The following is a 248537-nucleotide window of genomic DNA, read 5'->3' on the forward strand; positions in this document are numbered from 1 at the left end:
ACTTATGCAGTAATTACCAGTGCAGTCAAGGTATCTTCCTGTGCAAAGCTTAATGCTTTGTTCAGTATAGTGTACATCACTAGGTAAAAAAATTTTTGTTTTTTTTGTTTTTTTCTAAACCTGTTAAACACCAACTGAAAGCAATTTTTTACCGTATTCTTTATTGATTTAATATCATAAAACTACAGTGTGTGCTTTGAGTTCCATTGTTGGTTTTTAAACATACACAACTAAGCTTGCAGGCTAAAAGGCTAATGTATGTTAAGCTTACAGTAAAATAAACTAGCAGGCTAACCAGTTAGCAATATGCTATAATAGCAGTCCCCTAAGATGGCAGTAAGCAAATCTAGTAAGTTAACCGGTTAACTAGCAAGCTAACTGAAAAACAGGTAAAGCATACAAACATTTCTGAATACTATTTTACAAATGATGATGATTAGAGCTTACAGGTCATTCAAGTAAAACATTTAGCATCTCAAAATATTAGAATATTTACATTTGAGTTTCATTAAATGGCCATCCCTACAGTATAAATTCCGGATATCTCCTGTTTTTTGAAACCACAATAATGGGGAAGACTGCTGACTTGGCAATGGACAATCATTGACACCCTCACAGGAGCTGTATCAAAGAATATTACAAGCAAAGTTAACTGGAAGAAAGAAATTGGGTAGGAAAAAGTGCACAAGCAACAGGGATGACCACTTAAGAATACTGTCAAAGTCAAACACTTGGGAGAGCTTTACAATGAGTGGACTGAAGCTGGAGTCAGTGTATCAAGAGTCACCACGCTCAGATGTCTTCAGGAAAAGGGCTACAGAGCCACTTCTGAAACAGAAACGATGCCAAAAGTGTCTTACCTGGGCTACGGAGAAAAAGAACTGGACTGTAGCTCAGTGGTCTGGAGTCTGGAGGAAGACTGGAGTGGAACAAAAATCCAAGCAGCTTGAAGTCCACTGTGAAGTTTCTGAAGTCAGTGATGATTTGGGTGCTGTGACGTCTACTTGTGTTGGTGTATTGTGCTTTATCAAGTCTAAAGCCAATGCAGCCATGTACCAAGAGATTTTGGAGCACTTTATGCTTCCAACAAGCTTAATGAAGATCCTTTTCTAAAGTTAATGTCCAGCAGGACTTTAGCAGCTGCCCACAGTGCCAAAACCACTTCCAAGTGGCTTGCTGACCATGATATTACTGTTCTTGATTGGCCAGACAAAATGACTGGCCTTAATCCCATTTGAAATCTATGGGATATGTTCAAGAGAAAGATGAGAAACAGTCGATCCAACAATAAAGACGAGCTGAAGACTCAATAGTGCCTCAGCAGTGCAACAGGCTGATCGCTTCCATGCCACACATCACTGATGTTGGAATATGTGCTAAAGGAGCCCCGACCAAGAATTGAGTGCATGAATGAACATACTTTAAATAACTTTAACTTCTCTGTTTTGCAAATCTTATTTTTTTTTTTTTTTTTTGTTTTTTTGTTTTTTTAGAAAACACAAACATTTGTTTAAACAGTTTCAGCATTTGTAAGTTTTGAAAATTCTGTGATCTATACCTTTCATTCTGGTGTCTGCCCTGACTAAGATCCATTAATAGTTTATTTTAGCTGATGCATTAACTAATTTTAAAACTAAGTGTTACTAGATTTCTTATGAAGTGCCGAACAGAGGGCACTTTAAGAGTTCAATCAAGAATCACTTTGAGATCCAAACCTGAATGATATTGAATCTTGCATGCCATCAACACATCCTTAGATTATTTCATCTCAGCTGATCGAATACAACTGAAGTCTGCTGAAATCCTGAAGCATATTTAAAAAATATATAATGCCGCTGTGCTGACAGAATTTCCAATCTGCATATTACTTGTCAGGTCAACAGATATTGAAGTTGAATTTCCACAGATGATTAGTGTGTATGTATTGATAATCTGTGAGAGCCTCTTGACTAGGGCTGCCTGCAGGGTTGCAGAGAGCAGGGCCAAAGCGAGAGTGCCATGTGGCACCTGGGTCATACAGCTGCAGGCCTCCTGAGCCCCAGACATGTACACTCACAACACACACTCCTGCTCTCCAATGGGCCCTATTGCACTCACACATAATTCCTCATCCATGCTCATAAGCACGATGAAGAACTCTATTTTTTGTTTTTTTAATGTTTTTTTTTTTTTAGATATGTCTTATGCCCTTCCAGTTAAAAGTGTTCAATGTCCATTCAGTGTCCAGTGTCACATGATCCCTTAGAAATCATTCTATGTTGATTTGCTGTTCAAGCAACATTTCTTATTAATATCAATGCTGAAAACAATTGTCCTGGATAACAGGATATATCTTTTTTTTCTGGATTATTTAATGATTGGAAAAAAAACTGAATTGATTAAAAATACAGATCTTTTGTAAAATTATAAATGTCTATATTGTCACTTTTGACTAATTGAATGCATCCTTGCTGAACAAAAGTATAAAAAAAATGTACTGACCTTATATTTTTTCATAACTGCTACTTTCTATCTTGAAGTGTCACAATTACAAATTTGTTCCTCGAAATTGTGGCTTTCTACATCACAGTGTGAGGTCTTATTTCTTGTTTTAAACTTTAACAATAATAAACAATAAACCTAATGCAATAAAATTACACTTCCAAGAGTTGCTGAATATGTTTAGAGGCCGCTGTACAGTATGCCACATCCACTAAGCAAACACAAGTTCCACATCCTCATTTTCTCTCATCTCTAACAGCATTTATCGCATCGTCTGGTCTTTCCTCCCTCTCTTTCCGCTCTGCTCTAACAGTGCTGGCACCTGTCACAGTTTGGCTACTCTGTGTTGGATGCAATCAGATCTGGTGTCAGTCAGTGGCCCCTGTCTTGCCTTCGGCCCCGGTCTATCTGCCCTGTACTATAGAAGGAAGCGTTCCGTCTCATCGTCTCCCCTGCCTGCTGCTTCGTCCTCTTACTCTCCCTCCTTCCTGTTACCCCAAACCCAGCCCCGGCAGGGGCCATATGGTATCTTCTGCCCTCCTTCCCCCAGCCCCACCCCTCTCCGCGGTGCACAGAGACAAATCTCTCACCCCCAGAGCCACACTGTCTCACATTCCTCTGTTCTCCTCATCCTGCCATCCTCCCTTTCTCTTCGCCTCTAGGTCTTAGCATGCTGCTATCTTTCCTTTGGGTTCACACAGGCGGTCTATTAGTCTGGACGGGGGGTTGTATAGGGAAGCACAAAGGAAGTAGAAGATGAAGATGTTAGATTATTGTAGAACAACACTATTATACTGTGCTAATACTTATAGAAGTAGAGAGTGATATGTCTACTTTAAAATAATCCAATTCAAATGGAAGACATATTCTCAGATTATGTAATCCATATGAAACATACAGACGCATCACTACTGTGGAGAGTCAGTGTCGCCGACTTCATCTCTTATACTGAAAACAAAGAAAGCACTAGTTTATCAATTAATTATTAAAATATTAATGCAGCCTCCTTACTGTTTTTCCCAGACACTTTCATAATCATTACTTCTGCTGGTGTGCTGTGGCAATAGCGCTTTTTAGGCTATGTAGGCAATTACAGGCTCATTATTATGATTTAAATGGTTAATTAATAAACTTGCAATTATAGTAAACTAATGCTTCAAATGAATGACTAGTAGTCGACCAGAAAAATCTTTAGTCAAGGGCAGCCCTAAAATCCATATTTCAAAGGTAATTAACACTTTTCTCTCTATCTGTCGTACACGGAAGCCGTTCCAGCAGATGATGTAGGATGTATGCGCAGCACGCGCACCTCTGAGATATTCTAGTCTTGTGAGTTTGTTTACAGAAGCAAAGGAAGCAAAGTTTCCTTACTTTAGCAAAGGAAAACCAGTATCCTCTTAGCTTATATGGAAATTCTCCGACATTTTTTCCTTTACAAATTTTTGTTCTCTCTCCGCGTTCTTCACTCATCATGCTACACTGACGTCCTACGTCATCTGCCGGAATGGCTTCCACTTTTGACAGTTAGATGAAGTGAGAGAGAGAAGTGTTTATTATGTTTGAAAAATGCATGGATTCGCTACAGGAGGCCTTTATTCACCCCCAGCGTGGTGTGAGACACATTTTATCAAGGATGTGCGCACTTTATTTGACATATTGTGGACTGTTCAACATAAACACCCGCCAACTGCAATGATAATGCTTGGAATAGCCAGGACAATTATTAATGCAACTCCAACTGGATTCGTCTGAAAGAAGAAAGTTAGACACACCTAGGATGCCTCGATGGTGAGTAAAACACAGGCTAATTTTCATTTTTTGGTGAACTAATACTTCCAAATTCAAATACTTCCAAATTTTAAAGGAGCTAATTCTTCAATTATGAATTTTGCTTAACCCTACAAGGGCTTGCTTGGGTTTGTGTGGTACTGAACCAGACTGAATTAATGATGTAAAGATCTGCCCATGCTAAGATGCTTTATTGTACAGTGTTACACAATTAAAAATTATGTTACATAGATTGTCTTAAGCTTTGTTCCAAGATGCCACTGGGGGTCAAGATGTACAATCTGACAAGCAGTGAACAGAAGGGAGAAAACACACAGCAAACACTGCTTTAGGCAAACAGTTTGTGCTGCTCTTTTACATACACTGAAAGTGAATGGGGACAGATGCTATCAAGAAAAAAATCACATAAAAGCACTTTAAATTCTGTATTCTTATTTGAATATGATAAAGTGTAAATGAGATTTGACAGCTAGGAGATTTGGAAGGACAAGAGGATAAGTAAATAATGGCAGAATGGTAATTTTTGTCTGTACTATTAATTTACTTTGCAAATAACAGAAAGAACATGGGCCTGATATATAAATGTGAACAGTTACTCCATTCCAAACAGAAAGCAATATGCATATTCTGTAAAATGAAAACAACAACTGTTGCAAAAAAACACTGGAAGCAGTCTCTGCATGCTCTCCCTCAGAGATTCATCACTGCAAGAGTTCAGCCTATCAATCAGCCCTCAGTGCTCGGGTCTGCCACAAACACATTGCTTACATTAACATCTGCAGGGTGTGTTCAGAATTTATTTCAGTGAAATATCTGCTTAGTTTTACAAAGACACACACACTCAAAACATTTTCTCTGGCACACAGACCGCTATTTCACCTGAAGATTTATGAGTGTGTTGAACAAGAGTGTGAGCATTGTGTGGATCCCTGTCACAGTCCCACCGGTGGGCAAAAGTCAGCACAGGAGCCATAAACACCACTGGGGCCACCTCTAATGAAGGGTGAGACAGGGCCAGAGACCTCCCCAATCACTTACTCACTCACACACAAACGTATAAAGACTACAGCTCTGACTCCAGGCTATTCACACAGGACATAATACTGTGTTCCACTATGCTATTTACATCTGTATCTACAGTATGTACAATTTAATACTTGTTATAGTTGTATTCAGCTAAGATGCATTAAATTTATCAAATGTGACAGTAAAGTGACAAACAAATGCTGTTCTTTTGAACCTTCAATTTCAAACTTTCAAAGAATTCTAAAAAAAAAGCATCACAGTTTCTACAAAAAAATGAAGCAGTACAACTTTTTTCAACAATGATAAAATTAATTATAAAAAATAAAAATAAAAATCTTGAGCACCAAACCTGTATATTAGAATGATTTCTCAAGGATCACGTGATGCTCAAGAATGCAGTAATGATGCTGAAAATTCAGCTTTATCATCACAGGAATAAATTACACTTTACAAATACATTTAAACAGAAAACTCCACATTACCACATTAATGTGGTACAATGTCCACATTACAACTATAACAATAATGACACAAAGGAACGATACTGTTGAAATATTATTTCCAGCTGATGAATGATTTTCCAGTCTGATTAACTGCCAAAAACATTGTCAGTTAATCAGAATACACCAGACTTTAAAATGTCAGACAACAAAACTGCATAAAAGGCTAATAATAAACAAAAGGATGCCATTACAGTTATCTACATTATCAGTAATAACTTTCATGATGGATTTATTCAAACATTCCTTAAATAATGAAGACAACAGTTAAGTAGAAAAAATATCCTATATATGCAATATAGTGCTTTTTTTCTACCAAGTTTACGGACACTGAATGGCTTTTGAGGTAAATGTAACAAAGTGACATAGAGTTTACAAGTCATTCTACTGACATCTTTCTGACAGCGGTTGAAACAGCATCTAATAATGTCATAAAACAGCTTAAACTAAACCAAGGTGTTTTGGTGATCTTAGCTGGCTACCTCTCAAACTGACCAGCTGACTGGCACTAAAAAACACCATAAGACTGAAATAAACAGCCTGAACCATCTATAGGAGGATGGGAAAGATGCTAACCACCTCAGACTAATTTAAGTTTATTGCCACTAGGGAAAGCAACATCATGTTGCTACATACTGTATGGTTCAGCTTCTACACAGAAAGCAGGATGATGCCTTAAAATGATTGAGGTAGGCAGATCACTCGATTTAAAAAGAAAACTTTCTTTGTTTCTTTCTTGTTCACTCTGACACCTTTTACACCCACACACCTAGAAAGACTCTCAAATTGACACACTAGCCAGCTGACCCATGACAGCTTCAGTAGCCTCACTTATCTGTGTGTAACTGTAAAAGCCCACAGCTCTAAAGTGCATGTCACAAGTTGTGTGGAACTGTCACATACGATTAGAGCAGATCAGAGCAGTGCCTTAATCTGAAAGCTAGACAGCAGAACGTTTGAGAAGAAACGGACTGATCAGAGTGATTTAGGGGACTCAAAGTATGACAGACTCAAGACTGCTGCAAATAAACTTTAAACAGTAGTGATCACCGACTATGACCACAGGCACAGCCATCTAACCCCTGCCAAAGAGCATTTACTCACTGGAGGAGAAAACACTTTGAGTGACATGAAGAAAAAGGAGGTCTGCATGTCCCTCACTTCACTGGTAACCTCTTTCAAAAGGACTGTCATTGTTAATCATGCTACGTTTTATTTGGTCTGTTCCAAAACTGGTGAGAAGCCAACAGATGCAGCTTTTAGAGGCACCATATGTACTCTAAAGACATAAAGGCTGTTCCAAAAAGCAGTATTTTAAAAAACAAGGCCTACTTTACAACTTTTTAAAAAGTAGTTCTATAGAGTATGAGTGAATGTAGGAATGAAATCCAGACACACAACATTCGTCATGTTGTCATTGTCAGGTGACCTACTAGAATCAGTTGCATTGCTTCACTGCCATTAACAGCTGCTTTCCCGTGGCCTCATGGGATGTGCACTTCAGAAATCAAGGGACGCAGTAACTCACCAAGGTACATTTGTCTACTATATAGTAAGGAAGTATATATACCACGGCAGTTGTTGCTGCTTATGTACAGTAGATTGTTCCAAATCAATCACTTATGATGTATAATCATGGTTAGTATGAGTTCTTCGAAGGCAGCTGCCTATGTAAGCAGCAGGCAGTAAGGCAACTCACTAGGTTTTGGAAAAGAGTATTTTCTCTTGATCAAAATGTCAACTATATACAGTTTAACAGGGAAAAAATCTATATTCTCAAGGCAATCCCAGAATGCACCACAATGAGTGCATTGAAAAAAAAATTCAGTGTGTTGGAGGAGTCTAGAAAAATGCTTATCATTAATAACTTTAAAAATCATTCAATACTGAAAATTAATAGAGTTACTTAAAATTCCCATAGCTTTGTTACATCCTAACATTAAACTATTGAAATCTATTTATGTGTTACACAGAGTCAAAATTGGTAACTTTATGGGATACTATGACGGTTAGTGTACTTTCTTAGAAGACAGCGGTCTACATAGCTCTCTTGGTTTTGGAAAAGAGCTGTTGTCAGATATTGGCTGCATCCTAATAGTCATATATGCCTATATACTGTATTATGTTACGACCTGCTCATTTTAAATCACAACATGAAAGAGGGATCACGCAAAACGTTCCATCAAAAATTTGTTTATTGATTTAAACATATGCCACAAATAATAATAACAGAAGTCTAGGGATAAGAGAAAACGTCTAAGGTTACGTATGTAACCCTGGTTCCTCGAAGGAACGAGACGCTGCGTCGAGGACGTTCGGGGAACGCATCCAGCGTGAGGTCTCTGAATAATGTGTATAATCAGTCCAAAGGAAGGGCGAGACGTCATAGGCGGGTGACGTCAGAGACCAGGAAGCATAAAGCATGAGCGGCAAAGCCGGAAGTCAGCCTCAAAGGATGAAGCAAGCGCCAGCCAGAGATGCCGGAAGTGTGGCACTGCGACGCAGCGCCTCGTTCCTTCGAGGAACCAGGGTTACATACGTAACCTTAGACGTTCCTCTTCAGGAACTCGAGCTGCGTCGAGGACGTTTGGGGAACGTGAATGCCCACGCCGCCAGACTTTCAAATCTCTGCCTAGTGTGGAAGAGCACAGCTAAAGCAAGAGAATGAGCCTGACAGAATTCGGGCACAACCCGTCCAATGGCCAAACTTCAGAAGGAGTGAGTCTTGACCCCCAGGAGAGGGGAGATCAGAGGACTCGAGGCTTAGGATAACATCCTGATCACCGCTTAGCATAAGCTTCTACTGGCCGGAGGCCTCAGCCTCAGCGCACCATGGAGGAAACATGTAACCAGAGGGTTTCTGCCCACTGACTGGGCACCGAGAGGGGCGCGGTAGGCCACCATGGCCGCCACATGGACCTTCATGGTGGAGTGGGTCAACCCTGCGTAGAGCCTGCAGGAACTCCAGCACTGTACCATACGGGCAGTTAACTGGGTCGAGCTGGCGGTCTCCGCAGCAAGAAGTGAAAAGCTTCCACTTCAAGGCATACAGTTTCCTCAATGAGGGAGCTCTGGATTGGAGAACGGTCTTACAACCTTGGTTGAGAGACCGGAAGCTAAGAGCTGTGCCTCCTCAGAGACAGCACCTACAGCCTCTAAGCTCCATGCGGGGGCACACCCTCCGCCTGCGAGAGGAGATCTCTCCTGACGGGAATCTCCCATGGAGTGCCGTCAAAAAGAGAAATCAGGCCCAGGAACCAGACCCGGCCTGTCCAGAACGGGGCTACTAACAGCAGCCGGACTCCGTCACGGCGCACTCTCTCCAGAACTCCCGAGAGCAGAGCAATCGGGGGAAAAATGTACAGATGAAGCCTCCGCCATGTCTGTACCTTGGCGTCCAGCCCCAGTGAAGCTGGATGAGTCAGAGGAAGCCAGAGGGGACAGTGCGATGTGTCTCGAGTCGCAAACAGATTCACCCGAGTCTGGCCCAACTCTCCAACTCTGCTTCATCACCTTGGTGTGAAGCCGCCATTCTCCGGGCCTTGGCCCCTGCTTCAACAGGATGTCTGCTCCCATATTAAGATGCCCAGGAATGTGGACTGCTCTGAGCGAGAGGAATTCGTCCTGGGCCCACACAAGGATCTGGTATGCTATTTGTATAAATGGCGTGAGTGCAGACCTCCTTAGTGGTTGATGTAAGAGACCACCGCTGTGTTGTCGGTGCGCACCAACACATGGTGACCTCTTAGGTCTGGGAGAAAATAACGAAGTGCACGAAGCACGGCCAGCATCTCCAGGCAGTTGATGTGCCATGTCAGATGGCGACCACTCCACAGACCGCGGGCAGGGTGGCCACTCATGACCGCACCCCAGCCGGTGAGGGACGCGTCTGTCGCTAGCATCCCGCGGCGACAAGGAGCTCCCAGCACCGGGCCCTGAGACAAGAACCAAGGCTTCCTCCACATATCCAAGGCACATAGGCAGCGCCGCGTGACCTTTAGCATGCGAAGCGGGTTTCCCTTCAGGGAGAACCCCTTGGTCTCGAGCCACCACTGTAGGGGTCTCATGTACAGCAGGCCAATAGTATTCACGTTGGACGCAGCTGCCATCAGACCCAGCAATCTCCGTGACTGCTTGACAGTGAGTGACCGGCCTTCTCTCACTCTCGCGACTGCAGTGAGGATCGACTCGATCCGAGCAGGTGACATACGTACCTGCATCGTGGTCGAATCCCACACCATGCCCAGATAAGTGGTTCTCTGAACTGGAGAAAGCACACTTTTCTTGTCGTTAAGTCTTAACCCCAGCTCTTTCATGTGAGCGAGAACGACATCTCGGTGCAGAACCGTCATCTGCCCAGATTGAGCTGATATCAAACAATCGCCAATGTGGTTGAGTCGTGAAAGTGTGGGGTGAGAGTGCAAGGCCAGAGGAAGATCCGTATTGGTAGGCTTTTGCCCCCAAAAGCAAACCTCAGGAACTTCCGATGAAGAAGGATGGAGATAAGTGCATCTTTTGATAGATCGTGACACACCAGTCCTTGGACTTGGCCTGTGCAGGCGTGCTAAACTACAGTCCCCTGACTGAGAGGTTCAAAAAGCACAGCTCTAGAAAAGGACACAACACCTCATCCTTCCTTGGAACAGTGTACCGGCTGTAGGACCAGACTCTGCAACCCAAGGAGGGGCCACATCGATGGTCTCCGTCCTCAGAGAGAGTCTACTTCTGTTCCATTACCAGAGCCTGCTTGGGGCCCACCAGAACTGGATTCTGTGGCCTCTCACTACAGTGTGCAGGACCCACTGAGACAGCCAAGCTAGCTGCTCTGGAAACCTCCCAGGAGGTCACAAGCCTCTTAGCACCGCTACGTTTCCGGGCGGTAACTGAGAGAAGCGCTCACTGGAGACCGCTGCACCGTGGAACACCGGCAGGGTTGGCAGATCGATCTCCTGAGGGCACTGAGGAGAGACGGGCACCGTGTAATGCGGTGTATACTGCTCTTCCCCAGAGGGGCCTGCCCTCCGAGGTCCTGAGCCGCAGCCTCCGGACTCTCGTAGCTGAAGTCTCCTAGAAACGACATGCCTCAGACCCACCTCGTCTGCTAGGAAGACTAGACCAGAGCCTGCTTGGGGCAGGACCCTGTGAAGTACACTTGGCAGGGGCTCCCACACTGCCATGTGACCTCCTAAGGGAACCAGTCTCGCGAGACTGGCCTCTGGTGTGCCTAGAGTCACTAGCTTGGTGTCCTGAAGTGGCGGACCAGCAGGGGACGACCATACTAGTTGCTCTAGATACCTCTGTAGAGGTAGCGAGCCTCTCAGCACCGCTACGTTTCCGGGCGGTAACTGAGAGAAGCGCTTGCTGGAGACCGCTGCGCCCTGGAACACCGGCAGGGTTGGCAGATCGATCTCCTGAGGGCACTGAGGAGAGACGGGCACCGTGTAATGCGGTGTATACCGCTCTTCCCCAGAGGGGCCTGCCCTCCGAGGTCCTGAGCCGCAGCCTCAGGACTCTCGTAGCTGAAGTCTCCTAAAAACAATGTGCCTCAGACCCACGTCGTCTGCTAGGAAGACTAGACCAGAGCCTGCTCGGGGCAGGACCCCATGAAGTACACTTGGTAGGGGCTCCCACACTGCCATGTAACCTCCTAAGGGAACCAGTCTCGCGAGACTGGCCTCTGGTGTGCCTAGAGTCACTAGCTCGGTGTCCTGAAGCGGCGGACCAGCAGGGGACGACCATAATAGCTGCTCTAGATACCTCCGTAGAGGTAGCGAGCCTCTCAGCACCGCTACGTTTCCGGACGGTAACTGAGAGAAGCGCTCGCTGGAGACCGCTGCGCCCTGGAACACCAGCAGGGTTGGCAGATCGATCTCCTGAGGGCACCGAGGAGAGACGGGCACCGTGTAATGTGGTGTACACCACTCTCCCCAGAGGGAGCTGGCCCTCAAAACGTCCTAGGCCTTACGCGTCAGGACGTTATGATGAAGGCTATCCAGCGAAAACAACGTTCCGTAGAACTGCTTTCCACTAGAAGCCTTCGGCCTGGGAGCGCCACTCTGACTCTAGCGTCTGCAAAGTACAAAAGTGACACCCCCGGCACGAGGGGCTGGAACATGGTTGGGACTGCTCCGCCCAGCAGCCCCTGACCGCCTCAACCTCCTCAGAGGAAGAGCGGTACACACGTGTTCTCACATAAGAAATTACATCCCTAGAGCCCCTGCACATCTAACTTCACATAGTCAGATAAATATTAATATATAGTAGTCAACAACCAGACGAGTCAACACTGTCTGGTGTACATAAAGATGAAACAATGTAATACACGCGTTGCCTCGGCAGCGTGCATGTTCTATTTTTTTTTTTTATATATATATATATATATATATATATATATATATATATATATATATATATATATATATGCTACTCAGTCACACAGACAGCATCAATCTCCTCAGAGAAAGACGAATGCTGCAGCGAGCTCTGCCTCTGAGGACGAAGAAACCACAGCACGGGTTTTCAAGCCTCGAGACCGAGCTCTAGATCTAGTGAACACGGGTGGAGAAAGGACGAGCCGTCTCCAACCCGTTCGCCAGATCATGTGCAATTCCCGCTATCGCGGTCGCCGCCGTGCATCAGCCCCAGCGCGACCGCAACCGCAAGATCGCATGCACAGATACACTCCTCATAGCGTGCCCGACGAGAGAGCATGCAGTAGCAGCAGCAGCGAGCTGTCTCAGAGGGCGAAAAACCGCAGCGCTGGTTTCTAAGCCTCGCTGGTTTTCCAAGCCTCGAGAACGAGCTCTGGATCTAGTAAACACTGGTGGAGATAGGACAAGCTGTCTCCAACCCGTTCACCAGATCATATGCGATTCCCGCCATCGCGGTCGCCGCCGTGCATCAGCCCCAGCGCGACCGCAACTGCAAGATCGCATGCACGGACACACTCCTCGGAGCGTGCCCGGCGAGAGCGGAACGCTTAACAGCGAGAAAAGCACAATCAGCCCCCCGAGAGCCGACTGCGCGAGCTACACTCCTCATTAATGCTGCTTATTATAATATTAGGCATAATATGCGTGTGTGACTGGTGCTCGTGTGACTGGCGCTTGAACAACTGGCGAGCTCATCAACGCCTTTCCATATCAATCTCCTCTGAGAAAGACAGGCAGTGCATCGCGCCCTCTCATCGGGGAGAAAGTACCGCAAACGCGGGCTTCCGAACCCCCGAGAGTGGGCGCCGGATCTGGTGGCTAAGAAAGAAGATAGGGACTTGAAAAGACCCGTCTTACATTCCTTCCAGCAGATCCGAATCAGATCCAAAGCGAATCCCGCGAGCACAACCACCGCTCCGTTTTTTCCTCGACAAAAGCGGGGCTGGCACCGCGAGAAATTCCAGTGAAAGCTCTCTCCTCAAAGAGAGCCTTCTGAGAGTAAAGCAAAGGCTCGCATCGCAGCCGTCAACTCCCTCGAGAGCTGACACTGCGCACTTCACTCTCAAGCAGACAACACACGAGCTGCGTGTGTCCCTACCTTTTTGGCAGGGAAAACACACAGCCTGAACGCTGCCTGCTCTCACCCAAAACTTCTCTTGATTGAAGCTTTAAAAATGAAGTTTATCAGTGGACAAACGACACTAAATAAGACAAACAGATAGTGACTGACACACACACAGAGCGCTTGCTGAAGACACAAGGCTGACTTCCGGCTTTGCCGCTCATGCTTTATGCTTCCTGGTCTCTGACGTCACCCGCCTATGACGTCTCGCCCTTCCTTTGGACTGATTATACACACTATTCAGAGACGTCACGCTGGATGCGATCCACAAACGTCCTCGACGCAGCTCGAGTTCCTGAAGAGGAACAAAGAAACATACAAACAACTATAACAAAATTGACACTACATGTGTAAGGAAAAACATACGAAAGAGACACTCCGGAGGAATACTTCCCCAGAGAGTGCCTGCTCCAAATGCACAGCACTCTCATATACTCTAACTAATTATCAATTAACAATGAGAAAACCATGGGAACTCCCATGGTCAGCACCAATGGAATCAGGGGGAGGAGACTCAGGGTCGTCACAATTAGCAAAGAAATAATATGTAAAAAGAGTAGTATGTCTGATTTCACAATATTCATAAAAAGCTGGCAAAAAAATACTGAAAAGTACAACATTCTTAAGCACTTTACTACTTCATGAGGCCATGATTTGTGAATGGCAGTGAAGTGCCGCAACTGTTGCTTTTAGGTTACAACAATAATAACATTATGAATGTAGTCATGTGGATTACATTTATGTATAGAACACACTTTTCAATGGCCTCAAGTAATTATTCAAAGGAAGCACCTACTCAGAGAGAATATGTTTTCGGATGCAACTATTTTGTTTGTGTTTCTGGAATATTCTGAAGTGATTCTGCATACAGACTCCAGCATGTTTTCCTGCAGAATGTGGCTTTGAATAATGTAGCTCCTGATGCATTCACGCAAGGTGATAGTAAAACCCCTAGCCTAGCGAATGGCCGTTAATTGACTCCAATGGACATTTTCTGCTCTGTTAATTCTGTTAATGTTGCATACGCAGCGCTTTACTCTCTACATTGCCAGCTGCTTGCCCGCTGTCTTCATCATCACAGCTACTTCCATGCAGCTAACTTGCACTGTGATGGAAATCTGTAGACTGGCCGTTACGCACCCAAGCTTATCATTAAAACAGGCTGCTTTATGCTCATTACTCAAGGGGATCTAGATGAGGGTACTCCAGTTTCAGACAAGGTGTTTTGTGATATTTATGCCAAGTACACATGCTTCTATCTAACACTACAAGGATCCAGACAGAGACATAGCCAGCAATACAAAAATGCATTCATTTAAAATAAAGTCCATTGGTGAAGTCAGTGATTAACTCATTAGTATGCACTAATTATATCTAGCCAGTGAAGCCACTCCTTGACCTTAATATCTAATTAGCAAGCCCATGGATGAGGTCAATAATGAGGTAATACTTTGAAAAGTAATTATGACAATGAAAAGTACAGTTCACACAATTAGCTCCCCTTAATTGCCTTATTACCTCTTTAAATGATCAGTTACATAATGAGCCCACCAATGAAGCAAAACTTGATGTGATCAATGAAGTCACATATTTGTTTACTCATTAAATTACTAATGAACCTCAGTTGCTAAATATAAGGTCATTAAAAAAAGACATTATTTGTGTGGTCATCAGTTAAGTAACTAACAATTTCACACTAATACACAGTCTCTAAGGACATCTATTAAGTAATCAATAGCATCGGGATTGAAGTTGAGGTCAAAATAAAGCAAGTCTTTGCTAATTAATGAAGATACTGATAAGTAAATCTGTGAGATTATCATTGGTATGATTGTACAGTTTACACTGTCATTTGTTCAGTCAGCTTGTTATATTTATCTGTTTACTCTCCACCGTTATTGTCAGACTGTCTTTGGAAGTCTCCTGACACAAGGAGTGTCTCACATACTGTGATGGATGACCTAAGCTTGGATCTGCGATGATAACCTTTTACGTTCTTCTAATCATCACTTGAGGCAGATGCCAGTATTACTGTAGTTATAAATAAATTAAAATGTATTATTACCCACCATTAAGGTTTTTTTAGACTGGTGGTTATTTTGAATTTAAAATGACACATTTTTCACAATGTATTCATATACATACTTCTACAGAAAATAGTAAGTAAACTTAAATATAGAATAAAGAAAAAAGACGAATGAAAAAAAATTCTCAACTGTTCAAAATGTTGAAAGACGTCTTGTAAACAACTCACCAAGGCTGCATTTATTTAATCAAAATAGTAAAAACCGTAACATTATGAAATATTATTGCAATTTAAAAGAACTGTTTACTATTTTAATATATTTTAAAATATAATTTATGCAAAAGCAACATTTTCAGCATCCTTTACTGTAGTCTTCAGTGTCACATGATCCTTCAGAATTCAAGAAACATTTTTTACCAATGCTAAAAACAGTTGTGCTGCTTTAGTTTTTTTTTTTTTTTTTTTTTTGTGGATTTAATTGAAATAGAAATCTTTTTAACATTATCAATTAGTTTACTGTCACTTTACTGCCTCACTGAATAAAAGTATTAATTTCCCAAAATTGTGTAAACAAAGTGCAAATAATCTTTTCACATTATGCTAAATTCACAATACTGACTGTACAGTTGTAGGTACCACCCACAATATCAGCTGTCAATCAAACTTGATTAACTTTTTTTTACTATTGTTAGTGTTCTGATTACATTAGCTTCACAACCTCGTCATTTTCTAAAGCATGGTAATCTACAGCTGCGTTTACCTTTTTTAATCCATTAAAATAAACATTAAACAAACAACAAAACCCCTTTAGCACTACAACATGCATTATCACTTGTAAACATTACTGGAGATTGCATCTGCAGTGTAGTATTTGCAGAACAAAGACGTGGAGGAGCAGTTCAGTATGTGAAGTCTAATGCACATGTGCACACACATATTTACATGCTTATTTAAATTATTCATATTCATTTGTGCGATTGTGTTCAAACTCCATCGTACCTCTGAGCCATTTTTGTTATACCATATTATCCTTTAATGATAAAATGTAAACATTCCTCATACTCTTGATGATACCAGAACAGCACGTCCACAAGTCGATCACCAAAACAGCCCCTTAAAGTGATTAAAACTACCCTAATTTCTCAGAAGAGCGATGATGCCAGTACCAATATCAAAGACCCCTTTGTTTGTACAGGTCTTTAATATGTTGTATGATCATCAAAGGGCGCCTGCAGAGCTCAGCCTCAGGCACCAAGAATGCTTTTACACACTCTCGCTGGATGACATATCACGTCAAAAGCCCTGTGTAAATTATGAATGAAGCAGTAACCAATTACCATCATCTCTTCTGTTTGATGTCATAGCATTGATGAAAACAGATCCAGGCAGGCTTGTTACTCGCAAGTGTTGTCTAGACGTGGTGGAGTTCTGTGTTTTTTAAGGGGGGATGGTGAGTTTTACCGCCAGACAGCTTAAACTGACCTTGCATTCGTGTCGTTGTACCTGAAGACTGAAATGAAAGCTCAGGGACCCCATCTGTTCCAGTGTAATGACTGTGCTATTTGAAGGCAGGAAAGGTTCGTCTGGAGCAGCTGGTATCTTTCCCCATGACCTTTTAGCATTCCTTCCCTCGCCATCTGACAGATGTGTCAACTCGATTATTTCAAAAGAGCCCTGAATAAATAACCAATTGTGAGCATGGGCTAACCTGAAGCGATGGCGAAACGTGGCCGCCGCTTGCTTTCTCACAATAAAGCACCGCAAACGACCAGATGGCTGCGTTAAAACGCCACCGCAACGGTCGCAGAGTGCGTTTACCTTCGGTTCCTTGCAATGGTTTTTGACTAAATGGCTTTTTTGGAACAGTGACTGGTGGGCCTCCTCAATGGAAGTAAAGGAGGACAATGGGGGGAATTGAACGCCATTGTGCGCTGTTTGCCCTTGGAGCCAAACTATTAGCCAGTGGAAGGGGCAGGCGACCGAGAAGAGGGCCGGGGGGGTCTCAGGTGTTGCTCAGTGGCACTGAATGGATTCCCTCTCAGGCTGGAAGCACACAACTGAGGAGGGCTGCTGCAGAGGGCGGGGGCTAATTGACTCACTGAGTGATTGGAGGACTGTGAAGAGGCGACCGCAATCAAACCTGCTCTGATAGAGTTTGATGCCTCCCTAAATAGTTTTCAAATGGAGGAGCAGGTGCTGTTTTCAAGCAATCCGAATGCCAGTGTGTGCGTCTTCGTTCCCACGGTGAAGGTGAACGTGCTCACGTGGATCCAAGTCCTTGGACGCTTAGATATTGTTAGTGGTCTGAGCTGTGATAAGCTCGCCCCATATATCATCCGTTGGTGTCTTTTATTCCCAGTTCAGATTCAATCTTGAGGTTTTTGAGGCTTTGTAAGCCCACAAGCCTGCACCATGATGGGCGCATTAACACTATTTTGTCAATCACAATCGCTTTGATGTATAGGAGTAAAGCTCCTCATCAATGCAGCGCACCTTCGGGGGTATTAGGGGCTCTGTCATGGCACGCGGCTTTTCGGAGGCCTGCGCAGACAAATCTGGCTGTGATGAGAAGACTGGAATGTAATTTGGTTATTCCCTGGAGACTGCACACATGATGGAGCTGTACAACTAAAGCAACTGATTCCAGCTATAATAGATAACCCAATACTGTATTGATTCTATAAACATTTCGAAACTATCTATATGAAGTTTTCCCTGCTTTCTGGGTCTCTCAATAACACATGTAAATAATGACTTTAGCAATGAACAGCTGATGCATTTGTATGCATTATTAGGCTTTATTCTAAACACATAAAACAGAAACTTGTTTTTCACATTGGAGATTACGTCTAGTTTGGCCTTTAACAGATTAGTTACATTTTATCTTGAGATGTAACAACACTTATGCTACATTATTTGGTTGATTAAATAATTGACACTTTTTTCTAATCATTACAATTAAAATTTGTCTGTATTATTTATGGATTTGAGCAACATGAACTGACAATGACAATGAACTAACATTAACCAAAATTAATACTGTAATAAATGTATTGCTAATTGTTAGTTAATGTTAGTTGATGCATTACTTATTTAACATTACCTAATGGAACCTTATTGTAAAGTATTACCAATAAATATTTAATTAAGTCTTTAAAAAAAGTTTTTACCTTTTTAATGCTAATGCACTGGTGCAAACATAAATATAAAATTCGAAGAACAAGGGTTACCAAGTTTGTCTCTTCAACTTGTCTTTAATTCTTCATTTTTGGCCATATGGACTTTAAAGAAAAAATTTAAATTAAAATCAGTTTGATATCATTATTGATAATGACATTTTAACACTGGACTTTGAAATTAAATGGTAAATAAAATTGCATTCCTTGCATTTTATGCAACTTCAGCTATCTCAAATTTCACCTCAAGTATGTTGTTCACTGTCATTTGTGTCTCCTTGGCACATTAACTTTTAATAAATCTTAATTTGTGGCACATCTGTGACAAGTGATGGTCATAATTAGTGTAAAAATCTATACTAATAATTTTTAAAACATTTACATGAGATATTCCTATTCATAATGTTTGCTAATAAATGTTTACATTAAAAAACAACAACAACTCATCAACGTGACCCTCATAATTGCATTTTCATTTGCAATTGTGCATTTGATAGATGCTTTTATCCAAAGCGCCATTGCATACAAGATGCATATTTTTTCGGTTTTTGCTTTTCCTGGGAATCAGTTCCATGACCTTGGTGTTGCTGGCACAATGCTCTCTACTGTAAAAATAAAAACTTGGCAATCTGTTAGTTTTAATGAAAACTAATCCTTAGGACACAAAAGTGCAGTAGTTGAAGTCAAACACAGTCAACAACAACTTGATTTGCTTTGACCCTGAATTATTCCAAAACATTAACACTAAACTAATTACTAAATGAACTGAGTCATAAAGGCCCCCCAGAGTTCAGCAGGTCTGCAGACCCAGGAGGAATGCAGTGATGTTGACCTGCTCTAACATGAGATCCACCCCTGAAGATCCAGAGAGCTCTGGCCAGCACTCTGCCCTCTGTGCCTGTCAGCAGGGCTTCTGGTGCTCGTTTGTCATTTCTATTGATTCAGGGGAATGACAGATGGTGATTATGGGAGCCTGAGACAGATTGCCTTTATGAGAGTGGCTCACAAGCCAGCCATCTCTGCTGCCGTCTGTGCCAGGCGTATGACTAGCAATCGTACTGTGTGTGCCCAGCACTGGGGCAAAGGCATGGTGTGCCATTCTGTCATTAAGATCTACAATCAGGCGCACACCACACCTCCTTTCTTTCTCTGCCTTTCTGCCAGCAGTAAAAGGGTCTGTAAATATGGAAGAAAGACCTGCTTGTAACACTTAGAGTTAAGTTTTTTCTTCTGTTAGGGATTTGTCAGCAAGCACTTGGCCAATTCAAGATTTTCACTGTAAATTGTTTTGATGATCATTCAACCGCTGCCACTGTGCTCCACTATATTCCTTTACATTTCCTCTGCCAAAAATCATACGAAAATGTGGGTCACTAAGCTATTCACTCGTGTAATTTATCCAGACATTGTCCAGCTGTGTGCTCTGTTAGCTAGCGGGAGGACCGGGATGCAATCGCACCCTAAGAGCTATTTGTCAAATTGTATGTAATGCATATTAGATGGGCACTTCAGCAAACATGTCTTTGTGCTACAGCACATACATATTTCACAAACGCCAAGCCATGAAAGATGAATTGTGTTTCACTTCCTGGCTTCCAAACAGGTTTGGTAGTCCAAAAATGGGATAGAGATTTACAAAAATTGTGATAGATGCATTATTTTGTCCTTTTTTCTGCATAGATACAAAAACATGCTACCTTTACTTCTGAATTATCATATTCAAACTGAAAAAGTTACAACAAAGCCTCAAGCCCAAAACATTTTCCAAAGAAATGGAAGCACAAAGGATCATCCCTAATTATGTCTTAAACTCATCTTCTCTGATTAAATTGATTGGGTCATTGATCGAGAAGTTTACTGATGAGCCAGCATATCAATGTCACAACAGTGTAATGTACACTTTGCAATTATAATGTAGTTCAATTATAATTCCATACTAGTCTTGCCAGGTTCAAATAAAGATTTTTATGATTAATTGAGGACTTCAGTTGAATAATTCATTTAATGCTTATGTGCGATACAAAAACAAACACAAGAGTGTGACCAGTGTAACCTGATTCACATGCAAATGCATCTGTTTTTGAAGATTTCAAAAAGACCAGGTTTTACTTAGTCTGAAATATGGCTGCTTAATTATAGCAAAAATCAAAAGTAACGATTATTTTGGTCAATGCTGAGATCACATTATTTAACAGGTTTACTCACTGACTTTGAAAACATAATGCATTAATTTACATTAAAAATATATATTTTTATCAGTGGATTGAACTGAGAAACAAGTGAAAATAGATCAAATGAAATATAAATATTTACTTTATGATTTTAGGGAGGTGCTATGAACGAAAGGAGTGTGCTGGTTTTATTTCACCATTAGAAAATGCCATTGCCATTCTAACTGTAAATCAAAGTGAATCAGAATCAAATCAAATCAAGAGCCTGTGAATCTGTATTGATGCCAAACCCTAATAATTTATGCACATACAACCATTTTAAAAAAGGGCCAATTTTACAAAATATGTGATTTAGAAATTAAATGGTTTATTACTTATGGGCACAAATATAAATGTTAAAAAGACACTTCATGTTAATATCATTTTATCCACATAAGCTGATCATTCAGCCTGTTTATACTGAGCTTCATGTTCACATTCCATTGTCTTAAAGGACTAGTTACTATAATTTTTGCATACTTTATCTATGAAACCTCTCATGACTACACAATTATCTGAAATAAAAAAAACAACAACAACCATGCATTATCTGAAATCAGAATCTGCATCTATTTTTAAGCACATTGATTTGCATTAAGGCTAAAACAATGTCATGACCACACATACACACACACACACACAAAGAAACAGTAATTCCTTATGTTTATGATACAGCACACTGTCCATAAGAGCTTTCCTGAAGTAGCCTCTCACTGTGGCCTCAGTCTCATGGGCACCATGATGTAAATGTGCTCGTAAAACTGCCGAGGAAATGGGAGGCTAGTTGCTTAATTGGGTTTTATTGAGCCTTCTGGTTCATCTTAAGGTGGGAGTTAAATTGTCTTGATACCTCAGACCTGCCATGTTCACTCTGCCACCAGTCAATATTCACACTCCATCATTACTATTAATGTCCATTAAAACTATTTATTGTCTTCACACCTTTGACTTCACACTTGTAACATGGGTATTAATTTAATACAAGGAGAACACATTTTGAATACACATTAATGATTTTGAACCGACTTTTCATCCCATTTGTGGTGTATGTCTGAATGGAAGGGCTTGTTGAACAAGGAAAAAAATGTAGGACGGGTCTTAATTTCATGGTGATTTTAAATGGGATAGACAACCAAATCTTCAAAGCTGAATGTTCAAGCTGCTATTCTCCAAATAATGACAGTGATAAAAACATTTATGTTTTATAGAAGAGAGCACAGGTTTAGAGTAATGTAAGGGTGAATATATGATGATATATGATGTGATTTTTGAGTGAACTTTCCCTTTAAATACAGCATAAAGAAAAACACAAAAAGGCAGACCTCACAGTGGCCATTAGCTGTTTCAGGAGGAGCACTACTGCCATCTAATGGTGATGTAAAACTCAACTCAGGCTTAAAACACTTATCCACACATTAATATTAAACTCATTTTATTTGTCTGTCTATTTTATATTGTTTTTTTCACACTCAGATACTAATATTAAAATGCCAAAGGTGAACAGACCCTGCTGCCATGTTCTAACAAAGCATTCCCAGAAGAGTGGAAGCTATAATTAATTGTGCATACTTTTGGCCATCGTGTATCAAAATCATTTAAGTACTGTCTTTTCTTTGGAGAAAACACATGCAAATAGTACATGCATAATGTAGCAATAACTTTTGTTTCCAAAAAAAACAGTATCACATTACCTTACCATCTGCCTTTGTGTCTGGGTGTGACGCTTCTCTTCATTCAGTTCACACAAGAGGAGACTGCAAACATGAGAAATATTGCATGTATAGTATACAAAATTCAAGTTAATTATACATTTTCTGATAACTGTAATCTTCTGTGTTCGGATATGTCATGTACTGTACAGTATGACAGCAGATGACAAAATATCACACCTGGACTTGACCTGCATACACAAACATGCACAGCAAAAGACTGGCATCACATTAGAAAAAAGAAAAGGAGGAAAAAACACTTTTTTCCAGATGCAACCTTTCTTCTCCCCCAAGTGAGTGCACTATAATTTTCAGGCTGTCCTAAATGTGAAAGGATATTAATATGCGTTTACATCTGTCTTCTATTAATATTCATGCCTGAATCCACATCTCTACACAAAGCCAATTTTCTGGCCATCTGGGTTACGGCTGGTGGAGGTGATGGATCCATTTTTATTTGCAAGGCAGCAATACATCATGAAATCCCTTCTCCGTCGAAGTGTTGTGGAGCACCTGAGCAAAAAGTGGAGGATTTTAATTAGAAAATAAAAGATGGGTTTCATTGGGACCCCCATCTCCCTCCAGTCTTTCTGAGGAGAACGGCATAAAATGCAAACATTACCCCCACATGAAGAGATAGAGAATCACATCTGCTTTTATTGGTTTTATTAAAGAATCTTAATTTTTACCCAATTTCAATTACTCTAATTATCAAGCAGTAATGAAATATAAGATAAAATGAAACAGTTTGGAGAATTAATGGATGATATAACATAAAATCCACTTTTAATTCTTAAAGTAAAAATTTCAATACATAAAACAACACCACAAAAAAATGAAAATAATATTAAACTAATATTTAGGGATGCATGATAATAAATGATAAATGGCCGATATTACAATTATTTAGCTATTTCCTCTAAATAAATATAACAATAAAAACCAAAACCAGTCATTTAATATGTTACAGGTGAATTTAGGCATCACAACATTATGTTATTCATTTTGAGATTTGGTAAAAACTAACAATCGTATTAACTAATGAATGTTTTCAAAGATGAGCATTTGATCTAAATGTAAAAATAAACTCAATTAGCATGAACAATTCAACATCCAATATCATTTAAATAAAATCTATAATTCACTGATAACAGATATGATGCCAATATATTGTTCATCTTAAATAATTATTCTGAATGTTGTAAATACAGGCATGCATTTAAACTGATGGCTCAAATGTCTCAAATAACAGAAGTGACCAGCCACAGAAATCAGTCTTTATCGGAAAACATTTGGAAAGGACGACGGTCAATCGAACCAATGTCGCCCTGTTATTATACAGATATCAATTATTGGAGTAGTAGGCTGACTGTCCGTCTCAGGAGGCCAAACACTGTCTATCAGGCATGGACACTTCTTAATGATTAATGCTGGAAGTTACTACATGAACTCCAACTGCATACCCATGGGGCTTAGAAGCATCACAAAATGACCAGTTTTATTGCAGTGCTGAGAATCAATTATGCTAAAAGATTCTAACGAATGCACTTCAGGGAAACAAAGCTGCACTCTTGGCGATTTTATCCATTTGCATATTGATGACATAAGGACGTTTTTTGCAATGCAAAAGAGAAATACAGAAAATTATGTGCCTCAAGATGACTTAAAAACACCTTCGATCTATTGCTCATGCCACTGTACCTCACACACACACACACATTAGACCTCAGAGGACTGTACAGTGTTTCTGGAGTCTGAAGTCATCCTCAATTAGCAGGTAAAGCAAGAAGTTCTGGAAGCACTCCAAAAATGGCCTCTCTAGGGAAGTGATAGATATTGTGTGTTTAGGGGGGGCAGTCTATTACAGCTAAGAGGTTAACGTGCAGTAAAGATGTACTCAGCTGTTTGAGTGTGTGTGATGGCCACAGTCTGGCAGCATCACCGGCTCTGAGATGCATTAAGGTAAAAATACAGGGTGGGGAATCTGGCTCAAAGAATGACGGAGCACAATAAAGGTTTATATTAATATTAAATGTGGGATAAATAAATTATACATGCATGACACTTCTGTGGAGTGGGCTTAAAGGTACGATCAATTTTAAGGGTATGGAGGAGAATTACATGGCACTTCTTAATTTATCTGCACATTTATGTACTTGCAGGCACTTTCTTACCTAAGCTACTTACAGTGTGACAAGGGCACATGATACTGTATATGCCATGCTATGATGGGGTATTTTTCTCAAATAAGTGACAACAAACAGAAGTCTTTAGTAAACCCTTTGGATGGAGCCACTAAATGTATATAACCCTAGGGTTGTGGGTTCGATGTCTCGGGCCGGCAATACCACGACTTAGCTGCCCTTGAGCAAGGCACCGAACCCCCAACTGCTCCCCGGCCGCCGCAGCATAAATGGCTGCCCACTGCTCCGGGTGTGTGTTCATGGTGTGTGTGTGTTCACTGCTGTGTGTGTGCACTTTGGATGGGTTAAATGCAGAGCACGAATTCTGAGTATGGGTCACCGTATTGATCCATAAGCATTGGCAAGGTCCAGCCACAGCACTGCCAAGTCCCCTTTGCCCTCATGTGCCTCCCTGATCAGCTGTGTCACCACCCATGTGTGTTCAATAAACCCTGGGACCCCTCCCTTCTGCACCGAGGTGTCTATGTAGGAGTTCTTAAGGAGGAATCCAATCAGACGATTGGAAACAATCTTGAAGAAGGTTTTTCACTCAACACTAAGGAGGAAGATTGTCCTAAACTGCTCGATGTTACTTGCATTCTTCTCCCTGGGAACCCACACCTCATCTTCATATCTCCCTGCTGAGGTATTCTTTCTCTTCTCCAGATGATTCTTAGAATCTTCCAAAGACATTCCTGAAACCTGGGGCAATGTTTGAAGACCTTGTATGGAACTCCACTGGGGCCGGTGCTGATGATGTTCTGGCAGATTTAATGACCTCTTTGACTTCCTTAAGGGTGGATTCATTGATGTTAAAGAGAGTACTATGTCCAGGTGGGCACATCAGGGCTGCACAGTGCCCAAGGTCTTGGTTGAATATATTCACAGAAAGTTGACTGGAAGGAAAAAGTGTGGTAGAGAAAAGTGCACAAGCAACAGGGATGATCACAGCCTTGGGAAGATTGTCGTTGTTTGCAGCAGGACTTTAGCACCTGCCCACTGTGCCAAAACCACTTCCAAGTGGTTTGCTGACCATGATATTACTGTGCTTGATTGGCCAGCCAACTCCCCTGACCTGAACCTCACAGAGAATCTATGGGGTATTGTGAAGAGGAAGATAAGTAACATCTGACAAACATACAGAGGAGCTGAAGGCCGCTATCAAAGCAACCTGGGCTTCAATAATGCCTCAGAAGTGCCACAGGCTCGCCTCCATGCCATGCCGCATTAAAGCAGTAATTCATACAAAAGGAGCCCCAACCAAGTATTGAGTGCATAATTAAACCTGCTTTGGATATCTTGAACATTTCTGTTTTGTAAATCTATTTTTGATTGATCTTTGAGAAAATATTTTTTTGAGATACTGAATTTTTTATTTTCCTAAGCTGTAAATCATAACCATCAAAATTAAAACAAAAATCCCATGATTGTGGTTGCATGTTCTAAACTAGCCCAAGAGGTACCCAGTATTTATGCTCAAAATTAATCAAACTAATCAAGCTCGAAATGGAATATTCTAATTCTTTGAGATACTGAATTTTTTATTTTCCTAAGCTGTTAAGTCGTAGCCATCAGAATTATAGCTTTTTTTAATTAAATTACAAAAAATAAAGCACTTTTCCAAGATATTCTCATTTTTTTAGATGCACCTGTAAATTATATTAAGCCTTAAAGTTCTGCATAATTTAGGGGAGTGGCGACTTGAGTGACAGGTGGATTGCTGCTGCTGACACTGCCATTGAGCTAGGTGGGCGTGGCTTCAGCAACCAGCTCCTGCCGCTTTGTCCATTTTCGATTATCCAGAAGTGACACGCGGTGACGCCCTGCCAAGATAGCGACGCCCCGCTGCGCCCACTTTGAGCTTAAAAAACGCTCCAACTACCAATGACGTCACGGACAATACGTCCATGTTTTTATTCAATCTATGGTCCAGCCTCAGGTTTCTATGGCAACCAGAGCTTCTAATGGCTGTTGCAGTGATGCCATGACTTTACCAATCAACGACTGGCTCTTTCATTTAGAAGGCGGCACTATCATGCCAGGTCCGTCCTTAGTGGGGTGCAACTGGTGCAGTCAACCCCACCCCCCCCACCCCACTCACCCTCCACCACCTCATTCATAAGTATAGGAGTGAACTGTGTATATATTTCTGTACTCATTGATTTTAATCCTCCAGTCCCCAGCCAAGTTTTAGTTCCCCAAAGAAACTTCTGCATTCTCTCACACAAGATTCATGTATGTGAGCAAATAAAATAATATGAGATGGGAGGAAAACAACTAGGATATATTGTTTTTGTGAGTGGACAAATGCATAGGCTATTTGGCTATATAACAACTTACATTTCTGTTTTCACAAGTGAAGTAAATACATCAGGGAAATACAAAACTTTTCGAACAAACCCTAAGTTTCTCAGAGGAATGCAAAATTTTGCAAGCAAACAAACAATTGTTAGAAATAATATAAAAAGTATATATATATATAAAAGTATAGTTCAGTGTTTTTGTGCATGAACACAATATTGTCAGGGATTGCAAATGTTTTGCACGCAAATGCGAAGATGGTAGGCCAACATGAACACAAAAAGCATGGACTGAAATATGATTTTTCCTATTTTCATTATCCATGTGTGGGCTATATATTTTGGTGTTCTCTATTTACACCACATATGCAAGCCTGGACCACGAAATCGGTCATAAGTAGCATGGGTATATTTGTAGCAATGGCCAAAAATAATTTGTATGGGTCAAAATTATCGATTTTCCTTTTATGCCAAAAATCATTAGTTTATTAATTAAAGACCATGTCCCATGAAGATATTTTGTACATTTCCTACTGTAAATATATCAAAATTTAATTTTTGATTAGTAATATGCATTGCTAAGGACTTAATTTGAACAACTTTAAAGGGGATTTTCATAATATTTAGATTTTTTTTGCACCCTCAGATTCCAGATTTTCTAATAGTTGTATCTCGGCCAAGTATTGCCTTGTCTTAACAAACCATACATCAATGGAAAGCTTATTTATTCAGCTTGCAGATTATGTGTTTTTTTTTACCCTTATGACTGGTTTTGTATTCCATGGTCACATATTGCATCAACTTGCCCACAACAAAGTCTCAACCTGTGTTTGTTGAACTGAATTTTTTTTTTGCTGGCTAGTAATGATGAAAAATGTCCAAAAACATTTTTTATAGGCATGTCTTTAAATGTAATTTTCAAAAATGGGGGGTAAAACCAAGCGGCAACTTCCCGCTCTCTCTCATGAAGCCAATTTTGTCATTACTGCCCACTGCTCCAGGTGTGTTCGTTGCTGTGTGTTTGCACTTGGAGGGGTAAAATGCAGAGCACAAATTCTGAGTATGGGTCACCCTACTTGGCTGTATGTCATGTCACTCACGGAAGTGACAAACTGTAATTCATCGACTGGCCGCTACAGGCTGGCTGCAAAAGGAAGTCAGTCCCATAGACTCCCCATGTTAAAATGCCCAACTTTACAGCAGAAAAAAAACTAGTTTACAGCCTAGTTAAAAAAATTATTTTGGTCTATATGGCTAATTTTGCCCTTCATGACAACTGTTAGGGGGTGATTTTTTTTTTATAACTCATCCGTTTAAATTATATTAAGCCTTAAAGTTCTGCATAATTAAGGACGTGGCCACTTGAGTGACAAGTACATTGCCGCTGCTGACACTGTCGTCAAGATAGGTGGGCATGGTTTCAGCAACCGCCAGTTTTTTTCACAATTTTCGATTATCCGGGAGTGACGTGCTGCCAAGATGGCGACGGCCGCATCCGCCCACTTTGAGTTTCTAAAAAGCTCTTCAGAAACCTAAGGGGGACGTCACTGACACTACGTCCATGTTTTTATACAGTCTATGAGTAGAACATGTGATAACTAGGTCTCCCCCTTTTAGTTTGTGCAGAAGATGTGTTTCAGCATGTAAACCTTTTTCAGATCTAAGTATACTACACAACAGACTTTAAAGAGACACACCACATTTAAAGACGTGAAAGAAGATATCTTGGGACCGATATGCAATCAGAATATGAACCAGATTCAAATATACACATTGATGAAATGATTTCTAAGAGGGTATTGTTTGCATGTTAATGAAACTCTTGCATTCTTCTAGATTAATTGACATCACGCAGGACGAAAGGCGTCAGCATAAGGTGGGCTGTGCATTTTAAATGAGAGCAGAATGAAGTGGTAATCAGCAGAAGGCTTTGCTCTAATTTCATGTAGCTGCTGACAGACTCCACAGAGCACATAATGACAGAAGCAGGCAGCCGGGCGGACACACTGCTGCCGGTGATTGGTGGGGTGCAGGGACCGTAGAGATGACTTGACACCCTTAGAGAGCACAACACTGATGAGGTCTCACCTGCAGGCAACAGGAGCAATGCTCAAAGGCCCCGATACCTCTCTCGCTGGGCCCTAGACAGCCAAGGCTCCTGACATATGTCATTCCCAATCTGTTCAGCAGGAACACTTCTTTCTGACATAACCTGTCAGCACAGCACAGACGGCCACCAACTCGAAGCTCAGAGAGTTGTGTTGATGCAACCCACTTCCCGCTAATTGGTGTTTTTGTAATAACACCATCTGTTCCTTAAGTCAGTCAGGCTCTGTCTCTAAGAGGACACAATCTTCCAGAACAAATGAATTCACCAGGCAAACAATGCAGGATTTTTTTTGGGCTGAGGGCAACTTCCACAAGGTGAAAACTGAAGATCTAAGGGGAAAGAAGAAGAAGAAGAAGAAGAAGAAGAAAGCTGTGCTCTAAACATCTGTTCGTTCCTCACTTCATATGAATATGAAACCAGTAGTATACACTTTAAATCTACCAACACTGACTGCAATCTAATCCCATTTCATTTATTCCATGCATCCAAACAGAAATGATCACATATATATCACAGTATACCTCATCTGTAACCTACAAACATCTATATTACAGAAAAGACAACTTTAAAGGAAAAGCAAGATTATCCGAACAGAATTGTCAGTGCGGTAAGAAAGATATTGGCTGCCATCTAGTGGAAAATAAATGTTACTGCACTCAACCATAGACTAAAACTGCACCATTAATTTCTATTAAGCTATATTAGTCGCCAAATATTTGTGGTTTGTCATCTGCAGTGTTACTTAAAATGGCACATATGGGTCAGCTATTATGACGAAAATTGTATCGTTATATAAAGGTTTATCATACAACAAACCTGTTTAAATTAGCATCCCTTTCTAAAATTTATTTTTATTCTTATTGATTCCTTTTTTTGGAAGAAAAATTTACAGGCTTTACACCTATTCAAATATTTTTGTATACACGTAATCAGCACATTCTACATGTAGCATACAATTATTCTGTAACTGAATCAACACATTCCTTTATTGTGTGCAGCTATAATGGTTGTACGGGGGCCACATGTTTTTACATGCCCAAAAATATTCATACTAATACAAGCATCATATATTATCTGTTAGATTCAGATTTCTTAAAACCAGAATATTATCTCTAGACAGACAGGTTAATGTGTTTACATGACATTTAGAGTCAGAATTTGACCAAAGCACTAATATTATTGTCCGTGCAAACAGCCAGTGATAAAAAACAATGTAAGTGACCATTTAGGGCTTTAGACTTCTTAAATAGGACTCAGTGCACAGTGCACACATCTAAGCGCAATGTGTTTTACACAGGCAATCTGTTACAGTGGGATCAATTCCATGGATGATTAAGCATGATAATGAAGGTTTTTGGACATTCTCCACAGAGGCGCAGACACAGCAGCTGGTGACATTCATGAGCGCATCACATTGAATTCCCATTACTTTCAATGATCATGAAGTCTGCTTTTGGCAATGTTACAAGCCCAATAAAATCGCTAAAGTATGCCATATGTGTATGTTAAGAAGGGAATTAAAGTCTAATTGTTGTAAAAATAAGTAAAAAGGAATGCAAATCCAGCAGATGATTTTGTGCTTTCATGCTGTTGACATAATGATCAAATTCATTTACAGAGGGCAATACATTAAACATATAAGCAAGGAGGGGAAAATGACAATGGATAAGGCTATGGTCATTTTCAAATGGACTTTTCAGGTTAAAATTCTAAAACCTTAAAGAATAAACATTGTCACATCTTGGGATGTATATAAGTGAACATTAAAATATTGTATTATGAAACAAATATAAATCTCTGGTAATTTTACATTCATAAGCACATTTCTAAAACCTGAATTTGGCGTTAGGAATGATTTTTTTATTTTTTTATTCTCATTTTGATTATATTATATTATATTATTTTGGCAAACATTTTATCTTAACATCATTTAGACCATTTAATTACATTGACTCGAGCAATATCTTAGTATAATATTTTTGTTTTGTGTTTCCTTTATTAGCCTGTAGACGGTTTCAACGATAACAACATAAACAAACGTTACTTTGCATGCGCGCTTTTGTGGACCTAACTTAACTTCTGGTAGACTTCCAAATAGTACCAACTCAATAACAACAGCCAAGTCCCTCTAGAGTAGATATTTTTTGATAAACAAACAAAATATGTTTGCCGCGTGGATCAGGCGGACTTAATGAAAATGCAAATTCATTCTTTGCCAGCAGGAGATGTTTTAAAGCATAGACATAAAGGGCGAGAAATAGAGGTTTCCCCAGTAACAGCTGTAAACAAAGCAGAGCTCGTACGATCACACGCTGCTTTATCAGGCATATAACATGCAAGTCTTCCTTCAGAAATACAGCGATATAAAAACGTCTGTGCCTCGTTTTGATATTTAAACATATAAATTTAAGGAATTATTATTATTAAACGTGCAGTACATTACTCATGTTTATTCAACGAAGCCTTTTTGAAAATCGATCAGTTTTAAAATTGTGGCGAGTCTCCAAAAATAAATAAATGTATGGGAAACACATCCCGCAGCACAACCACCTGACCCCAATTTCAGTCTACTCATCACATTGACTTTAACTGCGTTTGTAGAAGGCACTGCAGCCAGACCGATACACACAACACAGACCGGAAGTTAACTTAGATCCAGGCGCGTGCGCCCGATGAAACCGTCTGTAGAGGGCGCATCTTTAGCTCCATGGTAACAGGATGGCGTTCTTTCAGATTTCCTGTTGAAGCTTCAGCACAGAGACACAAAACAGCTTTTAGCTTTTTAAATACGTCAAGAGATCTCTTGAGATTTTATTTTTAACTAATACATATATATAGATATTGGTTTCTAGTAATCATGAGCCGCACTCCTGATGCAAGAGCGAGGTAATAGTTGTCCACGGCTGGGAAGCTAGCTAGCCAGCTAACGTAACGCTAAGCTAAATTATACAAGCAGTAACGTTAGTTCATCAGCTAGTGCGTGTTTTATAATATCATTGACTGTAAATACATAAGCAGATTTTCTATCGATATACTAAAACAGAAACTGCATAATTAACTGTGTAACCGAAATATAAAATTGCTAACAGTATAGCATGTTTGGACATTTCCAAGATACAAGAGGATAAAAGATGCTACACGTGAAGCGTCCTCAGTGTATTATTAAGACATGTCTGCTTAGTTTTGTTTTACAACATTTAATTTTTTTGTTTTCTCATGCCAGATAAACGTTGGTCGAATTTTTAGACAAGAACAACCTGCGACGGAAAATGGCATTTTTAAAAGAACACTTACCTAAATTAAATGTCATGATATTCTTGTTATAACTGTCTGTTCCTCTCTTGCACAATTATTCTGACATATAACCCTTTTAACATGCTGACAGAAGACAAAACCTGTAGTCTAATTTGTATGAACAACAATACCTCAGATCAGATCATCTTAATTTTTCTCTTATTTATTTATTTTCTTCTTTTTTTTGCACATTACAGAGACACCCAGACCAAGCAGATCCAAGAGAACATCACCAATGTTGAGAAGCACTTCGGAGATCTCTGCCAACTGTTTTCTGCTTACGTCCGTAAAACTGCACGACTGCGGGACAAAGCCGACCTTCTGGTTAAAGAAGTCGGCCTTTATGCTGACACAGAGACACCGAACCTGAAACTTGGACTGAAGAATTTTGCAGATCAGCTGGCCAAGATTCAGGACTATCGACAAGCAGAAGTGTGTTTAATACCATGAAAACGTACTTAAGCATATTTGTGTTTCCTACTAATCTACAAACACATACTGTTGTTCACAGGTAGAGAGGCTGGAAGTGAAAGTTATAGAGCCTTTGACAGCATATGGGAATATTGTCAAAACGAAAAGGGTAAGGTTTTTCTCTATAACCCCCTCAGATAAAAGGATTTATACTTTATAGTTCAAATATACAAATGACCTTACCCCAGTGATCTCATGAGGGCAGCATTGCATCACATTCTGAGTAAGCATGACATACCGTGACTGTTATCATAGGTCAAAACCTAAGACCTAGAGTGCTCTTTTCTACCAGCCTTTTGTGATTTTATCAAATGTATGCACAGGAGGACTTGAAGCAGACGCAGACTGCACGGAACAGAGAGGCCAAGCAGATGCAGCAGCTTGAAAGGATGAGGCAGAGAAACCCCTCAGACAGACAGATTATTGTATCCTACAGTCCAATGTTATTGTTTCTTCTTTCGCTGAAAACACATAGCTGTGAAGCAGAAGAGTAGGTCTGACGGATTTTACATTCAAGATGCCACGGTTCTCAAATTTACCTGTAGATAAGGGCTGTCAATCAACCAATTAAAACAAATTAATAGATTAAATGCATGATATGTTGTTTAATTTGTCATTTTAATATTGCTTAAAATGCTGCATATTGCAGCATATTTGCATACGGTTCTGAATGAAATTTGTTTAGTTTTTAACAGTTTTTAATACACTTAACAAGCATCGACAGCCCTACTAGACATTATAATGTCAAATAATCTGAAAGATACTTACCTTAACAGCCTCCCTCAGTCACAGGTGGGACTTGTGTGCAACGAACTGTTATTTTATCTTATAATTTTAACTACTTTGAATTAATTTTGTTAAAACCAAGTAGGTCCAACTCAGTCTGTCACTAATATGTCAGTTATACTCAACCTGATGTGAGTCTTCTTATTTTTCTCAGTTCAAAACGTCTTGCTGAGCTGATCGTGTATGTCTGCTTCTTAAGAGCATTTTGTGCTTTACATTTCTTTGTCTACTGTGTCACGAAAGGCTGAGAGTGAACTCCAGAGAGCCACGATGGATGCCACACGCACGACTCGCCAGCTGGAGGAGACAATAGATGACTTTGAAAAGCAGAAGATTCGTGATATCAAGGTCCTTCAGACTGAACAATGACTAATTTACTAAAGAAATAAATGTATTTTTGTGAATGGATAAAACAAGCTTTAATATTGTACTGTATATTATACAAAAATAATATAAAGTATATTTATATATTGTTATACAAACAGAATCTAACATACTGTAATACGAAATTCGAGTCCCTGAAAACTTTACTTTGTTTAAAACTAAACCCACATTTATGTCATTAAAGCTTTTTTATTATGATTAATAGTTTTATTCAACATGGATGCATTAAATTGATTAAAAGTGACAGTTAAGATTTATTTTATTTATTACCTCTTCCATTAAGAAATTAAGCAGTGCAGCTGTTTTCAATATGGATCTTTAGAATTGAGATGTCTCTTCAGCAACAAATCACCATATTAGAATGATTTCTGAAGGATCATATGACACTGAAGAATACTAATGATGCTCAAAATCTTTCAAAGCTACTTCACAGAAATGGCTATTTAGACTGATGTTCTCATGTGTTTGATGCAGAAAATTCTCGGTGAGTTTGTAACAGTGGAGATGACATTCCATGCCAAGGCTTTGGAAATTTACACAACTGCCTACCAGCACATTCAGAATGTGGATGAGGAAGGAGACCTTGAGGTGAGCGCTCTGCAGCAGCACCGCTGCTCTGGCAGTCCTGCTGGTTCCAGCTTGTCTGTCTTAATGTCTAATCAAATTATATTCTTTCTCCTCCTGCGATCCCCCTGTTGTCATAATGATGAAAGCTCGGGTAGCTGGGGTATAAAGGCCTCCTCCAATCCTGATGCTAAAAGAACCATAGAGGCATCTTGCAAAGCATGTTCAGTCAGCTGTTGAATGTTCACTCTGGCTAATGCATTCATTTATGAATTCATAGTTTGGCGTGCCAAAATGTTTTTTATACATATTTCCTTGACTTGCCGGGGGAAGAAAATCACATGAATATTATTTCATCAGGGATTTTCTGGGAATCGTTTCCTCATTCTTGTCTGAACTTTGCCTGTAATTGGATGTGTAAACTAGTAATAGTCATATATTGGCACATGAGGACAGGTTTATGAAGACACAGCTAGAGCATATAGAGATAGGTCATAAATATTCTTCCTGTAATATTTAACTGGAGTTAATAAAGTTGAGGTGACAATGTTTGTTGGCTTACCCTCAGCAGGACAGAGTGTGTAAATGTTTTTCCCCAATCTAAATGACATGGTTCTCTGTTGCTACAACACAGTATGTGGTACTAGTTTGTGTTGACTCATTTCTCTTTTTAATGTATCTTGTTTAATGTATCTCGGCTGTACTCGGCTGTTATTGTTTTATTATGTGGGGGTTGATGAGATGACATTAGGTTCCTGGTGGTCCATATGTAGAGTAGTCTACAGACCCCTTTTTTTTTTCTTGACAGGTGTTCAGGAATTCACTGCACCCCACTGATTACCAGTCTGGATTAGAAGTAGTTCGTGCCAATTCTAAACTGTCCCTAAATAGAACTGGTACATCAATGAGTAAATCAGGAACAATGCAGGTTAGTGCTATATTATTTTAGATAAAATGACTTTCTATTGTTAGATGGATAATTAATGTTCAAACTTATTTCATTATTTGTCAGTACCCAAAATTTAAAAATGGCTTAATATGCATCAAATGCATAGTTTGAATTCAAGACTGTTGTCATATCACATTTCTTTGTGGAGAAATCCTTTTTTTTATGTTAAAGTGACACTAAAGAAGATATTTTTGTTGAATGTTGATAACCAAATATTTGACTTCAGTAGTATGATAAAAAAAAAATGAGTGAGTCAGTGAGGGCCAGAAACTGTTTGGTTGCCCACGTTCTTCAAAATCTCTTTTTTTGTGTTCAGCAGAAGAAAGAAATTCATATAGCTTACATCCTAATGGCAAGTAAAAAAAAACATTTCACAGAAAAAAGAATCAGAACTTTAGGGGTGCATCTCCAAATATAATAATATCAGGAAAAAACATCTTTTTTTTGTAACTTATTTCAAAAAGTGAAACTTTCATGTATTCTATATTCATTACATGTAAAGTAAAACATTTCAAATGTTTTTATTTATTTATTTTTTATTATTTATTATTATTATTTTGATTAGAGCTTGCAGCTCATGAAAATCAAATATTTAGTATCTCAAAATATTAGAATATTTCCTAAGATTAATCAAAAATAGGATTTGCAAAACAGAAAAGTTCAAGTTCTTTCAAGTATGTTCATTTATGCATGCAATACTTGGTTGGGGCTCCTTTAGCACTAGGGATGTAACGATTCACTCAACTCATGATTCGATTCACATTTATTATTATTTTTTTTTTTTTATTTTTTTTTTTTTTACAAAATAAGATTTAAGACAAATCATAAATTAAATGTGTCCTTTTATTAATGCTTCAACAAAATGCTGCAAATTTCTTAGTGAAATTGAAATATAACGCTATAATAATAAACTAATATAGCACTTGCATATTATTGCTCTTTTAATGGTTTTTATTGTTTCTAACTGTCCTCATTTGTAAGTCACTTTGGATAAAAGCGTCTGCTAAATGACAAAATTTTAATATAATGTAAATGTAAATAACAAAACTAAATTGAAATTTTTAAACAAGCCCCAAATCAAATAAATAAGTAACACAAATAAAATAAATATCTTCATATAAACAAACTAAGGCTTCATCTGAGCTCTTTCCATTTAAAATCAGAGGCAACATCTGCATTTTAATCATGATCCAAACAAAGATGCTGCATACATACAACATCAGCAGTTTTTAATCTAAATAAAATTTCAGAATTTCGAAATTTGAAGCAAAAACAGAATGGTTTGAATTCAGTTTTGTGAAACTATACATACAAATATTTGCATGAAACAGCAGATGAGCTGAACGAGAGGCAGATTCACTCTCTGCCAGCAGGTGGCACTTAGTGTTTCCTTGGTTTCCACTGTAAAAAAAAAAAGCAGTGCTGCACATATTTACTTTAATATGCATTATACAGAGGCAAGATGAAAAGAAAAAATACCATCTAAACTTTTCTAAAGACATTAAGTTCCCCTTAGACATGCATTCTTATAAACTTCTACCCCTAAATGGATCAAGAGGGTTTGGCTGCAGACTTGCACTTGCACTCTCAGACTTGCATTCTCAGACTTGCACTTTTTTTTTACTTTTTGTTTGAATTTCCCAACATTTTATAACAGTAGCCAGGTGGCGAAGACATGAAAAAATAAACTAAATTACAATGTCACTTGCAATCGCTACTTGCACTCTCTGCCACCTGCGACACTTTGCAATCAACACAAATCGTGCTTGTTGCCAATGGAGACAAGAAGCTGTGGTGGTGAATAAATGCAACGCGCAAAGTTTCGCGTTAAGCATTTTTCCATATAGAATAAACTGTCTACAACTCGTTTATATCACTGTCTTTGTCCATTAAGCTACATTATGTGTTTTATTTATAATGATTTTCTATAGGAGGAAAACGTTTAATGTACAATTTAGGGCACTGCGTTCTGTACTCGTCTGCTTGCCTGTACGGAGCTGATCCTTTTAAAATCACTTAATGCATTTCATAATGCACGTTCATATTTGCTGGTCTGTATATACGTTGAGTCAACAACAAGACATATAGCCTAGGCCTACTGAATTGTTTTTATCATCTTAGTCTGTTATTAGGCCACATTAAGCGTTCGCATTGTGTTCATAGCCATCTGCCTGCCTTGTAGTACATTAAATAATAACTATATATTGAATTTGGTCTTTTAATTGAACTTAACGTATCCTAATACATTATGCCATATTAAGTGTTTGTTTTTTTTCTACAGGAGGAAAACGCTTAACGAAAGACTTTGTGCATTGCGTTCATATTCTGCTGTTCTGTGGCCACGGATTTGCCTGTCTTGTCTTTTTCTTGCAGGACCCTGTACATTATAGTAGTAGGCCTACTAATTTAGTTTTAATCGTTTAATCACCGCCGCAGCGTCTTGTCTCCATTGGCAACAAGCACGATTTGTGTTGATTGCAAGTGAAGTCACAGGTAGCGGAGAGTACAAGTAGCGATTGCAAGTGACATTGTAATTTAGTTTCTTTTTTCTTGTCTTCACCACCTGGCTACTGTTGTAAAATGTTGAAAGATTCAAACAAAAAGTTATCAATAAATAGAAAAGAAAAAAAAAGACCGCAAGTGACGTCGCTAGCGGAAGCACAAGTGTCTGAGAGTGCAAGTCTGAGAGTGCAAGTACAAGTCTGCAGTCAGACCCTTCTCAAATGGATCGCGATTTGTTTAGCATCTTAACTGATTTGAATCGTCACATATTTGAATACATTTTCAACCAGCTCGCGGTTAATTGTTACATCCCTATGTAGCACAAATGACAGCATCAGTGAGTGCTGAGGCACTAAGCTATTGAATCACTATTGTTTCTTTAATAATGGCCTTCAGCTCGTCTGTATCGTTGGATCAGCGGTTTCTCATCTCATCTCTTGAACATATCCCATAGATTTCATATGGGATTAAGGTCAGGCATGTTGGCTGGCCAGTCAAGCACAGTAATATCATGGTCAGCAAGCCACTTGAAAGTGGTTTTAGCACTGTGGGCAGCTGCTAATGCCCTGCTGGAAAAATAAATCCGCATCTCCATAAAGTTTGTCAGCAGATGGTAGCATAAAATGCTCCGAAATCTCCAGGTAGACGGCTGTATTGACTTTGGACTTGATAAAACACAATGGACCAACACAAGTAGACGTCACTGTCCCAAATCATCACTGACTTCAGAAACTTCCCACTGGACTTCAAGCAGCTTGGATTCTGTGCCTCTCCAATCTTCTTCCAGACTCCAGACTTTAATTTCTAAATGAAATGCAAAATTTACTTTTATCTAAAAAGAGGACTTTGGACCACTGAGCAACAGTCCAGTTAATTTTCTCTGTGGTCCAGGTAAGATGCTTCTGATGTTGCTTCTGTTTCAGAAGTGGCTTGGTAGCCCTTTTCCTGGAAGACGTCTGAGAGTGGTGACTCTTTGATGCACTGACTTCAACTTCAGTCCACTCCTTGTGAAGCTCTCCCAAGTGTTTAAAACCGGCTTTGCTTGACAGTATTCTTAAGCGGTCATCCCTGTTCCTTGTGCACCTTTCCTACCCAATTTCATTCTTCCAGTCAACTTTGCATGTAATATGTTTTGATACAGCAATGTTTGACCTTCTGTGACTTACCCTCTTTGTGGAGGGTGTCAATAGCTGGGTTTCCATCCAAAGTTGCGTATTTAACTTTGTTATAAAAATTTTTTAAATCTTTTTTAAATTTGTTAAATCTTCAAATTTTTTACAGAATTGGAAGATCGCACAAAACATTTGCGAACAAGCACAGTTTCCATCCAACGAGTCAAAGAGAACAAAATCGTCAAATAAACTGATAAACTGGCACTATACATCACCAGGAAAAGTAGGAGAAGCTACTAAATATAATAATTTTCCTATATAATAAATTACTTGCACCTCAGAATGAGCAGACAAAACACAATAAATGCAGTTATTGCTTTCGGAGGTAGATGCTACTGTTTGGGAACACAGTCATTTAACAGTTCTGGGAGTCAATTATACAGAAATACTTTGATGCAGACTTTGCTCTGGCATTTCCGAATGTCCGTATAACAAAATTTCAGATGCTGTGGAATAAGATCGGTCCGCTGGTTAGTCAGGGTTTACCGTCCCAGTGCAAAGTCGAATTTTTTTGTAATGCGCTTGGAGGAATTTATTCGCAAAATGCATTTCCATCTATTTGCATTAAACCTTTTCGCACAAGTCAAAAAACACCTCACAGGGAACTACACTTTTTATTTTACTTGCCATATTTTAAACCACATGCCTTCTTTATTTATTTCTTACATTACACACAGTGCATTGCTCCATCTTGATACCTTAACCCAGGGCCGTAGCTGGGGTTAGAGGAGCCCTGGTGCATGTTGTACTGTGGGCCCTGTTTGAAATGGTTTAATATTTACTGTATGTACGTTATATTTATTTATTTGTGCTATTTACCCAATGGTTACGCTTTTAGGTGTCCAGAAACTAATTTAAAATAGCACTGCAGAGTCTTCACTGTAAAATAAAATACACAGTCAAACCAAAATGCATTCAGACACCTTCAACATTTCTCACATTATCACAGTTTATTTGCTATAGTTTAGAAATTGGTAATAAAATATGACAAGAACTCAAGAGTTAAACTGTGTCAGAACAAATTCCTCTTGATAATGTCAGATAACTCTGATAGAAAGATATGTAATGGAATCAACTAAAACTTCAGACATCTGTTAGTATGACAATATTTACACAACTATCAATACTTTGTTGAACAATTACCAAGCAATGCTTAATTTTGTTTAGTCTGTGGTGTGAAAAGGTTGCATTAGCAATTAAAGAAAGAAACACTTAAGCAAAACATGCAGGTCCCTAATTTTATATATATATTTATATATATTCATCAATTTCACTGGTAGTCTACAGTATGAAGAATTTTTGGGTATAATATGTCACAGTTCGCTGTATTTTGCTATACTCTCTTACATAAATGAACTAGTGTCCTGCACCCACCAGTAAAGCAATATAATCAATTATATCTGATTTTTAGTTTGACTGTGGATAAATTCTTGTTAAAACTACAAAGTAATTCAGTCAAGACCAGTGAGTGATTTACTTTCATTTTCATACATTAAAGAAACTGAAAGCAGAGCTAGTAAATTAGGCGCGGTCACTTTAAGAGACAGTGCATCCATTATAATAATACACATCCGATTTCTTTCCAACTATCTACTTTCACTTAAGACATAACCACAGACTTTTCGAACACACTTTATAAGACAGGTATTTTGACAAATTTAGTATGTATTTGTCAGTACAAAAGCAAGAAGACTTTGAGACGCGTATCTGCGTGCGCCATGAAACACCAGAACACCGCGGTGCTGAATTGAGCTCTTTCGCTTTTCGCTCTTTTTTTTTCTGTTTGTTTAAACTGCTATTTGTATTTGTTCGTTCAGGTCCAGGAGGACACGAACGTCCTGAAGGAGAGCTCGGTTCAGTGTTGCTGTCCGTGAGACGCGGCTCTCTCTCTCGTGCGCACCGATTACAGCGCACGACTAACCAGCTGCTCAGTTCAGCTTTCCAGCATCGCGGGGCTGAAGCCAACTTGATGTGTTGAATGCTCAGAGCACGTTATAAAACTTATTTTTAAAATACACATTTCTATTTTAATAAATGCTCATAGTAAATCATAGCATATTGCCTAAAACATAAGGTAGGTACAAAAATAATCAGTGATACATTTGCGACCCCATAAAAATTAGGGTCGCAATGTCATTTCAAAAGGTCGCATATGTGACCATTTTGGTCGCAGTGTAGTTCCCTGCCTCAATCAAGCATAAAACCTTTTTTCCAAATTAAGGCATTTTTATTGAAATTCAGCGTTTCCATCACTCGATTCTGATGCGATTACTTCAAAATGCGCATAAAAGCAGGGTGATGGAAACCCAGCTATTGATTGTCTTCTGGACCAATGCTAAGTAAGCAGTCTGCACCATTATTGTGGATTCAAAGAACAAGAGATACCTTCAATTTATAATGTAGTGATGATCATCTAATAAAACTCAAACATAAATATTCAAATATTTTGAGATACTGGATTTTAGACTTTCTGAAAGAACTAAAAATAAATGAACTTTTTCACAATATTCAAATTTTTAGGGCCCTTAAGTTGTGTTGAATCCCAAAACTGAGAGATTTTTTTTCCTTGTCTAGTCAAGAACGTCTAGCAGACAGAGGAAAAGGGATGATGAAGAAGATGAGGATGAGGAGGAAGATGACGAAGATGAGGATGATTTGGAGGAAGTGACTGATGATGAGCATTAAAATATTTTCTTTACCATTTCATCAAATATTTTCAGACCGTGACATTCCTGAACTGTATTTAAGAGTATTTGAATGGAGATGAGTGATATTATAAAACTAATTTGCATCACCATCAATAAATGTGATGTAATGATAGCTGAGTTATGTTAGGTAAAGGTAAGTGCTTGGTTAATGTTTGCTCTCTTGTAAATCATATACTATAAAATTATATATATACTGAAAAACACCTTAAAAAGGAAATTACTTTTTTAATGATTTGAAAACAACCTATATGTTTGTGTGTGTGTGTGTGTGTGTGTGTGTGTGTGTACGTACGTAAGTGTGTACAAAGTGCCAAGCAGTTTCTGTGGTTAATATATCTGGTTAGAATTTGCCTTAGAGCATTTTGGTGAACCAGTAAAGCTGGCTCTTGCTTTTACATAATAGCCAATATTCATGACCTCAGATGTCTGAGTGTGTATTTGTTCTTCTGTTTACAGAGTGAGCATACCAAAACACTCTCTGTACGTTATACACACAAACAATAGTGAACCCCTGGAATTTGACCCACCCTGTGTTCGGCATCATTGTGTCTCATAGTTTTTTATGTCAGTCATAAATGAGTCAGAAACAGTAACCAGTACTGCTGGTGTATTAATGACTTCAAGCAAAAGTGTTGAAGACACATAATTAAAACTGAAATGCTATGTACATTATTGAAATGTATGTTTATGGAATCACTTTGAACTAAGAACCAAGTCCACTGAAAATCAAATGCATGCATCTCAAGTATCTATACAATATATTCACAGTGTTAAGCATTTGTGAATATTTAATTAATTTAAAATTCTAATTGGCTGCACCTTTGGAGTGTGAACTGAATGGTCGTAGCAGGGCTTTGTCTGTGGGTACGTGGCGTTTCGTGACAGATGCACAACGTGGCCATTCATTCAGTGGCATTGAGGATGACAATATCTGAGGAAAGGATTCCCTCCTCACCCGTATGACTCATACTTTATAGAAGCCGTAATGGGAACCAGTGTGTGTTTGTGTGTGCTGTAGCGCCTGACTGTACCGAATATTAACACGATGGTTGCCTCGCAGCGGTAAAAAAAATAAAAAGAACATAACTACAGCATGAGTCAGAGAGAGAGAGAAGTGCTGCAGGCTCTGGGTAAATGTTCCCCAGTATATACACTCTCTCCATCCATCAAGCAGATGCAGAGATCTGGTTGTCACGAAAACCCTCTTTGACTGCTGCAGTGGCGTGATTTTGACATGGATCATCTCTGAATTACAATACTGCACGACTGAAATATTTCTGATCTCTTTTTTCTATTTTTGAATGACAAATACGTGTTATGACACATACCACATAAATATAATTTCTAATAAAATAAAAAGATTAATCTCAAACTAAAAATTGCAAATAAATAGTTTATTTTAGCACATTTAATGTAATGTACCAAGTCCAATGAAACAGAATTAGTGACAGTTGTTTTCTGTATTGTGACACATCATAGAGGTTTGTTGAAAAAGGAAAAATGTAGGGCGAAGACATACTGATTGGTTGTTGATTGGATACTGAGATGGCATTGCACTTAAAAATCAATGCATGCTTGCGATCAGTTGTGGAGGGATGGGGTTTAAGCAGACTAAATGATGTGAAAGGTCCTGCATATGTCACCAGAGAGAAATCTGACGTTTCACTGGAAGATTGAGTTGGGAAGTTTAAAGATGAATTGTAAAAATAGATAGGGAGAAATTTCATTTCATGCCGACTTTAATAGCACAACAGAAGCTTTTCAGCATGTGTTTCACTCTGACAGTGACCCAAGGTCTTGGAAAGAAAATCAAATGTCATGTGGCTTAAAAAGTAAATATTTTTAGTTTCTTTGATGCAATTTTTTGTCTTTCTTCTGAATTCCTAGAAAACGAAGGCAAATTATGTTGCCTTTTCCCATTTCAAAATTCTTTGGAATAATGCGTAACGAACTGAGTAACAGTTGAAAAATGTTGAAAGTCGAGACTTATTTATAAAGAATTAACTTAATTCTTTATTGACAGATTTAACTGTCACTCCATCAAAAGAATTCAAATGTTCTGAGTAGAAGTACCTGCACTCCAGGTTTGTTCTGTCACTCTGTGCTTGTTTTTGTTAATGGTTTCGACATCCGCCTTCAAAAGCATACTGCTGCCACATATAATATTGCGCAAGTGCTTATCTGAGTCTAGGATGATACAATCTGCCAGAGAAGCCTTGGGGTCATAAGCTACAGCAGGCGGAAAAGAAAACAGGCATCTGTCTTTGCTGGCTCTGACCCTCTCAGCTGTGCAATGAGGATGTGTAAATTCGCATGGTTGGATATGTGTGTTTGTAGAAATATCTATGTACATTCCATTATTGGTGTTCAAATATGCTGCAGGTTTAAGTCAGCAGCAAATCTGCAGCAGTGTCCTCTGTGTTCAGTGTCAAGATCTAACTGATTCTTTGAAGAAGCATGTTGTATGAAGCACCAGACCCATACATTCTGCTAGTTTCACAAATAAGTGGTTTTGCCCCCTGAACAGAATTTGGAGACATGAGTCAAAAATGTTGATTAAAAGTGATACTTGAAACTGCCGAGTCTGGGTGAGTACGTGACACACACCTACACTGCTTCAGATAGTCTGGAGGGCAAAAACATAAGCTAAATAAAAACCTTTTTCTGATGGTTTCTGATATTCTGGATCAGTGGCAGATCTGTGAGGAAATTGGATTTTTCCATGTACTCTTAAAAATAAAGTTTCCGAAAGGGTTTATTAAAAAAAAAGAAATCATTTATTTGTATTTTTTGTTTGTTTTTGTTGTTGTTGTTGTTTTTGCTGCAGTGACACCATAGAAGAATCACATTTCAGTGAACAGCTCTTGAAATTTTTTTTTTTTTTTTTTTTTTGCAGTCTGAGGAATGTTTTAAGAATCATCTAAACAATAATTTTCCACTATAAAGAACATTTTATAATAAGAAAAGTTTCTACAATCTAAAAATAAAGGTTCCAAAAGCAACAGAAAAACAGTTTTTGGTTTGCAAAAAAAAAAAACAATGAGGAACATTTTAATAATTTAAAGAACCATTTTAACTATAAAGAAAATGTAATGTTATCGAAAAAAGTTTCTACACTTAAAAATAAAGGTTCGAAAAGGGGGGGTTCACAGTGATGCCATAGATTAACTATACCCAAACCTTTTAGTAAACAGTTCTTAAAAGAACCATTTTTTTTCCTAATGTGGAGACAATTTTAAATAATCTAAAGAGCCTTCTTCCAAAGAACCATTTGTCCAATGGAAAGGTTCCATGGATATTAAATGTTCTTCATGGAACCAACAATACCAAAAAAGAACCTTATTTTAAGAGTGTAGGGGTTCAGGGAATTCTCACAAGGTCATAGAGCAGGATGCCAAACCCGCAGGGGCCTGTCAACCCTTGAAGAACCATCGTAGGTCTTGACCTCATTGGCATAAATCCTCCTTGTTTGAATTATACGACATGCTAAAACGTAAACTGGGTGCATGATTGAGCTATAGCCTGTGATATGAGAGCACTTCATTACCCACAATATGGAGCCAGTGGTTTTACTAATGTCTGGGAACAGCACGCTAATTGGGAAAATCCCATAGGATTTATACAACAAAGAGGAATGTGTCCCAACTCTTTGTGACCACACGTTATCAGCCAAGCACATTTTCTGTTTCCATCACATGTGCCAACTTTGTGCTGGATCCACAGATACAGTGTATTTCCACAGGTGAGACACTGAAGAAAAATGTGATATATCACACTGAAGTGTTTATATTCTCACACTGCTTAATAGCGCTTTCATTAAACTTCCATTAAACTAATGAAACTTATGTCATGAAGACTGCTTGTTTGATAGGCAGTGCCCTATTTCATGTGAGCAAACTCCCAGATTTCCTCATCTAGTGACATACGGCTTCTTAAACTCCTTACATGGGCTGCTGGGCCATGTGTCGTTGGAAATAAACAGAGTAGGCAGAGACGAACAAGCGGAGGCCGTTTCAAAGGAACGGATAAGAGACAGTGACGGCGCCTTGTTTTGGAAAAAGTGGAGAGGTTTCCATGGAGCCACTATTTGATCCCATGATAATTAGCTCAGTTCAATGATTGCACAACATCCTCTCCATTGGCTGCGAGGTGGCCTCATCATCAGGAACGTGCCTCTGTTTATGCTTACGGTCGCCGCAATGGCTGACTTGAATTTAAAACGGCTCGTGATCAACACAGGAAACACAACGGAGAGATGTTTGTTGTTGTACATAAGCTCTTGTTTTCACACAAATGACGTTTAATGGTTGTTTCTATAGCTGTACGGCAGGGTTTCCAGATCTGCAGAACAAGTCCAACCCACTGACCAATCAAACTAGCTCCAAATCTAGCCCAAATACTTGTAAAATATGTAAAATATCTGCACCTAAATACATTTTTAAAGTTATGTTTTACACATATTTTCAAAATCACATACAGTGACACTTTAAGGCCATATTAGTTACTAATTTTATCTAACAATGAGAAATATATTTATTACAGTGTTTATTCATTTTTGCTAATGTCAGTTTATAAAAATATAACTGTTCATTGTTGGTTAATAACTCTGAGCCATTAAATAATATTAATAGACAAAAACTTTGATTTTAATAAATGTATTAATAAATGCTGGAATGAACTAAAATTAATAAATGCTTTTGGTATTTTTCATTGTTAGATAATACAGTTAAATAACAAATAGTATCTCATTTTAAAGTGTTACCAAAATCACTGTATTGTAGGGATCATAAGCACAGTATGTTTTCATATATATATATATATATATATATATATATATATATATGAAAACATGTGCTTATGATCCCTACAATACAGTGATTCTGTTAACACATACGCACACACAAATGTATATATATATATCTATATATATATATATAGATATATATATATATATACATTTAATGAATGGAAAATGCTTTTAAAAAATTATATCCTTTTTTATTTATTTGCAACAATCCTTGAGAGACCCGCCAAATTGTTACCATGGTAACGGAAACAGCCACATAAAAGCTCATGCCATCTCATCATCTAGCAGTTTTATCTTTGGTAGAGCAAAATATTCAATATCATTTACGCAATATGTCAAACCTTTAACCCCTAGGGGGAAAAAATCAACCCACTGCAAATGTATCCAACTTAGCAACCCTACTGTAGAGTGGTAGTGCCATCATGAGCTGTTTAAAACAGCCATTTGTGTATATTTGCCTTAAGAGTGAGTACACCCTAAAATAAAAACTCTTCATCGTTGACTCCAGAGATGTTATTCCCAATCATCGTGTGTAAAAAATAAAATAAACAATAGCAGCTTGCACATTCTGCTAAATTTCTCAATTTGTGTTCTACGCAAGACAGACAGTTTCATGGTTTAGGACGAAAAAGCTGGTGAATAAATTTTAAGGATATCCCCCAAATCCCATAATCCGCACCGGCCTTTGGATAGGAGTTACAGTAGTAGAGGATTACATCTAAAACCAGTGTAAATCCATACTAAATTACCCCATCAATATCCAGTCTATTCCACTGAAGAAAAGCTTATACAATTTACAGATTTGTCTTATGCAAGACAATGGTATGTTCAATTATATGGCTTTCACTGAACTTTCGTTATTTCGTAATTTGACTGTTTCCATATAGGCTGCAGCTCTAATCTATTATTTGCATCAGAGGTTGGCTGGGGTTGAAAAGGTCTTGTGTAAGTGTGGCAGAAAGGGGCAAAAAGGGTCTGTTTGAAGGCTTGGGGGGTGGATTTTGCAAACCGGTACTGCTTGCTTTTGTGCCTTTTGTTTACAGCAGGTTGTTGTGAGAAGCCGTTTGAACAGCATTGGTAGAAGATTGTGCAACTGGCCCATTTGCCCTGAGCAAATAGCAGCCTTCTGTGAAGGGGGCGAGGCCTCATACTGAGCCTCCTCTTTTTTCCACTAGTGTCATCGCTTTTAATCTCCTTGACTCCTGCACAATTCGTTTCGAATTCTTATTGTGCAATGTGTTGATAAAGTTTTCAAACAAAAGTAGCGCACAAAACCATTACAGATGAAGCCGATGTTTGCCCATGACTCACACCGTGCCCATTATGATCTAATTATGCAAAATCACGTTCCCATTTATGGAATGTCTCTTCATGAATAATCTCAGGCATCGCATGAGAACTTCTAAAGGTCAACACCAACAATCGGCTGTTTGAATTAATGTGTGTAAATGTGGACAACAAGCTATGTTGAGTAACTGGATGATGGCTTGTAAAGACCTGCAAAGTTCATTTACACATTCCAAAATCTCTAGAACACCTTTAAGAGCTGCAGATAAGAAACACTGTGGGTCATTGTATTGCATTGCAGGAATTGTCTTTACTATTATTTCTTACGTTTTAGTATTTTGAAAATGAAGCCTAATTAAAAAGGTTACAAAACACGCAAATACTTAAGATCAGCAGTATTTTTATTTCTCTAATGAAATTAATAATGTGACATCGGTCATGTGAACACCTTCATACAGACAATCAGATGTTTTTGCTTCCATTGATACACAAAATGCTTTTTGGAATATTCTCAAATGATGCTCAAATGGATTAACAAACAGTAAGATTTGTAGAGAAAATGTATGCAAGATAGAAGCATTTCCACTAGTGGTTTCTATTCCAGAAATAGAAAATGACAGACATAGGATGTAATGATGGAAGAAGACCACAGAAAGCCCAGTGGTGCTGAATAATCATCTGTATTGAGCATAGCTAACAGACAGAACAGGAACAGCTGGTGTTAGAAGTAGAAGCAAACCTGACCTTTCCATAGAGCGGGTCCCTTCTTTATTAAGAACAAACAAAGGCAACAGAGCAAAGACGGGAAATGGTACATTTGTGTCAATATATCTGAGGGCAAACACACTCATATAAACAAGTGTCCCTTTCTGTTATCAAAGGCAGAGGGATGTACAGGGACTACTAGGAATCCGTGTTTACTGACCGTCCAGCGGTGTTATTGAGAAGTGATCTTCTGATTCAGATCATGGTCAATATTTCTATTCAAATTTTAATCTTGTTGCCACTTAAGCAGCTTTCCATAAATATCCAGCTGAGAGTCTGAATTAAAACTGGTCCTTGGGTCATCATGGATGTGAATGTGTTTTTTTTAGACAAAAAATATTTCTTCTATTGAAAAATCTTCTGAAACAATGTTTTGAAGGCCTGTTGAGACAAAGTAATCCATACAGGATGGAATTCCTCTCATTAATTTGTCATTTTGAGTCAGGCTGCATCCTTCCTTTGTCTGACTACTGACAGAAGCCAGTAAAACTTCCCATAAACAGAGCTGCTTTTGAAAAACGACGAATTTGAAATGTAAAAATGTTCTTTTCAGCCGGCACTGTGATTAATGCAGCAGACCACACACTCAGTGGGTGAACAAGCAAAGGAATTTTTCCTTTTAATGAGCATCTCAGGTCATAACAAGCAGTTTCATTCATATTCATGTTTAACTGTCTACGCAACCAGCCTAATGTTATTTCACATCAGAGGCATTTCTTCAAAGCTAACAGAGGTGTTGTCAACAGACCGTAAATCTCGAACTTTAATGATTTAAAATGAAAGAGCTTCTTAACATTAATAATTATCTCTCCATATTCCGGCGGGTCCATGGGTTGATTGATTGTGGAGATGCAGCAACTGTTGCGTGATCATAAACATTTGTGATGAGATAATAACCCAAGTTACAACAGCGATTGCATAGCAACTATTTTTTCTTTCCAGTATTACTGGAGCTAGCATATGTATAAGAGTGTTGCAGGCCAAAACTCAATCAGTCAATTTAGACAGTACCGGAAAATCAGTAACACTGGGTAAAAAAGCTGTCGAAGCCTCATTATCTCATCCATCATTAATTACTCACCCTCATGTTGTTCCAAACCCATAAGACCTTCTTTCATCTTCAGAACACAAATAAAGATATTTTTGACCCTGCGTAGAAGGCCATGCAACTGACACATAGAAGGCCCAGAAAGGGAAGTAAGGACAGTGTTAAAGGGGTCATACAACGTTGCTAAAAAAGAACACTATTTGGTGTATTTGGTGTAATGCAAGGTGTTCATGTGGTTTATGGTTCAAAAAACACATTATTTTCCACATAGGTTATATTATTGTTTCTCCTCTATGCCCCACCTTTCTAAAACACATCGTTTTTAACAAAGCTCATTGTTCTGAAAAGCAAGGTTTACTCTGACTGGCAAGCTATCCAGTGCGTTGTGATTGGCCGAATGCCTCAAGCATGTGACAGAAATGTTATGGCCCTAAACACTGTGATGCCGTGTGACTGATAGGTAGGATAAAATATCAGGACACCGGCATGATGAGACAAAACCAATAAAACCCATTACAAATGAGGTATTTGTTGCATCCAGTAGGGATATAATTACTGATTATAATGACTTATACTGTAGTTTTACACGTTGTGTTGTGTTTCGCGCTGCTTAAACATAAAACCATATCTGCATTTGTGATCAGAGAAAGAACAAACAACAAGCTCTAACAGTTACTCAACAACTCAAAACTTACGTTTGAATTATCAATGGCAAATCCTTTAATGTTACATATTTAAACATACTTACAGACTGTGAGTCAGAAGCGCCAGACTGTCCTTGCAAAGTTTTAATTGCCCCACTTTATAGAAACCGGCATTGTAGGCTACTCTCAGAAGAAACAGTCCTTGTCCTCCACAAAATGCGCAGCACACACCTGAATTTTTGGGTTGGACTGTTCTGGAACAGTGTAAATACAACTTAACCACTGATTTGTTAGTTGTGTCCTCTTTTGGAAGGCAAAAAAACTTTTACACTTTTACAACGAAACACAGTGTCTCCACAACATGGACAATTTTAGCTGGAAGCAACAGTTCGAATTTAAAAAAACTTGTGATGTTTTTATCAGCTATTTTGGCTATTTTCATCATTCTGACGGCACCCATTTACTGCAGATGATCCATTGGTTAAATTTCTTCAAATCTGTCCAGATGAAGAAATCTTGAATGCCTTGAAGGTGAGTACATTTTCACATTTCATTTTTGGATGAATTATTCCTTTAAATTTGCAAAATAAAAGCCTAAACCATTTGCGTTGGAATTACATTAATAATTTACTTTGGCGCTAATGCAGCTGGCCAGGGGATTTCCAGTTCCATGCAAAGCAAAGCATGTAGGGAGTAAATGTTGAAATTTATTGTTATTTTGTGTTTTAAAGAAGAAGAAGAGGTTGAGACTAGTTCATGTTTAATGTTATGTTGTGCTGGGATTTAGACAGGTTTCTGTCATGTTGTGGTGAAGAGTGGAGCTTGTACTGCTGTCAGGATGGGATTTTGGGACATGAAAAACTATGCAGTATGTTGCTTTAATTACGGAGCAATTACTGAACAAATGTCTTCCAAGTCCAAACATCATAGACACATGATTGCTTATTTCATGTTGGGTTACATTTTAGTATGCTAAACCTATAGCATTTCATTCAATTTAGTTACACAAATTTGAGTTCACGGCTTAACTGAATGACAAAAAAAGAAAGAAAAAAAACATTTCTCACATGCAAACCATTGTCCAACTGAATTAGGCTCAGCTAACTCATTTGTTGGCCATATATTTGAGGAAAAACACATCCCACAAACAGGAGACATCTAGTAAAAGATAGACAGTAACTGAGTGTGCTTGGCATCGGACCTGAAGAACACAGGAGAACAGGGAGGATACACAGTGTAATGGAGCACATGCAGGATCCCTGCTTTGTGTCCCTCAGCCTTTGTGCTGAGCGTTTGTTTGGGTAGGACAGGATGTAGAAAGACATCTGGAGGAAATCAATCCAGTGTTTGCTATACCCATCTCCGGGACCTTTAAGGGTTTCTTCTGCTTGGATGGTCACGAAGAAGACACCACTGCCTCTGATTCTCAAACATTAGATATGCTCGAGCTCAAATATGTCCAGTCTATCTCAGTTTGGGATACTGCATGACCCAGACATCTAAGAGACAAGGTTTAGCAATACCATTAGTCAAACCCTTTCAAAATAAAGAGCAGGCATAACCTTTGGAGTTCATGAACCTGTTTAGAGGTAACTGGGTGAATGACATGAAAATTGTACTTTCCAGTTAATTCATAAAAATAAAAAAAAACATTACCTTACATTATTATTTTAGAATGTAAATCAAATTAATTTTACACATTTTTAATATAATTGTATGTAAGTAAAAATTCTACGAAAGGATAAATATCTGGATGATAAAACTGTCAGAAATTAATGAAGGCTTGGGACAAATAACAATGTCTTCTGTATGATTTTTTTTTAGATTTGTTTCATCAATTAAAATAGTTCTAACTATAAGCCACAGCAGAAATGTTGCACATACTAAATTAATCAGCATTTTTTAAGGAATCAGCTAAATGAATGATTTACTGGCTCATCACCTATTAGTGATCTTAGTTACCTATTTAAAGTATCATTTCATTTTTTAATCATTTCGTATTGTATTCTACTGTAAATATATAATTTGAAACATGAATCTCATAACCTTGTTTATGCAGCTATTATTGCAATGTAAGTGCATCTATGCCAACTCTGTGCAGCATTAAACATCTCAATGCCACTTCAGATGCTGCTTCTGTCACACCTAGGCAGAGCAAAGATTCTTTTTTTTTAATTCAGATTTCATTTGATTGCTGACAGCCATATAATTTCTTGTTATTCTAATAAAATGTATTAAAGTTATGAATTTGACATTAAAGATTATGCATACGTAATGGTTAATTAAAATAATGCAACACACACACACACATTTAGGGCTTTAACTCATTTAAACTAAATTGTTAAAAGTTTTATCCTTTTCCTTACTCTCTTGTATGTCATTGACTGAACTAGCAGTGGATTTACACAAAAGTCTTTTAGCATGGCTAACAAAAAAATGTGTTCTATTGGTTTAAACTTGTGATTAAAATGTAGCTTGCCAAGCAATACAATATTTAATACAAGCTACTAACAAAAGAAGCTAAATACACTAAAGAAAAACAGCTCTTGTTGATAAGTTGCACCACAACTTTAGTTAGTTTTCTTGAGTGAGTGAAAGTCTAATTAAAGAGTTCAGGCAGAATGTAAAACTAATAAATCTTTACGTCTTCTGAATATGATCCAAAAGTTTGCTGTTACTCATACAGACCAAGACACGAGCACGGTGGTCTATTACGTTAACTCACTTTCTTCCATCACGAGCATTGCAGGAGCTGGCTGGCATGTTACATTGCCTTCTTCTCTCACCAAGCAAGTGTCAGAGAAGCAGCAGGGGAATGTCTCTCCTCCTCGGCCAGCTCCGGCTGTTTCCATTTACCTTCCAAACTGATGAAAATATTTACTCCTGAAAACCAAGAGGATAATTTTCCTTCTCTGACTCTGTTCCAAAGGCATCTGGACTGTGTTAAGAGCTTTTGTGTGAGTTGGGAACAGACTGAGTGTGAAGACAAAACCTGAAGAATGTCTGCGCAGTTAACTCCTGAACCCAGAATGACCCATCATGACACTGATACATCGTTGTTTGCTTTGCTTTACCAAGAAATGGTGCGTATAATAATACAAACACTGTGAGATATTCATAAAAGGCACTGAGTCACCATTACTTCAGCCCTCAATATCAAAAGATCCTTCAGAAGTCAATATGCTGATTTACTGCTCAAGACACATTTGTTATTATGTTATCATCAATGTTGAAAAAGAGACAGGATTGTGAGAACATAAATTACAATCTTGTCACGTTTGATCTATTTAGTGTCATTTAAAAGTAATTATTTAACCAATAGATTATGCATAATAATACAAACACAGAGATATGTTCATAAAAGGACTTGAATTGCTTTGAGCACACAAAATAAATTGCACTGGCAAACTGAATCGTTAAGAACGCAGAAGAAATATAGGGTTTATACTAAGTTCAGTAACTTGTTAAACTATGCAGTGCTGGCGCACAGACGCTCCTGATGAGCCTTTTCTCTGTTCCCATCTATCAAGTACAGTGTGTTCAAAAACACACAGGCCTCGTCCCAGCTCCAGACTGCACATACTGTATGCCAATTCTCCTTTGGACTGCACAGCTGATATTTAATCTAGTTTGTTTTGTTCTTCTCAGTATGGAGAGACAGAGAGTCTCATTATCCATATAGGGCTATGCTCGCCTTTGTCCCGGCTAGTTCAGTTCCCATAAAGATTTGATTCGTAGCCTCATTTCATTTCATTTCCCCATTGTGGGAAATTTGGCACTCTGTAGCAAGCGTGTTGCAGTCAGAGAGGCAATTTACATAATGAGTTTGTTTTTTGTGTCAGCAAGAGCCGTCGGAAAGCTTTCGTCATCTTGTTTATAGTAAAACTAATCTCATCATCAGCTTTGGAGTAGAGACAAAGCAAATACAGCTCGTTTTGGTCTTTACTCCTCATATGGCATGTACAGCCTTGTGTCCCGAGCTTATCACGACTCAGCTGAGATCGAGAGCTCTCGATTTGTTGAGTGAGAGATCTGACAGGTCCAGGGAACAACAGCGGGTACATCAACATGCCGACGACCCAGGGTGGTGGGCACGACAGATCACGCCGCAGTCTATTATTGTAACTCATTAGCATTAATATTGCATGTTTCCTGCTCTTAATTACCTCCACTTACATGCTAACATAAAACCTGCCTCTCAGCACTCACTTCATACCCAATCCATATGACCTCAACAACTACGAACCAGTCACTGATCCCGAACAGAGCTCTCACGAGTCCACGTTTATGGAAATAGCGGCTGTATAACCCCTGCACACCTTATATATATATACCTCATATATATATATATAGATTAATAATAGATTTTAAGAAGTATCTTATGCTCATCATTTTTTTAATCAAAAAAGAGTAAACACAGTATTTTATGAAAATATTATTACTATTTAACACACTCTATGCTTATTTGGTGCTCAGAAACATTAGTCATTATTATTAATGTTGAACAGTGATACATTTTTTCCCAAGAATTCTATGATGGATAAAAAAGTTTAAAAGAATAGCATTTATTTGGTATAGAAATTGTTTGTAGTATTATAAATGACTAAATGACTCACGTTCAATTTTATGCATCCTTACTGAATAAAAGAATTGTTATTATTTCTCCATTTGTTAGATGGATTCATGGGGACATTTTGCTTCCTCATTTTAAATATGTGGGTTTATAAAAACATTTTCCATGGCATATTTGATTAATCATGATTCAGACAGCAATTAATATCAAAATGCAAAAAGTTAATACAGAGGTATTCCTTGGCTCAAGCACTACTGTGGATAATCTGGCTAAAAACAGCTTATAGACACTCACATTGTTCTACCACAACACTTTCTGCCTGGTCTTCCCTGGCATCCTGCCATAATGCCTGTGAAATTATTTCTTTATCCTTATTTTACACTGTATTATTGGTGTGAATCTCCACTGTTGCAGTACAATGCTGAAGGCCATTGAAATCCCGTTAATGTGTTGCAATTAAATTCTTTTTAAAATGCTAAGCTCTCCCTCCCTTTGATAATTTAAGAACAGTTGACTCACTCTTGATGACTGAAAGGTTTAGAAGGATTCACGCTAACGGACTCAAGACGAGTGTAAACTGTAGGCCTGCGCTGAGTGGCATTAATGCATTTTTAAGAGGTTCCCCTCCTCTGTTTCTTTTCCAAATGGAATTATACCCACTCAGTGCTTTTTGAACCTGCAAGAAACTATTAGCAAAACTCAATGCAATATTGCGGCAGACGTCGCTCTCACCATTTAACCTCTCACTTAGGCATCATATGAGAATCTCAATACAGCTGCACATTCCAAACCTCTTTCTTAAGGTCATACGGTTGTAAGCAGTGTCTCAGAATGACTGTACTTTTATTTTCTCGACTGAAGGAGGGTGATGTGGGGAACAACCTAAGCCACCACATCACACTTTATTTCCTCAGGCTGACAGGATGAGCTCTTCCTCATCACAATTGATTGTTGATGATAACACTTACCACATCAAACACTTGGTATTTTCTTGGGTAACTGGATCCTGAGGAACATGGCGTAAAAAAAGACGGCATCACTACAGCACATGGGAAAAGTTCACAGTAGAAATACAGAAGCTGCGTGGAAGCTTAATAATGGTTCAACTTGGCCTGTTTGAAATTTGATGCTGGTTAAACCATGGAATGTTTACAAGAGCGTTTTAGTGGTTCTGAATGTATTATGTCTTGTAAACCGTGAGGATTTCAAAATCTTGCCACTTGAGATTTTACGAGTCTAGCATTAGATGTCTAGGCAACACTTCAAAAGTCCCTGCACACATCTGTGACCAAACCACAGCCGCTGAAGAGGAAAGACTCGTGATTGAATTACCGTGGGGCTGTTTGTTTCACAATCTGCACAAGGTAGCCCCAGACCTTCCTGACATGCCATATATAAACATGTTTCTGCATTCAAGAAATAATAAAAGGTAATTCTGACACTGTCTTACTATTACAATTTTATTTCTCACGAATACTACTTTCTTTCTCAAAAGTGTAACCTAAGGGGGAAGGATCATTTGTCATTCCAATGTTGTTCCAAATCTGTATGGTTTTCGTTTTTCTGCACAAACATGTTTTGAGAAATGTCTCTGTGGGTTATTATACATTCGGATACTTAGCTGCATGTTATCTTCAGTAAATGAACATTTATTATGGTTTAAATTTACACTAAATGCAATCATTTTTTTTACCCACTTAAGTACTGTGCATCTTTTTTTTGTGCATCAACGATTGCATAATTAATTATTGTTTTTGAAATACAGTAAAAATGTATTACCAAATGTACAATTACACATTTATGGTAAACTAAATTATACTTTTAATGTCATTTCTAATGAAACTTTTGCCATATATTTAAATATATTATCATTTCACGTCTGTAATGAAGAAGTTGCAATTTAGCACATTAAATGTATTGAATTTGTAACATTGTATAACAGACTCCAGTGAATTATATTACACTAAAATTATAACCAAGTACTTTACATTACATGTGCTTTAGTAGACATCTCAAAATATGTGTATTACTTTAAAGCACAACAGAATATTATAGTAATATTATATTATCTGCACATTTTAAAAATATGCCTTTAAAAATTTGAAGTACAAGCACACATTCAATACAATTAAGCTCCAAGTTACACTATATTTTAAGTCACTTTGTTACAGTATAATTATACATTTAATTAGAGTGATATGAATTAACATTACTATATAGGGATAGGATTCAGGTTTGGTTTAACGTTACTTGCATAATAATGCATAACTGATTGTCATTATAATATTAAGTACATGTAACGTGTAACAAGGACACCCTTAAAATACAGTGTTACCAACCTCCTTTCTTTTTCAGAAAGATATCCCTTTAAATCTCACAATTTTATCTTTATTTCTTATTTTTTACCTTTTTTCATTTTTACTCTGAGGCAGAAATGGGCTTCCAGAAATAGTTTATTCTTGTGACTGAAATGCTTCTTGTGTGGTAAACCTATAACTTACTTTACACCTTTTGGGCTGTGTATAGTACACAAAACTTCCCTATTTCATGATTGCTTTTGACAGTCATATTCATAGTTAAAATTCAGCCACACTTATGATGTATCATTCCTCTCAAGGCCAGATTCACCAGTATTTTTATTTTCTTCCAAAGCAGCTGGTGTATGTGCAGACTGTCTAAGGAGAACATACCTGTTTCTGGCTGAGTTGTTTTGTGTACAGAATGATCAGTTGGCTTTGTCTTTGCTACTGGCAATGAGTCAGCTAATTACGGTGGAAAAGAGCTCTGTTAGGGCTCTCAAGCTAGAACGACCTCAAATAGCCATGTTCTCTGAATCACATGCAAACACAACACAAATAGCGTCCAGTGTGGTCTCAGTGACACCTGTTTATGTCATAACAAAGGAGAAGTAAATATTTCCCATGGAGATTAGGGTGTTTTACTCTAAAGGGAGAGGAAGAAGAGAAAACCTGTTCTGTTCCTGATTAACAGCATGACAAAAACACACATCAGATACTGAGTCATCAGAGAGATATTTTACAGTCAAAGAAAAAATGGTTGCTGAAAATAATCCGTCTTTAATGTTAAATCCTCAATCCGACCACATCTGAACTCCAAACCTGCAGGCAGCAGCTGCACCATCTATTATACACAGTCATGAATTCAGGCGAGCAGAACAGGAATGAAGCATACTGAAATATTCCACACTTCTTTTGTGAAACTGTAGGAACCTCAGAATACTTTTAATCGACACATATTTTAGACTTTGATCACTAGCCCACAAAAACACTAATTTCTTTTTCATTAACACTCAAAAAGTACAACATGATAAAGCTCTGATATTTTAAGCATGAAATACAGCTCACATTCCCTTGAGTCTATTCTAAACAGGGCTCTCTTTTTCTGTCTAGCGAAACAGGTGCTCGTTCAATTACACCCATCCAAATTAAGAGCGGTCACAACCAATGAAACAGGGACAAAGTTTTCAATAGCGACTTACTTAACTTTCTATGTGGGATAGCCATATGCAGCCAATGAGGAGATTGTATTTTGTCACACAATTGATGTTTCAAATACAATGTGGGAGTCGCTGTCTTGTGTGCCCAGCAGGCTATACTGTTTGACGAAGTAAGCTAATAGGCCGAATGACACGGTGAGACACAAATTTATTTTGTGCGTCATAGCCATATGTTTTCAGCTCTTTGTGCATTACCCTTCTGGTTACATTAAACAAACATCTCTTTCCTAGTAAGATCTATTGCTATTCTACAAAGGGCACCACCACCACTCCCATGTCTTTCTCTTTATGGCGATGACTCATCAGCACATTAACAAATATGAACTGCAAATATGAAGTTCAAACCCACCGATTCCTTAGTCACAGAATTTTTTTTTATGTCAAGGGGAATAAATATGTAATTGTGGTGGTTGACATATTTGCAGGAAGATGATACATCTAAAACATTTTACTAAGAAAATAGGCATATAGTGCAGCAGAATTAATGAACACAACATAACCCTGAGCCCTGAATGTCGAAATAGCCTAAGTTAATCATTGCCGGGCCATGTGTTTTGATGAAGAATGAAAAATATGAATGCAACTTCCTTGGATTTCACAATGACAAACATTTGGAGTAAATTGTTAACATTTGAAAATAATACAAAGGCAGCAGTTTTACATAAGCGTTATTTATAATGCATTGCGTGCAGATTTGATTGCTAAGGGGAAAGGAAAAGAGATTAAACCAGCGCTTTACTATTCATCTGGAAGGTGAATGGCATGTGGCGATTGCTCAATCGTCGAGACTGCAATGAATGTGTCACTAGAGAGAGTCTGAACCGGGCGGAGTTCCATCTTTGGGAAGTCCGATTCATTTTAGCGAATCGCTTCGTTCGGGCGAAGTGCTTCAATAAAAGCGATTCAATGATTCTTTTGAGTCATCACTCAAGGGTTTCGCTAAAATACCTACAAGCGCGATATTGAGTGCGTCACTCACGTACGAAGTAAACCACGTTTTAGTTAAGCCAATTATAGCTGTGTTTGGTTTGGGATGTATCGACCGTGTTGGTTTTGGATTCAAACACCAAACAGTTTTACTGCCAAGGTTCTTCCATTCAGTGGAATGGTTAAAAGAATCTTCAGAATCGATTCAAGCGAATCATTGAAAAGAACCGATTCGCCCGAATCGGACATCAGCTTGAAGTAGAGCTAAGAAAACAGCATCAGTAATTCAGTGAGTCAGACAGCCTTTCTCTTTGGCTCAGATCTACACCGGGAATATTTCACACCACATAGCTGCCTCATACAGTAGGCTATATCTTGGGCTTCAATGTTGTTCAAAAAGCTCAAACGGACTGGCTAATGCAAAAAAAAAAAGAAAAAAAAAAGTGAAATCAATGGATAAGCGAAGCTGCAAACCACAGACACTTGCATTTCACATGCATTGACGAGAAAGTAAGTAGGATTGTTTTCCCCTTTCTGCAGCGTAGTGCACAGATGCTCTCCTGGAATATGCTTGCTTGAAATTAGCCCGGTTATATCAGTTTCAACTACTGCAGTTTGTAAGAATGAGCGTGCAGTTGCTTCAGAATCCGGTACCGGGAAGACAAGGACACAAGCGCTTTGACACAGACGAGCCCGTGATCAGATGTCCGCGGCTCAGCGAGTCTTCGGCTGATGCGGGTCTCCTGGGTTCCTCACCGGGATCCCCGGTAAACGGAGCGCCTCTGATCCTCACCTCAGCCCACCAGTGTCCCGCTCGTATCGGCCAGTTCCTGCTAGTGCCCCTGACCGACCGACCAGGGCTACACAGCGCATTGGACATGGACACAGGAGAGGAACTGCTCTGCAAGGTAAAGCAATGCATACTATAATGTACATGACCTACATAAGTATGATCCACTTCAGTCAACTAACACGTTTTATGGCTCCGAGACCCAGCACAACATAGAACGCAATGATTTTAAAGTTTCATCAATAATAATAATAATAGTACTTAACTTAAACAAATGATTATTATATTGTTATTTATATTATTTATATTTATTGTATAAATAGTATAGGCCTATATTATATAGAAATGTGGTAACAAAACAGAAAAAAACAAAAACAAATTATACTGTGTGATCTCAGAGATATTAACAAAAAAATCTATATGAATTTTTACATTTCAAAACTGTGATAACCATACACTTTCAGTAGGGAAGGGATATCAGAATTTGTGTGCAGATTACATGGATGCCATCTTATTTATATCTATAAAATCAAATGTGTGTATCAATACAGTGTGAAAATATTTGTGGATCTGTATCAAGTATTTGCAAATGCATCTACAATTGCGTGAGAAATATGGGGCTGACATGACACACAAAAGGCTGTATATGATTATTACTTCAAAAGACATTGAATTTTTCATAGTTTGTGCTTCAATCTTAGAGCATAACCTCCATTCAGCTCCAGTGAACTGACTTTATCCGGTCGGAGTTGTACAGTGGTTGACTTATAATACTATACTGCACTCTTTTTTTGTTTTTCCATCTGCAGGTGTTTGATATGGGTAATTACCAGGAGAAAATAAGAGCCTACAGCATGCTGTCAAGTCATAAGAACATTGCACAGATCAAAGATATAGTTCTTGGGGAGAGCAAAGCATATGTGTTTCAAGAGAAGGATTTTGGTGACATGCACACCTTTGTAAAGAGCAGCAAGAGGCTTCCTGAAGACCTGGCCTCCAAGTTTTTCTACCAAGTGGTATCTGCAGTGAATCACTGCCACCAGGTTGGCATCGTTTTGGGAGACCTCAAGCTTCGCAAGTTTGTGTTCTCAGACGAGAAAAGGTGAGAGTTATAGTTGTCTGTGTGAGAGTGTGAGAAAGCAAGAGTTTTTTGGGGCATGCCCGGTGCGGTACTGTACCTCGTGCATCAATGCTGTGACATTCACTGGGTGAATAGTGTCAGTTCTAGTTTCATTCACTTTTCGCTTCCTCACAGCGATGTGTCACATCGAAGGTGAATAGTGCTGCTTCCCTAAAGATTCAATGGAACAAACCTATTAACACATATTTACTCATGTTTCTCTGGAAGAGGAACCACTGGTAATCCGACCTCTGAACTCGTGTCCAGAGATATTTCTGTAGAAAACGAGAGTCCTCTGAATTACGCAAGTGAATTATGTGTTAAAAATAAAACTGACTGATTTGAAATATTTTTAACCCCAATTTTTTATTTTTTATATGTATTTTATTTTTGACTCTTAGATAAAATTACTTTTATACATTTTAACATGTATATTAAATATATTAATATTAACATTACATTTTATTTTATTTTTTGATTAAAACTATAAAACTTATGATATTTTTTATAATTTGTTATATTTTATTAAATATGAGTTCATATGTTTTTAGAAAAAAAATATTACTTATTTTTATTTTTCTAAAAAAATAAATATGAAACATTATTTTTTATATTTTAAAATAAATGCTTTAATTAGAGCATGTTGTGTTTTGGCTGCTAGACAGTAACACTCACTTGGAAAAGTTATGATTTTAAAATAATTGTGTGTCAAATTAATCCAGTTTATCCACATGGCTTGGGATTCCTGCATTCTGTCACATTACATTGTGTCTAAATGTTTTTGAATGCAAAAAAAAAAAAAAAACAGTGTAAATTTACCTTTAAAATGCATCTTTTTAGTGTCAACTAAACTCTAAACTCACCTAATTATACCAGGCTTCCTTAAAACCAATTAGTCAACTAGTCTGTCAAGCAACACACCAATTAGGTGATTTAGCAAATATGTTGTTTTTCACATCCCTCGATACATACAGTAGGTTTGCCATTTCTGGGCCAACATTTTAAGCCTGACCTTTGGGCATCAGTTTTCATTTGAGTTAATGTAAGCAGACAAGAATGTGTAAGAGGACGTAGTCACCCTTCTCTCATAGCAGCCAATGGGTGCAGCAAGATGAGTCATAGCAATGCACTCAGAGGGGAAACTCACCATTCAGGATCATACCCACACTCGACACTCCACTCCTGAATACGGCACCGCTCGTAGGTAGATGAGACTGGCAGACGGCAGACACGTCTGTCTAGCACAGACGTGACCAGGGCACGCTGACATTTGGTCAGACGAAAAGCGCAAAGAAGCATTTGTGCTTACTTTCACTTTGTTCGGCACCAAGCAGCGTAGTGACATCTTATGCAAACCTGCTGTTCGTAAACACTGTATCTTTCCGAATGCAATTTCCATAGCTAGAATAGCTTTTGCAAAATGCGGTTATGATGAGTGATGGATAAGCAACAAAAAGGCCGAAACTGTGACAACGCTGAGATACAGTGTGTGATCGCATACTCAAAGACACTCATTGACCTGGAATGTGTCTGTAGTTAGATTGTGAAACATACACACGCACACAAACAGGCTGGTTGGGCAGGGGCCGTTCATGCGTCACTGATGTAACTGCGCTGTTCATGGGTAAAAAAGCTCTGCCAGATGCCTTGAGCGTACGGCACAGGTGCAAGAAGAACACAGTGGACCTGCAGCACAGCGCAGTGCACTCATTTGTCCTCAGTCTCTCTTTCTGTCACACACACACACACACACAGGACTATGACTCATTCTCTCCACCTCTCTGGCAGAATGCTGTTGTGTCATCTGCAAACCCCCAAACTGAGACTGATAGCTAGTGATGAAACACAATAGCATGCAGGGCAGCTCATGTTTTACTAAAAGGTATACCACAGACTCACTGGTCATCAAGTCTACCGTTAAAAGTCCATAGGGATATTCCTAGAGTAGTTGGGATTTGTTTCCTATTGGAAATTGAGCTAAACTTAGCCCAGACTTTACAAGAATACATTACAGAGTGCTTCGGAATGAGAGGAAGTGTGTTTTTATTTTGTATGCGTGCGTTGTGGAAACTCTGGGGCGTGCTTTTGTTTAAATGAAGGCCGTAATTAGAGCGACTGTCTTTGTACGTTCTCAGCAATCTGTGAGCTCAACAAAAGTGACAGCGAGTTGTTTCAGCAAAGTGCACAATAAAAGAAGGCTTCAGTACATCACTTTGTTTAGCAGGGAAAGAGGAATATACTAAATCCATCATCGGCAGGTCCAGATGAAATCTGTGCCAACAGAGTTCTGCAGAAAGATATGCAGATTTTACAGAGCTGGATCACCTGTCATTTACATCACCCCCTCACCCCACATGTTTTATACTGGCTAATTTGATTGTGGTTTCAGATTTGTTAAAGTGTATCACAAGATTAACATATTTTACAAAGTTTAAGCCTGTTTGAAACTGTTAAATTTATTGAATCCAAGGATCAAATATAATCTTTTTATATTATTTGTAAATTAATATGAATATGTATATTTAAATGATTTAATTTAATTTACTTTTCAGTCATTTATGACCTGTCTTTAGAAGGCAGAATTATAATTTTTATCAAATTTAATGAATGTAAAATAATTAGTGCATCAGTATCTTTATATTAATTTTTATATTCACGCATTAAATAGGACAGCATTAAAATGTTCAAACATTTGGGATCAGTAAGATTTTTTCAAATAAATAACACTTTTATTCAGCAATGATGCATTAAATTGATCTAAAGTGACAAGAAAGATATTTCAATTTCAAATAAATATTGTTCTTTTGAACTTTCAAAGAAAAAAGCTTTCCACAAAAACATAAAGTAGAACAACTATTTGATGATGTTTCTAAAAATATTTCCTGAGCAGCAAACCAGAATGATTTCTGAAGGATCTTGTGACACTGAAGACACTGAAAATTCAGTTTTGCCATCACAGGAATAAATTATATTTAAAAATACATATTCAAATAGGAAAAGAGTTATTTTAAATTGTACTATATTTCACAATTTTGCCACATTTTTTATCAAAATAAAAATTCAAATTTGCAAAGCATTAAGAAATCTTACTTTTTTACTGACCCCACCAACTTTAACGTGTAAAGTGGCAACTTCAATTTGGATAATTCTACAAGTTTTAAATTAAAATTAAGTGTGGAAAATGTAAAACATGACCTGATCATTAGTGAAATGTAGCTGATTCTAAATGGAGTGTATACAGTTAGTCAGTCATGCCACAACACTATAACTCTTCCATGGCTGTACTAAACATCATGTGTTTGTTTTAGGACCCAACTGAAATTAGATGGTCTGGAGGACTGCCATATTCTGTGCGGAGAGGACGACTCGATGTTCGACACACACGGCTGCCCTGCGTACGTGAGTCCGGAGATTTTGAACGGCGGAGGGTGTTACTCAGGCAAGCAGGCGGACGTGTGGAGCCTCGGCGTCATGCTGTACACATTGCTGGTGGGCCGCTATCCTTTCCACGACCTGGACCCCGCAACCCTGTTCTCTAAGATTCGACGGGGCACATATTGCCTCCCTGATGGGCTGTCCTTAAGGGCACGCTGCCTACTTCGCAATCTGCTCAGAAAGGACCCGGGCGAAAGACTGACCACAGCGGAGGTCCTCATTCACCCGTGGTTCAATGGCAACACGCAGGACACAGGAAACGCAGAACAGCATGTCAACCTCAGAGAACAGACTGTGCCCCATATAGAAATGGAGCAGGACGAGGATCTTTTCTCCTGAGGAGACCAATATAGCTTGAATATGGACAAAAAATTGTTGGTTTTCTTGGTGTTTTGTTTTTATTATTTGGTCTCTTATATGGATTTTGTAATAGATTCAGAAGTATACTCACTCAAAGTACTGTATCATCTGTGTCAGGTTTAAGGACAGTGTGCATAACTGCCAGTCTATTTTGAAGTCGTCTGCTATAGTGAACCACTTTTGAGCTGTATGAAGTGAATGAGGCTGGGCATTATGGGTCATGTGATAATGAGAGAATGTGAGAATGTGGGCTTGGTGACTAACCTTGGCCTGTGGGCCAGACCGGTGGCTTCAAGATTACTGTCAAAACCAAATATGTAGGTTGACTCACCAATTGAATACTGCACTAGCAAAAGTAGGTGTCTATTTTAATAAGAGGGGAATGAAACCTAGAGGAATCTGACACATATACATATGGAGGACTAGAAGTGCAGCTTAAAAAATATAATGAAAGAAACAATTATCAATGTAATTAATTAATGTGTAGAAATGAGATTAAATGGACCAATAGATGATATATTGATAAATAGTTTTTAAATCAAATGTTCTTCTTTTAAAGCATTTAAAACAACAACTAATTGCTTTTCTTTATTCTTTTATTCTTTACACATTGGAAGCCAAAGGTGTGTATCCTAAAAGACTAGCGAAAGTTCATTGGTTGCTGCCATTTATGAACTATCCAATGATTTTTTCAAAGTTGACTGACAGAAGGATAAAGGAAACAATTGGCAAATGATTTCAGAAAAGCAATTTTCCAATGCTTTATCACATAAAATTTTTGAGTTGAATTGTTTTATTATTTATATTAATAATTAAAAGAAATATTTAGTTGTTACGTTTAAAATTGTAAACATTTTTTAAATAAAATACTAGTAATTATGTCTATATTTGTTCATTTTTAATAAATGTAATAAATTGATAATTTAATTCTTCACTTAGTTTTTAGGTGGCACTTCGTCTTACATGCTATAAGCTGTTTTAAATCACAGATACTGTGTGCTATTCTGACCTCTGCCTCTCAGAATTGCCAAACTGTACAAAAGAGCTGTTCAAAGGTTAAATGTCACATATTGACCTTTAAGACCAAAGGGGTCACCGTTACATACAGATGTTCAGGATGAGCTTCATACAGACTGATAGAAAGTGTTCATTTTTTTCTGCTGTATCCAGATCTCTCTAGTCCTTCTAGTCACAGCTTCCTTACTTGAATCCAAGCAACCTTATGAAAGCATGAGACTTCAGTATGGCAGGCCAGTTCATACTGCGGGTAAGATATAAGATGACTCAACAGCTGGGCGTTGGTGTAACAAAGAGGAAAAGGGCCATGAACCCATATTAGTGTGCGCAGACTAGTGTGCGTAGCTTTACTCTCACTTAAAAGAAAGGAGGACAGTACTACAATAGCACTACTATAAGGGTAGAGTGTCCTATAAAAGTTTGTTTTCTGCTTGCCCTCGTGTTGGGGGTTGTATGTTACCTATGAATCCAAGCAAAATGGTGATACGTGACGTTTATGCTCTCTGAAAGGCTCTTTATAAGCGAAGGCTGGAGGGTATGCAAAATGCCTGTCTCATGCATGCAACACATGGGGAAAGCTGACACGAGTACACAGAGTTCATATTGCACTGTGAATTATGTATTTGTGACACAAACCTCAAGGCTTGACTGTGAGGGTTTAACGGTTAAAATTCATTGTACAAATGAGCGTTTGTTTGTAAATATGTGCATCTTAAGTGTGTGTACAAAACTGAATAAAGATTACTCTGTCTTATTTACATCTTTGGTGCATTCTGTGAAATACATCTCTCTAGTGTAGCACAGTGCATTGCATGTAATTCCTTGTGATTTATTTTTACATTTCCAGACCATCAGAAATCACTAATAATTTTCTTAAAGTTGCAGGATGTCAATATATAACTCTGGTTTATTGAATAATTGCCCTTAAAAGTAGGATTAATTTCTTATGCATCTCATCCAATACCTCCATTGCTAATTCCACAATGTAATTGTATACCTAGCAATGGAGGCTTGAACCTAATGCAGTTAATAAAGAAGTTATTAAAGAGAAAGGAAGACAGAGTGATTAGATTAGGCATGTGTGATTTACCTGAGTCTGTGCATCTCTCTACAGTTTTCTCGTTACATCTCTACTAATCATGAAACTAAGTTCATCTCCTTCAAAAACAGCAGCCTTATTACCTCACTAGTGAGAAATGTCATGTAGCTGTTATGTTGCTAAGCTTTTTTACTTGTTTTACATGCTATACTTTATTTCAGTTAAGATTATGAAAACATAACATTATATTTAGTTTGCACTTAAGTATATATTAAAGCATATTATTTCTGTAATAAGTAGTTTTTTAAAAGTATGTTAAAGTGTACTTCTTTTTCACAAGGGAACTTAACCACTGGTAGTAGTAAAATGTCCTCTTGTGCTAAATTCAGGGCAGACCGAAAGAGAAAGCTTAATGTGCATTTTGACCTGAGAGTCAGGTAGCTCCGCCCTCTGTTATGACCTCACAGAGGCTTGCGTAAGTGACTGATTGGGTATCAACAGAGTAGCTGGAGCGTCTCTTTTATTGGCCGGCTGCCAGGTAGCGTTGCACGCCATGGATGCAATTGCCAAACATGTTGGAGCCGGCCTTGGGTGACGCTCTGATAAAAAGCACCAATGTGCTTGCACTACCCATATTATCTTGACACTAGTCTCTCTGAGTGACATTATGAGTCACTACCAAGTGTATGAGGTTGTCTCCCAATCAAAAGATGATGTGATGGGATAAGGTCATATTTAAGGGCCTGTTAGCAGCTTAGTTGTGATATGCAGTCAAGCTGTAGACGTGATGATAGATAAAGGGGTGTAAAGTGACTCTGTAAGCAACTTGCGTCACAACATGTCAACTGCACTGACTATTAATCTGCTTCAAGTGAAGGTAACGCCATCAGCCATGAACCTAAGCCTCTAAAGACTAGATTTCAAGATTAACAAGAGCAAGAGCACTCCAGGAGCCATTATGATGCACAGCTTATTACTGTAGAGCATTTCATCTTTTGACAGAAGCATTTAAACACAGATACTAAATCACACTTTCTGTTATTACTGTCAGTTACATTGCAGAGTCTACATTCCCACATATAAATAAGAAGCAGAGGTTCACATGATCAAAAAATAATCCAAACAAATTGTTTCGTATTCCATCATTCCAAAGATCTTCCATCTAAAACAACTTTACAACACTAATTTCAAAAGTACACTTATTTGAGGTCAAGGGAAAGGGCTGACAGGGTTCAAAAGATTATCAGAAGAACGTTATTTGTCAAATGTCCACAGTTTTAATCAGAGGCCAAGTACACATCTGTTATCGGTGCCTGTATTGCTCATTACTATTGTTGAGTTCAAGCCATTTTTAATCATATTTGTGTTCAGTTTGTGACATTTTTAATCATATTTGTATAACATTATATACTTATTCATTTTTTGAATTAGTTTTTATGTTTATATTTTCAGTATTCATTTAATTTTAGTTCACGTTTTAGTAATTGTAATGCTTTTGTCATTTTGTATTCGTTTTTCTTAAAAAAAAAAAGCATTTCTATGTAGATTAAAAAAATTGTTTAAGTTTTTAGTTTTAGAAATTTACTTAAACTCATTTTATTTCAATTAGTTGCAAGGGTTTCATTTACATTTTTCATTTAAGTCTTTTATTTATTTATTTATTTATTTCATCTAGGCTATATTTTACCTTATTCAGTTAACCAAAACGATTATAATAGTTTTAGTTTAGTTAACAACCACAACACTGACGACCATGGTTTATGATCATTTCCACATATCCGTCATAACAAAACAAAAGTAAAAGTAAATATTTACTAGGACCATTCATATTTGATTATTAGTGTTATGTCACACTCATGTGGAGAGGTTTGGTACTGCAACAATTACTTTTCCCAAAGAAAAACCTTTATTCTTGGAAAACAGGGACATAATTAAATTGGACGAAGGAAGGAAAAATCACTGGAATTCACAGAATAATTCAAGCATGTTTCAGATAACGAATTTCCATATTGCTAAAATACACAAAAAAGCCTGCACTTCTTATTATACATGGCAATTCTAAACCACCAGAGGCCAGTATTTCAGCAAAGGTTGCTAAAGTTGTTGTCAGGCCTGTTGAACAGATGGTCTGATGGTTCTCCATGCTAAGTGCAAGCATCTGTTTCACGGTCTGTTTCAGTATGTAAACTACATCAGAGCTCAAAACATTCTGCCGTTCACTCACACAAAATGAGACGCTTTACCCTGTAAACTCCCATCTAATTGAAGTCATTCGATCGCTTTCAATATTAATACAGTAGCTTGCTACATATAGACTACTGTAATTATGACTCACAGGGTTATACATTTTTAAAAATACCTGAGTGTATATCTAATCCTAAACCCACCCGTTTTTCCCAAACATACTTGGATCTTACCACATACGTGACGTTAAGAGCAGAATTGTCAGTTACTTAAGTGTGTTACACTTTATTTTAAGGTGTCATTGTTACAGTGTAATTATACATTTAAGGACTGAATAATATTAACTAATGTACTTACTATGGTTGGGGTTAGAATTAGGGTTACTTGCATGTAATTGTGCATAATTGATTGTTATTATAATAGTAGGTAACCTGTAACGTGTGTAACATGGACACCTTAAAATAAAGTGTTACTTTTTAGTGAAGTACCTGCAGTGGCGCAAAAAGTGGGTATGCGCCATATGCGGCGCATAGGGGCGCCTGCACCATGGGGGGCGCCAAATCGATGGTTATTTTTTTTTTTTTATAATAAAAAAAATGTATATTAAAAGTTATATATATATAAATATATATATATAAATTTTAGAGGACTAACAGGCGCCGGTGCCCTCATAATATTCCATCATAGAATTTAGACATAGAACCTCGCGAGTGGGTGGGGCGCCGTGAGCGCTGAGTAAGCAGCAGTAACGTTAGTGCGTTGTCGTTGAAACTCGAAAAAGATGGATAAAACAAAAAAGCTCTCGGGGGCTAAAAATAGAAAAAGAAAAATGGAAAAGGAGATGGCATGTCAAGGGATGCGACAGCAGCTAAATAAGTGATTGGTGAAAGGCAACAGATAGGATTTAAAATGTGACGTCTATGCTCGGAGAATATGTAAAACTGGAATATGAGCTGTCATTTATTCCGTCATCACCCGGTCGCTGGTGGCGCGCGCGCACAGATGAGACCTAAACAGCACACGTTGATATCTGTGTTTAAACTAAACTAATTTAAGCTTAGTCAGTTTAAACATTTAAGATGCAGAGGACGCGAGCTTGCGCGCGCAGTGAGAAGATTTGTGCAATGCCCGTCTTGGTAAGACAGACAGCCAGCTGAACGTAGGCCACTATATCAGTGCATTCTCTTAAAGTGACAGTCTTTATATTAATCGAACAGCAACAACAAATAAATCACTCACTGCTCTTGATTAAAAAGCTTTTGTAACAGATTGTTCAGTTTCTCCTTATGTTGGTTCGAAAGGCTATAATGGTCAAATGGGTTGGTAGTGATGCCCCCTCTACTCAGATGTGGAAATCATTGATATCTGAAGTTGTAACTCTAGAAAGATTGAGGGATTGTCGCAATGGTAAATTGCTCCTGTTTAAAAAATGGGAGAATATTTTTAAGTGTCTAAAGATTAAACGGTCATAAAAAAAAACTGGATAAAATTTAGGTACAATCATATGATGAAATGCTGTATGTAAATTGTCCACATGTTCATGAATATGTTAATTATTTCTTGTGCTGTGTTTTTGTTTTAATATATTTTTGTTTGTAATAATTAAAATGTTTAATAAAAAGAATATCTAAAAATATATATTAAAAAAAAATTAAAAAAAAGCTTTTGTAACTTTAATAAAGAACAATCTTTAATTTATAGTCAAATATGCGATGCTGTTTTACATTTGATTACTTTATTAAATTTCTGTACCTAAAAAAACTAATACTAGACCTCTTTACTTTTGTATTTATTTTTGCTGTTGCTCGTTATATTTTTTTTTAAATTATAGTTTCTCCATAAACATAGCACATACCGAACTGTACCGAAATGTGATTCTTGAACCGTGAAACAAACCGAACTGTGAAAATTTTAACTGTGCCACCCCAATAATAATAAGAATAATAATATATAAATATATATAAATATATATATATATATATATATATATATATGTGTGTGTGTGTGTGTGTGTGTGTGTGTGTGTGTGTGTGTGAATGTGTGTGTGTACATATATACCATATAATTATGGTAGGCCTACAGTGGCTGTCTGATATACTTTAAAATAAACATTTATTATTTAAAAGCCCATACATGATGATGTCCGACGCAATTACTTATTTAGAAGTGGGGGTGGGGGGGGGGCGCCAAAATGTTTTGCTGCATACCCCTCTAACACTGGATAGTTGCGCCCCTAAATACCTGTATTGAATTGAACGTCAGGTGTGCTTCAAATGGTATCACACAGCGTACTACTCATATCAGACATACGGAAGTAGGCTATTCCTTTATTTCAGTACAAAACTGTGAAAGTTTAGGCATTGTCTATAGCATCGTGGTTGATTGACAGGTAAGGGGCGGTATTTCATTGCATTCAAAACGCATGCAACCACATGCATGTGTACACTAATTCAGCAAGTGTTTCCCGAAAGTGAATGAAAGTGTAAAATTTTGAAACGTTTTGTACCCCATTCAACTTAATACAATGCAAACAAAGGCCTATACTTATTAGAACACTATACGAACACCCAACTACTTGGAATGTTTTAGCAAGCAAATTTTGGAAATGTTTTCAGGCCAACTCATAATGACAAAATGTTTTTTAGAGACAAAGAATCTTGAGGTAGAGGTTTAAAAATAGCAATTTTTTTCCTTTTCTGCTGTGTACAAAATATGTTTAAGGAATGAACCAGCTAACATTTCAAAAGGCTTTTGTCTCCTGCAAGGGACAAATAACATGGGGAATGTTGCAACAAATCTGACAGAGAGCTAATCTTCTAATAATCGCACTATGGTGCTCTGAATTTGAGCTGCATTACATTTGCTCTCCCTCATGAGATCGCGGTTTGTCAGAGCTCTGTTGGCTGGGTTATATCATTACCCCTCCTGATGGAAGTGAAACTTTCAGAGGAGCCATAATTTCGAAACTGCTCAGACAGATGAAGTTTGAGTCACACTCATCATTTTATTACCGCTCTCTCTAAATGTCATGTTCATTCCTGCTCAGTCATTCATCAGCCATCACATCTGTTAATAGGCCTGCTGGAAATCATGCAGTCTGTACATCACTGAGATGGTAACACTAAACAGAGAAGCTACTTGTTGAGCCTGTTTTCACTCACAACATCGACTGGTTTTATATTAACAATGAATCATTATAGTAATAGCAAGCTTAAGATAATATGTAGGTTAAAATAAACATAATAGTTAAAAAACGGTTTGAAGGAACATATTTTTGATTTGGTGTTGATGAAGGAGTGAATGTGTCTAATGGGAATGATGAGTGCATTTAAAGCAACAAAGAAAACAAATCTTTCTGAAATGATATTGATGTAACCTAATTGCTTTATGTGTAACCAATCTACAAAACATTTTTTAGTGAATAAACATTGGGAAACTCAGGGATGTCGGCTATTAGCACTTAATAAAATGGGTGATATTATGTACAGTTTTATTAGCATGAAAACAGTGTGTGGTCCTAACATGTTATTCTATCAAATGAAATTCAAAAAGAAAATAATTTTTGTTTTTAATATTTAAAGAGGGACACAAGGAGCAGTAAAGCAGAAACACACTGTAGCATAAAATGTTTCCTTGTTAGGCAGTAGTAACTTTCAAAAATATTGCTGTTTTATTCAAATAGTGTGCTCTTTACCGAGAGTAAATTGGACATGTTGGATGTATTGAATGTGACACAGTGGAGCAAGAGGCCTAAGTAGCTTATCTTCCAGGCTCCATCAGCAAATACCCAATCAGCATTTTTGAAAAAAAAAAAAATCTCCCAAAATAGGCAGAAAGATTAATTCTAATCAGACTTACATCACATGGCTTAGCTGCACTTGCCAAATATTGACCATTATATCCAAGCACAAGGCTGCTTTTGGTAAGGAAGCTGTGCATTTTTGGTGTAAAAATTAGTTAACGCCCAGCCTTGTGTAAAGCCACAGAAGAGAAAATCCAGGCTTGAGCAACAAGATTAGATTCTCAGCACATAACACCTATTGTGTTCTCTTCAAATCCCACAGATCAGCCATCTCATTGGCAGCCTTGCTGGTTGTTCTCCCTATACGACTACGGAGATGGGATGTGTTAACAAGAATATAAATAAATTCTGGCTGAAAAATGTAACTATAGAGAAACTGTAGGGCTATAAATTTAAAGTGAGGAAGTTCCTTGCCATTATGCCTTTAGTTGTTATACCAAACAATTTCCAAAATTCTACAGCTGTCAAAAAATCTATACTCGATCAATAGTAATATTGGTGTATGGGTATTTAAAATAGAACATGTAGAACATCAACACATCTCTCCTCACAGGCACCTTCCCCACTGCATTCAAGCAGGTTCGGGGAACCCCACTGCTCAAAAAACCTACATTAAACAGATGAATCTACATCCCCTCCAGAAGTTTGAGATCCGCTAGTGAGCTATGCCTCGTGGTACCATCACAGAGAGGCTCAAAATCACTTTCCAGAACATTCTTATTCACCCTTCCGGTCTGGTGGAATGATCTTCCCACCCCTATCCAGAATGCTGAATTCCTGACAATTTTCAAGCGACAGCTGAAAACTAATCTCTTTCAAAGCTACTTGACTTCATCCAAAAAAACAATGCATTACAATATATAGGTATTACAAGCTCTTCCTGTGTCTGTTTGCCTTTTTAAGAATAATCGCTTTATGTATGCCACAATTGTAAGTCAATTTGGATAAAAGCGTCTGTAAAATGAATAAATGTATATTTAAATGTTTGGACATTTTTCCCTTAACTAGTTTAATTTAAATATTAACTAATAATAATTATTAACTACTTAATAATTAACTATTATTCTTATTCAATGTCTTTGGGTCAACCTTTTCTGTCAGTAGTTTTGGGTAAAGATTAGAGGTTTTTATGATATTTTGGTTACATGCCAAACCGAACACACCTGATTCTAACCAAAAGTCATTAATTATCACAAAAAAAAAAAAAAAAAATAATAAAATAAAAAAATTCAATGCATTTTAATTATTGAACCAGATATTTTACATATAGCGTGTACATTTGTAAGAAAAAATGCAAGGATGAAACATACCTTCGAGATTTCCTTTTGCTATATGTGCTTTAACACCCCACTCCCTCCTGTCATGTCACAAATTAATTTTTAAACATGCAAATGCTCCATGTTGTTTCCTAATTAACATGATCTCATAAAAGCATTTAACACTGCAGGTTATATCAACATCCCCCCACCAAAAAAAATAATAAAATGCATATGCATCTGGCCTTCCAACCAAAGCAATTTTCAAAGACCGCAGGAGTGAGTCAGTGCATTGTTTTAATGATGAGAAAAAAAGTTTTGTTCCATTATTATGTCAGGGAGAATGCAAAACCTTAGATTAAGTTCTCCACCCACACAGAAAAACCTTGCATTGCCATTTTATTGTTGCTCTTTCAAATTACAGTGTCTTGCAAAATCTTTCAAAATGTTAGTTTCAACTTTTTGTGACTTTGCACTCCTGTTTTAAACTCCTTGCAAAGTGCACAAGCGCTTTCGCCCATATTAGGTAATGTTAGCTTCCCCTTTCTTGTGGTTGATTCCAGGGTGTAAAGTGGTTATGCACACCTCCCTCCACCCACCACCGAAATCATGAACTGTCATTCTGATGCTGTAGTCGATTGTGAACTAGAGTATAAGGAAAGGCCATTACCCTATAAATGCAATAAAGGACATTACATTATCAGAAACCAAAGAATGTTGTATAAAAATGGACAAAACATTCAGAGGCTGCGTTAAAAGCCGTGACCCGTACAGATGTGTAACAGCATGAGATTCACATGTCAGCGGGTGAAGTAAAGGAGGAGAGTGGTATGCATGACCTCCTGCTGGAGAAGTTGGGCTACTTTAATTACATTTCAGCAGTGCTGCTTTTCAGAGGCATAGACCATGGTTCTGATCATCTCCTTCTGATTATTAGACCTTTGTAGAGACTCTGTGTGCTGTCAGGCTGTAATTATAAGAAGCTCAGATAGCTTTTTACATGTCATGTCAGTGCCTTACACAAAGCAGTTCCGCAGATCTCCTGGCATTAGGATAAGAAAAAAAAAACTTTGATGAGAACTGCACCAGCTATATAACTGAAGACAAATAAGGTAAACATGTAGTTCTTTTTTTAATTATATATATTCCGTTGTTTCTTTTATATTGCATTAACTTGCATTGACTCTCAACATTATCATTAATTTCAGCTGCATGGAATGAATGTAAAATTGTGTTAAATTTCATGGTGCAGGGAGCAAATTGCTTATTAACTGCACCATAAAAAGCACAGTGTGAAGACCGTATGAAGAAATGCCATGAAATTGTGAGATGTATTAAAGTTCACCCTAAAATTTAAATTCTGCCATCATTTACTCACCTTCATGTCACTCCAAACCCGTAGGTTTGGATTCTTGTGCAACACAAATGAAATTAAACCATTAAAGTAAAAAAAAAAAAAAACTGAAAATGTACTAACCGTAAGGCCATCCAAGATATAGATGAATTTGTTTCTTCATCGGAACAGATTTATTGAAATTTAGGATTGCTCAGAAATGGATCCTCTGCAGTGAATGGGTGCCTTCAGAATGAGATTCCAAACAGCAGATAAAAACATCACTATAATCCACAAGTAATCCACACGTCTCCAGTCCATCAATTAACGACTTGTGAAGTAAAAATCTGTGTGTTTTTAACAGTTTAAGGGGTAAGCTATTCCGTGAATGACGGATTTTAATTTTTCCTCCACACAAAGCTATCATATGGCTATAGAACACTTACAGCACAGAGCATGACCTGTTTAGAACACTTTGGCTGGGTTTTGGTCTTAATTTTTTTAACTTGACACCCCTGGTCCCCATTCACATAATGAATGGCAAAGAACAGCTTAGACATTCAGCCACACATACAGGTCATAAAGGGTTTGGAACAATTTGAGGGTAAATAATGACAGACTCTTTATATTTGAGTGAACCATCTCTTTAAGTACTGTGGAAAGTTGGTCAGAAGTGGATTGGCCTCATTGAGTTCAAAGATAAAAGGAACTTTTTAGAGAATGGGAGAGTGAGAACTCCTTGATGTGACTCATCCTTTCGGCCAAAAGCAGCTATGCTATAAAAGAGGCTTAAAACAAGCAAATATACAGCCATGAAGCTGTGATATAAATAAATCATATTCATTTTTCTCATGTTGTGAGAAAATTCCAAAATCAAACAATCTTATGGAACTTCATTTGTTTGTTATTTATATGTATCTATAGATGATAATCTGTTGCAGTGCTTGTGCCACTTCTTGCTCATCTAGATTACCCTCTTATGTCTCACGATATCTTTCTCCTGGGCCACAGGTCACAGCAGGTGTTCATTGATGTCCAGCAGTGTCCAAAGCTCTGTATCCCAGAATTCCCTTCACCTGTGTCGACTGAAGGTCCTTCATTCTCTGGGTGAACAGGAGGCTTCAAACAGCTGCTGCAGAGCTTTGAGTGGATTACTCTCATCTCTGTCTCCAAGTTTGCATCAAACTGAAAAGTGCTTCACACTTCCCATCTCCTGAGAGAGGTATGCTCTTAAGGCAAATACTGTTATGGACTTTAAATCTAGGAAAAACTATTCATATTCCAAGACTTTATTGTTTGAATAAACTTGATAGACTACAAGTAGATGTCAGTTCTCCTCAGGTTAACAGAGAAACCACAGGTGTTTTAATTCTTCTCATTAACATTTGTTTTGAGCATTTTTTGTTCAAAATACATTTATTCTTTGTTTTGAACAGTGAAGTATTTGTGTTGTTCAATAACTCACCTAATAATTTTTTTGTTTATATTTAATATTTTGTTTTCTAATGCTTGCCATTTATTAAGGTGTATTAAAAAATTTATCCTGTAGACTAATTTGTCCACTAACAATATCCAGCTGTGGACATAGCACTTTTATAATTATTTTTATGGTTAAAATAATTCGTGTGGAAATATTTTTTTTTTTAACATTTTTGGAAACAAAATGGCTGATAAGTTTGTCTTTCTAAAGCCATGGTAGATGTATACATTTTTTATATCATAAACACATGTAAATAAATAATATTCTAACACTTATTCACATAATTTCAAAAATAACACTTGATTGGGAATGACACCCATAAACATTAAAATCTATATCTATAAAAAATGATGAAGGCCTAGTAAAAAGTTTCCAAAATAGTTTTAATGTGATGTTTACATAACAAAATCTGTAAGTGTTAATTAAATAATAAACATAAAAATTCCTGAAGTAAAGAAACACTTATATATCTGCACATGCTGCTTATAAGTCTAAATAGCCTTTGGGACCACTGCATGTCTACAGTGATACTAAAAGTGATTCATCTTGAACAGATGCCTTCAGTATCACTCCTGACAGTAATATCAAACAAAGCTAAATGGCTTTTTGAAGCCCCCGGAATCGCTCTGTTTTCTTTAGACAAGAGTGTTTTGCTAGTTGATATTAGACTTGGTATTAGACATCAAGCTTTATGGTTTCCCCCACATGAGTTTCTTTGACATTACAGGGCACATGGAGGAGGCTGGAATGTGAAATTAATGTTCCGCTCTGATAGCTCTGACCCTGAGCTTGCTGTATTCAGTGCTCCAAATATTGATGTACTTAAAATGTATCCGAGGCAATCACCGATGGGCACCAGTAAGGGGCTGTAAATGAATCATTCAGGCAGCCCATGGGAAACTGAACAGAAGCAGTGATCAGACCATTCAGAGCTTACCTGCAGAACCAGAAACGAACTGGAAGAGACTTTGCATGGTATAATCGAGGAATGTATGATTCAGCATTTGGTGTTCGTCACAGTGGCTCCTGGAGTTCTCTTCACAATACTAATCAAAGGAAATTGGCCTGCCCTGCAGGTAGTCTGCAGTACTATATAGCTCTAGCATTCTTCTGAGTATTCAGAGAGTAACATGACAGCTATCAAAACACAGTCAGACAGGGTACACAGAGAAAGCAGCTTGCACACTGTTTGGTGGTAGGCGTGATATTAAGTGTCTTGTTTGTTCAGGGATATAAAATGTTCCCAGAATGAATCTCGACACTAATTTCATTGCGTTTGATAAACCAAGTGGCATCTGCAAAAAAATGATGCTAGACCATTTCCCAGAACCAGACATATTCTAGTTATTTTTAACCATCTGGTCCCAGGAACAATTTTATTGGCTGAAGTCAGTTCCCTTGAAGTCCTAGGAAAGTAAACACAGGTGTAGTTCATCACTTTAACTATGAATAGAATCCACTCTGAAAACTTTAACATTTTCTTTTAAAACAGAGAAGCTAGTTCTGGTATTTTTACTGTTTGTATCACTCGGCTCGGATTTGTGCAGTAACTCTTTCCGCAGGTTACATCATTACACTAGTAGGAGGCAACAAGAAAACTATCTTTGAGTGAGTCAGTGAATTAATAATTCAGCCTTTTCATTTAAAAACATTGATTAATTCAGCAATGAAAGCCGCGATTGTCTTTGAATCATTCATTTAATTGGTTTGTTCAAAAACAGTAATTAATTCAGGAAGGAAACCTCACTGCTGTGTATTGCTCGCACCCAAATAGATTCACATTCAAGCCAGAGATGATAACTCAAATGTTTTAATAATAGTTTGAATTCAATGAGAGTAGACAATTTGGAAATACTGTACACAACATAGTTACGTCACTCTGCGTGTGCACTTTGGCAGCAGTGGAGGAAAACAGGCAAGATGGATATAAAAAATGTCTTCTTGTGATTTACCATCAGAATCAGATGCAAAAAAGATTGTTTTTATTTTTATATAATTTATGGTTGGAAGCCATTAAACAGACGACCCTATCCTGCAGTGATCAGCCTATGTGCATTTGATGTAAACAATAGATCTGCAGTATATTTACCTATGCATTTTATATTAGCCCTACAGTTACAGCATGAAATAATATTTAAGGGGTGTTTACATGACACCTTTTTCAACTAAAAATGGAAACCTTTTTATAACACTCATTTACATGACAATGGAGTTTTGGGTGCCTTTTTCCACCTTTTTCTGTCACCATGTCATGACATTTTACAAACACCATAAAGCTCTATAGGGAAGTCCACACCACAGCTGTAAAGAGAATGACACAATCTTTCCAGCTGATGAACAATAAAAACATTGGTAGACCATCAGAAGGTTCATTTGAGCTTTTTTCATTGGAGGAACAACATTAGACAACATATCCGTCAATATTGTGTCTAAATATAAGTTGCTCAATAATAACATCTTGTTTATTGAACTGCAGTAGGCCTGTAAAAGCAATATCACACTGTGCTGCTGGTTTGAACGTTCAGCAGGACTGTGATTAGCTGATATACAGACAAACAACATTCTTCTGACATTGCTTAGGCATAATTGAAAAGCCCGATTTAAAATTACATAGATGCACACTGGAAAAAGCTCTCTCTGTGACTGATAGAGCCTAACATTTGATTCAAGCACTCATTTTAACAGTGTTCAAACACAGAGACAGCATCATTTATGCGGCTCCTTCATTCATTCTGTTATTGAAGCAAGAGGGAAACAAGTGACTAAGAAACAAGCTGTGGAGGGAGAATATGCTCCAGTTTATTGGAACCATGTAATTAAATGCAAAGCAGATTACCCAGTGAATTCATACATCAGTGAAGGCTTGATTAGAGCCTGAAGAATGTGACTATTGGCATTTCTCCACAGCCAAAATAAAGCTTTTTCACTCAAATTCTCAGATGTTTGGTGTCAGACAGGTTTTTGTATCTTGGCAACCATTTAATCTCCCCTTAAACACGGTGGCGTCTAAATAAGCCTCATTTCCCAGTGAACTACTCATAGGTATTGTCGTGTAAAATGATGGCTGCTAAGCTCGAGTAATGTCAAGAGTGTGTGTGCGTGTGTGTAAACATCCAATAACATTTAAATCACTTGTAGCTTTTATGTCAAGTTAAAGGGATAGTTCACCAAACATAAAAATACTGTCATCATCACTCACCCTATAATATTTTGATTTTAAGAAATCATTTGAATTAGATTTTTTTTAAGTGTATAATAATTTTGAACAATTTAAGAAGTCTGCAATTACTGTCAAATTTAATTTGCATATGCATATACTGAAACCAGATTGATCAAAATGCCAATTTAGAAATAATAATAATAATTAAAAACAAAAAGCACTGATTGTCTCTGGTGTCTCATAACCAAATGTGATGTGCAAAGTTAGAATTTTTATTTTATTTTATGTATTTTCAATATTTGTTTGGGGATATATATCATTTTGGAACAACATGAGAAAAAAAAATTATGTAAATTATCACAGAATCATTATTAATATTATGTGCAGTAAATCTGACCATTGTCTAGTTTCGTAAGAGATAAAACCTCAAATAAATAATATTATATGTTTGTAACAGGTAAAGTGGTTAGAAATATCGAAGCTCTTCTCTGTTGCTAGAAATCTTTTTCTATGATTGTCTTCCCTCAAGTCTATCAAATTTACCATTACTGTGAATATAAGAAGATGCATGAAAAGTGTCATACAGAATGCTGCTCCTATTTCCAATGCACATCTTAAGCTTTTCAAGCCATGTATGAAACCCACTTAGTGGCATCCATCAGCCTTGTTTAAATGCACTCATGTTCACAGTCCTCTGGAGTTGAGCAGAACACATTTACCACCAATTACCTTCCTCAAGTCATTTACTTTTCTGACATAAAACTTTTAACTCGCTCACCGTTGGGTCCTCTTAGCAGTAAAGGTGTAGCATTATGAATTATGGAGGTTTAGGCTGGAAGAGCTTTTATGAGTCAGACAAGAGAAGTGAGAGAGCTGTAATGACAGATAAGGCCAGTCCTCCACAGCACTTATCTGCATGATGCAGACCTCAAGACGCCCTCTTCTCTTAAAAGATTAATGCATAACCAATCCCTGTCTCAACACACACAAAAAAAGCACTGATTATTCCCAACACATTTAAGCTCACTCGCAAATACATTAGGCTGTTGTTCAAAAGCACTCAGCTGATCTGAAAGTAATGTGCAGTGGCCAGGGATGTGCAAAACGATATATTTGCTTAATCGACACGTCAGTGGGTTTCCTGAATGACTAGCTGACAACGAGATCTTAAGAAAGGTTTGTATAATCATGGAAGCCTATAACAAAGTTCAACAGTCTGTTCTGGAAGGAAAATCCCATCCGTTTTGTCCAGAGAGAAACTGATTTGAAAACATTTGTGTGTAAACCGTTGTAAACCTTTCAAACTGACCTATATTGAGATCCATTAATCAATGGATTATGCTTCTCTTGTAGCCATAATAATTTCATATAGTAAAAAAAAAAAAAAAAACATTTATTTGAAACATAAATAGTTTGTAACATTCTAAATGTCCCTACCGTCATTTTGGTCAAGTTAATGTGTACTTGTTAAATCAAAGCACTGATTTTTTTTAAATTGTACTGACTTCATACTTTTCAACAATACTGTATGACTCCTGGCTAGTCTTATACTAACTCTTATACACTTCCAGCCAAAACAGTAAGTAAACATTTTTTCTGGTTTCTTTGATGAATAGAAAGTTCAGATGAACAGAACTGATTTGAAACTATTTGTAACATTATAAATGTCTTTATCGTTTACAATATTTATTTTGCTGTAGGCCCATTTTTGATCAAATAAATGCGGACCTGATGTGCAGAAGAGAATTCTTCAGAAAACATAAAAAATCTTATGGTTCAAAAACTTTTGACTGTAGCTTTTAGTCATGTCCTAATGTCCTTTTATCATTGCATTAAAAATGATTAAATGAAGTACAGCTAAACAATAATCTAATGAATCTAATAAATATGTAATGTCAGGTATTCTGACATTACCTCCACACATTATCCTAATTCTAAACAGTTACCTACATCATGAAATATTTAATGCATCCGATCACAATGCTGACAAAGGCACCAGATATGATTAACATGCTAATGTCTTGTATTTTCAGACATGTCATGCTTGTCTCATAAAAGAGAAAAATCAACATAAATCAAATTAGAATAAGGCTGCGTCTAGCAGCACCACATGCGGTGACTTTCTATTGCACGCCGAGTGTTATGATGCTACCCGGCGTCACAATGTGGCCCTGGAATTTCCATTGCTTTGATTGAGCCAGCATGTACTCAACGCTAACAGTGATCAAAATCACACCTGTGTGAGTTTATTATAATACATATCCAGAATGAAAATATAACTCATGGAGTCTGGAGCTGTGTTTGGCATTTTTATGTCATCTTATTACGCTTCGGGCCATTTATTAATTATCACCAGCTTTAGAAGTAATTTAATCCTTTAAATTCAGTGTCATTACACTTTTTAAACAGCAGTTCTGAAGGACAAACTCTAAAACCTTTAAAAGCTTTCTAGAACATATTGGCACTCTTTCATACATCTACAGCGTAGGACTGAATTCAGTCTACCTTTATAAAAAATGTATTGATGTGGTTTTTTGTGACAGGGGAAAACAATATTTCATTAGTCCAGCAGTGGTTTCTGTGTTCTTCTGTGATAGCTTTTATGTTGCAGATCAAATACACTTTTCTAATGGAGAAATAAGATAAATAATCAAACAGGCCTTCCTCTTTCTAGCATGTTCAAAGCAGAACACAGACAGTAGGTAAAAGTTCAGTTTACTACATAGCCTGACAAAATTGCTTCATGACATTTTTGTCTTTCATGTGGAAGAACAATGGTAATTAAATACAAGATAAAAACTAAACTAAACTAAATATACCAGTTTATATTCAGCCACTTTAATGCATTTTAGAATAATAGATTTAGAACAATAATCAAAGTAATAATAATAATGCAAGATAAGCACTAAATGAACTAAACAGGTTTAAATTCAGCCATTATATTTGTTATTTGGTACATTATGTTTGGTAGACTCGAGAATTGCTGGCCCCCGATGCTCTCGTGTAATCAAGCAGAACTCATTTGCATTGAAGAACAGGTAAAAATCCCTCATGTAAATGTGTGACATTCAGACAAACACAAGAAGATTAACTGGGAGTAGAAAGGTACCTTTGTAACTGGGAAATATGTTTTTAATTTCAGAGACATCATTGTACTTCAATAAAGATTTATTTTTGGTCCATAAATATGTTGTTGGGGGAGGAAATTTAACTGGAAATAAGCAAGGGTGCATTTTCTGTCAAAACATTGTATTTATAATGCTTGTTTAATAATCTTGCTCTTCCCAACTCATATTTGGCTCATAAAATAAAACTCCCCCCAAATATGACGTAAGCTGAAACAAGCCTGAAACTACAGCAGCCTACACACTTGCACACTTACACGGCTTGCAACTGGAAGATTCATAAGTAGTTAGAAAGCAAACAGACTGCAAGTAACTTCCTTCCTCCTCGCTACTGCAGTTAAAACTGAGACCTTTAATGTCTTGTGAAAGAGGGACCTTGTATAGTGTTCAGGCCCTTAGCCAGCTATGAGGTCATTTGTCATGTTCAAAAATAAAGTTTTTCTCTGAATGACTAATTTGCCGTTAAACTTCTCTTATGAATGTATGCATGGCATGTATAATACAGTTTAGACCGTTTGCAAGAAAGTTTAGCGTCAGTGTTGTGAAGATAATCGCCGCGACATGCTGGCAGAGTGAATGCATCTTGAGAGAGTTGTTTGAGGGAGGGCTCGAGCATTATATCGAGCATCACTATTATAAGCGATTTTGACTTGTCTTTTTCACTTAAACTGACACTTTAGAAAGTTAATAAAGTAAGATGATGCAGTTTAGGGTCAGCAATATCTTTATCTTATTTTTAATTGCAATAGATTTGAAATAATTTCGTTTATTTTTATAGATTATTTTCATTTATCAGTTTTTGTTTGTTTTAATAGCAATATCTGGCAACACTGCATCGCCGGCACTTAAAATTACTGTAATAAAAAAAAAGCCTGCAGACAGGTTATTGGTGACACGCAAAAAAATATGATATTATCTGTCAGAAACGTTATCAATGCTGTCAAAAAAGTATCATTTAAAACTAGTACACAGATCTGTAGAACAAGTAGGTTACAGAATGAAATGACATACTGAATGCAAACACTAGCCATGAAGTCATTCTGTATGGTAGTTATATTTTCTCAAATCATGCTAAGAACATTAGACAATGTTATAAACTATATTGCAATGCTTATTAATAAAAACTATAACAGTTATATGTATTGTTCTATGAATAATAATCAACCGATACAATTATCCACCCCTAACTTCAGTAAAGCATTAACAAATTACCCAATAAATAGAGTATATGATTTTAAAATGATCATCCCTCCAAAATCTTTCAGAAACATCTACATGTCGCTCTTTTAAAGTGTTTATAGTGAGATGTATTTGTTGGGGTTATTATAGCACAATTAATAACTTCATATTTTAAAGGCTGGCTACAGCCATTCAAGTGTTAAAAGGATGGTTCAGGCTTAATCTCACTGGAATATTAGCATAATTTAAACATGGTTTAAAAAGGCATATTGTAAAACCCTAAGGATTATCAGAGGTATATCATTAAAGGACACGCTCTTAACTTGCATGGTAATTTGCAAGAAAACTGTGACTAAATTTATAATATTAATTAGATGTTATTATGAAAGCATCAGACATTACAGCATAAAGAGGATTTTTTACATAATGACTCAGGTATGAAGAGAATGATAATGAGATGAGGAGAAGCAAGGAAAAGATTTTCCTGTGGTTAAATAAGCATGTTTGATGAAGTTGATAAGCTATTTAAGCACTGACAAATGAGCTGCACAAGTTCACCTCAACCCAGGTCATCTGAAGTAAAGGTCTGCCAGAAAACCATGCAGCTATGAGAAGGACACTGAGTTTGTTGTCACTGGACTACACTTTTTAAATAGCTCAATTTATCTATTTATTAGGATGTTTATGCTTTATAACTCTTTTTAAAATATATATATTTTTGTTTCTTCTTAATAATTTTTGCAGCTACAATAATGACACTTGAATTTGTTGAATGATACTTTTAAATAATTTATTTATAGAATATATTAATCTACAATAATGACACTAGGATTTGATTAATGTCACAGGACTACTCTTTTTTAAATTAGTCTTTTTTATATACTGTATGTATGTATGTGTGTGTGTGTGTGTGTGTGTGTGTGTGTGTGTATATATTTACTGATTTGGGAGCATATGCAGCTTCAATAAAAACATTGGGATTCTATTGCTGTAATACTCTTAAATATTTCCATTTTCCATATTTATTTATTTAGTTAGTTAGTAAGTGAATTAGATTATTTCTGCAGAAACAATGACACTGAGATCTGATGAATGCCACTTTGCAAATTATTTTCATTTATTAATTTTAGGTTATCTGCAGCTACACTAAGGAATTCTCTAATAAATATGTATTTAATTATTAGGAAATCTATGCAACTACAAAAAGGACTTGATGAATGTAGCATGATTACTCATTTCTAATCATTTTGTTGGATTTTGAAAATCTAATCAGTGATGACAAACACTTGGATTTGAAGGACATCAATGGACTACTTATTTAATTTTATTTTAATTATAAGACTTTCTATTAATTATAGAATTTATCCAGCTATATAACACTAGAATTGGATGACCAGCACACACTTAATTATTGAATTATTACTTGGATTATTATTAAAATAAAAGTTTTTGTTTACATAATATATGTATGTTTACTGTGTTTATTTGTTATGTATATATAAATACACACACATTCATTATATATTTTAAAAATATGAATATACATTTATATATTTATATGATTATATTTTATATTATATATAAATATGTTTAATATAGAAACAAAATATTTTTCTTAAATATATACATGCATTTGTTTATATTTATATATACATAATAAATATAGACAGTGCACACTCACATATTATACAAACAAAAACTTTTATTTTGGATGCAGTTAATCATTTGACAGCATTATTATTATTACTTATTTAGTTACTTTAATTTTTTTAATTAGAGAATCTATTCAAAAAGGACAAGGGGATTTGATTAATGCCACTGGTTAGAACCATTTAAATTTAGCTTTAATTTGAAATATTTCAAAGATCTGGTGAACCATGAAAGTTCTCTCCAGTATCCATGGTCTATTATAATTTCGTAGTTCAAATCAACAGAACTGTTTAATTAAGAGGTCAGTGTGTAGAGGTTGCCATGGCTCCCCTCAGGAATTTCTCATACTAATTCTATTCAGCGTTTTTTGCACAACAAACTAAAAACAGCTCTACGCTCTTAAAAATAAAGGTGCTTTACGATGCCATAGAAGAAGCTTTTTGTCTAAATGGTTCCATAAAGAACTTTAAACATCTGAAGTTGTTTCACAAAATGTTCTTTGTGGCGAAATAAGGTTCTTCAGATTATAAAAAGGTATGAAAGAGATGGTTCTTTAAAGAATGAAGACTGAATGGGTCTTTGTGAAACCAAAAATGGTTTTTCTATGGCATCGCTTGAAGAATCTTTTGAAGCACTTTTATTTTTAAGAGTTTATGGGGGAAACTGCTAACTATACACAGCTCAGCTGAAGGAACAGGGCAGAGACCTGCACTCACAGCACAAAGAGCAGTGTCACAGAGTCAGATCACATTCAGAACATCACCGACTAAGTGCTCATTAGGGGGCTGTTGTCTCAAGCTGGCAAGTGTGTTGGCTTTCCAATGATTCACAAAGACCGTCTTGTTGCCTTTGTGGGCAGCCATTACTCACTCACAGTATGGCAATATGTAATTACTTCCCTGTTTCCCAGCATCCCGTATTTACTCAGAGTGGCCCTGTGGCAGTGTGATTGGGCTCAAATCATAAAACACTCTTTCCCTTGTAACATAACACGTCATCCATGGCGTATCTCAAAGGCAGGGCTCCTGTTCAGAGAGATAAGTCACACTGTGTTTCTGTGACATTGTGTTTCGACCCTTCGGATTGTCCATGCATTTCAAGTCTGTCCACCTGGTGTTTTCCCATAGGCAAAGTCTGAGGTCAAAGTCTAGTTTGGATGAAGCATTTGCTTCATGATCTCATGACTGAACGGCTATGAACTACTGCCTGTGGCATTTGTTAGGGCTCTTATTATAGAGTTTCGAAGCAGAGATTAATAAATTATTACCTACATGGCATTTTATGCCTTGTCCTTTGCTATATTTATTTAACCCAGTGTTAGCAAACTGTTGCTTTCAGCTTCTTTTCTACAGCATCACATCATCAAATTCAGTTCACACACTCAGAGAAAATTGTATTAAAATTCACAAGTGGGAGGACAATTAGAGGGTGAGCCAACTTTGGCAGCCTTGCAAATGAAAGTCGTGGAGAGTTTGCAGGGTGTTGAAGAGGCTCGGGATTAACCTTATTCTGAATATTAAAACACTACATCAAATGATTTCCATCAGATTTTTTTTTAAAAACAAGCTCATGTTTTCACCTGTAGCTTTCCAACTCCACCATATTACATGGCCTCTGGTAATTTATAAAAAAGTTACATTTATAAACATATGGAAAAAAACAGAACCAGTATCCATCTTTTTCTAACCAATAAGTGCTGTCATCATGGATTTTCATGCTTAAGTCTTATTAAAGGTACAGTTCACCCTAAAATTATGTCATTAATTGCTCAGCCTTATGTTGTTCCAAACCTATAATACATTTGTGCACCTTCAGAACACAAAATATATTTTTGACTAAATCCGAGAGCTTTCTGACCCTGCACAGACAGCAGCACAACGACCACATAATGTGGTCCACATTCAAGGCCCAGAAAGGTAGTACTAAGGACACTGTTAAAAGGTGTAGGACTGACACGGAAGAGAAGAAATTGTTGAATAAAGACAGTATTATAGTCGTAAGTATTCTCTTAGCTTCATAAAATTATGGTTGAACCACTGATGTCACATGGACTATTTTAAGGATGTATTTACTACTTTTCTTGGCCTTGAACGTGGTAGATGCATTGTTGTCTATGCAGGCTCAGAAAGTATCTTAACTAGTGTATGAATGTCTTACAGGTTTGGAACGTCATGAGGTGAGTGATTAATGGCAGAATTGTCAATCATGTGTGAACTATCCCTTTAAAAACCCATGTTAAAACAGGGTGAAAGGGGTCATATTATGCTCTTTTACAAAGTCTTGATTTTGTTTTGGGGGGTTTATCTTCTTTTGAAGTGGATTTTGAGCTTTGAAACTTTGCAGATCTTTTTTTATGCTCAAACAGCAACATTACAGACTAACTAAAGTTGAAAAAGTAAAAAAGCATAATAGGACCCCTTTAAAAGATCTACTAAATTAATTAAAAACAAAACATTCTGGACGCATCATGTCATCAGCTCATCAACATAAACTTCAGGTGATACACTGCAACACTTTAAAGTGATTAAACTATGAAGTCACTCTTTTCTTAAACCATTTTCATAGGTTTAACATTACATTATCCATTTGGAAAAATTTACTAGAAACACCAGACACTGGAAATGTAAAGCATTGTTCCGGAATGAATCAGGTGCGACTTCCCATGTTCAGGAAAAATGTGGATACTAATGTCGAAAGTATGATGAATGTTCAGTTAACTAAAGCAAATTTATGTACGTTTTTACTTTCGGTTTCAGAATCAATACCCTGAGTGTCTTCTATTTCTTCTTACCCTGTTTCCCACCAAACATCTGTCAGGAAGTCAGTAGTTTGATGAGAGTTTGGGGCAGTGGATAAGACACATGCCTTTGGTTTGAGAGACCCGGGTTTGAATCCACTGTGAGACACCAATGTGTCCCTGAGCAAGACACTTAACCCCTAGTTGCTCCAGAGGTGCACGAACCTCTTACATATATAGCAATTGTAAGTCGCTTTGGATAAAAGCGTCATCTAAATGAATAAATGTAAATGTAGGGTGTGAAATTCCATGAAAAGAGCGGATCACTTTACACTAGCAACAAATGCACATGTACAGCTATACTGCTATATTTTCGACAGTGAAACTGTAGGAGCTCCAAAGTTGCACAAATACACGAAACTACACTACATATGCATTATAAATGCACCATACTGATGTAAAGACCATAAAGAGCAAGATGTGAGTCCAGATATGTTCTCAGATTGTGAAATGATGAAAGCATGAATAACTAAGAGAGAGGGTAAACAGATGGATTCAGTCAATGTGTACTTACTGTAATTTCATGTGTGCCAAACTTTTATAAAGCAAGGTCCACGTATGAGGATTTATGGCAATTTTGCAACTCATAGAAAGCCTTATTAGACATTCTAGAGAACAGCTTACAACTTGAGAGGCAATCTATTTGAAAAACAATAGCACCCAACTTAAAATATTTAATAACTGAGTGTGTAATTATTTTGATTTCCAACAGAAGGAAAATTGACATAATTTGTCATCACAATATGAGATGTCAGAAACCAACATATAGATAAATCTCACAAAGTCCCAAAATTAAGAAAAAATATATATTTTTGCTGAAAGTAAATGAGGCCTACGGTCATGGCCAAAAGTTTTGGCAATGACATAAATTTTGTGTTTTGCAAAGTTTGCTGCTTCAGTTTTTGTAGATTTTTCCACATATTTCCATGGTGTACTGAAAACAATAATATGCATATCATGAGTTTTAAAGGCTTTTATTGGCAAAAAATAAATAAATGAGTCAATATTTACAGTTCTTCATAATCGGTGCAATGTGAATGAACACCACAACTGCTTAAGCTGCAAACTTTGCAAAACACAAAATTTATGTTGCTGGCAAAACTTTTGGCCATGACTGTATACATTTATGACAATTATAATGTTTTGCATTTTAACATTATTTTAAAGACAATTTAGCAAGTTTTACCACCCAATTCTCATTACCATAATTCAGCCTGCTTATGTCTAGACTGCTATTTCCATTATTTTCAATGCATTTTATTTGAATAAAATCAACATTAATTAAAGGTGGTCGTAGCCTGCTATGATATATCTTTTCACCACATTACAAAGTCTATAAGAACATATCTTTGCATTAAAGCAATGGAAATGTTGCTTAATTGTTATGAAAAGAACGCTTCACAATAAATTACAATCTAAAACATCTTCTTAACCAATATACCCATCATATGCTATAAATTGTCAATATGGGCTGTTTCTTTCAGTCATTACTATATTCACAATGCAGCTGGTCTTAGTGATTTATTGTTTTTATAAAGACGGTTGCAACAAACTAAAAATATTGAGGACACATTTTTATATTTAAACTTTTATTATCATTATTAAATTAAGTAATATCCTTCCACTAAAAGATGTAGTCCCTTTCATGAGAACATCTGCTATGGGAGCGGCGCAGTGATATGATGAAGAGCTAGTATTGTATCATGGAGTTTTGTCATTTTCTTTAAACAAAAAACATTTTGTTCAATATTTGCAGTTAAATGTTCTGGACGGGTTTCGTTAGAATCATATTTTGGGTTACATTTCTGTCCGCTACCTGTTGCACGTCAATGAACGTTCGCTTCACTTCCGTTATTCATCAAATGATGTGCCAACTCCTGTAAAACTTCCGCTTTGCCGATCTGATCGTTTCTCCTCTTTTCCATGATCAAATCCTCCAAACTCTGAAACTCCAGCACATGAAACTGTTTGTCAGGCAAGAAGAGCTTTAATCTGTACGGCTGTTTTCCTATCCGTATCTCCCCTCCCATCTTGAACTCCCGTTTACCGAATTTGCACCAGGCGGCGAAACACTCCGAATTTCTCCAACTTAGCTCTCTGTCTTTGGCCCCCACCTGCTCCATCGCGTTCTGCACCACCATGTCAGGACTGAGAGGTTTGTATTTGTACAGCTCGTTTACGACCCTGCCCCTCCTGCCCTGACTAGCATCGGTCAGAAAACTGTTCTTGACCTCCGCCCGGTGCAGGTGCACCACCTGGACGTCCCCCACGTACACAGCCCAGTGCGGGTACTGCCCGGCGGACACGAACTCCAGCACGTCCCCGGGCTTACATTTGTTCAATAAATTCTCCGGGCTGAACGTCTCCTGTTCCGTAGTGTTGCTACTTCTCTCATAAATGCACTCGTCTCGGTGGTAAACCGCGCAGTCCAGCTCGTAGTGCTTCTCTTCCTCCTTCTGCTCCGATCCATCGACATGCTGATGATGATTATCGTCCAGTTCGTCGTCGTCGGTGGCGAAAATGTAGGAGACCCCGATCCGCGGGCCGTCTTCCTCCGTGTCGAGCCCGTTAGGGTCGGTCGTGGGAACTTCGGCGTAACTTAGGTGTGACAGTTTGTCAACCTGGTTGCCCATATATGCCACTTCAGCAGCGGACAGATGGAGTGAAATGAGCTCCACCTGTTACGAGCAGAGAGAGATGGACATCTGGAAGTAGATTCACTGCGATGCTCCGTCTGCGCTGACAGTTGCTTACTAAAGCAACCGCGCGCATCAAAGTTACAGACCAAAACAAAGCACTTTATATAGATTAAGAAGAGTTATTGTGCGGGATAAGCCTAAAGGTTACATCCAGTCTGTGTATTCAATGCTTCGAGTTGTTGCTCCAGGCAGTTAGTAGTCCTATCACACCTGATGTATCCAAGTAGAAAGTTCTTCAAAGCTCCACTGACATACTGATCAAATTAATAAAATGTTGCTCCGGAATCCGAATAGAACGACAAACACGTTTTTTCCATCCTTCAGAAACGTAAAGCGCTCTGTTTGTTTGTCAGACTCGGAACGTTCTGTTTTGAACTGCACGCGCTGCGCGTTGCTCGCGTTTATCGGATATTATGCGAACTAACAGACAGAGCTGAAGAAAACCAACCACAGCCACACTTATTACACACGCTCCCTCATTTAAAGAGACATCGCTGAAACAGCACAACACGGTGTAAAGTAGTTTAGACAGGCGTCGTTAAGAATTATTAATATGATAAAGCAGCTCACCCAGTGCTGTCCTGTTACATATAAAGTAATTTTGTTTACAAACAGGGGTTTCGACTATTTTTTACTTATAAATCCTTGGGATTTCCACCTATATTTAAGGTAGTATTCACGGTAGTTATTCCAGAGATCATGCCATTCGTGTTGTCTGAGCTGTTAGAACTATCTAATCAATCACTAATCAAATCGGTCAAAATAATCTGAATGTGATTCACTTGTACGATGAGCAACAGTTTCTCCAAAAAGTTTACAGAGATGCAAACAGGTTGGTTGGTTCAGGTTGGGAATGGCTCTGTACTGTATGTAAAAATATGAAACCGTATCACAAAAGACTATCAATATGGCAACAGATTTTTGACGAGGGAGGGGGGGATCTTGTTCTCCATGAGTTTAATAATTCAGAATAAGACTTTATTTACAGTCGTTTAAACTGTAAATAAAAGTATTTACCCTTCTTCCAATTAAGTAAAAAATTACATCAAGATATTTTTAATTACATGGATAATGTAATTTTGTTTTTCTACATGCACTGCTTAGAAGCATGAAAGGCTGAAAATACAGAGAGACTGTAGTAAAAGGTTATATTCCCTTTGTACAAGTCTGTAATTCTCTGTGTAAAAGTTTCATAGGCTGCAGAACATCTACAATAAAAATGGATAGGGTAGCCACCCGCTGTGTCAAATTTTCTCCCATACACACATTTCTTGAAATATTGAAAGTTTCTGACTATAGTCACTGACCTAGTTTTAAAGAGCAAGCCTCCAGATAAAACCAACTTTAATTATTAAGCTACACGAAGATTAATTATGAAATTAATGACAGAAAGTCGAACCACTACATACATCAGTCTCGCGCATACTGTAGGATGAAATATAAAGAGCATCTCAATATGAATTGTTGTTGACAGGCATCATCAGATAATTTTCCCCCTTCTTCTACTGGTTTGTGCTATTCCTATGATGCCATGCCCCATTTCAGAGCCTCACTGCCCCCTGGTGACACCCTGAATTTGTGTTGCTATAGTAATTACAGTCACCTGGGAGCCAGCCTGTCTGTAGCCTACCCTTCAACAACCTGAGAAAACATCTTTTTAAACGACAAACTCCATGCTAACACTTGCAATGTGTGTTTTTGAAACATATTTATTAGTATTTTCATATATTTTTACATATTCATTTTTTATGACATATATTTTGGAGAATGGGATGGCGTGTGGGGAAAATGTTACTTCTGTACCCATTTAATTACAAGAGCATGTTCACAGTCCCATCAAGTACACTACAACAGAGAGTTCTTAAAATGCAGGGTGACTTTATAAAACTATCAGTTATGTTATTCCTAACACTGTGACTGGGTCAGGCACGTAGCCGGTGTGGTTTTGGGTCATATTGATGCAGAAAGGAATGGAAGGGGAAATAAAGAGATGAGGAGAGGATGGTGCACAATACACACAACGACTCTACACACTCATCATGCAGCACCAAGATCTCTAATCGGTCTTCACATACCATTACCATAAGGTTTGATTGGGGAAACACTGGCAGCACCCTCAGTAAAGGCATGAGGGGGAAAAAAATCAGGCCATTGAGGGGATTTTAATGCAGTTTACTGCATATTCGTACAATAAACTCGAAACTTATACTGATATTCAACACATCTAGGTACTGATGGATGACATTGTTGTCACTACTTGAAGGTGAGTGGACAAAAGCAGATAGTGGGAACATGTTCAAACTGGTCTAGTGGAATAAACACATCCGGTGATACTGTAGTCTAATGGGCACAAAGCAAATAAGGCAGCCAAAGTTAAAATAATAGTAAAAATCAACATAAAACGAGTTGGTCTTTGGTCCCAGTGATGCAGAAACGCTCCTCTGCTAAGCAGAATTGAGACGGACGAGATTTCCAGCTGAAATACTACCTAATAAACCGTAATTCAAGTCCCCAAAAAACTATTTGAATAAACCTGAATGTCATCCACAGGCTTTGTGCAAAACGTAAACCTCAACTTTGTGTTTTCAAACCCTGCTGATTCAGTCAAGTAGTTTTGGAGATTTTGTGCAGTGATATCATGCATCAGGTCACAAAACATGGTAATACGATTAGGGCGACTTCATCCAACTCCAGGATTGGTCCTATGTTTTCCAAGCAAAGTCTATATACACATTAAAAGGTTTTTTTGTAAATAGATTTTCTATTTTTTGATTACTTTACTCTGGACGCTCGCATCCAGACATGACGGATGGCGGCAGCAGCACTTGATGGCTGTTTGTGATTGAGTGCCACAGGTAACTCATGACAAGCGGTGTATGGTGTGGATCTGAACAGGGTTATTTTAAGGGGGGTGTTTTATGTGGGCTGATCTCTCTGTGGGACAGAGATGTGCAGGGAGGGTGGTGCTCGGCCGCTCCATTCCTTCAGCTCGCCTTCCTTGAAGAGCAGGTTGATTGCGGGGAGGGGGACTCCAGACTCTGCCGGGGGCTGACTCAGGGGACCCCAGACTCCGCTGTCAGGGTCCGCGGGCTGTTTTCCAGCCTGTGAGGGACGGTGAAAAATAGTCAACTCAACACACATACAAAGAGCACCTGACAGTGAAAAATACCAGGGCTCTCACACTTCTTGCCCAATTTTATAGAGATTGCACTCTCATAGAGCAATTTCAAGCTGATGAAATATTTTAGAGCAGAACATAATATATCCACTATACAGAGAGAGAGAGAGAGAGAGAGAGAGAGTACAAAATATATCCACTATAGAAATCTCCATGACCTTATAAGATTTCATTAAGTTCCTGTAGGAAATGCTGATATTTCCTGGTTTTCCATGACTGTATTACAGCTGAATGACATCTCTGAAATAAGACATCAGAACTGCTCCTATGAACTAAACCCACATTATATTAGGCACAAAATAAAACGGGTGAAGATTTACCTGGAATGAATGAACAAAACTGAGAACTTTTAATGCCAGTTTTCGACTGGAATGTAGTAACTCTTGAAGACTGTAAAAGAAAAAGAGTGTGTTCTTTATTCTTTAGTCCAGTTTTAATACATATTTTAATTAAGGCTGTCAAACGAACTTGATGAAATATTCTTCATTTTTCTTAACACTTTTAATGTATTCATTCAAGAGACGTTGGTCCTGATTAAAGAAGAGGTCAGTCACAGACTATCACAGAGACAAGTGTGATTTCTCACACCACCAACTGTATTGTTATCTGTCACTGTAGTAGTGAAGATAATATTAAAAATAGCCAGCGAGGATAATAACATGTACCTAAGGTGAAAATTTATATTTTTGTACTGGAATACATACATAGAATTGATACTCTATGTGTATAATTATTTAGATGTTTATTTATAGCATGTTATAACATGTCTAATTATAATGAAAGCTCCGCAAACTGTCATTTGTACAAACATGAATGTTAATTACTTAAATACAGCAGATTAATTATATCATTACACATTTAATTTAGTGTTATTTCTGGAAAAAGAACTGAATGCATTAACAACAACAACAAAATACTACAAAATTAACTTAACATTTAAAGCCGCGCAGTCACATTTAAAGTAATGTACTTGCCCAAAAATGGATTTTGGAACATTTTTAAACAAAATAAAGTTACAGACTGGAGCTTTGAATTTATTGCACATATATATATATATATATATATATATATATATATATATATATATATATAACAATGAACGTATTACAATAGAAAAACTTTAATTTATTTTTAAATAATATTAATAAATAATATTAAACAATAAATGTTACTATTGTTATTATTTAACAATAATATTGTGAATATAAAACAATCTTACCAACCCCAAACTTTTAAATAGAAGCCTTTTGCCACTTTTATTAATATAGATAGTGGACAGAGGACAGGAAATTATGGGATAGAGAAGTATGACTGGGATCAGTAAAATAATGGGCTGGATTCAAATTTGCTTTGCTAGGGAAAAAAAGGGGACAATTGTTCAAGTTGTCACCTGTCTTTGCTGCAGAGTTTGTGGGAGACGATCCTCTGACACACTTTGCGGTTTAACTCCGAGCTAAAAAGAGGCATCCCAAAGCAAAGCTCCAGGGGAACCCATTCATCCTCACTGGACGACCCTGAGAGAATGAACAAACAGGGTTTTCTGAGCACCTCATACTGACTCAGCTGCAAGACCTGAGTGATTATCAATACCCACAACAAGTTTAACTCTATTCTGCATGTTTTCTCAACAATAAAAAAATCTGCAGATTCTGGCTCTCAGTCAAAGTCAAAAACACCTACCTTCTGTTCCTGGTTTCTTGCCGCCATCTCCGTTATTCTCCTCCGTAACCAGCTCAAAAGATTCATTGCTTCCGCTGACATCAAGCACTCCGCTAAGCTCAGGGTCTCCTGTGAGGAAAGCAAAGAGAGTGAATCTCAAGTTCCTTTGAGACCCTGAAGGTAGCGTTCAGGTTTCACTCTGATTAGTGATGCAATCGAACATGTGAACTGCAATTAAAACATTAATTGCATTAGAGACCTGCTCTAATAAAACACACGAGCAAATGCTTGACCTGGTTGCTCTCATTCTAATCTAATTACGGCACTTATCGATACAGCCCTGGAGTAGCTAATGATCAGTATAGGGGCTGTCCTTATCAGGCATTTCAGAGATTGGTTAAATGGACAGTTAGAACTAAGAAGAGGCTCTTAGCCCCACCTTCGGCGTCACTGGGTCGTCTGCGATGTCTGTTGTTGTGGTTGAGCATGGTGATGTAGCCACACTGGTGCTCCAGATCCACTTTGTCCCGAAGGATCTTAAGGGCTTTGTGCGCACACATATTGGAATATGAGAACTCTGGGAGAGACAACACAAATCAGAGTGGCCAGTTTCAATTTCTGGGCTATTCAGAGTGCTAAACACATCTACAAAAACCAAGGCCACTATATGTATACACAACTAAGACTTTACCTGCTTTAAGGTCCTCGTCGTCAAATGGGAATGGGACATGGACAGTTTCACCGTGACCGTGCATTCCATGACCCTGAAAGAGTGATTTTGTTAAATGTTTTAAAATTCAGTTAGAATGAGATAAGATTGATAATGTGTTAGATATGAGAATTCAGGGTCTCCTTGTATTACCTGGATGAGCACAGCAGAGTGGGTGAGGGCATCATTCAACATTGTTAGCACGTTGGATGTCGGGACAACCCCAGGGTCATGACCCCATGATGTAATAAGCAGTCGGTCATAGGCCTAAGTAACATATCAAATGATTATCTAAAAGTTATTTGTACTTGAAGTATATATATAGATATACACACTCACTGGCCACTTTATCAGGTACACCTGTTCAATTGCTTGGTAACAAAAATTGCTAATCAGCAAATCACATGGCAGCAACTCAGTGCATTTAATCATCTAGTTGTGGTGAAAACATTCAAACCGAGCATCAGAATGGTGAAGAAACTGACATTGAATGTGGAATTGTGGAATGGTTGTTGGTGCCAGACGTGCTGGTCTGAGTGATTCAAAAACTGCTGATCTACTGGGATTTTCACACACAACCATCTCTAGGATTTAAAGAGAATGGTCCAAAAAAGAGAAAATAACCAGTGAGCGGCAGTTGTGTGGAAAAAATGCCTTGTTGACGTCAGAGGAGAATGGCCAGACTGGTTAGAGATGATAAAAAGGCAACAGTAACTCAAATAGCCACTCATTACAACCAAGGTATGCAGAATACCATCTCTGAACACACAACACGTTGAACTCCGAAGCAGATGGGCTACAGCAGCAGAAGACCACACCGGGTGCCATTCCTGTCAGATAAGAACAGGAGCCTACAATTCACACAGTCTCACCAAAATTGGACAACAGAAGATTGGAAAAATGCTGCCTGGTCTGATGAGTCTCGATTTCTATTCAGATGGTAGAGTCAGAATTTGGTTGTTCAGCCAACAAATCTGCAGCAACTATGTGATACTATCATGTCAATATGGACCAAAATCTCAGAGGAATTTTTCCAACACCTTGTTGAATCTATGCCATGAAGAATTAAGGCAGTTCTGAAAGCAAAGGGGGGTCCAACCCAGTACTAGCAAAGTGTACCTAATAAAGTGGACAATGAGTGTATGTGTATATATATATATATATATATATATATATATATATATATATTAAAATTATATATGATAATAACAGGATATTTAGCAGGTTTATAATGCATATACTGGCATTAACATTTTTTTGGTGAGAATCATTACATTTATCAACAGTAAAAACAATTCTAATGTTTCTAATCAAAGATTGCTTAAAGATGCATTACAGTTTCCAGAAAGAAAATTTTGCACACAACAGGTTTCAATATTAATAATAAGAAGAAATGTTTGAGCAGTAAATGAGCATATTATAATGACTTCTAAAGGATCATGTGACACTGACGACTGGAGTATTGATGCTGAAAATTTGGCTCTGCTATCACAGGAATAAATTACATTTCAAACTATATTGAAATAGAAAAGAGTTGTTTCAAACTGTAATAATATTTCACAATATTACTGTTTTACTGTATTTTTGATCAAATAAATGCAGCCTTGGTGAACATAGGCTTCTTCAAAAACATAAAAAAATATTAAGACCCCTAATATACATACACATACAAAGTACAAACAAAAATGAAATAAATATTTTTATGCTGAAACGGACCTGAAAGATCTCTGGCAGCTTCCGGAGCCTGGAGCCCTTGGACAGCAGCAGCGAAGGAGGGCCTTGACCAGTGACAGAATACAGATACATTTTAAACCAGATGGAGCTGACCTCAGGAATGGCTGGACCCATGTGCTGGAAGAGACACATCAGACACATATAAAGCTACTCTTATAGACATGGCCAACTTCCAAGCAACTGCTACTAGTGACAAAACATGTAATGAAGTGTAACGAAATAAAGTTATTCCAAATGCACACCGTAACTTCTCCCCCAGGCCAAATGCTGACCTTATTTGTAAAAGACATCTAAAAAAGCATGTTAAAGATCATTATGGAAATGCAGAGATGTAGTTGGTGGGTAGCGTTTTTCTACACGGTGCACCTTTTATAAAGAAACCCGGAGGCAAAGAAAGACCTATTTAGCTTGAATGAAACTCTTAAGAGGACAAGGATCTGACTGCTCACTGAGCGAGCACAGTCTCGTAACTCCCAGACTCACACAACCCTCTCTACGGGTCTGACTACAGTCTCCTGGGCTACCTGAGGCGTGCAGCTGCTGATTGGCCGGATCTCGTTACTGAGTGGCGCCATGGAAACTAGCAGTTTGTAGTTCTTGTTCAACACACGGCTGCAGGTGGCAGGGTCCAATCCCAGCAGGCTTTCACAGCGGAGGAGGTCCAGAGGCAGGCCTGGCGAGAATCACAAACATACATCAGTGCCAGCCAGGATGTGTGAACACGTGTTCACTTGTACCGCTCCACAATGGACATACAATTGTATTTAATAAGGATCACAGTGATACAGTTTAAATAAGGAAACTGATAATGACGTGTATTACCCAGCAGAATCATTTCCACAAAATATTAAGCAGCAAAAACGGTTTTCAACACTGAAAATAATAAGCGTTCCCTGAGCAGCAAGAATGATTTCTGAAGGATCATGTAACACTGAAGACTGAAGTATTGATGCTGAAAATTCAGCTTAGCATAACAGGAATAAATGAAATTTTTTAATTTATTAAAATATAAAATTGTAATAATATTTCACAATAATATGGTTTACTGTATTTTCTAATAAATGCAACCTTGGTGGTCATATGAGACATCTTTCAAACACATTAAAATTTCCTACATTTTCCAAACATTTGACCACCTGTGTATATTTTTTATGATGTATTATTATATTTCACATGCTCAGTATAGTATATTTGATGTATTTGCTTTTGCTCTGAAATTTCAGAAAATGAATCAAAATTAAGGAAGAAAAACTATTATTAATAAATTTCAGAACTAAAACAGGGTAAATAATTATTGCATCCTTTTTTAATTGTTCAAAATTTATCCATGAACATTTTTTAAATATACATAAATATTTTACTGATCACCCAGGTCTAGTATATACAGGCCCTCAGATACTAACACATACCTATATTTGGTACATCAGGGCCCTGATCAGGTGTGAGATCTTTGTTGTAGCGCAGAAAGAGTATTGTGTTCCTGAGGGTCAGCGCATGGTCAAAATATCTCTGAGCCTCTCCTTCAGCAGTGCTCTCAACCTTATAGAAATATAATAAAGCAAATAAAGCATTTTTATCAAGCTTAACACACAAAGACAGTCATTATGTCAGTGAGTTAAAAGAATGGTGTGCAAACAAGAAAAGAATAACTAAAGGTTGGAAAGATATTAAGGGAGAAATGCAATAGCCTTTATGCTTTTGTGTGCACAAGAGATGTGAGAGCAGTGCCAAAGTGAAAAATGTGAGTGTGTGTGCTGTATAATGAGCCCCTGGCGGTGGCCCCTTTCTATTTCAACACGAGCAGAGATGGAGATTGTCTGTCCACTGTGTGTCCCTCAGCTTCTTTTGTGTCCTATAATAAGGGTATTACCTTCTCCAGTTCCATGAGAAAACTGTCCAGGGTCTCATCAGACAACTTCCCAACCTCAAACATCGTCACGGCGTGGCTCTTCAAGTTCTGAGATGAAAAACACCACATGAAATACCGATATTTATAGATGATATACTAAACATATTTGATGATTGACAATCTTGGAAAACCCTTGAGCATGACTCCTCCTCTTGGTTCACCAAATCAGCAGTTCTCAACTGGTTTATTAGCTTCTAGATCTAGCCTTTCCACTGGACTTCAAGTGGAGACACAACAGTACTAAAACTGTTTAGTGTACAAAATTGAATTTCTATGTTTTCGTGCACTCGACAGGCAACAATTCACCACACCAAACACATTGTGGAGGGCACAAACCAGGTTTTGTCTCTTCAGCAAGTGAACTCATATTTAACATATTCTGGGTTGCATTTAAGTAGTTTTATTTATGTTTTTTTAGGATAAGTGCATGTCATATAGCTTGCCCATAATGGCATCTGCTTAATTTAGCTGCTTCTACCAAGTAACAGATGAATTAGCATCTAAATACCACAGAGGACAATTAGAGGGCAATTACTGTAGTAGGGATGCCTGACAAGTATCAGTAAGATCGGATATAGGCTGAAAAAAAAGAGTTCTTAAATTTTCGTTAAAGATCCATATTGGCTCTTCAATTGTGCATTCTTCTTTCCCTTATTTTTATATTTAGATTACCTTTGCTGTTGTCTAACGTTCAACCAAAAACAGCCAATAACTAGCCTAATGCAAAAATTGTAAAAAACAAATTGTAAAAAAATCAACCTGTGGCAACAGTTTAAAAGTAGTTCCACTGTATAACCACAGACTTGGCAACTCTGACTTTAACCTGTTTTCAGACACAACCCACCAACTTTGAACCAGTAAACTAAATAATATTAAACACCTTTAAAGGGGTCATAAACTGATAAATTAAAAAACTTTTTATATATAAGGGGTCATTGTATTATAAAAACATCCTGCAATTTTCAGAACTCAAAACTTTCCTGTTAGTCTAAAAACAGCTTACACTGAAGCCAATCTGCCAAAACGACAGCTTGTGGAATGTGCCACTTTCAATTTTTAATTGAAGTTCCAGACTGCACCAGTAAAAACGTGGTCCTTTGTTCATTTAATTTTACCATGGATTCGTTTACAAAAAATTCACAATTCAACTCAGGATTTTCAGAAAGACTGATACGAAAAGTCGATGCTGTGCCAACTATATTGGATCCTATGTTGCACCACACAAGTGTGAGTAACTGTTTTCATTACGTGATCACTATTGCTTTGTCTGTTATTACAGATCGATGAGTATTTATGCGTTTTTAACATAAAACATAGCAGTAACTATTTAAGATGTATGTAGACTGTCAAACATGGGTGTTTACTTCTGAGTCTACAATCCGCAATGTCTATTCAAACAGAGCGTTCTGATGAGGGGGTTAAAAACAGGACAGAAAATAGCCTATTACTTTTGAATTATGTTTTTTTTATGAAAAAGTACAGTTAAAAAAAGGGCAGTTCATAACTAGGGATGGGCGTTTTCCACAAATATCACATTCGAATATTTGAGCTCACAAAAAACGAACATTCGAATATTCGTTTATTTAAATTAAGTTTAATGAGTCAGACGGTATTTTTCAGCAACATTTGTTTTCGTCATTTTGAACAAGCTTACAATAAGCTTGAACATTACACATCGTGTTTTGTAGCTGAAAACCTTTAACAATGCGTGCAAACAAACAAAAGTACAGATTAAAAGCAAAAAAAAAAAAAGTGAACAAAGAAAAACCGTAAAGCAGCCTGCAGCAATTAGGCTATTGTACAGAATGTAGCTTACACTTAACTTTTAAACTGTCAGCAAATCTTTTTTGCTTTTTTTCTATTGTTTCAAATGTTCTTGTTAAGAAATACGGGCATGTAAACATGATTTGGGGAAAGTCGGCTACTTAGTCTGTTAACAATAAGGCCGGCCGTGGAGAAAACGCGCTCTGACGGCACAGACGTTGGCGGGACTCACAAATAACGGTGTGCTAAGCGAATATGTTTTGTGAAGCGCTTCGTGTTTTCGTTTACCACTGAATGGGATCCTCATCTGGTGGAATACATGGACAGCAAGAACTGTTCCCACTCGTCTCGGCTGGACTCTCTGTAATCATCGCTGGAGAACTGGCTCAGCCTTTTCCGACGAGTGGGCATTGCATCCGCTTCATCGTAGCGACTGCATCCGCACCACTCGCATCAAGGAAAAAAACATTTTTTCTTACTTCTCTCATGTTTTCATCGAGAAACCGGAGATGTTTGTGCCGAGGGTCTAGCGCAGACACGAGAAGAGGAGTTTTCACTGCATTCTCCAAGTTAGCAGTGTTTATTCGTTGCTTGAGAGATGCTGCAACAATGTTCTTGTATCACTTTCTGTGATTCTCCACGGCATATTTGAAGTAGGCTACTGTAGAAGACCGCAGTTCTTTTAGGGGGCGTTCACATATCGCGTCTTTTGCATGCTCAAGTTCGTTATTTCCAATGTAGGCGCGCGGTATGCGCGCTCATAATGGAAGCGACGCGGTCGCGAAGCGCACGCGGTGCGACGCGGCCCCCTTATTTCCAGGCGCGTCCTCACAGCATCGAGTTAAAAACATCTCAACTTTCAGAATGCTACAAGCGCACCGCAGGTCATGTGACAAGAACTAAACATTCAGCTTCATCCTTTCCTGTAACAACGTTGAAAGCTCAGCCAAGATGAAGGAACAGCTGATCATAGCTGTATATGGATTGCCATTTTGAAATAAATTTAGTAGCAGAGCTACTGAAAGCGATTTTTTTTGTGCTACAAATCCATTTATCCTTTGCTGAAATTTCCGTCTTCATGGAGAGAACACGTCGCCTCAGGAGCGCTTCTGCCCGAGCGCTTTGGAAAGAAGGAGAAAGCGGCGCGCATAGCCTTTTCCACGCCTTATTAGGCGCGATATTTGAATGGCCCCTTAATCATTCATTAATTATTTTTTGCTTGCATACACCTTCAAATATGCCGTGGAGAATCACAGAAAGTAACCAAATTAGGTTTTATTGTGAACTTTTTTTTTTTTTTTTTTTTTTTGCGAAATTCGAATATCATTTTTATTTATCGAATAATTAGAGCAGAACGAATATTCGAATGTTCGAATATCCGTGCACATCCCTATTCATAACCCCTTTAAAATCCACAGTAAAATAAGCTACGTGTAGTGTTTCAACTATATGTCAATTGTAAAGCAGAAATACTTCAATCTGTGAATGAGACACTAACAGGGGACAGATTGCCCATCATGAGGAAGGCGGTGAGGGTGGAGTCAAACAGGAAGGCGATCCTCTTAGTCGGGGCGGCTGGAATACTTAGACTGCTCACACTTGCATTGTCTAAAGGACAGGGAAAAATCACACAGTCAATTTAATTCACGTTATTGTGATTTATGTACTGATGGGAGCCAGACTAATGTTTAATAATACACTGCAGTAAAGTGAGCTAGTGTCTAACGGGTGAGTGGAAAGCGGTTTATGATTTAATGAATGCTGCTGTGCTCTCACCCTGGTCCTCCAGGCTGGTGGTGTCTGTATCAGTGGCTGAGGAACCTGCCTCCATCACTGGACTGCCAGCCTCCCATGACAGCAGCATCTTCTGAGGGTCCATAGTGCCTCTGGCAAGCGTGAGAAAACACAGTGAAACACCAGACTAAAGAAACATTCACACATACAGCAACTGCAGGAGCTGATGTTTAAACCGGCTATACATTCCCTTTCTGATCTGATTCTCAATCACAAGCTCTTGATTCAATTCTGATTTCAATACGTTAGTGAATCATTTGGGAATATTCAAGCAACAATATCAACAATTACTCACCACATAACACTAAAGGTTCTCTTTATTTTTCCTTTCACATTTCAAAATATTTTAGCCATTACAAATTGTTAGATTATTAGATATTAGACGCAAAGCTAATATAAGACATTGGTACAGAGAAGAAGATTGTTCCGATTTTTCCAGATTTTTAATGAAGAGATGTTATAAATGTCAGTATGAAGAACGCAAAAAAAAAAATGTTTTCCTTAATGGGAAATTAATAAATAATAATGCAAAACAATTACAACAATAATATATTACAAATATTTTTATTTGATTGAAGAATTCATTACTTTGAATTATTACAATATCAAAAATTATTATTATTAAAATTAAAGTATTATTATCTAACATGTTTAGCATGATAGATAAATAAATAAATAATAGCTAGCATGGGGAATAGATATATGATAGAGGTGGAGTACTGCATGTGTTAGGTGTCAACAATAATCCGTCACTAACCCAGCGACATCTGCTAGACGTGAGGTGGCACAAATTACTTTTGGCAGACATGTTTATGCATCAACTACAAATGCATAAATTAAAATACCAATCCTAGGATTTTAGGAATCAAAATAATGAATTCATTGGAAGGATTTAATCCTAGTTGTATTTGCGATTATGGTATGGCTAGCCCACCAATAAGCTCCAGGTGTCAAACAGTAAGAATGACCACTTTTTCCAATAGCAAAGATCAAATCTCTCAATGAGTGATATGCAAAGAGTTTGAGATTTCTAGAGCAGCAAGTGTTTCGTTTGTTTCTCAGACGTGAGCCAGCACTAAAGGCCTATTCATCAGTGTCAGGTATGAGCTCTCGTACTTGAGTCTATTGACCGAAGGGGCACTCTTCCACGAGGTGTGCAGCTGGTCGGGGCTGATCACCTGACCCTTTTTGATAGCAAACCCCAGGCGACAATACATGGACACTGCATTCTGGAAGACAATAGAAAAAAGTCCAATATTCATTCAGCATTCACACGCATGATTATTAACAACTGTAATAGCATGTAAGCATCATTCATTTACGAGGAAGTCAGCCAGTCTCTGAATTATGTTTGGAAAGCATCCACACACATCTTCATGAATAATCCATAGCGATATCGAAAACAGCTTTATAATAATATACATTATCACACTATCATTGCCAAAACACAATTTCCATCTGCCCTTTTCACCTGACAACAAGAAACATCCAACTGATTCTGCAGCTAGGCCAACCAAGCTAAGGTTATGAATACATATTCCCTTATTTTTCCAAAGGTTATTCTCTACATGGCCATAAGCACGACTCAGAATGGCTCTAAGTGAAGTGGAACAGAAAAGAAAATTGCGGTACTGTCACATATGAAGATAAAACTCTGTTAGCTATTGAGAAAAATTGAATAGTACAGAAGAAAGTAGGTCAGGATTTGGGCTCCATACATGCTGATACTATATTCCCTCATTGTACTATAAATTATGGTGCAAAGGAAAAGAGAATTTAAATATCACTGCGTATTTGTGTGTATGTGTGAGAGAGAGAGTGTTTGTTGTTTTAAAGTCATTTGTGAAAAGTGAGCAGAATTAAATTCTGTATAAACCTTTAATTAATAATGGTCATAAAACTATTCTTATATAAATGGATACTTTAATTGGCTTAATATATGATTTACAAAAACAAACAAGAAAAAGATAAGAGAAAATAAAATGTTGTGTTTCAAAAAATAAAGTCCAATATTCAAGCTTTTCCAATGAAAGTGTTTGTCTTCAGGCACACCGCTATCAAAAGGAACCCTGTCTGCCGCGCAGAAACACTGACGGCAATGGATCTATTCAAATGTACTCTGTCAACATCATTTACTGAATGAATAGGTTTGCACTAATAGGATGACTGCAGTAAACGTTTCATTCTATTTGTCTAGCAAAATGTCAAAGAGATAATGAAAATGAATACTAGCTATCTTTTGTAAAACTAAATTCATTAAATTGTTAAAGATCGTGTCCTTTGAGTCACGTCAGCGAGTTATGGATTTTCATGACGGATCTCATGAATAAGCTTGTTTTCCACTCTGCCGGATACTGAAATGGTGCTAAACAGCTACAAAGGAAATGTTCAGTGGTTCACAATGGTTCAGTCCTCATTCTGCATCATACATTCAAAGAAGGAATTATTTCACAACCCATCAAAAGGCCAAAGAATTTGGAAAATTGGTAATTCCAGAACCGCTGCATCCTGGATTCACCGTGCTCCCAGTCAGCTATAAGGGCATCATTTCATATCAAACATTCCATGTAAATGGCCTTCCATTTTCATCCCTGCATGACACATACCTTCACCAGGCCCAAGTCAATCTCCAGTACATTAGCCAGCTGAAATGACAAACGGAAAAGTGCTATGAGACTCTCACAGACGAGCAGAATCACTGAAAAGAAATGAAAAGTGCACTTATGTACCTCCGACACATTAGTCTGCTCATCGATGGAAACAAAGATTTTGTAGAGTAGCGTTTCGAAATAATCACCCTGGACTCTGTTCATGACAAATCCCTCAAGCGGCGGCACTGAAAACGAAAACCAAGAAGAGTAAAATAGATGTTTTCTCTGCCATTCTTTCAAATGGATTTGTAATCATCCTATCAACACTTTTTGATCAATTATTCTCCCATCCGCTATTATGTACAATCTGTGGCGATTGACGAGCAAAATCCTTTTCCAAAGAGGTTATAATTAAAGCCCATTTGATAAACTGCAGTGCATACCTGATATACAGCTGTCATCTGATATGGGCACATCAAGATATATATAGCCCCTGTTGTATAAACCTGAAAAAATGGAGAAGATAAATAGACAAAGTTATTATCCTGAAAGTACCACCCGTAAAAACACAGGGCTTCAGACTGTGACTAAATGGTGGCTTTTTTCAACCACTTTTCCTGCATGTGCGACTACATTTTTGTTAGAGGTCGTACTGGTCTGACTTCAAAATTGCCCCACACTTTTGGATTGTAAACTGCCATTATCTGCTGTGCATGGAAACCTATCATCTGCACAGTCCAATGGACAGCTCTGCGCAGACCAGTACAGACTGGATGCAGACTATGACAGTTTGGCTGAATGTTAAATATTCAGCAAACATTATGTTGTTTTGATTATTATTCTTATGTTATTAAATTACCATATTCATTTAATCATTAGTGGACTGAGTGAATATAACTTTTACTATTTTAATCTTTTTATTGTTATTATTAACCATGACAGGTATGGAGCCTCATTTTAATTTTAAAGTCTAGCTAAATTAAGCTTACGTTAAAAGTTTAAATAGAAATTATAATTAAGAGTTGTCAAATTCTCGACCATTATATCATTAAAACGTGCTTTTATGGGTCACAATACAATAGTATTGTGCAATACATTACACAATTATACATTGCAATACACAAAGTACAATACATCTATAAAGCATGACCTGACTTGATCATCTTTATTTTAAGAGGTTTTCTAAAAAACTGACACTCACTCAGAACCACGTTGTACTCCATTGATCCAGCCAGCTGGGGTCCAGAATCTATCATCTTATCAATGGCCGTCTTCTCCGCCCCAGAGCAGATCTGGAATCAACCCAGCACAAAAACAATAAAGGCCAGAGGTTTTTCAGATGAGCAACTAGAAGACATTTTGTCCTCTGACAGTTTCATCCGGGATATATGAGGGAAAATGTAGCTGATGAGAATCATTTAGTTCTTTGTTTCGATGTTTTGCTCATCTTTTTATTTACAAATGACATTACTTTTAATGGTGTTTGAAAACAGTTACATCAAAAAAGAAATATTAAATGAATCATTTATTTCTATTCTCATTGACTCCATTTATTTAAAGTAATTTTATTTCCCTTTTTCCATTTCCAAAAGCCTAATGTAATTTTATGAACAAGACTAAAGAAGCATTGTTAAATTAATCCACCTTACCCTGATGTCATCCTCTGTGATATACCCGGTCTGTACCACCCACCAGGGCTCTACGGTGATCTCCACAGGTTTTGCTGGCAGGAGATCACGAGCCGTTTTCCTCCGGAAGAATTTCTAGCCACAGACAGATGCTGCTTAGGCAACAGTGTGAGGTTATCACCGTGTGTGCAAAGCACTGCTCTCTATGGATTACATCTTTCATCTTCAAAGGGAGCAATGAAATCATCCAGATTTGAGAACCATCTAATGAACATCATGTTGAAATCCCAGAAGATATTACATGGAAGTAAACCATAACATCCTAATTGATCTACAGCGCAAAACCAAGAGTGACTTACTTTGGAAGATCTGCACTGGTTCATTAGGTCAATGTACTGGTTCCTGCCAATGCCAAGCAGCCTCAGACCTGAAAAATCAACAGTTAGATCAATAAATATGCTGATGGACACTTAAATACCAAATATTTTATGTATGGACACCTAATCTGCAATCTATGACCCTGTTTACACCAGGATTGGAAATGAACGATGGCTTGGGACAAAAATTCAAGATAAATATTTTTTTTTTAACTAAATAAATTTTGACTCGCTATTAAAGTCAAATGTGTTAATGAAAAGTGTGGATTGTACAGTAAGAGTAAGTACGCAAGAGACTAATTTTGCAGTGTAAGACAGCTTCAGTGGTTATAATGGGAGTCATGGACCATTTGTAATGTTTTGTTTGTTTTTTTTAGAATTTATACAGTATATAGGCTATACACATGATGTAACTGTGGAAATACATTCGTCACCTTCGAGCAGCATTAAAAAAGTCTGTGTAAATAAACATAAATGCCATGTCAGAAGCAACTCTTTTTCTACCTCTGCAATGTAAAGATGTTAATAAAATTTGATTAGTAAAAGTCTACATATAAAATTCAGCACACATTGGTATAAAAACGATTGATTCCAAATTTTAAACAAATTTTCCTGTCTTTGAAATCATTATGATCACAACATTTAATCATTGCCTTAAGGTTAGTTCACCGAAAAATGAAAATTATGTCATTAATAACTTACCCTCATGTTGTTCCAAACCCGTAAGACCTCCGTTTATCTTTGGAACACAGATTAAGATATTTTAGATTTAGTCTGAGAGCTCTCAGTCCCTCCATTGAAACTGTGTGTACGGTATACTGTCCATGACCAGAAAGGTAAGAAAAACATCATCCAAGTAGTCCATGTGACATCAGAGGGTTAGTTAGAATTTTTTGAAGCATCGAAAATACATTTTGGTCCAAAAATAGCAAAAACTACGACTTTATTCATCATTGTCTTCTCTTCCGTGTCTGTTGTGAGAGAGTTCAAAACAAAGAAGTTTGTGATATCCGGTTCGCGAACGAATCATTCGATGTAACCGGATCTTTTTGAACCAGTTCACCAAATCGAACTGAATCGTTTAAAACGGTTCACGTCTCCAATAAGCATTAATCTGCAAATGACTTAAGCTGTTTTAATGTGGCTGACACTCCCTCTGAGTTCAAACAAACCAATATCCCGGAGTAATGCATGCACTCAAACAGTACACTGACTGAACTGCTGTGAAGAGAGAACTGAAGATGAACACCGAGCCGAACAAAAGATTGACTTATTCTCGAGTCAAGAACCGTTTCTGTTGGGCACGTCCGATTCGAGAACCGAGGAGCTGATGATACTGCGCATGTGTGATTCAGCGCGAAACAGACCGACACACAGAGCGTCTGAACCGAACTGATTCTTTTGGTGATTGATTCTGAACTGATTCTGTGCCAGTGTTATGAGCACGGGTAAACCGAAGGCTTGAATCAAGTGCAATCATCGCAAATGACGTCATTAGGTAAAGCGCAAAAGAACCGGTGAACCGTTTTCTTCAACTGGTTCTTTACTCGAGAACGAGTCAATCTTTTGTTTGTTATCGAGCTTGGCTCAGTGTTCATCTTCAGTTCTCTCTTCACAGCAGCTCAGTCAGTGTACTGTTTGAGTAAATGAATTACTCCGGGATATTGGTTTGTTTGAACTCAGAGGGAGTGTCAGCCACATAAAAAAAGTTAACAGCTTAAGTCATTTTGTGGATTAATGCTTATTGGAGACGTGAACCGTTTTAAACAATTCAGTTCGATTTGGTGAACTGGTTCAAGAAGATCCGGTTACTTCGAATGATTCGTTTGCGAACCGGATATCACTAAACTGTTGTGTTTTGAACTCTCTCTCACAACAGACACGGAAGAGAAGACAATTCTGAATAAAGTCGTAGTTTTTGCTACTTTTGGACCAAAATGTATTTTCGATGCTTCAAAATATTCTAACCGACCCTCTGATGTCACATGGACTACTTTGATAATGTTTTTCTTAACTTTCTGGACATGGATAGTATACCGTTCACACAGCTTCAATGGAGGGACTGGGAGCTCTCAGACTAAATCTAAAATATCTTAAACTGTGTCCCGAAGATGAACAGAGGTCTTTACTGGTTTGGAACGACATGAGGGTGACTTATTAATGACATAATTTTCATTTTTCGGTGAACTAACCCTTTAATCGTGTTCTTTGTTTCTGCTGGAATGTGTCATTACCTGCATGATTTTTATAATAATAGAATTGTACATTTCTGGAATATGAACATTACTTTGACAGTCAGCTCGGATAACAAAATACTCTTTATTGAAATGTAGAAACATGCATCTCTTGTAAAGCTGCTTTAAAACAATGTCTCATTAAAAGCACTATACAAATAAATGTGAACTGAAATTAAGTAGAATCATTATTTAAACTTTGGATGTACATGTGTGTGCATTTAAAGCACTATATTGATAATCTTGACCAGGCAGGCAGCATTACAAACACTTATGCAATGTGGCTTACATGTATTTTTGAATATCTCAGAATATGGTTTGAGGTTCACAGAACATTCTGGAATAAGTTTTCACCTCTATTGAGTGCTGACCACTTATGCATGCAATTGGTAGGACATCATAGATGTTCTTTAGTGTTTGGAGGAACCTCCGTGATTTTAACATATTTCTCTATGCCCCAGTTCCTGCCTTCCTGGGGCATCAGCAGCCTGTCCCTCACCATGCATAAAGGCACAGGGGTCTGGCATCATTAGAGAAGGCCAGGCCTGACAGCGATGTGCCAGGCATGATGCCAAAGGCTGTGGGGTGAGCTGTGAAGGGCAGGAGTGCAGCTTCACTTCAGACAAAGAGATTAGAGCGAGAAAACCATGCATAGCATGCTGGCTACCTTCTGTCTACCCAACCTAAAGACCATGTTCTGTGAGATCTCGGAGCAAGCACAGCCAGCTATTATGAGCCAATTACAAATTATTTGTTTCATAACATAGTTTAATGATGTGCTATTATGCCATTATGCTATTATGCTATTATGATTTTGTACCCAGATGCTTTGGGGTACAAATATATGTATGACTGTACAGCCTTACACAATTCACTTTAATCTTTGCCTGCAATTCACATAACAGTGTTGACATCCATTCCCCAAAGATACGCCGGCACATTTCTTTCAGTTGAATAATGACAAGACATATGGGTAAATACAGGTCCTTCTCAAAAAATTAGCATATTGTGCTAAAGTTCATTATTTTCCATAATGTAATGATAAAAATTAAACTTTCATATATTTTAGATTCATTGCACACCAACTGAAATATTTCAGGTCTTTTATTGTTTTAATACTGATGATTTTGGCATACAGCTCATGAAAACCCAAAATGCCTGTCTCAAAAAATTAGCATATTTCATCCGACCAATAAAAGAAAAGTGTTTTTAATACAAAAAAAGTCAACCGTCAAATAATTATGTTCAGTTATGCACTCAATACTTGGTCGGGAATCCTTTTGCAGAAATGACTGCTTCAATGCGGCGTGGCATGGAGGCAATCAGCCTGTGGCACTACTGAGGTGTTATGGAGGCCCAGGATGCTTCGATAGCGGCCTTAAGCTCATCCAGAACTTTCTCTTCACAATATCCTACAGATTCTCTATGGGGTTCAGGTCAGAAGAGTTGGCAGGCCAATTGAGCACAGTAATACCATGGTCAGTAAACCATTTACCAGTGGTCGTGCTGAAAAATGAAATCTTCATCTCCATAAAGCTTTTCAGCAGATGGAAGCATGAAGTACTCCAAAATCTCCTGATAGCTAGCTGCATTGACCCTGCCCTTGATAAAACACAGTGGACCAACACCAGCAGCTGACATGGCACCCCAGACCATCACTGACTGTGGGTACTTGACACTGGACTTCAGGCATTTTGGCATTTCCTTCTCCCCAGTCTTCCTCCAGACTCTGGCACCTTGATTTCCGAATGACATGCAAAATTTGTCCAAAAGTCCAGTGCTGCTTCTCTGTAGCCCAGGTCAGGCGCTTCTGCCGCTGTTTCTGGTTCAAAAGTGGCTTGACCTGGGGAATGCGGCACCTGTAGCCCATTTCCTGCACACGCCTGTGCACGGTGGCTCTGGATGTTTCTACTCCAGACTCAGTCCACTGCTTCCGCAGGTCCCCCAAGGTCTGGAATCGGTCCTTCTCCACAATCTTCCTCAGGGTCCGGTCACCTCTTCTCGTTGTGCAGCGTTTTTTGCCACACTTTTTCCTTCCCACAGACTTCCCACTGAGGTGCCTTGATACAGCACTCTGGGAACAGCCTATTCGTTCAGAAATTTCTTTCTGTGTCTTACCCTCTCGCTTGAGGGTGTCAATGATGGCCTTCTGGACAGCAGTCAGGTCGGCAGTCTTACCCATGATTGCGGTTTTGAGTAATGAACCAGGCTGGGAGTTTTTAAAAGCCTCAGGAATCTTTTGCAGGTGTTTAGAGTTAATTAGTTGATTCAGATGATTAGGTTAATAGCTTGTTTAGAGAACCTTTTCATGATATGCTAATTTTTTGAGATAGGAATTTTGGGTTTTCATGAGCTGTATGCCAAAATCATCGGTATTAAAACAATAAAAGACCTGAAATATTTCAGTTGGTGTGCAATGAATCTAAAATATATGAAAGTTTAATTTTTATCATTACATTATGGAAAATAATGAACTTTATCACAATATGCTAATTTTTTGAGAAGGACCTGTATAAGGGGTTCGTAAAATGCAATGATACACTTAAAATCAAATTATAAATTTTTCCACAAAATAATATGGGATGGTTTGTCTTGTTGTCAGGTGCTTGTACACTATTATATTGCTCCTATGTGGTAATTACAAAACTAATTTGCACAAATGAATAATCCAACTAGCCACTCGATTGCCAGAGTCCAAAGTCTAAATACATTTTATGTCAGTGTCTGTCTATTTATACACAGTATTTACACTTGAACCTCAGCAACCCTTTAAAACAGCATTATTTCATGTAATTTTAATGTCACGATTTAATGTAACTTTATCATTGTCATGAACACATTCATATTTAATTTTTATACTGTGCCATTTTCACACAACTATTTCACTTTAACACTTTACAATAATGTTCAATTCAGTAACATCAGTTAATGTATTAGGAACTATAATTAACAATGAACATTAATTATTCCAGCATAATGTTAATTTCTACACATACGAATACATTTCATTTTTTTAACATTTCAGTTATAAATTAACATTAGTTAATGTATAATAAATTACCAATGTCCATTAGTATATAAAAAAAATATTATTAAGCTAAATCAACCTCATATATTAACTAATGTTAAGAAATGAAATCTTATTATAAAATGTTACTCATGTTTCTGAATATATTTATATATTTCACATTTTCTAAATATTATTTCACTAATTATTAATTAGTAAATGCATGTAGATCTGCATTAAACAGTAAATGCATCTTTTTGTGGACTATATGGCACATTTAAAGCATCAAGAAAGCAATGCCATACTTCTTCTGAAGAATTAGCAAAGTACCTTTATTAAAATATTTACATTCACTATTAGCCAGAGTAATTCTGTGCCACTTCATTCTGAGTGAGCAATGTATGTCGTCTCTAGTGGCTTGTGGCCTCGTTATTGTGCATGAGAAGTCAGCAACAGTAACAAATAATGATTCCCAGCTCTGACAGAGAGAGAACAACTTACAGTCAGCAGCAGTGAAGTTGGGCAGGGAATCATAACTCTTCTCACAGTTCATGATGTCCTGAATAAAGGGGAAAGAGATTGGGTCATGCACATGCAATCACAATCAAATGAAGTCCAAAGAAATAAGAGTTATGATTCTGTCATCCTTTACTCTTCCTCTTGCCTTTAAAAACCCATATGACCTTCTTTCCTCGATGGAAAACAAAAAGAAATTTTTACAGCAGAATGTCCAAGTTGCAATTTTCCATAGAATGCAAGTGAATGATTTTTGTCACACAAAGCAATAAACTACTTGTTGGATGCTTTTATTGTGTTTTTATTCTTTTTTGGAGTTTGGCATCCTGGTTCCCATCTACATTCATTGTATAGAAGAGAGCATTATAACTTCTCCTTTCTCAGAAAAAAAAAACTCATACAAGTTTGCAATAACCTGAGAGTGAGTAAATAATGATAGTGAACTTTCCCTCTGAATGCTCTCAGAGCATCTTTAAAAACTTATTAAGAACACCGTAAATTAATTTGCATAAATGACACCAGAAGTCACACAGACAGAAAGCAGACACTGTTGTTTTATACGATAAAACATGGTAAACTGACACTCTGTATGAGTCATTTACACTAATCCTCATATGCGCAAACAAAACACTAACGTCTACAAACAGACCTATCTGAAGCATGATCAGAATGCAGCACTTGTACTGTAATGAGCTCATGAGTTAATACTTCTCTATCGCCTCTATCATTAAAGGAAGAAAAAAACTTGCAAGACAGCCCATGTCCACCATATGTTAAGAAAAAAATGTGGTAGTTTGAGAAAATTAATTAGCAGACTTCCTATTCTCCCCATTAATCTCTCTTTAAAATTAAAAGGTGCAAAAAAAAATAAGAATGAAAAAGTGATTACTGTAAACCTTATACAAATAAGTAACTTAACCAAACCTCCATGATGCTGATATAGTAGGAGAAGGGGGTGACCCGCAGACCCTTGACCATGATGTCAGACAGGTGGTAGGGGTAGAGCATCAGATGCTCCCGGCTGTACTTCAACAGCTCCTCATAATACTTGCGTTCATCCTTCTTCACATGCCTAACTGTTAGAGACGAGGTTTTAGACAGTGTTTTGGGACGCTAAATCAGAGCAACAAGGCTCATTATTTAAATGTAATTACATCTGCTGACAGGAGCTACAATGAGCTGTTGGTCTGGCCAGAGTGGAGTGAGAAACACAAATGGTTTGGAACAATGTCAGAATGAAAAATAGGAGTTATAGAAGAGAAAAAAAAGCAATAGATTTTCTCTGTTCATCTAATGCCTACCTAGGTTATTGCGGAAGCGAAGCTGGTTTCGGATACTGTACAGAAGAACCTGCTTGTCATATTCACGCTGCGAGTTTCCCAGGCTCTATAAATAAAGCAAGATGACAATTAAAACACTGCAAAACATTTTTTTTTTCAGAAATGAAAGTGCAAAAATATTTCATTCCAATGGATTTAGTTACACAATGCAAACACATAATATTTGGCATTACTGAATATTATGAATGTGAAACTGACTGTGTCTATCTGATTCAAATTTTAAAGAAAAATAATGACAAATGTCAAAAATAATTTCCTTCTGAAAAAAAAAAAAATCTGTTTAATCAAATATTCCAAAGCAACAATTTCTATGCTATCCACATTTATTCATACTGCATTTGTCTCATTTGTTCCTCTTTAACCCGCTGACGCATGGTTTCGTTACCCATAATTCGTCTATTCTATATTGCTGTGGACAAATAACTCTCAAAATACATCTTTTTGATTAAAACCTAAAAACTAAAATCAATCAATCAATTCTAAATATCAATAAACAATTATAAAACAATAAATAAATCCAAATACAGAGATTCTCATTTACATTTTGTTCACTACAAAATAAAAGAACATGAACTATTGTTTAATATTATTCAATAAAAACGTAATATTATCTGAATAATATATTGTTCGGTGTAATATATTGTATGTATTGTTTCAAAGCATAAAGAAACAATATGTTATTCCCACATCCTTCAAGAACTCTTTTAGAACTAATCCAATGATTAATTTATATATAACAGTTTATATATGATTAGGTATCATGCAGAGGAATCTGATGACAGTAACGAAACTATAATTATGACGATGATGTGTGTGTGTGTGTGTGTGTGTGTGTGTGTGTGTGTGTGTGTGTGTGTGTGTGTGTGTGTGTGTGTGTGTGTTTACGGATAACTGAATGAATGAGATGAATGACAGATTCTCTGGAAATCATGCTGATACTGTGAGTTATTCTGCAGGTAGGGCAGGCAGTGATGGGAAGTCTAGTCAGATGGTGTTTGTGTGTGTGCTGTGTTACTGTACCTGTTTGACATTAGCTGGCAGTTTGTTCCACGGGTAATTCTGCCTGATGTGAAATTCTACGTCCGTGTTCATTGCTGGACTCGAGCTCCACGGTTATTCAGACAGATACTCACGGGCTCGCGGGTAAGTCCGAGATGACTATACCCTCCCGGCGCTTATTCAGAGATAAGACACCGATAGGAAATTAAATGTCTCCTTTATGAATGTTATTTAAGTCTCGACAGTAAACGTCCACTTCCTTGTTGTATTTTTAAGCCAGCCTTCGTCACGCTTCTGGCTATGTACGTCACTTCCGCTCAGCGCGCGACGAAAAAGGATTGCAGTCATGATTCGGCACATAGTGTATCATCTTGGAATTCAATATTAACAGAAAAATGGAGTGTATGATAGAGATTTGTAAATGTAATGTACTTTTCTATACAGAAAACGAAAATTTGAATTGCAAAGAATAACATATTATACATGTATTTTGTTTAGAAAATTCCATAATGGATACATAAGAAGTGTGCTTTAATGTAAACCAAATTTTGCACATTTTATAAATGACTTCAAGTTATATGTAAATCACTTGGAACAAACAAAAAAAAAAGCATTTCAAACATATAATGCTCTAAAAGCATGACATTTGTTTAATTTTCTTCCTTATCCCTTTGTTAAATCTTTGCCGACACCATTTATAAAACTATCACTATAAAGATTTTGATACAAATATCTTCATTTTAGTTAAGATAAATGTAATATCACCCAAAGTTTCTACAGCTTTTTCCTTAGCAATTTCAGAATCTGGAAAAATGACTGGGGCCAACTTACTGCAGTAGAGCGATATGATTTATGGGGCGCCCTTTTGTAAAGCGGCTCAGCTGAAAATAGCAGCAACATTTTGTCACATTTAGCATCAAACAATGTTAAAAAAACGGTATGAATTTTTTGACGGTCACTTTTTAGCACATTTACAATAATATTTTTCAACTTAGAGATATTTTAAATAGTTAAATATAAATATTAAATGTTAAACCTAAATGTTAAATCTAAATGCTAAATCAAAATCTAAATGTTAAATCTAAATGTTAAATCTTAATCTGAATATAAATATAAAATCTAAATGTTAAATATAAATATAAATGTTAAATCTAAATGTTAAATATAAATCTAAATGTTAAATCTAAATGTTAAATCTAAATCTAAATATAAATGTTAAATCTAAATATTAAATATAAATCTAAATGTTAAATCTAAATCTAAATGTTAAATCAAAATGTTAAATCTAAATGTTAAATCTAAATCTAAATGTTGAATCTAAGGCTACGTTCACACTGCAGGCTGAAACGACCCAATTCCGATTTTTTTGCCCCTATGCGACCTGTATCTGATCTTTTCATGACAGTCTGAACGACACAGATCCGATCTTTTCAAATGTGACCCAGGCCACTTGGGTATGTGGTCCTGAATCCGATACGTATCCGATCTTTTGAAAAGTGACCTCCGTCTGAATGGCCAGGCCACATGTATCTGACCCGTACGTCATTGATACGCTACAAACGTCATACGTCTGCGTTGAAGTAGGCGGGAACGAGAAGATAAACTGATGAATTCTGTATTAGTGAAGCCACTCACATCAGTGTCCCACCACTCCTGGCTGCAACTCCGCACCCACACGTTTCTCTGTACCGACGTTGCTAACACTGCTCCACAAAACGCCATGGCCAAAAACCTTGCTCTCCTCCTTCTTTTTAATTTTCTTCTTAAAACGAGAAGATTGTAATTGTGCTGGCTCCGTTGGGAAAATAACTTTAATATTGCAAAAAGAGCTCCGCTGTTGACTACAATGTTGTTGACATCCGTGTTTATCGTTAGCTACTTCCGCAAACAACGAGTGACGTCGTTGACCGTTGAGTACTCTTCTGCGCATACGGGTCACTTCTGGGTCATTTCACGTTCACACAGGAGATCACAAAAGGTTGCATTTAATTGGAAATGTGAACGGCCTTGCAAAAAAACAAATTTTTTAAAAAAATCGGAATTGAGCATTAAGCCCTGCAGTGTGAACATAGCCTAAATGTTTCGGGTGAAACTAAATATTTAGCTAATATGCAAATTCAAAATGCCAGAAGTGCCAAAATAAAAGCTCGATGAGGTCAGTGTCTGTGCATCGTGTCAAATAAGGAACGAATAAAAATCATATCATCCGAGGAAATTGACTCTTGGACATGGACTATCGTGATAATGACTACTGTATTTTCCGGACTAGAAGTCACATTTTTTTCATAGTTTGGCTGGTCCTGCGACTTATCTATCAAAATTAATTTGACATGAACCAAGAGAAAACATGACCGTCTACAGCCGCGAGAGGACGCTCTATGATGCTCAATGCTCCTGTAGCCTAGAGAAGGGTCTGTCTGCAGACTGCAAGACAGGTGCCTAACTTGAGGTGGGTGTAACTTGATGAGAGAGGCGTAACTTGAAGTTGTCCAAATCACACAGAACCACACGAGATGTCAAAACGAGATTTTGTCGGGCTGCGTTCGAAACCGCATACCCTTTAATTAGGCACTTAATTTCAATACAAACTAATTTAACGTGCGATAAAAGAATACATACTCTACAGCCTGAATGCTTATTTGTGTATGAAGCATTAATGCGATTTGGATATCATCATCCGCTATGTTGATCATGTAATCTACAAAGTTAAAACGAGCGTAAAAACATCAAAAAGATATGAGTGACAGGTTTAATGAATGTATTTGTAAGTATTTTGATAATGAAGATTGTAGTATAGCCAATACTGTTAATTTAAGTTTTTATATTTTTAACTCCACTAATGTGATTTTTTTTTTATAGAATCAGAAAACCCAAAATCGTTATCTCTAGAATATTTTTTCAATTATTTTATGTGATTTTTTTTTTCTTGTATAGGATCTCATATGATGAACACGTTGAATTTTTATTTACTGTTTTATGGCGTTATGATTGTTATTGTTAAATACAACCATCTTACCCTGATCTTTTATGTTATAAATTTGGCAATAATAATAAAAAAGAGGTACAGGTGCACTAGCACTTCACAGCATCACTAACTTAACAGTCCAGTCCAGTTTCTCTCAGCGACTCTACAATGTCTGCACACGTCGAACAGCTGCTCGAAGATCTCACCTTTGGAGAAGACTGATGATTTTATACTCTAAAAATGTAAGTATTACTACTCAAAAATGAAGATTACCCCATAATGAATTGCATCCTTTGCCCACCCCAACACTTACATGCAATAATAATGATAAACGCCAACCAATAATTATATAAATTTTTTTCCTTAAAATTACATTTTAGTAAAAGAAGCAAAATGTATTTTCTGTCGTGACATAGCTATACATGAATATACACTAATGCAGTTGATGTGAATGCATCAGTTTTCAGTCACGCAATTAATACACGAATAGATAAAATATTTATATTTACTTATTTATATTATAAATACTTATATTTATTTACTGACAACAAGAAACATGTTTAAATGATTAAAAGAATGTATAAATGTTAGCATCCCAATAAATGCATACATGTACAAGTCAACAACACATGAAACAAAGCTTCATTCAAACTTACTGTTCTAACAATCATGTATTTACAGATGCTGAACCCCACATCTTACTATCATCTCAACACAACTGTTCTGATTCTGCTGCTGCGCTGTGCTTCACAGTCTCACTCTTCTCAATGGGGATGTCGTTGAGCAACAGGATGAGGAAGACCATGATGTCGGCTCTCTGAACCTCACAACCTTGAAGCGAGAGCAGAAGAACACGTGCAGGACAATCTGACTGCTGCTGTGTCTGCTCCAAACAATCGTGTGCCTGCTCTCCATGAGCACCACTATCTTTAAAAATTTACACAGAGTTTACAAGTACATGCATTAATTTATTATTTTTCTAGAGGGCTTAACCACTGAACTGGTTCAAAACCAGCAGTATGTCTGTGAGCACGGCTCTTTTCTCCAGGTGGATCAGAGGATTGTAGGCCCCTGTAATAAGAGCACTGTCAATGACTTCAGATAAAAGCTCAATCACATTTTGACACTAGCCTACTCTTCAAATACAGTTTCTCCAAACGAGTTTATTATTTTAGGTACCATATTTTCCGGACTATAAGTCGCACCTGAGTATAAGTCGCACTAGTCCAAAAATATGTCATGATGAGGGAAAAAACATATATAAGTCACACTGGACTATAAGTCGCATTTATTTAGAACCAAGCACCAAGAGAAAACATTACCGTCTACAGCCGCGAGAGGGCGCTCTATGCTGCTCAGTGTAGGCTACAGGAGCACTGAGCAGTATAAAGCGCCCTCTCGCGAATGTAGACGGTAATGTTTTCTCTTGGTTCATTTCTCTCGGTTCATGTCAAATTAATTTTGACTATATAAGTCGCAGGACCAGCCAAACTATGAAAAAAGTGTGACTTCTAGTCCGGAAAATACGGTAGTCATTATCACGATAATCCATGTCCAAGAGTCAATTTCTTCGGATGAGATGGTTTTTATTCGTTACTTATTTGACACGATGCTATAAACACACACTGACCTCATCGAGCTTTTATTTTGGCACTTCCGGCATTTTGAATTTGCATATTAGCTAAATATTTAGTTTCAACCGAAACATTTAGATTCAACATTTAGATTTAGATTTAACATTTAGATTTAACATTTAGATTTAGATTTAACATTTATATTTAGATTTAACATTTAGATTTAGATTTAACATTTAAATTTAACATTTAGATTTAAATTTAAATTTAACATTTAGATTTAAATTTAAATTTAACATTTAGATTTAGATTTAACATTTACATTTTACATTTACATTTAGATTTAACATTTAGATTTAGATTTAACATTTAGATTTAGATTTAACATTTAGATTTAGATTTAGCATTTAGATTTAACATTTAGGTGTAACATTTAATATTTATATTTAACTATTTAAAATCTCTAAGTTGACAAATATTGTTGTAAATGTGCTAAAAAGTGACCGTCAAAAATTCTTACCAGTTTTTAAACATTGTTTGAAGCTAAATGTGACAAAATGTTGCTGTTATTTTCAGCGTGAGCCGCTTTACAAAGGGCGCCCCATAATGAATGTGTGTGATGTACGGGCATGATAAATGATCGTCACTTCTTCTGCCCAAACTTTGTCAGCCTGTGGGTCATTTGGTTTATTGTAAAACGATTGCACTGATTTGCATGTTTCTTGATGATGCGCTTTTTTCTGTGGTACTCACATGCACCATGTCACTTCACGTCGCATTCTCCACCATGTCCCACAGAAAAACTGCTTTTGCATAAAATGCAAAAAGCTATCTCTGCTTCACCATCTACAGGTCTTAACCAAGATTATGTTGCAGTCCATTCGCTATTAAAAGTGCATCTTCTCTTTTTCGTGGCCACACTGACCATGGCTGCTTAACCTGACAGAACAACGTGCGCGTGAGATTGTTGAGGAGGCGTTCGTGCACCAGTCAACAGTTTGATTGACGTACGACTCAGCCTATCGACTAACGCTTTTATTGCTCTCCTCTGAACTATTGTACATAAGTTAACAGTACGCCTATGGACGTATCCATGTATTTATTAGGCAGGGTCGAATGAAAAAGCGGGACAGATGCTCAATTTGCGTGAGGCTGGACAAAGGGTAAAATTGCTGTACAGTACAACAAAGCGGGACAGGTGGTCACTCTATTTGCGCCAGTTATTAAGCCAATAAAGTGTAGGCCTATGTATTTCAAAATTGTGTCTAGTACTATATAAATTACAAAGGTATTTCAAACGACCCGACCGACCGCGACCCGAATATCATTAAAAATATTTTTGGATGACTCGTATCGCGGGGAACCGTATTTCGGATCAACCCGCGCATCACTGCTGTGTACATCAGAGGGAACAGGTGACATTACTAAAGATGATGCTCCCTTGCTGGCATTCCAGACTCCATGGCATTCTGGGACTGTCATATAATCTGCCTAGATGCGTGTTTGTTTTTCTTTCCCTCTCCAGCAATCTAAACATGACAGTAATTCATCTTCTCCCAGCATGCAGCTGATGATAGGGCTGTAAAGAGTATATGTACAGGTACCAGTATCTAGAGTTAAGTTCATCTGATATGATCTGTCTTTTTTTTTTCATTTGCATGCTTTTGCCTCCCTTTTCATTTTCTTTTATGTTGATTGCATAAATTATTAGTATACTAACATAAAAGCAATACATTGCTAATCTATGACTATAGGACACTGACGGAAATATGTAAAAAGATATGTTAGGTCTCTGTGTAACATAAAGCCTGTGAAACTAGATAAACTGATAACACAAGTGAAAAGTAAAAATACCTTGACTTGACTTAGAGCTTGATTTGAAGAACAAAATATTTAAAATTCTGAAAGGTGAATGTGCAACTTAATAGGTGGCAGGTAAATGGCAATCTAGTTTTTTTTTTTTACTCATTTTCTCAAGCAAGAGGCAAGCCAAGGTAACCGGGCCTTTCAGTTCAGCTGTTCACCGTACTCATCCTAGCCATCAGCACTGAACTATATTTACCAGCTTCCTGGGTTACACAAGCCTGCCAAAGGGTGTGCACAAACCCTCAACCCCTTCCTCTGTCCTCCGGATAAGCCGGGTTCTCTGTCACTGCCATAGAAAACACACAAAATGCTTGGTACCACTGTGAGAGCAAACAAGGGGAGGGTCACATGTGAGCCCTGGACGACAGCAGCCCTCCAGACTATTCTCGGTAACTGGAATGTACACAGCGACCTCATGGCAAACTCCAAACTTGAGACCTTGGGTCTTTCTCCATGTCACTTTTGACTGTGTCGTCTTTGAGAGAGAAATCCGGGAGAAATGTATTTGCTTTTATCCTGTTGAACTGTGCCTCATTCGTCATCAAATTGAGTGTAAAGAACAAACAGGTGAGTTTAAATATATATGAAACAGGATTTAATTGAGGAAATGCTTTATTGTACAGATTGTGAATTCTGACAGAGCATTTACTTTTAAAAAGTAGTTTACCACTTCTGAATTGTCCTGCTAATGCAGTGCAAGTTTGTAATAATTCTAATAAGTAGTAACATGTTATGATCTAGCAAAATTACATAGTCAAGATAGTGAAATCCTTATTTACTGAGATTTTCTTACGGCAGTTGTCGTTACCGTCATTTTCACAACTGCACTGGCGACTGAGAGTTTGCTGTCTATTTTAAATAAGTGCTACTGAAATATGATATGGTATCTTTTGTCTTTGGGGAATACTTTCAGCCTTGTTGTGGTGTCTCAGAAGTGTTTAATAATAAGAAAGAAAAAAAAAACAATTAGCATCCCAAAATAGACGTCAGACAGGCCCATGTGATCTGGAGTGAAATAAAATCAGTAGCTGTCTCTGGGGTGATTAGACGACTTAGCGTTGATAATAGCTCCATGAAATGTCCTCGTCTAAATAGTTAGGCTGTCAAGGGCAAAACTACTGAGGGGATCAGAAACAGCTGGCAAGTGATACAACGGCGTTGATAAACTTAGCTTTGAAAGGGAAATGTAGCCTAGTTCTGCACATGGAAGCATTAAAATGATTTAAGGGACACTGGAATAGAACGCTGTGACCTGACACTAAACATCAGGGGTGATAAAACAGAGAGGGAGAAAGGGAGGAAAGTTTGTGTGGTGGCCATGACAACAGCAAACCATAACTTCACCTTATTCACAAGTGAATGAACAGTAATTTGCCAGTAAATTCTCAATCCTTTCCCTTTGCAGCATGGCTAGTACATCAGAGATCTTTCCATTCAAGGACCAAGAGCTCCCCGCTCACCTCCTGTTTCAGTTGAACATACTGAGACAGGAGCAGATATTCACCGATGTGATCTTGTGCACCGAAGACAAAGAGATCCCATGCCACAGGAACGTCTTGGTTTCTAGCAGCCCGTACTTCCGGGCCATGTTCTGCAGCAACTTCCGGGAGAGCAGCCAGGCTAGAGTGGACCTGAAAGGCATCGCATCGGAGGTCATCGAATGTGTTGTGGATTACATCTATACTGGTACCATCATCATCACCATGGAGCTGGTGCTGCCCCTGATGCAGGCGGCCTCCATGCTGCATTACGGGAGGCTCTTTGAGGCCTGCTCCACCTTCCTACAGGAACAGCTCAATCCGGAAAACTGCCTGAGCATGATCCGCCTCTCAGAGATCCTTCATTGCGAAAGCCTCAAAGAGAGAGCCAAAGAAATGGCTGTGCGGTGTTTCTCGGACGTAGCTGCTTCTGAGGACTTCTGCGAACTCTCTCTTCCTGAGCTTATGTGCTACCTGGAGGACGACCGACTGTGCGCGGAGGAAGAGCAGGTTTTTGAGACGTTACTTGCTTGGATCCACCATGACCCCTTTTCACGGCGAGGAGCCATTCATGACCTCTTTAAGAAGGTCCGGTTGCGGTACATCCATCCGACGTACCTCTTCCAGTTTATCGCCAACGATCCGCTCGTCCAGTCCTCTACGCTGTGCACCGAGATTATTGAGTCTGTGCGACGTCTGATGTTTTCCGTAAGCGCCAAATGCACTCAAGAGCTGAAGCCTCTTTGGACCACGCCACGCCGTTACACCTGCCGGGAGACTCTGGTGGTGGTTGGAGGCCGCAAGAACAATGAACAGACATCTCGAGAGGCGCTTCTCTATGACGAACGGACACAACGGTGGCAATGGCTCGCCAAACTACCTCTGCGACTTTACAAGGCGGCGTACGTGTGTATTCACAGTATTCTGTACGTGGTTGGTGGCCTCAGCCTAAGTCTGGTATCTGAAGACAGTGCAGTTAGCTCCACAGTTTATACTCTCTCATTGAAGACCAACCAGTGGAGGACTGCTGAGCCCATGCTGGAGCCACGTTACGCCCATCAGTGTGTCTCCTATCTTCACTTTATCTTCGCTCTTGGTGGAATAGGGCAGGATAAGCAGATCTCAAATATGGTGGAGCGCTACAACAGCATGTTCAATCAATGGGAGGCCATGGCGCCAATGCCCACAGCAGTCTTACACCCTGCAGTCGCAGCCAACGATCAGAGGGTTTATGTGTTTGGAGGCGAGGATTCCTTGCAGAATCCAGTGAGACAAATACAGGTAACAAATGTCAGTTAGAGAATATAACATGTGCTTCGCTCAAGGTATGATCCCACATAACAAATGCCTTTTGTCTCTCCAAGGTTTATCACATCTCCCGTAACTTGTGGTCTAGACTGGAAACCAGGACAGTGAAGAACGTCTGCGCACCTGCTGCTGTGATAGAAGACAAGATTTACATTGTTGGAGGTGGGTCAAACTGTAAGAAAGAATCTGATATTTAAAACTACGGGACTAAAAGAAAAGAACAGTTAAGTGGGTGAATAAAAAATAAATAAAAAAAGAAATACCTTTTTTTAAATATAATTTTAAGTCATCTTGCGGATGCCTTGGAAGTTTGGTGATGCCCCCTAGCTGGTGCTGCAATCCACTGATTTAATTTAGTTGACCCTTCACAAAGACCTTAGGTACTGTTGATATGTTCGACAAGCCATGCCACTCTCACACTTCACATAATGTTCTCACGGAGTAAAAAAAACAACATTGCGGAGCAAAGAGAAAATGAAAAAAGTGCCGACAGACAAGACAGAGCAGGTCACTTTTGGTATGAAACAAAGTCTTAGCCTTTACATTTTGTCACTTTTTAATGAATTCAATCAGTAAATACTATTTTGTGGCTCTTTAATGTGCAGTTCAAGCGGCATGTGAACCAATCATCTTTTCACATTTACTTACAGCAGCAAATAAACGTGAATGAACATCTGAAGGCATTTTAACTGCAGAAACGTCAATACACACCATTTTTCAAGTTTAAGTCCACTGAAGTTAATCTACTCTCCTGTCTGATTTGTTTATTGGATAAAGATTCTGCACTATGAACGGTCAGATCGCCTGTCAATCAATCTCACTGCAAAGGGCCAGTTGGATAGACTATGATTTCAGATTGAATGGTTCCACTCACTTGGCTTATATTATAATAAATAATAATGATTTTTAAAATCTAAAATTTGTTCATGAAATTACATAAATTCTACATTTTTTACTTACAAATCTAAATGTCATGAACAAATGAACTAGCAAGCTAATCGGTTCATAAATCTGACAAATGCTGTTGTCAAGATTACAGTCAAGATTAACCAGAGCATAACAAACAGAGCAGCATTCAGTAAATGTTTAGATGAAATTTAACGACATCTACGGTCAGGGGGAAATCTTGAGCCCTTTCTAGGATCACACAGTAAATCAACCATTAAACATTATGCATCATTTGAGTTGATACATTAATTATACTTCTTTATTTCCAGGATACACAAGAAGAGTGATTGCCTATGACACCAAAGCTAATAAATTTGTGAAGTGCACCAACATGAAGGAGAGAAGGATGCACCATGCAGCCACAGTCATCAATAACAAACTCTATGTGACCGGAGGACGTTTCCTCAACAGTCATGATGTCATCGAAGACTCAGACTGCTTTGAGTGCTACGACCCTAAAACAGATGTATGGACTTCTAAAGGATCGTTACCGTACAAACTGTTTGATCATGGTTCACTGTCGCTGATTTGCGTCTCCAACCGCTCCAACCCACCATGACTGCTCGGAGAACGCAACATCTCTGCTTGGGCGTCCCGTTCGCTCCCCTACTCATTAAGGGACATGAGAAATATGGGGCCACAGCTGAGACTGGAAACCATCTGAGGAAGGTTGCATTCGTTTGTGGGTTGAGTACATCTCAGCTGTGGCTTTGATGTTGATGGTATGCTGCTGGTGCTCGCCAGCATCTGTGCCGTCTTAAATCAAAAGAGATTTGAGCTGGCAACTGCAAGTGTCACAGTGGACCTCAGGGAGCGAGCCCAGGACCTCAGAGCAAAACGGCAGACTTATGCAATCTACATCTGTCCCTGCAGAACTGTGACCTGAAAATCTTCAGACAGATGTTTCTCATCATGATCTCCTTCTCTCAGAACGGCTTGAGCAGCCAAATTTTTGTCAATAGTGCCTTGTTAGCATGAATTTAATTGGAATATGACAATAATTGGATGTGACAATCTTTTTAGCCAGAGTAAAATCTACCAGCATGAGGACATGACTGTTGGATGAAGTGCTGTGGTGTGTGGTCAGTTCTATGTAATTAACGACGGCCAAAAACAAACCTAATGGATCATGAAATGCTTGATGTACCATGCACGCTAAAAGTATGTGGACACCTGCTTCTAATTAACATGGTTTACTTTTCCACTACACGCATATCTAACAGATGCATAAAATCAAGCAAACAGCCATGCAATCTGCTGAAATGAACATTTTCGGTGTATGGGGCTTTTTTCTGTTCCAGCATGACAATGAATCCATTCTGGGGTTTGGAACATGGAAATTAACTGGGGTAAACTTTTAGAGATGCACAAGGGTGATTATATTCAAATCAAATATGCTTTTTGGATTTCCAATTGCTCCATCAGCAAAATAATAATAATACAAAAATACAAATACTGTGCATATTTGTTTCACACTGAACAACAATAATTACTGTATTTGTATTACTGTAAGGGGTAGGTGTAGAAGTTAATGAAACATAATGTAGCAAATATATTTTATTCTTACTTCGCAGCTGCAGACTTTTTTGATCCACTTCAAATGTTGACTACTACATAAAAAATACTGGGTTAGTTATAGGAGAAATAGACCATTACAGTCTGTGAAAATTAATCCACAATTAATCCATACACTAATAGGGTTATGTCTGTGAACCAGATATGCTGTGTCATTTTCACAAACTGTAATTAAATGTTACCTGAAGCTGCTAGTTGTCAATTGCCTTCTGAGCCTTTTCCATGACCAAAATATATTGCTTGATTTATTTTTTTATTATTATTTTTTTTTGTCTGTTGACAAAAAGGTATGCTATATATCTGTAATAAAACTTGTTCAATGGACAATATAAACTGCATGACTAGGCTATACTGTATATAATTATAATAACAACTAATAGATACATATACATGTATACATACATACTGTGCTCCATATTATGTAAGTTACATCAGTATAGGATTTCAGTCAAATAAACCTTGTTATTAATCATTTTTCTAGTTTTTCCAAAGAAAGTGTTTTATTTTATGTATCTTGAGCATGAATGTCTTGCAAAAGGCATAAAGACAATTCATATTTTAAGAAAACTGAATAGAGATCATTAAACATAATAGGCACATTGTACACATTGTACGCGAACACACAGGTAAATGAATGAATTGTGATGTCCACATATTTTTGGCCATATATTTTATTTCTTATTTCCCCTTTGTAGCAAAAAAAAAAGAAAAAAAGAAGTAGAAAAAAAGCTTTGATGATAAAAATGAAATCATGACTTCTGAAAAAACTGGAAGTGCTTGTTAGCATTGATTTGTGTTTGCTGCATTATGTTGATCTCAAAGTGCAGTTCTTACAGTTTGAAGAGGTTGTCTTTTCCGCAAACTCCATTATCAAATAAAAACATCCCTTGACATCACTTAAGATACAAAGGAACCGTGGATAGAGATTCAGTCAAGATGTCCATTTCCTCCTAGTATTTAATGCTGCTTGAAAATGGTTTACTTAATGCCTGGTGACCTTACCTTTGATGATTAAACCAAAAATGAGGTATACAAGACGTCTCTGTTTTTCTATTGAATTGCACTACTGAATGAAAGAAATGTTGAAGGGTTTCTAAGCTATTCATTTGTAAAACAAATCGATTCAGCTTAGTTTTCGCTGCACTTTGTCATTTACAGGACACAACAAGTAAACAAATACACACTGAGCTTAACAAAGGGGCCTGACCGCAGGAGAGGCGGCATAATCGGAAGCAAAGCTGGTCTGGAGATAAAACTCACCACTAACTTTAGCCCCAAGCTTTTAGATAGCCCTCCAGTAGCTTGCCCTTGACAACTGTTGTCTTGGGAAACATCAATCAGACTGCAGGACAGGCTTATTTTGCCACTATCATCTCAGTATACAGTCCACTCTCACAGACTCAAACCTATTAAGATCATTTCAGCCGGAATGTGTTTGTTTGCCAATAAGTCGGCATGATCTATGTAATTAGGCCTTTTGAAAAATGTCTTAAGAAGTTTATTAATATGTGGTGTTTGAAGTGGTTTGAAATATTTAGACTTTGAAATGAAAGAAAACAGCTCATAAAAATCTGTATTTTATAAATAAGCTAATATTTGTACTAAATTTTTCACAAACATTTTACAATAACCACCATGTTCTGCTCATGTAATGGAGAAGGAGTCACAACCAGGGTCGAAGTACAACATGAAGCAGTAGCCTATGTCACATTTAGAAAGTGGTTTGTTGCCCTCTACAGTTGTGTTTACCACACAACATGTGAAGGAAAAAAAATGTACTATATTAATGTTTATTTATTTATTTTGTTCAAAATTACTTTACTTTTAAAGAGAGATTCCCTGACGATTTTCAACCGTCATCTGAAAATACATCTCTTTCGCCACTATTTGACTTCTTCCTTAAAAAAAAATAGAAAAACCTTTGTTTTCTCCTTTCTTTAATATTTGTATTTATTTTTAACAATGCTTGAAATTTGGTATGAACAGTGTATGGGTATTTCGAGAAATTCCTGTGTCTGTTTGTCTCTGAATCGCTCGATCTATTCCTCAATTATAAGTCGCAGTGGATAAAAGCGTCTGCTCAATTAATAGATTTAAATCTAAATGTAAATGATACATAACCGTTTAAGAAATGCTGAATTTGCCAGAAGTTTTAGTCAGCTGTTGAAAAAGTGATGTTTTTCTGCCCTCTAGTGGAGAATTGCAGTTCTGTCTCTTTCCCACTAGGTTGGGAAAAACATTCACTTGTTTTAACCAGTCAAATGTCAAAATCATAAGTAAAAATCTTTAGTATTTTTATTTATTTTTTCAAATCCAAACGTCCAAAAACCCGTACAGGTCTCAGGTTAGACGCCATATTGAATTTAACGCAGGTAAAAACGAGATTATGAGGGATAGACTACACTACAGTCTTTATCAAAGTACTAGACTACGTAATTTTCAAAGCTCACAAGTTAAAACTCAAAACTTTTGTGATCTGAATAATATATCTGTTGTTAAATAACAGTGCATTCCATTAAACACACTGTAACATAAACTGGTCTATTCAAGTTTGTCACTTGAATGTGGCTATTATTAAAGGCTACATATTAAGCAATGAATATGTTGAGAAGTTTGCATTATTTTGAAGCTAAAAGGTATCTCATATCATTTGCAAATAATAATAAATTGTCGGTGTCATCAACATCCTCACAGATTATATGATAGGCCTTTTTTATGGCTCATTGGGTAATCTAATTTAAATGTTTTAATCCCTAGTAGTGTTATATTCATGATAAATGTAAGCACAATTTTCTCCATTGGCACGTCTATGCAGATCTGAGGAGGAATGTGTAATAAAATAAAATACAATTTCAAATATTCAAATTTGATGCTTTATTTATTGGCAATTCGGTTCTTATTAAAAAAAGCATAGACATCATCATGCACACCGATCTTCAGAGGAAGGCAGTACAGTCAGTTTTGCACAAAACAAAAGAACAGGCCTGTATACCATTGCAGTGCATGTCTATTTATAAGTGTGTGTATTAAACTTTTTTTATTTATTTTTTTAATTAAGGACAAACAGAAACAATCCTTCCAAAAACCCTGATATGACTTCAGTACCTTCATATTTAAAGTCTCCTGGGGTGTTGCATTGCACAAAACAGTAATTAATAATACATTATAAATTAATTTACAAAGTTTTAAGACGTCAAATAAATGTGCAGCTGAAAAATAATTAAATATTTTTAGTTGTCGAGTGAACATGAAAAGAAAGCAACATTTGACACTGAAAAATAAAATAATAATCATTATTAATCATAAATCATAACTTTATAACAATAGAGCCTATTTTAATAGATAAGTGGATCAGATGAGATTCGGATATACAGCATGTACATAAACATAACCTACAAAAGTCATTTCACCATATAAAAGAGAGAACTAGCTTCCCCTTTGGGCCGTCACCATCTCCGGTAAATGTTATTGACTATGTACATCAGGTCCAAGACACGTATTGCTCAGAATGTGGAGATTTGTTTGGCACAGCCGATCACTCCTTTAAGAAACACTAAAGCTCTTAAAAAAACACTTCTTGACCCTCATCTTTGACTAAAATCTCAAAAACACTGCCATCAGACAGGAAAAATATATTTATCTGTAAGTACTTTCATTTTTGGACGCATTCGTTTGGACAATGTCACAATCACAGCAGCAGTTTTAACAAACAATAAGAAAAAACATTTGGTAAGACATGATCTTGAATGGTTGCAGACGCTGAATAAATCTACAGTCTCTTGGTCTTACAGCAATCGACTAGTACTTCCTAAAAGGGGAAAATAAGTCTGTGTGCCTATTGGATGCCTATTTACATTTAGGCTGAGCATTCAGCAACTATTTACATACGATTGAGCTCCATTGAAAAATGTACATTCAGGCCTTGTGCCTTTCAGTGATCAAAGCAGCCTTGCCATAACTTTTTTTTACACCGTCATTTCATTCTGGGTAAGCTGGTCAAAGTAAATTTAAAGTGTATTAAACTACATTCCAAAGCTTTTCCTGAGAAGGCTGGTGCTTAAGGACTCATGCTGGAAGAGGGACGGCTTTATTCCTTCACCTCTGGCACTTTTTAAATAGAAAAGAAGTGGTTTTGGAGGAATGTTACAAAGCTAACAAAAGAGGCCGTATTTTTCATACAGTATGTAACATAAGCGCATTTCCGCCTGGCACCTTCATGACCAACGGGAGAATTTTAATAGAAGGACCACACTGTGACTGTGCCAAACACTTTGGATCCTAAACCTCTTTGATAGTCCGTTCTGAGGGTTTGTAGTTGGAAGAACTGGTGTTGGGCATGTAGACGGAGTGGGTCCTGCGGGGCGGACGGGCACGTTTGGTGCTCAGGTTGCGCCTGCTGTTGCTGATGATGTCGTTGATGAACTTCTTGCAGTCCACGCAGACCTCCATGGTGCTCCAGTCCTCTGTGAACTGCTCTGGCAGCTCCAGCTCGTCTCTGGAGGACGAGCACTCAGCGTGCTTTGAGGATCTGAGAGAGGAATCGTCACAAGAAATAATCTTACTGACAGATCCAAAGTTCACTAACTTTTTTGTCAGCTGAACCCTATAGGACCCAATTTGATTTGAAGTTAATATTTCAATAATTTAAATGACACAATTAAATGACAAAAAAAAAAGATAAATGACAAACAGAAAAAAAATCTAAAATTAAAATGAAAACAGAAAATACAAAAATAAAAACAGATTAAAATGATGAAATTCATTTTCTTAATCTCAATGATAGTAAAATAACACTGGCTCCAACAATTGAGCTTTTAACATTTCAAATTCAAGCTTTTATTCTGCCGCAATTCTGGTGGAATGTTAGAAATGAGTCCCAGTTGTTTATTTGAATGTTAATGTTTAATGCTCTCAAACGCTCTGCAGCTCCCTTATGAATCCTGGTACAAACGACACAGGCTCTCTCATCATTTGTGAAGCTCACCTGGACATGGTGCGCTGAAGGCTGTGACGCTTGTGGCTAGATGTGGAGGGGGGCTTCTCTGTGGCGACTGACGCTGCAGACTCCTTTTTGGGCAGGATGCTGGGGCCCAGAGAGGAGATGGGCAGGCTGGCATGAGGCTTAGACGGCAACTTTATCTGACATGAGAGCGTATGAGGTCATTAGCAAAGTGAAAAAACCCACTACTGCTTAAAAATCTGGGGTCAATCAGATTTATTTTTAAAGAAATTAATACTTTAATTAAGCAAGGATGCATTGAATCGATCAAAAGTCAGTGTTTATAGTGTTACAAAAGATTTCGATTTCAAATGAAAGCAGCACTATTTTCAACATTGATAATAATGATAAAAGGAGCAGCAAGTCAGCACATTAGAATGATTTCTGAAGGACCATGTGACTTTTAAATTGTGATAATACTTACTGTTTTACTGTATTTTTGATCAAATACAACCTTAGTGAACATAAGATAAGGACGTAACATTTACCTTCTTACAGCACTGTGAACAAACGGGCCTGTGAGAAGAAAAGAAGAACAAATATGATTCCACTGCACATCACTTTCTTCATTTAAAGTCTGAAATGAAAAGCTCCGCCCACCTCTTACAGAACTGGCAGGTGTAGGACCAGGTGAAGAGCGAGAACTTCCTTGTCCGACATGAGAAGCAAAGCTGAGAGGAAGGGTTACACAATGAAACATGTGCATACACACTTGCATACACCTAGCTTGCTCAAACCCTAGTGAGCTGCCTATATAGACAGCATTTTTAGGCATCATGTACTCCAAACAAGAAGACGATCCCAAAACATACACTTGGACTAATGTATATCGAATGGGCAATGAATGTGAAGAGTAAATTTACCTTTCCTTTCTTCAGTGCGTTATAGACGTCTTTATACTGCTGGAACTTCTCCAGCTCGGCTTTAACCAGAACCTGTCTGATATGCATCACCTCCTCCACGGTCAAAGTCAGGCACTCGACGGGGTAGCAGAACTCCTCCTGAAACAAACATATTACATTCACAAACATGCCCAAGTGTACACGGCATATTTAAACATGCCATGCTGTCACACCCGAGAACCAAGGGATGGAAAAACCATTACATGCTAGATCAACACAATGGTTACACCTTCTGCCAAACAAAACCCACAACACAATGGCAATGGAGACAGAGCTGAACATTTAATTCTTTAACGAGGAATGGTAAACTGTCCGTTTATGTTGTTATGCAAGTTTCACCTCTACAGGGCAGGTCTTGTATGCAAAATTTGCATGTAAGGATGAATAGAAGTGTTCATGCTCTGTGCTAAAACAATGCATGGCGCCACAGGATTAGTCCTTGCACACAAATAAACAAACTTTAAAGATCATACTGATTCAAGCACACATAAAAGCCAATACATGTCTCTAATTCTTACCTTCAACCACCTTAACTATGTTTTAAAAAGATAAATCATGTCTTGTGAACTACAGAATAAGAGACTCATATTGGCTTTTATGCCCCTTTGTCACCCAGTGTTAGTGTCAGTAATATGTAGTTTGATGGGACGTACCGCGCGACCGCTGCCTAGTGCGTGAGCCTGACCAAAGAAAACAACATTGGATTTTTTGGGGGCATTTGGTGGAAAATAACTGCTTTATAGTTTCATTTACAATAACAAAAAGTGTCACTGATAATCCCTAAATATTATACAAATAGGTAAATATTTACATTTACAATATTTCCAAATATTTATAGGTAAATAAAAGTTGTAAAAAATATTCTAAAGGGACAAAAAAATCTAAGATAGCATAAAACAAGAAACCAGAAAAAGGAAAAAAGTTCACTGAAAATTATTTTACAAGAGCAAGGAATGTCTTTAATTGTATTAATGATAAATTATAAAAAGAAAAAAATGAAGCATCACTCTCCATTGGTATTTCAAATACTAAACTAAACTAAACTAAACAAAGCTAAGATAAGCTAAACTAAACTAAGCTAAGCTAAGCTAAGCTAAGCTAAGCTAAGCTAAACTAAACTAAGCTAAACTAAGCTAAGCTAAATTAAGCTAAGCTAAACTAAACTAAACTAAACTAAACTAAACTAAACTAAACCAAACCAATCTAATCTTAACTAAATTAAACTAAACTAAGCTAAAATAAGCTAAGCTAAACTAAGCTAAGATAAGCTAAACTAAACTAAACTAAACTAAACTAAACTAAACTAAGCTAAGCTAAATTAAGCAAAGCAAAGCAAAGCTAAACTAAGCTAAACTAAACTAAACTAAGCTAAGCTAAGCTAAGCTAAGCTAAACTAAACTAAACTAAACTAATCCAATCTAATCTAAACTAAGTTAAACTAAACTAAACTAAACTAAGCTAAGCTAAACTAAGTTAAACTAAACTAAACTAAACTATATTTAGATATCTAAATATAACAAACACTAAGCCGATATTTAAAAAATGTAAAAAGCTCAGACAAAACTATTTTAAAAAAGCATACTGGATATCTTTAACTGAATTGATAAATTATAAATTAAAAAATAATGAATTAGAAAATGAGACATAAAATATAATGTAATATAATTAGTGCTTTCAAACGATTAATCATGATTAATCGCATTCAAAATAAGTATTTCTTTACATAATATACGTGTGTGTACTGTGTATATTTATTTTGTATACAAATACACACACATACAGAATATTTTTAGAAAATATTTACATGTATATATTTATATTTGTATAATTTAAATTAAACTAAACTATATTAAATTAAAAAAAATCTTAAATATATACATGCATGTGTGTGTGTGTTTATATACACATAATAAATATACACAGCACACACAAATAACATGTAAAGAATTTTTTTTATTTTGGATGTGATTATTGTTTGAAGGCACTAAATATAATATAATAAATATAACTATTATTATTTAGTAAATTTGACCTGCTATCTCTGCACTATTCCGTACTTATTAAACCTTCTTATCTAAATCTTACTTATCTAAATCTAACATTGTTTGAATGATGCACATAACTTGTGCATTATTCAAAAGGAGGAAGTTTGTTGAGCGAATCGGTTTTTCCGTTCGATCATAAACCATTCTGACGACGTATAACTGAAGTGATTTAAATGTGGGCCATTTCCTTCAGCAGCTTTCCCGACTGGCCATGAAACATTGTGCAACACACACATGAAGCAACTGCCCTGCTGGAAGACGAATAAAGCCACTGCAGACGAAACAGTGATGAAATGACTCCTCCAACATAATGTAACCAAATCTGTGAACATGAGAATGTAGAATATGGTGTCCTTTACCTTGTTGTCCGCAGAGAGCTTCAGTGTAAGGCAGGAAAGAAAGCAGAGCGGTTACAGCTCTCTATCTATACTGCAATAAAACTACAGTATCACTCACTATCTAGAAGCGTTTAACAATCATTTTCCTGTAAATGCTCTGTGATTATTTCATTTACAACCGTTCAAAGACCTCAGAGGTTTTGCAATCGACATTGGTCTTGCCTAAAATGACTGAAGCTGATCAAATAAAGTCAGCATGGCTAAATCGGAAGTAGTCGGTTCTTCATAAAACAAGCTTCATGTAAGATTTAGTCAAAAATAAGCTGTAAAAAAAGATATACAAGTCATTATTCATTAAAAAATGTGCATGACTTTAAAAATTGCTGTATGCCACAGATCAGTCTTTGATTTGGTTTGTGAACTGAAGAAGTTCTACTTTATCTCTCTGTCTCTCCACACTAAAGACCTGCAGTGCTGCAGCACTAGCCAGAATCCTGAGAATCTAATTATACTTATATAAGACTCAGGACAGATAAGTGTGACCACAGCCTGCAGCCAATTGACTGCTCAACACTAAATTACCCTCATTTACTGTCCCGGGATTTGTTCAACAAGAAAAAACAACTCTGTAGGCAGAAGCATGGAGCTAAAGGTAGGGTTTGTTGCAGTTACCAGAGATCTGGAGCTCTGGCGAGACGGAGGCAGGAAAGGCCGCACGCTGGTGGGGTCTTCTTTCTCTATGGAGTGCCTCCTCTGAGGAGCGAAGCGTTTGTCAGGTTGAGGGGTGAAAGATATGGGCAGGAACTGCGGAGGAGCTGGGAGAAGACAAAAATTGAGGTGAAAAAGAACTGTCAGTCACTGACAGGTTTTTGTTGGACTGTGAATAAAAAGTTCTGGATATTTCAAGACGGGTCTTACTTTTTTCGGCCATGACGGACTCTGGAGACGTGTCCTCAACCAGTGAGGCCGAAACGCTAGAGCTGCTGTCAGACTTCCGAGTGCTTTGTTCCTCCTACAGGAGGAAAAAGAGATGTTAACAATCATATTTTGAACATTTTGGCAATGCTTTTGCAACACAGAAGATATAAAACCCACTCACATCCGAGTCGGAGCTATCAAGCTCGGCCAGCGTAGGCGCTTTGAGCAACCTCTTTCTCTGGGACAGCGGCTGACCTCCAGATACACCGTTTACGGGGCTCCGAGCTGGAGACGTGCCATTGGCCAGGGACAGTGTGCTGATGGCCAACTTTCGGTGTCCGTCAGGGATGTCTGTGTGTGTGTGGACAATATGGATATAATCAGACACCAATCAGGAGAGCAAAGAAAACTATGCTTCGTTTACACTGCACCTGACTACAAACTGTTTTACAAGTCTACAGAAATTGATTACAGACTATTCAAACTGGAACTGTTGAAATCAGATCTTCTTGTTTTTTTATACTAGTTGACACAGTAACGAATAAAGCATCAACATGATGCTAAGAAACGTTCCTCTGCAACAGCTGAAGACTTTCCAAAGTGGAAAGTGAGGACAGAAACTGGAGGTTTTGTATATCATGGCATCTGGTTACTGTATTTACACATTCATGGATATACTATGAAAGAAATGGTTCCCTCACTTGTTTTAAGTGACTACATAGCAAATGTGAATTTGAATTAGTGAATGCAGACACAGCTAGTAAAACAACACATTTCTTAAATGACTAGAAAATAAATTTCAAATCCAATCTGACCGTTCAGGCTCAAATAATCTACTTTCTGTTGGATTTCAAATCTCATATCTATTGTGGTTTGAACTTTGAAATCAGATGTAGACTACAACTGAACAGATTGGAGTTGTATACATCCAAACAATAATGGCTTTCCTGAACATGCCATATCATAAATTATTCCGATTATGCACGGCAGTATATAGTGATGAAATTACATAACACTGTTGTCCACAGCAATGAAAACTATAATTCACTAAATCAAGTCAATAGAAGTTTAAATAAGCTATTATTCAAAAGTTTCTTATACTGCAAATAAATAAAAAACAATTGTGAAATATAATAATTTATAATTTATGGTATATATAATCGAAGATATTTTGACATTTTATTTATTCCTGTGATGACAAAGTTGAATTTTCATCATCATTACTCCAGTCTTCAGTGTCACATGATCCTTCAGAAATCATTCTAATATACTGACAGAATTCCATTTATCATCATCAATGTTGAAAATGTCTGAGCTGCTTAATATTTTCATGAAAACATGATTTTTTTAAAGAATAGAAAGTAAAAAGTGCTGCTTTTTAAATATTTTACTATTTGAAAATATTTAGCAACATTAGTAACGTTACAAACTTTAATGTATCCTGAATAAAAGTATTAATTCAAACATTTGAACTGTAGTGTAAAATCTCTTTTGCATAACACCCTAAAAACTCTCATTCAGACTTAAACTACATATGCGATGTATGAAAATTTCGCATAACTAATAGAATCCAATCCAAACATTTAGGAAAATAAAGATCGATATACTAGATACTGATCACTTCTATATTAAGAAAACAAATGTACTAAGTTGAAAAGCAATATTCCTGGTCAGTTGAGGTTCAAATGAAATATTTATAGAACTTAGATGGACAATGTTTAAAAATAAACATTGCAGCACATTAAATATTGATGCCTGCAGACCCAGAGTTACATAACCCTTCTTAAACTAGACTAATCCTCAGTCAGAAATTAATTCTGCGAGTTCTGCTGCTCACTCACACAGTTTGTGTTTGATTCATACTCAAGCTCTCAAAACCAAGGCATTTCTCTCACACGGGGCTCGGGGGCATGAGGGAGCGATGTGAAAGTCATGATTGCGTCAGGAATACTTTACCTGAGCTTCGGAACAAGTCCTGTGGGGTGCTCATACTTTTGCCTGCGCCTAGAAAGGAACATATTCTTCAATATGATCCCAAGAGCACAAACAGGCCTTTCAATACCTGACATTCACACAGTGAGCCAATATACGAGTGTGACACCAGCACACAGAAGCACAAGCGCAGTGCAGCCACACAGAAGCAGCAGGACAGGGGATTTGTGGGATTTGGAGGTGGAAGGACCAGTGCGGTTTAGTAGCAGGAGGACATACAGAGGAAAGTCCAGGGCAAGCAGTCATACAGGAGGCTAACAGCTACTACTTTACATTAAAAACTATAAATCTTAATGTATGACTTATTTAATACAACACAAGGGAAAGCAAAGGAAATACTGTCTGACACTGATTAAATCTGCATTACTTCTCATTGAATGAAAGCTGAGCTGGCTCTCAGCCATGTCTTCAACTCTCGCTGGAGATGAATTACTTTAAGTTGTTGCAAATTGCTGTCAGTGTGAACATACCTAAAATAAAGGGTTTTAAAACTTGGCATCAAATTAAATATGGTATATAATATGACCAAAGTCTATTAGGCATCTTCTGGTCATTAAGAATTACAATAGGAACCAATTCATGACAGTTTAAGTCCATAATCCATTTTACGGTCTCTTCCATTCACAGACCACAGCAAATCTTATCCAACCAATCTTAACAACCATCACTATATGTATTAACGTTAGCTACGAACATGGAAGGGCATCTACAGTTGAATGGATTTGACCGAAAGTCATTGCTCATAGAAAAAATTATAAAATTTTGGATTTACCCTCTTGATTTGAATGTTTTTATATGAATGTGGCTTACCTGGTTATCTGTAAACCTACTGGAATAACTGATATAATAGCTAGATTTTATGCAAGCTATCCTGAAACTGGAACACAGTACACAATTTTCAAAATCTGAATATATTTTAAAAAATGTATTCTCTGTTTTCATTTTTAGCAATTTTGTCTTGTCCTTTTGTCACTGTATACATTATATTTCTATTTAGCATTTATTTCATTTTTGCACTTTAATTTCAGGTTTTTTTTTACGTTTAGTTTTTCCATTTCAAAACTGATGTTTTATTTCATTGAATTCTATCTTTTTTTTAATTATATATTTTGCTCAGTTAGCAGTTAACAGTGCAAAAGGTTGTGGGTTCGATTCCCAGGGAACACATGTTAGGTAAAAAATGTTGGCCTGAATGCACTGTAAGTCGCTTGGGATAAAAGCATCTGCTAAATGAATAAATTTAATTTTATTTTTTTTAATTTAGTTCCTTTGAACTTCCTATTTATTTATTTATTTATTTAAATAATTTAATTATGTTTTAATACAACAGAAAACTAATCTAACACTATTTTTAACAATAACTACACTCTCTCCGACAGGTTGGAATAGTCTGAAGCTAAAAAAAAATCTAAGTCTTTGCCCATCATATACTACACAATTTCTATAAATCCGTCAATTCTGACAGTCCAAAATCTCCACTGTTGGATCGTCCAGACCAAAAATCAGTCCAAAAGTTCTAACCCAAACTATGTAAGTAATGTCTGAAGAATTCAATCCACCGACAAGCAGTCTTGTCAATGTAAGAGGGATTTCTTCAAGACTTGAGGCACTGCTTTGTCCCCTTCCTCCTCTATGGACTAACAGGTTCAATGTCACGACCCCACCAGCAGAGGAGCGTGACATGAGGGTAGGAGTCACTACAGCGGTCTGGCACAAACACAGAAGCCACAGGGTCAGTGAGCTGACAGCGGTGAAGCCACAATGAATCTTTACCTGATGAGTCAAAACTGACTGACATGCTAAGTGGGCGCATTACTGTGAGAAAGAGGCAAAGGTTATGAATGAAGAGAGAGGGGGGAGAAGATAAATAAAGCCATGGGTTAAAACAAGACATTAAACGTTAATGCATTTAATGTTAGATATAAAGAATGCTGCTCTTCATCTATAAACAAGAACACAATTTGACAATTAAGCAGCCAGAAAACAGTTAATTTCTTTTAGGATCAAGAAAGAATAAATGTTATTTTTATCATTGCATACTGAACAACCACAATCCAGCACAGGCAAAACTGGCAAAGCTACAGTACAATACACATTACAAAAGGTAGGACTGATGAAGCTTTCTGTCAACATATAATGTATATCACATTTACACAAACAATGGAATACAATTAACGTTTTATACTACTTTAGGTAGTATAAACGAAAAATGTATTTATTTATAATGTTAGAAAATAAATAAATATAGTAAATATTTATATAGTAAATAGTAAAGTCCAACTACTCACATAATACATACAATAGATATTTACGTTAATCTCCTTTAAGTTTTAAAGGTTTATAGACTGTAGACACGGTGTCTTTTTAGGCAGCTGGAGGAAACAACAGACTCTTTTCATCACACAAACTGATATACGGTACATACTGTACATGCAAACCTTAAGCTTTATTAAGTCTGCTGTAACTGATTCAAATCTGGAACATTTATTCAACATTGATCACATTCAGTCTGATGTAATGATTGCCAGATTTGTCCTTGTGTAACTATACAATCATCCACACAAACAGGCTAGAGGTCTTTATGTACAAGTGCACATTCAACTTTAAACCTCATAATCTTTAACTATTGAATCCTACGGCAAAATACCACGGTGAGACCAAATCTCAAGACAAATCCACTATTAAGACTATGTACCTTCTCTATGACCTTGTAAATGTCAATGGCTTTGATGTACAGTACAAGAATCAAATGGCGTGTAACAATGTGGATGTATGTTTTTAAAAACATACAGTATCAATCCAAGGTGAGTAATGTAATTGGAGATTTACAGTTGTAAATAAAATGGGCGGTGCAGAGTTAGAGACACAGGGCTGTACTACAGACACTGTTAGCGAACAAATGGTTGAGTGTAGCACAAGCAGCCATGCATGAGACTGACACACTGTCACACACCTGCACTGCTGTCTGACACGACCTGAGGTCAATCTCTGACACACACTCACCTTCTTCTACATGACTGACATGCTTGATATATAGGTTAACTAACACAACATGAAGCTGGCTTTAAGTGTAAATATAAGCTATTTAAAATAAACAATGTACACTGAATATGAACAGAATGCATTTGTAAAAATATCTGTGCACAGAATAATAAACACATGGACAAGGTGTCTATGCAGTGTTAAAGTAAACACTAGCAGTCAAAAACTTGGACATACTTTAACAATTTGGTTCAATTTGATTAAAATGTTTATCAAGATGAAAATGTTTGTGCTTAATCTTTTAGAAATCTTTTTACTTAAGATTTTCTTTACAAATAATATAATAACAATGATTATTATTATTGTACAATGATAACAAAAAGTGTAAAACAACAAAAACAATAATAATAAGTAATTAGTATTCTTTTTAGGAGTACTATGATTATAAACAATTTATAATTATGTGCAATATTATCCACATTTAAAACTTACAAATCTTTTGATTATGCATAAATGTTTATTCTTATGTCTAATCTTTAAAAAAAAATGTGCCTACATAAGATTTCAAAAATATTATTATTATTATTAATTGCTATTATTAAGTATTATTTTACAAATCAAAGAATAATAATAATTATTATTATTATTATTATTATTATTATTATTATTATTATTATTATTATTATTATTATATATATATATATATATATATATATTATATATATATATATATATATATATATATATTCCCAGCTTACGTTTTTAGTTAAATGATGTGCATGAATGAATAAGAGTCTGTGCGTTTATGAGAGCAAGTGTGATAAAGTGAACTAACCGAGTCGACTCCTACGGATCATATCAGGTGAGACGGGCCTGAGCTTTCTCTCCGACCGGATCTCTTCCAGGATACGCTCATGAAGACTGGGAGGTCTTGGAGGATGAGGCTTTAGTTTACGAGCAGAAACCTTAAAGCACATTCAAACATACACATGCACAGTAATTAACAGGTTTGTGTTACTTGGTGACATTTGTATTAATTGATCTGCATCATTTTAAAGATACTCCAGCTCACATATGACCAAAGCTAAGCGTGTTTGTGTATGCTCTCGTGCTCACAGGATTCAGTGGAGGTCTGGAGCGAATGAACTCCAGAATGACCTCGTGAGCGCTCTTCTTTAACCTCGGAGGAATGTCACCATTGACCTACAGCAGGAAGAAGGCACAGCGGGGGTCAAATCTTAGATATGCTTCCAGTGAACTAAAACCTAAAGTCTGTGTATTTTGAAAGAAAACAAAGGACGCATTTAAAGGTGTGTCCTCTCTAAAGAATGCATCAAAATAATATCAGCTATTGTCCATGCATTAATAACCGAAGCCAAAGGTGTGGTAGGTGAACAAAAACTGACCTATTACCTCACTCTATTCAATCTGGGCTATCATGTAAGGTGTTGACTCTGACGTAGCATCTCTCTGAAAGTTTTGCAACTTTATATGTCTATTTCTAAACCGTAACCTCAAGCCATCTTGATTTACTGATTTCAGTGTCATTCACTTGATCCAGTTCAACCCTATAAAGCTTTTTCTACCCTGCAGCTTCAGAAATAAGCCTGCTTTATTTCTGATAAGCAAAGTAAACATTGTTGTGGTTTATGCTCTCTGCAACAAACAGCAATAAAGGTCAATTGCGATGTGCGACTGTACTGCTGGTACAAAGGGAAAAATGACTCATGCTTTTATGCTCGTGGAGAAATTCAAAAATAGATTTTGATCATAGATGCTGACGTGACCCAGGATTCATTTATACCATGACTTTGCGAAGTTTGTAGCGTTTGGAGCGGATGTCGTCCATGAGCATCTCATAAGGCGTGAGCTGGAACTCGATGGGTAGAGGGTTATACTGACGCTCCTGGACCTTCTTCAGCTTCACACCGTGTCTCAGGTCCCTCATCACCTGCACCCAAAACCGTGCCTGTGGAAAATATACACAATACATAATAAGCCATGGCTTATGACTGTCCTGAACCAACAGCACAGTCTGAATGCATTCAGCACCGTTATGCTCAGGGGAACTGCTCTCACCCAGTCAGCATTCTGCAACTCATTCAAGTCTTTGACTGGCTCCTCGGTTTCTCCTTCCATCTTCTGCAAATTCTGAAAAAGAGAAAGATTTAGTATTAGTATTAATTAGTATTAAGTCGTGGACCAGAGGCCTTGAGATCCTGCATGCCTCCACCCATCCATATATTTTTCCATAAACATGGCATTCCTTTGGTGTTGGATATGTAAAATAACATAGATTGTCTTCAGTCTGGAGTCAAATAAGTCGATTTATCCATTGTAGGTCAGGCTTGGGTCTAAATCGATTCACCCTCATTAAGGTTGATCAGTACGCAGCTATGGTATTGATAATGGTTGTTTCACCTGCACTGGTTAACTGACAAATTACAAAAACGTGTTCAGTAAAGGTCAGTAAACATCTGGTTTGTTTTGAGTGGTTTGACATTCATGGTAAAATAAATTAGATTTACCATCACAGGACAAATGAAATTGTGTATCATTAAATTAGGATTTTATTTTTTCAGCATAGCCATCGAATTATGTAAATCAGGCTTATGGTCAGAACAATAAATCATTATTTTGCTGTCGCCTGAATTGCTTATAAAATCTCTTTAGTGAGCTTGCAGTCTCCCTCAGAAGAACTCAAAGTGAAGCAGAGACGTGTGTCCTCTCTAGGGTTTACCCTGCCCTGATGCAGATTTAGCATGAATGAACAAAACACAAAACACACACACACACACACAACAATATCTGAGCAGAAAGATTCTGATATCTTAAAGCCAACGAAACTGTGCCAAAAATGAACATTTTATTCATGCATGAAAAAGAAAAAGAAACACAGGGGGAAAAAAAACCTGTAGACTCTCTGAATCATTGGAGTGAGACTATTCTGTCAATCTGGCGAGGATCAAAAGAACCGCACAACTGATTTTTTGCTCTCTGCACGTCTTTTCTCTAAAGCAAGGGTGATTTCTTACACCATATTCCGGAAAAGTGCTGCTATGCTGCAGTGTTTAGCTCCAACCTTGACCTAACAAACCTGTCAGTAATATTCAACTGAGCAGCTGATCTAGGTTGCATCCTAATTCTCATACTTCGATCACTCGCAAGTAATATTTACTTTGCTAATGTTATCTCACACTTTTATTCTGGTTCAGGACCGAGCAGACCTGTTGTAAGACCCATGACAGCTGCTCCTGTGTCACCCACAGAGACATGTGACCTCCACCCAGTGCCACTCGGTGCTGCTGGATTAGGTATCCTTTATGAAAGGAGGAGGAGCTACAGTATAGAAAGCATGTTAATGCAAACTAATGCCTTTGAGAGAAAGAACACATTCAATGGGATAGGGCTCATATTACATGGTGTTCACATGCCACTTGATGTTACAGTTTAAACAGCCACATACTGTACTATAGAGGGCTAAACACTTCTTACGAACCTTGCCAAGTTTAGTGTTACAAAACTCATGCAAATAAGAGCATCCACAATTTTTTGTGGGAAAAGTTTTTTTCAAAGCAGTAATAAAATAATACTTTAATATCTCTATGTAAAACGTAATATATTATTAATTTCAAATGCATGATGTAATTACAGGTGTTTTGGACGTATGTTGCTAAAGCTGTTCATAATTGAAAACCGAAATGTCAGAACCAATGAACCAAAAAAAAAAATTTCTGCATGACTTGATGGGAACATTCAGTCTCTGTGTTGCATTTAAGCCATGCATTCAATGGAAGGTATGAGGGCTATGTTTTTGCAAATGTTGTTTTTAAGACTTAAAGAGTGATCGCATCTCAATTCTGCACGTATTACTATGTCATAAGAAGCAATAACACTTCATAATAATGTTTGTTTATAAATCGCTCAAACACTTTTTGACCGTCATCTCAATAATACAGTAAGTGTCTCAACTTACCAAGCTTAAGCTATAAGAGCCTGGAACATTCAAGTCTTCATTTATTTTTACAAATGACTCAATAAGTTACTTCAGACATTTAATGAGACAAGTGGAAATGATATACAAAAACTTAAAGAAAACAGACTCCAGAAAAAAGGTACAAAAGCTGTCAGTGGGGAGGTATCTTTTTATAAAGTACACATTTGACCTTATTTACCCCTAAAGAGTGCATATTAATAACTTAAAGATAAATAAAAAATAAAAAAATTGGTAAAGACATTACTACTGACACAGTCTTTGTACCTTTTTTCCTCAGCGTACAAACATTATTATACCCATTCCTCTGAACATATATACCGCTTAATGGTGTCGATGTTATGAATGCAAAATGTAGATGTGTATATCTAAGAATTCTTACAGTCTAATACCAAAAACCAAAAACATATTAGCACAAGAGTTACAGTCTTAAAACCTGATGAAACAAGCATATGACAATGTGTTGGGTAATAAAGCACGGGTTTCGATCCACCTCCGCAGTCTATTTATGAGTCACTTGTGCTGTCAGCCCACTAACTCTATTCAAGCTGATAAAACAGCATCATGCTTTCAGTACTGTACATGTATACAGCTGTTTTGATTTTCACCCTGTCAATATCTTTGTAAGATGCTTACTATACATTTTTGTTGTTGTTTTTGTTTTTATTTCACTTGCTTTTTTTGGCATTCATGACACAGAACTGAAAATACAGCTCTTCAGCAAATTAAACTAAATGGGGGGACAAAGAAATGAAAAAAGCAGTTTGTACATAATTTGGTAAGCTATTAATACGTTCTGTGGTTTCAGTAAAGCTAAAAAATGAGAAAATTCTAACAAATACATACATATATAAATATGATAAAGCATATCTGTGTGTGTGTGTGTGTGTGTGTGTGTGTGTGTGTGTGTGTGTGTGTGTGTGTATTTCAGATTTTTTTTAATGCAGTTTCATGGATGGAACAAAAACTAAAACTCAGTTTTGGTACTTGTAGGATCATTTTGGATTTACATGTGACTAGAAGAGTGTCATATGAGGGTCATTACCTCTTTGGCACTCTTGATCTTCTCCAGGAAGGTGCGTAGCTCCTTGGTCTCTGCGTACAGGGCTCGACATACGGCCTGGTAGTGGTTGGGAGCATCTGATGGGCTGGGAAGGTGAGACGTGCACAGCTGGAGAGGAGAAAACGGTGATCACAGCATTACAGCCTAAATTTCTGTAAGCACAACCTTTTCGACCTAAAATATCCATTAACAAAAACAATCAATGATCACACAACTGCAGCTAATAGATGGGTGCGTAGGAGAAAAAGACCCAAAAAAAATAAAAAGCAAAAGAAAAACCTTTACCCTGCCAAACCTTGCAAAAGTATAAAAAATTATTTTTATTTATTGACAATGTTTCCGGCAAATTCAAACATACAAATGTGAGCTAAAATTACATCATGACAAATCACCAATGCCATGAATGATGAAGCATTTAATGTGATGTTATAACGTGTGTGCCTAATATATATATATATATATACATGTGAATTTTTTATATGAGGTAGTGGAGTTGATGTATCCATTGGGTGTTATTAGTAATTGATGGTGTCACCTTCACATTGATGATGTCATTTTAATGTGATTGAGCTCGCATTTATATATGTTTGGATATGCATGATGAAGGTCTTTTGTTTTGTTTTTTAACCTAAAATATAAAATATTGTTGACAATTTGATCTATCTTTATCCTTTAAGCACCCTCTGAGATTTTAAGTTAATATTTAGATTTTTTTATTTTATTAGAAATATTTAATGTTTAATTTTGATTGGTTTTACTGAAAAGAAACCTATTTATTTAAATTGTAGCTTTGATTTAAGTAACCTTTAAGTACCTTTTCCTCAATTCACAATCCCCAGTTTAGGAAACTCTGCACGAGGCTACTTTCTTGTTTGGGCAACCATCATATTATGCTATATTATTTTCCCTTAGATTGACAGCAAACTAAGAATTACAGAGGAAATTGAATGTTTGATTTGAATTCTTTCCCATTTGAATGTTCCTATAAATACACCTCACAGAAATGCTCTCAAACATTCCACTGCTTTGATCCGTTCATGAGCAAATTGGTTACAGTACGACTACAAATCCTTAGTAATTGTTCTGTTTGTCAACAAGTCTCTTTCCTAAAATAGTTGACTGTGTTTCAGAGGACAGAAGTGCATTTAAGGTCTCCAACGCTGTCTGATAAGTTAATCCTTGCATCTTTTCCACAGACTTAAAGAAAATCATCTTCCGAATCTGTCTAACGAGTTAGCACATTATGTTTTGGCACATAGCTGAGAGCCAAACCCAAAGCTAGCATGCCTGTCAGGTCAAAAACACAGGCCCATTTAAAGTTCTCAGAACAGAGTCTCAAGTATAATAGTTTGAGGATGACACGTCTTTTAAAATGCACAATTACACGGACCAAATACACCTCAAACCGGCTTAATGACATTTTTCCCCACACCTTCCCTTGAGCTCTGCCCTCTTCAGGAATGTCTTACACAGTGTTAGATTCACCGTCCCCATGACGCTTTTTGCGGAGGAATCACGCTTAACAAGAATACTGTCTATGGCAAGGGAAAGTGAATTCAACTTGGGGGAAAAAAAACCTGCTTGACCTGACTGGAGAGAGATAAGAAGCAAAAATAGACAAAAATGAAAAATCATTTAAGGAGGATGCACTAAAAGAAGTTAAAGAAACACTCCAGGAAGTACTCTTATTTTCCCATTCCAAACGAATGGGTTGAGATAACGAAAGAGGCATAAGCCTTAAAGGTAGTTCACTATCTTATGTTCTCGTTCATCTTTATTTTTGTCAATCTCTCTCTTTCTAAAAAGAGAATTTAAAAAGTTTCACCAGGTTCAGCTCGGAGAAATCTAATGTCACGGTTCATTTCTGCACTCAACCTCATCAGTAAATTCAGAGACTGAAAGGAAGGCATGAAAAGACAGACATTATCTAACAAGTCCTGAAATGGCCCTGCAAAATAGTGCAGAACATATTGTGAACCAAACTGACCATATGTTGCTCGTTTGTTTGTCATTTAACAGCTTCCATGGGTGTTTTCATGGTATTCCTTGTTACGATTAAAATTGATGTAATGTTAATGTTAATCTGTGTGGTCTCAGTCTGGTCATATTCTTTCTTTCCACAGTTTGTGAAGAGCTTCTCCATTAGCGTATTGACAGATATGAATGTAATGTAAAATAGCCGCCGCTGATAGGTGTCTGAAGGCCTTTAAGGAGTCTCAGGGTAATGCGTCACTGGAGTGGGCCTGAGGGAGCAGCATAATTAATACCAGCTGTATATATATATAATATATATATATATATATATATATAAATAATGTAAATGTTTTATCCTATACAATTTTTATTTTATATAAATAAATATATAATTTTGATTTAATCTGATAGGTTCATTAAGACACATTTATATTGACAAATTTGTTTTTAATTAAATTATTTTTAAAAATTACAGTTTATATACTTATATACAGCATTCGTAAACTGAATGCCATACATTTTATTATTCAAATTACTAAACACATTTATGGAATATAACATGAGGATGGTAAAAAGGATAAAATAAATAAAAACTGAATTTACTATATATTCACTCAAAAACCACAACTGACAGGGCTGTTGGCAGATTTAGTAGCTGGTCAAATTGGCAAACACCACTTCTGTTGATTGGACAGGCGCTCACAGTTGTCGGCCAATGCCAATAATGACAAAATAGCCAATAATTAGCCTAGTCAATGTAAAACGCTCTATCAATACTTACAGAAATGATGTCACGATAGCCACGGATGTTGGAGACTTCTGTGGGTTCTTCCTCTCCCTCATCCTCTTCCTCCGTTGCCTCATATCCCTCATCAGGACAGTCTGTTTCGGTGTATGCCATGTTGGTCATGAGGTCGATGAGCTGCTCCAGAGGAGGGCTGAGCTCTCTCTCCTCATGCTCCTTCAAGCCATAATCCAAAGCCTTGTAGATCATTATACCCAGAGACTCTATGATCTGTAACACACACATACAATCACATTCATTAAACAAGAATAAATAACCATAAAGTCATGACATCAGAAGCAACACGTGCTATGACCTAAACCTCTATTTTACAACCCATATCATGAGAACTGATAAAAGGCATCAGAGATTAGCTCAAAAGAAAGAGAGAGTCAACAACCTCTCGGATAAGCCTCATTACAGTCTTATGACTCTCAGAGGCCTGCATGCTTTAATGGAGGGGGAATTCAGATGTTCAGATGTGACAAACACTGGATATTTGGCTCAAACAAGGCTTGACAATAATGCTCAGTCAGGCTGGTTTTGCATTTAAACTATTTGTGATAAATGTTTTGTAAAACGTATATAAGAATTATATATTAATTGATTAATGTATTATTTATGCTAATGAAATATTATTTCCAATAAACTGTTTTATTATAAAAATAAAAATGAATCATTTTGACACTTATATAAAAATGTCGACAGTGTGTCGACGTATAGCGCTGTTGCACTATGGGTGTCTCAAGCTCGAATTCCGGTTCAAGGACCTTTTCCGAAATAAACGTAATCCACTTACGTTAATGACGACTACTATGTTCATTATTATATCCAACAACAGAACACCTCAATCGCTTAGGAGACATTCTTGTCTACATCTGCTCTGGCAGTGAAACAATGGTGGACTGATGACAGTCACTCAGGATGGGTATAAGGTAAGACACCAGTCCAGTCTGTGCTGAAACACTACTGTCAATCAAACTATCGTGGTAGGGGCCTGTTTTTGTGACGTCACACATACAGATATCTGAGATTGGCTCAATTTGAGAAGGGGGAAAATTTTGAGTAGAAAAAAAAAAATGGGTGGATTTTTATCATTACAGGGTGGTTGTATACACACTGCCTAGGCCTCTCACGATAACAAATTTTGCTGAACGATAAAATTGTCCAAGAAATTATCGCGATAAACGATAATATTGTCATTCTAAGACCAGTTTCAACTAATATAATGATAATGGCATAAAAACGCAGGTACACCTTTTCAAAGATCAATAAACTTTTATTTTATTTTATGGCAGTTTCAGAACAAGAAATAACAACATGTTGACTTTGTGTGGCTTAAAATGAATTAATTTTGTATGTTATGTGTATATGCCAGTTAGGGATACTCATATTGACCGTTTAACCGTTAACCGAAAGTAAACATTTTGACCGATGAAGGAGCTCAATGAAGGGACCGTTCACATAGCACGTCTTTTTTTGTGCTCAAGGTCGTTATTTCAAATGCTTAGCAATGACAGACGCCTTCAGGAGCGCAACTGCACGAGCGCTTTGGAAAGGAGTAAACGACACGCACGCGTGTGTGTGTGTGTGTGTTAACTGGGTGCGTTGACACACGCAACCACACGCCTACAGACATATTTAGCTGAGCAAGCTAAATGAAGCGAGCGAAATGAAGGCCAATTTCGACAGTAAGGGCAACAAATTTACTTGCAAAATATGTTATGTGGTATTAAAATGAAGTACAATAGTTGTGCAAGTACATAGCTGTATCGCTTGCGATGCAAACATCCTCAAGCAAATGAAAGGCGCTTCCCAAAGCTGGTCACTCTAGCGAGACGTTATCTCTTTATTATCTAACCCCACATCACACCATGACATGCTACATTATTTAAATAAAAATAGAAAAAAATTATTGCGGCCGAAAATATTATCGAGATCATTTTTTTTATTGTGCGATTAATTGATTTATCGACTATCGCAACAGCCCTAACACTGCCAACACACATTTCAGTTCAAACAACTTGTAAAAGTGCATGTAGCATCCTATGACCTCTTTAAATAACTGTGAATGTCGCTAAGAATGTCAGTAGTTATGAAGCGAACTCAGTTCAGCTATTAAAGTAGCTCTACAGAAGACAATAGCATCAATATTCTACTCAAGCCAGCTTAGTGTTGATTCAGTTTAGTTCAATAAGTGAAAAATTCATAAATTATAAAACATGCTTAATTCAGCTATAAACAGCTCTACAGAAGGCAATAGAGACATCAGCTTGAGTGTCGATGTTGCACTTGCAGCGTTTATCAATGTTTAATTATTCACATTACTATTTATTTATTTATTAACATTAAAAAATGTTGTGACACATTATAAGCTATGTAAACTTTCTATAAATAGCAGAAATGTTTAGTCTGAGCCTCAGGGCCAGTGAAAACAAGTATCTTTCAGTGCATCACATTTCCAGATAAACATGAACCCATGCAGTATCCCGAAATTACACACGGTGTGCCTGACTGTTTCTGTGAACAAAGATGCCCTCTGTTATCATGAGCCATCAAGGGGTTGATTGACTGGTGTTGTTTTGTACCAGTTCAATTCAATCATGTCAGAGTTAAGTTTAGGCAGCAGGAGCGGATGTACTCATGGAAATCATCCTGGGAATCATTGCAGCTTGTGCTCAGGAGACTGACATGACCCGACGGCCAACGAGTGATCAATTAAACTTAACTAATACAATTGAGCTGCGAGAACAGTTCATGCAGAGCAAATTACATTATGCAATTACTGAAAGAGTGGTAAAACCAACTATTTTTTTATGCAAAGGTATGGCAATCATCCCAAAAACAGCAAAAAGAAGGTCAGAACTAGATCAAATAAGGAGGAATACAGAGAATCTATGTACAGATTTGTCTTCAACCCTTTGTCAATAAACTACAACTAGACTCAAACATAGTACAGAGAATTAATTGTTTATAAAGGAGGTTATACGAAACGCCTTAATCAGTGACAAGATAAAATCCAGTTTAATTACGGTTATGCAAGCGACTGCTCAAACAGATGAGGCTTGCTACTGGACATTGTGTCTCTGAAACATTTAACCACTTCCACTGCTCCGATCTCTGTGTCAACACTGACACTTTTCAAGGTGTGGATCTGCAGTAGTTCATACCTGCTAATGACATGTTGTGTTCCAGACTTTAATCCTTGTTATGAGGAAAGCAAATATTATAAGTGTCCTGCTCTTATGTAATCTAATCCTTTGTGTAATACACTGCACTAGAGCTCAGCTACCAGCAAGTCTAGCTTGCGTGGGATTGTAAACATAGAAAGGGCCTTAAACAGTGTGTAGAAGGATTCATTCATTATTCATTCATTTTCGTTGTTTAATGACACCTAGATATTAGGAGTGGGCAGTATAAACAAAATCTCATGTCATATAAAATTACTCGTATCACCATAATGTTGGGATCTATCTACAGTTTATTACAATTCAAATCAGTTGTGGTTGCCAAAATGTTACTGTATAAAAAAAAAAAGAAATAGCTACATTTTAGGTTTTACAGTTTTAACTTAAATTTACTTTTAAATATAAATTTAATTCCATTAACTGATATAATGCTAATATACCAATCTATTGAAGTACTGAAATCTGTTTTGTAACTTTGTAGTGCACTGATAACCACCAAAACATGTGATGGTGAGAAAGTCACATGAGCTTTTAAATATGAACATATATAGAAGGTGCACAGTGCCATTCACACAAAAATGACCATGGTAAAACACATGGAACTGAAATAATGAAATTAATAAGCATCAATTTAACAACATTAGACGTAAAATACAACCCTCATGTACAAAACTAAGAAGAAAGTTATTTTCAACAAAAATGTAACGCACGTAATTATGGGAATGTCAATTTACAGTTATTTACTGTACATGTTCTTTTTCCACTTACAAAGACAGTAAAATTACATAAATTGTCAAATACAGTTGTTTACTTACCTATAACCATTTAACAGGTACTGTACCATTTTTACAGTATTTTGCCATTAAACTTTCATTTTTTTTACTTTGTGTGTGTATATATATATATTAGTGTTGTCAAGGTACCAAAATTTCAGTATTCAGTGCCGATACCAGTGAATATCCACGGTTCTCGGGTACCAATTTCGGTACCAAAGCAAAACACAAAAATATGCTAATTTAAAAAAATACTTTTTTAGCACTAAAAATAAAACCAATGCCATTCTTTATACTTATTTACAATTGTGTTTAAAGTTTTTCTACAAGTTATATAATTATGAAAAACAGTAAACAAGTTTCACCTAAATTTAATTTGTCTTTTAATTTATGAAATTTAAACACATTTTATTTTTGGTAAATAAAGGGGATTTGCTATTAAAATCAAAACATGGAAGAAATATTGTGATTTATTTCTTTAAAAAAATAAAGTTTTATAAATTTTTTCAACAGTAGTAGCAGTATCACATACATTTTACTAAATAATAGTAATATTTCTAGCACAATGCCTTTATGTAAAAATGAAGTTTTAGGCCTAATGAATACATATTTGTCATTTTAATTGAACTTAAGACTGGTGGTGATGCTTAAGATATTTTTGGTCATTGAGGGTTTCTGTAAAAAAAAATAGTAATAGATCATATTAATTATTATTAAAAGATAATACTACTACTAATTCTACTATCATACTATCATACTAATGTGTATACAATGCACGATGAATTGATGAGCTGATGGGTTCATGAATATTAATCACGTTGTCTGTGTTCGGTCAAACTGATTTGCTGAAATCAAAACAGGGACCGTACTAGATTAGGGCCAGCCAATGAAATTGCCATTTGCGCATTAGCTCCGCCCACTACCGGAGAAACCGGTATGTCTTCTGCTTGTTCTAAAATGAATATGAATAATTCTAAATGAACTCCATTATTTTGACAGGAGAAGACAACAAAGAATAGTTTACATATAGTGTGTCGATTCAGCGTGGTAAGACTCTCGCTCTCTCTCTCTTTGCATGTGTGAGAAACAGCGCTATCAGTAAAGCGACGGTGAGTCGTGAGCCTTCACAAAGAGTTTACAGAGCATCAATTACAGGTGCGCTGTGCGTCCATTGAGATGAACTGAAAAGTTCAGATCGCTTGATGGAGAGAGAACTCTGAAGCTCAGATGCTGAAATTAATGCAAGCGTCATGCGCTTCGGTCTATGTAGTAAACAAACCCGCAGGTCTCTGCCATTCATTAATTCACACAGGGACGCGCAGAACACGGATTCATATTTCAAACAACTTTTGCGGCTTAACATTTACAGATACTGGTCCATATGGAGATTTGATTTGATAAATTTATGCTAACTTTGACAAATTCCATGACTGTCCATATTAAAATGTAAGTTTTATTTTCATGACTGGATTTTGAGATTCCGTCCTCGTTTTCTGCTTCGCGGAAATCATAGCGCTGAACCGGGTTTGAACGGGACCTCGGTACTACCGGTACTTAAAGAAACCTGGTACCGTCACATTTAAATTTTTTTAGTACCGAAGTACCGGGTCTTTTGACAACAATAATATATATATATATATATATATATATAGCAACTAGTTGAAATAAAATATTTTTACCTCAAGTAATGTTTTTATGGATTTAGTTTTCTTAATTCTTCCATAGGGATTCAGAACCGGTTTTGTTCTTTGAAAAGAACTGGAACCGTGAGCAATTTCTAGGTTTCGGTTCCGAAAACGGTTCTGGTGCAACACGTGACCAAGTGCTGTGAGCAGCCTTGCGCCGGTGTTCTGAGTATTCGGCGTTTCCCGTAAAGGATGTCACGAACCGAATAACAGACACGCCTCCCTGCCTCTTTAATTACTGAGCACATTGATTCCAATGACACGCATCCACAGACTCGTTGCGCTGTCGCGTCTTTAATTGCCGAACACATTGTTTCCCACGACTGTATGTGTACTCGCGCCTTTGATAACTGTGCACATCGTTTTGTCTGACTGTACATCTAACGGCAGCGCTCTGCACCTAAATTACATTATATTAGTCCCATATTGTCATTAATATACATACTGGCTTCAACTTGGAGAACTAAATAAATAGACTGCTATTGTTATGCAAGTATGAGGGTTAGATTATTTAGTATACAGGTCATTTCAAGAGTGATAAACAAAGTGATAGAAAATATTTATTTTAATGCATTTTAAATGTTTAAAAATGTGGAAACCACATTTCTCCTGACTGCATTATTATTTGTAAAATATGGACTTTATGGACAGTGTGTATACATGTTTATAAGTTTAACCCTTTTTATTTCATTAATTAAGGGACATTAACAAGTGTCTCAGCCCTCAAGGGACTATTTGGCCAACAAGCTTATTCCTGCTTGAAAAGCAAAACGTTATTGATAGTGTAAAAAACATCAACTTTGAAACACATTCTGATTGATGGACTAGCATTACTCAACATTACTCACTACCTTCCAGCAACACTACAATTCAATGAAGGTAAAATAGTAAAAAAAAACATAATAATAGTTCATTTAAATGGAACCAGAAGTCGAACCAGAAAATTTCTAAAAATACCCCACCCTACTTATGAAGATCTGTACACTGTAATATATGTTGCATTTTGACAGTGCCAACCTTTAAATTAAGTTAACAGTAAGTAATTTACATTATTGAGCATTGAGTAGTTGAGTATTGTGCATTTGTCCTTACCACTATTTTTTAATAATTGTTTAATGATTTTAATGGAACCGGAATCAGAACCGGAACCATTAGGTGGAACCGTAACTGGAAACGGAACCGGAAAATTTCTAACGAGTCCCAACCCTATTCTTACATAGAGTAAACAAGCATGCAAAATTACATATACATATTATTTAATAATTATAATTCAATAATATTCATTCTGTGAATACTTAATAACAACTGGTATAGATCAATTAAAGAAATACTACAAAACCGATTTGCTTGGGACACTTCATTACTCCATGTTTCTGTGTTGCGCTCATGTGTAAATAACATATTCCTGCCTTTTGCTTCATAAATCTCTCAGTCTAAAAACTAAGTCACAAGCACAATCTTTCAATGATGTCCTTAGATTCCGGCTTTTCCAGGTGTGGTCAACATCAACAAAACATCAAACATCCACCTCGGTTACACATCTAGGAGAGGCAGAGCTTTTACATAACATGAGGAGGCCATGAAGAGGAAGTCGGGAGAACAAGAATGCTGTATGATGATACAGACGCAATGACAGTTCATCATCTGTTAAATAATAAAAAAAAAGTTGTTTAGCACACGTCAGTAACAAACAGCCCCAAAGCTAAATTTAATTGTTTGGTCTTTGTTGAGATGCCCATGCTAAAAATGCAACATAGTATTTATTTTATGTATTGTCTTATTTTATATTTATATTTGTTAAATTACAGAGGCAACCTGTTTTGGCAAATTTACTAAAGCAGAGGTACTTTTTCCTGCAGTATTGCATGCTTGAGGTACTTGTATACCCTTATGTTTGCATGCATGTAATTCAGAGGCAGTGGAGGGTGTGACTGTGAGAACAGAGAGCTCCTGCAGATTTCCTAAACCAGTGAAGGAACACAGGACTATTCTCTCTGCCGTTTCTCTCCAGGCTTGTGACTCAGAAGAAATGTGAGTGTGAGAAAGCACAGTGATGCCGGAGGAAAACTGCAGGAGAGACACACTAACACACACAGGACTAAATCCAGTCAGAAGCACATGACTTCAACTAGACGTGCATGATATCATTTGTGAGCTGATCAGCTCTAAATCATCATTGTCTATCTTCTGATAGCAGTGACCATTTGCTTTATTGGTCAAAATGTATATCAAACAGAAAACCAGGCCTCAAATCCACTTTCTCAAATCTCCCTGACACTAATGATGCTGTTGTCTTCCTCTCTTTCTGTTGCACACGATCCAAAACAATGAAGACAGAGGCCAGTCTTCGTTCAGCCCAGTTCACATGACATCACTGCAGTGAGGCACATCCCAAGTTTGTTTTCTCCATGCCTGATTTGAGGATGAACAACTTTTATAACCCTAACAATTAGTCTTGAATTGTTAGGCTTTTTGTGCATGTATAACTGGGACTATTTATTTTAAATACCTGACATACCATTAGATAGTTTTATGAAGTGCATCTGCCCAATAATTATAAATAGCTTTTTTTATATAATTTAAGTGAAAATGGTAAAAGTAAACGGTGACTTTCGCATATACATACAAATAATTGTATGTGCATTTTTTACACATTTCAAGAAAAACTTAATAAAAATAATAATAATAATAATGATAACTTAATAAATAAAATTATAAAATATATATAATATTAATATATATATAATATTATTATTATTTTACTTTATTTAGATTATTTTATTGTTATGATAATTATTATTAATATAAACAATTTGTTTCTTTTTTATAATAATAATAATACTAATAGCACTATCATAATTTACTATAATAAAAATATATAAATATGATTTATTAGCAAAAAATAATTATATATATATATATTAATATATAATATAATTCTATTATTAATTATAATTAATATTAACAAGTTTTGGTTCAATTTGTATATAATTATAATGATAAAATAATAATAATAGTTATAATTTACTATCATAAAATAATATATACACAATTTTATCTTGGCAAACAATAATAATAATAATCATTATTATTATTATTATTATTATTTGCCAAGATAAAATTATTATATTATAAAATTATTATTATATAGCTACAAATAATAGATTATTATAAAAAATGTAAAATAAATAAAAAGATCATAATAATCAGTATATCTTATTATGTTTTTTTCCTTCCGATATTTTATTATTTGTATATACCATTTAGTGAACCTATTGGAATAAATCAGTGATCCTGGCTCTTGGATTACAGAATTGATAGTCTATGATGAGCAATGGTTGTTTACACCATTAGCCAAACCCGCTAATGACAGCCTAATTCAGACAGTTATTTACATCCACACAGATTTTCAGTCTCACTTCAGAGAAGCTCTAGATAAATAGCAAACAACATCTTGACACTAACAAGAGCTGTCTGTATCAGACACACAGTCGGGTACGGCTCTGCTTCCTCTATTGAGTTAGCATGCCAGTGCCTCTACACAGATGTGAGCAGCAGTCAGCTGTCCGCTGAAGCATCGGCATACACACACACACAGACACACAAGCACATGAAGCATGAACGAATGTGTGCACAACCGCATACATAAGAGGCATGTAACCACTTAACAACGGGCCACAAACAAACAGCCTTCATATCAGCATATTCCCAAGACTTTTTTCTGAACATTAAACATTATTAAGAGGACATCAGCTGTGTCAAATCGTCCACAGCAGACCTGAAGCATAATCAATAGCACAGCCTGTACTGAGTGCAATCACATTATGCAAAAAGGAGGGAAGGTTTCCGGGTTATTTATTAATAGATGACGGATCCTGTTAAGATGGACCATCTAAAGAACAGTGCGGATGTGACAAGAAGAGACAGGCTCTTCAACGGAGTTCATTCACACCACTTATGTCTGTCAATTCACAAGGGATTATTGCACTAATCATCAGAGTGCACACTGGGAAGAAACTAACATCAAAACACAAGATGAGTTTCTTAGGAAGTCCAAAACCATTCATTAGTTGCAACCTCAGACTCATGATATTGATTAAGGAATTAAGCAGCAGGCAAACTTGATATCCTTAATATTTCTGATTGCTTGGCATTATTATTATAGATTATAAATATAGATCTATTGATACACATCAATTCTGAAAAGTTAAAAAAATTAATGTAGTTATAATACTTCATTACTCAATTTCTGCAGTATCAATACAAGTGCAGTTCATGATCTGGTGTTTTAGAGTTTCTCAGTTCACTGTGAATGTAAAACTATCTCTGCATGTGCTATGACTTTAAAATAACAAGCACCAGGTGCATTTCATTTTCACATCTGCATAATTTCCAACATTTTGTGGACAGGTTATTACAGCATTACACTAGATTTGCAATAGGCATTTGTAAACCTTTTATCAGAAACATCTGCCAGAATAAGACATGAATAAATTCAAGTATCGTAATTTGATTTCTGTAAACTAAAATATTAATAATATACTAATATATAATCTACTTTACATTGCAGTTGTATTATAGTAGTAATATTTTTCTTAGAATTATTATTAGTATATATATTTTACATTTAAAATAAAAATATTTCGCATGTGCACATTTGCAAATATTTATTTAGCATTAATGTATTTCTCACAGTTGAAAGAAAAAGGCAAAACACATGTAAACAAAATGTAAAAATAATAATGATAATAATAAACATTATAGAATTATAATATATACATGTATTATTATTATTATTATTATTATTATTATTATTATTATTGGCCCTTAATGTTGTGACAATTTTTCCCTGTTGTAGCGAAATGTTATTTTCAATGTATTGTAAGTTTCTGTTTCATGACAAATCCTACTTAAAGGGATAGTAAAAAAATAAAAATAATGTAATTTACTCACCCTAAGAATGAATAAATAAAATGAAATGAAATGCTATGGAAGTCAATGGCTACCAGTAACTGTTTGGCTACCACAGTTCTTCAGAATATCTTCTTTTGTGTTCAGCAGAAGAAAGAAATTCATACAGGTTTGGAACAAAATGATTTTTTGGTGAACTATCCGTTCAACATGGCAGTTGATCTCTTTTCCTTCCTTGAACTACAAAAAATAGAACACTCAGTCTGCAAGACAGAACATTCATAAAATTCCCAAAAGACTTTCCAAACCACTCAAAAGTGTTTCCATAGCAACATTCCATTAATAGTTGTTCATTCACCAGGTGGGTTTCCAGCACTACCAAGAATAAACTATACAAACACTGGTAAACCTCTGCTCATTTCATCTCACTCAAGATGATCCAAGCAAACATTCCCATCTGAACAGTTCAATCTGGGTTTGACTCTCTCTGTAAGATGAGACAGAGATCAGTGATTGTGGAGGGAAAGAGGACACTCATGTAAAACTGAGCTGACAGAGGGAACCAAAACATCCAGCCACTTCTTACACACACATAACACTGCAGCTCTATGACAAAGGAATACGAACACCCCTGGTTTGACCACCCACCTCAACTAGGCCTGTCGCGATAGTCGATAAATCAATTAATTACACGATAAAAAAAAATGAGCTTGATAATTTTTCCGGCCGCAATAATTTCTTCTTTCAATTTTTATTTAAATAATATAACATGTCACGATGTGGGGTTAGTCTGGAGCGCAGCCTGATGTCAGCCCGCGGCAGACACACCCTCCCCGATGGCACAGATGTCCCGGGAATAAAGAGAAAGTCTGGCTAGAGTGGCCAGCTTTGGGAAGCACCTTTCATTTGCTTGAGGATGTTTGCGTCGCAAGTGATATTGCATTGTATTTGCACTAGAGCCCGACCGATATATCGGCCGGCCGATATTATCGGCCGATATAAGCTAATTGCATTTAAATCAGCATCGGCATTTATAACGGCCAATGAAACATGAGAAACAGAGTCTCATGCTTCACTCATGTTATGAGTGTTGCATAGTGTACCCACCAGAGGGAGCTCTGCAGCTCCAGAGTTAACAACAGCGCCAGAAGTCCACTACAGAAGAAAGCGATCAACTGTTTTGACGGTGAGTCTGTCGTTCGTCATGTGAAATGATTGTAGATTTAGTTCATACCCTGTATATAAAAACTGTGTGGTAGTTCTAGCTAACGGTCCTATCATTATTACTTCTAAATATTCTGTAACATCACTTACAGCCGCTAATGCATTGCTATATTAGATTAGCCACAAAGCTAATACCATGTTTATCAGTGGAAGAGCGCAAACGTTAATAGGAGGTCAAACTATAACGTTAGCGTTTAACTTATTCTTATTCTATTGCGGTGTGTTTCCCACATAATGACCGCGTAATTGGGCCTTTCACACAGGACGCGGTATGCACGGCGCTTGCCGCTGGGCTCAGCGTTGCCCTTCAGATACAACGCGATTTGCGCTGCGCTATGGCATAGGCGGAGTTTTAAAAACGTTTAGCGGGAGCTCTTTCATAGTCTGTTCCTCCTCCTTTCGGTCAGCAGCAAACATGTATCTGTCCCGTTGTAAGAAGCGAGCGATAGCGCTAGTCCTGCTGATGAGAATTAAGAGAGAAGCAAGGAAGAAGAGGCTACCCTCAGGTCCAGAGAACAATTTGGTGAATTCAGGCTGGTTACGTTACTCTAACGCTAATAGCTTCCTTTTTAACAGGCCCCTTAAATGCTTGCTATTAACTTGTTTGAAGTTGGTTCTTCTCAAAATTGACAGCGGTGTGTTCATGACACTAACGTTAACCATTCAACTTCGAATTGATTCCGTAATCTTCTGGTAATAGTAGGCAAGACGATGTTTTGATTCAGACTGCACAAAGAGAAGAGCAGAAGATATACGGGTCTGTTGTGAATGTGTCTGTGAGAGCAAATATAGTGTAGTTACAGTAACTACAGTAGGTGCGTCAGAAATGATTAAACCAGAGGGGACATGTAAATAAATGTGAGCTGAACAAGCGCTTTTTTTTTTTTTTTTTACATATTGTTTCAAAGCAGCTTTACAGACATAACAGGAAAATGTTGAAATAATATTGTTAAATATAAGTAGGTAATACCTATTGCTTGACAAATAAAAAAAATATATATATTTCTCATTTTTGCCTATGTAGGAGATCCCAGTTTATTATTATTATAATTCTAATGATGACATGAGTAATGATACATGGTGATATTATTAATACACATGCTTATTCTTTCTCCGTCTCTCTTTCTGCCTACAGATGGCTGAAAAAGGTGAATGCTGTAGCAGCAAAGTGTGGGACTACTTCTGCAAATACTTTAACTTTAGTATTATAATTTATTTACAGTAAACACACAGACTGTTAAAACCAGCTTCAACTGGAAGAAAGTAAAAGTGTTAAATGTTTAAAACCAGACTTTTTTTTGATCATTAAAAAATATATACTTTTCATGTGCAATTGTTTAGTCATTGAGACTGTAATCTAAGGCTTTTTTTTTAACATAGTCCATTCTGGAAAATGGTTTATACAGCCCACATACATAGAACAGGCAGATATTTTGCTATTGAATGTTGTGTAAATGCAGTTTATAGGAAATGGGTCTAATATCCAGATTATTTTTAAAATCAAAATATCGGCTTATAAATCGGCTCTTTTCGAGTTAATATCGGCATCGGCCCCCAAAAATCCATATCGGTCGGGCTCTAATTTGCACTACTGCTTTATTTTAATACCGCGTATCATATTTTGCAAGTAACTTCGTTGCCCTTTCTCTCGAAACGGGCCTTCATTTTGCACGCTTCATTTGGCTTGCTCAGCTAAATATGTCTGTAGGCATGTGGTTGCGTGTGTCAACGTGCCCAGTGAGTTCACAAACACACACACACACACACACAAATCGTTTTCTCCTTCTTTTCAAAGCGCTCTGGCAGTTGCGCTCCAGAGGCGTCTGTCATTGCTAAGCATCCATCAGCTGCGATCTCCGTTACAACAAGGACATTTCAGTAATGGATTTCCACCACCGAAAAACCCTTGCTGTAACTCTGCAACAAGATACATTTTCGAAGAAAAGTAAAAAACTCTGCAGTGTTTCACCCCGAAGAAAGCTGATTGAGTTGGATCTTCTCACCTGAGCTGGTGCGCTTGCGTCATTCTGAAAAGCTGTTTTTAACTCATTGTGGTGCAGACGCGCCTGGAAAAAACGAGCGCTTTGCGAGCACGTCGCTTCCATTATGAGCGCGCACACCGCATTTGAAATAACGAACTTGAGCTCAAAAAAAAAGACGTGATATGTGAACGGCCCCTTCATTGGTCAAAATGTTTACTTTCAGTTAACGGTTAAACGGTCAATATGAGCATCCCTTACTGGCATATAAACATAATATAACATACAAAATTAACTAATTTTAAGCAACACGAAGTTAACATGTTGGTATTTCTGCTCTGAATCTGCCATAAAATAAGATAAAGGTTTATTGATCTTTGAAAAGGTGTACCTGCGTTATTATGCCATTATCATTATATTAGTTGAAACTGGTCTTAGAATGACGATATTATCGTTTATCGCGATAATTTCTTGGACAATTTATCGTCCAGCAAAATTTGTTATCGTGACAGGCCTAACCTCAACTACTTAAACTGACTTAGGAGTGATATTTCATCCAACTCAATATGTCTAAATTCGCATTATTATGCAGTTGTTTTCCTTTCTCCCGAGCTCTATCCATCTCTCACGCTACACAAAACTAAATACACAGGCTACTGTTCTCGGAGCGCTTCTCACATGACATCATTGCTCCAAGGCAAAGTTTCTCCACCATTTTCCCAGCATCATATAGAGATGAGCCACTGGAGAGGACCAGAACAATGCCATTATTCTCTATTTTACATAACCGCAACATGTTGAGTTTTTGAGGATAAAATCAGGGCTGATTTCTGACTATGCATGCGGAGCACATGCTTCAAGACCGCAGATGCCCAGAGGTCCCAACCACACCTTGATAAACGTACAGTACATAGTTACTTTACAATAACATGAAACTAGGTAGTGGGGGGGCTGCAGTTTTGTCCAAGGGTCCTGTGGTATTTTGTTCCAGCCCTGGACAAACTATATTGAAAAGGGTGAGATATTAACACTTACTGCCAACCAAATATGGGAACTTTGTAATGTAATGTTGATTTCTACCAGAATGGACATTCCTATTCATTAAACCTTGTTTTGACCATATACTGAGATAATTTTTTGTATCATTTCACTTGCAAAAAGAAAAATATAGCTGTTAACAAATATGACAATGCGATATTGTTGTGATTTGAATCATGCAAACCTGGCATTTTAAATAGTCTGAAAAAATCTGTTTTCATGTGTTTTGCTTCTAATGTAATTATTTATTGAACCTTTAGAAAAAATATGTTTTATTCCAGGGCCCAGACTAAAGAAAAAATATGCAATTTGTTGCAGTGGTGACCCAAAAGCAAGATAAAATTCTGATATTTAAATCATGAGATTTTTATAACAGTATAGCAGACTACTTACATACATATCAGATGTCACTATATCTTTTAATGAAATTTCTTAGTTGTACTGTTTAGTATTATGATCAAAGCTAGTTCTCCTTGTACATTTGATTGTTAATCACATTTTAACATGTCTTTTCTAAAAATTAGGGCTGTGCCAAAAATCGAAAGCGATTTTCATGCACATCTCATCAGTAAAGACGCTCCTGTGATTAGAAGTATATCTCCAGCACGTGCGTTCGGATCAGGGTTGCCAGGTTTTCACAACAAATCCTGCCCAGTTTCTTCTCAAAACTAGCCCAATCGCGCTTCCAGGAGGTTCCCCGATAAAAATTGCTTCCCGGGGTTACAATATAAGTTTTTTAGCAGGGTTGCCTTGGTAAAATTCGCATTTTAGGTGCTAAATATCACGTTATTTGTATTGGGGTCGCTTCGACCCGCGGACATGAAAAACAACCACAGACTCGGTAGACTACGGCTCTGTGTAGTAACTGCCGCTTCACCTGAACCAGTGTTGCCAAGTCTGCGATTGTTTTTCATGTCCGCGGTTTGAAGCAACCCCAATACCAATAACGTGATATTTAGCACCTAAAATGCTAATTTTACCAAGGCAACCCTTCCAAAAAAATGTATATTTTAACCCCGGGAAGCAATTTTTATCGGGGAACCTCCTGGAAACGCGATTGGGCTAGTTTTGAGAAGAAACTGGGCAGGATTTGTTGTGAAAACCTGGCAACCCTGATCTGAACGCACGTGCTGGAGATATACTTCTAATCACAGGAGCATTTTTACTGATGAGATGCGCATGAAAATCGCATTCGATTTTTTGCACAGCCCTACTAAAAATGACTGAAACCTTAGTTGCTTCAGTCTAGTAAGTGTTCCTCTTTAAATATTACTACTAATAATGTATTCATGCGTTTACACCTATCGTTTACACTACTCCGGTGTTTTCCTCAATCACAAACGGAGACTTCCGAAAACCCTGCTGACACAGTTTTAGTTTGCAACTCTGGGGTTGCGTTTCAGTGTAAATGGACCAAAATGATGGCGTCCTTTTTACACGACCGTGTAACAGTATCATGTCTCTGTTAAGTATGTCAATGTATTTGTTTTGGCATGTCTCCCAATTGACATTTTAGACCACCATGGTCACCTTGTAATCATTAGTTACTTTGGATAACAATTCCACCTCATCATCTGTCCACAGAAAGACGTCCTTGCTTTTTCTCGCCATGATGCTCATTGTTGAACCTTCCAGTGACTAGCAACCGAATTCTTGTTTACACTTTTACGTGCATGCCCAGTGTGCATGATCGGTCACGTGACATGCATTTTCGGTTATGTAGTGTAGATGGAGATCGTTTTTGAAACACAGCTGAAACGCCAGTGTAAACGTGGATCATTTTAAAACGAAAATGCACTAGTGTAAACGTGGCCTAAGGGTCATGTAAGAACTGTTTCCCAGGAACATTTGGATCCAGAAGTACAGACATCCACTGAGTGCTGACTGGCACAGAGATGACCAGCTGAAAGCAAAAGAATGGAGTAAAAAAAACACTATGAGAAAGTGAATTAAAGAGAAAAAGTGAACGGTTACATAATGATCTGGGCTACATCCAGAGCCCTACAGCAAGATGGACATTTGCTTCCCTCAGACGAACACTGTGACTCACTGTCCCGTCCAGAGACTGACCGGGGACGACTTGTGCTACTGTTCTAACATAGAAAAAAATCATACTCCCTTACCTCTCTATGACCTCGCTCAAGCATCTAAGGTGGAGACGGATGGATAATCCATTCAGGGATGCTGAGAGACACTGCATTGTCAGGACACAATGTATCACTGTGCTATAACCGAATCTTTTTTTCTAAACTTACATTTTTTACTACTTTCTTGCACACATCAAGCTTAAGATACAGCTCATAATTGTTACAAAATAGTGCCTTATTCCTTTTTTTTTTTTAATATTAAAAAAAATATTCACAACTGTTCAAAAGTTTGTGGACAGTGTCAGTGAGATATTGTTTTGTTTTTAATCCAACCCTAACAAAATATATCATGGTACATCATATTAAGCAGCGATATGTTTTTAACATTGATAATAATAAGAAATATTTCTTGAGCAGTAAATCAGCATATTAGAATGATATCTGAAGGATCATGTGACACTGAAGAGTTGAGTAATGATGCTGAAATAAATTACATTTCGTAAATATATTAAAATTAGGACTGCCTGATGGATTAATCACAATTAATCGCATCCAAAATAAAATTTTGTGTTTACATAATATACTTTATGTGTGTGTGTACTCTGTATATGTATATATAAATACATGGAAATGTTTAAGAAATATATCTTATATACATAAAATTATAACTTTTTTTGGGGATGCGATTAATCGTGATTATTTGATTTGACAGGCCTAATTAAAATAGAAAACAGCTATTTTAAACTGCAATAATATTTCACAGTATTGCTGCTTTGAATTTATGATCAAATAAATGCAGCCTTCTTTCAAAACCTTTCAAACATTACTGACCCCAAACTTTTTCCAATACCATGATGTAGCTGCTATTGCTCTCAGCAAGACAGAGAGAAAGACAGCAATGAAGAAAAAACAAGTAAAGCCGCCAGATCCAAAACCCCAGTGAGCTCAAAGCAGCAGACTCAATCTAACAGACGATCTGTGTGAGGGGGCCGGAGACGATGTTTCATCAGAATCCTAAAACCATTAGTCTCACTCTGCTGTTCACGGCCCTTGAAGTCCTCTGGGAAAGGATGTTGTAACTTTATGAGGTTGACTCATGGCCAAACCTCATCAACTTCTCTCAGACAAAGCCACTCGGCAGTTTAGTTAACCACTCGGTGACAAAAGCCAAGGAAGCAACAGGTAAGAGATGCACAAACCTAATGGAGACTTGCCAAACCATTGCAGATGTGTTTCTTTCTGATATTTAACAGTGTTTGTTTAATTTTAAGACATGCAGGAGCCATTAATAACTCAAGGTGCACATGCATGGTTGGTTTATGACTGATTAGTCAAACATTGATAAATCAGTTCTTGGTTTGATTTATAACATTTATTTCACACTGGATGGAATCACATTATTTAAAAGTACGTCAGGGCGAAGTTCAAGAAATGTGAAGAATAAAACTGATTCTAGACTGACTTGCACACATCTTACACTCAAGTGATCTTACTCAGCTGACTACAAAGCATGGCTTTATGCAAACATTTCGGCGTGTCACAGTTATGAAACACTGGATGACATGTAACTACAATTAATGCTTTAATTGGATTAAATGCTTTTAATGCTCTATGGAGCATGCTTAAATATGCAAGAATGTCACAATGAATTAGGAAACATGTAAACAAAATTCATGATAATTTCCAATAGTATTATAGAAAATTAATAAATATAATATTTTTATTACATCGTGTAAAATGCATATTATATTACATTTTATATTTATACTATATCATATTTTATATCAATACTACAACACTTCAATAAATAATTAGATTTAAAAAAATGAAATAATGATGATAAATAATATTTGTATTATTATCATCATCACCATAAAGTAATATGACAAAAATAAACCAGTATTTCTTCACTTTCACGTGGCTTTTTAAGGTGGTTTATTAATTAAATTAAAACACACAACATTGGGGAAAACAAATTGTGTAATTTGCTATTAAATTTCACAATCAGTCTTCATATCTTGTTCTTAAACTGTAAACTGGCTGAAATTCATAAGAGAACAACGTGTAATTTGAGGTTTATTACGTGACTTAAAAGTAACGGTTGTGCGTAAATTGGCACCAGATGTGAATAGGAAAATTAAGGTTGTGCGTCAAGGCTGTGTGTACAGGCCAAAGTACTCACACATTCTACCTCATCCGAACATACTCACACCAACAGCTGAGGAAGGAAAATTATGCAGTGAGCTGAAAGAAACAGGCTTTGTGCTGTGATAAAGAAAACAATGAGTGCAACAAGCTCACAGCTAACAAACAAATTCAAGCCCACACAAAAAAAAAAAAGAGAGAACGCGAAAGCGAGACAAGGGGTATTTCAGAGATAGATCGTTAAATAACATCAATCAGTGAAGGGGAAGCTGTATTGGGAATTTACAAGAGTCTCGACAGGTGTTTTACAGACCTTCAGCATTCCTACTCAACATCCAAAGCTGGTCTAACAGCTCGAGAACAGAACCACAGACCGGTAGTACGACCTGTATCTTAAAGAAACTCTCATTACTCCCACTTTAGCGACTGGACTGGTTCTAATCCTCTTTGACTGTGCACCTTGGGGGAGGAAACACGGTGATCCTCATGAGTTTTCAATAAACATCAGGATGCCTATGGGTCAAAATTAGTATCTTTCATCTTCCAGAGCTTGTAGTTCAAAAAATCTTTAATGACAGGTTGGAGGATGCACAATGGTGAATATGGAAGCACTTGGAAACCACAAGTTTCTCAGTCTGATTTTGACGGAGTGGTTTGTTTTTAGCTGAAGGTCCCTGGTGAGAAGCCAAGGCATCTACATGTGATCACTACTCTCCTATTTAAAATGCATTTGAGTCCTGCCAACAGTACTGAGTTAATGAGAAAAACTGGGTCAGCTCGCCTTATTCTGTCCGGGTGAACTGCCAAAGGCCAGAGTGGGTTGGATGAAGCCCAACAGAGAGCACTTCCCCAATCAACGGCATTTTGGACAAGGATTGATATGATTCTGCAGTGACAACTAATGATTAACTGTTAACTATTAACAAATAATGGTTATTTTGAAACAGATTATGGATGTCTCTGAAATCTGAAAAATCACCTGTCCTGAAACATCCTGTCTAGCAAGATGTCTTCATCACGTTGGTTTTTGAGGCTAGAGCACAAATGTGACCTTCGCTGGCTAAGATATCTGGCTCAATGACACAAGAGCAGTGTTTTCAAACTGTCTTTCAAACTGTTTTCATTAATTGAAGTAAAACTGAAATAAAATACAAATATTAGATGAAAACTAAAACTTCAAAAACTTAGAAATGAATTAGAAATGTTACTTTTGCCTTTAAGTGAAATAAAAGGTATTTAAGTTTAAGTAATAAAATGACTAAAAACTTGCATAGAAATAGAAAAAAATAACCAAACCACATCAAATTACTAAAACCTAAACTAAAAGTGAAAAATCTAAATAAACACTAAGGCTAATTCAAAATATTAATACTATTATAAACTAAATATTACTGCACAAAGGGTTCTTTTTTTGTCCCATCCATTAATTTTTTCAAAATACATTACAAAATCTTTTATGATGTTTTAACAATCAAAATCAAAATTCATTTTTGAGAAAAAGTCAGAAATATCAGGGCGATATAACTGTTCTGATATCACAACGAAGACGAAAGCCCAATTAAAGAAATTCAATTTATGAAAAGAAACCCTTACTGAAGAGTTAGGAAAATCATCTTCTATAAGCATTTTTTTTTTTTTTTTTTTAGAAAAAGTAATATTTTAACAAAACATTATTATATAAAGATTAAGATGTATGTTAGACCACATGACATTTTGAAGTCATTAAATTTAAACTTTAATAACTTTAAAGTCAAACCACATGAAACAGAAGTGAATTAATTGATTACTCATCATTGACTCTTCTACTTAGGAATAAGTATTGCAGCAATAAATAAGCTCACTTGAATCTGTTGTAGATTATTAGGTGGAACACTATGATTCTGAAACCAGATTCCTTAGGAGGCACTTTCATGCAAAAACACTACAAGACACTGACTCACTGGGCAGTCGGTTTGGGACACATCCAGAGGGGGCTGTGGACGTGGCCTGTCTGTGGCGAGCAGCAGTTTGCTAGCACATCATTCAGTGTAGAAGCAACACTCAAATGAGGGTGATGTCTTAAACATGCATACTGCAACATCACATGATCTCTGAGCGAGAGGTGCAGTCATGCAGAACAGAGCACACACACACACACCCTGTCTCATTACTGCCCTCAGACAGTGCAGGCTTTATGACGAGGAGGACGCCTTAGCCCAAAGCTCTGATCTCACTGAGTGTACACATGAAACATTATGTACAAACGAAGATTCTGTCATCCTTTACTTACACTCACATTGTTCCAAACCTGCAAGACTTTATTTTTCAGAGGAGCACAAAAAGAGGTCTTTTGAGATTGCAGTGGTTGCTCTTTTCTATGCAAATGTCCCTTCGCAGGAACTAATTTGTTAACAAATAATTTAGAATTAGATCATACAATTCTATTTTATTATACTATAACAGTATTCATTATTACTTTGAATTAGCTTTAATATATATATATATATATATATATATATATATATATATATATATATATATATATATATATATACGTTTTATTTTAATTTTAGTCATTTTCTTTGTAAGTTTGCAATAACAACACTGGTTCAACGTTTTGACTCAAATTGATCATTCACTACAACCCATCATTCCTACTCTTTTCTGTTAATATTATCAGTATTTAGGTCTGTTTCTCACACAACACTATTATTTGATTTCAGTAGACACTAAACTTTTCTCACTTTTGAGTCCTTTTTGAAGCTTAAAAACTCTGCACTTTCCTCAAGGCAACTGCATGGAAAAGAGCCACCAGCACATTATTCAAAATGTCTCCACATAAGAAAGCAAGTCAGACAATTTTGAACAACATGAGGGTAAGTAAAACTGAATTTATGGCCGATTTGAATTGCTCACATTACATACATAAGCAAAGAACAGACACCACTCAAATTGAAAAACATAAAATTATCAAAAAGTTGTCACATGGCTCATGAATGTTTACAAAATGGCTTATTTTTGCCATGTATCGACTCGATAGGAGAAGAGATAGTGTTTGTGTGCAGAACAGGCAGGGCCCTGCTGTTCTCCTCTTTGAATATCCTCCCATTCCCAGTCATGAGTCTAGCATCTAGTGTTCTGCTGATAATCTCGTTCAGAGAAGGCTCCGAATGCATGCATGCACAGCCGCATGTGTTCTTTTTGTTTGCGAGTCTGTGTGTGTTGCTGTGTGGGCGAATGCTTGCATGTGCGCACCCCTCCCGTGGACCCATCTGTTACCGCTGAGGGCATTTTAAAATCTATCACATTTAGCCAAAAGATCTTCAGTATTTTTTGCATAACACACAGCACCTATATGTACAGAACTCTCCTGTTTACTAAATCAAAAGGTAGTAAATATGTCTTGTTCTGTTCGGGTCGAACAGCAGGAGATCTCTTGGTGCTGAAAAGCTTGGGAAAACTATTTCCAAATGGATTTCAGCAAAGCTCTGGCTACTTCCCAAAGTGGCAGGGAGCTTTAGAAACCAAAACACTCAATCTCTGAGGCAGGCTGAGATCCACATGGTTGTCACACCGACAAAGAACAAACAGCTAATGAATACCATCATCCTGCTTCTAGAAACCTACAGATACCAAACATACTGAGAGGAAAACATGCTGTTTCCTCAGGATGGCCTGTCAAACTGATGCCCGAAACCAAATATAGCAACAGAATGACTCCTTTCTCTCAAAAGTCAAAAACCAGTCTGCCACCTCGACAAAAGCGAACATGACTCACCTCTATTGATGAACTGGGAGGGAGGTGTTTATCTGTAATGGGGAGAAGAAAAAAGAAACAAATCAGATATGCATTGTCATACTTAATATTTTAAATACCCATTTTTTTTACAAGTTTTCTCTTTATCAACAAGCTTGACCATCTAGAGCTAGATTTTTCTAATTCTTGGTAGCTGCTAATGTGTCAAGGATCGTTAGGTGGTTGCCAGGAGTTTGCTAAGGTGTTCTGGGTGGTTGTTAGTGTGCTGCTATTGCAATTGTTGGATTGAAGTTGCTATGCACTTGCAAAAGTACTTTTTCTGCAGCCTTGGTTACATAAGTATTATTTATGTAGCCTTTTTTTCCTATGTATATGTTTCTATTGTATTAGGTCAATCAAAACGTTTCAAACTTTTATTTGAAGCAAAATCATATATAAAAGGAATTTAAAATTTACAAAAGTTACAGGACAGTGTTGCAGGAAAGAACAACAACAAGTGATGTAATCAAATTACAAACGATGGAGAAATATAAAACTATTGATCTTGATTAGGTGTTTGAAAGTAATATAATTTAAGTTTTGTGCAAAATATGCATATAAACATAAATAAAGTCTGAGTAAACCGGAAGTTTGCGACCGATGTTACTTCCGTATTTTGATGTACTTCCGAGAAAAACAGAATATTTAATGAGGAAAGCAGAGGGCGTGGTTTGTTTGTTTTTCTACCGTGAACTGATTGGATGTAGTAAAGTAGGCGTTTCATTCAGAATGCACTCTCATTACTCACGGGGCACTGACAGTTGAAGGGGTGTGCTTAGGTTCATGCCTTAGCTCAAACTGACGTCATCACAGAAGGGCCGTCGTTTTAGAGGAAAGGAGCATTCTCAGATTTTTTTTTATTAAAGATTAGGAAGGCAAACCATTTTTTTTGTGGATTGACTTGCACGGATGAATTGTTATTATTGAATAGATAGGGTTTTTTCAGTTTGCTTTATATTCAAACCAAAAATCAAAAAGTTAAATATTACACCTCTACATGCCACATGATTTCAGGTAACATTCATTTCCGAAGAACGAATGATGCAGGACGAGATAGGTCCTTAATTGTAATGCATATGATTATGCAATAATAAAAGAGATGCTGACCTTAGAAAGCACCGTTAATTAACAGCATCTTTCTAGAGAAGTGTGCAGTATGTTGCAGCCATGAATAAATTTCATAGAAGGGAAATTGACCATGACAACCCCTATTCCCCCGTTTCTATACAGAGGGACCCAGGGGTTCACCGCAGACCACCTTCACATGAAATATTTAACGCAAATCTATAAGAGGCAAACAGAGATGCAATGTGAGTCCACTGAGCCTGAAATACACAAAATCTGCATTGGGGTTAGAATCATAATGTTTGTCTTTTAGTCCTTCCATCAGTGGCACTGGAAATATAATGTTACAGTGTTAAAAGAAAGAGCCTCCTCTGGGATTGGCTGAGACCCATGAGAGTTCATTTCTGCCCCTAATGAATGAACCCAGTGTCATTGCAACGGCCACTCAACAACTGAAACTCAAATATAACTGAAAATGTGCAAAGACGTCTGAAACTGAATCCTCACTGAGTCTAACCTGCACAATCCGGACATGAAAGAGGTGTTTTTGAAGAGGTTATTTTGTCTTTTAGCGCAAAACAGATGCCAATTACATTGCTGCATGACAACAGACACGTACTGTTATCTGCCTATAAAAATGAAAGGAGTTCACTGGAAATAATTAATGTGACCTTCCTACCATGGAAAGCCATTCACAATGGTGTTGGCTCAATAGGGACAAAAAAATTGGGACAAAAAGGAAAAGGTGCAAAACCATGCTGCTTCATATTTTTGAGCTTAGTCAGACAATTAATTTAAAATAGAGCCACCAAGTGGATTACTAAATATGTTAATATTTGTTAATGGAAAATACTAGCAACAACATCTGTGACGAATATGCAATATATTCTGATGCTTTTGATGCAATCACAACACCTTGTAGGACAGAAAGTGAAAGCGTTATCAGTGTCAGATAAACCTATATTTTAGGGTTCTCAGGATCTCCAGAGATTACACTTTCATATTTAATTTTTCTAGTTGGAAGGAATACTTGCTATTTCCAGGGTTGCAGCAACTATGAAACAAAAGAAGACATAAATATCATTGAAGCATTGTCTGGAGCTTGGAGGCAGATGTTTGTCCTTATTTACACATCAAATCTCTAATAGTCTCTCAAACTTTGGGATGGACCAGGAAAGAAACTGGCAGTTTTACAAACCACAGTCTGATATAATTGGTCAGTCAGCGTAATCTGAACGTATCCACTTTCACCAAGTCAGCAAACTTGCCCAGGAGAGCAGAATTCAGCAGACCATGTTACATAAGCATTGATGTTCCTGCCAGATAGGGACCATCTGATCTAATCACTTGCTTGACATTTGGCATTACACTTCTATAATTAATAAGGACACAGGAGACATATCTTTTCACTTCAAAAAAAAAGAAAGAAGTTTGTATTAAGAGGGTCATGGACTATCAACTATTAAGCAGAAGAAACCTATGGAAGTGTGCTAGCTATATAAAACAGCAAAAAGAGCTCAAATAACTGACTATCATGTCTAAGTCCTTGTTAGGAAGATAGAAGGATTGAGACATTCATCCCAATAATTATACTTCTAACAAGCAGTCAGACTGACTCCCAAAGGAGAAACAGAGATGGAAGCCAAATCCAAAAGCCTGAGGCTAAGGAAGCCAAATGAGATAATGGTTGCAAATTTAATTATAGTTCTGTCTGAGACATCCCACTCTCTAAATTATTTTTTTTTTTTGTAATGATGACGATTTTTAAAAATAAACTAAAATAGAAGCCAGTTATTAGCTATATTCAAAGCCTTGCTATTCATTTTCATACTGATATGAAAGAAATGATTTGAACCAGTACCAGTATCTGATGGTATATTTTAATTTAAAATGGTTTAATATTATTCCCTTAGAACATCCAATGACCTAAATAGGATTGGGAGTATAACATCAAAGCTGTATTTTACACATTAAATTACATTTATCATACCTGGCACTCTAGAAATAGTGCATTCTGAACAATACATAAACATGCCTAAATGCTGAATCAAGAGGTGAAGCATGATATCATAATAGGCCAAAGAGCAGATCCCTTTTGTTGCCCTCATGACTAAAGGTGCTAATGGATGAATCTATCACATGGCCCTATTGTTTACAGTGGCACGATGGTAGCCACAATATAACCGGTGTTATAGAGTAGTTTATATGGCATTGAAGAATGGTTCGAACCATGAGGTGCTTATAAAATCAATGCATACTATATACACACAATTATATATTTGAATTCTTGAATAAAACACCTAATAAAATCGGCGCAAAGCTAGATTTGAGGTGTAGGTGCATCTCCAAATCTGTCTAAAAATCGAAATTGCCTTCATTAATCATAGTTTCGCTTATATGAACGTGTCAGTTGTAAATAACGCGTCTCAATGCCATTGCTGTTTAGCTGGCTTCATGCTGCGCCATTTACTGCGCATTTAACGTTACTTGGACTTCTCATGTAAACATTCAGTTCACCTGGATTGCTCTGTTGATATAATTTCACAGTCCCGTCCTTCCGGATCTTCACATCTCCAGGACCCGCAATCCGTCCAGGTGGACTCCCACCTGTCTCTTTCCGTCTCTGTTTTTGAGTTAACCACCTGCAACACTGATAACACACGGCCCAGGCTTGCTCCTCGTTGATCGGCTGACTGTACAGCGTTAAAATCTCTTCCAAACACAATTCATCTTCCTCGTCCGCACAATCCATACTGATGTCATCGGGTTTCGCTCCATCCCCGGGATCCTGGAGAGCCGACGGTGAGATTAGCATTCCTTTGTCCGTCATTCTTCTTCTCCAGGATTCCCGAGAGCAGGAGAGACTGTGTTACGATGATAAAGAGCCAGGAAAGGTATGTTTACGTTAGGTCTGTCATCTAGAAGCAGCGCGCGCGCGCGTCCTCCTCTGCTGTCTGCGTCGCTGCTTCTGAGCTCGCGCTGCTGCTGCTGTTTGACTCTGAGAGGCGCTCGGATGACTTTTCCGCATGGTCTCAGAGTCAGTCAGATCCTCAGCCAGGTGTTTCACAAAACAAACTGTTAAGAAGACTTCTACCACATTTTATAATAAGGTAAGAACTTTAGAATTAGCCTGCCAAGAAATAGTTTGTTTACAGTGTCTAATGTTTAAAAAATAACAAGGTAACACATCTGAAAGTTAATGTTACGCTACATATGTTAAATCTTGACGTAAATTTGGATGAAAACGTTTAATTTAAATCTAACTGTGAAATTTAAATGTTAACCTGTTAAATGTCCAATTATTTGGTATACAAATACGCTTGGTGCCAGTCAAATGACTGAGGAATAAGCCAGTAGGCCTAGGCTTTGCACCAGTGGCCCGTGCTAAATTTAAATAGATTAACATTTAGTTTTTTGATTGCCCAATTAAAGCTGATTCATAAATAATTAGGCTGCTGCGCCCTTTTCTCTATAAAAAGGTGACAAGACAACTCCAAATCGCAAACTAAATTAACCAAATAAGTGACAGCTAGAGTAATCCAAACGGTAAAAGCAAAAAAAAAAAATAATAATAATAATAAGTTTATGGGATCTTTGAGGAAATGAATTTAAATATCATGTCTGGTATAGAATTTGATAAATTCTAATTTCTAAATTGGTAAAATCTTAAACAGCGAGTTTTCTTGTGTAAGTTAATATAGTGTGCATATTATCCATACAAGCTTTATTTGCTGTATGTCAAAAAACACATCATGTCTAACAAGACAGTGGTTGGATGTAACACTTCACAGCTCTTTTCAAGAGCAACAAATAGCATATTGCAAAATCAGTAGAGACTTAAATATGCCCCATTTGTTTTATTTATCTATTTATTTATTTTCCTGGACACTGACAAAGAATAGCATTACATTTCATGCAGCAGATGCTCTGCACATACTAATTTGCAGCGTCTGTCCCTGGAGTGTGAAGGGGACTACACAATGTGTCAGATATGTTTTCAGAGGAAACTGTGTTAATGCATTTCTACAGTATATTTGGTATTTTATTTGCTGTTATGAATTATAAACCATTTTGAATTTAAAATTGTTGTGAAGTGAGGATGATGAGGGTTGGCATAATTATTGTGTTGGACAGTAGAATCTAAATAAAATTCACACACAAATACATACGATGTTGCATCATACATGTTGCTCGAGTTAACAACATTGCTCTTTGTACTTGACATTAATCTACATAGTTTTGGGATAAGTTAAACATTTCTTTAAAAAGTAGGCTATTTTTGTGATGCAGCATTAAGATCTGTCCCTGTGCATTTGAAATGTAAGATAAACTGCTCCATCTAGTGGTTCCAGTGATTTTACAGCACTTAGCTGTCCATACTAAATAAAGCAGGGTAAAAACTTAAATTACAATTGAATAACTGATTATTTCAGATACATGCCAAAAAATACCTTGCAATATGCAGTGAACTGCAGTAAAGTGCAGTATTTACAAGAATGGAATGACCAACAAAATTTAATAAAAACATTAATAAAGAGGGCCATAATATTAACAAACCAACCATTAGATAATAATATTATTATTAACCAATTATTAATATTATTATTAACAAACAATTAGAATTGTTATTGTGCTTTTACAAGTATTTAGGCATGATACAAATATTCAGTAGCCTTGTCTTTTTAAAATATGTAATTAGCATTCAAATTGCACTGTGAAATTCTGAGAGCTATTATTAATTGCGAGCAATAACTCCTTTGTGCAACATTATGAACGTAAATGTATTTTACGAACTTGACTTTATTAACGTTATGAATGTGCTCTGCTTAGTAACTCCTGTGACGATATCAGGGTTGACTAAAATCTATATTTGCCATGCTAATGATCAGATGCATCTTTTTAACCCAGTTTTGCAACAAACTAAAGCAAAGCATATTTCTATAGGCTAAGTGTGCATTAATAAGATATCATCTCTCATGAAGCTCTTTTTCTCTTTACAGCTTATGGTTTCTTATATAGCCCATAATCCACATGGCTGAACTCCTCTGGGTTTCGGAGTATATCCTCTGCATCAGACAAAGATGGGGTTGTTTTCCCCTCATGGCTCCCTTGGGTTAGATGCAGCATTAGATGAAACCCCTTCAGTATGATTAGTTTCCTCCTTGTGCGTTGTCTGCTTTGAGTCACATATCTGCTGTAAAACACAAACAAGCCATATATCGAATGAAAAGCAGACTTAATGTTATTCAAACACTGACACAGCTGTTCTTTCAGTCTGCTTTGTCTGTAGCTATATTGTCAAAACCCTGAAGTTTGACGAATTATGCAAATGATACATCTGAATGTGTAATATTTTATAAATAGCTGTTCGTTTTTGATTCAGTGACTGAAACCTCATGACTGCAGGATGTTTTTGTGCAGGTGCTGGAAGTCAAACCCTGCTTTCCACATTGAGTTCCAGCATTAACCATCTGTCTGCCTCTGTCTCCACAGGATCTGGCCTCCATACCTCTACCTGGGGAGGAAGTGACAATATGTCACAAAAAGCTTCTTTTTGGCCTGAATTAAAAACTATTTTAGGACTAAATGACGTTTCAAAAGAGACTAATGAAGCCAAACAAACTTTGATTTTAATTGAGAGAAATCCCTCAGCATCTTAAAGCTACAGATTTTTGCATTTACATCAGATAAATAGCTTATATTTTCAACCGTATGTGTATACATATAAGACCTTTATTTTGACCAAAAACAGCATATACCTGATAGTTTTGAATGGTCTCTAATAAGATGGCTAGATTCTCAACGCACGACGCGGTTCTTAGAAGTCACGCCGTTGGGGATTTCAGCATCAGTGTTGGTAAGCCACGTCGATTCGGTTTCTCTGGTCCAGCTCTCATGATATCGCGGTTCAAGAGCATCTGCTCGACTCCCACCGCAGCCCATTGAAATAAGATGGAGCGATGCATGCGCTACAAGAAGCCGAGTGCGCGCGAATATGCTCCCGTCCCACGCGCAGCTGTGAGTGAGTGCCCTCGTGCATTTACCAAACTTGAGATTTGTCATCCTTTACGTCATCCGTTTATTGTGATACTGTGTAGAGGCAATTTGCACCAAAACAAACGAGAGAGGAATACGTTTACGTTTTAGAGACATGGTTTAACACCAAAAACGTGTTCACATGCAAACCTTTATATTTATATGTTATAAACCACACACATGGGCTACACCCATGAGTGATGATGAGAGTGCTAGTTTTGTATTTTCCAATTTAATGCTAGATTTTTCCAAAAATTCTAAATCAATGTCAGTGTGATGTAACCAAGTTATTTTTGATCGCTATTACTGCAGGCATATTTATGTCATTACTAGGCTATATTTTGTAGATATACAACTTTCTGTCTGATGTTACACCACTTGACATTTTATAATGAAAAAGGGTTCATTAAAAAGAGTCATTGGATGAAAGTAATTAGAGTCATTAAATAAAACCTCTAAAATATTATTAAAATATAAAATATGGTTTGCCCTTGACTTAATGTTTTATAAAAGTGCCCTGATATTACTGTACAGTGGTGCTGCCATGGTCTTTTTTTAGGGAAACAGAGAGTGATATTTGACAGTCATTTATATATGACAGTCATTTCCTTCCAATAATTCAGCAGAATCAGTGCATATGTGACCCTGGACAATAAAACCAGTCATAAGTCACACGGGTATATTTGTTGCATTAGCCAATACATTATATGGGTCAAAATTATCGATTTTCTTGTATGCCAAAAATCATTAGGATATTAATTGAAGATCACATTCCATGAAGATATTTTGTAAATTTCCTACTGTAAATTTATCAAAACTTAATTTTTGATAAGTAATATTTGAAGGAAATTTTCTCTTTATTTAGATTTTTCAGATTCCAGATTTTCAAACTGTTGTTTCTCAGCCAAATATTGTCCTATCCTAACCAATTAAGGATTATTATTTATTTAACTTATATCTTTTTGTGATGCATCTTTTTGTTTTGTGGTCCAGGGTCACATAGGTTAGACAGGCCCAAAAAAATGATTACAGATCCTACTTATGTCCTTCACTTTGAGTACCAACTTCTTTCCTCGGGAAGACGCTTTTGAGTTCCTCAGTGTAGGCTTAACTGTTTCAAGAACTATTTTGTCCCACTGTCCATTAAAGCATTAAACCATAAGTTAGGCAGAGGTCAACAATTATAATAATTTTATTTTAATCTCACCCATCTAGCGTGTGTAACAACATATGTTTATGTTGACCAAGGGTGTGTTGAACACTGGGTAGGGTGCAATTTAGTTTGTATATTGTGTATAATGTATATTGTGAGCAGGAAAGTGATGGCCTCTCTTTGTATTATATGTATTTAGCATCTTATTGTGTTAAGCAGCAGCTCTACTGTGTGTCTAAAACATATTTCCTTCGGGACAATAAAGTTTATCTTATCTCATATCTTTTATGTAAGTCTACTGTATGTATGTATGTTCCTGTGGCTCAAGTGGTAGAGCATTGCGTTAGCAGTGCAAGGTTGTGGGTTCAATTCCTAGGGAACACGTTAGGTAAAAAATGTCAGCCTAAATGCAATTTTTGGATAAAAGCGTCTGCTAAATGCATTCATTTTTTTCTTTATATATAGTAATTTAAATATAGTTCCTCACTCCTTACAGCAAAAAAAAAAAAAAGTGCTATAATTTTATTGACTTTGATTGGTCTTTAGATTCATCATGTGATTTCACCTTTTCCAGCAAAAACATAAATGCATTTAATATCACAGCAGAAGCACAAACACAGACAACACACAAAGTGGTTCTCAACAGCACAATTAAACATAATCACTGCATTACGCACAAAGTAAGCACCAACAGAACATTAAAAACAACAGAATGCACAGCCATTATGGGCTTAGCAACAGACAAGTGTTCAGTGTTGGACCACATATGCCCTCAAAGGACAAATTTTAAAACCCCTGAAAATCCATCATTTGTAAACAAATGAAACCTATAACACAGATGTTGAGATTCTGAGACCTCTTATCTGAAATAGTGATATGATGGAATGGTAAAGGAATGAGGCAGTGAGAGGAACGTTAAAAAAAGATAAACAGTAAGTGTTTAATAAATTATTGGGTTCAGTCTCTGTGATGCAGGATGGAATGGTGCATTGGAATTTGAATTCTATTTGAAGTCAAGGAGGTTGCAGTAGATCTTGTAGTGGATAGTACTCTTGCTGGCTGAGATTCAGACCCGGGATGTCCATAGATGCCTATAACACAATAAAACAGAACAAATCAGCTGTGATATCTCCATATCTTCAATTAGGCCAGTTTTTTATGCTCACCAAAACTGCATTTATTTGATAGCTATTTTGTATTTGAATATATTTTTTATTTTGAACAGTTGCTGGTACCCACTGACTTCCATTGTATCTTCTTTCATACTTTGGAAGTCAATGGCTGCCACAAACAGTTTGGTAACACAAAATATCTTCTTTCTGTTTTCGACAGAAGAGAGTAACTCATGAAGGTTTGGAGCCCTTTTTTCAACTATTAGTGATGCTAAATTATTAATAATGGTTCCTATTATTATCAATGTTGTTTCATATTTTTGTGGAAACTGATACATTTTTCAGAGTTTGTTGATGAATAGACAGTTCAAACAAACAACATTTAATTGAAATATAAATCTTTTGTCATATTATAAATGTCTTTACTGTCACTTTTGACCAATTTAATGCATCCTTTCTGAATAAAAGTAGTAATTTTTATCTCATAACCCATTTGAATGGTAGTGTATATAAACTGTTTTCATCACTGATAATAATTTATAAGAAATGCTTCTTGAGCAGCAAATCAGCATATTAGAATGATTTCTGAAGGATCATGTGACACTAAAGACTGCCGTAATTGCTAATAAGAATTCAGCTTTGCCATAATAATAATAAACTGTATATTAATATATTTCAAATCTAACCTATTCTTGTAATGGCAGATTGATTTCAAGTTTGCGATTTCAAGTTTTCCCTCATCTTTTGAGTGTTACAAGGTGTTTGTGCACATATAAGATCCATAAATGCCTCGTTTAAACACACCCCACATATCTACTTCACTGTGTGGAAAGATTTGTATAACACCACCCAAATGTCTGCTGCCATGTCATGCAGACGCTTTGTGTATCCAAATATGATAAGTGGCGTAACATTTCCATCACACACTGGAGGTATTTGGCCAATCACAACACACTGGATAGCTGGCCAATCAGAGCACACATGCATTTCAGAACGAGGAGCTTTGTAAAAATCGAAACATTATGTTTCAGAAAGCCAGGGCAGAGGAGCAACAATAATGTAAGATATGTGGAAAATAATGTGTTTTAAACCAAATAAACACATTGCATTACACCAAACACACAAAATAATGTTGTGTTTAGCATTGTCATATGACCCCTTTAAATTGCATCAGTGCTTCACATTATTACCACTATTTACTTTTCTGTATTTTTGATTAAATAATTGCAGCATTGGTGAACATAACAGACCTCTTCCAAAAAAATAAAAGAATCTTTATAATAGCTCACATCAATAACAGTTGCACTGCTGTCCAAGAGTTTGTAAAGGTCCTGCAGACCTTCCCTCAGTTTCTTTACATTCTTCTTGTTTTGCTAAAGCAGCATGGCCTGGAAATTGACTGGCAGCCCATACCTGTTCAATATAAACATGCAGGTCTTAGTACAGCTACATATGAAATCAATTCATACGCTTTAAACAGACTGGCATACACTGTACCTCAAGACTGACTCTGTAAAAACACGCAGTGCCTTGATGTGTATCCATGTGATGAAAGCCTCACTGAAGTTTACTTTAAGCCAACGCACCAAAGGACCCTGAGGTGCAGAAGCAGATTGACCATTGTTATCAGTACTTTTCTTTTCTCTTTCTTATTACTTTAAATGAAGACTAATCAAGGCCCGGGGCCCCTCAAGCTGGCTGTGAGGTTGATGGGTTTTGAGGTTACTCATCAACAACATTGTGGAGGTTTTTATCATGTTCAATAGAGAATCAAATTTAGACAGCTGCATGCATACAAATGGCTTTTTCTTGTTGGTGGAGAGGCGAGTCATCTCCTCTTTGTCTGCTTTCATCTCCTCTTCATTGTACTGAAAATCACGGACCGTGAACCTGAAAAAAAAATCAGTAGCACAGGGTCATCTTTCCTCTGATTCAGCTGAAAGACATGATGGCATCAGTAAACATCAAAAACACATTGTGAAACTTCATAACAGTCTTACAACAGTATGTCATTCATTATCTGAGAATATATCTACACTTGAAATATGGGATAAAACGGTCTACAGAGTATTTTGAATTAAGAGAATGTCTTTTTTAAATATGTTTTTATTCATAAAGTAATCCTAAAAAAAAGTATTACAGGTTTAAAAGAAAGAAGAGGCCCTATTTTCAGTACTGATTATAAGTTAGTGTATTAGAATGATTTCTGAAGGATCATGAAGGGACACAAGACTGAAGTAATGACGCTAAAAATTCAACTTTGCCATCAAAGGAAAAATGACATTAAATGTAACTTTAGTGAACATAAGATCAAAAATCTTTTGAACAGTAGTATATTTGCAAACCTGACATTCAAATACACTTAAGGACTTCAGACTACAGGGTGGTTTCAAACTGATTTTCAGCTCCATTTGACAAAATAACAACTATAGACTGTAAAGCTTCAAGGATTTACTTGTTTTCTCTTGCTTTGTGTTTGAAGTCATCGATAGCCTTCCTGAAGAGTGTCACACTTAACAACCCGCTGTCTTGGTCTTCAAATAAAAGCCTAGGAGAGAAGATGATTTATAAAAAACATAAGTTAGGTAGGTGTTTCTCAATTTCAAACTTCTGACTCATTAAGTGTAAGAACTGTTTTTGCCATAGACCTTTCATTCATTTTTCTTAAAACTGATAGCTCTGTTCGGGTTCACGGTTCACAGTTTCATGTTTTGTTTAATGAGATCTATTCAAAGTCTTGAAAATGTCCTTAGTCTTCATTATGATTTCTTGTTGATGAATTGAGCACATAGAGTGCACAGTGTTTTGGACAGCATAGTTTGTGTGCAGAAGCATATTGCACTGTAATGTGTGTATTACTGTGTGTAACAGCAATAACAGAAGCCAAATTTACATGTCCACCAAAAGCAAAGCATAATGATGTCAAGATTGAAATACAGGCAACACAAAGTTCCTTATTCTATACTTTAGGTGAATTTTTTTAAGATCGTCATTAAATTTTACTCCCTTTGTGGATCTTGGAACCACCATTTCAGAAAGAGTTTCATGTGTCTTCTGCCAGACAGGATAACTAGTCCTTTTTAGGCCAAAAAACAGGTCCAAAATTAGTTTTCCAACACATATAATAAAACTAAATGTGTTCATTCTAAGTAATAGGAATAGTTCACCCACAAATTAAAACTATGTCATCTACTCACACCTTCTGCAAAATGCAAATGAAGATATTCTTCATTTTGTTGGTTAAGAAAAAAATGGTTCTTCCACAGTATAGACAGAAACCTTTACGGAAAAATTCAATGGGAACAGATACTGTTTACTGACCGATATAATTTCAAATGTCTTCTTTTGCAATATACAGAATAAAGAAAGACACAGGTTTGGAACAACATGAGGGTGAGTAAATACAGACAGAATTTTCAAAAGCACAAAATACAAAGAAAAGCACAAATAATCCAGATTAATTTACTTTGAAACAACTACAAGTAGAGTAGTGAGGTATTCAGAGTCTACAATAAAATCATCTTTCTTGACTATATCAGCCAAGATCCTAGTCCTAGTCAAGAGACTCCCTCTAGTGGACAAGACATGTTGTTATTTAAGGTCACTTAAAATGATTAAAGCAACACCGAATTTTACAAAAACTTAATGAAGAATATGAAACTCCTAAAACTAACACATTCTTTCTCTCCAGACTCTGAAGGTTCCCTTTTAGGCTGTTATAAGATGAAGCTCTGGCTTTGAGATCACTATCAATCTGACTCACTTGCTAAGAACAGAGAACAAAGCAGGACATTTGAAGAAAAATCAATCTCCTTGTATTATAAACGATGATAACATGCCTCACCTTGGACATGATCTCGGAGCTGTTCTTAAGGGACTGTTTGATTGGATACTTGGCCATATCCCACTGGAATTGTGTAACATATGTGTCCAGATCAACTGTATGGAAAGACTTATTCATTATAAATACTCTTTATAAGGTAATATACTAGGACATTCAAATATGACTGACTAGACTATGAAAGATTACATGTATTTTTATGTTCATAAAATGTTATATAAATGTTTTTTTGACATTAGATAATAATTAAGAGTAGCATTGTTTACCATCAATATTGTGGTTAGTATGTATTGAGGATTTTAAGTTCACTTGCCTCCATTGGCCAAAAGATTCTCCTGAACTTTATCTCGATTGTCTTCTAACACATCAGCCATGTACTGGGCCACTTTCCTCACTACGCTGGGAAATAACAGCAATAAATAATAATAATAATAATAATTAACAGCTGTGCTGGCTAAATATACATTTAAATATATTTAGAGAACTTTAACATGACAGAAGCTTCAAAACCCCATCAAGGGAATTATAGGGACTATGACGCAGTGTGTAATTGATAACGATCAAAATATAATAATATTTAAAAAATAATTAAATGGATCATTTTTAACTGAACGCTCTGGTAAAATGTCAAACGTAGACATGAAACCTCTCTACGAAAGAGTCTTGGCAAGCTCATCTGACAGCCCAACAAGGACATCCAGAGTCCCCGCCTGTTGAGAAACACCACCAGAACTCATTAGATAGATGAGAAATGTGTGGTAAATAAATCAGTGCTTTAACTCAAGAAGACGAGGAGTCATTTACCTTCAGTTCAGGTATGCTGAACTTGTGGTTAGTGGACAGGCTGGTCTGAGCTGTGGCCGTGTTCATCTTGTCCCATGTCTGCTGGCAGTTCTTCTCTCCAGGAGCTGAGATCAACCAGAACTCTGTCATGATGGCTGCTCAAATGATCACGCAGAGGGCCCTTGAACGAAGAGATTCAATTCTCATAGCGAATGAGACACTGTCAAATAGATTACAGAGGTCCTTCCAAGGTTGACCATATGAGCAAATTCACACTTCTCCATTTCATTGCATAAAAATGACCAGTCATGACTCACCAGCAGTAGATAATAAAAGCTGTCCCCCTCAACATATAGCCTAACAGGTGTCCTGCTTTTACTCGTGTGTTTAAAGATTGAACAAGTGCACACTGATGTAGCCTAGTACAGTACACGTTCAGGTCCAGGTGGATGCTGCATACTGGTGGTGATTAAGAAGATTCCCCCTTCCATTTTTCTATATTAGAAAAGCGCTATATAAATGTAAGGAATTATTAATAATTATTATTACGTGATGCGATTGGTTAAATGGGCGTTTCTGATGTCTGTAAATATAGCCTGTCACAACTATCAAAAACAATAAAAAAATCTTATTCGGCGATACTTACCGATGATATAAGTCACTTCAGTAATCTACAAAAGAATCTGTTAAAACTGAAAATAGTTTTAATAAAACATTATTGAAACACAGATAACACACTTCATCATCACACTTCCAGTCAGCTGATCGGAGAGACGTGTTTCGTTCTAGTTGACAATGCGTTCAGAATGCGCAATGTGGGGATCTTTTAACCCTTCAAATAACAAACAGGTATATACCAAATACATACAGGTCCTTCTAAAAAAATTAGCATATTGTGATAAAGTTCATTATTTTCCATAATGTAATGATAAAAATTTAACTTTCATATATTTTAGATTCATTGCACACCAACTGAAATATTTCAGGTCTTTTATTGTTTTATTACTGATGATTTTGGCATACAGCTGAAATATTTCAGTTGGTGTGCAATGAATCTTAAATATATGAAAGTTTAAATTTTATCATTACATTATGGAAAATAATGAACTTTATCACAATATGCTATTTTTTTTAGAAGGACCTGTATAGCTGCTTTTAAGCATTATAATTTTATTAAAATGTTTAAAGAACAATTCAAATAAATGATTTGTTTAACTTGGAGCAGCTTTAAGAAATCTATATTTATCTAAATACAACTTACATATAATCAGACAACCTTTGTTTTGCATAAAAACTCTAAACTTGTGATACTCAAAACGTATTACATTCTTTAGTAACTAACACTTCATACATTCTGTCCAAAAAGTAGTTAAAAAAAAAAAAACAGTTGTAGAAAAGATGTTACTGAGATTCAATATCGTAATTGCAGAATTCACTAATTCACCTAAATTAAACTGGTTGTGTAAATATGATATAGCAGAAACAATATAGATTAATGTTATCTGAGCATGTACAGCATGGTGTCCAACAGCATAGAAATCTGCCAGTAATGCCATCATGACAATACGATAATAAACTAATACACATTTATGTTACTACCTAACTGATACAAGATAATACCGGTATGTTAAATTCAAGTCAATTAAAATGTATAATTTTTGGTAAATAACATGATTTGCAGACAAAGTGTCAGGATCTCAAATATAAATGGAGCTACATGTTTGCCATCAATTCAGTGAAACAAAACAAGACCTTCAGTGTAGGCATGTGCAATGTAACAAGATATTTGTCTAAAAAAAATAAGCTTTTTAGTCTGTTTAAGGGAATTATCTGAAATTCTTTGGCAAACAAACTAGAACCTGAAACCATAAAATATGACCTTTCACCTAGTAAACGGCTATGAAAACACTTGCATCTTACAGTGTTGTGTATGTTGTGTAAGGGTTTGTCATGACAGCTTTGCCAGCTGTAAACCTCAGCATTGTTGATTTATTCATTGTGAATCAGAAGGAATACAACTGATGTTTGATGATGATCAAACGTTCAACAAAAATTTTACAGAACTACATTTTGAAATTATTTCACTGGTTGATCTGGTGATATGGTTGTATAGTATAACAATGTACATTACACTAGGCAAAAAATACTATAATTCTCAATTTGACAACAATGACTTTCATATAATGACAAAAAAGAGAAGTGAAGCGTGTCAGAAAGTACAAGCAGAGTATTAAGCAATATAAACAGAGCCAACGTTGGCCCATACACGTGTTTCTCTAAAAGGAATTTGCCATAAGAACATGATTCTTTCATGAGTACAGGAGGCCCCGCCCACCGCTATCCGAGTCCTACTAAGCTAAAGGCTGTGCTCATGAATATTAATGAAAGTGGGCTGGCGTTTCTTGGAATTCCTCCCCAGAACGAGCAGTCTTGAGCCAGTCACGTAGCTCTTCTCAAGCCAAGCCTTTGCTGTAGTAGAAACGTATGTTAGGCCCTGCCCCTTGTTCTCTATCAACCGCTCCCGCCTTCCTCCAGCAGCAGCGACTATTTCTTCCTGAGACCGACAGCAGCGCTCTTGTGTTCCGCCGAGCTATCCTCTCCAGGCATATGGCACACACAGCCCATCTTCTTTCTTCTATTTGTGTCCCCACCACTCTTTAAAAATTCCGCCGAAAAAGAGAAGACGATTTTCCAAATCATTCAGGCCGTTATCTCACGTAAGTACTGCGTTTGTTGTTGTTTTTATCATTTTACCATCCCGGAGAAATCCTCCGTCTGCTGTAAGGAGCCGTGACACAACATGGCGGTTGGTTGTACTCGCGCTTGTTATACGGGCAACGGCGGTGCTGCGTGAAGGACAACGAGAAATACATTTAAAACTCACAAATTATGAGGATTTCACGCGTTTATTTATATAAATCATTAGTTGTCGGAGCATGGCGCGGGTTTAGTCGCTTAAACGGTTAGTGAGCTGATTCAGTGGACGAACCCAGGCGCTTACGACATGTCCTATCAGGTTATTGAATGACGAGCGTGTTACACATTACATTTATATAATAACTTACTGTTTTCTAATATCAGATTATCTATTATGCTGACACTAGTTACGCCTAAATGTGTTTAAAATCTTGTATTTCTAAAAAACATCTATTATGGTAAAACATTAACGTACCTCATACCAAAACAAAAGTCACTTTCATGCTTATTATACCATAATAACTATAAATGTAAAGTTTGACATGTGAACTAATAGCTGGGAACATTATTAGGATTTTATAACCCATGTATTATGATATAGTGAGAACATTAAGCTGAGTTTCTGAATTATGAATTATATATATATATATATATATATATATATATATTAGTTGTCACTCTGTACCTTTCAATAACATTTCTTTGTAAGATGATTGAAAAATATAATGCAAAGATGATTTCATATTTCATAAACACCATGACCTCTGATAAATGTTCAGCAAGTTACTTCATTTATTGATAACATGTGGGAAGATCCAGATAAGACCGTGTTGTTGAATGCTTAAAAATGAGAACACAGAGTATCTGATCATCGGGTCCGTTTAACTAGTCAAGTACAAAGTACAGCAATAAATAAGCGGTCACTTCATAAAAATATAGCCTACAAATAAAGCGATGCTGAAAATGTGTAATGCATCTGTATTAAGAAAAGTCGAGAGTTATTTCAGAAATGTTCTAACCTGCCTGGGTACATTTGTGTTATATAAATTTACTTAATCCATCACTTGCTCTTGTAAATCAAATATTGATGTATACACCTGTTTCTGTGGCTTCACAGGGCTCCCCGCTCTCTCTGCGAGTGTATAATCGCTACCCAGAAGGCCTAGGGGAGGCCCTCTACCGCGAGCAGTTTGACTTCAACGCTGAGCCGCCTTGGGATCCTAGTTGATAGCAGGAGAGGACCATCTCCCACGTTGTCCATGTGAGTTCATAAACATTAGACACATCCCTCCTGAAGTACCGTTGAGAGACATTTACATAATAGTATTATTTATTTATTTGCTCAAAATCTCTGTCTGCACTCATCCAACTGTAGTGGATTGTTTTTGGTTTTACATAACACTCATGGTGGCTTATAGGTAACAACTTTTTCCCTCATTCATACTGCACAAATCCATTGGTAATACCATCAAATGCTCCTCTGTGCTTTAAAGCCACAGGGATTTATCTTGATTGGGCCTGAGTAAAAAAAAATAGCCTGTAGGCCACATTCTTGAAGCCTGTGTGTTGTCATCATCTCTAAAGATGGACTTGTGATGCCTTCTCTAGTTATGTGATTCATTTTCCCTGCCTCTTGTGTTTTATTAGCCTCATAGAAACCCTATTTAGATCAATGATAACCTTACAATGACTTTGAACTTCCAATTCAAAGTTTGCTCATAAAACACACTGTTTTGAAATATGTGGGTCGGTGTTGTAGTTGTACACCTTGACGTTTTGTGTGAAAACTTAATGATATTTGTATGTTATGTATGTTGTTGTAATGAAACTACTATGTTTTGGTTTCCCCTGAACAGTTTGTTGCATACCCAGAATACCCCAGCGGCTCAGTAAACTCTCTATGATTGTCGGATTTGCGGAATACGGTTGAGATGAAAGGATTTGTTGATGCACCAAACTACTTAGTTGAACTACTTGAGGGAGGAACGACCCTTGATGATGTTATCGAGAACCACGTCTATGAGCAGAATCTGGTGAGTTCTCTCTTCAAGTAAATGTCAGGCTGTGTTATGAACATCTGTTTTAGTAAACAAATGGAACACAACTGTGTTGTTTCTGTCTTTTTCATTGATTGATCTGATTTTGTTTGTCAGGCTGAAAAGAATGCATTTGTTGTGGCCGACCTTGGGGCCCTAATGAGACAGCATGTCCTGTGGAAGACCACTATGCCTCTCATTCGTCCCTTCTACCCAGTCAGCTGTAACAGCAGCCCTGTAGTCATTGAAGTCCTGTCTGCTCTTGGTGTTGGTTTTGTCTGTGCAAATAAGGTAACTTTTTATTTGATTCTTAGCTACAGATATTGGAAAGATCTCAAAACGTATATTTTGAAGGCACACCAACTTATAGAAATGTACTTACTACTTTCAGGCTGAAACCACATTGGTACTCAATCATGATGTCCCTCCTGAGAACATCATCCTGTCTGGAGTTTGTAAGCAGCTTTCACTCATTAAACATGCGGCCAAGATCGGCATTAACTATTTGGTGTGTGAAAATGAGGCAGAGCTTCGCAAAATTGCCCGTGTTCATCCAGAGGCCAAGTAAGTCCTTAAAACACTGTGTATGTGTATAATATACATTAAAACAATATATATGTATGTGTATTTTATAGGACTTTCAAAAGTCAGTAAAAGTTTCAGTTACACTTTAGTTTAAAGGGCCAATCCTCAATATTAACTAGTTACTTATTAGCATACATTTTACTTGCATATTGTTTATTAATTAGTACTTATAAAGAACGTTTTAATGTCTTATTCTGCATGACCATGTTTTAGATCTCTTAATCCTAACCCATGCCTAAACTAACAAATACCTTATTATCTATTAATAAGAAGCAAATTAGGATTTTACTGAGGCAAAATTTGTAGTTAATAGTTAGTAGTTTATTTTATATTGTATTATATGATTTATTTATAGTAAGTGTTTATTATATAATATTATTATGTAATTCTCCTTCTGCACTGTTCTTCTCTTAACAGGCTTTTGCTTCAAGTGTCTACTGATGCACGGGTTGAGGAAGCAAGTGTGACCATTGGTTGCTCCCTGAAGAGCTGTAGACACCTTCTGGAAATGGCCAAGGAGTTGAGTGTGAATGTGGTTGGAGTCACGTAAGTCAACTGACTTGGTCACCACTAATTTGCTGAGAATCACTTTGTCTTGTTTAGAGCTTTTAGAAAGTGGGACTTTTTTTCTGCAGGTTCCAGGTACCAGCATCATGCCGAGATCCCCAAGCATACACCCATGCACTGTCAGACGCCCGCTGCATCTTTGACATGGCGGTGAGTAGTAATACGTACGTTATAATACAATAATTTAATTTATATTTATAAGTACATTTCATGTATCTCTTGGAGTGCTGAGTCTTCTTTACTTCTGCAGAAGGAACTAGGCTTTGACATGAAGATCCTGGATATTGGTGGAGGATTCAGTGGTTCTGAGTTTCAGTTGAAACAGGTACGGCAAGCATGAGTCTTATTTGTTTTTCTTTTTTGAATATCATCCACTTACTCTAAGCTTTTCTTTCATGTCTGTTTGATCAGGTAAATTCGATCGTCGGACCCCTACTGGAGGCCTATTTCCCCTCAGCATCTGAAGTGAGTGTCATTGGTGAACCGGGAAATTTCTTTGTGTTTTCCTTCACTCTGGCTGTCAATGTTATTGGCAAAAAAGCAATATACCAGGATCTACATAGCAGCACTCATGGTGAGTCCCATCATGTTTGAGATATACAGTTGTCAACATTTGAAGTGGATCAAAACCTTTCATCAAAGTTGTCCTAAAACTTAAAACCAAAATGCGTTCTTGTCTTAGGACAAGCTTGATGAACTTTTTTGATAAATTTCAAATGTTCACTACTGTATATGGCATTAGATACATCTGCCTTATTTTCTCACTGTGTCTTTTGCACCCCAGATAAGCTAGCCCCAAACGATGCACCAGAATTTGTGTATTACATGAACGATGGTGTTTATGGGTCTTTCATGGGGAAGTTGTTTGGAAAGGTCATCACCACACCTTCTGTCCACAAGGTAAATAATACACATGTACCTGAACATGAACAAACAATATTTGATTAAGTTATAAGCCTGAGATTTCTAAACTGGTTGTTTTGTGTTTCTCAGCTGTCGCTCACCCTAGATGAGCCCATGTTTTCCAGCAGCCTGTGGGGTCCATCGTGTGACCCACTGGACCAGGTGGTGGAGCACTGCCTGCTCCCTGAGCTCGCTGTTGGGGACTGGCTCATTTTCAGCAACATGGGGGCCAGTGGTCAGGAGGGTCCGGCAACCCTCAGTGACACAGACCAACCACCTGTGTATTACACCATCTCCACAGATGACTGGTGATTAAGATCACATTGCATTTGACCTTTTGTTCTGGCTTCAAACGGTTTTTATCTTCCCTTTTCATTACACCCGTTATAAAAAGTGATTCTGTAATATAAAACTGTTGTTTTCCAGTCACTTTGTGTTCTGGATTCAATCTTTTTTTAGCTTTTATCTGGAACTGATTGGTCGTAGGCCTTATTGATCTGAGCTTTTGAGTGAACATCGGCAAAATTATCAACACAAAATTGTTTTTTTGTTGTGGTTTTTTTTTTTTTGCTCAAAAACTGAGTTGCATATGCTTGGATCAATACAAAGCCTGTGCTAATTGAAAGAAAACATGTTGACAGAAAGATTGAATGCAGGATTTGGTGATAATATAGCATAATTAGGTAAAGGACTTTCAGCACAGCACAAGGGTTAAAGTTAAAATCATGCTGTTTGTTGTTTTCCGCTAGGTTTGAGATGCAAGAGGCTGGAATTTCTCTTGATGATACCATGAAAAACCTCTCATTGGTCCAGTATGGCTTGTAAAAGAGCCAAGCTCTGTCCACTAACCACTGGTCATGTGAATAGCTTGCAGAGTCAACATTCCTACAGTCAAGGGGTGGAAGATTATATTTGTTTTGGTGGGGGAGAAAAAAATGACTTGGTCAAAAACTAATTGATTGATATTGTTACCTCAGTTTCTCACAATTACACAAGGCTAACTTTGCTTATCACTCAAAAAGAATGACAGAAAACCCATCTGAAATAACATATGCAACAAAATGGATAACTGTGGAGATGGCACCCAAATCTTGGGTTTATTAAATCAAACACCGTTTACATAAATCTTAAACTAATTTAATTGTATTGTGTATACATATATAGATGACCTACTGACAGTCTTGTAAATGAGTTGTCCGTACAACAGGATGCATTTGTCTCAAATCAGGATAGATTTTAGATTCTGCACAAATAGTGCTTGAACAAGTGAAAATTGGTTTAGCCGTTCTGTCCCTTTTCTCTTGTTCTCATTTTCCAAGGGTTTTATAGGAGTAGGGAGCTTCTCTGTGCTCCTCATGCCAAATGATGGTTTCCTCATTACATGTGGTGCATCACATGACAGTATTTCCAAAGGTCCTTATATGTTTCACAGTGCTCTATGGTTGAATGTGCTGTAATTTGCAGTGTCCCTTCAAAAGGTTTCAAACATTCTGCCAGTTTACCAGTTGAAGATCCATGTAAATTGGGCTCATGTTTTCTCTAATGGTATGCTTTATAAAATTATAAAGACTACCTGGTGTTATGATTCTGTTAACAACAGAGATCACATTAACCTCAAGTAACACCTAAAAAACAAGTTTCACCACAATCAGATTAAATGCTGCAATGCACTAGTTCTCAATCTAAAATCGTAAAAATTCAAATGTATATTTCAAATTCATGTTAAACCTCTTGTGTGTCTAGCATGGTGTCTTAAGTTTGGTTGTAACAGCTCACTGTTTTATAAAAGACCTCTTAGAAATGAAATATACCTTTTGTCTAAGTCCATTAATGGACCATTGCCTGTTTTTGGCTGTAAAATTGTGCTTGTAAAAGTAATTAAATATTAATTTAATACATTTCTGAGCAAATACGATCGAGTCGGTTTTTTGTTTGTCTCAAAGTGCTTGATGTAAACTTGAATACTCAAAGCAATGCGGACTGACATTACATATATTTTGAACTAGCTGAGGGTGGTTCCTTATTTTAATAATTTTAGCTTTATGTAAGACATGAGAAGCGAAAGGGTTAATTTCTGTACAGTAGAGGAGGAGCTAGACGCGTGTTGTGAGCCTAGACTATAAAACAAGAGCTAACTCAATGACAGACGACGCAGAGAGACCGCTGCTGACCAAAGACGAATATAACCGTGAACTCCGGTCTAAGACACACTCTGGCGAACATTATGGAATATCAGGTAATAATAAACTTACTCTAAAACATTAGAATAAATGTTGAATCTGCCTGCCTTGTTATGTATGCGGCTCTGGGCTTTCATAAGAGCCTCGCGCATTAGGCAAATCCGTGAAGTTAAATACAACGATATATAGCATTTGTGAAAATGAAATCTAAAGTATTTTGTATAATAATGATAGTGTCAGGAAAAATATTATGTGTTGTCGATAGCGACAGCGATATTTAGATTAAAGATACGTTGTAACATTAAGGTATGGATAAACGGATTCAAAAACGGATTTTGATGGTTATTTTCTGCTGTTACATTTTATGTATATAAAATTGAGAATTGCAGTGTTGTCGTTGAAATCACATGTAGATGAAAGCCGTCCATTTATATTGTTCGTAAGCAGATTCGTCATCAGTTCGTTCCCCTCGCGCTCTCATAATGAATGATGTACACGTATGAAGAAAATAGTTAATTTCACATCTTTAAACACGCGTATTCCTCTATTAACTGTTATGTTTCTCCTGCAGAACGGTCACAGGCATGTTGACACAAACAGTGTTGAAGACGAACCCCTTCTCAGAGAAAACCCAAAGCGATTTGTCATTTTCCCTATTCAGTATCCTGACATCTGGAAAATGTACAAACAAGCCCAGGCTTCATTCTGGACAGTCGAGGAGGTGAATATTATTTTTATTTATTTATCAATTAAATATTAAGATGATAATTTTGCCAAGTGTGGTGAAAATACTTGAATGTATTGTAATAACTGTTGTACCATCAAAACAATTACAACGTGCGACCGCCACGCCAAGGCACTGGTGGTATTAAATTCACCCCAAAAAACTGTAAAAATAAAGTTGTGATTGTTCTCACTCTGTAAGAACAGCGTGATCCAATCCATAGCTATAACGATAATAGCACAGAATGATATCGTTGAAATTGCTCTCAGATAAATTGTTTACAGCCGATAAACGATAAAAACATTGACAGCCAATCCGAATCGACCAGACAGAGCTTGTGACAGACAATACAGGACGCTGATATAGATATCACATAGCACATAGGACAGGGCAGGACTAAGGGGGAGGGGGCCCCTGGGCTTGAGGTTATGTTTGGGCCCTATACCTACACTACAAATGCCCTCAAATAGAGCATCATTATGGAGTAACACAGAATACACTAACATATGCTTTGAGGTTCATCTATAGTAAAATTAATATGCAACATGTCAAAGTTTAAATGTAATATTAAATATTCATTACAATATAATTAACAGTTTAAAAGTTTAAAGTACACATTAAATCAAAATGGCCTTTATTTACTTTACTATAGCACATTGCTACTCTTAAAGGGTTAGTTCACCCATTATGTCATTAATAACTCACCCTCATGTTGTTCCTAGCCCGTGAGACCTCCGTTCATCTTCGGAACACAGTTTTTAAATATTTTAGATTTACAAAGGTGAGAAAAAAATCTTCAAAGTAGTCCATGTAAAATCAAAGGGTCAGTTAGAATTTTTTGAATTTTTTGTCTTCTCTTCCGTGTCTGTTGTGAGAGAGTTCAAAACAAAGCAGTTTGTGATATCCGGTTCGCAAACGAATCATTCGATGTAACCGGATCTTCTTGAACCAGTTCACCGAATCGAACTGAATCGTTTAAAACGGTTCACGTCTCCAATACGCATTAATCCACAAATTACTTAAGCTGTTAACTTTTTTTAATGTGGCTGACACTCCCTCTGAGTTAAAACAAACCAATATCCCGGAGTAATGCATGCACTCAAACAGTACACTGACTGAACTGCTGTGATGAGAGAACTGAAGATGAACACCGAGCCGAGCCAGATAACGAACAACAGACTGACTCATTCTCAAGTCAAGAACCGTTTGCATCAGTTTTCGGATCACCAGTAGTTCTTTCGGACAGTTCGATTCAATAAACCGGTTGAAGAAAACGGTTCACCGGTTCTTTTGCGCTCGACGTAATGGCGTCATTGGCGATGATTGCCCTTGATTCAAGCCTTCGGTTTACCTGGGCTCATAACACTAGCACAGAATCAGTTCAGAATCAATCACCAATGAATCAGTTCAGTTCAGACGCTCTGTGTGTCGGTCTGCTTCACGCTGAATCACACATGCGCAGTATCATCAGCTCCTCGGTTCACGAATCGGACGCGTCTGACAGAAACGGTTCTTGACTCGTGAACGAGTCATTATCTATTATTCTGCTGCGTGACACTGCGCAAGAACTGATGACGGCACGGTTTGATCTTCGGCTGACCCAATCAGCAGAAAAGGGTGTTTAATTCCAGCCCACCTGTAGAAATCAGATGTTCTAGCTGTTTATTCATTTTTCTACCCTTGAACGAAAAATGAAAGTTTAAGATGAATTCTCGTTTTTGGAAGAAACAAAATGAAAAAGGAGCCGTTTTCTTATTTTTCTACATTCAGTATATATATAGATATATATATATATATATATATATATATATATATATATATATATATATATATATAATTAAAAAAAAATTATACATGGATTGGCCTGTTCCTTATGTTTGTATATTCATTATGTAGAAAATTTGTTAGTCCAGCTGTTGTTAAGCTGATTTAAAATTCTTGATAACAAATTTTTAGAAGTAAAAAAAAAAATGGAATTAGAATTTTCAGTTCTGCTGAACTAAACATTTAAGAAGAATTTTATAAAAAAATAGTATCTATCCTTGTCTCTGCTGAATTTGAAATTGATAAACATTTCAATGGTATGTTTAGGTGGATTTATCAAAGGACTTGGTTCACTGGGACAGCCTAAAGTCTGAAGAGAAACACTTCATATCCCATGTACTTGCTTTCTTTGCAGCAAGTGATGGGATAGTCAACGAGAACCTGGCAAGTGCATCTCCTAATGGAAAATTTCAGACTGAGTTGATCAAGAAGTTATTTCCAAACATCATGTCTTGACTTGTCACAGGTGCAGCGGTTCAGTCAAGAGGTGCAGATCCCAGAAGCTCGCTCCTTCTACGGCTTTCAGATCCTCATAGAGAACGTGCACTCCGAAATGTACAGCATGCTTATCAACACCTACATAAGGGATCTAAAAGAGAGGTGAAATAAGTGAAAATTGTTTTTCTTTACTTAAAGTCAGTTACAGCTTTTAAAGTGCTTTTACGCAGGTGACAGGTGTAAGATTCAGTTAAATACCTTGTGTGGTTTATGAGCAAACTTTGCAAAACATTTTTTTCTTACCACAAAAAAATATTGTACACATAAGAGACGAAGTTAATGATTGCTCTACCTGTGAACATCTTTGATTAAAATTGTAATATACATGTTATAAACAATCATAGATAGTGACATTAAACAAAACAACAATACTATATATTATAATATTATATATATATATATATTTGTTTTCTCTCTCTCTAAATCCAAACTTCTTCTTACAGGGACTATTTGTTTAATGCAATTCACACCATGCCTTGTGTAAGGCGAAAAGCAGACTGGGCCTTACAGTGGATCTCTGACACAAACTCAACTTTTGGTGTGTGAAAAAAAAAAAAAATTGTCCTTAAAATGAGCATAAAATATTTATTATTATACTTGATCAATAGCAGTGTGTGTGTATATATATATATATATATATATATATATATATATATATGACTATCTATTATCTATTTGGTTTTAGGAGAGCGATTAGTAGCATTTGCAGCAGTGGAAGGCATCTTCTTCTCTGGATCCTTTGCTGCCATCTACTGGTTGAAGAAAAGAGGCCTGATGGCTGGACTCACCTACTCCAATGAACTCATCAGCAGAGATGAGGTTAAATATTTAAGATATTTACATTTTGTTTTGATCAAGACTTGTTATCCTGTGTCCATGATAAAAACTTAAGAGATAATAAGAAGTCCCACTGAAAATCTAATCAAGGCTGTTATTGATTATTGATTGTGCCATCTGAACCTTCACAGGGTCTGCACTGTAATTTCGCATGTCTATTGTACAGCTACTTGGTGAAGAAACCATCTGCTGACCGAGTGAAAGACATCATCACAAAAGCTGTGAGCATCGAACAGGTACATACAGTTTGCTGTACTTGAGTAATGCAGAATGCATTTTTTCAGATTTGAATGTAATTGCATTTGTATTTGCTTGTTTTTCTGTAGGAGTTTCTCACAGAAGCCTTACCCGTCAATTTGATCGGGATGAACTGCTCTCTCATGAAGCAATACATTGAGTTTGTGGCAGACCGGCTGCTAATGGACCTAGGATTGCCCAAAGTCAGTATTTTATCAGGATTGTATTATGATTTTTTAGTCTTATAATCTGTATATTTATATGACAATGCTTTTAAAATTCTGTCTCAAAAGGTTTTCAAGTCAGAAAACCCTTTCGACTTTATGGAGTCGATTTCATTGGAGGGAAAAACAAATTTTTTCGAGAAGCGGGTGGGTGAATACCAACGACTTGGAGTGATGTCAAATGTGATGGACTGTGAATTCACTCTCGATGCAGATTTCTAACGATGAACTAGAAGAAATATTATTTATTTTTCGGGACAGTTTCATTATTTTATTTTATTTTTTTTATTGTTTTGCTTTTAACTCCAAGAAGAAAGTAAACGATAAACTGTAGACTTTTTAGGTTTCGTTTTATTTTGGTTTCTTTTTTGTAAAACTTCCAGAACTTCCAAGATGTTTTAGATATTTTTACAATTTACTTGATTACTGTACCTAAGTATTGTTTTGGGGGATTTGTTCTTCACGCAAGTGCAATTTAAACTGACTACTTGTAATTTTACTTGATTACATTTGTGACCCTGGTCAGTCAAGTGTCAATTTTTTTAAATTTAGATGTATACATCATCTGAAAGCTGAATAAATATGGTTTCCATTGATGTATGGTTTGTTATTGATAGGACATATTTGGCTTAGATACAACTATTTGAAAATCTGGAATCTGAGGATGCAAAAAAAATCAACATATTGAGAAAATCGCCCTTTAAAGTTGTCCAGATGAAGTTCTTAGCAATACATATTACTAATCAAAAATAATGTTTTAATATATTTATAGTAGGAAATTTACAATATATCTTCATGGAACATGATCTTTACTTAATATCCTGATGATATGATTTGGCATAAAAGAAAAATCAATAATTTTGAATATTTTTGGCTATTGCTACAAATATACCCCAGTGACTTACGACTGGTTTTGTGCTCCAGGGTCACATTTCAGAGGAAAATACAGTACTATATACTCCTCAGAATTTTATTTTAACTTTATTACAGAAGTACTTATTACAGTTTTGCATTTTATTTTATTTTACACAGTTATCAGGTAAGTTTCAACTTTACTTGTAACTTTCATCAGGGAAATGTCTGGCTTCAATTTATTTTAAGCCAGTTTAATTAATTATTTGTTGTCTGTTAGCTGTCTGTGCAAAATATTAGCTGAATGCACAAGATTGAATGCAAATCAAATCAATAATGAGATTTTAAATACAGTTAATATTTTGGTGGCCATGATAGCTTTGAATTTGTTAAATGTTACAAATCTCCAAAAATATTGGATGACCGAAAATGGAAAGTGGATAAGAGTTATTATAATTATATACTGAGTAACAATTGGGGTTGTCAATTAATTATTTTTTAATCTAAATAATTACAGGATGTGCCTATTAATTAAAGTAATTAATCAAAATCAATAACATACTAATATTAAATAACCTTTAATGTCCCTGATGACTTGTATTCTGTCTGGAATATGAATCACATCTTGCTCTGAAGATGAAAAATTTAAATTCTGTTATTTACTGAACCTCGTGTCATCCCAGAAGTCCCGTTCTTCAGATAACCACAAATAAATATTTTTAGTCCATGTAATGCACTCTTCAAAAACAACACAAAGCGTAAATGAGAGTGAAATTTAAAACAGCAGTGTTTTTCTTACACATGCCTGTAATCACTAAAGATGACACTGATTCATCAACTTGGGTTTTATAGCTTGCTGTTGTGTTCATTTTGTATAGTTTTATTAATTTGATGTCATGTTCATTGTGTTTTTTGTATTTTTCCCTTTACTCAACCATTCTATCTATTCAACTAAAACTTTTTAAGATCATTAAATATGATAAAACAAGAAAATCCTCTCTTTTTTATTTATTAATTTTTAGATTACTTTTTTAATACTTGAGTACAATTTAAAGTTGTACATTTTCACTCAGTATGTGTACTTTAAATCAAGTATCATTTTGAGGACTTTTTACATCCCTGCAATTATAACGTATAAGTCCTATAAGTTATTGGCTACAATGAACTTATTTGGGTGCAAATGGAAATCCTGGCCTGCAGGCTTATTAACATACAGGGAAGAAAAAAACATCTATTCAGACCCCTTCAAGTTTTTTCTTTTCAGTCTTTTCAGTTGTGTTACAGTATGTTGCAGTTTAAATTCTTTTCTTTTTCAAATTAAGCTATTGTACCTCATAATGTCAAAAACAGAATTTTAGAAATGTCTGTATATTTATTAAAAATAAAAAACTGAAATATCACATTTATGTAAGTATTCAGTTGAAAGGGAAATCTTCTTGAGTGTTATTCTGTAGCTAATGCTATTGAGACTTAAATCAGTGTTGTTTTCTGATTTATGAAAAACCCAGATTGAATAAAGATTACTAAAGATTTATTTGTTTATTGATTTTATCTAAAATACGGTAACCATTGGTCAATATAATGATTATTATAGATCAGTGGTAGAACAAATTGAAACAAATTAAGGTAAGTAAATGCAGCCTTTTTTTATTTTTTCTCAAAAGTATCAGTTGTGGAACTGTGAAAGAAAAATAAATGAATTAATTAATTAACGGAAACATAAGCTAAGGAAAGCAAACAAATCAATACAAACGTCAAAAAGAATATTGTTTCAAGAATCTGTCGCATTTTTATTACTAATTTTAAAAAAAGTAGGAAGTGAGGCCAAAAACTTTTTATTTAAAGATAAAAATTCTCAAACATAAAAAAAGAGGATACATTCCTTACAGACTTTTTCTTAAGACCAAAAATGCTGCGCCCTCCAGAGACGACCAAAAGTGTTGTCTAGGTCAGTGGTTCCCAAACTTTTCCATTCCACGACCCACCTAGACAAGTGTAATCTATTTCATGACCCACCACAATATTTGAGGAAAAAAAAGGTTGATATTACTTTAAGCCTAATCTTACTTAAAAGTTTGATGACAGAAATGAAGTATTTAAGAAAAAAAAACTTTTTATTTTAGAGTAGGCCTACACCTGAAAAAAATCACTATTAATATTTAAGTTTTAATTTTTGTTTACAGACTTTAGAATATGTAGTGTCCATAAAAACGTTAAACAGGCTCACTCCAGTGAACTGTAATCTGCGCTGCTGTGTTTTGTTGCAGAAAATGCATTCACGATCCTTCCGTGTGTGTCGGTGAGAACGGAGCACAATCCAACACTTTTTTTAGAAAAAGCATAAGAAGCAAAGCAGAACTATCTAAAACTGTTTGGAGATTAAAATAATTGTGAAATAGGTAAAAAATAATAATAAACATGTGTCTCGTTTTAAATAAACAAAAAAAAAAAAAACTGGATGACATTAAGTTCAGGCAGAAATTTATTTTAGCAATGGTTAAATTAATGTTCAGCAATATCTTCAAAAGATTTCTGAACTTTGGCAAATTTTTCTCTAAAAAGAGATGATACGTCAAGGAGTATTGCATTATTTTTTTGTGCATTTTGTTATGTGGAAATGTTTAAATCTTGTAGTGTTACAATTAACCCTGCGTTTGTGCACTGCTCACCCTGTACATGTGAAATGCTTTTTACAAACCGTTTCCCGAACGAAAAAAGTGCACAGAGCTCAAACGGACGATAGAAATGAATGAACATGGCCTACCTGAAACCGTTTTCGTAACATTTGTTTTCTGGTGTATGCAATCTCATGCGGAATATAGTGTATTGAAGTGAGCAAGTTTTTCTCTTTTAATAATGCGGACCGATTGAACCTTTTAATGACATTGCTCTGAGACCTTCACTGTTATTACAACTCGTGCGCGCCCGCGCTTCAAAACACGCAAAGCACGCGGACTTAATTGCAATTCGAAAATCACACTAAGGATATTGCAGTCCTTATTAATGTTGGTGGGCTATATCATTGTGACGAGTGGGTTCCCGGTTCCCGCCTCCTCCTTCCCGTGATTGAGAAGTTTTTAATGTGTTAGACTGGTGCCGAAGCCTGGGAGGAAGGAGGGACGCGCTGCCGAAGATCCCTCGGCACTGAGGTGAATCCGCAGTGCCATCGAGTAGGGCGAAGGAGGATGCTCGAGGCGGTGGGCTGGAGTGAGTTGCCGGGGAGACGGACGCTCCTCTTTTGTATCCTTCCGATCTCCTCCGTGGTTCTCGAGACTGGTGAGTCGAGCAGGTGTCGCTCAATTCCAATCACTCCACCGGCCTCGCACCGTTCCCACTCGTCACTTTCGTGCAGCCCTAGACTGAACTGTGTGTGTGTGTGTCATTGAAACGCAAATTTAGCTGCAGCCAAGTGACTTTGTGCGACCCACCTTGTTCCATTCTGTGACCCACAAGTGGGTCGCGACCCACAGTTTGAAAACCCCTGGTCTAGGTAGTCAGATCGCTATGTTTTGTAAGAAGGCGAGAGATCTCAAAGCCACTCCCTCTCGCCCGTCATTCACTCTCTCGCGCTGCCAGGAGCAGCTCACTCTCCGTCTGCGTGTGGTTCTTGTCCGTTGCTTAAAATGGAACAGGACTGGCGAGCTTTAGCTACACAGCGAGCCGTGTACGTGTCTGACCGTATCCGTGGGCTGTTGTCCTCCGGCCTGGACTTCCTCCGGCTGGAGCTGGGGCTTGATCTGGGGATAAAGCCGGAGCAGTGTCCATCGTGGCTGATTCTGAGCGCGGCGCTGATCGGGCTGACGGTGCTGCTGCTGCTCGCGGCCTGTGGACGGAGGAGGCGTCGAGCCGCGCCCGTTCCTGAGACCCCCTGCACCGCCGTTGCTGAGACCCCGGTCAAAGCCGCCCTACCACCGAAGACTGTGAAGACCGAACCGAGCGAACCGAAAAAGAAGAACAAAAAGAAAGCAGCCGAGAAGGTAAAGTTAAGCGGCCTGCGATTTTGATTTGCTAATGCTAACGGCTGTGATTCAAAACTAAGACAACTGTCTTCCTAGACAGCCTTTGTGTGATACCCAAAAATGAAATCTAGATAGGCAGCCTTCTAGGTGTTGAGATACATTTTCTTCCTAAAAATCATATTTAGCTGACTTGAGTTTGATAGAGGTTTTGAGCGCGTAACGTCAACGTTAGCTGCTAAAGTGCTAACCTGTCAAAACCGCTAAGAATCAGCTGTTCACACAGAAATTGTTTTCCAATCATAACTGTTTAATTCAGTATTGCTTATCCTCGCCTTTACTGTTAAATTAACAAATCTGGCGTTGTTATTTGATTACGGGCACGTTATAGTAATAAAACGGACACGAAGGCGGTAGCTTAGGAGAGCCACGTAGCACAGTTTAGCAGACACGCTCATAAGTTTCGTTTCGGCTAAACGCCGCTTTTTTTTAGTATAAACTATAAAAGATCCGCGTAGTGACGGTTTTCATGGCGTAAGGGTTGTTTTCAAGCACTGTCGGTTGATAGAGGAAGGAAATGAGGAGTTTGTAATTGTCGGTGGGTAACTGTCATGTGCCCGCAGCAGAAGGCCCAGGCCAATGGACAGACAGTGACTGAACCTCCGGAGGAAATTAAAGCCATTGCGGAGAAAAAGAAACCCCCTCCGGCTCCAGCTCCAGCACAGATACCTGCGGACACAAAGGTTGGTCCACCTAGTATTCATGCTGGTTTTGTTGAAGTGTATCTGTTTATGTTGATATATTTGTAGTAAATAAGCCATTTTTGCGCAGCTGTGGTGCATTTCTTTTGCTTTTCTGAGGAGCACAACAGTTAGAGTTCTTTGGAAATTTGCTAAAAACGCTGAACATGCATATACAGTGATTTGACTGAAAAACTTATATATCTCTGTGATGTAATAACAAACGATCAAGTCAGAAACAACATGGAAGTGACGTTAACGAAGCAAAAGATTAATACTGTGAGCAAAAAAATCCAAGTAGCTACTTTGAATAAAAATATTTATGATATTACATGATATAATAAATGGATGTGAAGCAAACATTTAAAATTGAGTGATTTGAAGGCCTGTTCACACTAAGGATGAAGATAACTATCAGGAAAACTATATTTATATATTAATTATAAGCACATGCTGTAATTATATTGTCTTCTGATTGAAATATTTGCTCTTTGAAGTTGAGTGAATGTCAGTTTGCTGCTTTATCATTCATCAGCTGGAAAAAATAATTCTGAAAGTGATTACAAAAGTGGAGAATTCAAGAATAAATAGTCGGTGCCAGTAGCTTTGTAGGCAGCGTGCCGACCTATTGCACTTCGGGCGTCCCAAGTTTGAGTTTCGACTCGCGAGCCTATCCTAATTCCCTTATCCTCTCTCTCTTCCACCTTGCTTACTGTCTACATACTGTCTTATCTTAATAAAAGCATCAATAAATATTAGTATTGTAACTCTAACGTAATGATGAAACACTTACAAAGGCAAATGAAATGCATTATTTGTTTACCTACACGCCATGTGACAATCAGAGAACAATGAACAAGCAAATCTGTTGTTAAACTATTAAAAATTCATTAAGGGTTCTGGTTCTCACGGGGTGCTTGTGGATATTTTGCAAGTGAAATTAGATAAATGGGTTTGGCAGACAAAAAGTTTGTGAATGTCTGCACTATAGACTCTCTATATTTATAGACAGTAGATTATAGATATGGGATTATCCATATTATATATCCATATTTACACATCAGATATGCATGGTCATCATCAAATATGCTTCGCTTGGTCATTCATGTGTTCTGAATTTGTAATTATGAAATTTCCAACCCCACTTGTAGGGCACATTAACAATACTTGACCGGTTTGGAAAGTACATTTGACTCTTCTTTTGCACAGCAGTGCTGTGAAGGTTTGAATCAGCCTTGGTTCAGTCTGTAAACAGTGATTGAGAGAGAGTTCGGGTGTCAGTATCGGCCTGTAATTTGAGAATGCAGATACAGCAAATGTAGGGTACATCCAGAGGGGAAACTGTATACTTTGTCCCAAGGCCTCGACTTTAGGCATGGTTTTTTTTCCAAGGCCGAATACGTATTTTAAGAAAGCTTTATAACAGTCTGTCACTATGTGCCTGTAGTAAGTGTGAGAGTGAGAGAAAGATACTTCTAAATTAATGTTTTTGGCTCTTATGTAGACCAAGAAAAACAAGAAGAAACCAAAACCAGAGGTGAAGCCAACCCAAGCGGTTTCCTCCACTGATGGCAAGGAACCTGATGAAGGTATGAAACTGGGTTAATAAACTGTAATGTCAACTTCACTTTTTCAGCATGAAGGTCATTTGTTCGTGATTCAAATGAGCTTCGTTTACGAGATGCACTTTCAGTATGACTGTGTTTAGCAGGTGCTTGGGAAACCAAGGTCAGTCATCGAGAAAAACGTCAGCAGCGGAAAAAAGAGAAGGGCCCTGGTGACAGCTCTGGGAGTCCTGAGGTTGGAGATCGTGCCAGCCAGAAGGTGGAGCAACCTGCTGCTACAGCCCCAGCTAGCACCAAAAAGAACAAGGGTAGGCATGTCCTATATCCTCACATGCATGAATTTCCTTTATGACCCATGTTAGTTTTGACCATTGAAGTGCTCTTCCTTTGTATTGCAGAGTCATCACGTGCCAAGGCCTCGAAGGGTGACGCCATTATACCCTCAGGTAAAAATGACACTTTTCATTAACTGAATACACAATCTGTGAATGTTTGTGTTCTGTTTGAAGCATTTCACAGTGTTAATGCTTTTACTGATCAAATAAATGCATCATTTGTGATTTCTTCTTTAAAAAGCATCTTACCATCCACAAACGATAATGATGTGACAGAACTTACCTTATCAATTTCACCCTTTTCTTTTAGTGTTGTCTAACTGGAAGGATGTGAACTCTGTTAATGGTGGAGGAAGGACAGAGGTTCCTGCGAAGCCAACCCAAACAAACGCTTTAAACATTGAGAAGTTGCCTGCTGGGAGAAAGACCCCTGGGCAAAAGAACCGTGAGAACGCCACCAGGAAACAAGAGTCCGAGGGTAATAGATCAGAGCTGTTTATGACCCTGCCGTGATTTATTTATGGATTTATTGCGACTGATCTTAAAGTTTCTTGTTATGTGTAGTAATCATCAGATGGTAGGTGGCTGTTCTAATGAAATTCAAACATTTGAATTATTTCACCTTACTTAATTTTATGTTAAGATGTTAAGCATAAAATTATATGTAAGTATAGTAACATAGCAAACCTATGGTAGAATTAAGGCAGAACCGAACCCAGTAAACTTGTCAATGCTCGGAATGATCTCATCAGATACTCATTTATAATTTTCAGTGTGCTGTCATGCTTGTGAGGAGCACATAATTGTGTTCTTGAAAGCTAATAAGAACTACAAACTTGAAGAATGAACCTTTTCTGTGTATTTTTGCAGGTGGAGAGATTGGGACGAAATCTAACTCTGAAATCAGGCAATGGGACAGTAGACCCACCTTTGACAGTCAATGGCCTAACTTCAGTAAGATCAAAACTTTAGACTCTATTTACTTGATGAACGTTTCTTTTAGGGCTGAAATGATTCCTCGAGTAACTCGATTACAAAAAATGATCAAGGCAAATTCCTCTGCCTCGAAGCCTCTTTTAATTTATTTTAAATCTCACGTCAGGTTCTTTCGCAATTATTTTTTTTAATGTGACACAACGCGTTTACGTCACCCACAAAACGGAACGAGACACAAGCACTGCGTCCGAAATCGCATACTGCAAGGAGTCAGCAGTATTTTGAGGGCGCGGGCAAACGTCAAGAGAACGTCGTGGTGTGTGTCCATTGAAAGATAGAGCTGGCATACCACAACTAGGGCCCTATGATTTCCGCGATGCAGAAAACGCGGAGGGAATCGCGGAATCCAGTCAAAAAAATGGAATTTACAGTTTAACGCAGCATGGCACGGAATTTGCCAAATTTTGAATGAATTAATCAAAAATAGGTCATTGCACTTACATCAAATACCGATATGGACTAATATCTGTAAATATTAAGCCAGAACAGTCTATTTAAATATGAATCCTGTATGTTCTGCGTGTCTGTGTTAATGAATGGAGCAGAAGCGCGTCTTCATTCATTAAACAGCGTCTGCTGTCTCACATTTATCCATTTAGCTGACGCTTTTATCCAAAGCGAATTACAATTGCTACATATGTCAGAGGTCGCACGTCTCTGAAGCAACTAGGGGTTAAGTGTCTTGCTCAGGGACACATTGGTGTCTCACAGTGGATTCGAACCCGGGTCTCTCACACCAAAGACGTGTGTCTTATCCACTGCGGGTACACCACCCCACTAAAAACAGATGTGAACACATGAACAACATCTCCAGAACTGCACTGACAGTCACTTCATGAGCATTTGACCGTTTGATTTGAGTCACATAACATACACAGAACTGTAAAGGTACGTCAAACCGTCAAAATAAAAGTCCTGTATTACTATTTTTCAGCAGAATGTACATAACCCACTACTAAAAAAAAAAAAATCACACAACATTTCTTCTATGTTTTAGTAAATCCCCTGTGTTTACCAAAAATTAAGTTTGCTTAATTTTCAATAATTAAAAGATAAATTAAATTAATGTTTTGTTTAATGTTTAATGTGCATCTCAGAAAATGCTTTATTTAAAACCCCAACTGAATGGCCCTTAAATGCACTTAATTCATCTGTCAACTTTATTTTCATTGTTCACAGTACAAGTACAGACAGAGAAACAATGGGTAATAATTTTTTTTTTTTTTGACGTATGCATTGCATTCTATGCATTTAAAAAGTAAAAATAATTCTTTTCTAAAAAAAAAAGTAAACTTAGTTGTTCATTTTAAGAGACCCAGGAGTCTTATTTTCTCTTGCATAATTAATATTGCACTTTAATTAAGCAAAAACACATTTTATACGATTAATCGATGGAATGTTTGGTAGAATACTCGATTACTAAAATATTCGATAGCTACAGCCCTAGTTTCTTTCAAAAGGTTGTTATCTGTAAGAACTTTTTAAAATGTTTTTGTCCCTTATGCTCATCAAGACTGCATTTATTTGATTAGAAACACAGTAACACAACAGTGAAATATTTAAAATACCTGTTTTCTATAATAATATATTTTAAAATTTAATTTATTCCCGTGATGACAAAGCTGAATTTTCAGCATTATCACTCCAGTATTGAGTGTCACATGATCCTTCAGAAATCATTCATAAATACCGATTTGCTCGAACTCAAATTAATATTGTTCTGTTTAATATTTTTGTGGATTCTTTCATGAATAGAAAGTTTAAAAGAAAATAATTATAAAAAAAATATATATCTTTTGTACCATTTATGAAAGTCTTTAATGTCACTTTTGATCAATATAATGTGTCCTTGCTGAATAAAATATAAATAAAATAAAAAACCAGACCCTAAATGTTTGAGTGGTAGTCTATATTATGAACGACTGTTAACCTCATCAGTATCTCCATATGATTTCAGATGGTCTTGCCACCGAGGACCTGAGCTCAGACTGGAACGCTCCAACTGAGACATGGGACAATTATGAGTACAAAGTAGATCCCCCCGCTTTGAAAGAGATGCCAGTTTCCAAGCCACTTGTGGTATGAGAAAAAAACACTCTTATTTTTTGTAACTTATATCAACAAAACTTCTAGTAGATTTAAATATTTCATCTGGATTTAGGAATCCAATGATGACCACGACAAGGTAGATCCTGCAGGAAGTGGAAAATCCAAAAGACGAAAGAAAAAGAAGAGACCGGAAGAAGACGGTCCAGCTGCTGAGGTAACCAACACGTCCCAATAAACCAAGTCGTGACACAATGAACAAATACTTAAATGTCAACCCTGCTTGAGTTCTGCATGACTGAACAAGTTGTACGTTCCTCTTCCAGGTGACTCAAGTAGGTTCTGCTCCTGCAGAGAAGAGTGGTACTGTCAAGCCTCATCCTCCTCATGTTCCTAAAGATGAGGGATCCAAGCAAAACATCCCTCCACAGTCTTCACAAAGTAAGTGGATCACAGATCAGATCTTAGTATCATTGATACAGTATTACAATATATTTTTTTAGTTCAGTTTTAGTGCTTTTTGTTAGTTTAGATAGAATGTGTAATCTGTTGGATTTAGTTATTTTAGTGCGTACTTCAAGTTAAACTAAATGAAAAGGTTTAATGTTGTATTTTATTTAATTTAACATTTATATAAAGTAATTTTGTTTGGTTGTAATATCCCTAGTGAGAATGTTTAGCATATGTGTATGTATATGTTAGTTCATATGTGACTTAATGCATTTGACCACATACAGTCAAAAAAGTAGAGTCAAAATGTTCCTCCTTTTTTCATTTTATTTTTATACCATTTCCCCATTACAGAGAATATCTTCAGCATAATTTGGATTAAACTTTTAATTTAAAAATGCACATTTCAGAATATCTTTGTATTTAATTTTCCCCCTCTTTTTTCCCCAAAATCCTAAAACTTTATTTCCAGGTTTAAATTACATTTTAAATCCTAAATGTTCAAAGTTGACTTTGGGGACCCTGCAGTATATTATAATAATAATAATAATAATAATAATAATAATGTAACTAATAATAATCATGCTGAATAAAATTCTTTATTTTTGCTCCCACAGAGAAATCTGATCAGAATTGGGAACCACCGAAGCAAGTTCAGAAGAAAAAGGCCAGGAGAGAAACATGAATCGCAAATAACATCTAGGACAGTTTATGCAAATAGATATGCAATAATTTCACAGTACAAAATTTTATACTGAATACATTTACTGTGAATAATAATAATAATAAAATCAAAAATAGAAACACAACGGAGTTGGAAGAACTCTGTAAAAGAAAAGAAAAAAAAGACTAATATAGATTAAAGGTGAGCAGTCCATGGGCTGGAACACTACTATGTGCACTATTACACTACACTGAAGTTTGTTAAGGAATACTTCTCATCCTTGATATCAGACATGCTTTCAGTGGAGCAAAACATTCATGATGATTATTTTCCAACTGCTACTTAACTGATTTTGAAGTTGGAGTGTTGAATTTCATTTGGGAAATTAAGGATCTGCTTGCTTTCCATCTATTACTGTTCCTGTGGCACTTTAGTGCTGCTGAAGTGTTGCAGTTAGAGTTAGAAGCCACAGAGAGGCGCTGCGAGCCGGCGTCTCCCCCAGCAGTACTTCTGGGACATTAGCTTGAGCAGTAAAAAAAAAAAACCAGCAGGTGATTTACTGTAACCCTATAGAGAACAGTTATATTACAGAGACCTTTTTTAATGCTAATCTTATTTTCTTAGAGCTTTTCTTCCGTCCTGATTGCATATATATATTTTACCCATGTAACTGGGCATGTGGATCTTGGAGATGTTATGACTCTTCCCTTTTTAATCAACTGCTTGTCGACTCTAATGCTTTATTTCCTGCAAACTAAAGTTGAAAAAGCCACGCCATATGTTTAAAACAATAAGGGCTTTTTTTCTATGGTAAAACTCTTTGTAATTGCACTGTGCTGAAGGTTGTAAAATACCATGTGTATTTACTTTGTTTTTCTTGCACAATGTGAACATTTGATTTTTGTTCATGTTTGATTTGACTGAGTAAATTAGTAGGTTTATGTGATTTTAATTGGGAACGTTGATGATGATTAGCGCAGCTTTAATTCCATGACACTAAAACAGTATAAGTATCAGGAATCTGTTGCCTTAATCTATACTTCGTAGTGTATGCTTTCTGTTCTCTTCCTCATTTTGAAGTCTTTTTTTTTTTTTTTTTTTTTTTGGTTTCAGATTTAATTGATGTCAGTGTTGCACTTGCATGAAGTTAATAACATTTATAGTGATGAACAACGTCCTGATTCTCTGTTTGCTCGTGCAAGTACCACTCACTGTAAATAGGCTTTAATGAATGATGATGATGATGATGAATGGATGGATGTGGGGTGGGTTTGGGAGGGGGATTTTTAATGCATATTCATATTCGGGTTGACTTAGTGGTGTTTTGCCCTTGGTCGTTTTGTAAATTTCAGTAGATCATGTGTTTTTGAGGCACTCTGGGCTAGCATCGGATGCCTGCCTTGGTTTATCATTCTAGAGGTTACTCAAACGATGTATTTCTACCGGTTTATGGATTGAAGAATGATTGTTTACTTAAGTCAATGCAATATTTCTATGTTGATTTGTTAAATAAAAAAAAGATTGCTCTTTGAGCTTAGAGCTGTTGATTTGTTAAATAAAAGAAAATGCTGTTTGGGCTCAGAGCTTTTCTTTTGTGTTTTTTTAAGAAGGTACTCTAAGCATCAAGCCACAAAAAAAAAAATTAAACTTCTGCAAATAATTCAGCCAATAGTCTTGTTATTCAATTTTACACCGATAGAACATTCATGGAAACATGGAATTCAAAATGCAACCCACAGCCTAGTCATAATATTTGCACGCTGAATTGCAATTGGTCTTTTTTTTTCTGTTTTCATACTGACTTGTTTTTTAAATCTGTCTTTATACTCCAAATACAGCACATTGTGTGTTTTTGTTTATCCATCAATATTTGGGTTGATAACATTTCCAACTGCCATGTTGCACACTTCTAATGCATGGCAAGAACTAGTAATTTTTTGTAATCTGATATTTGTTTTTTAAATGTACTAAAAATATATACTAGACAATGATTTGTTGGTTTGCTCGATTTTGCAGCATCCTGACAATAAGTGCAGTCTCGTGTCACGTGTACAGAGACGACTGCTCCTGCCTTTTTCTCATTTCATTTTAGATCTGTGGTACATTAATCCTTTTTTATTGATTTATGTTTCCCCCCCAAAGAGATAGGGATTTCTTTTAGCAACCATTCTCTGTGGTAGCTATGCTATACTGTTGTTAAAACCTGATAAAGAAATATAGTTTGTCTTTTTTAATTCATACAAGCAGGTATTTGCAAATATATTTGTTAATCCCAATAATTATAAGAGTTATCTGTTTTTAATAAAGTCGTCATTGGGAGTGTATTTGCCCTTCAATATATAGCATTCAAATGTTTTGGGTTGGCAACATTTTTTATGTTTTTGAAAGCTCTCATTTGCTCACCAGGGCTGTGATTGCAAAACTGTGATCCTTCAGAAACCTAATATGGTGATTTGGTGCTCAAAAACCATTTCTTATTATTGTTATCAATATTGAAAACGGTTGTGCTGCTTAATATTTTTGGGGAAACCATGACATTTATTTTCAGGATTCTTTGATTAACAACAAAAATGAGGGAAATTAGTTTTTTTTTTTCAATTACTGTCACTTTTGAGCAAATGCATAATTGCAAAATATAAGCAATTACTCTTATTTTTTAAAGATATATAATAATAATACAATTTGACACCAAACTTTTGAATGCTAGAAGTGTTGTGCAACTAAAACAAATACAAATCAAAACAGAACTAATAATAATAAATCAAAATACCCTGAGGACAAAAATATTTAAATATATTTCTGAGTTGTGAAAGTTCCAGTTCCAGGTGAACCTGAGAACATTTCACTCTTTGTACAGCCACCATGTTGTTACACTAACTTCCATCGGCTGAGACTCTCTGAGAGCTGAGAGCTTTAAATCGACTGATGCAGTGAAGGAGCTGCCGCCCACAGAGGCTTAGCACACACACACACACACACACAGTCTCATTGGCATGGCCCATCTGCTCACCTCCTGTGTCACGTAGAGCCCTGTCCTCATCAACTCTGGATCCCTTCATATAATCTCACTGGAGCAGATTATGTACACTTTTGTAACCAAGGGAAGATAAATCTGAAGACATCTTTGCTCCAGTGTTTTTCATAACTCCTGTCACCATGGACAGTTTAGTCACTGTAAAAGATTTAAATAGATGTACGATTTAAAAAACGTGAGATCTAATAAAATATCGGTTGTTTTTCCTTCACAGCCATGTCTAGTTTAAGCAAAGAAGCCAGCAGTTTTGGTCATCGTTTTATTTTGTAACATTTATAATATATTTTCATATTATATTCTTCAGGCTGCGCCTGAAGAATATAATATTTTTATTTTTTATTTCTATATGTATTTTTATGTTTTAATTGTTATTTATAATTGTGTTTTATTTACAATATTTGTATTTTTAGAGTTTCATTCTACTTTTATTTAATATTTTTCTGTTTGAATTTTGCTGGTTCCATTGTGACAAACTGCCCCATGTTGAATGACAATGTTGTCACAGCTGTATCAAAAATAAATCCTAATTTGGACTCCCCTGCGTCTGACGTCACGCCAAATCCCCCTCCGGTCACGTGGTGCGGAGATGAGCTGGATTAATGCAGCGGTGGGAACGAACGGGACGCAAACGGGAAACGAAAACAACTCAGGATTTAACGGCGACCGAATGCTGCGACGGTGAGCTGTAGCTCTGAAAAACCATCGATTTAAATAAAAAAACAATAATATCGCCTCGAGTTAGAAGGCCATACATGAACTAGCTGGTGCTGTTTTTGGACGTAAAGATGATTTCTCCGTGGGACAGATGGTACTCGACCAGCTGCTGTCTGTGCTGTCATGTACGGACGGGCACCATTATCCTGGGCATCTGGTATATGGTGAGTCAATACAACTCTTACATTTAATAACACACGTATTTATAGACCTTCTGTTTATTTTTATATCCAACAAAAACTATTTGGAACATGATCATCATTAGTAAATAATAATAACACTAGTAGAATTAAAAATTAATTAATTTTACAATACAATACATCTTTATGTCGTTTGATGTTTGAAATTCTGCACACAACTTTATAATGTCCAATAATATTGTTTATGATATTGTGGTAATGCCACAGAGCAACACTTGCTGCTAGAATCTGAAAACAGAATTAAAAAGAAAACCAGAGAAGCCTTAAATAATTGAACCACTAAACAATATCGTATTTACTCCCACGATGTCCTACCTCCACCTAGTCTTAATCTGAAAGTTGAGGCTTGTTTTAGACACCTGAGCCCTTTTACGTGATAATGAAATAAATTAATAAATAAATCCTTGATTTTATCAAACTGTGTCAGAATGCTGAAACATAGGAGATGCAAATACACCGATTATTCTGGTCCCGTCCAGTTTCTTATGCACTGCAAGGAACAGCAGAATTCATTAACCTAAAAACAACCGTGATGCTTACTGACACAGACAGGAAAATGCTGTCACAGACAAAACTTTATCAGAGACACTGAATGAGGATAAAGGCAGTGTGTGTCACAGATTCATTTAATTTATGATTTGTCCGTTATGTAGAGCTAACATTAGAACATGGTTCATGGGACTCATTTTGTTTGGTCTGGAAAGTATAACAGCATTGTCAAACATTTCAGCAGGTCTAGAATAATATGTACAATTATATATAATATATACAATTTATATATATGTATACACACACACACACACACACACACATCATTAATAAATGAATAAAAGAATTTAAACATGTATTATCAAAGTGAATGCAAATACTTTAGATTGTGTGTTTATAATTAAAATTAAATTAAATTTATACTTCACACAAGATACTGCAGGTATAACTTTATAACAAACTGAGCAGTACACTAATCTGAAAAGTTTATTGCGAAATGTAATTTACACCATAAATAGACAATGACGTTTTCATCTTATTCTGTAAAAAAATAATTAGTTGTATAATAATCTTTTTCAGCTGATCAATGCAGTGGTTTTGTTGATCCTGTTGTCGGCTCTCAATGACCCGGTCCAGTACCACTACCACCTCACCAGCTCTGAACTCGGCACGGATCTGGATGTCATGGACGATGCAAGTACGTCTGAGTCATTTAATCCCCTATGGCTATTAAATTCCAGTATGAGCAAACAAGTCATCATCCACGTTTTAAGTTTCAAAGACTGCTATTGTATTTCACTGCTGTCTGTGCGGCTATAGATTCTGGCTCTGGTGACTTTGATTAAAACCGGCTCTCATCAGCAGGACTCAAACTATGATTCCTTGTAATTAGTCTGGACAGCTTTGCATCTGTTAGATGAAGCCTGTTTTGTAACAGGCGCTGAAGTAGACAGAGTGTACGGTGGAGTGTCCTTTAACATTTGAGCTTCATTTCAAAGACCAGCACAACTGAACTCAATGTACTTTCAGTGCTGAGAGCACGAGCAGCTCTCATTCATTTGATAGATTACTGCATCACATTCAAAAGTGTCAGAGATTAGTAAAACCCTGTAATATTAGCCAATAGGTTTACTCAATCAGCAATAGTAATTCAGGATGTTAATGTTAATGTTATATACTCTAAAAAGATGGAAAATTATAAACTAAGGCCAGAAATCTCCCGGCTGGCCGTGGAGGAGTTAGAGCAGATATTTCCTTGTTTTGCTCCACTATGTGCTTACTAGGCTATAAAGCTTTTTGTTGTTTATTTCTCAATAATATGAGATATGCCTGTGTTTTGGAGAGAATGTGAGTCTGGTTTTGGAAACACAGCACTATATATATAGTAGGTCAGGTAACTAGTTCATGGTGCCTGTAATGTTTGTGAGAGCTAGGCCGAGCTACTAAAATTTTAACTTAGGCGGACAATGTTACTGGCTCGTACTGTATGTCAGCCTCTAGCTTTTTCTGATGAATTAGTAAGTTGGTTCATGAATGAATCATTCAGAAATGTACACAGATATATTTTCATAGAAATTTCAGTGCAAAATAATTTATTACATGTGACGGATATATTACAATGCTTTTTAAAAAATATTTTTTAAATTAATTTTACGGCATAATGACAATTCTTTACAATTTACATAGATACATTTCACTGCATTTTCAAAGAAACTTCAAGGCTTAATAAGAAAATGTATTAAATTTTAGACCGATATATTTTCCACTTTGATGATACTTCTGGCTATTGACAATAATGTTCGGATTTGTTTGAATTCTGATTGACAGTCTTAATTTGATTCAGTACCATTTCTAATAAATTCCTCATTCAGGTCGATATGATTTGGATCTTATTCGATTTATCTGGCCCAGTCTAAATTTCAGTTATTGCAGTTAATTTGTAGAAATATAGCCTACAAGAAATTCTCTATGAACTTTACAAGGAGAATAGTTGATTTTGCATTATTAAAACAGTTGAAGTTAAAAATAAAAACATTCATCCCAAGCATTATTTGAGCTTTTGTAGTGAGCTCAGCAGAATCAGATATTTAGACCCAATCCTAGATGGTACATTTTGGCTGTTAGTCTCAATATTGCTTGTGAAGATCTAATGTTGTGTATTTCCTTTACAGACATGTGTATCGCTGCTGCAATTTCATTGCTGATGATTTTGATTTGTGGGATGGCGACCTACGGTGCATATAAGGTTTGAAAACTTGCTTATTATTAAATGGACTATTCACCTTAAAATTAAAGTTCTGCTATTATTTACTCACCATCATGTTGTTCCAAACCCATAAGACTGGCTTTCTTGCATTGAACTTAAACAGCAGGGTGAGTTAATATAACAGAACTTCCATTTGTGATTGAAAGATGATTGGAGATCATCAAATAATACTCAGTCTATTTGTTATGATTCTGCTAAATTAATCAAATTAAATGCTTAATTAATAATTTTGTGCAGCGTAGTGAAATGATTTCTTTCTTTTCTTTCAGCAACATGCTGCTTGGATCATTCCTTTCTTCTGCTACCAGATCTTTGACTTTGCTCTTAATACACTGGTAGCAATAAGTGTTGTTGTCTACCCCAACACCATACAGGACTATCTTCAGCAGTTGGTACGTGTCTGATCTGACTCTTAAAATGACTTGCTGAGTATCATTGTGTTATTGACTCCATGTGTCTTTATGTTTTAACAGCCTGGGACCTTTCCATACAAAGAGGACTTGATGTCCACAAACAACATGTGCCTAGTATTAGCAGTGCTCCTCTTTGTTGGATGCATCTTAGCCTTTAAGGTAAAGAGAAACAACTGTACTGCTTTCCCTTTATTGTGATGTTCTGGATCCTTTTTTGTTCACTATAGCTAGATGCGATGCACAGTAGCCTGCAGGGTGACTGCTTTAGACAAACACTGTGTTGTCCTTCTAGAAGCCTGACTCTTCCAGTAGACTTCAGATGTGATACAGATCGCTTTATGACAGCCTGCACGCATTAGAGAGAGGCAGATTACTCTGCTGGGATAAACACAGTGTGCTAAAATTAACCTCGTGCTGTTGTATGCATGACAGTCTACTAGGTTGTTTGTTGCATTGTGATCTGTCTAAATCACCTCTGAGAATGAACGTCATCATTGATTTTAGTGGCAAATGTGTTGAAAAAAAAAACGTTTAGACTGAACATTTTACTAAAGGGTTCATTTCTTGAACCGTAAAAGCCAATATTTGGCTGATAGTTTTTAGGTTTGTCAGCATTGTATTAATTTTGCATTTTTTTGGGTGAACTAGTTCTTTGATGCAAAAAGATGGTTATTATTAAAAATGAAGAATCAAAAAAGAAAGGTGACCAGTTATAGCACAACCTTAGCTAATACTGTCATTTTGTGTATTTTAAACAAAAAATGGATTTTACATGAAAAAAAAATCCCGTTTATGTTATTTGTCCCATATGTTCTTGTTATAATTTTTTACCAGCTGGAAACTAAATAGTGTAGACAAGGCACTGTATCTGTGGCTCATTATTTTTTATTGCTTAAGCCATATGCACATGATTTATGATGGTGTTTTATTTAGCATCAACGGTGGTTCTTCCTCGTTTTCTCTTTAGGCTTACCTTATTGCCTGTGTGTGGAACTGCTACAGATACGTCAGTGGAAGAAGCACTACAGAGGTCCTGGTTTATGTCACCACGAATGATACTACCGTAAGTCAGAGGTTTATATGAACAAACTGTTTAACAAACTGTTTAACGTCTTGTTTCTTTACAACATATTTGCAAATGTCTCCATAATGAACACACAAAGACTATTTCAACTAAATGCTGTTCTTTTGAGGCTTCTATTCATCAATAATCCTGGAAAAATGTATCATAGTTTCCAGAAAAATCTTTAAGCTGCACAGCTGTATTCAGCAGAAATAAAAATAAAAGCTGAGTAGTAAAGTTGCTTAATATTCAGTTTTGCCAACACAGGAATAAATAACTATTTTCTAATTTACATTGTAATAATATTACACTAGTTTATACTATATTTTTGATTAAATAAATTCAAATTTATTTTAAAAACAGAAAAATGTTTGAATGGGGGTGGTGTAATTATGGATAATAATCTTTAGGAGTTTGATTTTGATTCTATTTAATAAACCCAGGTCCTTACTTACATTTAAGGAGGCAACAAACACAAGATACTACCTTTAATATACCATATAAATCTATATGAGAGTTATATTTTATAAACAAAATACCTAATTAAAAAGATATTATTTAGGTAACATTTAAATTACAATAAATACATTACAAATTACATTAAAAGTAAACATTGCTAAAATAGTAAATAATTACTTTCTGAATGTATATCTTTAACTTTTATTAGGATTTGGACAAAGTAATGAATCATGGTTCAGTAAGTGAAATGTGAATTGAATATGGCGCTGATTCAGTGAGTTTGTGAGTCGTATCAGTCGATTCACTGAAAATAACTGATCCACACAAGTCATTCTTTCCCAAATCGGGCTAAACTGGTCGTGCTGTACATGTCGGCTAAAGAATGCAACTGTTTTAATACCATTAACTAAACTAAACATAACAAGAATCACCCGGTTCGATTCCCGGCCCAACATGTGATTCAGTCATAAAAATATATAGAGTTTATCTCTGCACAGCTATAGGGGATGTTCTGACGTGCATCTCAGCAGGATCATGATGACGGTCTCCTCATGTCCTCTGTGTGGTTGAGTCAGTGTTTATGGAGGGCATTAGAGAGGGCAGTGTGCTGTGTTCCTCTACTGCCTCTAATCTCACTACTGTCTGCCATAAGTAATACTGTCTTACTGCCTCTGTCTGTCTGTCCTGCTGCTCTGTTGACCCTCCAGTCACTGACAACTCACATGCATGAAGAGTTACATTTAATGCATTTGACAGATGCTTTTATCTAAAGTGACATAGAGGAATGCATTTTATTTGTATGTTTATAATTATTAAAAAAAAGTTTTTTATGGGTGGGTGATTTGACTAATTGGATTGCCCGGGTCATTCCACAGCTGAATTCCACAGATGGACAGCCAGTATAATGAGTGGTCAGATGCTTTAAAAAGAGACCGAAAGAACTGAAATAAAAGGCCATTGAGAAGCATGGGGCTTTTTTACCATTCAGCTGCAGGCCGTAACATAACTGTCCACACTTGTTTTGTTCATTTGAAATCCCCATTCCAGCCATCCTGACAAGGTGAAAATGTGATCCCCTCGGGGCATTCATGACCATATTACTAATTAGCTCACCTTTTCATAATAATTGAGAAAGTTTTGGGCTGGTTTTTCTGTATAGGGAGAATGAACTTCCCTCTTTGGAGACACAGATAGCATTTCAAGGACCCTCTGACACAGAGTTACTCAAAAATGCTTTAGTTTTATGTCTGACATGGCCTTGGTTTACAGGTGGCTAGCAAAGCAACACAAATTACATTTTTTAAAAGGTATTTTTTACAGATAGAGACAGTAAGGCACAGACAGGATTCAAACCTGCATCCTCTAAAGCACCATCGATCAATGGCTATTTTCAAAACATACTTCCATGCTACACTTATTATATCTTTAGTATGCATTATGTATAAAACTTAATAAAAACTATGTAGACATTTGAATAAATAAATAAAAATGATAAAAGCAAAAATTAGGATGAAAACGTAAAATCTCGAAATAATAAATCTTATTCAATATAGTAACTATTGCTGCTAATATATCCAAGATATCAAATATGTACACTATGTAAAGAAATACCAAGATGTACAGAGCCCAGAACATGACATATAAAAGAAAAAATTGATCTTGTGACCACGAATTAAGAATTTGTTCACATAATTTTTTAATTCCTGGCCGTGTTTTATAAATTAGGCCCAATGTTTTGGTTCAGGGCCAGTTTGTACTTATTTTTCCCCCTAATTTTAGTTATATTGTAGCCATGTTTGTAATAATTTGTTACCTAGTTAATTTAGGTACCGGTAAATCATGATTTAGAAAAATGAAAAAATTAAAAATTAAAATTCTGTCATCAATTACTCACCCCCATGTTGTTCCAAACCCGTAAGTCCTGAGTTCATCGTCAGAAAACAAATTAAGATATTTTGGATGAAATCCGAGAGCTTTCTGACCCTGTATAGACAGCCATGCAACTGACACGTTCAAGGCCTAGAAAGATAGCAAAGTCATTGTTAAAATAATCCATGTGACATAAAGTATTCAACCTTAATTTTATGAAGCTACGAGAATAATTTTTGTGTGCAAAGAAAACGAAAATACCAACTGAGGAATTTATTAAGTTGTGGAAAATGAATTCTCAGTTTGTAGCCATTATTCCTTTTTGTTCCACTGTGACATTGTTTATTTCTCTCCAATGTTCATGTGGGGGGCTCTCTATATGCGCTCTCTAAATGTGCAGTAGCTGACTAGAGTAATGTATCCCATAATGCAGTGCTCTCAACTTGACCAATAATCTCCAGTGTGATGAATGAACCAGTTTAAACTCTATCATTCACTCATTATGTTGAGTTGAGACATTTCTACACAAAATTGTGTAGAAATGTCAAACGCATTCTAAGTAACAGTTTATTTTATACAGAATTATAGCCCCCCGTTTAAAACTTAAAATTTTGCATAACGTGTTCGGTTTCATACTAGTTTGAAATCTAATTGACAGATTATACTACAGCTAAACTTATATACTATAAGCTAATATTAATGACAAACAGCGTGTGCTAATGACTTTTTTATTCTTTGTGTCTTGATTAATTTAAGAATATAGTGTACAACATAAAAGGGGAACATATTGAATGCGTAAAGCATTAACTATGATGTTACTGTTTTATTTTCAGGTACTACTTCCACCCTACGAGGAGGCCGTCACCATGCCACCGAAGGATCCCCCTCCTCAGTATGTTTCAGCTTGAGAATCACACCACTCTCTTACAACGCTCCTTCCAAACCTTCCCCAAAGAAACACTCTCCGTCACAATAGTCCATTCCGTTGCCCCGGTCTCCTGTTTGTCGCTGTGTGACGAAAGTCTCCTCTCTGGAGGCAGCAGTATGACTTTGAGCCGCCCTTCCCTCGACGAGGCTGCCCAGCTGTCCACAACCCAACGCTGTGTGTCAGCTCCAATCTGATTTGCACTTTCGGCGATTATGTGCGGCACTGGCAATTTTAATACTGTGAACTACTCAGTAGTGTTGCTGTCTACTGATATACCTGAGATTTGAATCCGGCGTGCATGATAAACACGGGAGTTACGTAAGAGCACTTTTAAAAATTGGGATTACCTAGAAATATACTGAATGTAAGAAGCTGGCATTTTCACTTAAATTTCGTTGTACTGTACGAAATAAAAATAATATAACTAAAGAATATAACTCAGAATATAACTAAATTAGTTATTAAAGAAATAATAAAGTGAGCAATTCTACACCATTTTATCTAACAAAATGAAATTTTGTAAGTCTTCCTTTATACACAATGTCCCAAAACATTATGCAATCACTGATTGATATTCTCTTTCAATCAATCAAATGCTAATCGTTAGTTTTAGATGGTTTAGATGTCGCAAAGACTGAACGATTCTGCTGCTTGTGAACAGTTTTAAAGCTGGATACACATAATATTGAAACATTTGAAAGATTCATGCATCATGGGGGATCTGATTTTAAATTAAAGGACGTGTCACTTGTTTACTAAAAAAATAATTAAAAAAAGCAAAAATTTGGCTTAAGGTGCCATCACATTTACCATTGTTTTACTAGGAATCCATGCGATTAGGAATTTAGTTTGGTGGTGAAGGATTTTACAGCATTAAATCTTGTACGCAAATTCTCCACATTGACGAACAGTTTTGGTAGAAGTTTTGGTAAATGCATCTTTAAAGATGAGGAACTTAGAATGGAAGTGAAATGGACCAATCTGTTAAAATTACACTGTGTGTGTCAACATGATTTTAGTGTAAAAAAAAAAAAATCACAAGCTTTTTCTGTTACGTTATATCCCATTTTATAATTTAACCCCTAAATTTATTAAAATAGATTTGTGGGATAGTTGCCAAAAATGGAAATCCTGTTACTAACTATTGAATTAATTGGCCCAGAAAGGTAGCAAGATCATCATTAAAATAGTCCATGTTACATCACTGGTTTAACCATAATTTTACAGAGCTGCAAGAATACTTATGTAATGTTGCGTTGTGGTACTCCCATGAATGCGTGTCGAAGTCTGACGCGCAAGAGAAGAGATTGTTGAATAAAGTCGTTATTTTTTGTTTTTGTTTTCTTTGCACACAGAAAGTATTCTCATAGCTTCGTTAAATTAAGGTTGAACCCCTAATGACACATTTACTACCTATTTGTGTCTTGAATGTTTCAGTTGCATTGCTGTCCATGCAGAGCCGGAAAGCTCTCGGATTTCATCAAAACGATCTTAATTTGTGTTTCGAAGATGAACAAAGGTTTTAAGGGTTTGGAACGACTTTGTCAATTAATGAAAGAATTTTCATTTTCGGGTAAACTAACCCTTTGTACAGCTTTACAGCTCAAATAATACACACATTTTAAGAGAAATATTTAAAGTAAGTTTAAAGAGTTTTTTTGAAACCTAGAAGCTTCACACCTAAAATCCTTTATAAAATGGCCCCATTCACTTCCATTGTAGGTGCCTAACCTACCCTAATTTTTGCTTCTTCTTTTTTTTTTAAGAAAACAAGGGACAAGATTCTTTTTTGGTAATTGACATTATGCCACAAATGCTGTTGACTTATCTTGACTTGCATTGAACCAGACAGTGCTCAGTAAATAAATGAGAATTATGAGTGTTAGGAAATAATTTTTGTCGTTTTGTGAAGTTACACGCACCTGTTTAGAGAACTAGTGTAAATTTTCTGTCATTATCACTAGGTTACCATTTGTGGCTGCAGACTGCAATGTTTTTGCACAATATTATTCATTCATGTTATTGTCTGTGATGAATGGTGTGTTAATCCGTAATTGTGACAGATGAAAAGTAAACGATGTGACCCCGACAGTGGATTAGCTTGTAGCAGAGTTAAGATGGCATGACATCTCCCCCAGTCACCTTCTAGCTCAGAGTAGCTTCTGTTATTGGGAACATTTGTAATTTTATATACAGTGGCTATGCAAGGGTATTTTATAACAAGTTTCCATAGCTGAAGATGACTATATACTTACATTTATTCATCATAGTACATTAGATATAGAAGCATTAATGAAAGTATTAGAGATTTATAGATGTAGGAATTTTTTTTTCATTGTTCTGTGTGTAGACTTTCATCTTCAGTTAAGCTTCTCCGAATTAGCTTCATATAAACAGTTTTATCATGAAAAACAATTACTTTGTGTATTTGGAATATTCATTTTTGGTATTGTGACCTGTAATTTCTATTATAATATTCTCACAATATTTCTCATAAAAATGAAGTAATTATCAATGGTTATCACAAAATGAATTCTCAGAAACCCAGAACAATGTCTTGTCAGTAGGTAGAATGTTTGTTTTTGTCCCGTTACACATTCTGTATTGGGTTGATACTGGCTTATGTCTTATTTCTAAACAATAAAATATTCCAGTTATGCTTCATTATGGCTGTATTTTGCCTGATGTCTGTGGAAGCCCAGGGAGATCTGGGATAGTTTAAAGTGGAGTGACTTCACAATTAAAGTGTGGCATTATCTTTGCTTGATCAGAGGAGACAGATTCACCTACTTTCAGTCGTGCCTCAGCAGAACTGTGTCAGGGTTTTTACCAATTACTTTAGTTACAAGAAACCTGAAATATAGATGCACTTCATCCACTGACCTACTTTTGATGTTCAAAGGATGCTGTCCAGTGATGCTTTATTATATGAAACACAGCCAGAGGTCCTTACTGAAGCACAGTTGCAATCTCATGCTCATCACTCCAGTTCCCTATTTATCCTTTCATTTTGCAAGCTCACTGAACATGCTCAGTTGAACCTGATTATATTTATCTGTGTGGGTACTTAAGAATTAAGACTTCAAAACCGACTACATGTGACTGAGGAAACTAGGGCAATCACATCAGTGAAGAGAGCGTTTGATGTTTTCTCTGCTCAAGCACTTTAGGCCTGTCAGATTTTAACTTTGGGCTGAAAATCCTTAGGTGGGAAAAAAAAGTATGTAAATACAGAAGCATGTTTCTAATGCCTCAGCCTCATCTCAAAGGCTGCATTAGGGAGTATGTGAACCGTTTTGATATAAGTGACTGAAGTGACATTCAGCCAAGTATGGTGACCCATACTCAGAATTTGTGCTCTGCATTTAACCCATCCGAAATGCACACACACACCCGGAGCAGTGGGCAGCCATTTATGCTGCAGCGCCCGGGGAGCAGTTGGGGGTTCGATGCCTTGCTCAAGGGCACCTAAGTCGTGGTATTGAAGGTGGAGAGAGAACTGTACATGCACTCCCCCCACCCACAATTCCTGCCGGCCTGGGACTCGAACTCACAACCTTTCGATTGGGAGTCCGACTCTCTAACCATTAGGCCACGACTTCCCTAATGCAATTAAATGCAATTAAATGCAATTAAATGCAATTTACAATTCAAAAAAATAAATGGTCTCATTTTGCATGTTTGCCTTGTTTAGAGTATTAATGTGCCTGGTTTACACAAACTATTTATTGCTGACACTGGCACATTGCCAATGCAATGACATCAATAATCAATTTTAATTCAGATAACCGTGGAGATGAGCAATTCTAATATCTCGTTAAATATTTTATCCTCAAACCTGTAAAAGAAGTCAACCTCTTCTAAATTTATTAAATATATTACATAGTTGTTTAAACAAGCATATGCCCTTTAAAATGAGGAAAAAGTACATGTGCAAAATATAATTGGTAGCAATTTAAAATGAAGTTATTCAATACATTTTACAGTTAAATCTAATGGATGACCAATTTATACAGATTTAGGACTGGGCTACAGAAATTTTCAAACCAAAAGATAACATTGCATTCTACTTGTAATTCACCCTGTACTGATAAAAACGTTTTAACTGCGTAACGAAGAAAAAAAATGCATTACATATTATTCCCTCTAGTGGCAAAATTGTAGTGCATACTTAAGTTGTGAAAGTGTAGCTTTATATTCATTCCATTGCTGTGGCTCAAGTTGAATTCACAGCACACATAATCATTTTCATTTATAAAGAGAAAATATTGGACTCCGTTCATGCTTTTAAGAAACTGAGAAAAATAAACATTTTCCATGACCAAATCAAGGATTCTGGAAAGATATGCCATGTTGATCTTTTTTTAATACAAAATAAAAAAAACTAGATTAGTGACCCAGGGTGTGTGTGTGTGGGGGGGTGTTCATGCCTTTTTATCCATTAGACGTCAAGTCGGAACAAAATCGGAGAGAAAAATAACCAAAAACCACAAAGACCGTTTCAAACAATTTTATTTCTAATAAGATCTGTTGGAAATGGCTCTACTTCTCCCCCTGCTGCTGCTGGTCTGGCATGCTTCGGATGATGTCAGAATCGCCTATCAACACAAGAGAAAGGCATTAATGACAGGACAATAAATTTAACCTGGACACAACATTACAATATTAATACTGAAAACGCAAAGGACAGTCAGACAATGTCGAAGATGTCCTGGGGCTCCACATTAGATTCAAAATATCACAATACATAACAGCAACCTTTTAAATCTCTCATATGAGATTTAAAAGGTTGTCACAATATATATATATATAAAATCTACTAAACCAGTTAAAAAGGACAGTTAAAATGAATCAAAAGTTTTTGCACCGGTTGACCGGCCATAACCCGGAACCGGACGGTTTTTGGTCTTTTTTCAGCCGACTTTTCCATAAGTGTGCCCGCGTGCACAGACTACATTCTAATCATTCGCTATCACGTCAGTTGTATGGAAGTATTACGAAATCTGTGCGCAGGACACGGGCAACCGTTCAGCGCTGGAAGTGCAGCGATACATGTCTGAGGCACAGATAACAAGAAGCGATCAGCAGCTGGTGTACTGCCGCACAAATAAGAGTCCCTTTCCTGCGCGAGCGTACTGTACCTGTCCCTACACAAGCGGACAGCGAAGCGACGTTCAGCTCAACTTCTTGCGTGTTGGATGAGAAACGATACAGACTAAACTGTGACAAAACTGAATTTTTTTTTTTTTTTTAAATAAGACTTGCATACACGTTTGAAAAGCTAGAAGTAAACATCAGTTCTGTATAGGATGATTGTTTTAATTTTACCTTAAAAATACATCGACTTAATTTGATTTAAAAATCACCTGCTGTAGCACACTGAAAGTTTCATTCATCCAATTAAAACATTTTAGGTTAATGATTCATATCTATATTTTTTAACTTGAGCAAATAGTTATTTTTTATTGGCTCAAGTACAAAAATATAGATGTGAATCATTACCTTGTTTTTATTTATTTTTTAATTGGATGAAACACTTCATCTTTGTTTTATTCGCACTAAAATTATTTGATTTTAACATTTTGGATTAATTTATTTATATAGCATAGCCTACTTTATTCTCACTGGTAAAACTTTTTTTAAAACCAAATTTAAAAACTAAAATACTTAGTTTAAGAAACATCTTATTGAATGTGTGTTGTTTGGATTGTAGAACTATGCAGTTGTTGCCTTTAATTTCACATGGTTACAGTTAATCTTAAGGCCAGTTCTATGTAGTTTCAACCCAATTCAAAAACAAAAGCTAAATGCTGATGTTTTTACCATCTATGTTTGTATTGAATGTAGGCTACTTCCTGTGCAGTTACTGCCGTTAATTTCAGATGGTTACAGTTATTGTTTTACTTGTTTATGCACACTTTCCTTCTTTCTTGTTTGTTGCTTTAAAAAAAAAAAAAAAAAAACTGAATCGGCCAGTTTGCTTGTAAAACAAATCGGTATCGGCCATGAAAAATCATGATCGGATATCCCTAAAAAGTTTAAGATGAAGTCACATCAGTTCTCCCACTGAAAGGAGCCGATGCATGAACACACACCCGGGTCAATGATGGCCAGTGTGCACACTCTGTAGTATTTGCCACAGGCTGTGCCGAGCTCAATGTTGTTTCCACTGTAATGATGGACTCCGGTTTTTGCCAACATGGCGTAGTACTCAATCTCAGATTTCCTAGGAAAAAAAAAAAAACAACAACCCACGATTCATTAAAATATCCTCAACTCTTACACAATTGTATCGACTAAAACACCACAGATTATATGCATAATGACAGTGGATTCGCGGAGCACTTGTCAGAGCATGCACCTCAGAGCGGGACAGTTGTTGGCAAGGATCACCAGCTTGGCTTTTCCTTGGCGAATCATTTTCTGAGACTGCTTGTATCCGAGAACGTATTTCCCGCTCTTCATCACAAGCTGCAGTCTAGAGTTAATGGACTCCAGGGACTTTTTCTGTAAAGACGAAGATAAAACCATAAATACACTAGAATACAGTGACTAACATCTCAAATATAGTTTACATCAGACTATTATCAGTAGTTGCTTTAAAAAGGGGGTGAATTCTGCATATAAATGTTGTGCACTAGACAAAAATGTGCATTAAGTCTAGCACATTAATATATACACAATTTTACACAAATAAGCTACATTTCTAAAGCAATTCAAGTCACATCCCAGTCACACTACAGAGATCAATGAACTTATAAACAGTACACATAGTGACCATATCACGTCTGCTTCACAGACAACCACAATTCAATACTAAAGTTATAGTGTCTCAATGACATTTCAGATTGCTCCCGTTCTACATTCACTACACATACAGACATAATTGAATTTATGTAATAAGCGTTTGTCTGATAAAGACACATTACGTTTTGTTGAGACACGTATTAAATATATTAATAATGATATACACACGATGCAAAACCTCTGTAACGTTACTAGAAAAAACATCCTGTCAAGCAGCTGCACCGAATAGAGACAAACATTTACACCGTATAATGCACATTAACACTTTAACCGCGTAACTTTAATCTTATAAATCAAAACTGTGGATGAAAACGTGTTGTTTTTTAGTCAGGCCTGTAGCGGAGCTTCCACGTGATGTTCTCCGGCGAGCACTCACCGCTTTCTTTGCAGCCACCATTGTTCCTGATTAGTCCGATCTGGCCAACCTGAACACACAAGAGCGACAGATCAAGACCTACACTTTCAAAATCATGCGTTTGTATCCGTGACGAAAGTCTTAAAATTAGTATTTTAATAGTTTCCGACAGAGCTGTGCTCACCTCCTGATCACACCAAGATGGCCTCGTAGAGAAAGGGATTCCCAGCGTGCACCGCACGTGTAAACCTCACGCGCCCGCCTCGCGAGAACTCGAAGCCTCGAGACCGCTGATCTCAGAACAGCCCCCTGTGACGCGTATTCAGAAGAGACTAGGCTTGTTTGAGATGAGCAAAATCTGCGCAGAATCGATCACCGGTGATCAGCGCGAGATGCATGCCGGTTAGAAATGTGTCCGAGTGCGGTCCGCCTTGCTCTGATGTCATGCTGACGTATGTCAAAAATCTCTCGCGAGCGCAAGGCGCACCTGTCGGATTCTGCAGTCGCGCGCAGTTGCTCTCCACCGACTGCGCTGATCAAAAGCATGATGGGAAACGACTTGCTGACGACACAGCTTAATGGTCATTGGCAGCGAATGTCAGCTGATATTTTTTTTCCCTTAATTCCAAGAAGTCCATTAGCATAATACTATAAGTATTTAGGACATGTGCTTTATATACCCTTTTATTTTCTTGGTTTAAAGTTCTGTTTGTTGTCATTTTCTCTTTATTGTATTGCATGCTTGTGTTAATTTTGTACATTGAGATTTTTGAACAACAGTAATCCATTAAATAAATTAGTCAATCAAACATGCATATCTAATGTGACGGTTTTACAATAAGGCCTCATGTTTGTGTTTTTATCTAAGATCTTTATCTAGGTATGTCTTATTCCAGGAGTGCAGTAAACAAAACCCACAAATGCATGCTAATTTCTTAATTTAGAATGTGTTTTTGTTTTATATAATTTTTGAATATTAATTAGCTGTACACACTTTTATTGGTCATTAAACATGAAATCCAAACTTACATTAAGGTGACACACAATTGTGTAATATATTTATATGGAATATTTTTCATGTAAAAAAGGGATAGTTCACCCAAAGATTTTTTTTCTTTGGGTAAACTATCCCTTAAGTAGGATATACATCAAGTTAATCAGCTGTGCCATGTCCCACTCTTAAATGTTTAACCCATAATTAGGGATAACAATGTAAATTTAATGCAGCATCTGTTTGCTCATCATTTCTCATTATGGCTTTGATTATAAAAGGCATCCACAAAGTTTACAATTGTAGCAAGATGGAGAATATGTTACTAAAACTATCAGACTCCCAGGGAGCAATCACATTAACAGTAAGCAAAGAAATTGCTGAGAGAATAAAGAATGGTAAGTAAAAAAATAAATAAAAAATTGGTTGCTTGATGATGTAAAAATAATGAATTTTATTTTTATTGATTGAAATTCGTTTTTTATAGACAAAAAATATGCAGCATATATAATGCAACAAGTGAGATCTGCAGAACAGAAACAAGGTAAGGCATTTTTCTTTTAACCATAATAACATTATAACGTTTAGAATGATCATGGGGATTTTTTATTATTGTGTTCTCTTTAGCAGATACTACCCACTGTCCAGCATCTCTGTCTCAGTGTCCCCCTCCTGTTACTACTCTGTCTCAACTTCCCCCTCCACGTCCAGCATCTCTGTCTCAGTGTCCCCCTCTTGTTACTACTCTGTCTCAACTTCCACCTCCACGTCCAGCATCTCTGTCTCAGTGTCCCCCTCTTGTTACTACTCTGTCTCAACTTCCCCCTCCACGTCCAGCATCTCTGTCTCAGTGTCCCCCTCCTGTTACTACTCTGTCTCAACTTCCCCCTCCACGTCCAGCATCTCTGTCTCAGTGTCCCCCTCCAGTGATTGATCATCCAGTATCCCTTGTCGAGTGCCCTGTTGAAACAAGGAAAATAAATCTCACACAAACACACAATCTTCAATCCCCTTCCATGCAGTCAGAATGTGAAGAAACCCAACAAGGTATGCACTGTTTCTAATATGTATAAAGTTAACTAATATCCAATATGTATAAAGTTGATCTTTCACAATTTTAAACGGCTGTTTTCATAGAATTCACACACAGGACCACGCTGCTGCTGCTTGACCTCACACAAATGTATCTGCATTTGTACTACAGAAATAAAATAGCATTTTACAAAAAGCTGGAGCAAGCCTTCAAAGAAAAAGGTTACAACATCAGCAATGAAAAATTGCGCAAAAAACTTGGCAACATGATCACTACTTACAAAAGGGCTAAAGACCGGTGTCGGTCAACAGGAGAGGGAAAAGTTACATGGGAGTATTACAAGGTTGGTGTGCTTTTTGTATTGAAATTACTGCAAATCACTGGGTTTACATAAAAAATAATTTCTAAAGCATCTCTATTTACATTGTTTTACATGTTTTCTCAAAGGAAATGGAAGACTTATTTGGGAAATCTGGAGTTGGGAGTGCACCATCAGGCACAATCTGCTCGACTCCTCTGTTCAACACTACCTCATCCCAGACCAAGTCCTCAATTGCACAGGCCACAGGCTCCCAAGAACAGCCTCTCCCAGAAGAACAACCAGGTCCCTCCACTGCTATGCCCTCCAAAGAAATGCACAGAAGGAGACAAACAGCATCAACATTCTGTGAAGTTTATGAAGCGCATTCAGAGAGGAGAACAGCTGCTCTAGAGTCACTAGTGCGGCCTGACTTGGAACGCAGAAGAAGGCTTAAAGAGAGGCGGAGAAGGATGTTTGAAAAAAAATCTCTTACCTGCCTTGGAGAAATCATTGAACAACTAAAAAAAATCAGTAAATCCCAGGAAATGATAATCGATCTATTAAAAAATAAAGTTTAACCATATAATCCATTCCCATGTGTATCATCATTTTATTGCTTATCACATCATTATTATAGAGAACACAAACATTCCTCCCTAGAGAGGGGACAGTGGTTGACTAGCAGAATATATGTCAATCATTTGATAGTAAGTGCTTAAAATAATCCTGTACAATCCCATCCACCACCTCACAAAACAGTTAAATCAAAAACCTTCTTAAGATAAGTTTAATGGAGGGAATTGTTGAAGGTAGAACAAGTAAATGTGATGTTCACAGGCGGCCACAGATTGCATCTCTATAATGTGAAGCATTATTGTGAATGTGGGCTTCTGGTGGGTATGGCTCATCCTCCATAACATCTGCCTGCTGATCCTCGTCAATTTGGTCATTGGATTTCAGGCAGATGTTATGAAGAATGCAACAGGCTGTGACTGCAGAAGAAATGTTCTTTACTTTTTTCATGTGAAGACATCTGAGTCTCCTGAATTTTGATTTTAAAATTCCAAATGCATGCTCAATAACTACACGAGCAGAATTCAGTTTCCTATTGAAGCATCTCTGCCTGAAAGTCAAGTGGCCATTGTCTCTGTATGGCTTCATAAGCTGAAGCGAGAGAGGGTATGCAGAATCTCCAATTATATGCATGCCCTCAGGAACCAGGGAATGTGGATCTTCCTCAAGAAGTCGGCCTACCTCTGACAACCGAAATGCCCTTGAATCATGCCAACTACCAGGGTGACCCACACTGACATGACAGAACCGCCGCTGACTGTCACAGAATCCTGTAAGAATTACAGAATAGAACTGTTTCCTATTGATATAGGCCACAGGATTCTCACAGTGCGGTTTTACTATTGGAATGTGGCATCCATCAACTGCACAGACAGTGTTAGGAAACCCAGCTGTTTCAAATTCTAACTGTGATATGTGCAGGGCTTGTCCTCTGGGCCAGGAGATGTAATGTGACAAATGTGTTATTACAAGAGAACAGAAATCATGCAGGTGTGTTGAAACTGTAGATTTGGTTATGTTAAATCTGTCTGCCACTCCTCTATAGGACTCTTGGTTGGAAAGAGTCCATAGAGAGGCAAGTATACTGTTTGTCAGCGGCACCTTAGTCTGCTGTTTATTCATGTAAAAAGGACCAAGTGTATTAATTAAATCCTGCATTAGGAAGAGAAAAAAAATAGTTATCATATAATAAAACCATGGACACATGAATTTGCATGGGGGGAGCATATGCCTAACATGATGTTTTGTTTGCCTACATACCTCCACATGACCTCTAGAAAGTCTGAAATGACTTTGAAACTCAGAAGGACTGTACAAATGGACCACATTCTCAACAAAGTGAGGAATTTTAGGGACATTCCTAGGAGAGAGAAAACATTTATTTTACGTTTTAATTAAATCCTTTAAACCTTTATTTTATTTAGTGCTGAATTATCTGCAGTCTGGACTGTTTATTTTCATTAGATCTATTCAACTTGCAACATACCAAGACCAGATAGATTTATATCCCTACTATTTACTGAAAAAGCCATTTTAAGTAATGAGCACTTCACCTTAAGTGATTCTCCTCATCATAACCATCTTCGTGCAAAAGCAGTGGTATTTCAATTGCATCCACTTCGTCTGCGATAAAGAACGCGAACGCGATCTCTTCCATTGCTGACGTTTGCAGTCCACAACACAGCGAGATTCAGGAAGTGTCCGGCTTGCCTGCACTTTTTTAACTCCTCCCCTTACTGCAGCCGCCTACTCTCGCTTACAATTCAGGCGAGGCAAGGCGCATCTCAAACAAGCCTAATCATATTAGTTGTAATAGACTAATGCCATGGAGTTTTAAGACCTTATTAATTTAAACAGCTTTTCCATGTTTAGAAATCACACGTTTTTAATCATGTTACTAGAGTTTAAGACAATGTGAACCCTGGTTATAAAAAAGAAAAAAAAAACAGTTGAGGGAGTAAATTAAAATAATAAATGTCTTGATTAATTAGTTAGTTTATTTTAATGCTTCTTATTTTAACTTGAGGCTTCCTCCTAAGTTTGCTGATGCTCCTTAATGGGCCTCAAGCCCCCGGTTGAGAACCATTGAGACCCAGCAAACACAGAACGTTCCCCTGACGTTAGTTTTTGGTTCCCGTTTTTTTTTTTTTTTTTTTGGGAACCAAATACTAATGTTAGGGAAACAATCTTTTCAGGTTATATTTTTATTTTGTAACCATAAAACAACGTTCCCAGAACATTGCAGGGTGGTTATTTTTAAAATAAACTAAAAATAACTTATAGAGAACGTTCCCTTGGTTATTCTCTGGTTATTTTTATAACCCTATAAAATGATCTTTCCAATGAAAACGTTGCAGATGTTAATGTGCAGATGTTAAGGCTTTCTCAAAAAAAAAACTGTAGGCCTACCTGTCAAACATACTCATTCCTCATTATTACTATTTTGAACTTATTAGCCTGTACAGACAAATAGTCATAAAACTACAAAATTACAAGAACATCTGAAATGATCTTATATTTTTGTTACTTTGTTTAGTAAAGTGTGAAAGCACCTCAGATATTTTCCCTCATTCACCCAAAGTCGACGAAACTAATTATGCATCTGAAATGACACATTGTCAGAAAATATTCTGTATTTAATGAAGAAATCACTTCTTGGATGTTAATAAAGTACATTTGGCACTGTCATATGAGCGACATGTCAGCTGTGTTGTGTACTTCGTGAACTTGTTGGTTCCTCTCATGTGGCCTCATGGCATAATAAAGTGTCCAAAATGGTTGCACACTTCAGAATCTCAAAAGCAGGTGATCCAACTTTTATTTTTTTGACTTACTGATTTATGAATAGCACATGAAGCTACCCAAGTTTGATTTGTGTGTTGTGTATTACTCATTGTCACGAAGTCAATCAAAATCATGACCTTATTGTAACACACAGACTCGGGAACAGTAGGTAAATGATATCAAAGTTTATTTAAACAGGTATTTCATCAAGCAGGAAGTAATGCAGTATGAAGCGTAGATTATGGTAGCAATAGCTGGAATTGATACTCGTTTTCTCCTTACAGACAGTGGGGTGACCAGGATGGATGAATCGTTGCACACACCTCGGGAGAGACATAGGAGAGGAATCGGAGGAACACAGGAGTCTAGGAGCTTTGTGCTGATAAGGAGGTAGGAAGAGAGGTATGTTAGAGGAGTAAATGCAGGTGACTTGAGACAGGAAAAGTTCCACTGTGAAGTTACGAGATCAGACAACTGGCTGACTGAGATGTATGCTTTTATGTGGAGGTGAGATGGTGACTGGATTGTGAACAGGTGCAGGTGATTAATACTCGAGTGTGGGAGCGTGCTGTGAGTGATGAGCCAGACCGACTTGTGACACTTATCAAAGGTCCAAAGTTTTTGTTTGCGTCGACAAAGAAACCATGATTTATCTCATTTTTCTTAGCACACCCATTTTCACCCGTGTACACTTTTGCTTTCATTTTAACTGTATAAAAGTTTAACTGTCATGCAACATACTTCAATTAATCTTTTACAAAAAAAAATGCAAAAAAAAACACAAACTCTTAAAGGGATCTAAATTACATGTCAAACAGATATATATATTTTAATGAAGACTGCAACAGAAAGGAAAAGTAAATGCTATTGTGAGGTTGTTACACACTCCACCCAAAGATCAATCAATGAGGAGGAATTAGCTATTCATGTTCAACACATTATTAAAGAGCTTTCATGTTGGATTATGTTTTAATAATTTTGTTTAAGAGACCAGCTAGATCAGTTTAGCCAGCTGGGAGACTACCAGCTTAAAATATTTTAAACTGTTGCTGTTTTTTTTTCTTACTTATAAAAATTATATAATTTACTGTTGAATTTGTTTTCTCTCAGATACAGTGTACACTTCACGGTAAATACTCTATACCACTCTTGTCAAGGTTTTATTTGGGAAAACAGTAAAGGCTATATTGCATTTAATTTAAACTACTGACTTTTTAGATTTTAGCCTATGTGGTGTATTTTTGCTGTGCCTGTTCATAAGTTTGGGGGTATTATGGAATATTTTCTTAAGAAGTTTAGTATGTCATTTGTTAATTATCTGTGTTGAAACATGTGGGTTTGTGGACTGGTGTTGGGCATTAAATTCTCAGACCACTTCGGCACTGAATGTGACCTATGAACAACCTTGATAAAAACATGAAAGCAAAAGTGAATGTGAGTGAAAATGGGCGTGTTAAGGGTGATAGATAAACCACGATTACTTGCTGAACCCGACATAATAGAAACCGTGCTTTCTTGATAAGGTTGAGTGTTAACGCGATGGAGGTGGACAAATATATCTTGACCGAGGCGCTCTCTGCTCTTCTGGGTGTCACGGTGAAACTGCAGTCAGATTGTAAGGATTTAGATGGAGTCAAAGAGTTGAATATTACCAGTCTGACAACTCTAGCCCTTCTTGGTTATGAAGCATTTGAGCTTGTGGTCCAACCCGTATCTTATCTAACTACTTTACTGGCTCGGTGGTGGATCGGTGATCAGCAAAATTCACAAGAGACTGCGAAAAACGAAAGCGCCAACTCTTCTCTCCGGGAGGAAATATTTGCAATCCCGGATGACTTTTTCGCCGCAAAGTTTGATTTCGACTTCACGAAGATGTCCGAGTCAAAGTCTGATGAGTGCACGCGTGGGGGCGAGCCGTACAAGCGGCCCTACGGCTGGATGCGCTTCGCCCTGAGGGTCCGGGACAAATACCCGGACGGGAACTCTTGGCTGGGAACAGACGGATGGAGGAGCCATTCAGTGCCCGGTGAGTGGCCCGTCTCCTACCACGGAACCGATTTAAAGGGGGCTGAGGGCATCATTCAGACTCACTTCAAGGCGGGAGACCGTCAGGCGTACGGAAGAGGGATTTATTCATCTCCAGACATCACCGTGGCAGAAGGATACGCGACAAGCAAGAAATTCACGTCGCAAAAGAATGGAAAGACTTACAAAGTCATCATGCAGAATAGAGTCAACCCCAAAAAGAGGCAAATCGTCGAGAAAAATAACTTTTGGTTGGTCCCTATACCAAAAGGGACCTCTGCTGATAAAGAGAAAGAAATCGTGGAGAGCTCAATACGCCCATATGGCCTTCTGCTTAAAGAGGTGTAGGAAGGTGAACATGCCTGCTGAAACTGCTCTCAGAAATTAGCTTAATAAATATTGACACTTTAAAATATTGGAAAGACTTGGACTTTTGGCTAATGATATATCGTTAATTACCACATGAAAGGCTAAATCAAAACTTTTATTAATCCATTGGTGAGGGCTTCTTTTGCTGTTCTCTGCCTCTTTAGTGTTGGCCAAGCGGAGCGCGGGGCACAAAGTAACACGGGGTTAGGTGTAACGTGGTTTGAATATTTACACACATGCTAGCATAACAAAATTTACAGTATTTTTTAGTTACCAAAAAAAAGCTGAACATTTATTTTTTTGTTATTAATTTAAAATTAGACAAATCTGCAATTATTTTAATCTCCAATCTGATATTTATCAGCTAAGATCGTTTTTTAATGCATTGATGACTAGAAGACACTAACTAGTTTTAAATCCCATGCGCAGACGGGGCGTTGTAACACTGCGTTACAATGTGCTGTTCTATGACATTAGCGATGAAATTTACACTATTTAATGAATTTTAATGAGAAACAACGAGAAACAGGTGAATAAAGACTGACAGTCAATGTTTAGTCAGTTTAATGTTTAGAAATTAACTCTAAAATCAGATTATTTTTAATTCTTAAAAAACGTCATTATTATTATTATTATATATTTTTTTACAAATATTTTAGTTTGTCATGCATATATTTTCCTTCGATCAGATAACATTTTAACCTATCACATGGTCATGGGGGAAGTCGTGGCCTAGTGGTTAGAGAGTTTGACTCCTAAATCTAGGGTTGTGGGTTCGAGTCCTGGACTGGCAATATCACGACTTAGGTGCCCTTGAGCAAGGCATCAAACCCCCAACTGCTCCCCGCGCGCCGCAGCATAAATGACTGCCCACTGCTCCGGGTGTGTGTTCACAGTGTGTCTGTGTGTTCACTGCTGTGTGTGTGCACTTTGGATGGGTTAAATGCAGAGCACAAATTCTGAGTATGGGTCACCATACTTGGCTGAATGAATTTCACTTTCACTTTCTTTACAACGTAAAGAAAGCCACCTAAGGGGCATGTTGTCACATTTCACTTCCATTTTTTAGATAAAGAAAGGGTAGATAAAGAAAAACTTATACACTACAATTATGAAACAAAGCAACATATTTATACTAGACAAGTGTAAAATTACTGTGGATAAAATATATATATTTTATATATATATATAATGAACCTCGTGTGCATGTATACAAACTGAGAAAGTCAAAAAGTGTTACTTTGTGCCCCGCTGTCCCCAGTCAAGAAATTTAAAAGGCAAAATTACCAAAGTTTTATAAATTAAGAGGCTATTTGTACTGAAACAGAACAATTATCAATTTGACTAATTCATTCACTGATTTCATAATTTTAATAGATTTCTTCTGTCCTTTAAGTTCTAGAGAACATGAAAATGACTGCTTCAGTGGTTCACAGAAGGACAGATTTCCATAAAACATTATGCTGTATTATAATTTTTTAAAATCTTTTTTTACCTTTCTTAATGAATTATGTATTCTAAATCAAAAACCTGATAGTATAACTCACAGATAATTAGATAAATCTTGTAAGCTATCTTTTCTCAAAAAAAAAAAAAAAAATTATGTATGAAATAAAGTTTTACAACCTTACTGTCTGATGTTCTGTTAAGATTGATTGGAGTAGGCTGCTGGCGCAAAAAAAAAAGAGAAAGATTTTCGACATCTGTATAATACACCGAATTTTAGAGATGTAGAATTTATCTGATCCGTATATATAGGGAGGGAGAACGGGTTGAAAAGTGGCCTTTTGTCTCATCACCAATCCTCCAACAGAAGATTTACTGGTTGCACTCCGGATGAGAAGTGTTGCATATGTTCAAATGTTCTCAGCGTTACTCACTGTAATTGTATTTTTCATTCATAACAATGCCAATTAGAGAGCTTTATAAATCCATTCTTACTAGTTACAATTAAAATTAGAGAGCTTTGTAGCAACAATTGAGTTGTACAGCTCATAAATGTAATTGTTACTTGTAAAAATGCAGTTATGTTGAGTTACGCAAGGGAACATTATAAGCTAAATTGCTTGCCATAGGCCATAGGGGGCCCAGATCATTAAATCTAATCACTAGTGTGGAGGCAATTCAGTGTAGAAGCTCCAATATTGCTTGTGTGCAAAGTGATAGGACAGTTCAAATCATAACCCACCAAACTGCCTATAGTGAGTTGATTTGTGTTACCTGTAACAGTTAATTTACACTTGCATTTCACAGGTTGGTGGGTGTTCATTTCAAACCCAGAAGAATAATAGAACCAGATCACCAATTCAAAACCAAAATTGTTTATAATTAAGAAAATAGATTTTACAAACCTTTATTTTAAATTAGGGACAAAACTGATGCAAGTATGCACTCAATTTGTTATTATGACTCAGGTAGACTACACTCTAAGGGTCACTGGTGCTGTGTTAGTTACCCTGCTAATCTCTATTGGCCACAGAAATCAAGCACCACCATCGCTGGCAGTTCAGTGATCATGAATGCAAGCAGCATAAGGACTCCCAAAAGGGTTACAGTACACCGTCTTGGAAAATATCCACCAGAAGGGCAAACCACCAAATGGATAAAATCATTATCCAATTAGTAAATGAGGGATTTGGTCAGTTTCTATGATACACTGCAGTTTCAAGAAGAAAATGCGCAGGAATGGAGAATTTGCACGTGGTTTGTCTTAAAGCATATTAAAAACACAACATGTAAACAACTTTAAACACACCTTTGATGTTACCCCCTTAATTGTAAAAATGTAAAATGTCATGTTCTTTTGACAATCCTTTGCTTTTGAATTGTTTAAATACTGATACTTAAAGCAGCAGTACATAATGGTGTTACATCAGTGGTTTTCAGAGATGGTTTTGTGGATCCACACTGCACATGTTGTATTGTAGGCTGCATGCCTGACTCAAAATTAGGATTCTTCCAGAAATAATGTCTAGAATGCTGCTTAAAGTCGGACATCCTCCCTGTGAACTCGTGGCAGACTTTTTTTAAATGCATTTATTTAGATATTAAGAGAACAGGAAGTGAAGTGGGAGAATGAGGGGAACATCTCGGTTACGTATGTAACCTTGGTTCCCTGAATAGGGAACGAGATGCTGCGTTGACGTCACCACGTATGGGAACACCTTCGGTGTGACGAATGTCTGAAGCCCTATACCATCCTGCCAATCTTATTGGCTAAATAGCGCGTGGCACCGCCCAACATGCATAAGCATATATATACCTGGTGCCACGCGCCATTTACCTCAGATTTCATGACGAAGAAGAAGAAGAAAGCTATCAAGGTATGGCACGGCCAGAACCGCAGCATCTCGTTCCCTATTCAGGGAACCAAGGTTACATACCTAACCGAGATGTTCCCTTTCATAGGTCACTTCGATGCTGCGGTGACGTCACCACGTATGGGAACGCTATACCATCACGCCTGACGTACCTGATAGCTTGGATCCAAGGAAGCATCTGCTCAAGCGGAGAGAACCCGGGAGCCAGGAGCCATCCTCACATCCAGACTGTAAGACCTGATAAAAGTGCTCGGTGAGGACCAGCCTGCCGCAGCACAGATATCATCCATAGAAGATCCACTGAGAAAGGCTTGAGAAGAAGCCACTGCTCTCGTGGAATGACCTTTTACTCCTAAGGGCGAAGCGAGCCCGCGCCCCATAGGACAAGGAAATAGCCTCCACCAGCCAATGGGTCATGCGCTGTTTCGTAACTGCATGGCCTTTATTCTTATGTCCAAAACAGACAAACAGCTGGTCAGACTCACGCCATGGGGCAGTACGATCCACATAAGTCTTTAACGCTCTCACAGGGCAAAGACTTAGATCCCCAGACTCTGCCGCAGCAGGAGAAAAAGCCTCCAGGACCACCTGCTGAAAATGAAAAGGATTAGACGCGACCTTAGGAACATAATTAGGCCTAGGTCGCAACAACACTTTCACAGAGCCTGGTGCAAACTCCATGCACGAGGGTGAGACAGAGAGAGCCTGTAAATCCCCAACTCTCTTGAGGGAGGATAAAGCCATGAGAAGAAGTGTCTTCAGAGTCAGGAGCTTATCCGATACAGTTTCCAGGGGCTCAAACGGGTGCCCTGACAAACCCAGTAACACAATGGATGAATCACGAGAAGCGCCGCCGCCATTAGACCTAACAGTCTGAGGCACAGTCTCACCGTCACTGTGTGACCCGCCCTGAAGTGCTGAACGCATGACGTAATCGACTGAGCGCGCGGGAGAGAAAGCTTTGCTGTCATCGCGCGAGAGTCCAATTCTATTCCCAGAAAAGTAATCTGTTGAGAGGGGACTAACACACTTTTCTGTAAGTTCATGCATAAGCCCAGGCTGTGTAAATGATTCAACACAATATCCCGATGAGAGTGTGCTTCAGTCTGAGATTGCGCTAACACCAGCCAATCGTCCAGATAGTTCAACACACGGACGCCCCGGAGCCGCAACGGGGCCAGAGCTGCGTCCATGCATTTTGAGAACGTACGGGGAGCTAGCGCTAAGCCAAAGGGAAGAACACGGTACTGATACGCTTTGCCCTCTAAAGCGAATCTGAGGAACTTCCGGTGTCTCTCGATGATCTGAATATGAAAATAAGCATCCTTCAGATCGATCGTGACAAACCAGTCGTTTGGTTGAATCTGAGACAAAATAGACTTTACCGTCAACATCTTGAATTTGCTCGACCTGAGTGCAAGATTCAGACGGCGTAAATCCAGAATGGGTCGTAATCCGCCGTCCTTTTTTGGTACCACAAAATAACGGCTGTAAAACCCTGACTCCATCTGAGAGGGGTGTACTTCTTCTATAGCCCCTACAGTAGAGCTAACATTTCCTGTCTCAACACCGCCATGTCCATCGGTTTCATCACCGTGGAGAGAATTCCGTGGAAAGGGGGCGGGCCTTTCCGAAACTGAATTGTGTATCCGTGACAAATTGTGCGTAAAACCCATTGAGAAATGCCGGGCAAGCGTTCCCACGCGGCCCGAAACAATATTAGCGGTCTCAAAATGTTCGTTTCCTGCAAAGCTGTTGCACACATAGAGATGTCCGGGCACGAAAACTCACGGTGTTCGTGCACAGGGGAAGTATGTGCATCGCAGTCGTTGCATCTCGTTGTACGTAATCCTGAAACGTGTCCACGGCAGGAATTAGGCCAACAGATTGAGCATCGGGCTCTGCCGCTGGCGAAATAGCGGCGGCTGTGCGAGCCGTCATGACGGGCCGTTCGATGACGACCCTTTGAAGCGCTCCTCGAGCTCTGAAAACTGGATCGTGCAGAGTGTCTGAGGAAGCGATTGGTGTTACAGTTCGCTCCAATGCTGTTCGAGGCGCTGTTTGCGGCGAAACAGTCAGGGTTTGAGCGTGGGGACTGCAATGAGAGTGTTGGATGCGCGAAAGCGGTCCAACAGCGCTCTCTAGCGGAGGGCACAGTCCCTGGCAGGCAGCGAAAAAATCAGGAGCTGCTGTTCGGTGCCCGAGAACGAGAGGCATTGGCCGTCGAACTCAGGTTCAACCTTTTTCGTTGGCGTTGTTGAGCCGGTGGAACAACCCTAGGGCCCCAATCCTTGCGAGGGGGCGCCATAGGTGAAGACTCTTCCCGAGAGGGCACTCGCTGGCGGTGAGAGGAGGTTGAGCGAGAACGCGCGGACGCCTGACGGCGTTCAACCTCTCTGGGTCTGCGGGGAATCAGCTGGCAGAAAGCGGCTGATTGCTGTTTCGCTTCTCTGAATTTCTCCACCACTGAAGTGACAGCCTCTCCAAACAAACCGTCCTTAGACACAGGGGCATCCATGAGGAAAGATTTATCCTTTTCCTTTATATCGTTGAGATTAAGCCAGAGGTGGAGCTCAACCGTAATTAATCCAGCCATGGAACGGCCCACTGCTCGAGCAGTATGTTTGGTAGCACGAAGCGCCAAATCAGTTGCTTGCCGTAATTCCTTAACCGCCTCAGGTGTAATGCCCTCCCCTTCGTCCAATCCTTTTAACAGCTCCGCTTGGTAGGCCTGAAGGACCGCCATAGAATGAAGCGAAGCAGCCGCTTGGCCAGCGGCCATATAGGATTTCCCCACTAAACTAGACGTGACTCGACACGCCTTCGAGGGGAGGAGGGGGCGAGACTTCCACGCCGCGGCCGAATTAGGCGCAAGATGTTCGGCGAGAGTCTCTTCCACCGGCGGTATCGCTGTATAGCCATGGCCCGCCATGTCCGAAATGGTGGCGAAATCCGCAGCCGCAGTGTTCGTGATGCGCGCCGAAAACGGCTGTTTCCAGGACCTCGAAACCTCCTGGTGGAGATCCGGGAAAAAGGGTAAAGGCCTCCGGGGCTGCGCAGGTGTCCGACTAGTTAGGAAACGGTCGTCCAGCTTCGAAGAAGGTTGGGCCTCGGCCTTCTCAACCTCCCATTCCAGCCCCAATGTACCCACTGCACGGGAAACCACATCCAACAGCTCACTGTAGGAGGGGGAAACACGCCTCTCCTGTCCACTAGGAGGGAGAGGGCTCGTGTCGGCCGCGAAGTCCTCAGACCCCGAGGCCGCAATGGAAAGAACGTCGTCATCATGGCGGTCACAACCGAAGGAGATGGCACTACATGCCTCCGGTGTGGGCCGTAAATCCTCATTGGCAAGCTATGAGGTATAAATATGCTTACGCATGTTGGGCGGTGCCACGCGCTATTTAGCCAATAAGATTGGCGGGATGGTATAGGGCTTCAGGCATTCGTCACACCGAAGGTGTTCCCATACGTGGTGACGTCACCGCAGCATCGAAGTGACCTATGAAAGGGAACTGGGTAAGTTCCGCAAGCGGAGACTCAAACCTGGCCCTGTCCTAAATGGAACACTTCATGTGCACTTGCAGCCTGACGGACTTACAATGTCCGCCGCGTGCACGTGTCCGTTAAAGGGATCGTATGATGCGATTTAAAGTTTTCCTTCCTCTTTGGAGAGTTATAAGCTGTTTGTGAACAGATAAGAACCCTAAAGTTGCAGATCCCTTAAAGTCGTCCTATGCTCTTTTACAAAGTCTTGATTTTGTTTCGGGGGTTTACTAGAACAGGCTCTTATACTAGGATGTTCGAAAAAACATTATTTTTCACATATTTTACATTATTACAACACCTCTCTCCCCAGTCTGGCATGAACGGCTCAAAAAGTTCCTGTATCAAATGAAGTCCCGCCTTCTGAAATACGAAGTGTGATGTGATTGGTTAGCTTGGCCAGTGTGTGTTTTGATTGACAGCACTCGGCGCTTGGTCGAGAAATGTCATGCTCCTTACCATATATCCCCAGCAGCAGTTTTAACATTATGTGACATGACATCTGACCCACAGCTTCAGTGCAAATATTGCATCAAAATCAAATCAATTTGAGCGCGATTTAAACCCGGTTCGTCTGTCTTGGGAAAGCTAGCATGTCTCTGCCATAGTGATAACACTGTCTTCTCTAGTGCAGCTCAACCAGGTCTCGTCCCATTCGTCGATATCTGTGATGTCACAAATCCCGGGAAATATGCATTGTAGTCCAAACGAGTCGTTTTTGTATTTGAAAAGTGATTTCTGTGAGATAAAGTATCTCATTTTAAAGTGAATGTTGAGCTTTGTAACGTTGTGAATCTTTTTTATGCTCAAGCAGCAATATACAGACTAACTAAAGTTAAAAAAGTGAAAAAGCATAAAAGAGTTATATATCTAGTGTTCATACCATGGCATTAGACCTACATGTTTTTCTTTTTTACTCCCACCAGATGGAAATAATCTGCCTTAAAAAAATCGATTTTAAATTCTTTATTTTAACATGACACTAAGATATGTAAACTATTTGAATACCCTATTGTGTAATTCTTCTTTTTCTTTGTTTTTTTTTTTTATGATCTTGTATTGCCTTATTGTATTTTCTTGCGATAGACATTTTTAAACATTTTTTAACAATACTGCTTTGACTGACAAAAATAAAAGATTTAATTATTGCAGAATTATTACGAGTAACATTAAATTCTTTCAAAATGCTAAATAATAATGAAAACATATTATTGAACAAAAACTTATTTAAAATAAAAATAAAGTTAGCTATCTCAAGGCTTTGATCACATTTGAGCCAAGTTCAGTTGTCTGCTAATAAGTGGCTGATGTGAATCAGGTGTGCTAAATAAGCAGGACATACAAATGTACAACGCTGTGTAGCCTGTGTGTCAATGCCAAAGACTGAAAGCTCGTGCCACAATCAAAACTCTTGCTCTCTTATTTAGTTCAATTAACACGATGGAGGTGGACAAATATATCTTGACCGAGGCGCTCTCTGCTATTCTGGGAGTCACGGTGAAATTGCAGTCAGATTGTAAGGATTTAGATAAAGCCACTCGACTGCAAATTACCAATCTGACAACTCTTGCCCTACTTGATAAAGAAGTGCAAAATGTGACTTGTCTAGCATCTTTACTAAAGCGATTGTCAGTTGATCAGAAGACTTCACAAGAGACCCCAAAAAGCGACATTGTGAGCTCTTCTCTCCGAAAGGAATTATTTGTGATATCCGATGACTTTTTTGATCCAGTGTTTGATTTTGACTTCACGAGCATGTCCGAGCCTAAATTTGATTATGTGTGCACGCGCGGGGGCGAGCCGTACAAGCGGCCCTACGGCTGGATGCGCTTCGCCCTGAAGGTCCGGGACAAATACCCGGATGGCAACGCTTGGCTGGGAACAGCCGGATGGAGGAGCCGTTCAGTGCCCGGTGAGTGGCCCGTCTCCTACCACGGAACCGATTTAAAGGGGGCTGAGGGCATCATTCAGACTCACTTCAAGGCGGGAGACCGTCAGGCGTACGGAAGAGGGATTTATTCATCTCCAGACATCACAGTGGCAGATATGTTTGCGAATAGCAAGAACTTCACGTCGCAAAACAATGGGGAAACTTACAAAGTCATCATGCAGAATAGAATCAACCCCCAGAAGAGGGTAATCAAGGACAAAAACATTTGGTTGGTCCCCATTCCAATAGGCACATCTGTGAAAGAAAAGGAAATCGTGAAGAGCTCAATCCGACCTTATGGCCTTCTGCTTAAAAAGGTGTAGGAA

At 37.2% G+C, this 248537-nt stretch overlaps 12 protein-coding genes and 1 pseudogene across 21 annotated transcripts; 7 read left to right on the forward strand and 6 right to left on the reverse strand.

Moving 5' to 3' along the window:
* Positions 1-31763: 31763 nt before the first annotated feature.
* Positions 31764-42094, forward strand: LOC132145471 (CBY1-interacting BAR domain-containing protein 1-like). Of its 2 annotated transcripts, XM_059556540.1 has the most exons (9): positions 31764-31949; positions 32555-32789; positions 32869-32937; positions 33152-33253; positions 33615-33620; positions 33858-33962; positions 34473-34586; positions 35371-35490; positions 41760-42094. In XM_059556540.1, exons 1-9 carry the CDS (start codon positions 31921-31923, stop codon positions 41868-41870), a joined length of 891 nt encoding a protein of 296 aa, XP_059412523.1. In that variant the 5' UTR covers positions 31764-31920; the 3' UTR covers positions 41871-42094. The 2 variants fall into 2 exon arrangements, with proteins under 2 accessions (XP_059412523.1, XP_059412522.1); XM_059556539.1 differs by lacking the exons at positions 33152-33253; positions 33615-33620.
* A 17639-nt stretch (positions 42095-59733) lies between these two features.
* On the forward strand, positions 59734-66941 carry LOC132145472 (tribbles homolog 1-like). Its single transcript, XM_059556541.1, has 3 exons — positions 59734-60369; positions 61061-61353; positions 64680-66941. The coding sequence occupies exons 1-3, from the start codon at positions 60085-60087 to the stop codon at positions 65143-65145; spliced, it is 1044 nt and encodes a 347-aa protein (XP_059412524.1). The 5' UTR covers positions 59734-60084; the 3' UTR covers positions 65146-66941.
* A 23819-nt stretch (positions 66942-90760) lies between these two features.
* On the reverse strand, positions 90761-92412 carry LOC132145474 (protein LRATD2-like). Its single transcript, XM_059556543.1, has one exon. The coding sequence runs from the start codon at positions 91819-91821 to the stop codon at positions 91015-91017; it is 807 nt and encodes a 268-aa protein (XP_059412526.1). The 5' UTR covers positions 91822-92412; the 3' UTR covers positions 90761-91014.
* A 1166-nt stretch (positions 92413-93578) lies between these two features.
* fam91a1 (family with sequence similarity 91 member A1) lies at positions 93579-117638 on the reverse strand. The gene is made up of 24 exons (XM_059556542.1): positions 117348-117638; positions 116289-116373; positions 115912-116063; positions 114973-115030; positions 109213-109280; positions 108875-108988; positions 108427-108517; positions 107669-107731; positions 107364-107470; positions 107241-107279; positions 105751-105863; positions 104617-104726; positions 104339-104448; positions 101038-101124; positions 100577-100706; positions 99692-99840; positions 99150-99284; positions 97587-97700; positions 97416-97488; positions 97164-97301; positions 96746-96853; positions 96456-96579; positions 95386-95455; positions 93579-94989 (listed from the first exon to the last, which is right to left on the reverse strand). The coding sequence occupies exons 1-24, from the start codon at positions 117417-117419 to the stop codon at positions 94804-94806; spliced, it is 2496 nt and encodes an 831-aa protein (XP_059412525.1). The 5' UTR covers positions 117420-117638; the 3' UTR covers positions 93579-94803.
* Positions 117639-123870: 6232 nt separating this feature from the next.
* klhl38a (kelch-like family member 38a) lies at positions 123871-130075 on the forward strand. The gene is made up of 4 exons (XM_059556544.1): positions 123871-124298; positions 125137-126490; positions 126574-126679; positions 127735-130075. Exons 2-4 carry the CDS (start codon positions 125138-125140, stop codon positions 128022-128024), a joined length of 1749 nt encoding a protein of 582 aa, XP_059412527.1. The 5' UTR covers positions 123871-124298; position 125137; the 3' UTR covers positions 128025-130075.
* A 1824-nt stretch (positions 130076-131899) lies between these two features.
* On the reverse strand, positions 131900-178215 carry LOC132145476 (protein spire homolog 1). Of its 6 annotated transcripts, XM_059556545.1 has the most exons (20): positions 177419-178215; positions 173819-173850; positions 151029-151262; positions 148256-148381; positions 145296-145367; positions 145021-145185; positions 144333-144419; positions 144052-144181; positions 142008-142049; positions 140199-140246; positions 138424-138593; positions 138243-138336; positions 137997-138139; positions 137346-137363; positions 135595-135621; positions 134903-135040; positions 134640-134710; positions 134528-134555; positions 134025-134179; positions 131900-133568 (listed from the first exon to the last, which is right to left on the reverse strand). In XM_059556545.1, the coding sequence occupies exons 1-20, from the start codon at positions 177729-177731 to the stop codon at positions 133319-133321; spliced, it is 2343 nt and encodes a 780-aa protein (XP_059412528.1). In that variant the 5' UTR covers positions 177732-178215; the 3' UTR covers positions 131900-133318. The 6 variants fall into 6 exon arrangements, with proteins under 6 accessions (XP_059412528.1, XP_059412529.1, XP_059412531.1 ...); XM_059556546.1 differs by lacking the exon at positions 137346-137363 and having other exon boundaries at positions 177419-178214; XM_059556548.1 differs by lacking the exons at positions 137346-137363; positions 142008-142049 and having other exon boundaries at positions 177419-178214.
* A 1401-nt stretch (positions 178216-179616) lies between these two features.
* On the reverse strand, positions 179617-180933 carry si:ch211-215i13.3 (brain and acute leukemia cytoplasmic protein). Its single transcript, XM_059555314.1, has 3 exons — positions 180652-180933; positions 180295-180410; positions 179617-180095 (listed from the first exon to the last, which is right to left on the reverse strand). Exon 1 carries the CDS (start codon positions 180842-180844, stop codon positions 180701-180703), a length of 144 nt encoding a protein of 47 aa, XP_059411297.1. The 5' UTR covers positions 180845-180933; the 3' UTR covers positions 179617-180095; positions 180295-180410; positions 180652-180700.
* A 1668-nt stretch (positions 180934-182601) lies between these two features.
* LOC132145477 (V-type proton ATPase subunit C 1-B-like) lies at positions 182602-188314 on the reverse strand (annotated as a pseudogene).
* Positions 188315-190352: 2038 nt separating this feature from the next.
* LOC132145478 (antizyme inhibitor 1-like) lies at positions 190353-196524 on the forward strand. Its single transcript, XM_059556551.1, has 12 exons — positions 190353-190543; positions 191641-191784; positions 192380-192556; positions 192677-192850; positions 192951-193123; positions 193562-193690; positions 193780-193861; positions 193962-194036; positions 194123-194285; positions 194496-194611; positions 194705-194922; positions 195364-196524. The coding sequence occupies exons 3-12, from the start codon at positions 192455-192457 to the stop codon at positions 195437-195439; spliced, it is 1308 nt and encodes a 435-aa protein (XP_059412534.1). The 5' UTR covers positions 190353-190543; positions 191641-191784; positions 192380-192454; the 3' UTR covers positions 195440-196524.
* A 150-nt stretch (positions 196525-196674) lies between these two features.
* Positions 196675-201734, forward strand: LOC132145479 (ribonucleoside-diphosphate reductase subunit M2-like). Its single transcript, XM_059556553.1, has 9 exons — positions 196675-196850; positions 197366-197515; positions 199610-199726; positions 199809-199942; positions 200284-200378; positions 200526-200659; positions 200809-200913; positions 201004-201117; positions 201208-201734. Exons 1-9 carry the CDS (start codon positions 196839-196841, stop codon positions 201358-201360), a joined length of 1014 nt encoding a protein of 337 aa, XP_059412536.1. The 5' UTR covers positions 196675-196838; the 3' UTR covers positions 201361-201734.
* A 3796-nt stretch (positions 201735-205530) lies between these two features.
* LOC132145480 (protein LYRIC-like) lies at positions 205531-214325 on the forward strand. Of its 4 annotated transcripts, none has more exons than XM_059556556.1 (11): positions 205531-205967; positions 206573-206689; positions 208191-208275; positions 208395-208559; positions 208650-208697; positions 208897-209064; positions 209457-209540; positions 211540-211661; positions 211744-211845; positions 211955-212069; positions 212696-214325. In XM_059556556.1, the coding sequence occupies exons 1-11, from the start codon at positions 205614-205616 to the stop codon at positions 212761-212763; spliced, it is 1428 nt and encodes a 475-aa protein (XP_059412539.1). In that variant the 5' UTR covers positions 205531-205613; the 3' UTR covers positions 212764-214325. The 4 variants fall into 4 exon arrangements, with proteins under 4 accessions (XP_059412539.1, XP_059412540.1, XP_059412537.1 ...); XM_059556557.1 differs by having other exon boundaries at positions 208398-208559; XM_059556554.1 differs by having other exon boundaries at positions 205532-205967; positions 206570-206689.
* Positions 214326-216382: 2057 nt separating this feature from the next.
* LOC132145481 (lysosomal-associated transmembrane protein 4B-like) lies at positions 216383-224600 on the forward strand. The gene is made up of 7 exons (XM_059556558.1): positions 216383-216654; positions 217759-217876; positions 219351-219424; positions 219715-219837; positions 219919-220017; positions 220826-220921; positions 224083-224600. The coding sequence occupies exons 1-7, from the start codon at positions 216562-216564 to the stop codon at positions 224155-224157; spliced, it is 678 nt and encodes a 225-aa protein (XP_059412541.1). The 5' UTR covers positions 216383-216561; the 3' UTR covers positions 224158-224600.
* A 4071-nt stretch (positions 224601-228671) lies between these two features.
* On the reverse strand, positions 228672-231632 carry LOC132144743 (large ribosomal subunit protein eL30). The gene is made up of 5 exons (XM_059555315.1): positions 231524-231632; positions 231361-231409; positions 230539-230684; positions 230273-230403; positions 228672-228775 (listed from the first exon to the last, which is right to left on the reverse strand). Exons 2-5 carry the CDS (start codon positions 231379-231381, stop codon positions 228720-228722), a joined length of 354 nt encoding a protein of 117 aa, XP_059411298.1. The 5' UTR covers positions 231382-231409; positions 231524-231632; the 3' UTR covers positions 228672-228719.
* Positions 231633-248537: the final 16905 nt, after the last annotated feature.

This window comes from Carassius carassius, chromosome 8, assembly GCF_963082965.1.
Source record: "Carassius carassius chromosome 8, fCarCar2.1, whole genome shotgun sequence".
NCBI classification, from domain to species: Eukaryota; Metazoa; Chordata; class Actinopteri; order Cypriniformes; family Cyprinidae; genus Carassius; species Carassius carassius.

Coding starts and splice junctions, on each gene's coding strand:
- LOC132145481 (XM_059556558.1), top strand. CDS start 216,562: ATGATTTCTCCGTGGGACAGATGGTACTCGACCAGCTGCTGTCTGTGC. Junction 217,877..219,350: donor GGATGTCATGGACGATGCAA/GTACGTCTGAGT, acceptor TTTCCTTTACAG/ACATGTGTATCGCTGCTGCA. Junction 220,922..224,082: donor TCACCACGAATGATACTACC/GTAAGTCAGAGG, acceptor TTTTATTTTCAG/GTACTACTTCCACCCTACGA.
- LOC132145479 (XM_059556553.1), top strand. Junction 199,727..199,808: donor GGATAGTCAACGAGAACCTG/GCAAGTGCATCT, acceptor GACTTGTCACAG/GTGCAGCGGTTCAGTCAAGA. Junction 199,943..200,283: donor ATAAGGGATCTAAAAGAGAG/GTGAAATAAGTG, acceptor TTCTTCTTACAG/GGACTATTTGTTTAATGCAA.
- LOC132144743 (XM_059555315.1), bottom strand. CDS start 231,381: ATGGTGGCTGCAAAGAAAGCG. Junction 230,685..231,360: donor TGGTGGCTGCAAAGAAAGCG/GTGAGTGCTCGC, acceptor TCGTCTTTACAG/AAAAAGTCCCTGGAGTCCAT. Junction 230,404..230,538: donor AACAACTGTCCCGCTCTGAG/GTGCATGCTCTG, acceptor TTTTTTTCCTAG/GAAATCTGAGATTGAGTACT.
- LOC132145478 (XM_059556551.1), top strand. CDS start 192,455: ATGAAAGGATTTGTTGATGCACCAAACTACTTAGTTGAACTACTTGAG. Junction 193,124..193,561: donor CGTGTTCATCCAGAGGCCAA/GTAAGTCCTTAA, acceptor TTCTCTTAACAG/GCTTTTGCTTCAAGTGTCTA. Junction 194,286..194,495: donor TCTACATAGCAGCACTCATG/GTGAGTCCCATC, acceptor TTTGCACCCCAG/ATAAGCTAGCCCCAAACGAT.
- si:ch211-215i13.3 (XM_059555314.1), bottom strand. CDS start 180,844: ATGGGCTGCGGTGGGAGTCGAGCAGATGCTCTTGAACCGCGATATCAT.
- LOC132145472 (XM_059556541.1), top strand. CDS start 60,085: ATGAGCGTGCAGTTGCTTCAGAATCCGGTACCGGGAAGACAAGGACAC. Junction 60,370..61,060: donor GAGAGGAACTGCTCTGCAAG/GTAAAGCAATGC, acceptor TTCCATCTGCAG/GTGTTTGATATGGGTAATTA. Junction 61,354..64,679: donor GTGTTCTCAGACGAGAAAAG/GTGAGAGTTATA, acceptor TGTTTGTTTTAG/GACCCAACTGAAATTAGATG.
- LOC132145476 (XM_059556545.1), bottom strand. CDS start 177,731: ATGACGGACAAAGGAATGCTAATCTCACCGTCGGCTCTCCAGGATCCC. Junction 151,263..173,818: donor CTCCCAGTTCATCAATAGAG/GTGAGTCATGTT, acceptor TGTGTGTTACAG/ATCATAGAGTCTCTGGGTAT. Junction 140,247..142,007: donor AGTCAGTTTTGACTCATCAG/GTAAAGATTCAT, acceptor GTTCCTTTCTAG/GCGCAGGCAAAAGTATGAGC.
- LOC132145474 (XM_059556543.1), bottom strand. CDS start 91,821: ATGGGCAACCAGGTTGACAAACTGTCACACCTAAGTTACGCCGAAGTT.
- LOC132145471 (XM_059556540.1), top strand. CDS start 31,921: ATGAGCCGCACTCCTGATGCAAGAGCGAG. Junction 31,950..32,554: donor ACTCCTGATGCAAGAGCGAG/GTAATAGTTGTC, acceptor TGCACATTACAG/AGACACCCAGACCAAGCAGA. Junction 34,587..35,370: donor ATGAGGAAGGAGACCTTGAG/GTGAGCGCTCTG, acceptor TTTTCTTGACAG/GTGTTCAGGAATTCACTGCA.
- LOC132145480 (XM_059556554.1), top strand. CDS start 205,614: ATGGAACAGGACTGGCGAGCTTTAGCTACACAGCGAGCCGTGTACGTG. Junction 208,276..208,394: donor TGGCAAGGAACCTGATGAAG/GTATGAAACTGG, acceptor GACTGTGTTTAG/CAGGTGCTTGGGAAACCAAG. Junction 208,698..208,896: donor TGACGCCATTATACCCTCAG/GTAAAAATGACA, acceptor CTTTTCTTTTAG/TGTTGTCTAACTGGAAGGAT.
- fam91a1 (XM_059556542.1), bottom strand. CDS start 117,419: ATGAACACGGACGTAGAATTTCACATCAGGCAGAATTACCCGTGGAAC. Junction 116,374..117,347: donor TGCCAGCTAATGTCAAACAG/GTACAGTAACAC, acceptor CTTTATTTATAG/AGCCTGGGAAACTCGCAGCG. Junction 108,518..108,874: donor TCACAGAGGATGACATCAGG/GTAAGGTGGATT, acceptor GGTTGATTCCAG/ATCTGCTCTGGGGCGGAGAA.
- klhl38a (XM_059556544.1), top strand. CDS start 125,138: ATGGCTAGTACATCAGAGATCTTTCCATTCAAGGACCAAGAGCTCCCC. Junction 126,491..126,573: donor ATCCAGTGAGACAAATACAG/GTAACAAATGTC, acceptor TGTCTCTCCAAG/GTTTATCACATCTCCCGTAA. Junction 126,680..127,734: donor CAAGATTTACATTGTTGGAG/GTGGGTCAAACT, acceptor CTTTATTTCCAG/GATACACAAGAAGAGTGATT.